A 288,358-nucleotide genomic window follows, 5' to 3' on the forward strand; every position below is an offset into this window, starting at 1 on the left:
GAAGATTTATCATCTGGTCTTGTGAATGCAAGGAACCTATGTCTCATTATTTGTTGTATCTTGTAGAAGAAGCTCTTCATAACTGATATCATTACTTCTTCAAAAGACTATAATTAGATTGTGAACACAACATACTTATGTTTATTGTCTATTTTTGCTTATTGTATCTTGTACAAGCTGTGAATTATATGCTTGGTATTGTTCTATTTTGGTAAGAGTGGACCTGCTGTCTGTTTGGTTTTAGGGAATCCATTGCAGTTTCTCAAGTTGCTCCTGACACGACAAAAAAAAAGGGAATCCATTTCTTTACAGTTTGTCACATCATTTCTACATGTCAGGAGGACTCTGGCAGGACCTTAATGGCAGATGGGTAAATTCTTTTGTATTTAAAGGGCATTCTGGGAGGTGTTGGGAGTCTGACTGCCCTCAAAGCAGAAAAATGTGGGATTTTATTCAGCTGTGTGGAAGGGGCCCCAGTTATCTAGGATACAGAGTGATGTGGAAATGGGAGACAGTAATATTGTTCTGTACCGGTCACCCCAAAACTGTTCCCTATTCCAAATAATCTGGATAGCTTTGGTAGCACCCCCCCCCCCCTCCCCGGGCTGACACAGCTGACATTCAAGATTTAATCCTGGATAAACATTCTGATTTGGTCTGTATTACCAAAACCTGGCTGGATTAGGCTGGGGGTGGATAGGTAGGTAATGAATCTCCTGCAGCTCTGCCTGCCAGGATTCTCTGTGCAGAAGGCAAGGTCAGGAGAGTGGGGAGGTGAAGTTGCATTGGTCCACCAGGAAAGCATCACCCTGACCACAGTCTGCAGGATGAAGTCTGTTTACCTAATTGTAGGTGGCCAGCACTGAACAGATTATTGATTCAAAGGATCCAATGTTGGGGGGGGGGGGGGAGTGATTGATTCAGCACTTGGATAAATTCTTTAGTATTTCAATTCTAACATGGAGTGGATGTACAACCAGGCATTACTGTTTCTAGTCTTGCCCTGTGGTAAAACATAGTAATCTAATGTAGTGGCGCTTTTCCTATGTTATTTCAGATACAACCATTGTTAGTAATAGATTACAAATCCTTTATGTTTATCTATCTATACTTGAAACATTTGGATTAAATTTATTGGGCAGCAAACAAATCTTATTTGTTTGCTGCCAACTTATTTCTGTCCCATTACTAAATCTAAAGTAAAAAAAACCCCACAAAAATAACCTTAAATGGAGTCATTTGCAAACTTGGAACCACGAAGAAGCTTGAAACAGACAAAGTATTAAGATCTATGTCTTCAAAAAATTCCCCATGGCACATTATACAGGCTGGCACAGATGAAAAAACATGGGAGTAAGAAGTCACCGCTATGGGGGTTTGTTCTCCTGTAACCTACAAATCCCTAAAGCACTGTCAAACTACAGGAGCAATGCTGTAGGAATGGCTAGGACACTGCAGCCAGTAGAGCACTGCACTATGAAGATGAATGAGCTAATGTACAAGTGTAGTAACTTAAATAATTAAATTTGCTAAATCAAAGTGGATTTAGTTTAGAACTTTAGTTACTTGTTGAGTCTGATTTTTCTACAGCAGTGTCCTTTTCCTTGAAGGTATTTGTCTTTAATTAGCCTACTTTGTCTTATTGAAGGGGTTAGCAATAGAGCATAAGGGTCATTCTTCAATGCTTCCTTGATTTACAAAAGCCTAAATCCAACTTAGGCCCAGCTAGAATAGAGTCACTGAATCAATGGGAACGTGTTAAGTCAACACTTCTGTAAATACCATTTCTTTAAACAGTGGGTTTAAATTTTACCCTGCACTGAAAACTGAAGTTATATCAAGGCACTAGATACTGATTGCTCTATTGTCAGTGGATGGAGTACCCACTTTGGATTTTAGTCTGAACTTTTGTGGAGTTGGTGAAAGTGCAAAAATTTCCAAAAATATTCAATGGGGCTACCAACATGCATTAGGTCAAAGGGGTAACATAATTCCACTATGACTTTACAGCCCATTTTCATTTAGTTATTTCAAAAATTTGGAATTAATAAATATTATATTGCTCCTAGACCTTTAGAGCAATACACTAGAGCAAACTAGTGTCAAACTCTGCTCCTTCAGGTGTATTGGGCTTCAGCTCCCAGAAATCCCAGCCAGTTTACCAGCTGTTAGGAATTGTGGGAGCTTAAGTCTAAAACATCTGGAGTAGCAGAGTTTGATACACACTGCACTAGAGGGAGAAGGAAGGGAGTGTGGGAAGTCATAGAATAACCCCAAAAAAGAACAGTGCAATCAACAGCACAACTGCTGTGGGAGGAGAAGTCCAGCTGGACCTGACTCAGGATTCTCCAATGAGAAAGCGGATAAAAGAGTGTATGCAACCTAGGGAGAGTCTGATCCTTCTGCTGGAACAAAAGTCCAGAGGTCAAAGCATTTCCCAACCAGCCCTACTTTTACTGCTTGTTTCTGAACCTTACCAGTGGAAATGGCAGATATTAAAGAGGCCCTAAACAACTTCCAAAAAGGCACCATACAACTTCCAAAATGGCCCCTGGCACACAGTATCCACTGGTATCACAACATAACTAAAACTCTTACTCTGTTTTAGTTATGTTGTATATCATGTATTGTCATGTAGTTGAAACCCCTATCAGCTCATTAAGGTGGATGCTAGCTTTTCTGGGACTGCTACACCAGCTGACAGTGAGAGTTCCAGTGGAAGACTGAGTAGTGGTGAGAGGGCTAGCTGCAACTACTCTATTGTCAGTGGATGGAGTGCCATGTCATAACTAGCTCTGATAGTGAGGGTGAGGGTGAGGAGCTGTTGGAAGGGCCAGCAGCTAAGTTGGAGTGCAGCAGTGCTTTCTTTATCTGAGCTTGGAAGAGGAGCATTTGGCAAAAGCTATCACTTCTCCATCTGCAAAGGAAGAACAAGCACATACATCTGGGCAGGTAGAGGAAGGGTTAAGTGTTCTGGCTTATTTAGATTTGTGAAGGGGAAAGCCTCATGTTTGTAGGCAACATCTGAGAACTGAGAATAAAATGTTCTCGGGAGTTTCATCTTGTTGCTGACAGCTGCATTGGTGTTTGGAGCTGTGGCCTCGGACTGTTGGTGATCTAGGAATTTATGAAGTTCAGGCTATCTCTTAGACTAAGGCATTTGGATTGACCCTTATCGTAGAAATCGGCTTTTGGAATTCGGAATGGACTATTGGCTCACCTTGTGTTATTCCTTTCAATTTATGTCTCATTGGCAGGATTCCTCAGTTTTCACTTGGACTGCTTGATGTTTTGACTAACCACCTGTTTGAAAGCTGGATCTTGGCTTCACGATAATCTAGTTGTCTTCAAGACAGGACCCTAGTAGAAGTAGGGTTCTGCCAAACTAGCTAATTAACTGGTCTGATTAGCTGTGCCCATTGTGACTGCTGTTCTCAGTCCTTGAAGGGCAAAACATTCTCACATCCCACATTAAATATCCATATTACAGCACTTCACTACATGCTCCATGGACAATATTGTCTACGTACTCCAATGTCCGTGTAGATTACTATATGTTGAGATGACCACCAGACCCCTGAAAATCAGAATTAGTGAACACTGCTCTCGCATAAGAAATGGGTCTACTGATTCTTCTTTAATGCACATTTCCAAGAGAAGGCACACACTTGCTATAGCTTTAAATTTTGTGCTTTGGAGAAAGTATCACCTAAACCTCATGCTGATGTGAAAAGGTACTTGTTACAGAGTGAGTCATTTTGGATTTTCAAATAACAAACACTTATCCCCCAAGGGCTTAATGATATAATAGATTACACTTGCTTCCTGTAACATTCTATCTTACTTAAGAGTCACCTGTTACCATCACAATTGCTCAATTCAGAACTCCTCACTCAGAGCCTAGGCTGTTTACAGGAATGTAAGTAGACTTACATGGGTTTTGAAAATCCCCTCAAACAGTGGGGTGTTTGGGCATTTTATTATACCATTTTGTTTATATATTGTCCTTTTCCTATCTAGTGAATCCAAAGACTATAAATGCTGATAGGAACCCAAAACAAAACCAATAGCTACCAATTAGAATGTAAGTAGTCAAGTGTGTACAACAACCGCCTTTTCAAAACTATGTCAATTCGGGGATTGTAGTATATCTATTATCTGTATGTTGCTGTGTTTCTTATTTAGTGAATTAAAACATCATAACACCTGAAGAAGATATTGCGAAACAAGGGAAACAACCCGGGAGACCTTGTTGTGTGTCACTGTCACTGATGTTGTTTATTGAAGAAGAACTTTACACAACATAGAAAGTGTTATTTTGTGTCACTATGCCTGACATTTTTATTGAAGAAGAACTTTCTACTACACAGAAATTGTGATTTTGGAAACTGAAGTTTCTTTATATGACATTTAACAATATTTGAGTTAGTTACTATTGCTAACATCATGTACCTATGAAGAATCTCCTGCATATAGTAATTGTTATTTTGGAAGCTCTAAGTTCACTGTGTTGACAAAGTATTGATAAACTATCTTCTATTTATATACAGTCTCTAATTAATTGTGTGAATGTTCTCATGTTACATTCAATGTAGAATTTCTTGGAACATAGATATTGTGATTTGCAATCTAGTTTTGGTAACAGCTGGAAACTTACCCTAGCCTCTGTACCAAGTATGGAAGCTCTTTAGTTTCCAAACTTAATTCAAAACATGACAGCTAGACTAGTTTCAAGAACATCTAGAAGTCAATATAATACATCCATATTAAAGTCACTCTACTGGTTGAAGGTTAGTTTCTGGGCAAAGTACAAGATTTTGACCTTCAAATCCCTACATGGGCTGGGTCAGATTATCCACAGGACCAACTTCTCTTATACAATCAGCTACTCCAACCAGCCAGAACCTGAATAGCAACCGTCACCCAGATGGCATTTTCATTGGCTGCCTCAAGACAGTGCAATGACCTGCCGGAAGAGCTCCAACAGTTAAATGAACTGTCACAATTAAAACACGGGATGGAGCTTCCTCCAGGGACTAGGTACAGCACGTGGAGTGACAGGGCCTCGTCCTCAGATGATGCACATCACCCAGCTCACCATGTACATTGAGAGGTTCACTGAAGTCAGAGAACATGGTGCTGCATCTGTGGGAAGAAGGTGAGCCACAAGGTGCACAAGCTGGACAGCACCTGCAAGACACTCAACATCATTCCCAAGGAATGCACCTACCTCCAGCTCAAGCTTGCAAGGGTCAGTGAAGAATACTAGGAGCTCAAGGTCAGGTGAGAGAGATGAAGCAGGGCAAGGTGGCTTGGGAGGGGGGGGGGGGTCATTTGGGAACCAGGGTTCAGTACTGTCCCCTATGTTGTTTAACATATACATGAAGCCATTGGGAGAGATCATCCGGAGTTTTGGAGTGCGGTGTCATCTGTACGCAGATGATGTCCAACTCTATCACTCCTTTCCACCTGCTACTAAGGAGGCTGTTCAAGTCCTGAACCGGTGCTTGGCTGCTATAACGGGGAAAAGGCTAATATAACACTAATTCACAAGGAAGGCACGGACCCAACTGAGATTAGGAATTTTAGACCCATTTCCCTATTGAATAGTGATTATAAAATATTTACGAGTATCATGGCTGATAGACTAAAAAATCTCCTAAAAATTGAATCTCTGATGAACAAACAGGATTTTTGCCCAATTGACAAATTAAAGATAATACCCGAACTCTTATAGATACTATAGAATACTACGAAAAGCATAACGATAAACAGCTCACCCTATTATTCATCGATGCGGAAAAGGCATTCGATAAAATCAATTGGGACTACCTGAAGCCAGGGAACACGTCAAGGCTGTCCACTATCTCCACTGTTATTCATACTAATAATGGACACAATGATTAAAAACATAAATGATGACCCAAAATTACAGGGAATAAAAATTCAAAAACAACAGTTTAAACTGAAAGTATATGCCAACGACGTCGTATGTATTGTAGAAGATCCTCTAGCAAGTATAAATGATTGGCTAAGAAAAATTGAAACATTTGGAAATTTGGCAGGCTTCAAACTCAACAAGCAAAAACCAAAAATGTTAGTTAAAAATATGGACAAAAAATCCAAAGAATTATTACAAGAACAATCTGGCCTAAAGATTGAAAACAAAGTAAAATACCTAGGGGTGATCATAACACCAAACAATATTAATCTATTAAAGAATAATTATGAAACACTGGAAAAAAATATTTAAAAAGACAGATAGATGGAACCATCAAAAGAACACAAAAAGAGGGAACTCAAAAGACTAAGAGAATTCTCATCAGAGAATTACCAGTTGATGCTCCCACAAGAAGTGGTGCAGTGGGAAATGCAAGATAACACTAATGAATAAGAATATTAGAATATATTCAAACAACATCAATGGTTTAAATTCCCAAAGTAAAAGAAAAAAGTCTTCAACCATCTAAAACAAAAGAATTTTGATATCATAGCGTTTCAAGAGACTCACATTGCTGACAAACAAATAAAATGCATTTCAAACAGTATTAATGGCCTCAATTCTCCTCAAAAAGAAAAAAGGTTTTTAATAAATTAAAGTGAGGTAATTATCATATCAGTGCTCCAGGAAACAGACATTTCTCTTAGACATGTTGCTCATCTAAATAATAAAAAATAGGAAAAGAATACTTCTCTTCTTTTGATAAAAAGATAAGAGGGGTAGTAATTTATGCTAAAGAAAATTTGGAATCAGAATTTGAATTTAGAGACAGAGAAGGAAGGATAGTCGGGTATGTGGCTACTCTCACTCGATGCCTCTCAAAGGAGGACAACAGGCTGGAACAATTGGCCAAACTACAAAGATATATTGAAAAGAGAAGGAGGAGAAATTAGGATAAAGCAATCAGCAGGAACTAAACAATATAAATAAAATGATATCTTGGTATCAATATTGGCAGATTAAAGAACACTTCAAAAAAGACCAAAAAAGGATTTGAAGATAAGGAGAATTTCTGGTACAAAATAATGAAAACGGAAAGTAAATTGATTTCTAAATTATATAAAAAAAACTCGAAGAGACAGGAGGCAAAGAAGAAGAGAAAATGTATATTATGAGATGGAGAGAGAATATAGGAAGAGCAATAAAAAAGAGGAATGGGAAGAGATATGGAACTGTTGTGACTCAGCTTGACTCTGAGTCTGAAGCTGAGCTTGGTGGGCCTTCAGAGCCAGAATTCCTACAGGATGACGAGGAGGCTGATGGGTTACAGATTTCTGTTCATGCTTCAGACAGGGCTGCCAGTGGGGCTGCTTAAGCAGAAACAGCAAGTCGGTTCCCAGGGGAAAAGAATGTTAGTGAGACTGATAACGAGAGTGAATTCCCACATGGCCAGGTGAAGACGTCTTTGCCTTCCCACGGTGATCCGGTCCAGCTGGACCAATATAAGGGGTTACATAGCCTTGAAGATAATGAATTAATGAGTAGGCAAGATCGTCTGGAATTAAGGCTCCGGAGAAGCACTCGCTTGGCTAGCAAGCGAGAAGCCAAGGAGGCCAAAGGTCAACGCAATGTGTTCATGTCTGCAAAGGGTATTTAGCCTTGTAGCTGACAAGCAGGGGCTGTCAGTCCAACGTAGCTCTTCTCATGCAAACTTCTGTGGATTAACTTTGGCTTTTAGCAGCACACTTCTGGCTTCCTGAGTCTGGGATTTGGGTCTTGTTTTCAACTGTTTTCCATGGACTCTTGTTTGACCATTGCTAAAGGATTATGCTTCATGTTTTTGCCTTTGAATCTTGGGAACTTTGTCTTTGCATTTAAGCCTTTGTCCTGCCTATGGAACTTTTGCATTTCTTATACTTTGTTTTGATTTTGCCTTTTTCTCAATAAACTACAAAACCTACAGCTTTGGTGTGGTGGTTTCTGGAACAAGGTAAAAGCTACCCTGAGTTGCAACAGGAACAAGAAATTAAAATGCACAAGCACAATGAAACTAAAAGAAAACTGGGTCAAAATGGCCCACAGATGGTATATAACTCCACACAAACTAGGAAAATACTACAAAAACACCAATTCGAAGTGCTGGAAATGTGGAGAATTGAAGGAACATATTACCATCTATGGTGGACATGTAATAAAGCAACAAACTATTGGAAGAAAATCCAAAAAGTGCTACAAGAAATGCTGGAAATAAGACATTCGTAGAAAACCAGATATTTCCTACTTAGAATACATAATTTAAAAATTGACAAAAATAAAGATAAAAGACTATTCTTATTAATAATGACAGCCAGAATAGTATACGTAAAACACTGGAAAAAAGAAGACCTCCCCCCCAGAAAGGATGGAACTACAAGTTCTGCTGGAAGACCCATTCATTACAATTTGGCTAGGCTAACACAACAGTACATGTCACTTTAGTGCATGTTTTGTGCACTAACAGCTGCATTGATAAATTCATAATTTAATCAATAGGGATGTGCATGGATCCATTTTTCAAAACAAGCTCCTGATGATACGACTCTTTTGGTTTGCTGGTTCACTCATAACTGCATGGGTGCCACTGCCATTTTTCTGGCCACAACAGACTACATAACTGCTGACCATGGCTACTTTTGGTTTCATTCAGATATCTGTGGAGCGCAGAGAGACAGCTCATGCAAGTATGGGGTTTCCCTGTGGACCCTGGCTGCTGAGCCAATCAGAACAGAAGAAAGCCATATTGTGTCTTTAAACAAAGCTTGGTCTATAAATATTGAGGCAAGTGCCTTCATTTTTCTGTTACAATCAGGCTTCTGAGAGAGACAGATCATGCTCCAGTCTGCTGGTGATCTTTCTCAGTGCTGCTTTTAAGTCTGCATTGCTTGCCCTGCTTTTTGACTCAAATAGCTAAAATGGTACTTATTAGTAAAGAAAGATATAAAAATTCCTACAAATTGTGGGATGTGTGGGACTGTAGAACTTCATGACAGTTGCACCTGGAAGGTGCCCTGCTGCTGCTTCTATCTGTAACAGAAGAAATTTCCTTTTTGGGTTTTTAAGGAGATTTTGTTTCCAAAAACTTTCAGAATTTTCTAAAAGTCAGTGGATGAACCAAATGTTCAGAAACTTGGGGGGAGGGGCTGGCAAGTGTGACCATTTTCATCCTGATAGCCCTAAAAATGACAGAAAGGGGTGTAATAAGAAATTCAATGTGCAAATTTGATAAATGTGAATTTAATAATGATGTGTGTGAATGAATGGAAGAATGGAAGGATGTATGGATGGAGCTAATAATTTTGGAAACACTAGTGTAATATTAAGGCCTGCAATGACTAACTACCTGCTTGCTGGACTTGCTAATGAGAAACCCTGATAAGAACTGGGACAGTGATAACAGGAAATGTTTGCAACCTTCCTTATGTTAAGAAGGAAGTCAGCACAAGCCTTGTGTTTGTTAACGCCAATCAAGAAGAGCAACACTGAGATGGATCCAGGATTGAAGACGTCTATCATTAATTTACAACTTTGGGACTACATCAACAGAATATTCCTATAAAAGACTCAGTGTAATAATGCTCAAATCGTGACAAACAGAGACGCTGTTCACCCGCCATGCTCTGCTCCATGGAAGGAGAGAGATGGTGTATTCAGATAGTGGCAGATCTGCATGGGAGCAGTCTGGTCACTTTGGGGCTTCTTTCTCAAGGGAAGAGGAAGAAGTGTGCTTTTGGAGTCTTGTATTTTGTGCAGTGAGTCAGGTTCTGCTGTATGGAAAACGGAGATCTGGTCCTTGGCATTGTTCTTAGGGAAAGAAGTTTTGGCATTTCAGCGTTCTGAAGTTATGGCGTTATGGAAGTTTTGGAACTATGCATTGGCAGGTTGAAGGAGATCAGGGTCTGGCCTAACAGGTGCTTCCCCAAGGAGGGAGAAATGATATGGTAATATTTGGATGCATGTGGATGAATGCGTTTACATGTGGGTGAATGTTGACTGAAAATGTAATTCCTCTTTGTTTGTTAACGAATGTAATTGTACATCCAATGTAGTTGCATAGAATCTGTATGTCTGTGTGTCCAATGTCATTCTTTGTCTAAATGTTTTCTGTATACTGATATACCTTCTCACACTGGAAAATGCAATAAAAAGAACCTATGCTTCAAAGTCATTCATGACAGGGGTGCCTGGGAAGTTCCCCCATTGCTGCCAATGGGTCAGATATTCCCGGAGCAAAAGCATATGCTTCAGCTGCCGGATTGAAAAAGGGCATTTTGCTCTCCCGAAGTCGGAGAGCTCCAGAAAAATGGAACGTGGGGGTGGGGCACCGAAATCAGGCCACCAAAATTGCAAGGGGTTTACCAAAATTGCATTTTCCTATTAATCAACTCACCATAAGGAATGCTTTTGAATTGTGGTGTTGGAGGAAAATTCGGAGAGTGCCTTGGACCGCAAGAAGATAAAACCAGTCCATACTCCAGGAAATAAAGCCTGATTGCTCAATTTAGGGAAGGATATTAGATGCAAAGATGAAGTACTTTGGCCACATCATGAGAAGACAGGAAAGCTTAGAGAAGACAATGATGCTGGGGAAAATGGAAGGAAAAAGGAAGAGGGGCCGACCAAGGGCAAAATGGATGTATCCTTGAAGTGACTGGTTTGACTCTGAAGGAGTTGGGGGTAGTGTCAGCTGACAGGGAGCTCTGGCATGGGCTGGTCCATGAGGTCACAAAGAGTTGGAAGTGACTGAACGAATAAACAACTAATTAATCAACTCATTTGAAATGCAGTGCAGAAGATTTCAGCAGATACTGTGAACTGGTAAAAAGTCCAATGAATTGGTCCTAGAGCAAAACATACCTGTATATTCTCTAGAAGCCAAGATGTCATTATTTAGACTGTCATTCTTTGGTCATATCATGACAAGAGATGACTTAGAAGAAGGCAGTGGGGAAAGAGGAAGACTGTGTTTCAGATGGACAGACTCAAAGAAATCACAGTCTTAAGCCTTCAGGATTGTGAGCAAGGTTGTGGATAGGGTGATTTGGAGGCCTCTCATTCACACATTTGCCATAAGTCAAAGTTGTCTTGACAGACGTTAACAATAAAGGGTTTTTTTTTTTTTAAAAAAGTGTTTCACACTATCAATTTGGATGTCAGAAAATTAACACATCAGTATACACTAAGTAGCTGAAGATGTGTGTGAAGAAGATTCATTTTTAAATGCCACATAAAATAATGCACTGGGCTTTTGAAGTATTCTTGTAAAACTAAAGAGGACTTAGTTTAAAGGGCAAAGAAAATAGACTATCAAAACATAACTCTTCAGTGCTCCTAATGTATTGGAATGAAAATATGAGAAACAATTACATTCTACCGAATAGTCAATATGTCTCCTATAAAAGAAATTACATGAAGCCCTTATTTCTTTCCGTTAAATACCATTTTAATTAAGATTTCCTCCCAGATACATTGATTAGCCAGCTCAATTGCTTACATTCCTCATTAACATGATTTCTAGCAGTATGAGTACTGTGTCACCTAAAAATGAAATGAAGGGACTTATCTTGGGCCAGGAATTTTTTATTTTCTTTTATTTTTTGTTCTTGTTCTTGAAGAAGCAACTCGGTATAAACTTTGAAGAATATTACAACAGATGAGCATGAACACCAATTAACTCCATGGAGGCGGATAAGCCCCAGATTAACCCTGTTCCTGCAAGTCTACTGAGTATAAAGACAGTATGTTTCTGGGTGAGTCTAAAAACATGGCTTTTCAGACAGGCCTTTGATCCTGAGTAATCCATGGCCAATGTGATGAATCATTGATAGTATTGGTCTTCCTTTCAACAGAATTCTTCATCTGCCCCCGAATTATATAGCAGTGGTTTGAGCACTGAGCTATAATTTTGGATATAACTTTGAATAAGTGTTTGAATCTGCATTCAACCATGGAAATCCACTGGGTGATCTTGGGCAAGTCCTCCTGGTCAGTCGCAAGGCCGAACAGGGAATAGGATTACAACCTGTGCTTGATGGGGTTACACTCCCCCTGAAGGTGCAGGTTCAGTTTGGGAGTGATCCTGGACTCATACCTGGAACCCCAGGTTTCGGCAGTGGCCAGGGAAGCTTTTGCAGTTAAAACTCGTGTGCCAGCTGTGCCCATACCTTGGGAAGTCTGACTTGGCCACGGTGGTCCATGCTCTGGTTACATCCCGAATAGACTACTGAAATGCACTCTACGTGGGGTTGCCTCTGAAGACTGTTTGGAAGCTCCAACTACTCCAATGCTTGGCAGCCAGGTTGCTCACAGGAGTGGGGTACAAGGAGTGTACAACCCCCCTGTTATACCAGCACCACTGACTGCCAATTAGCTTCCAAGCACAATTCAAAGTGCTGGTTTTAACCTACAAAACCCTACATGGCTCAGGCCCAGTTTACCTGTCCGAACATATCTTCCCCTATAAACCATCAAGGAATTTTAAGATCTTCCGGAGAGGTCCTGCTCTCGGTCCCACCATCTTCACAGGTGCATTTGGTGGGGACAAGAGACAGGGCCTTCTCTGTGGTGGCCCCCCAGCTACTGAACTCTCTCCCTAGTGAGATTAGGTCTGCCCCCTCTCTCCTGTCATTCAGGAAGCAGCTAAAATCCTGGCTTTGGAGTCAGGCACTTGCAGATTGATGGATGATTTGATATAGACTAAGAGTTATTTGGCTACAGCATTTTGGACTGAGTTGGATGTTGTTTTTAATGTGATGAATTGTTTTTATTTGTATTTTAGAACTTATTTATTGTATGTTGTTTTATGACATCATTTATTGTATAGCATTAATTCTGCTGTTAGCCATTCTGAGTCCCTCCACGGAGGTAGAGAAGAACGGGATACAAAAATTCTAAATAAATAAATAGTCTCCCAGCCTCAGGGGAAAGCAAAGCAATCCTCTGAACAGATTTTGCCATGAATAGGAATAAAAACATTCCCAATTTTTCACGTCTTTGCATAAGATTACATTTTTCTAAATTCAATTGTCCTTGTTTTTAAAAAGCAAATATGTACATATTTTTTTTGTGGGATGGGACTGGGAAAGCCAAAATAGAAAAAAAATCTTGTGCAGGTTAATCTTTTAAAAACGAAAACAAAATAAAACAAAACAGTTCTGATGTTTCAATACAAACCTTTTCTTTGAAGACACAACACTTTGGCAAATATTATTTCATAATAATAATAATAATAATAATAATAATAATAATAATAATAAATCTCACCACGATCTCCCAAAAGGGATTTGGGGTGTGTAGTATATAAAATAAACAGTACATGGTTATAAAAACTATCTCACAAAAGTTAAAACAACCACTATTAACGCATCAAATAAAATAAAAACAGAGAAGCACTCTATGTTTAAAACGCAGACCAACTTTAGTTAAAACGCAGACCATCTTTAGTTAAAACTAGCTGACTTCATATCAAAACTAAAGTGCCAAGGTGTCATCCCTAAGCATGAATGGCTTCTCCTCTCCAATATCAACAAACTAATGTCAAACGTAGAACATGACTTTGAGGACAAGGACATATCTACTCGGAAGTAAGCTTTACTATGTCAAACAGAGTTTAATCATAGGTAAATATGCATAAGATGGCAGTCTAAAACTGACATGGTTCTTAAACACTTTCAAGCTTTAGGAGGAGACATCTAAATTTTTAATTGACTCATTAAAAAATAATTGAAAACTGCATTTGGTCCCCTTGTGGCTCATCTACCACTAAAAAGCTGACTCTGACATAAGTTTTGCCCACTGTGCCTGCAAAAATTACATCAAAATGCACTGCCTGCTTGGCAGCTTCAGTCTGGCAGAACATCTTTCATATTCCTTCGTCAAAGAAAAGCATGGTGTAATAATTTTAAAAACAGTACCCGCTCTGTGAAGTTCTGAGACAAGATGGTATTCTTAGGCAAGCAGGTTTTCATGCCTGCCACTCAAACCATTCTCTCATTTACAGATCAATGCATACAGCCCAGTAAGAAAGACTGATGCCTATGAAATTCATTATGTGAACACCACACCATTGAGAAGGAGCCCAAAAGAGTACTTCTGCCTGCTCTACCACAACTACAAGTTCACAGGTTCTGTGCTTCAATGGCAGGATGGCCTGGAGTGATCACCGAGTGCTTCTCCTTTAACACTCCATTTGGGAGTGAGACAGGTAACTAAAGGAACTCCCTGCAATTGAGGCCATTCAAGATCTCCATGGGGAAGCCAGGCAACACCTGGCCTTCTGTAACACTTTGAGCTACATCAAATATTTCACTTTACTTTTTATAAGCACCTGTTTCAAGGCTACTTCAAGTTTTGAATGTACTTTTTCGACCATGAAAGCTTTTCTAGATAGAAAAAGTATAAAATCTGTGCAAAGGTTCTTTTTCCTATACACACAAAGGCTGGGAAGTCATGATTGCGTGCCACCACAAGTACTTTGGATTTGGAAGGGTGTGTTTGTGTGTGAATTCATTCCCTTGAAAATCTACCACTATACCCCACACATTTCCGGCCCAAGCTACCTATCCGACCGCATCTCGGCCTATGAACTCACCAGGACTTTGAGATCTTCCGGGGAGGCCCTGCTCTCGATCCTGCCTGCTTCTCAAGCACGGCTGGCAGGGACGAGAGATAGGGCCTTCTCGGTGGTGGCTCCTCGGCTGTGGAACGCCCTTCCTACGGACATTAGACTAGCACCATCTCTAATGGTATTCTGCAAAAAAGTGAAGGCCTGGCTGTTTGAGCAGGCATTCGAATAATTAGTGCAATGATTGGTTAATGAACACTGGAATGGAACAATGGATGATGACTCTGGATCATGTTTTTGATGATGAGACGATAATGAATGGTTATTGTAGTAATTGTTATTAATTATGCGTTAGGTTATTAACTGTTTTTTATACTGTGGCATTGAATTTTTGCTGTTCTTATTTGTTGTGAACCGCTGTGAGTCGCCTTCGGGCTGAGAACAGCGGTATATAAGTAAGGTAAATAAATAAATAAATAAATAAATAAATAAATTTGTTCATAGTGGATGTGTAGGTGACCTGACCAGAACAGTATGACTTCTTCATCATGAGTTAGTCCGTAAGATGTGGAACTGTTGGACCCATGCATCCTAATGTGATTTATGACAGCAGCACCCTGAAGTTGGACCACATAAAACAACTAACTTACAAACTGTGCCACATGTATTACAACTGGCCATGTGAACCACTTTGGGACTTCTTGGTTTAGCAAAACACAACCCAAATGAAGCCTGGTGCCTTTATGTAGCAAGGAACTGTGTGCAAACAGTATCACAAAATCCTCAGGGCTCCTGGAAACAAGATGGTCTCCACATGCCAACCTTTGGAAGCAGACCCAGTCCGATCCTTTGCTTGAGGGTCCAGCAGCCACACGAGCATGGCTCAGCCCCAGACTGGGCCAGAGCCAGGGACCCTGGAGGACTGCTCATCTACCCAGTTTGTTTATTCATAGGGGAAAGAAATGTTGGCCAAGGACAAGGATGGAACGCACGCTGGGGATATGACAAGACAGAGGTACTTCCTGGTCAGTTGAAAGGCCGAACAGGGTATAGGGTTACATCCTGTGATAGCTGGGGTTACACTCCCCCTGAATATACAGGTTCACAGCTTGGGAGTTCTCCTGGATTCTTCGCTGAGCTTAGATTTCGCTGAGCCTAGATTTCCTGGATGGGCAGAGCTTTCACACAATTTAAACTTGTGTGCCAGTTACACCCATACCTTAGGAAGCTATACTTGGCCACGGTAATCCATGATCTCGTTACATCTTGAATAGACTACTGCAAAACACTCTGGGTGGCATTGCCTTTGAAGACTGTTCAGAAGCTTCAAGTAGTCCAATGGGTGGTAGTCAGGCTGCTTACTGGAGTAGCGTACAGGGAGCGTACAACCCCAGTTACACCAGCTCCAGTTGCCAGTCTGCTACCAAGCACAATTCAAAGTGCTGGCTTTAGCTTATAAAACCCTAAACAGTTCCAACCCAGCATAACTGACACCCTTAATGAATCTGTTTTGGGCATTAAGATCTGCTTGGCAGGCCCTGCTCTCAGTCCCACCTCCTTCACTGGTGCAGTTGGTGGGGATGAGGGACAGGGCCTTCTCGGTGGTGGTTCCTTGGCTGTGGAACTCCCTCCCTAGTGATATTAGAGTGGCCTCCTTCCTCCTGGTCTTTAGAAAAAAAGTGAAAACCTAATTCTCAGGTTTTCACTTTTTTTCTAAAGACCAGGAGGAAGGAGGCCACTCTAATAGCACTAGGGAGAGAGTTCCACAGCCAAGGAACCACCACCGAGAAGGCCCTGTCCCTCATCCCCACCAACTGCACCAGTGAAGGAGGTGGGACTGAGAGCAGGGCCTGCCAAGCAGATCTTAATGCCCAAAACAGATTCATTAAAGAATTAAGTAAATTACAAAGAATTAACTTTTGGATCTGTTGTAGATATATTAAAAGCAACTCATTATATATTAAAAGCAATTTATTAAGAAATAAATTTATCATTAATTTGGTTGTTCTTACATTATATATTATTATATATTATTGACAATTAGATTGGAATATCATTTAAACAATCAATAATGGCAACACCAAAGGTGAAGCAAGACCCAGCTACAAAAATAAAACAAGATCCCAAAATTGACCAATCACTGCTACAAAGAAGAAATTCCCAAGGATCGCAGGAGCTAAGTTTGAAAGATGTTGTAAAAGAAATCCAAAATTTAGCGGCAACACAAACCAGTTTGCAAGCATCATTTGAGAAAGGAATAAAAGATCTGAATGAAAAACAAGAAAAATACCATAAAGAGATGCAGAACAAATTTGATGAACTAAAAATTGAACTAAATAATGAAGTAAAGAAGGAATTTAAGGAAGAAATCAGTAAAGTAGATAAAGATATGTCTGTGATGAAACAAGAGATAAAAGATTTAAAAGTAAAAACAAAAGAGAGGGGGAAAAACTACAAGAAGGTTGAAGAGAAAATAACCACATGGGAGAAACAAAGACAGAAATTGGAAAAAAAATCAAAAAATACTGGAATCAAGAAATTTGGAAAATCAAGTACGTTTAAGAAACCTACAAGAAAATCCAAACGAAGATATTAGAAAAATTACTCTTGATATTCTTGCTTCAGCATTGAAAAGATCAGTAGAGGCATTGGAGAATGAAGTGGACCAAATTTATCGCATATCGACCACATACTCAAGAAAGAATAAAACCCCCAGAGATGTCATCGTAAAATTTCTGCGAAAACGCACGAGGGATGAGGTGCTGCAATGCAATAGCAAAATCCCTCTACAGTTTAATGGCTTGAAGGTTGCAGTGTTAAAAGAATTCCCACAAACAACCCTGACGAGGCGTAGACAGTACTTCTTTCTCACGGATGAGCTGAAGAAAAGAAACATAAGATACAGGTGGGAGAGAACGGAGGGTATAATGACGACCCTCAATGATCAAAAATACTGGTTAACTTCAGTAGAGAAAGTGAAGGATTTCTACGACAGCCTAATGAAGGATCAAGACCCAGACAAATCAAGTAACAAATCTTCGAAATTGGAACGTAAATTTGCCCAAGGGGCAACATCTAAGATGCTATCTGCCACCCCGAGAAAGGGAAAAAGGAGCAAAAGAGCAAGATTTAACTCTCCGGATTATGAGGAAACAGGAACGGATGATGACAGAACTTCTAACCCAGACGAAGAAAAAGACGATCCCGGATTGGACATAGAAGAAACTACTAATGACAACTGAACAACAAATAAAAATACTTTCTTTGAATGTGAATGGTCTTAATTCTCCTAATAAAAGGAAGTTGCTATTTAATAGATTTAAAAGAGAAAAGTATGACATTGTGGCTTTACAGGAAACTCATATTATGCACAAACATATAGCCCATTTAACTAATAAGAAGCTTGGCAAAATCTACTATTCTTCATTTGAAAAAAAGAAAAGGGGTGTAGCCTTATATATCAAAGAAACATTACAATCGGATGTATCCTTTAAGGATATAAAAATTATTCTTAATTCAAAAAAATTAAAAGGAAGATGGAGACTAAATGAGAACTTAATGAAAAAAGAACAGGACATTAATAATTACAAAAAGGTCATTAACACGTATCTGGAATTAAATAATATCCCAGGTGTGCATCATAATATAATATGGGACGCTGCGAAAGCAGTGTTGAGGGGTCACTTCATTCAACACAATGCCAGAAAACAAAGATCTGGACAGAAGGAACATAAGGAAATCTTAAATAAATTAAAAACAAAAGAAAATGAATTGAAGAAGAAACCGGGGAATAAAGTAATATTGAAAGAAATAGAAATGTTACATCAGAGGAGACGTAACTTAGATTTAGAAGAACAAGCCAAACAATTAAAGTTTTTAAAACAGTATCAGTTTGAAAATGCAAATAAAGCAGGTAAATGGTTATCCAAACAAGTGCGGAAAAAGAAACAGGCACAACGAATAATTAAAATTAAAGCGGAGAAAACAGAGGTAACAACAGATAAAGAGATTTTAAAGGAATTTAAAGCATATTATGAAAAACTTTATACGGGTGAAGAAATACCAAAAGAGGATATTGCAGAATATTTAGGTAAATTCTGAATTCCTAAGATCACAGAGGCCCAAAGAGAAGATCTAAATAGGGAAATTATAGAGGAAGAGATAGAAGCTGCTATAAAGAAAATGGATGCAAATAAAGCGCCGGGTCCGGATGGATTCTCCGCAGGCTACTATAAATCCTTTATAAAGGAGCTTATGCCAATATTAAGAACTGTAATGAATGGGGTGTTCCAAGGTCAGGGAATCCCGGAGACATGGAACTCCGCAGAAATAATTGTAATTCACAAAGAGCAGTCGGACCCATCGGACGTACGAAATTATAGACCCATTTCATTGTTAAATGTGGACTATAAAATTTTTACAAATATTCTGGCCCAAAGACTAAAAAATTTTTTAAATGGATGGATAGGAGAGGAACAAGTTGGCTTCTTACCCAAGAGGAACATGAAAGATAACTTGAGAATAGTTATCGATATGATCGAATATTTTGAAGCCAATCCTCAAAAAGAGGTGGCCTTTCTAGCACTGGATGCCGAAAAAGCTTTCAATAACCTTAATTGGGATTTTTTCAAGATTTTAATGAAGGAAATGGATTTGGGTTATCGGTTTATTACAGCAATTGAAGATATTTATAAACATCAAAAGGCTAAAGTGCAAATAAATGGACAAATATCTGAAGAATTTGTGATAGGGAAAGGCTCGAGACAAGGATGTCCGATTTCACCCCTGATTTTTATAATGTCCCTAGAAATTTTGCTGAAAAACCTAAAAGAAGATGAAAATATCAAAGGGGTTAAAATCGGTAAACAGGAATTCAAGGCCAGAGCATATGCGGATGATATAATAGGGATAATAGAAAATCCACGAGAAAACATTAAAAATTGGCTAAGCAAGATCGAAGAATTTGGTAAACTGGCAGGTTTTAAACTTAACAAACAAAAAACTACCATTTTAACGAAGAATATGACAAAAGAAAAGCAAGCAGAATTAATGGAAGTCTCGGGCCTCAAAGTAGTAAATAAGATGAAATATCTGGGAATCTGGATTACTGCAAAAAATGCTCAGCTTCTCACAAATAACTATGAGAAACTTTGGAAGGAAATTAAAAAAGACTTGGAGAGGTGGAAATTTTTGAATTTATCTCTTATGGGAAGAATTGCCCTGATTAATATGTCAGTCTTCCCAAAACTATTATACCTTTTCCAAAATATTCCTATAATTAGGAATACTAAGAAATTCAAGGAATGGACAAAGGACCTTATGAAATTTATTTGGAAAGGGAAAAAACCAAGAATAAAATACCAAGTGATGACAGACAAGAAAACAAGAGGAGGCTTTGGATTTCCCAACTTCCAACTTTACCATGATGCAAGTGCCTTAATTTGGTTAAGGGACTGGATGGCATTAAAAAGAGAGAATCTTCTCACGCTAGAAGGCCATGACCTACGCGTAGGCTGGCACGCTTATATCTGGTATGGTAGAGAACAGAAGGAAAGAAATTTTGGAAACCATTTTATCCGCTCTTCACTAATCAGAATCTGGGATAGATATAAAAATTATTTTTATTCAAAAATCCCCCTTTGGATCTCTCCTATGAAAGCCAAACAGAGAAGATTACTGGGCTGGATAATCTGGCCAACGTATAAAGATTTATTAAAAAATGGCTCAATGGAATTAAAATCCCAAGCAGAAATAAATCAGAGTTTCCCTAAAATCACATGGCTACACTACCTACAAATAAGGGAACAATATAACCAGGATATGAAACAAGGATTTCAAATTAAAGAGGTATTTTGGGATAAATTTTTAAAAATTGAAACAAAATGCATAACAAAATTATATGAAAAATTATTAGAATGGTCAACGGAGACGGAAACAATAAAAGGATGTATGGTAAAATGGGCAGAAAATTTTAAAAGACCGATAGCATTATGTGATTGGGAAATAATGTGGAAGAAAAAACTCAAGTACACCTATGCAATGGACCTAAAGGAAAACTGGATGAAAATGTTCCATAGGTGGTATTTGACTCAAGTAAAATTAAATCTTATGTATAAGAATGTTTCAAAACTTTGCTGGAAATGTAATGAACATGAGGGTACCTTCTTTCACCTTTGGTGGAGCTGTACAGAATCTCAAAAATATTGGAAAAGTATACATGAAGAAATGCAAATAATATTTAACAAAAAATTCCCAAGAAAAGCGGAATATTATTTACTGGGACTGACAGATGCCGACATAATATTGGATCCAAATGAGGACATTTTGTTTATGTATTTGACAACGGCCGCCAGGATCATTTTTGCCAAACTTTGGAAGCAGAAAGAAATACCAGACATACTCCATTGGATAATGAAAATAAATGAGATAAAGGATATGGATACATTAACGTTTTTATTAAAAAAAGAATACAGGCAACATAATTAAACAGACAAATTGGTCAATAATTGACAATTATTTTGAAACAAGATTTAAAGAAGTTTAACGGGACAGAGGATACTTGGATATGACAAAATGGAATTTATATTTTTTTAAATATATGCAGGTGAAAAGAATTGTTAATGCGCAAAGCAGTATCAAAAGAAAGTCCAAACTCCTTTTTTTTTTCTTTTTTGATCTTTTGGATTTTTGATTACTGAATATTTTTTTTTCTTTTTTCCTCTTTTTTTGTCATTATTTTTATGTACTCACGGGTGGTTGGATTTGGTATTTTCCTACTTTTCTATCTTCTTATATTATTCTCACACTTTCGCTGTAACTATATAAAATTTAATAAAATCTTTAAAAAAAAGTGAAAACCTGGCTGTGGCATCAGGCGTTTGGGGGAGTAGCATAATTATAGTGCAATATACTTTCACGGTACTGACATAAGAAGCAACTGGATGATGACTATGGGATTGGTGCAATGTCTCAACATGTTTTGTTTTGTGTTTTTATGTTATTTGATTCTAACAATTTAATTGTGCTGTGTATTGTTGTGTTTTGTGTAATTGTGGCATTGAATAACTGCCAAACTTGGAAGCCACTCTGAGTCCCTCTCAGGGTGAGATAGAGCAAGGTGGAAATTTAGTAAATAATAAATAAATAAATATGAGTTTTAAAGGCCATTTTAGTGGATTTAGTGGATTTTAATTCTGTTTTTACCACAATGTTACTATTCAATTGTTTTTAACTTTTGTATTGCAATTTTTATACTAGTTTAGTGTGTATTATCAGTCACCTTGAGTCCCCACAGGGTGAAAAAAGGGTATAAATAACTATAACAATAATGCTAATAATGCTAATAGCAACAATAAAAATGTAACGACAACAGGCTGCACCACATACTCTAAGTAGAGCTGCCACCTTTGTTCTCTGGGACCCTTGGTGGGAGAGGAGAGGAGCAAGACATGGTGCAGTAGTGGCTGGGTGGTGGCCCTGCCTTCTTTCCTTCTTTCAGAAGTGGTGAACAATGAGGGTCTTTTGCAACCTGTCCCTTTGTTTGCATGCGGGGTGTGATCTGTGTGCTGATGTTCTATCAATATGTGGACAAGCTGGTCTTCCTAATTGGGCATAGCATCCAACAAGACCTCAGCCTGGCCGAGAACCTGTACTACCTCTAATGATTATGATGCAGAGAAAGGGGAAGAGGAGGGAAAAGTGATAGAATTTTTCAACCCAACAAATTGGATTTTGATGTGTTAGATACCACCTAAACAGGGGCAGATAGAACACACTTAAATTGGTTTTGCATCTGCTAATCATCTTTAAAAACACCATTACATGTAAGGGGCAGGCCCGTAGCCGGGGGGGGGGGGTTGGATACAAAAGGTTTGCTAGGGTAGATCCTGAGCCCCCCCTCCCCAAATCAAACTCAAAGGCCTCAAAGGCCTCAAAGGCCTAGAGCTGAGTTCGAGAAAGATGGCGGCGGCCGTGCAGCTCATGGACAAGGAGCTTCTCTTAGAGGGCCTAGAGCTACGGCGCCTGGGCTTCTCACCGGGTCCGGTGATGGAGGGCGTGTGGTCTTGTTGGAGAGCCCCCCCTCCCCAACAACAAAGTCATTCTCCTGTGTGATTGGGCCCCAGGAGTGTTTGTTTGGAGACTCCTGCCCTTTTGGTTGGAGCTCAGATGGTTTCTGTCGTGGTCCGGCCGAAGGGACAGGGTGGAAGCGATGGAGTCCTTGAATGTTACTGAGATTTTGGACTGGGGACCGGAGTGGTCTGAGCGACCCCAGAGTCTGGACACCTGCCATCGGTGCCACTGCCTTTCTTTGTCAGTGAGGCAGGCCCTGGGTTGCGCTCCAAAGATGGCGCCCAGCCCTGCAGATGTCGAGAAGGGATTGCTCCCCCCTCCACCAAATCTCTGCAAGCGAGCATGCAGGCGCAGGCACCACCCAAGAGGAACAAAGCAACAATCCTCTTCTTCTGCTCTATGCTCTGCCCCTAGTACAGTTATCCCCGAGGGACCCACTCCAATAACTAGAACAGTTGGAAGTACTTCCAGTACTCAGCCTAGGAAAGAAACATCAATAGGCCAACAGGGTAAAGTTGGTAGGCAACAGGCTCAGAAGCAAAGAGTTTCCTCAGTCTTTATGTCTAGGACTTTTGGGGGGCTGGATATAGGAAACAGGCAAGTTCAACAGCACCAGCTGCCACTCAGAATCTCAATCCAACTATTAAAAGTACCGAGAACCTGCCCAAGATGGGGGAGAATACATTCCCTTTACCTCTCGGGATATAAGTTCCCCTAATCCCCCCTCTAGAATCCTGGCTTCTGCCGCTATTAGATCAATAATAAAGGTGTTCTTAAGGACATCAATCGATCAGATGAAATGACAGCACCCCTCCCCCCTGGGGCCGCAATCAAGCACACCCTCCAAAATGCCAGAAGAAGAACAGAAAAACCACCTTTATCTCTTTTTGTGTTGTCTGTGCTTGTTAAGTGTATAATCAGCATTGAATGTTTGCCGTATATGTGTACTGTAAGCCACTTTGAGTGCCTGTTGGGGTGAGAAGGGTGGGGTATAAATACTGTTGGAATTTTTAAGTATGTCATTTCTTAAGTGAATATAAGTAAATCAGAACCAAGAATGCTGTAAGCAATGACAATCAATCCACCTAGTTAATCTTATATAATTTGTAGCCAAGGTGGAGTAGTTGCAGAAGTACTAAAGGAGTACAAAGCTTCTATGTTGTTTGAGAGTTGGTGTTGGAGGAGTGTGATTAAGAGAAAGCTGCAAAGTTCCTGAAGAAGGAGAAAGCTTTTGCAAGCAAGAAGACTTCAAATGCTTGAGTTGCTGGTAGAAAAGTTTGAGAAGGGTTCCTGGATTGTAAATATTCTTTTGTATAAAATCTTTTTTCTGCTACAGAGACAATTGGTGTATGTCTACTCCTTAAACTGGAGAGGGAGAGCTTCTGCTGTGAAGGGGTGGTTCCCTGTTGCCACATACAGAATAGGGCTGGGCGGTTTCATTCGTTAATTTCGTAATTCGTTATTAATTCGTTATTTTTTTTTATAACGAAGCGATATTGAACCATTCAGGAGCAACTAAAAATCGAAACGAATTTCTCAATTCGTTTCGTAATTGTTTCGTAATTGTTTCGAAATCATTTCGAAATTGTTTCGTTATTATTTCCGCATGTCTGGTTCAAGTTTTATAGTTGTTGTTTGTTTTATCTCTGAAAAAAATATATAATTATCACACCAACAGTCAACAACAGAGGGAGAGGGAAGCTTCAGAAGTTCCCCCTGTCCCATTTGGAGGTTTTTTTAGCGTATTGCACGGTCGCATCCGCCATTAACGAATTGATTCGTAATTGTTTCGTAATTGTTTCGTAATTTCCGAAATTTCGTAAATTTCAATTTTTTTTAAAGAAAAATTTCGGAATTCTTTTAAAAATTGAAACACAAAAACCTCCTAAAAACGAACTGAGTTTAGAAACAAATTTTTCCATGGTTGCCCAGCCCTACCCCATAGCATTCACCCAATTGGACGGGTCGATGGCATCGGGAGCCCCAGCTAAGTTTGAGATTGGGGGGGTGAAGTGCAAAGTGGGCGACTGGGAGGGTGAAGTAACATTCGTTGTCTCCCAGTTAGCAACATATCACGTAATCCTGGGTATGCCATGGCTACGAGAAGCAAACCCTTGTGTAGATTGGGAGGAGAGGAACCTGAGATTCCCAAAGAAACCAACAGGAATGGGAATGGGTGGCCGAGGTGAGGAAAGCACGCCAAGGGATTGGGTGCAGGACATTCCCCCCCAATACCGAGATTTCGCAGACGTTTTTGACGAAAAGAAAGCCGACAAACTACCTCCCAAAAGGAGGGCTGAGGTGAAAATTGAACTGAACAAGGGCGCTGCACTCCCTAAAGCCAAAATCTACCCGATGTCGGCTAGGGAGATGGACGAATTGAAAAAGTACATAGAGAAAAACCTAGCGCGGGGGTTCATTGAGCCTTCCAATTCCCCCCTTGGGGCCCCCGTGCTATTCAGATGGAAAAAGGACGGTTCACTACGGCTGTGTGTGGATTACAGGGGGTTAAACGCCATGAGCACAACCACCTGTTACCCTCTGCCCCTAACCAAGGACTTGCTATCTAGACTGGCGGAGGGGAGGGTGTTCACAAAACTGGACTTGGTCGAGGCTTACCACAAACTCCGGGTAAAGCCAGAGGACAGGTGGAAAACTGCGTTCTCCTGTGCGTTGGGATTATTCCAATTCTGCGTGTGTCCCTACGGCTTAAAAGGAAGGGGAGGGGCATTCATGCAAATGATCAACGAGGTGTTGCACCCACTGTTATACCGTGGGGTTTTTTGTTTTATCGACGACGTAATCATTTTTAGTAAAAACGAAGCGGACCATGTCCAGTTGGTGAGGGAAGTACTCCAAAGCCTAAGGGAGGCAAAATTGTTCACCAAACTAGCCAAATGTGAATTTAATAGGAAGCAAATAGACTTCTTGGGGTATAGGATCTCCCACAAAGGTATCGCTATGGACCCCACGAAGGTAGAGGACGTGACGGTCTGGGAGCCCCCAACCACACACAAGCAGCTGCAGTCATTCTTGGGTGGAGCTCGATCACTTTCGACTTCGTTGGGGAGCTCCCATCCAGCAAGGGCCAGTGTTACATCTGGACGGTCCTTGATCTGTTCTCCAAGCAGGCACATTTTGTTGCACTCCTTAAACTCCCCTCGGCAGAGAAACTAGCGGAGTTGTTTGTAAAGCACATTTATCATTTACATGGATGTCCAGACCAAGTCATCAGTGATAGAGGGGTTCAGTTTACGGCGAAATTTTGGAAGGAATTCATGCGGTTACTGGGGGCAGAGAGAACATTGAGCTCAGCATTCCACCCCATGACAAACGGGGGGGGGGGGGGGTGGAACGCACTCAGCAAACTCTAGGGGCATTCCTCAGATCGTACACAAATCAATGTCAATCAGACTGGGCAGATCTTCTCCCCTACGCAGAGTTGGCGTACAACGCAGCCCCGCACGCCACAACCGGGGAGTACCCCTTCAAAGTTGTTTATGGCCAGGAAGTTGCCCCCCTTTCCACGGTTGCCAGAGTGGGAGGAGGGAGAGCAGAGGAGGGGGGAGGATTGGGCAGACAGAATGAGAGCCAGCTGGGAAGGGGTAGTCGCATCACTGCGGGAAGCCCAAAGGAAACACAAACTATTCGTTGATCGTAAACGGAGGGAGGGGGACAAGTTAGAGGAGGGCGAATTAGTCTGGCTGTCTGCAAAAAACATTAGGTTAGACACGCTGTCTAAGAAACTCACCCCACGTTACCTGGGTCCGTTCAGAATTCTAAACAAGATAAACGAAGTAAAATATAGGCTAAAACTACCCAAGAGTTTGGGGAAAGTCCACCCTGTGTTCCACTGTGGGTTACACAAAAAATATCAAGGCCCTCTCGACCCAGAAAGCCTATAGATGTGTTTCCCATTTTCATTGCAGGAGGAAGAAGAAGAGGAGGACGTCATGTCAGGATCCAGTTTCCGGAGCCTAGACTTTGGCGCCGAAAACTAGACTCCTGACGCTTCACCCTGATAAGGACCCTGCAGCTGGTGGCCTTGAAGGAAGGCAGTTGCATGGTGGCAGGAAGCTTTTGCGCGGGGTTTTGGGTCAGGCGGAAACCTACCCTTTGAACAAGTGGGAGTGTATATAAGGGGTTGCCTAATGCGTCCAAGCAATCCCAGCATTTTCCTATGTCTATGCGTCCGATAGTAAAGGTCTTCGTTTGATTACGATGGAAGTCTCGTGTCATCATTGAACCAGCTGCCGTGAGCTGACAGTGAGAGGGAAGAATTGGGGAAAGAAATGGGCAGTAGCCAATTGTTAAGCAAAATAGCAGAATTGATCAAAGGGGAGAGTGAAAGACCAACAAAGGAATGGAAGAGCGAGATTCAGTCATTGAAGCAAGAAATTCTGACCAGTAACAAAGAAATGAAAGCACAATTGGAGGCAGAAAGAAAAAGCTCAGATGAAAAATTTCAGACAATAAGAGAAGCTTTGAAAACAGCACATGGAGATACAAACAAATAAAGCAGAAATCGAAAAAAATAAACAGGAACAGGTACTCAAACAACAAACGCAACAAAATGAAAATAGGCTTTCAGATGTGGAAAGAAAGTTCGTGTATATGCAAGACAATCAAAGAAGGAACAACGCAATAATTAAAAACTATCCAGAAGGGAATAAGAAAGAAGATCTGAAAACCGAGATTTTGAAGCGGTTGCAAAAGATCGCGCCGACATTAAACTGGTCAGAATTGGATATTGAGAGAGTCCATTGCCTTCCGGCTGGAAGAAATACAATAATTCCCAGGAATATAATAATTCGATTTCACAACTTCGCAAAGAAAGAAGATCTGATGAAAATACTAAAGAAGAACCCAGATTATTTAAAGATGGGCGATTCAAAATTGGAGATATTTAATGACTACTGTCCTGAAACCAAGAACTGGAGATATTCAATGAAGCCTATTACGATCCAGTTAATGAAGGCCGGAATTTTGTACACCTGGGGATATCCTATCTTTCTCAAATTCCAATGGAAAGGCAAGAGATACAGAATAGACTCATTGGAACAAGGACATCAACTACTGGAGGAGCTCGGTATAGTAAGAAGACAAGAGAGAGATCGAAAGGAAGAGGAGGAGAAGGGTTTGGAGGCAGGAGAAATGGAGGAATTAATTGGCGCCATTGGAGGAATCGGAATGTAAGAAGAAATTAAAGCACTGCAATCAAACTTATTATTGATTTTAAAATGAGCACTCGGGGGGAGGGAGACTGGGATGACTTCACCCCGCCTCCCCAATTGGGAAGGCCGGGGGTCACAAGAAGTCCCGAAGAATGGAAGGGGAGAAAGGGGGGAATGAGGAAAGGGGGGACCAGGGGGGAGGGGGAATGGTGGGGAAGGGGAGGGGAGGGTAAGGGACAAGGGTTCACATTGGTTCAAGCCACAAAAAAGCTTTTAAAGGGAAATGGAAATGACGTCCCATAAATTAAGAATTTCAACACTTAACACAAGAGGGTTGGGGACGTTAATTAAAAGAAGGCGGATTGAAGCCCTACTGAAGAAGGACACGGCGGGTGTCATCTTCCTACAGGAAACGCATCAGAATAAACTGGGCTCAAATGAACTAGTCGAGTTGGATAAGGAACTACGAAAAATCTTTTGGGTCATCAAAGTCAAGAGGGGTAGCTATAATAATTGCAAAGAAATGTAATTTTGTTATAAACAAGGTATTGAAAGATGAGGAGGGAAGATACATAATAATATATGGTGAAATAGGGGAAGAAAAATATGTACTAGTAAATGTATACGCACCAAATGTAAAACAGCAAGAATTTTATGAAAAAGTGTTAGAGCAAATAGAGAATTATCACCAACAAAATGTAATATTTGGAGGAGATTGTAATTGTTATATGGACCCAAAGAAGGATAAAACTACGTTAGCATCAAAAACTAGAAAAACTGAAACAACTGATTTTAGTAGAGTAATGAATAAATGGCAATTAAAGGATGTGTGGAGATTGGTAAAAGGGAATGAAAATAGATATACATATTACTCATCGGTGCATAAGGTGTATACAAGAATAGATTACATTTTCGTCTCCAAAAATATGTAAAGTAAAGTGTTAAATGCTGATATTGGAATAATTAAGATTTCGGATCATGCCCTGGTATCAATTGAGATTGTGTTGAAATGTGATTATGACAAAATGAAGAGGTGGAGGTTAAATACAAAAATATTGTACTAGAAAGAGATAGAGTGCAAGCAGAATGGCAAGAAACATGGGGCTTTAATGAAAAGGGGGTGACAAAAGGAGTTCTTTGGGACACTATGAAAGCAGTGACTAGAGGGTTATGTATAAAAGAGACAATTAATCTAAAAAAGGCAAGAAGAAAGGAAAAGGAACTTAGAAAAAGAAATAGAAGAGATTGAAAAAGCATACGTAATAAAGAGAGATACACGAATTTATGCAAGGTTAAGAGCAAAAAAAGAGGAATTGGATAAAATGGAAATAGACGAAGTACAAGAAAATTTAATTTATTTAAGGAGGGAATACTTTAAGTTTAGTGATAGGAATTCAAAGTTGCTAGCCAAATCAACACAAAAAAAGAAAATGGAAGGAATGATAAATACGATAAAAGATAAAACAGGTAAATTATGTAGAACTATGAAAGAAAAATTGAAGGTATTTGAAGAATTTTATAAAGAATTATATCAAACTAAAGCTAGCTCCATAGACACAATTAGGAAATATGTGGAGGAAAATTGGGAGAGTAAGTTGGAGGAGAAAGATAAAGAGCTACTGGAACAACCTATTAAGAAGATAGAAATAGAGGAAGTTATTAAGAAGTTAAAAGTTGGGAAAGCTCCAGGTCTGGATGGCCTAGGGACAGAATATTATAAAAGCTTCAGAGAAGTTTTAACTCCAAAATTATTAGAATTGTATAATGGAATAATGAAGGGAGATAAAATACCAGAATCATGGAGGAGATCATTAATAATATTAATACCCAAACCTGACAAAGATTTAACAGACCCGGGGTCATACAGGCCCATATCGTTAGTTAATCAGGATGCAAAGATTTTGTCGGAGATAATAGCTAATACAATGAATAAATGCATGTATAAGTATATAAAAAAAGATCAGTGCGGGTTTGTAAAAGGAAGACAAATGTCAAATCTGATAGGGAGAGTATTAAAAAAATTATTTGGCTAAAGAGGGGAAGGAAAAAGTAGAAATATTATCATTAGATATTTTTAAAGCGTTTGATTGTGTGGAATGGGAGACATTAAGGGAAATTCTGAATAAATTCGGGAATGGGAAATAAAATAAAAGGAATCTTAGAACAATTTTATTCAAGGAATTCAGCAGTGGTAACCATAAACGATGGAGTGACAAATGAAATAAAAGTGACTAGAGGAACGAGACAAGGATGCCCTTTGTCGCCGATATTATTTGCTATGGTGATAGAACTGTTTGCTAATGGTATAAGGAATGATAAGAATCTAGAAGGGCTAGGAAAAAAGGAGAAACAGAAGGTGAGTTTATTTGCTGACATTGTTATTTATACAAAACATAGTAAATGGATAAAATAAAAGAACATTTGGAGATATTTGGGAAAACAATGTGCCTACAAGTTAATTGGGATAAAGAGGAAGCGAGGGAGAGAGAGGGAGAGAGAGGGAGAGGGAGAGGGAGAGAGAGGGAGAGAGAGAGAGAGTCAGCAGACAGAGAGAGTTCCACACCGAGACCGAACCAAGGGAGAGATCTAGAGGAACACCTGGGCACTCCCGAAGGACCATACACCCAAAGATCTTTGGAAGCAAGGGCTATGCTCCCAGGCGCCATCATGGAAGCCACCGACCAGAAGAACCCGACTTCTGTGACGGGGCAGGCAGATGAAGCCTCCGGCAAGATCTCAGAAAGGGCCGTGTAGAGAGGGCGGCCCGCAGTTTGTGCCACCGGAGGCAGGCTTGCCCCGCCGCCTTGGAGGTGGGGCCGCTTCATCGCCATTGAGGCCTTGCTGCGGAGGCTGCTGCCGGTTCTTTCCATCGTGAATGCCCCTCCCCAAGACAAGCTCGCCGTTTGGGTCGCCACTGCCGCCGGAGCCGCTGGGGCCTGAGTCCTGGGCCTGCCAGCCGAGTAGCCCCCTGTGATTCTATCTTGGCGAAGGCCCGGCGGTGGCCTAGTCCTGTAGGGAAGGCCTGGACGCGGCCTAGCAGCTGCTGAGGCCTGGCCCCCTGCGCACCCTGCCGTTGAAGAAACATCACAGCCCAAGTCTTGCAATTGTGGCCTAGTAGCGGCTAGGGTAGGGCCGACATTTTACCATCCTATTGGCCTCTCCCGGCCATAGCCAGCCTACCATCACTGGACAGCTTGACCTCTGCCTGGCTCTTGTGTGGACCAATCTGGGCTGACTAACTGTGCTAACCAACCACCTGTGCAGACCGACCTCTGTGTTGACCGACGGTGCTGACTGGCTCTTGTGTAGACCAACTGTGCTGACCAACTGTGCTGACCAACCACCTGTGCAGACTGACTCCTGTGTTGACCGAGTGTGCAGACCGGCCATCTGGCGGACCTCTCGTGAGCATTATCATCCCCGAGGGTGTCGTGCGCTGACTGCCGCCATGGATGTGACGCCCTCCACCGCGTCCACTACAACTACCTCCGGAAGGGCATATGCCGCGGCAATAAAAGCCGCAAAGAAAACCTTCTTTGCGGCCACTATTGCGTCTGCAAAGAACCGTCCGGCTGAGTTGTTCCGGATTGTCAGAGGCCTTTTAAACCCCGCCACTCTAGGCGGGAACCCTGACAATTCGGCTTATCACTGTGAAGCTTTTGCTCAGTTCTTTGCAGACAAAGTTGCTTTGATCCGTTCTGGTCTGGACACCATATTAAGGGCAGTCTCTGAGGATGTAACACGAGCACCTGCTTGTCCTATTTTGATGGATTCATTTCAATTGGTGAAACCCGAGGATGTGGACAAGATAATTGGAAGAATGAGGCCTATCACGTCCATCCTAGACCCCTGCCCATCCTGGCTTCTAAAGGAGTCCAGAGGGGGATTGGCTGAGTGGGTTGAGGTGGTGGTTAATGCCTCCCTTCGGGAAGGCAAGATTCCAGCGAGCTTAAAACAAGCTATAATAAAACCGCTGTTGAAAAAACCATCACTGGACCCCACTAAATTTGACAACTTCCGACCAGGTTCCAATCTCCCCTTTTTGGGCAAAGTCCTGGAACGCATGGTGCCTCACAACTCCAGGTATTCTTGGGAGACACGGATTATCTGGATTTGGCACAGTCTGGTTTCAGACCGGCACATGGAACTGAGACAGTCTTGGTCGCCTTTGTGGATGATCTGCGCCGGGAGCTCGACAGGGGGAGTGTGTCCCTGTTGGTGCTGCTGGACCTCTCAGCGGACTTTGATACCATCGACCACGGTATCCTTCTGGAATGCCTCGCGGGGATGGGTCTCCGGGGCACTGTTTTACAGTGGCTCCGGTCATTCCTGGAAGGACGATCCCAGAAGGTGTTATTGGGGGACACCTGTTCAACCCCACAACCTTTGTCTTGTGGGGTTCCACAGGGCTTAATACTGTCTCCCATGTTGTTTAATATCTACATGAAGCCGCTGGGAGAGATCATCCGGAGTTTCGGGGGAAGGTGTCATCTGTACGCAGATGATGTCCAACTCTGTCACTCCTTTCCACCTGCTACTAAGGAGGCTGTCGAGCTCCTGAACTGATGCCTGGTCGCTGTAACGGTCTGGATGAGGGCGAACAAATTGAAATTGAATCCAGACAAGACAGAGGTACTCCTGGTCAGTCGCAAGGCCGAACAGGGCATAGGGTTACAGCCTGTGCTGGTTGGGGTCGCACTCACCCTGAAGGCGCAGGTTCGCAGCTTGGATGTGATCCTGGATTCATCGCTGAGCCTGGAGCCCCAGGTCTCGGCGGTGACCAGGGGAGCATTTGCACAGCTAAGGCTTGTGCGCCAGCTGCGCCCATACCTTGGGAAGTCTGACTTGGCCACAGTAGTCCACGCTCTGGTTACATCCCGTTTAGACTACTGCAATGCTCTCTACGTGGGGTTGCCTTTGAAGACGGTCCGGAAGCTTCAATTGGTCCAACGTGCGGCAGCTATGTTACTAACAGGAGCAGGACGCAGGGAGCATACAACCCCCTTGTTGTACCAGCTCCACTGGCTGCCGATTTGCTACCGGGCTCAATTCAAGGTGCTGGCGTTGGCCTATAAAGCCTTAAATGGTTCCGGCCCAAGATACCTATCCGACCGCATGTCGACCTACGAGCCCACCAGGACTTTGAGATCTTCCGGGGAGGCCCTGCTCTCGATCCTGCCTGCTTCACAAGCATGGCTGGCGGGGATGAGAGATAGGGCCGTCTCGGTAGTGGCTCCTTAGCTGTGGAACACCCTTCCAGTGGACATTAGACTGGCTCCTTCCCTGATGATATTCCGCAGGAAGTTCAAGACTTGGTTGTTCAAGAAGGCGTTCGAACAAGAAGTGCAATGATTGGTAATGACTATAGGAATGGAATAATGGAAAATGATACTGCATTGTGGTTTGGATGATGAGATGACGCTGAATGGTTTTTGTAGTAATGACGATGTTTTTGTATAATGCTGGATTGTGAATTGTTTTTATACTGTGTCTTGAATTTTGTTCTTACTATGTTGTACACCGCTGTGAGTCGCCCCTGGGCTGAGAACAGCGGTATAGAAGCAAAGTAAATAAATAAATAAATAAGTCAGAAATGATGCTACTTAACTATTCAAAGGAAGAAGAAAAAGATTTTATAGAACAGAGTAAAATGGGAATAAGAATTAAGAATAAATTAAAATACTTGGGAGTAATAATAACAAAGGATTTAAAAGAAATGGAAGAGGTAAATGTAGTAACATTAAGGAAAGAGGTTCAGAAAAAATTAATAGAGTATGAAGATATACGTTTATCCTGGTTTGGAAGAATAGCATTAGTAAAAATGAAAATACTTCCAAAGATAAACTTTATATTTAGGATGCTACCACTTCAAATCACAGAAGAAGAACTAACTAGATGGCAACAAATGATTAATAAGTATTGTAATGGAAGTAAAAGAAATAGATTAAATAAACAGTTATGGTATAGATCGCAAAAAGAGGGCGGACTAGCACTACCTAATATTAAAAAATATTATGAAGCAAGTAGATTAAGCCTGGCTATAGAAGGAATGGTTAAAAAAGAGGGAATAGATTGGCTTAGTAATGATTCAGAAAAAGTGGAAGATGAAATTTGGAATAATTTTTTAAACAGTTTACTAGAAAAGAAATTAGGGAAATTAGAAATCCAATGTTGAGCAATATATTAGAAGTATGGAACAAATATAGGAGGAAGTTAATAAGGGAGGGGTCAATTATAACCCCAATAGTGATGGAAAAGAAGTTTCCAATTTTTTTTAAAAAAGTAATGGGCAAAAAGGTAAGGGAATATTTTTTTAGATAGGATAGGGGACTGGATGAAGGTGGGAATGAATAAGGAAAGAGTTTAAAGAAATAAAATTGACACGGTTCCATTGTATACAATTAGAACAATGGCTTAAAAATTGGGGAAAAAATAATAGAAATGGAAGCCAACTTAACCAATTTGAACAAATAATACAGAAGAGAAGGGCTGTAGAAGAACATGAAAACTTGAGAGGTATAATTAGCAAAATTTATAAGATATTGAAATAAAGGAGGGAAAAATAAAAAAGAATACCCTTAAAGAGATTTGGGAAGAAGATTTAGGGATAAAAATAAGTGAAACCGAGTGGCAACAATTATGGGGACAAAGACATTTAAAAAATCTATCAATACGGGTTAAAGAAAATTATTACAAGTTAATATGGAAGTGGTACCTGACACCAGTAAGAATAGCATTTAATTTAAATGTTGTGTATTAGTGATGTTAGTTTGTTGTCCTGATTGCTTTGTAAAGTGTCTTTTTTGTATTGTACACCGCCACGAGTCGCCCTAGGGCTGAGAGCGGCGGTTAATAAATGCAAGAAATAAATAATAAATAAATAAATAAATAATAATAATATGAATAAAAATAATTCAAAAAATTGTTGGAGAGGGTGTCAAGAACCAGGAACATATATACATATGTCTTGGCAATGTAAATATGTAAATAACTTTTGGGAGAAAGTATTTAGAGAAATAGAAGATATAATGAATATGAAAATTGATAAAAGTCCTAGTATAGCTTTATTATCATTATATAATAATAAGCAATTGAAAAAGGAGGATAAAGAAGCGATAACAAACTTATTAACAATAGCAAGATTGCTCATAGCAAGGAATTGGAAAAAGAAATGAATATACAAATAGAGGAGTGGTATAAGGAAGCATGGAAATTAGCAATAAATTATAAGCTGACATGTATATTAAAGGTTAAAAAAGGTATATGGAAACAAAGCGACTTTGATGCTGTATGGGGAAAATTTGTTGTAAATGGTTTAAAAAACAAGGAAGGAAAGTTACCGTCACAGAAGAAATGATATTTTGGACAGATGATATGTAAAAATTGTGGCTTGAGACGGGTGGAGGGGAGCACTGCGGTGAAAATAAAAAGGGGGAAAATGTTTAAGCAAAACAATAAAATAACATGTTAAAGAGTGTGTTGTACAAAATGTAACAGTAATAACAAATGTATAACAAATGTAGCAATTGTGATAAATCAATAAAAATTATTATAAAAAAAGAGAAGAAGACATAAGAAACCAATTTATAAAATACTACAAAAAATTATATCAAGATGACCAGATCAAAAAAGAGAATATTCTACAATACTTAGGAAATAAGAAAATTAAAAGAATATCTGAGGAGGAAAGAGAAGCTTTGAACAAGGAAATATCAGAAGATGAGATTAAAACGGCAATAAAAAAATATGAAAGTTAATAAGGCTCCAGGCCCAGATGGGCTTACAGCAGTATACTATAAAGCACTACAAGAAGAAATAGGGCAAGATTCGAACAATTTGAATCCATGGAGAGACACGGCAGATTCAATCATATCCCATATGAAGAAAGGCTATGTATCTGTGGTGCCCCTGAAGTCGAAAATCTGGACCACACTTTACATAAATGTAATCTATATGAAAAAGAAAGAAAACAATACTTATGGCCTTTTATTTGCAATAAAACAAGTTGGGATACAGCAGCCAAAACTTCATTTTTGTTGGCTGGTTATAACCCCATTCTGACAACACAAGTTGCCCTTTATTTGTTTAAAGCTGCTAAAAGGAAATCAGAGTACATAGATCAGATTGGGGTGCAGTGTAGGGGAGATGAGGATAGTTGATACAACTACCGACTGGTGGAGCTCTGTGGAAGAAAGACTGGGAAGTTGGGAGAGCAAGGAGGTAGAGAGACTGGGCTACCACCATTACTAACCTCGGACGCGCTCCCTCCTGAATTCAGCCGCCATAAGCCATCGACTCCTGCCTGCAGACGCTGAGTCGGGACACTGCTGAGTCCGGTGACTGCGGTGACTCGGCTGGCTGCTTGATTCTCGGCGTTTGCGCTGCTGCTGCGGCGCGGCTCCTTCGACGCTGCTGCTCCGTGGCTGCTCCGTGGCTGCTCCGTGGCTGCTTCACTGCTGCTCTGGTTCGCCTGGCTCTCTGCTGGCTGCTTGGCTCCTGCCTGGCTCGGCTGGGTGCCTGATTCTCGGCGTTTGCACTGCTGCTGCGGCGCGGCTCCTCCGACGCTGCTGCTCCGCGGCCGCTTTGCTGCTGTTCCGGGTCGCTTGGCTCCCTGGGTGCCGGGCTTCCATCGTCCCGGTTAACTGCTGCTTTGGCTGGCGCTCGTTGCCGGCTGGTCTCCGGACCCTGCTCCGGCTGCCTTGGCTGGATCGCTGTGGGGCGGTGCCGCGGCGCCATTTTGGGACCTGGCTCTCTGGCTTCAACACGCTGCCGCCATTTTGAGGGCCGGACTGTTCCTCCGAGGTCCCAGCCGGCCCTTCCAACGCTCGGGCTGATGCCCTCCAGCAGGCCCTGGAAGTAATCCATCCCCGTTGGGCAACAGACAACAGCCACTTGGCCTCTATCTTTTGCTGTTCGTCAGCATCCCAGAGCTGGGATTAATCTGCCGCCATCGTACGAAATTCCATCATCTCGTCTGGTAACCACCAACTCCAGAAGACTGGGTTGACCATCTTGTGACCTAATTATCGCCATCTTTTGGCATCTCGTCGTTCCAATTTTGGATAAATTGTGTTGACCATCGTTAATCCGTCTGTGCTGACCTCCTTTGACTTTGCAGACCATCTTTTTTGATTGTGCTGACCATCTTTGATTGTGCTGACCATCTTCTTTGATTGTGCTGACCATTTTATCTGTGTTGATCTCCTCTGACTGTGCTGACCATCTTTGACTGTGCTGACCACCTTTTCTGACTGTGTTGACCATCCTCATTGTGGTTGTGCAGGGCACCCCATCAGCGCTAACTCTAGAAGGACTGTGCTGCCCATTTTGTCACCTGATACATCCTTCGGGACAGCAAGTTAAAACTCGAGAGGCGGGGGGGTTTTTAACTGCAGTAATAATAACAACCATACTTAATGTCTGAACGGAGAAATTAAGAACTAATCATTCCACTGTTAGTAAGTACAGTGTACAATTATCCTGCGTGACTCTAGCACTTTATTCTATTAGCACTTTAAATTACTACCTCTGTGGTCCATTAACCATATTGAGCTCTAGCACTTTAACCGACTCAACCATCTAGCGCTGAATTTAAGTCCTCCATGACGCACTTCATTTAGCACTTAGAGCCAATCGACAAGCTACTGCACTTTAATTATTTTTACCATCGTGTATGCTGATTCAATTTTCTATCTGCACTTTAAGAACCTTAGCGAAACTCCTTTGACTGTGTTCAACTGCTACCATTCATGTCACTATCCATTCCCTGGCATTTGTTAATCTTGCTGTTAATTGTTTATGGTAGAGAGAGGGAACGGAGTAGTTCAGAAAGACCCGAGTATAACATAATAGGAGCGGGAAATGAATGGAAGGCAAGACTATGGCAATCTGAAGCTGTAACATATCAAACAGTCAACAATGAAAATTGGGTTGATACTATGGCTGCTGAATGCGTCATGGAGGAGGGAGAGGCTTCCGTTAACCGGGGAGCCCCCATAGAAGTCGTGGTGGGGAGGGGGAGATACGGGAAAGGGAGACCTTTAATTCGGCCTAGGGAACGTGGAACAACATTAGTAATTCCAAATCGGTCTCCTGATATGGTAAGTTGGTGTAAGCAGGATGGCGATCCCTCTGAATTGAAAGTGGTGCTGTTGAACGCCAGATCTGTCAATGGTAAAACAACTTTCATCCAGGATTTAATCCTGGATGAACGGGCAGATCTGGCGTGCATCACAGAGACCTGGTTGGACGAAGCGGGAGGTGTAAATTTGACCCAGCTTTGCCCACCGGGTTTCTCTGTGCAGCACCAACCGAGATCCGGAGGGCGGGGAGGCGGAGTTGCAGTGGTCTATAGAGATTCCATTCTTCTGACCAGGGCCCCCATCCCGCAGTCAACAAATTTTGAATGCGTCCACCTGAGGGTGGGTGACCGGGACAGATTAGGGATTCTGTTAGTGTACCGTCCACCTCGCTGCACTACAGTCTCCCTGCCTGAGCTAGCAGGGGTGGTCTCGGACCTGGCACTGGAGTCCCAACGGCTACTTGTGCTGGGGGACTTCAATGTCCACGCCGAGACCGCCCTATCAGGAGCGGCTCAGGACTTCATGTCTACCATGGCAACCATGGGGCTGTCCCAACAGGTATCTGGCCCCACCCACAGTGCTGGACATACATTGGACTTGGTTTTCTGCCAGGGATGGGAGGAAGGTGGCGGTGTTGAGGAGTTATCCATCTCTCCATTGCCGTGGACCGACCACCACCTGGTCAGCTTTAGACTCACTGCACCCCCTAACCTCCGCAGAGGTGGAGGACCCATTAAATTGGTCCGCCCCAGGAGGCTTATGGATCCGGATGGATTGCTGACGGCTCTTGGGGAATTTCCCGCCACCTCGGTTGGTGATCCTGTCGATGCCCTGGTCGCTCTCTGGAATGGGGAGATGACTAGGGCAATAGACACGATCACTCCAGAACATCCCCTCTCAAGTAGCCGAGCTAAACCAGCCCCTTGGTTTACTGAGGAGCTGGCAGCGTTGAAGCGAAAGAAGAGGGAACTAGAGAGCGTGTGGCGTTCGGATCCAAGCGAGCCAAATCGAACACGGTTTGTGTCCTTTTTAAGGGTATATGCCGCGGCAATAAAAGCCGCAAAGAAGACTTTCTTTGCGGCCTCTATTGCGTCTGCAAAGAACCGTCCGGCTGAACTGTTCCGAGTTGTCAGAGGCTTGTTAAAACCCACCACTCAGGATGGGTGCCCTGATGACTCGGCAGCTCGCTGTGAAGCCTTTGCTCAGTTCTTTGCAGACAAAGTCGCTTTGATCCGCTCTGGACTGGACACCATATTAACGGCAGTCTCTGAGGATGTAACACGAGCATCTGCTTGTCCAATTTTGATGGATTCATTTCAATTGGTTCAATCCGAGGATGTGGACAAGGTGCTTGGAGGAATGAGAGCTACCACATGCATCCTAGACCCCTGCCCATCCTGGCTTCTGAAGGAGGCCAGAGGGGGATTGGCCGAGTGGGTGAAGGTGGTGGTTAATGCCTCCCTTCGGGAGAGCAAAATTCCAGCCAGCTTAAAGCAAGCTGTGATAAAACCGCTGTTGAAGAAACCATCACTGGACCCCACTCAATTCGTCAACTATCGGCCTGTTTCCAATCTCCCCTTTTTGGGCAAAGTCATGGAACGTGTGGTGGCCTCACAACTCCAGGCATTCTTGGTAGACACGGATTATCTGGACCTGGCACAGTCTGGCTTTAGGCCGGGGCATGGTACCGAGACAGCCTTGGTCGCCTTAGTGGATGATCTGCATCAGGAGCTCGACAGGGGGAGTGTGTCCCTGTTGGTGCTGCTGGACCTCTCAGCGGCCTTCGATACCGTCGACCACGGTATCCTTCTGGTACGCCTCGCGGGGATGGGTCTTGGAGGTACTGTTTTGCAGTGGCTCCGCTCATTCCTCGAGGGTCGGTCTCAGAAGGTGTTACTGGGAGACTCCTGTTCTACCCCACAACCTTTGTCTTGTGGGGTCCCTCAGGGTTCAATACTGTCTCCCATGTTGTTTAACATCTACATGAAGCTGCTGGGCGAGATCATCCGGAGTTTCGGAGTGTGATGTCATCTGTACGCAGATGATGTCCAACTCTGTCACTCCTTCCCACCCGCTACTAAGGAGGCTGTCGAGGTCCTCAACCGGTGCTTGGCCGCTGTGACGGTCTGGATGGGGGCGAACAAATTGAAATTGAATCCAGACAAGACAGAGGTACTCCTGGTTAGTCGCAAGGCCGAACAGGGTATAGGGTTACAGCCTGTGTTAGACGGGGTCGCACTAACCCTGAAGACGCAGGTTCGCAGTTTGGGTGTGATCCTGGACTCATCGCTGAGCCTGGATCCCCAGGTTTCAGCGGTGACCAGGGGAGCATTCGCACAGTTAAAACTTGTGCGCCAACTGCGACCGTACCTTGGGAAGTCTGACTTGGCCACGGTAGTCCACGCTCTGGTTACATCCCGTCTTGACTACTGCAACGCTCTCTACGTGGGGTTGCCTTTGAAGACAGCTCGGAAGCTCCAATTAGTCCAACGGGCGGCAGCCATGATACTAACAGGAGCGGGGTGCAGGGAGCATACAACTCCTCTGCTGTACCAGCTCCACTGGCTGCCGATTTGCTACCGGGCCCAATTCAAAGTGCTGCCGTTGGCCTTTAAAGCCCTAAACGGTTCTGGCCCAACATATCTATCTGAACGTATCTCGGCCTATCAGCCCACCAGGACCCTAAGATCTTCTGGGGAGGCCCTGCTCTCTATCCCGCCTGCTTCACAGGTGCGGCTGGCGGGGACGAGAGACAGGGCCTTTTCTGTGGTGGCCCCTCGGCTTTGGAACGCCCTCCCCATAGAGGTAAGATCAGCCCCCTCGCTGATGGTGTTTCGAAAAAGACTGAAGACATGGATGTTCGAACAAGCATTCGGTTAATCCGGTGCAATGAATTTGTTGGTCAAGGATTGGTAATCACAGACGATGAAACTGGATTGCGATTTTAGTTAAGAGATGCACTGGTTTGTTATTGGTGGTCCAATATTGTGTATTGTGTATGTGTTTTTTATGCTTTTTAAATTGAATATTGTTGATTATTGTAGTGTTGTAAACCGCGTTGAGTCGCCAATGTAGGCTGAGAAACAGCAGTATACAAGCGCAGTAATAAATAAATAAATAATAAATATATAGATAGCCATAGATATATGCATTTTATTTTAAGAAGACTAGATGTTTTATGTTGTATGTTATGTCTGCATTGTTTGTTTTTGATAAGGCCAATTGGCTAATCAATAAAATTGTTGTTGTTGTTGTCAAGTCGACATCAAAGAGAAAACTTAAGAACGATTATTAATTTGATTGAATATTATTAAAAAATATACAAAAAGAAGTAATGTTCCTGGCCCTAGATGCTGAAAAGGCTTTTGATATGATTAATTGGAATTTCTTCAAACTATTACTAAAAGAAATGGATATAGGATTCTTTTTCCAAAATTCAATAGAAGCAATTTATAAGAATCAACAAGCAAAAATAATAATAAATGAACAAGAAAGTAAGACAGTAGAGATAAAAAAGGGAACCAGACAAGGCTGTCCCCTTTCTCCATTGATATTTATCCTAACATTGGAAATTTTATTAGATGAGATAAGAGAAAAGAAGGAGCTAAAAGGAACAACAATCCAAGGTCATACATATAAATGTAGAGCCTTTGCGGACGACATCATCTGTGTAGTTGAAGAACCAAATAAAAACTTAGACAAGTGGCTAGAAACAATTAAAGAATTTGGAAAGGTGGCGGGCTTTAAATTAAATATTGAGAAAACGGAAGTAATAACAAAAAATATATCAAAGAAGAAAATAGATATAATTAAAGAGAGATGGAACATAAAATTGTTTCAAAGATAAAATATCTAGGAATCATTATAACATCAAAAATGCACAATTACTACAAAACAACTATGTGATGAAATCGAAAGAGATTAGGAAAGATTTAGAAAAAATGAGATATTTAAAGCTATCACTGATAGGCAGAATTGCTTGTATAAAGTTGAATGTCCTCCCAAAGATGCTATTCCTGTTTCAGAATCTCCCAATAATAAGGAATCAAAAAGGGATCAAATAATGGAATAGAGATATTAGAAAGTTTATATGTCAAAATAAAAAACCTAGAATAAATTTCAAAAATATGACCGACGCGAGAAGAAAAGAGGAGGCCTAGCTAGGCCAGACCTAGGATTATATTTTGAGGCATGTGCCCTAACCTGGAGTATAGACTAGATAAAATTAAAAAATTAAAAATTATTAAACTTGGAAGGATTTGAACTAAGAAGGGGATGGCACGCATACATATAGTATGGGAAAACAAAAATTGAAAAAAACTTCGGAAATCACTTTATTAGAGCAGCCATCATAAAAATATGGGATAAGTACAAGAGAAGAATATATAACAAAATACCCCTATGGGTCTCTCCTCTGGAGGCTTGCCAGAGGAGAGAATTAGGATGGACATCATGGCCTTGCTACAAAGAAATTATAAATAGAAAGGGGGAGGAATTATCTATAAGAACCCAACAAGAAATAAAACAGGTATATCCAAATATAACTTGGCTCCAGCATAGACAATTACAAGAATACTTTACATCGGATAAAAAATCAGGGTTCATGTCAGAAGACAATGTGTGGGATAAAATAATGAAAATTGGGAAGAAAACAATTTCACTAATATATAAAAAATTACTAGAATGGAGCACAGAAGAAGGAGTCAAAGACTGCATGATGAAATGGGCAAGATATTGTGGAAGATCGATTGGATTGACGGATTGGGAATTATATGGAAGAAAAAATTAAAATTCACACGGACCTATGATCTAAAAGAAAATTGGATTAAAATGTTTTATAGATGGCATGTGACCCCCCAAAAATTAGGGAAGTATTACAAAAATCTCAATTTGAAATGTTGGAAATGTGGGGAAGTGGAAGGAACATTCTACCACATGTGGTGGCATTGTTAAAAAGCCAAAGCCTACTGGAAAGAAATTCAAGGAAGACTGCAAAAGATCTTGAAGATGAACATACCGCTTCATCCTGAAATATTAGGGATCACTGATGAGAGAACGGATCATAATAAAGACAAACCTTTATTTCTAGCTACAACGGCGGCAAGAATTTGCTATGCCAGATTATGGCGAAAAGAAGAAATACCTACAATAGGAGACTGGGAAAACAAATTAATGGATGTGAGAAACATGGACAGATTAAGTTACTTATTACAGAAGTACAAAGGAATTACAGAGAAAGAGACAAATTGGACATTGGTAAATGACTATTTTAAATAAGATGAAGTGACTGGGAAAGAGAAACTTAAGGATAAAACCAATTTTACCCCATTAGGCAAATAATGGACTATAGAAGATGGAGAATAAATAGGGGAAACTTAAAGAAGAAAGAAAAGGAAAACCTCGTTGAAGACACCGGGAAGCCAGACCGAAAGAAAATGAAACTCGCTATCTTTGTTTCATAACCTTTTTTTAATACACCTTTCCTTCTTTTCTTTGCACATCTGTCCCACCCACTTCCCTTCTCCTCTTTCCCTGCCTTTAGTCCCCTTTCACACTCTCCCTCTTTCTTTTTCTCAGTTTTGCTATCTTTTCTGCTCCCATTTTAATAGAATGTGTTTTATTAAGATGTATTATGAAAATTTTAAATTTAAAAAAAAAGGATTTGTAGAGGAAAAAAACTTTTGGGAAAAAATAATGGATTCAGAAAAAAAATTGATAACAAAAGGTCTATAAAAATTATTAGATTGGACAGTAGAGTCAAAGGAAGATAAGAATTATATGAAAAGGTGGAAAGAAAACATAGAAAGGACAATTAGAGAAGACAAGTGGAAGGAAATATGGAAGAAAAAAATAAAATACACATATGCAACCGATTTAAAAGAGAACTGGATAAAGATGGCACACAGGTGGTACATGACCCCAAAGGAGCTTGGAAAACGATATAACAATATGAGTACCATCTGCTGGAAATGTAATGAAAAAGAAGGATCATACTTCCACATGTGGTGGACATGTGATAGAGTGAAAAGATTTTGGAAAGGAATACAAAAAGAAATGCATTTTTTTTTAGAGATACAGATACCTTGGAAGCCAGAAGTATTTTTATTAGGAATACACGAGATGAAAATAGAAAAAATATATAGAAAAATTATTTTTTTATGACCATGGCAATGAGAATATGTTATGCGAAAAGATGGAAACAAGAAGAAACATCTGAAGAAGACGAGTGAATAGTGAAGATATTAGAAATCAGAAATATGGACAAACCACTTTCCTCATGTCAAAGAATAAAGGAGTAAAACTGAAGGAAGCAGATTGTTTATAATATTCAGTGACTTTTTCCAAAGAAACAAGAAAATTTTGATCTAGTAGAAAAGAAATGGACAATATACATATGAAGATCAAAATAAAAGAGGGTGATAAGATAAAAAGAAGGAGAAGAGAAAGGAAAAAAGAAGGGAAGGAGAAAAGAAAAGGAAAGATCTCAGGAAGATACCAGGAAGCCAAAATCTCTTGTTTATTTTTATACCACTAGTATATTAATTTCCATTACATGTTCATAGTCACTCTTGTCTTTTCCCCTTTTCTTTTTCTTTATTCTTTACAACACAATTCAACAGTTTGTTTGCTTTTTCTTTCATTTTAATATTAATTTTGTTTTAACTATATATTCTAATAAAGATTATTTTTAAAAAAGAGAGAGTGCAATTCTGGTTTGAAGAACCAGATACTGGGTATTTATGTACCTTCAAAAAATAAAAGTATTTAGGCCCTGTCTATGAACATAGCTAGATCTTTGAAAATTCCTCCCAGTTTAATCGCTCTTCTGATTTTCTCTATCCCAACCAGTATATTATGCCTGAGATGTTCAGATAAGTTCAATTGTTTAGATCAGGAACATTCAACCAGGCAACCTCCAGATGTGCAGGACTTAACTCCCATCAGTCAATTTAGTCATAGGCTGTGCAGATGCTGCTAAGCTGGGTAAAAACAGGCTTGAATACATTTTCCTGGTCTTGTGGCGAGTGCCCATTTTGTTCTTTTGACTGCTAGTTGTGTGCCTAAGCCTCAAAACACCCGTTTCTCTTTTATGACTGCCTCCGATCCGAATAGGTCTTGTTTTCCATGAGACTTGCAGTTGCTAATAGGGGTTCTGAGGAACTGTATCTTTGTGAATTCAGATACAAATGCATCTGAGACCTATGTTTCAGGCTAATGCACAGATCAGATGTTAATAATATATTCAGTCTTCTACTTCCTGGCTTTTATCGGAGATATATGTTTCAGACTAATGCACAGATCACATGTTAATAATTATATTCGATCTTCTACTTCCTGGATTTTCCAGTGCAGTACTTGGCAAACTATTTCCTGCTCATCTTGAAAACCAAGTAGGGGCAGCCCTAGTTAGTACTTGGATGGACACCTGCAATGCATTCCAGTTACTGTAGGCTACATTTCAAAAGAAAAGACTAGCAGCCCATCAAAGGAGACTTTTAGGGTGGAGAATATGGCCAACATATAAAGACATTTTAATTAAAGGCAAAACAGATATTAAGACTTTTGAACAATTGAAGACAAGCTACGAAAACATAACATGGTTTCATTATTTACAAATTAAAGACTATTATAAATAAGATATAAAAATAGGATTTGACTGGGATGAAAACATATGGGATAAAATTTTGAAGAGTGAAAAGAAAATAGTTACAATGATTTATAATAAATTATTAACATGGCTAACTGAAACGGAACAGGTCAAATCATGCATGATCAAATGGGCAGAAAATCTGAGGAGACCAATTCAATTTAGAGAGTGGGAACAAAAAGTTGAAATATACTTATGCCATGGATTTGAAGGAGAATTGGTTTAAAATGTTCCACAGGTGGTACATCACTCCAAAAAAAAAGCCACAGAGGAGGAAGAGGAGCTCGAATGGCACGAAACATTTCAAATTGAGGACCTGGAGAACAGGAGGAAGAGAGCTAGAGAAAAATCTCCAAATGAATATTCCCTCCAAGTGAGAGAGGATGGGGGGAAAACGAACTTGCTTTTAGAGAATAAAAATAAAGATGGATTGGAAAGTTAAGATGTATTGTAATAATGTTAATGGCTTGAACAGCCCTAATAAAAGGAAAAAACTCTGGAATCACCTAAAAAAAGGTGGGTATGACTTGATTTTGTTACAGGAGACACATATTTCTCAAAAACACACATCACACCTCACTCAGAAATCACTTGGGAAACTTTACCACGCATCAGGCCCTGAAAAAAAAATGGTTTAGCAATCTTCGCCAAAGAAACAATTAAAACAGATATATCCTTTAGAGACCAAGAGGGAAGAATACTTGGGATTAAAATGGAATTAGAAGGGAAGGTGATATTGGTCTGTAACATTTATGCCCCCAACGGAGCTAAAAATAAATTTGTGAATAAATTAAGAAACCATATATATAACCAAGAATATGATGATTTAATCATCATGGGCGACTTTAACGGAGTTCTGGACCCAGCAAAGGATAAATCATTGATAGACAAAAAAACAAACACAAAATCTCAAAAGCCCCTACCTCAAGAATTCATGAAACTTAAGGAAGACCTAGGTCTTCATGATGTCTGGAGATACCAACACGAGAAAGAACGAGACTTCACGTTCTTCTCGAACAGACATAGAACATGGTCTCGAATCGACATGGTCTGGGGAACCAAAACAATTATGACAAACATAATCAAAACATCTATACTGCCAATGACACACTCAGACCACTCACCTCTTGAGATAATATTAAAAAACACACAAGATACTAGAAAGTTCTACTCCTGGAGATTGAAAGACAACTTAATATCAGATCCCAAATTACAAGAGACAAACAGATCACTCCTACAAGAGTATTTCCAATTAAATCTGGACAAGGACGTGCCGATCAAGACGGTATGGGACGCAGGAAAGGCCTATATGCGTGGCCATTTCATCGAACAAGGGGCACGTCTCAATAAAACAAAAAGAGAGAAATACAACCAACTAATGGAAGAAATAAGGAGAGTGGAAGCAAAAGTAAAGGAAACGCCGAAAGATGTAAAAACATGTAAACAACTAGAACTACTAAAAAAACAATGGGACATACTCCAAACAGAAGAACTGGAAAAAAAATTGAAATATGTAAGGCAATACTATTTCGAAAACGCTAACAAAATAGGAAAGTGGCTATCCAAAAAAGTGGCCAAAAAAAGACAATCTAGACATATAACCAAAATAGAATCTCAAGGCAAATGCTATTATCAAACCAAAGAAATTATGGAACAATTCTCAAAATTTTATAAGAAACTATACGAAGAGGATAACATCCCAGGGGAAAAAATAATGAAATTCCTGGAATCACAAGAAATCTCCAAAATAACAGAAGATCAAAGAGAATGCCTGAACAAGAAAATTACGCAAGATGAAATAAAGAAAGCCATACAAAGAATGCCAACCAATAAAGCACCGGGACCAGACGGCCTCACGGCCAAATATTATAAAACATTTCAAGACATCCTCATACCACACCTACAAACAGTAATGAATAAAATAATGGGAGAAAAAGATATACCAGACTCTTGGAAGGCAGCAACAATCACTCTAATACATAAAGAAAACTCAGACAGTACAATGGTCAAAAATTACAGACCAATATCATTACTCAACATGGACTATAAGATATTCTCAGGTATATTAGCCAATAGATTGAAAGAACTACTAAGCAGCAGAATCCACGAAGACCAGGCAGGCTTTCTCCCCAAGCGCCAAATAAAGGACAACACACGAATGGTCCTGAACATAATCGACTACTATGAAAAAAATAGACAGAAAGAAATAGCCATTAGGTTTTTAGACGCTGAAAAAGCGTTTGACCATCTCAATTGGAATTACATCAATGCTGTCTTAAAGGAAATGGACGCAGGATACTACTTTCTGAACGCAATAGAATCGATCTACACAGAACAGAAGGCAAAACTCCTAGTCAACAACCATCTAAATCATAGAAATCCCAATAAGAAAAGGCACCAGGCAAGGCTGTCCTCTATCCCCTCTCCTCTTTATACTTGCACTAGAGACTCTTCTTGATAACATCAGGAAAAATACAGAGTTAAGAGGTCCAAGAATTATGAAGAACACTTTCAAACTTCGTGCATTTGCCGACGACATAGTATGTTTTATAGAAGACCCCAGGAACACCATCAATAACTGGCTACATGAAATTGAAAAATACGGAGAGGTGGCCGGACTCAAGATCAACAGAGATAAGACACAGATCATCACCAAAAATATGGAAAGGGGAAAAAAAAGAAGAGATCCAAGAGAGAACTGGAATCAAAGTAGTCTCAAAAGTCAGATACCTCGGAATAACAATTACACCCAGCAACTCACAGCTAATAAGAAACAATTACGATCAAAAATGGACAAAAATCAAAAATAAGCTTAAAAAATGGGAAAATCTAAACCTATCCCTTTTGGGTAGAGTGGCAATTATCAAGATGAATATATTACCAGACCTCTTATTCACCTTCCAAACTCTCCCAATCCTAAGATCAAGCAAAACGATCCAAAAATGGCAAAAAGAAATACTTAGATTCATTTGGAAGGGCAAAAAACACAGAATTAGCGCAAAGAAGCTAATCGACGAGAAAAAAAGAGGTGGCCTGGCCTTGCCAGAGCTACAATTGTACTACGAAGCGGCGGCCCTGAGTTGGACGAGAGACTGGGGAACACTTTCAAAGAGAAGAATCCTCGCATTAGAAGGCTTTGACTTTGTTCAAGGCTGGCATTCCTATCTCTGGAGGGGGAAAGATAAGAAGGAAAAAAACTTCAAAAACCACCCAATTCGCGGCGCACTAATACATGTGTGGAACAAATATAAAGACCTATTCCATCAAAAAACACCGATGTGGTTTTCGCCAAACGAAGCCTGCCATAAAAGGGAACTCCCGAGAGAAAAATGGTTGACATACAAACAACTAACCATAATAAAAAACCGAGAACTGCTTCTCAAAACCCAAGAAGAACTGAAACAGATGGACATAACGATATCGTGGTTCCAACACCACCAAATAAAAGAGAACTTCAAAATTGACAAAGCAAAAGGCTTCGAAGAGAAAGACACATTCTGGGACAAGATCCTGAATACAGAAACAAAGCTAGTCAGAAAGCTTTATAACCAACTATTAAAATGGAACACAGAGACCGAACTAATAAAGGACAATATGATCAATTGGTCAAGAGATGTCGGACGCTCCATCCCATTAGAGAAATGGGAAGAAATTTGGCAAACAAAAATTAACTATACATACGCGACCGACATCAAGGAAAGTTGGTATAAAATCTTTTTTAGGTGGTATCTAACGCCTGAAATATTGAAAAAAATCAGCAAAGGGAAAACCAAGAACCTCTGCTGGAAATGCGAAAAAGAAAAAGGCAGCCTCATACACATGTGGTGGGGCTGCAGAAAGATTAAAAAGTACTGGCTGCAAATCCACGAGAATATAGAAGACATATTAGACATAAAATTTAGCCCTACCCCAGAGGCTCTACTCCTAGGAATACACGACATAAAAATGGAAAAAAACAAAGATAAAATTTTTTTCTATCTAATTACCGCCGCAAGGATAACACTAGCCAAACTATGGAAAGCGAAAGATATCCCAACAATAGATCAGTGGATAACGAAGATAATGGATATAATTAATATGGATATCCTGACCCAAAAAATCTCCACTAGTTATAAAAAACCGAAAAAGACAGATTGGAAAGCCGTCCTAGACTTTATAAGAAAACTTAACGATGGATTATATATCATAGACATGTAAACCCAAGGGAATTACCAGCAAAATAATAGGTCTTGATGTATCTATCCGCTTATTACAAAAACAGTAAAGCTAGTAGCTTAACAATCTTGCGATTATACAAGGAGGTAACAACAATAATAATTGAATGAAATATTAACAAACCACCATTTAGTAAATAAAACAAAACAAAACAAAAAAAATTATAAAAAGGAGAGGATGAATTGTATAACCGCGGATATAGGAAAATTGCCAACCTGGTCTTACCTGGAAGTAACCCCCCCCCTACCCCTCACCTTCCCCAGACGTCGGCCCTCCCTCGACCCAGCACACCACAACCCCCCCCTCCTCCCTACCTCTCCTCCCCAACCCCTATTGTCTATGTACCTTTCCCTATACCCTTCTGTTGTTTTTTATTGTACATCTGAAAACGTTTAATAAAAATATTTAAAACAAAAAACAAAAAAAAGCCATATGTACAAAAATGCATCTGATAAATGTTGGAAATGTTGCGACCAAATAGGTACATTCTATCACATGTGGTGGACATGTAAGGAAACATCTAAATACTGGTCTTTAATCCATGATGAGACACAAAAAAACCTAAACAGAAAGTTTAAGAAGAAACCAGAATATTATTTGTTAGGCTTTACTGACTTGGAATTACAACTTGACGAAAACAAAGATAAACTGCTAACATTAATTACAACAGCAGCTAGAATTATTTTTGCAAAATTTTGGAAAAAAGAACAAATCCCCACTATTGATGAGTGGCTGGGCAAGATTAAAGAACTAAGAGACATGGACAAATTAACTTTTTTGTTAAAGAAAAATACCGGGAAATCTATAAAAAAAGTCAGACTGGGCCCTTTTTTATGACTATGAAAGAAATAGAAAAAAGAAAAAGACAAAGAAGATGTAAATAAAATAATGAAACAAAAGATAAGAAGATCCTGAGATAGGAATGGAAGTCAATTTAGTTTATTTTTGATTTTTTCTATTTTTGTTTTTTGTATTTTTTCTTCTCTTTTTTCCCTTTTTTCTTTTTTGGTGTTTTTTTCTATTGATTGTGTTTCCTACTTTCCTATCATCTTCTTGAATATTCCCCCTCTTTCCATGCATTTATGTTTAAACTGAATAATAAAAATTTATTCAAAAAAAAGAAAAGAAAAGACTAGCAAAACTACCTCAGAGTATTCCTTGATTTAAAACCCCAATACAGTTTAAGGAGACTTCAAGGCACATACAGATGCACACACACCACTGTGTTCATCCAAGAACACTCTTGCACTTTTAAGAAATATGAAACAATTCAAGAAATCTAAGAAATGTTAATGTTCCTGTTGGGCTGAGATCAATTAGACATTTTTCAGTCATGAAATTCTTCTCTTTTTTTAAATGATATGAGTATTTCCAACCTTAAGGCTCTTGAGAGGATGTTTGCCAGAACACCTCAAACAGAGAGCAAAGGCTGGGCTGCTCTCCAGCACAGGAGAAGGTTGATGAATGGCAGCAAAGCTCTGCCTTGTGTCTAATCAACCTCCTAGCAAAAGCTCAACTCAGTGACCCATGCAGAACTGCCTGGATGCAAAGCACACTCTGAACTCAAAGGGGTTCAGCTCCTGTGAATGCATCGTGGTGGCTCTTGTAACTGCCAGATGTTTTACATCCCCATAGCAACAGCTGAGGCTCAAGAAGCTCCTCATTAACATTGCTTCAAAAGGCTTGAGTTGCCTATTAATCTGCCCATCGCTGGTGCATTCAGTCATGAGCATTTCAGTGTGGGAAGGTGGAGGATTAGGAAATATATGAAATTTTAAACTGAAGTTCAAGTATGTTTTTTTTCAGGAGGATACAGATCACACAAAGCTAAAGGGGCTTGCTGTCTGTTTTAAAAAGCAGCTGTTAGGCTACCTTTGGAATCAGATTGATTAATTTTGTATATGCTTGGGACCCAATGTGTTTTGGATTTCAGATTTTTTTTTAAGTTTTGAGACTACATAGATGCATAATTAAATATCTTGGAGATGGAACCCAAGTCTACACACAACATTTAATACACCTTATACACATTTTCAATAACTGTGCATATGAAAGAATCTTCAGATTTTGGGAATACAATATTTCGGATTTTGTAATTGTAGTTAAGGGATGGTAGCTGAAACCAAGGTGAGAGAAGAAAGTGCAGAAGCTGGGTTGCGGTTTAACATTAAAAAACCCAAGATTATGGCAACCGGACTGATTGATAACTGGTAAATAGAGGGAGAAAACGTGGAAGCAGTGGCAGATTTTGTATTTCTAGGCACAAAAATTACTGCAGACACAGGAAATCAGAAGGCGTTTACTTCTTGGGAGGAGAGTGGTAACCAATCTTTATAAAATGGTGAAGAGTAGAGACTGGCAATGAAGATCCACATAGTTAAAGCAATGGTTTTGCCTATAGTAACCTATGGATGCAAGAGCTGGACCGTATAGAAGGCTGAGCTTCCATAAGGAAGATAGATGCTTTTGAACTGTGGTGTTGGAGAAAAATTCTGAAAGTGCCTTGGACTGCAAGAAGATCAAACCAGTCCATACTCCAGGAAATAAAGCCCGATTACTCACTGGAGGGAAGGATATTAGGGCAAAGATGAAGTACTTTGGCCACATAATGAAAAGACAGGAAAGTTTGGAGAAGACAATGATGCTGGGGAAAATGGAAGAAAAAAGGAAGAGGGGGCGACCAATGGCAAGATTATCATTATTAGGCAGAATCTCAGCCATCAAGATAGATATATTAGCCAAAGTGTTATTTCTCTTTCAAAATCTCCCAATTTCGAGAAGCAAAAAGATTTTTACAGAATGAATTTTTTTTCTAAATTTGTGTGGTAAGGGGAAAAAAACCTGAACAAAATTTAAAAACCTGACCGGGGAGGGTTTGCCTTGCCAGACCTTACCCCTTATTTCGAGGCCAGCACACTATTATGGATCAAGTCTGGACAAAGCTAGAAAAGAAAGCTGATGAACCTCGAGGGCATAGATTTGAAGACAGGTTGGCACTTCTACCTGTAGTATGGAAAGACAAAGATTGAGAAGAACTTTGGGAACAATTTTATTAGATCGACTATAATAAAAATATGGGAAAGGTATAAAATGAGATTCTACTCTAAGACACCAATGTGGATATCATCCCTGGAATATGTGAATACGATATGTAAGGGTTTTTTAACACAAGGAGGGGTGTTACGGTGAGTTGTAAAATAATCAACACCAAGTATACTTGTGTGTTAAAGAAAACCTTATACTGCTCATTATCATGTGCAGCTGCTAATCTAGGTCAGCAAGTAGGTTTGAGCCACTTGCTGTATGTGGCTACAGTTATATGGGGTATAACTGTATGTGGCTTATAATACAGTTCAGCTCTATGCTTAAAAGCATTTGGTCTGAGGAGTCTTTTGCTCACAGCATTTTGCTCAAGCATTTTGCACTGATAAATAGGATTTATGGAAAAAGAAACATTCAGGGATAAGATAATGCAAACCGGGGGGGGGGGGGGCAGAGGGAGGAAATTCGTCCACTCTGGTTTAAAATAGCTTTCCAGGCTTGAGACACAAGCGGGGGAGATGAAAGGAGGAAATTCATCCACTCTGGTTTAAAAAGGCTTTCCAGGCTTGAGGCACAAGCGGGGGAAAGGAGAGGAAGGTAACTCATCCACACTGGTTTAAAACACTTTCCAGGCCTGAGACACAAGCAGGGAGAGAGGAAAAGGAGGAAATTCATCCACTCTGATTTAAAATGGCTTCTCTGGCTTGAGACGAGGCCAGGGACCAGAAGCGGAGAAAAGCTGAATAATTTCCGACTCACTTACTGCTTTATAAAAGAAATGGTGGAAAAAGCTTCGGAAGGGCAAAGGGACTTCCAGTTTCCTTAAAAACTTATGAGAATTATGAGAATGGAACACTGAAATGAAAGAGGCTAAAGAGTGCATGCTCAAATGGGCCAAAAAAATATTGGAAGATCAATAAAAATGGAGGAGTAGGAGGAGATTTGGAACAGAAAACTGAAATACACATATGCATATGACTTAAAAGAGAATTGAATAAAGATGATGTACAGAAGGTACATGACGCCACACAAGTTAGGAAAATGTTACAAAAATGTAAACACAAATTGCTGGTAAAGCAGGGAACAAAAAATGACATTTTACCACATGTGGTGGCTATGTAAAAGAGCAAAATAATATTTGAAAAGTATACACAAAGACGCAAAAAAAAATTGAATATAAAATTCCAGATAAAACCGGAAATATATCTGCTTGGAATGACAGATCAGAAATTAGACAAAAATGGGGGGAAATCTTAAATTATATGGTAACAGCTGGGATAATGATTTACGGTCTGGATACAAAATGAATCCCACCAACGGAAAAAAAAGATGGTTAAAATACAGTATTAGAAATAAAAAAATGATAGATTGAAATATCTTATGTCAAAGCATCAAGGAAAATAAGAAGTAAGTGATACAGAATGAAAAAATAAAGAACAAAAAAGTATCCTGGAGGTAGAGTCAAAAAGGGGGGAGAAATAGTGTAAAGAAGGAAGAAAAAGAATTGAAAGATAAAACCACATTGACGATGACCGGAAGTCTCACAGGTATTTATTTTCACTTTTTACTTCACTCTTCCTGTTTTCTCCTGCTTTTGTTTTGTTTTTCTTCTTCTTTTCTTCTTTTTCTTTATTTTTAGGAAATATTTATGCAAAAATCATAAGGAGTATTAAAAAAACACTTTTCTTCCATTTTTAATCTTTTCACAGTCCCACAATAAATGTATATGTCAGTTTCCTTATTACACATCCTACAAGTTCGTGGATTGTTTCTATTTTAAGTATTTTATTGTATCTTAACTGTGTTTTAACTTACATTCATGGCACAATTAATTTTTTTTAATTTTTGTGTTTACAGTTTTAAATTTACTGAGCTGTGTCATGTTATTATGAGCTACCTTGAGTCCCCAGGGCAAGAAAGGCAGAGTTAAAATAAAGTAAATAAGTAAAGCCTGAAGCTGCTCTGGAGACAAGGATGCAGAACAATGGCTTCAAGTTACAGGAAAGGAGATTCCACCTGAACATTAGAAAGAACTTCCTAATGGTGAGAGCTGTTCAGCACTGGAACTCTCTGCCTTGAAGTGTGGTGGAGGCTCCTTCTTTGAAGGCTGGGTGGCCATCTGTCAGGGATGCTTTGAGTGAGATTTTCCTGCTTCTTGGCGGGGGGGGGGGGGTTGGACTAGATGGCCCATGAGGTCTCTTCCAAACTCTATCAGTGTATGAAGCACTGGGCTCTCGAGGCAATCTTGAAGTCTACAAATGGCTGGTGGAAGGCTTTCTCTCTAACTGAAAGGTTTGAACTCTTAATTCACTGTAAGAATACAGGCATGTTTACCAAATCCATCCATGTTCATTTTAGTTGGAGGGAAGGCTACTTAATCTGTCCCATGGACTAGTAGTTTGGTTTTTTTTTCAAAATAGAAACTTAAATATAGGATATATTTCAGAGGTAGCCATAGGCTACCTTGATGCCCTATAACTCTATAAAACAACTACAGGAAAAGATATTTCATTCTAACATTGTCTTGAAATTAAAAAACAAAACAAAACAAAAATGTTGCAGCTTATGCCAGGAATTGCCAGACTACAATGTAAGGCACAGAAATGTTGTTTGGTTAATTTAACACATAACACACTATAAGAACTATTGTAACACATGCTGTAACCTCCAGAAATATTTCTTTCTACCAGCTCCCATTGGGATATTGGAAAATGAATTAGTAGATTTAACTCAAAACATGTTTTGCAGCATGCTACTACTATTGATGTGGCTTTATCTCAAAAGTACATTACATCTTCAATCCCCAGGGAAATGTTTAAAGAATGACAAAAACAGAGGTGAGTGGGTCTTTTCTTTTAGTCCACTGAGGAAATTTCAGATTTTTCAGTAGTATCAAATTTGTTTTTCCCACTCTGAGGGCGTTGTGTATCTTGTGGTAACTTTTTCATACTTACTGAATGAAAGAGATCAGATGTTTGTGAGGTATGAGTCAATATTGATTATACTATTTAGGACTGTCTACAAGATGAGAGTGTGGTTGTGGTTTCCTGCTTTGGGGGATTTGGTGCCTTCCCTTTCTCACAATTATTTCTAAAAGATATCTTTAGGTAGGGCCTTTTGGACATGCTTCAACATTTAAACAGGACACAGAGAGGAAGAGAAAACTGGGGGTGGGGGGGGGGAAGAGAAGATCTGCTCTATCTGGAAGAGCCCCAAGATAACTGTGCATCCTCTCTTGAATAGGTCTCTGGCAATTCCCCAGAAAAATCAAACTTTAAATAGGCCAGTGAGTATCTTAGAAGTTGCCCCTCAAAATCAAAATAAGAATTCAGTCCAGAAAATGGTACCCAATACTCTCCAGAGACTAGGTAACAAGGAACATTTCTCCACCCACTCAAGCCTAGGGAAAATGCCTTACAACTGACAGCAGAGCCCAGCTTCCTCCAACCTTACTCAATGGTCCCACTAGGTAGATATGAGCAAACAGCCCCACAGCTTCTGAACTTAAGAGAACAATCATTAGAGCTCTTCTCCCATGACATTCATGATTCTCTCCTATTACACTTAAGAGAATCATCAGAAGAACTTGATGGGAGCCAAGCAATACAATATTGACTACCTCAGCAAGAACCTCAGTGTAAGATCCCCCTATTTCTTATGCCTCGGCCCAATAGCCCCCATCTCCTTGACCAGATGCCCCATCCCACAGACACCCTCATTTGAATGCGTCCACCTGAGAGTAGGAGAACGGGACAGAATAGGGATACTTGTAGTGTACCGACCACCTCGCAACACTACAACCTCCCTACCTGAGCTAACCGGGGTGATCTCGGGCCTGGCATTGGAGTCCCAAAGGCTTATCGTGGTGGAGGACATGTTCATGCAGAGACCTTCCTGTCAGGAGCGGCTCAGGACTTCATAGTAACCATGGCTACTGTGGGGCTGTCCCAAGTGGTTTCTGGCCCTACTCACAGTGCTGGACATACATTGACTTGGTGTTCTGTCAGGGTTGGGAGGAAGGTGGTGGAGTGGAGGAACTCTCTTTAGTCCCACTGCCATGGACTGACCACCACCTGGTCAAGTTTAGACGTACTGCACTCCTTAACCTTCACAGAGGTGGAGGGCCCATTAAGATTGTCCACCTCAGGAGGCTTATGGATGCAGAAGGATTTCCAATGGCTCTTGGGAAACTTCCTGCCACCGAGGTAGGTATTCTGTTGATCCTCTGGTCGCTTTCTATAATAGGGAGATGACCAGGGCAATAGACACAATCACTCCGGAGTGGCCCCTCACCAGTAGCAGAGCTAAACCAGTCCCCGGGTTCAACAAGGAACTGGCAGCGATGAAGCGAACAAAGAGTGGTCCACGCTCTCGTTACATCTAGAATAGACTACTGCAATGCACTCTACGTGGGTTTGCCTTTGAAGACTGCTCGGAAGCTTCAAATAGCCCTATGAGAGGCAGCCAGGTCAATAACTGGGGTGGCATACAGGGAGCATACAACTCCCATGTTACGCCAGCTCCACTGGCTGCCAGTTTGCTACCGGGCACAATTCAAAGTGCTGGCTTTGGTCTATAAAGCCCTAAATGGCCCCAGCCCAAATAACCTGTCCGAACGCATCTCCCCCTATGAACCATCATGGAGATTAAGATCCCCCGGGAAGGCCCCACTTTCCATCCCACCATTGTCACAGGTGTGATTGGTGGGGACAAGAGACAGGGCCTTCTCGGTGATTGCTCCCCGGCTATGGAACTCTCTTCCTGGTGAGATCAGGTTGACCCCCTCCCTCCTGTCCTTTAGAAGGATGGTAAAAACTTGGCTGTGGAACCAAGCTTTCAGGACAGGGCAATGAAGCAGCAATGGGAAAGATGATAGGGCCAATTGAATTGGATGTGGATGGCTAGAACGGTTTTAAATGGTGTTATTTTAAATGGTGTATTTTAATATTTCGATAAATGTTTTTTAATGTTTATGTACTGTATCCAGGCATTGAATGTTTGCCGTATATATAATGTGCTCCGCTCTGAGTCCTCTTCGGGGTGAGAAGGGCGAAATATAAATGTTTTAAATAAATAAATAAGTAATAAAGGAAAATTTGTCTTTGAAGTTAACCCTAAAAATATTTTATTAAGCCCAGCTTACATGTGCTGATCAATAGACCCCAAAGTCCAACATTCCATGCTAGTTTACTTTTTGAACCTTCTAATATTTGCATCCTGGTCAGAGCTGTCATTATTACTCAGTTAAAATAGTACACTGAATCACATAGTTTTGTCTGCATTTTTGTTTTCATTGCTACTAGTTTTACTGTTGATGATTTTGTCATCACATTCAGTGAGATACAGGAATGACAACATATCAATGATGTCAGCACAAAGAAAAACATTACTGAGGATTTTGTATGAACTGGTATAAGAGGAAGCCCATTGGGATTGTTGCAGCAGATGACACCAACCTTAGCTGATACCCCATGCTTCAAATTATGGATATTGGTCTTTTTGCTTCCTTTGTGTCTGCTTTTCTTAATGGAATATGCAGTAGCAAACAGGAGTTATAATTATAGGTTATAAAGCATTAGGTGCATTGATCAAGCCAAATGGGCCAAAGAGTTGATTTTTCATAATTAGCAGCACTACTTCCAACAAAGGCTGTACGTATTTGAGGTGTGGGGGGGGGGGGGATCTTGGATAGATTATACTAATTCAAAACTCTGAATTCCTTCCAGCCCTGGTGCCTATTTGTCCATTCATATAACTTCTAGTTCCTTCTAGCATCAAAAGAACAACAAAAATGGTTGCAGCAATGTTCATGGATTTTGTTGTTCCTCTCCAATGCTGCATGAAGCAACCCAGGCCTACATAAATGGTGAACATGATGCTGGCAGTGCTGGATGGAAATGAGCTTTTTGTGAATTGCTGTAGCAGGTGTCAGAACTGATAACTACTACAGCCAATGGAGGCTGCTCTTCAAGTGAATGCACTCCCAGATGCATGCCAGGTCAATGAATCAGCCCTCAGCATCTTAATATAAAAAAGCTTCTGTGCATTGTGAGTAGGCTAAAAACAAACAAAATATGGGGCCAACTGACATCAAATTTGGCCTCCAAACGTCTCATACCACCAAGGAATGACCAATGATTAAAACAAACTCCAAAACCGCAAAAACAGCTTTAAAATCCTTAAAAATAAAAGAAATACCTTACAACGCATGTGCAAAACCTAGCCCCGCCCTCCTCCTGTGCGAGATAAGACACCACAGTCTTGCTCTTCAGACGCTGTAATGATACACCTTTGACATCTCCAGCCTTGAGCTTCAAACTCTCTCACCAATCTTCAACCTAGTTGAGAGGGGAGTGCAGATGTGCTCGGCGCATGGCAGTGTTGTGCGCATGTGTGGGCGAGGGAGAATGTGCAAGGCTGGAGGGAGTTTTGTGTCAGCGAGTCCCTTCAAGGCATGGCGGTTGTGTGTGGAAAGTTTGGCCCAATTCTATCGTCAGTGTGGTTAAGAATGAAGTATAGATGAACTATAAATCCCAGCAATGAGAACTCCCAAATGTCAAGGTCTATTTCCCCCAAACTCCACCAATGTTCACATTTGGGCATATTGAGTATTCGTTTCAAGTTTGGTCCAGATCTATCATTGTTTGAGTCCACTGTGCTCTCTGGATGTAGGTGAACTACAACTCCAAAACTCAAGGTCAATGCCCACCAAACCATTCCAGTTTTTTCTGTTGGTCATGGGAGTTCTGTGTGCCAAGTTTGAATCAATTTAATTGTTGGTGGAGTTCAGAATACTCTTTGACTGTAGTTTAACTATAAATCCCTATAACTACAAGTCCCAAATGACAAAATGAATCCCAACCCCACCAGTATTCAAATTTGGGCGTATTGGGTATTTGTGCCAAATTTGGTCCAGTGAATGAAAATACATCCACCACATCAGATATTTATATTACAATTCATAACAGCAGCAAAATTAGAGTTACAAAGTAGCAACAAAAATAATTTTATGGTCGGGGAGTCACCACGACACGAGGAACTATATTAAAGGGTCGCAGCATTAGGAAGGTTGAGAAACACTGGTCTACATAATTCAGAATATTGTTTAGGTAAATTCTAAAGTGAAAAATGGGTAAGTGATTGTAAGAATCATGTTCAATCATTGTATGGCCAGCAACAATTAAGCTACCTGTACTACTAATAGAGGCTAAGTACATTGTGTTACTAGAGGTTGGAGAGAGGTTGAAGAGAGGCTGGAAATAGGTTGAAGATTGGTGAGAGAGTTTGAAGCTCAAGGCTGGAGTTGTCAAATGTGTATTATCGTTACAGCGTCTGAAGAGCAAGACTGTGGCGTCTTATCTGGAGATAAGGACTTTGTATTTACAAGCCATCGTGTGGCTGAATATTCTAAGGACACTGCTTTATTTGTAAATACCTTCATATAAATATTTCTTTGACTAAAAAGACAGTTTGTTTTTGTTGGGTTTTTCCTCCTTGGATGAAGGGCGCAACTTCCACAGAAGGGGTTGAATGTTTGGAACCCCAGTTTGATAGCTACGACAAAGCTTTGTTGCTTAGGTCTCAGGCTCTTACTCTTGTTGGAATTGCACATCACAGGTGCATAATTTAGATCTGTTTAACACAGAGAAAATATTTACTACTTTGGAGAATCTCACATGTGTTTCAAACTGGTTTGTCTTTAAAAATGAAATAAATCAGGGCTTCTTAAACTTTTCTACTCGTGACCTCTTTTAGCCCAATATTTTTTTACATGACCCTCATATATAGGAATATGAAAGAGGTACAAAAATCAAACATTTGCTGACAACAAGCCAACATTTGCAAGGATTTATAAATAGGCTGATTTGTCTTTTTATGAAGTACAGCTGAGGCATCTTCTGCAGAGCCCACTGTCAACACTGCTCAACAGATTTGTCTTAAATGTTTAAAATAGCCTCTTAAGTGATGTTCAGAAAACTTTTACCATTGCCAGATTTTTCAGGAACCCAACATTGTGCTTAGGGGAACCCATTAAGGGCCAGGACCCAGAGTTTAAGAAGCCATGGGTGAGATTACAGAGTTAGGATCCACTTCCAACTTGTACTATTTGCAACGGGAGCCAGAGAGAAAGGCTTAATTGTACTTCTCAGTGTTAGATGTGGAAACTGATAGCAGTCTTCTCAATTCAGCTACTTTTTCAGTACTTTATGAATGACACAGTAATTTCAATCAGCTTCCGCTACTATATGCCCAAACTATAGGAAGATAATTACTCCAATTAGCAATGACCATTGCTGAATTTTTCAGGACCCCAACATTGTGCTAATAAGATCCCATTTGGGGCCAGGACCCAGAGTTTAAGAAGCAGTGGGTAAGATTACAGAGTTAGGATACCCTTCTAACTTGTACTACTTGCAATGGGAACCTTTACAAGGCTTAACTGTACTTTTTAGAGTTAGATGTGGAAACTGATAGTAGTCGTCTAAATTCAGCCATTTTCTCAGTACTTTATGAATGACACAGTAATTTCAATCAGCTTCTGCTACTATGTGCCCAAACTATAGGAAGGTAATTACTCCAATTAGTAAAGAAAGCAACAATGTGACCTTGCACACCTGAGAGTTAGGTGTGCTGAATGACAACTTATCGTCGCCCCCCCCCCCGGGGGGGGGGGGGAAGCTGAGAAGGGCAGGGAAGAAATGCTGTAAATAATAATAAATTATAATCCCAGCTAACACTTCCCAAGGAAAGGGTGCCCCAGGTAACAACAGCCAGGCTTTGCAGCAGCAAGGCTACTCAATGCTATCTCTCTTAAGGGGTATTTCCAACCCCTACAGAAAAGCTGGTCACAAAACTGAAATTGATAGAAGTGTGTTGTCCTATTGTTAATGCTTATGTTATTGTTTTATTGTCTTGGTTGTTTTTAAATTGCTTGTATTGTTGTATTCTGGGCTCGGCCTCATGTAAGCCTCACCAAGTCTCCTGGGGAGATCTTAGCGAGGTATACATAAAGTGTTATCATTATTATTATTCCTAACCCCTAAAGAAAAGCTGGTCACAAAACTGAAATTGATAGCTGCTGTTCAGAGTTGAAGCCCTTTCCTCACAGAAATTAAACCACCCCTTTCCCAACAACTAACACCTCCCAAGCAAAGGATACCCCCAGGCAACAACAGACAGGTTTTGCAACAGCAAGGCTACTCAATGCTATCTCTCTAAAGGGGTATTTCTAACCCCTATACAAAAGCTGGTAGCATCTGTGAGGAAGCCTTTTCCTCTCATATATTAAATCACCCTTTTCCCCAACTAACACATTCCAACCAAAGGATACCCCCAAGCCAGGCATGTGGGGGGGGGGGGGCTTCAGCCCCCCCCCCCCCGAAATTCTAATGGTGGTTCGCGAAAAGGCCTTACTGGTGCATTATTTAAACTGTTATGTTTATTCATATCATGATCTGATCACCATACTCAATATATCCCATATGCATGGGGGTATTGGGGTAATGATACAAAAGGTTTGCTAGGCTAGACCCTCTTTCACTCAGACTCAGCCCCCCCCCCGAAACTCCCCCTGAAAATTTTTTAGCCCCCCCCCCCCCAAACGAAATCCTGGCTACGGGCCTGCCCCAAGCAACAACAGCCAGGCTTTGCAGCAGCAAGGCTACTCAATGCTATCTCTCTAAAGGGGTATTTCTAACCCCTATACAAAAGCTGGTAGTATCTGTGAGGAAGCCTTTTCCTCAGAGATCTTAAACCACCCCTTTCCCCAACTAACATCTCCCAAGCAGAGGACACCCCCAGGCAACAACAGCCAGGCTTTGCAACAGCAAGGCTACTCAATGTTATCTCTCTAAAGAGGTATTTCTAACCCCTACACAAAAGCTGGTAGTATCTGTGAGGAAGCCTTTTCCTCAGAGATATTAAACCACCCCTTTCCCCAACTAACATCTCCCAAGCAGAGGACACCCCCAGGCAACAACAGCCAGGCTTTGCAACAGCAAGGCTACTCAATGCTATCTCTCTAAAGGGGTATTTCTAACCCCTATACAAAAGCTGGTAGTATCTGTGAGGAAGCCTTTTCCTCAGAGATATTAAACCACCCCTTTCCCCAACTAACATCTCCCAAGCAGAGGACACCCCCAGGCAACAACAGCCAGGCTTTGCAACAGCAAGGCTACTCAATGCTATCTCTCTAAAGGGGTATTTCTAACCCCTATACAAAAGCTGGTAGTATCTGTGAGGAAGCCTTTTCCTCAGAGATATTAAACCACCCCTTTCCCCAACTAACATCTCCCAAGCAGAGGACACCCCCAGGCAACAACAGCCAGGCTTTGCAACAGCAAGGCTACTCAATGCTATCTCTCTAAAGGGGTATTTCTAACCCCTATACAAAAGCTGGTAGTATCTGTGAGGAAGCCTTTTCCTCAGAGATATTAAACCACCCCTTTCCCCAACTAACACTTCCCAAGCAAAGGATACCCCAGGCAACAACAGCCAGGCTTTGCAGCAGCAAGGCTACTCAATGCTATTTCTCTAAAGGGGTATTTCTAACCCCTATACAAAAGCTGGTCACAAAACTGAAATTGATAGGTGCTGTTCAGAGCTGAAGCCTTGCAAATTTTGTGTTTTGTCTGTTTGTTTGTTTGTTTGGTTCTGTTAGAAATGTAATACAATTGACTGGTTGCCCTGACACGACAAATAAAGAGCTGAAGCCTTTTCCTCACAGAAATGAAACCACCCCTTTCCCCAAAGCAGGTCCCTGAAAGAAAACGAAAAGGCTCTCTCTGTTCCTTTCTTTCCTCAACCCTCCCTTCCTCCAACCATCCCCGCGCGCCGCTACAAGTTGTGAGGGCTTCGTCGGACTGCCCTGCCTTATATAGAGAAAGCCCCGCCCTACGCCAGGATTGATTGGCCAGCTCGGGTGATGGACGGCGAAAGCGAAGGCGCGGATTGGCCGCTCGCGCCTCGACGGCTCCGTCCGCGAACCCCCCGTCCCCGCTGCTACCTGTTTGATGCGGGGCGTCTCTCGCGCGCGCCTTAAAGTGGTGGTAGAGCTGCTGCTGCTGGAGGGCAGGTGTCGGGGCGAGAGGAGAGAGAGAGAGGAAGAAGGAGTAAGGCGGAACTGGAAGGCGCGCGCTGCTCTGTTCTGCCGCGAGACACGAAGCGCGCGGAGCCCGGACTTGGCATGGAGAAGCTCCTGCTCCTGCTCTTGACCCTGCGCCTGGGCAGCTGGTGAGTCGCGAGCGCGCGGGAGGCTCCCCTCTCAAGCGGTGCCTCTTCCATCCCCTCAAAACAGCTCCCTCAGTAGTGTTACGGCTAGACTCCTTTGCCTGACACGTGAGGAAGCAAACGAGCTTCTCTTTCCTTCCTTCTCAATGAGGGTCTCCTCAGTTTGGAGGCGCGCGGGGCGGGGGGGGGGGGGATAGGTATTTATTTCCAAACCAACCCACCACGCCTCAGAACTTTGTGACTTTCCTTCTGCCAAAACAAGGAGTCTATGGCCCTTTCCACACAACAGAATAAAATCCCACATCATCTGCTTAGAACAGTGTGGACTCAGGAGCATCCACACAGCCATCTAACCCAGAATATCAAGGCAGATAATCCACAATATCTACTTTGAATTGTGTTAGAGTCCACACTGCAACCCACAATATCTGCTTTGAACTGAGGTCTCTTCCACATAGATGTATACAATCCCACATTATCTGCTTTGAATTGGGATATATGGCAGTGTGGGCTCAGGAGTCATCCACACAGCCATCTAACCCAGAATATCAAGACAGATAATTCACAATATTTACTTTGAATTGTGTTATCAGAGTCCACATTGTAACTCAACACTATCTGCTTTGGACTGAGGTATCTGAGGTCCCTTCCACATGGATGTATACAATCCACATTATCTGCTTTGAATTGGGATATATGGCATTGTGGATTCAGGAGCCATCCACACAGCCATCTAACCCAGAATGTCAAGGCAGATAATCCACAATATCTACTTTGAATTGTGTTATCAGAGTCCACACTGCAACCCACAATATCTACTTTGAACTGAGGTATCTGAGGTCCCTTCCACATAGATGTATACAGTCCCACATTATCTGCTTTGAATTGGGATATATTGCAGTGTGGACTTAGGAGCCATCCACACAGCCATCTAACCCAGAATGTCAAGGCAGATAATCCACAATATCTACTTTGAATTGTGTTATCAGAGTCCACACTGTAACCCACAATACCTACTTTGAACTGAGGTATCTGAGGTCTCTTCCACATAGATGTATACAATCCCACATTATCTTTAATTGGGATATATGGCAGTGTGGACTCAGAAGCCATCCACACAGCCATCTAAACCTGAATGTCAAGGCAGATAGTCCACAATATCTACTTTGAACTGAGGTATCTGAGGTCCCTTCCACATAGATGTATACAATCCCACATTATCTGCTTTGAACTGGGACATATGACTCAGGAGCCATCCACACAGCCATCTAACCCATAATGTCAAGGCAAATAATCCACAATATCTACTTTGAATTGTGTTATCAGAGTCCACACTGCCATATAACCCAGTTCAAAGCAGATAATGTGGGATTATCTGATTTGATATTCTGGATTATATGGCTGTGTGGAAGGGCCCTTTGATTCCTCCTTCCTCCCCCTTTGAGCCCAAAGAAGCTCCTGCTGCAGCAATCCGATCAAGAAAGGAGATTCCACTTTGGGCCCTTCCACACAGCCATATAACTCAGAATATCGAGGCGGAAATTCACACAATATCTGTTTTGGATTAGATTATATGGCAGTGTGGACTCAGGGCCCTTCCATGTGGGATTTTATTTAACTGTGTGGAAGGGGCCTTAGGCTGGATCTACACTGCCCTATGTCCCAGGGCCTGGTCATAGTTTTTTTAAAATTATGTCCCACATTTCTCTCCATAGGAACTCAAGGCGGCTGACTTGTAGGACCCTTCCACACAGCCCTATATCCCAGAATATCAAGGCAGAAAATATCACATCATTTGAGTGTGGACTCAGATAATCCAGTTCAAGGCAGATATTGTGGGTTTTTCTGCCTTGATAGTCTGGGATATAGAGCTGTGTGGAAGGGCCCCTAGTCACACTGAACAGTTTTAAAAGAGCAATACAAAAAGTTGAAAAACAATTAAATAGTAACAGTGCAGTAAAATAGAATGGAAATACAGCCAATACCTTAAAATGGCTTTTATAACTCATAGTCATCCCCCCAATCCCACCTTCCCCAGAGCTTCCCCTTCCCGAAAAGCCTGTTGGCAGCGGAATGTTTTGATGATTGCTGAAGGCCAGGAGGGATGGGGCCATTCTGGTGTCTCTTGGGAGGGATTATCAGCTTTGTGTTGGGTTATATTAGTCTACACTGCCAGATTCAAAGCAGATAATCTGAAATCAGATCCTGGGATATATAGGGCAGTGTAGATCCAGCCTCAACCATCCAGAGGTGTTCAAGAATGCAGAGCAGAGTGTGGTGGTGTTTTCTCTTCTGAAACTTTAAAACAGAGGCTTCATGGTCATCTGTTAGGAGTGCCTTGGTTGTGTGCTCCTGCCTAGCAGAATGGGGTTGGACTGGCTGGCCCTGGTGATCTCTTCCAACTCTGTAATTCTATAATAGTTACATGTCCCTGTATACCAGGATCTGGATGCAGATTATCAGCTTTGAAATGCAGATTATCAGCTTTGAATATTAGTCTACATTGCCAGATTCAAAGCATATAATCTGTATCAGATCCTGGGCTACTGGGCAGTATAGAACCAGCCTCAAACTTCCAGAGGGTAAGAGGTGTTGAACCAGTGCAGTGCAGAATGTGGTGGAGTTTCCTCTTTTGGAGCTTTTAACCAAATGCTTTGGTTACGTGTTCCCGCCAGGCAGAATGGGATTGGACTGGCCCTGGTGGTCTCTTCCAACTCTAATTCTTTTATAGTTCCTGAAAGACTGCAAAGTCAACCATTGGAAAAGACCACCAAGAGCCATCCAATCCGACCCTATTTTGCCCTGCAGGAAACATGGGTTTCCTATAGAAGTTGCACTTGGCAATGTATCCTCCCAGGTAAGTGGGTGTGCTCTTACAATCCCAGGCATTCATCGTGGTGCAATTTATTTCCATGCTTTGGATTAGGCAGAAAATAAGGAACAGCTTTCCATCGGGACACACAAAGGGGCTGGAGAGTTGGCGAACAGAGACCGAACACAAAACCACCTGAGTGATTCTCAAGTAAATTATCTACAGGCAGCAAATATTCAAGTACACTTCTTCTGAGTGTAAATTTTTAGGATTGGGATTCTAAAGTAGCAATTACTTCTGAGTCAGGATGTGCTAGACTGGGCTTCTCTGAATACATGTGTAGTATATAAATGATGTATAGTTCTGAGTAAACAGAATTAGAGGGCATACATTTTAGGTAATTGGACACATTGGATCAGCTAGGGTTGTTTTTTGAAGGGTTGTGTGGTGCTGGACACTGACCTTGTACTATTTGGAAATCAATTCCATTGAGATCTTATGGATAAGTGTGTTAGTAATGGTGGAAATGTTGGGGAGTTTTCTGTACAAAAGAGATATGTGCTATGGGAGGCAGTATAATTAAGGACTGTAGTTTATGTTCTTTTATTTGCTAACAAATGAGTAATTGAAAACTTTACAGTCCAGGTTCTGTAATACCAATACTTATAGTTTAGAAGTATCCATTTAATAGCACATCTCACAAACTAAAGGGAAATGGTTCTACCTAAAGGACATTTACTTTGGGAACCTATTTTTTTCCAGAAAATTACAAATTAGATTAATTTATTTCACCCTCTGTTTTGTTTTAGTCTGGTATATAGATTTTGGATAGGAAAGGTCTGTGCTCCATGAATTCACATGATAAAGCAGGCATTTTCCAACAGAAATTTTGAAAACCTGTTGAATTAGTAAAGTACTTTATCGAGAGATTTCTATGGTTAACTATCAAGGCTGTTATAAATACAATCATATTGCTTATAAGTGTCCATCAAAAATTTTCCAAGAAAGAAACAAATCAATTATTCTATTTCAGTGAATTTAATAATTCATAGGTAATGTGCTTTATGCCAACAGTTTGTACTTTTCATAAAGATATTGAATGTTTGTGCAAGTTAACAATGGACTATGTCTCATCTTTTAAACATAAAGTGTAGACCATATTATCCATGGGGGTGTCAGGGTGGGATACGTGAATCATGTGTGTTGTGTCTGGAGTGGTTTAAAATCCATTTAATATGTTGGAGTGTGCCTGATTTCCTCCATGCTGTGCTATAATATTTTTATCTATGTGCAAATGTATCTCTCAGCTTCAGAAAGCTGGTACAGGAGCCCAGCTGGAACACTATGGATTATTTCTTGTACAATAGTTCAATATATACAATAGGTTGGTAGTGGCGATAGCATTGAAAAATGATTGTGAGATCTTGTCTTATTTTTTTCAAATGCATTGATAAAAAAAATAACAACACTTAATATTTCTTGTAAGTCAATGTTAAAATGTGCTACTGATTAGATATAAAAATCAAGTATGCGAGAGAGAAGGGGGATAGAACAAGAGAGAGAATATCTCTTCTTCCTAACTGTTTGAAAGACCTTGTGGTGAAGGCGGTGTGTGTGTGTGTGTGTGTGTGTGTGGAGGGGGGGAGGTATTAGTTTAAAAATGTAAAAGGCTGAGAGGGGGGGTTGTTTAAATGTCAGCCATTACTACAGAAATTGGTAGAGATCAAAACTCACAAACACTGGAGGAAATGTTTAATTTAGAAGTTTCAGTGTAATTATTTTTACATTTCAAAACAAGTAAGTAAAAGGAGGAAATTAGTGGGGACATGATAGGGCAGCACATCTTTGGCTAACTGGTCATTAGGAATGTAAACATTTGATGATACTCTTACATGTGAGGAAAAGGATTTTAAAAGTTTTCTCCTGTCAAGTGATATTTTCAAAGTGTACAATGTTCATATGCAGGCAGTCTCATGTAGGTTTGTTCTTAAGTCGAGTTTGTATGTAAGTTAGAAAAGCTACTCTCTCTATCTCTATCTATCTCTATCTATGGATAGCACAGGGAAGGGTTAACACCTCTGTGGAGTTCGTTTTGCTGTCTGTATCCTTGTTCAGAAGATTTCACCTCACTTTCTGTTCCGGTGAGAATTGGATTTTGAAAACTGTGGTTTGTTGTGGGAACAAAGATTGGTAAGAAAGCTTCCATGGATACACGTTTTCCCCATTATAACTCTTTCAGGAGTGAACTTCCCTTATGAGGGGTAGATTTCTCTCACTTCCTGTTGTCTCACCCCTGTTCTTAAGTATGAGTCATTTGTAAGTCTGATGTTTGTAACTCAGGGACTGCCTGTATATCCTCTTTTTGTAAAAGTAAGTTGGTATAAGAATGATGTCTTGGAACAAAACCTCATGTTTTCTGCACAAAACATACAGAATAGACTTTTCAAACAAAATATTTCTTTGCAATTGAAATGAAAAAAAATCTCACAGCTATCACTCCTTTTCTAGACATCACATGTCAGTATGCAGAGACATCCTTTATCATTGATAAGAAAAAATGTGCAAGTATTACTTACGTCCCTGGTGTTCATTATATGAACACCTGCAGCTGTGTCAGCTGATTTTTCTAAAGGCATGCCTTTTTCCATTCACTGGCTAACAGAAAAATGGTTTTAAATGAAGCATGAGATTTTCTCATCTATGCATATGGCTGGAGTTCTTAAACCTCATGAGCAGCTTTCCTTCCCCAACCTGCTGCCCTTCAGATATGTTAGACACTCACACCTGTCATTCTGAGCCAGCATTTGGAGAGCACCAGGTTGGGCAGGTTGCTGTGGGGTTTAATTTATTCATAGCTCAGCAGTGATTGAACAAGTGTGAGTACAATGTACAAAAAGATGTGCACTGTCTTAATATCCTCCTAGCAAGTTTAAAGTTTACAGTATTTTCCCCATCCACACCTTCCTTATTTTTATTTTGTCATATTTGACAGTCATTTATGTCCTTAAAGCCAAGCCTCTTCTTAAAAAAGAAATAGAAAAATTCAGCTTCAAGTAAGTCTGGGATCAGAAAGTTTTAAGTATCTTGATCTGAACTGGATAGTTATTAGGAAGTTGCAGCTGGTGGCTCCTAGGTCAGTGAAGCAGTAATGAAGAGCTTTCCAAGGTGCTGGACCTTTTTAAGAATAGACTGCTGCACCTCGGATAACTCCATTAAAGCCTGAACTAAAGCCTGGAATGGATTCACTGCCACACATATTGTGTCGGGTTTATATTATATGTGGAAGCTTTTCCAGATTTAGGAGAATAAATCATGGACTCTGGAAGACGTCTGGTTACAAGCAGGTTCAGTTTACTTAGAGCAAATCAAAGCACGTCCATTACAGTAAGCGTCAAAGCATAGAAGAACACAGTAATCAGAACACAGGAAACGAAAGTCAAAACAATCTTTGCAGCTGTTTGGCTGCTCTGCTGAAATCCGGATACTCCCTAATTTTCTCAGGACCAAGTAGAGAGTATCTCATGGCTATTCAATCACAGCCTCAAACATAAACAATACAACACAGCAATATATTCTTTGTGGCATCCATATTTGAACTATATGCAATTATATTTTAAACTCATTATAAAACTTCATTATATTCTTACAATTGGGAATTACCAGATACCATTGTAATTAAGGGGACATACATTTCAAAGTCTATATCTATATAGATAAAAATGTAATGTTCATTTGTGGGATTAACATAACTCAAAAACCACTGGATGAATTGACACCAAGTTTGGACACAATACACCTATCAAGCCAACAAGTGACCATCACTCATAAAACACTGAAAAACACAGCAGAAAAGACTTAAAAAGCCAAAAAACAAAAAAATTACTTTACAGTGCATGCGCAAAACCACATATACACAAATGTACACACACACATACACACACAAAACACATATACACAGACTGGGCCACAGCAATGCGTGGCAGGGGTTGGCTAGTTACTTTATATTTTCATTAAAAGTTTACCTACATAATAACATATTTATCAACCAACAAACCCATCCATAGGTTTGTATGCATGTTTGTGTTTATATTTTAACTGCAGGTTGTTTAACTGCATTGATTGTAGGGAATGATGAGAGAAAGAAAAGCTAGGATAAAAGAAAGTTAAGATTCTATTATAGTATTGAGATGTTTAAAATTCTGGTGTTTGAACAGGGCAGTATAAGCCCAGAAATGTCATCTCCTCTGCCAGGTAATGACCGAGGTCCATTAGGCACAGTGAGATGGTAGCCTCAGTTGACAGAAGCTGAGATACAGAGGCAAGATACCAAGGGAGCAAGCTACACAACCTGCCCCACACCCTTTTAAGTACCTTCGGATGTGTCAGGCAGCTTTGCATTGCCTTTATTGTTGTAGGAAAATGAAAGAGGCAGCCACATTGTCTTTTGCAGATTTGGTGAAGGGCGCAACATATCTCAGGCAGCATGATGTTATGGGCCAGCTGCAAATTGGCCAACCATGAGATTATGACTCCAAAGTATTAAACTAGCACATACTAAAAATGCATCATAACTAACACAATCAATGGAAATTACGAAGAAGACAACATGCAATTGGATTTTACTAGGACAGTCAGCTTTGCTATTCTATACAAGCTCATGTCCAGTACAGGAGATGATGCAGAAGAAAATCCTCCGTTATCTTGATATCTCTGTTCATATTTTATGAACATAAAGATTTTTCTCTAGCTAGCTGATTTTTTTTCTGTGCCTTAAGGAGACTGCCCTTGCTGTTCCAAAACAGTTGTGTGATATTACCTCTGTCTTCCAAACACACAATTTCCATAAATTAATATCTTATAACTAACCACTACTCTCAGAGATTAACAGATATAAATAATTAGGGGCAGGCTTGGGCAACAGTGAATTTTCCTGTGTTTTGGCTTAGGGTTGCCAATAGACTTAAAAACGTTATCAGTTCAAAAACATTGAGAGAGCACTGTTACCAAAATCTTAACTAAGAGGATTAATTATTACAATGTTATTCAATCTTTTCCCTTTCAGAAAATGCTCCTCACATTTATTTAAATCAACTAGATTTTGCATGTGTTTTCTGGATGCATCTGTCCATTTCAAAGTGTGTCTGGGGTATGTACATGATCGCTTTTCATATGGTACAGATCTATTAAGGCTTATAGTTGTCCAATATAAACTGAGAATTTATCTAATGCTTTCTTGCAGGTAGACATTACTGGGGAAGATTTGTAGCTTGCCCACCATGCCCACTCCAAATAACGTGTTCAGCATTACTGATTTTTTTATGGAGGAATTCCTAATGAACTGTCTAGCAATTGATTGTTTTGGAAGACAGTTTTAAAACTGCATTCAGGATAAATTATTTGAAGTGGCCAGGAAAAGGAAAGTATCAACTTTCAAAAGTTTTAAAAAATGTAAAGTGACCCATGAATTTCACAGAGTTTTCTTAGATAAGCAATATTCAAAGGTGATATGTTGTTCCTGTGAATAGCTGATAGCATGCTATTAAACATAGGGAAATACATAATGAAGCACAAAAATATACATTTGGTATGTGATGGAAAAAAATTCATTAGTTAATTGAATTGTTTTTTGTAATTATTTTTAGAACAAATGCCGGCATGATGAAGTGGTTTCAGCATTGGTCTAGGACTCTGAAGAACAGGGTCTGAATCTCACTTGGTAACCTTGGGAAAGTTGCATGTTTAGAGCCTCCGAGAAAGGCAAATAATCTCTGAATAGATCTTGCCAAGAAAACCATTAGTTGGAAGTGACTAGAAGGCACAAAATTATTTTTTATAATGCAGAGATATTTTTGCTTTTTGATGGTTCGGTATGTATAAATTTTGTTTCATGCACAATTTGTGTATAAAATTACCACCAGACTTTGTGTATAAGGTATTTAGGAAACATAAATTAATTCCATGCCTAAACTTGAATTCTGTCATCTAAAAATATTTGTCAAATATATTACATTGAAAAACACTGGAGGTATGAACTAAGAATACAGTGTTTCCATCAGATTAAAGAGATGTGTATGACATTTTTTTCTTTTCTTAGCTCAGTTTTTTGTGGGCTTAATTTGAATGGGTGGGGGGAGGAGAGGCAAAACAAGATGTCAGATAAACAGAAGAGCATTTCTAAAAAGATGGCCATGTTGATTTTTTCCCTTTGAAGAGTTACACATTTGTTACTGCTTTTCACGGCCTACACACAGAGAGATTTAAACCTATCTGCCTGACTATAACGCCACAACTATGAAAGCTAGACACTATGAATACTGAAAGGGCCCTGAATGCACTAAGTACTGTTAATTAATTAAAACCTACCTATAACCTATTGGACTTCATCATGGGCTTGTCTACACTGGCCCTATGCCCTGGGTCCAGTCAGAAGTCACTCCTGGGTATTCAAATGAGGTCCAAGAGTGTCTGGTTGGTAACAGTGTGAAATGAATTACTCAGTTTTTCTTCATGATAGAAGCCAAGGAATGTCTAACACATTAGAATAGTGTGGAAAACTGGACTAGCTCTAATTAGAGAATTGGTACATGTTTATACAGCCAAGTGCCACCACCCCCTCTTCCCAGAGGTCTGCAGTGCAGGAAAAAGCAGACAAATCAGGCCATGCTGTCTCTGCCATGGTAGCAGGTGGTTGAGAGCTCCAGAATGCCCCTGGCCATCCCTGAATGTTTTTGCTGATTCCGAAAGGTGTCTGCTTATTCATGGAAAAGGTGGGCGATTCCCTTCTTCTCCTTAGTTGTGTGCCTTTGCAGTAAAGGTGCCTGGTGGTGGCCAGGAGCTCTCTGGAACTATGTACCAACTGCCACAACAACAGTGACAACAGTCTGGATAAGAGTGGCTGTATCAGGCTCAGCCTGACTAGACAAAGTTGTGGAGCATGTAAACAACTCTGCTGAATCCAGGGCCAGTCCAAAGCAGCAATAACTATGTAGATGACCCCTACGTGATTGGGTAACAATTTGTCACTAGGCCATTAGATGGCAGGTAGTAGGCTCTTCGGAGTAAATGATTTATTGAGGATTCAGATGTGTTCTCAGAAATATTGTGGATTATCTGCCTTGATGTTCTGGGTTACATGGCCACGTGGAAGGGCCCTCTGGGGGCCCTTCCATGCAACCATATAACCCAGAATATCAAGTCGGAAAATCCCACAGTCCACACTGCCATATATTCCAGTTTAAGCAGAAAATGTGGGATTATATTCAGCTGTGTGAAAGGGGCCTGGGTAAGCTACTTAAAGCACCAGTGTAGTTGTTTAGAAACATGGTTACCCTAATTCAAACTTCTGGAGACTGACTTTATTCCCTTAAGAAATAGTAATAATCTTTTCTTTCTAATCGCCCTTTGAAGTTTGTTTCAGAATGGCTACTTTGAGGTAAGTGACAAAGGAATCCCACCTCGAAGAAGATGCTACTGCCTGATTTTCAAGGATCTTTCTCTCTCCACCACATCTTGTCCCATTTAGCTAGGTTTCTGTGCTCTACTACAGGGAGTGGGGCTGGAGGATTCTACTGAAATCTGACAGGCTGCATGTACTTAAACTTCGGTCCAACAAGCAGTTGACTGATTTATGGCAATAAAATTTTAGGATTTTCTTAGCAAGATTTCTTCAGAGGAGGTTTACCATGGCCTTCCTCTCAGACTGGAAGTATATGTCTTGACCAATATCACTCAGTGGATTTTCATATGGCAAATTGGAATTTATACCTGATCTGGACTTCTGGGCTAACACTCACTATTCAATATTGGCTCTCTGCATTTACAAATGTGCACATACATGCAAAATTTAGCAAGTGCTGCAGTTTTCTAGGAGAGATGTAGGGAAATAACTTTTTTGCTTTAGCAAACTAGTCACCAGGATCAGTTTTTAAAAAAGAGTTTCTGTCATCTTGTTTGAGTCAAAGATCAGACAATATTCCTCTTAGGTATATGTGTACTGCTCTTCTTGTCACCAGAAGACTCTGACTGTGCAGTCAAGTATCCAGCAGCCAATGCCTTCATTTCATGCTGAATGAATAACAGAGACATACTCTACCACAGTAGCATTACACTCATCTGTAATAGAAGTGTTGAATAAAAATAGCACACTTTACACATTTTTTTATTTTTATGAAAAGCCCTTCCAACTACGGGATGCATGTCACTATGCTATATGAACAACCATATTCCATGAAAAGGATAAGTATTTTTTTAAGTGGCAGATGTTAGCTGCATCACTTATTGGAAGACACACAAATAACTATGCTAGTGATGAACTTAAACAATTTGCAATAAATGGGTAAAATTGTACATTGCCAGAGAACCAACATCAGTAGCACAAACAGCACTACATTTAGAGATTGCAGGATGACTGCATGGACGGCCAAAGAAAAGATGGATGGACACCATCAACAAAGACATGTGTGCTGCCAAGCAAAGACCTGAGAATGCCCAAAACAAATCCCTGTGGAAACAACAGTCCCAATGCTACCCTCTCCATTGGAAAAATAGCTTAGAAAGAAGAAGAAAGGTAAAAGTGTACAATGAAATACATTAAACCCAAATTTGTATATTCTAGGTATGTGTTTTATTTCCTAGTCTTTTTAATCCATTACCAACTTAAAATATTCAGAACAGCTTGGGCAAATTATTTTTTTTTATTACAACAATCAGCCATGCAGGCAATGCCTGCTAGGAGATCTGGGGAGCTGTAGTCCCAAGTAAGTTACCTTTCCAAGGCCCAGTAACTACTTCAAAAATGGAAAGAATTCTGAGAAATACATGGAAGTATGAGCTGGATATTTCAAGGAGCTACTTGGGTGTGGGATTTGGATTATTTCCTTCACATAAACTTTTCTACATAGAAAATGAGTTGTGTGAGTCCTAAGACACCACATGAATTTGGGATTCAATTATGTTTCTACACACATGAATAACAGACTCCTGTATTACTTCTTTCTTAATGTGTAGGTCAAGTCTTCCATTTTTCCAGGCAGGGCCAGAACTCCTTTCCCATATTCCACCTTTGAAAGCCGAACAGAGCGGCAGTTGATTTGATTTGATTTTTAATGGGAAAACATCTTGTAGGATAATTTAGAGAATGTAGAGCAGGCTGTGTGGTGCACCCAATACTACCCTCATATACATTTCCACACTGCCTGCATTTGAAACATGAAGTAGTTACCTCTCTCACCTTAGAGTCCTTCCACACAGCTATATAACCCAGAATATCAAGGCAGAAAATCCCACAATATCTGCTTTGAACTGGGTTATCTGAGTCCACACTGCCATATATTCCAGTGCAAAGCAAATAGAGATTTTATTCAGCTATGTGGAAGGGGCCTTAATGGTATGGCCTGTCCTCCTTTTTTCTTCTCATTTGCATTTCGTGAAAGTTGCTTGAATGCATTTTTTTCCCTTTCTTCATTCTTGCCACCCAGGGCAGGATGCAATGAAAGCTTCATCACAAGTGTTAATTAATCACTTCATAGCCATGGGACCGTTTGAGTCAGACTTAGGAGATCAGATTCAAGTCCCCATTGGATGAATTTGAGCCAGTCTCCCTTGTTCAGCCCTGCAATGATATATCATGGGGAGCTATGTGTGCTGTTTTGAGCTGTTTGAAGGAAAGGCAATACATAAATGTAACTAATACATAAGTATACTTGAAAATAATAAACAGGATATCCTGATCTGGCAATGTCTGTTATCTGGACAAATGTTGCTGTCGGGCTGATACAAATAAAAAGAACAAAAACACTTTGCTTTTCATAAGTGCCCTCAATTGGGAGAGAGAAATGAATTAGTTGAATACCGGCTGTTCCCGATATGCTCTTGTAGAATCATCAAAAACACAGGAAAGTGTACCTTAATTTACCCAAAGTGTAAACATCTTCCTAAAATGTTTTACTCCCACATTGTGCTTAGGCTATTTTCTAATAGCTGCATTTAATCTAATCTCAAGCAGGAGCCTGGAAGAGAAGTAGTAATAAATGACAATGGAAATCACAGAAGAAAGGACAAATGTCCAGCGGGAGGGATGACTGGCTACAAAACAAAATCAAGACACCCCTCCCCCCCCCCCCCCAAGACATACCTGAAATTTTTAATCAGTTATCTTGGTTAAAAATGGTTGAGGTTATATTCAGAAAAGATAGATTTTCTAATCTCTGTCTAATTTTTACACCCATGGGACATTCCTGGGACATGGTTGAAATGCCCTGATTTGAATGGATGCATAGTGTTTGCAGTCTAGTGTTTGCAGGACTTGGATGGCTCCTAACTTATGAAATTATTGATATATAAGTATAGGAATATCAGAGTAATTCTAAATGACAAAAAAATTTCAGTATGCTCTGTCTTGGCACAATGTGTACAGGTGGTGAGAGAAAGTTAGAATAAGTAAGCAACTTTTATGAACACTCCATGAAGGAACTACTCTGAAAGTAAGATGCAGTCCACAGGGCCGTCTTACCAAAGCAGTAAAAACTGAGAAAGGCATCAATCAAGGGTGCATTTTGGCCCCACTACTATTCAATTTCTATATTTATGGTGGAACACCTATACAACTTGGACTTCCACCCTCCAAAACTAGCAAGAAGGCATCTATCCACCCTGCTTTATGCTGATGATGCAATTCTTCTTTCTAGAACTCAAGTTGGACTGAAAAGAGCCCTGAGAGCATTAACAAATTACTGCCAGGCAAAACAGCTGCATCTCAACTTTCAGAAAACTAAAATTATGGTAAAACACAACTGGAGAATAAATGGAAACAAAATAGAGCAGGTCTCAAGTTTTAAATACCTGGGAGTAACCCTCCATGGCACTAACAGCAGGAAAGCCCATGCAGAGTATGCAGCAGAGATAGCGCAAAAGAGCTCATCTGCTATCTTAAGATATCTCAGGATGGGAGGAGGCCACTTTATACCAGTGGCACTTAAACTTTTTGAAGCAAAATCTATCGTACAAATGCTGTATGGAGCTCAGCTTGGACCCTTCTCAAATTATGCCCCACTAGAGCATGTCCAATCAAAATTCCTAAGAGCAGCTCTACAGACTCCCAGATGTGTCTCTAACGCCACTCTGCGATTGGAAACAGGCTTCATGAAAGTGGAAGCGAGAATATGGACAGCTATTCTCAATTACTGGCTATACCTATCTTTCTCCGCATGTGGTCTTGCCCCCCTAACCATGAGAGACGACTTCCAGTCCACATGGATTAAAACAGTGGCAGCAAAGATCGCAACTCTAGGGTTCTCCCAAGGACAATTATTCAGCATGAGATGGGACCATTCAAATCAGAATATTTCCTTCTGGGGAATCTAGATTTCCATGGTGATAGAAACAAAGAGGTGTTTTAAAGAATGGTTAATCAAAATGTTAGAAATTAGAAACATAGACAGCTTGACACAGCAACTTAAATATAAACAAAATAAAATAGAAATAGTTTGGAGTTTGCTAATGAAATTTATGGAAGAAGTAAAAAATGGAAATTTGGAATATATATATATATATATATATATATATATATATAAATTTTCTACCCCAACAATCTCTGAAGAAGATGAGGATACAATACAGAAGAAATGTGAAAGTGAGAATACACAACCCGGAACTGATAAGATGGGAAGTCAAAACCCCCTCTGTCTTTCCCACCCCTCGCCTACATCATACCCTCCCTCTCATCCCTTTAACCCCCCCCCCCATTACTCTCATTCCTTATATGCCTCCCCCTTTTTATGTAATTGCAAATTCTTTCAATAAAAATATTTTAAAAAAGAGAGATGGGACCAAGCCAAAGATCTAATTAAACAATGGATCCTGGGTACAGAGCGCCAATCTGACCTAGCTTGTTCCCCAGCCTTTATTGTTAGGGAAGCCACTAAATACCTCACTGCCCCCATGGTATACCTAACAGACCTGGAGATGCCCAAACACCAAAGGGCTTTTACCCTGGCAAAATGCCATGCCCTCCCATTGGCTGTATTGGAGGGGAGGTATCGGAAGACCCCCTTCAAGCCCCTGTGAGTCTGGTCATGTAGAAACAACTGAGCATGTGCTTCTTAGAACTAATCTCATTACATCATGGCTTCTAAAATACCCAGGGCGGAGTGAAAAATATTATTCCACTCTGCAGCTTTCAGACTCTTAACACTACAATAACTTACAGTGTTGCTAAGTTCTGTGCTGCATGTAAAATTAGACAGATGATGATTGACCGCACAAGGCAACACCTTGTTGGGAATGTAGTTAAAGCAACATGTTACAGCTGAAATGCTATTTGATTCACGATGTGCCCCTCTCTTCCCCTTTAGTGTCCCCCCAGTGTTTTTGACCCCTCCTATCAATCTCTTCCTCTCTCCCACTTGGTTCCATACCTGTAACAATAACCTGTGATTTAAAATGTGATTTTAAACTGTCTTCTAATCTACTTTTAAATAACTGCTTCATTGGGGAGTTGTCCTTCCCCTCCCACGGTGCTTGTGCTGGTCAGTGACCGTAATAAAGTTTTGTACTTGTATAAAAGTAAGCATAGGGTGAATGCAGATACTGTCAATGCGTTATAGGCTGCTGGAAGCTAATTTTAGTATACTACATCTTCTCTTAAGTCACTGTTGTAATTTTTTGGACCTAAGAAGAACCTGGGCATCACATGCAATATAAAATTAAAATCAAGCATGAAAAAATATTCTGGAATTTGGAATTGCTACTTTCTTGAAAACTATACTTCCCAGAATTTTCCCTCTACCAAGACACTGGGATTTGTGAACTAACCGAGAAAAGAACCCCAAGCATTTATTTATATCAGTTCACTAACAGACAACTAGCAGTCTATTTTTTTCACATGGTGTATACACAAGCCAGTATTACAATGTTATAATAAATGAGATTGCATCTAAACATGTGATATTATTTCAAAACATGCCTGAGCTCTGCATGTCAACTCATCATTCCAAAACCTTTGTGGCTATTTTATGTCATCCTGCATTGCACTGTGAGGAGCTGACTTGATAGATGGTTCTAATGGTAGGAATAAGAGGCACTCCTGCAATCATGTAAATCTTTCTGTGTGCCTAAAAGCATACTTTGATCAATATATAGTTGGCATTGCTATGAAAATCCCATCATAAATTCAAAGGCAATTCAGGAGGAAGTTTTTTATGAAATTAAAAATAGCTTTTTGATCGGATTGACAAACTGTCAGTTGAATTTCCCCCATCCCAGGATATTCTACAGCTTTTTGGAAACTGAGGAGGAAAATTGTTTGCTAGGAATGCTATTATACAAATAATTGAGAGAAATGCCTGAATTTAAGATATGTTTTGCTTGGGTTATAGTAAGAAATTGGCTTCCTTGGCTCGACGGGGTTACACTCGCCCTGAAGGTGCAGGTCTGCAGCTTGGGGTCCTTCTGGACTCAACGCTGTCGCTTGATTCTCGGGTGTCAGAGGTGGCTGGGAGAGCCACACAACTCAAACTTGTGTTCCATCTGCGACCGTACCTAATGAAGTCTGACTTGGCCAGGGTGGTCCATGTCTTGGTTATATCTAAACTGGACTATTGCAATGCTCTCTATATGGGGCTGCCCTTGAAGATGGCCCGGAAGTTTGAACTGGTGCAACAGGCAGCAGCCAGGCTCCTTACTGGAGCAAACTATAGGGAGCATACAACACCCCTATTAAAACAGCTTCATTGGCTTCCAATAAGTTGCCGAGCCAAATTCAAGGTGCAGGTGATGACCTATAAAGCCCTAAACAGTTCGGGCCCCGCCTATCTCCACAATCACATCTCCTTCTATGAAGCGGCACGAGCGCTAAGATCTTCCAGGGAGGCCCTCCTCTCGGTCCCACTACCGTTTCAAGTGTGGTTGGTGGGAATGTGAGAGAGAGCCTTCTCAGTGGTGCCCCCCCCCCCGCCTCTGGAACGCCCTTCCAAGGGAAATAAGACAGGCCCCATCCCTCCCCTCCTTTTGTAAGAGCTTGAAGACCTGGTGGTTTCAATAAGCTTTTGAAAATGACCAGTTTTAACTCAGCCCTACACATTGTCGAATATGGCCTTATTATCCTACCAATTACCCAGATCATTTCCTCTAATCGGCCTGGAATGAACATCCACAAACCCATACCTAATATTATTGTTGCCTGCCATAGCATTGCACTTAATTCCCGGGCCCCCTAGAATTTTTGGGCTTGCACAAATCTTGACCCGGCCTTTTAAAATTTTTAAATTTCCTTGAACAGGCAGGATTCTTTTAATATATGTGTGTTATGGTGATATTTTTATGCTTATATTTTGTTTTGTTAATCTTATGGTTATGTTGTTTTTTGCTTTGTATGTTTTGTGATGTTACCTGGGAACTGCTCTGAGTCCCCTCGGGGAGATGGAGCGGTATATAAATAAATTATTATTATTATTATTATTATTATTATTATTATTATTATTCCTTTCCATTCTGATGGAGAATTCAGCACAATTCAAACTTTGCAAATGCTTAGATTTAACTGAAGTGGCTCCAATGAAAAATCACCAGCTCCCCTTCACTTATTACATAGGACCATTCTTCATGAAATGTTTCCATTTTGTTCCAAACTAATTATCTGCTTTGCTTTTAATTGTTCAAGTGAAATTCTAGCAAACATTTAATCTGAAGTTTGTTCTGTGTGTCAAATAAAATGAACGCATGTAGCCATTTCCTTCCCTTTCAGCTGAGGTAACTTGCCTCTGCATTGAATTTTGAATTTCAGAGAGCTGCTTCTGATAAGATGGTTTGTATTCTGTGAATATGTTTTTTTGATGTGCTGGAAATCATTTCACTAAAAACACAGAAACCCTTCTTTCAAGTGAGAAGCTTGCTGGAAATTTAGTTAATTATACTGAGCTGTTCATGGGGAGAAGAAAATGTTTAATGTCATTTGGAGATGTACTTCACAGCTGCAGTGATTCAGAAGAGATGTAGCACCTGCTGCATCCATCAAGCTACCACAAGTATGATGACCTAGCTGTTAAAGAAGAAGTGGGAAAAAAACCCTAAGCAGTGGCTATCATTTCCTATTGTAAATACAGGGAAAATGTGGGATCTTTGACCGAGTTTCTAGGAGCCCTTCCCCATGGCCCTATATCTCAGAATATCTAGGCAAAAAATCCCACATTATCTGAGTGTGGACTCAGATTATTTATTTATTTAGAACATTTATATCCCGTTCTTCTCTACCTCCATTGAGGTACTCAGAACGGCTAACAGCAAAAATTCAATGCTACACAATAAATAACAATTTAAAACAACATGCATAATACAATAAGTATATAGGTTAAAAATACCTATAAACAATTCACCACGTTAAAAAACATCATCCAACACAATCCACACATTGTGGTCCAATCGTTCTTAGTCTTTACCTGTACCAACCATCACTCTGCGAATGCCTGATTCCAAAGCCAGGATTTCACTTGCTTCCTGAACATCAGGTTGGAGAGTGCAGACCTAAGCTCATTCGGGAGAGAGTTCCGTAGCCAGAGGGCCACCACAGAGAAGGCCCTGTCTCTCATCCCCACCAAGCGCGACTGTGAAGGTGATGGGACTGAGAGGAGGGCCCCTCCGGAAGATCTTGGTTTATAGGGGAGAATACGTTCAGACAAGTAAATGGCCAGAACCGTAAAGGGTTTTGTAGGTTAAAACCAGCACTTTGAATTGTGCTCGGAAGCTAATTGGCAGCCAGTGGAGCTGGCGTAACAAGGAAGTTGTGCGCTCCCTGTACCCTGCTTCCGTGAGCTACCTGGCTGCTGAGCGTTGGACTAGTTGGAGCTTCTGGGCAGTCCTTAGAGGCAGCCCACATAGAGTGTGTTGCAGCAGTCTATTCGGGATGTAACCAGAGCGTGAACCACCGTGACCTAGTCTGGACCACCATGAACTGGATAACCCAGTTCAAAGCAGATATTGTGGGATTTTCTGCCTTAATATTCTGGGATATAGAGCTGTGTGGAAGAGCCCTAAAAGCTTGGTTTCAACAAACGTAATTGCAGACTGGGTTTTCTTGTATGTACTAGGCAGAGCTTGTGAAATGACTTTTTAAAAGTCATATATTAGAGTTATGATACCAATATCTGCTTTGAATTATATATCCCCTTTCTTCACTATTACTTGGTTTGCCCAGAATCTCCACTCAGGTTGCTCCACTTAGAAGCTTCAGCCTATGATCAGATAAAAGTGAACAATGTATTGTCAAAGGCATTCATGGCTGGAATTACTGGGTTGTTGTAGGTTTTTCAGGCTGTATGGCCATGTTCTAGAAACATTATCTCCTGAAGTTTTGCCTCCATCTATGGCAAGTATCCCCAGAGGTTGTGAGGTTTGTTGGAAACTAGGAAAATTAGGTTTATATATCTGTAGAAGGAACAGGGTGGGAGAAAGTACTCTTGTCTGTTGGAACTAGGTGTGAATGTTTCAATTGGCTACCTTGATTAACATTTGATGAAGTTTTTAGGTGTGGCTTATTACTGCCAGGGGAATTCCTTTGTTGTGAGGTGATTAGGTGTTCCTGATTGCTTCTTGTCTGGAGTTCCCCTGTGTTTGTTTTTTATTTAATGTTATAATTTTAGGATTTTTTAGTACTGGTAGCCAGATTTGTTCATTTTCATGGTTTCTTCCTTTCCGTTGAAATTTTTCACATGCTTGTTGATTTCAATGGCTTCTCTGTGTAGTCTGACATGGTAGTTGTTAGAGTGGTCCAGCATCAGTTGGGCAACCCCAGAAGTCATATCAAAGATACACACTTTTTTCCAGGATAATAAAGGATAATAAGGATATTTTTACACATCAGTTTGATGTCACTCCACATCTCTTCCCTCACTAAACAACCCTAATTTGCTGGTTTTCAGTGAACACAAAACATCACTTCTGTTTTTGCCTTGCTAAGAACCAACAGGGATATTATTTTGGTATGGAGAAGGATTGTAATCATACCTCTATGGAGAAGGAGGAGAAGGAGAGGTCTTGTGAATTATAAGCAAACAGCTCTTACAGGAAAAAGATTCCATAACAACAATAACAAGAAATAGCTGAATAAATTTTCCCAGGTTGTAGCAGAAGTAATGCAACTAATTTGTCTTGGTATTTAAAAGGAACAATTAAAGCTTTGTTGCTGTTCTGCTTTTAGTCAAATTTACTGTATAGTTTTCAATAGAATTTTAGAAATTGCATTAAGTTTCCCTGATTTACTGAGATGGTTGCTTAGAAAGTGCACATTGTGTAGTTTTTTAAAAGAGTAGAGGTGCTGTGTATTTTGCAAATTAGTTGTTTAATTTTAGGTATATAAAGTGCTAGTGAACGAAGTGGAACAGCTAGATCAAAGGAAATCCAGTGTATAAGTGTTTTGTTTCATGGAAACACTGAACCAATTGTGTGCTACAAAATACATCAAAGTGTCTTATGAAGTTGAAAAGATAGGACATTTTGAATTAATGTGACTCCACAGTTCTACCTACTTCCACTGTTGCTGCAAAATCAGGTAGCAAAAAGCCATGGAATCAGAAGCCATAGCAATCCTAGACTAGGGTTTCTGTTTTAACTAGTTGGACCAGATTTTCATCCTCGCAGCCCACTGATGGTCCATGGCCCATAGGTTAAGAACCACTGATCTAATCAAACATCAAGGCTGACTGCTTGGCAGTAACAACAACAAGCACCATTTCCTCCTCTGTCACTATTTATGTCATCCATTGGATATGTTTCAAAGGATGAGTGGTATTGGCTTTCTATATGATCCACCTTTAATTTACAAACCCTGCTTTTCTTTCAGTTGAACCCATAAGGAATCTATATGTAAATGGAGCACACAGGGTAGTTCCCGGTTATCTTGTTTACTTGTATGAGTATCTGTACAGTCTGTGTCAATGATCCATTTGTCATTTGTAAGATTGAATGTTGCCACTGTTTCCTTCTCTGTGACCATTTATGTCATCCATTGGATATGTTTCAAAGGATGAGTGGTATCGACTTTCTATATCAGTGGTTCTCAACCTGGGGCCCCCAGATGTTTTTGGCCTTCAACTCCCAGAAATCCTAACAGCTGGTAAACTGGCTGGGATTTCTGGGAGTTGTAGGCCAAAAGCATCTGGGGACCCCAGGTTGAGAACCACTGTTCTATATGATCCACCTTTAATTTACTTTAATAAGGAATCTATATGCAAATGGAGCACACAGGGTAGTGTCCTTCTAGTTGCAGCTGGAGTTATTTGAAAGTTGGAAATCACCTTGATCTTCTAGCAGCCTGTTGTTTAGAATGAAACCCAATGTCTCTGTTTTAAGTTTCAGTTTTCTCCAGTATCTATCCCTGTGCTTTGTAACTTTCTTAAAAAGTCTTTCTTTCTTTGTGTGTTTGAAGAATGCTCATGAGGTGAGGAGATTGATGTGACAGGGTACAAATTGTCATATGTAAATACAGAACCATCAGATTGAATTGTTCTGGCTTGTTGCGAAAATGATGAAGAACATTTTGTAATGAATATTCATTAAAAGTGCCATATACATGAAAAGTAATCTGCTAATACATTCAACATCTTAATCCATAAAGGCTGCTGGCCACTTAAATATTTAATCATAAAAGGACATATACATTCTGCCCTGGGTCTTGTGCATCATAATCTTTTGCTATGTAAAAATAAAATGTCATTTCAGCCATATAATTTGTTTATTGAAAGTGGGATGTCACATTTAGCTGAAGCCTTTGCAATTCATGCTCATTAGCTTCATTTGGGTACTCACATTTACAGCGCTTGTGTAACCCAAGTTTAGCGCCTAAGCTGACATTACTGGAGATCAAAAAGAAGGACATTTTTGCTCTGTTTAATGAGCCCACTGCACATTATGGCAGATGTTATTTACAACTTTGGTGACAAATGTTTAGCTAGTTAATAAAGAAATTATCTAGTGTTTCCCACCCCAACCACCTAGAATTCAAAAAAATGCTAATAATTAACAGAGAAAGATGCAAATCATAGAAATCAGTGGGGCAAGCTGCACTGAGGTTAGGGGAATAAATAATGTCAAAGTTTTATGCTAACAGGCCTATGTGATGGTTGTTTAACAGTTTTCACAGTCACATTAGAAAATAACTGAACACATCAGAGTATTCAGATCATGATCAAAGGCCACACCAATGATTTAGGTCAGAGGTTCTTAAACCTTTTCAGCCACAGAGCCCTTTTTGAAACAAAACTTTCTCATGGAGCCCCAAGAAATATTTGTTTATATATATGAAAAATGTGTAACTTCAAGAAGGGTGATATGATAGATATATAATAAGATTTATTATGAGTAGACCCTACATGAATGATAATTAAAATAAATATTTACATATATATTTCTAATCTACTAACAAAAGAAATTAACTTTAAGATCTGTAGACTGTTGACTGCCATCAAGGATAGAAATTAGTTAATTAATAAACTAAGGAGAAGATTATACAGAGTTGGAAGAGAGAAGAGAAGAGAAGGAACAGTAGAAGATTTTAACAAAATCAACGTGAATCCTGAAGGATAATCTGTTACTCTTGTTAGAGACGATGTCATGGTTGGAAGTTTTTATCTTTTACTTAACTTCTTCCTATACTAAAGAATAGTATCTCTTTGACTATACAATAGATTCATGTGTTGAACCATTTAACTGATACAGCTCCATAACTTACATACTATATTCTGTGATCTTTCCCATCTATTTCCCCTTTTATTAAATAGTTTATTTGAGGGTTTTTTCCACTTATTTGAAAACAAAATAAAAACTCTTTTGCACAAAAAAGAAAACAATAACAAATTCCTATTCACACTGAACGTCTCTCGTTTTAGTGCAAAAAAAAAGGAAATAATTAATAATACAATATTTAAAATGAAGAACAATTTTAAGCAACATAAACATAACAGTACTTCAGTAAAAGACTCCAGGGGGCATCCAGTCGAACCCCATTTTGCCATGCAGGAAAAACACAATTAAAGCACCCCCAACAGCTGGCCACCCAGCCTCTGTAGTAGTAGTAGTAGTAGTAGTAGTAGTAATAATAATAATAATAATAATAATAATAGTAATAATAATAGGATAGGATCTGAGGGAAAAAAGTTTTGGAGGGTGGGGGAGGTGAGGAAAAAGGCTTTTGGGGGTGAGGGGGTAGGAGCAGGAAAGAAGAGGGAAAGCTTGGAGGGGGAGGTAATCTTGAAGTCCCTTAGGATGCTTCGTGGAGCCCCAAGGGCTTCACGGAGCATACTTTGAGAATCCCTTGAGCTACAGTACAAACAATTATTGTGTAGAATAAATAATCAACCCAAGTATTACCCAAATCTGGACTCCCAGTAGTTCCTGGTTATCTTGATTACTTGTATGAGCATCTGTACAGTCTGTGTCAATGGTCCATTTGTCATTTGGTAATATTGAATGTTGCCACAAATGTTGGAAGTAATTAAGATGATGGAAACTCTTGATGGAAAGTGAAAAAGGTTCTTATTCAGAATTTAGAGTTAGTATTATTTTTTAGAATTCTTCCCAGATGAAGAATGTGTTCACTTGTGTAACTGCCAATGAGAATATTTAGAGTATATTAACTGAGGGTGCTTCTGCACTGTAAAATTAATGCAATTTGGCACTACTTTAACTACCATGGCTCAGTGCTGTAGAATCTTGGGACCTGCAGTTTTATGAGGTATTTTCTGCCAAATATTGTTGGTTCCTCACCCCACTACAAACCCCGGGATTCCATAACATTGTTTCATGGCACTTAGTGATGTGGATGCCCTCTGAGTCACCCACAAAACAAGTGACCACTTCCTTAATCTCATATGTCGCATTGCCCTGTTCCAACCCTGCCATATTGCTCACTAGGTACTTTATGAACACTGATCTTCACAAAGAGACATAGCAACACTCCTAGCATTGTATCTGCTTTCAAAAAATGGCATTTTCATTTGATGTTCATTTTTAAAGGTGTTCAATCTATAGTTGAATTCCACTCTTTCCTAGCAAAAGCTTTGTGTGTTGTTTATTTACTGTAAATACAATGCTGCAATGTGACACTGAAGGTCTGTGTTTCTCCAGCTTTCCTTCATCATCCAAGACAATGCTGTTAAAACAAATCCATCTAGACAGAAGGCAATGAAGAAAAACAGGAGGGGGAGGCATAAAAATTGTCATAAAAAGGATGTTGTTTTCAAGAAGCCTTGTGTATGACTCTATTTTTTCACTGAGGATGCATCTGCACTTTAGTCAAAGTCAAGGAATGTTCCAAAGTTTCCCTAAAGCTCTGGAGCCCCACTACATTTCAGTGTGTGTGTAAACACAGGCCAGTGCCACCATTCTGCTTTCCCCATGTTCATATGGAAAACTGGTAGCACTGACCTATGTTGTTGTTCATTGCTGTAGCCGTGGTCTCAGAGCTCCAGAGAGCTTGGGACAATTGCATGGGACCACCTTTGTTGATGTAACCAAAGGACTGCACAACTTTGAAAGAGGAGGAGATAGAGGAGGGAAAGGAGAAAAATGAGTTGTGCAGGTGCCTTTGCTTACATCACTTAGGGCATTAAGTGATACCCCCAAGATATCTCTAGTCCTGAGATTGTGGCTACAGGGATGAACAATGGACAAGGCAAGGATGACTCTCCAGTGGGGTCAAACTGTGTTTCACGTAGCTTCTCCAGTGAGGTCAAACCATGTTTCTGCCACTGACACAGTTCAGGAGCAGAGTTCCATGAACATCCTGGGCTCTTCCGAAGTTGCAAGGCTTCAGACAGTCCTGGATTTTGCTGCCCGTATGAATGAACCTATAGAAAAAGTTAATACTATGTTTTAGTATAGTCAAGTGACTATTGCAAAGTTCATCTTAGCATAGAGTTTCAGTTGACAAGAACATTAAATCACCTGTTTTGTTATGAGAAAATCAGAGCCCGTGTGCCACAAACATTTTTAAATAACCGAGAGGCAACGGGGAATAATTTTACTGTAGCCAGTTGACTTTTCCATTTTCAAAGGTTCTAGAAAGGAGAAGATAATATTGCCATTGTACAGTACAGACTCCTTCAATTAAATCTTTGCTACTTTAACCTTTTGCTTGTCATCACACTTTCTTGGTCTCATTCTAGAGAAAATGCACACATAAAATGAGAGATACATAAAAGCCTGGTTTGTAATATCTTGTGTTGTCCAGACATGCAAGTACATGCTCAACCTTGAGGAATTTATCTCCCATTAGCTGAGGGTCATGTGATTTAAATCTCATCATACGGTGGTGTATTCTGTGACAGGCTGCATTTTGCCTTACCTCTAAGCATGGAGTTGGCTCCCATTACATGACACACAACTACTTCCAGTGGGGCTTCATGCTTAAAGGGAAGTGGAGCATGCTGCCATGAAGGCAACACAGGAGGCTTCCCATGTTCCACCAGGAACGGGGGAAACTGGGCAGTCAACGCTTCCCCGTGGGATGGTGAATTGAGCAATGGGCTCCTTACCCCCACCGACATGCACTGCTGGAATCAGCCTTTGTGATGAAGTTTTTTCTTTTCAGCAAACTATTTGTTGCAGCTATTAATTGTCCTTAAAAAACACAAATGACTTTGTCTCACCTCAACTATCCTTAAGTCTGCATTGATGTTGTGGCCCTATTCAGAGCTCATTGCAAAAAGTTTTGATGCAAGGATAAAAGCACTACTATGTACATAAGCCTCACAGGCAATTCATGCTTTACTTGAGTGATCAAATTTAAATGACAGAGCACATGAGTGGCAGTATCAATTGTGAAGTGCAAAAGTGCATTTTAAATTGCTGGTTTTATTTTGATAATAAATCTCAAGAAGTAATTAGGAATAGATCAGATCCAAATCTCTATTTTTATTGTGATGTGATGAAACTATTTATTTTAAATGCTTGCAATTCACTACCATTATGTGAAATTGCTTAGATAAACTGTGTAGTATTCTTTATTTTAATTGGCAGTAGCTCCTCAGGGTGTCAGGCAGAAATCTTTCTTAGCTTTGCTTCTATCTATCCTTTATCTGGAGATGCTAGGATTGAACCTGCTACAGATGTTCCACGTGGCTGACTTGTGAGCAAGACTTGGAGTGTTATTTCCATAAGTTATGCAGTGTTACTAATTAGCTATGACACTTGAAAGCCATTATTATTAACATGGGACAGAATAACTTGTGCTACCCAATATTGTTTACCTTCATTTTGTGGGCTGGTTTAGGGCAAATCCTGTTTTCTATTTAATTGGAAAAATAAGGATCCCACACCACTCAGAGAGCATAAAATCCTCCCAGTTGCTTCCACCAATAGCTTCCTATAGTTTTTGGAGTGCCCAGTTTTCTGTGACATTGTTATACAGACACTTTAAGTACTACAAGTAGGCATCTACTACTTAGATTACCGGAGCTATTAAAAGAGTGATTGTTGTGTGATTTAAGCTATCTGCTAAGATCATAGGTTCACACCCCAGTGCGCTATGTGATTCCAAAGGTTAAATTAGGACGTAACCCAAGTTTGAAAGCAAATGAACAGAGGTTTATTCTTTCATTTCTGAAAGGATGTCAGAATAGAGGAGTAGGGAAGAAACCTTTTAAAATGATACTATGTATACAGAGAAAATGTCAGCCAGAGAATTGGGACTCAATCATTTCCTGTGGAACCTTTTTCTGTGGTGATCCTTTTACTCACAAAGAGATATGTTAATGTCAATGGTGGGTGCAATCAGTCAGCATTCCTTAGCAGGATCAATGAAAGCAGGATATTTATTTATTTACTACACTTATATACCACCATTCTCAGCCCGAGGGCGACTCATGGCGGTTTACAAAATGGCACAATTCGATGCCCACAACAGTGGAAGTTGAAGCTGAAATGAAGGATGCTAGTCACCCAGTGTTGTGAAGTTGTAAATTATTGGGGAAAATATTTAATAAAAATGTATTTTTTATCATATTGGGTCCATACTTCAGGAGGAGGTTCTGATTTCTCAGTAACATAATAATGATAGTTGGTTCTCTTTACCAATGAAGGTAATGCCACCCACTTTTGGCACCCCTTCCTTTGTGTATTATGTGCTGCTTTTTAAAATCTGGAGTTAGCTTGCTGGATGTTTTCATTAGTCAGCATTTAGATGATTGTGGAGGTATGTCTAGTATTCCATAATTCTGGCTTGGCAAGTTGGTTACCACTCACCAGGAAGTGCCAGTCGGCAAGTTGGCTGACTGCCTCTTTACTACATGAGACAAACATTCTTTTCTCCCCTCTGCTCCCCTGCACATACAGTCTACAAAAAGCAGTCATTATTAAAGTTAAATATAATCTGGGAGTGTTGTCTAAAATGGGCTATTTCTTTCTATCAGAGTTCAAAAAGTTAATTATAAATCAGCTCTCGAGGAAGCTTGCTGGAGGGGACAGAAGGGTATAGCAGACAATGAAGCTACTTCAAAATTAACAAGTGGAAGGATTAGCCCTTCTCTGCAGAAAGCCGGTTTTGTGGTTGTAGTGATGAGAGATTTACTAATATGCATTTGTCATTAATTCAATCATATTCATTATCTCCTTCTTTCAAGTGAACAGCAAAGAGTCTGAAAAGCCTGGTGGGCGGTTCAAAATCCCCAAGGCAAACCTGCATCCTAGAGTTGTCCTACTTTCGCTTATGAAGGGGCCCAGCCACCCTCCCAGTTTCATTTTCACAGACAACTTTTATTAACTTGAAATTTACACAGCTGTTGTATTTATTTATTTAGTCAATTTCTATGCGGCCTTTCTCTAGATCAGGGGTCCACAAACTTTTTAAACAGAGGGCCAGATCATAGTCCCTCAAACTATTGGAGGGCCGGATTATAATTTGAAAAAAGAATGAATGAATTCCTATGCACAGTGCACGTATTTTATTTGTAGTGCAACAAAACTTTAGAACAATACAATAATTAAAATGAAGAACAATTTTAATAAATATAAACTTATTAGTATTTCATTGGGAAGTGTGGGCCTGCTTTTGGTTGATGAGATAGTATTGTTGTTGTGTTCTTTCAAGTCGTTTCAGACTTAGGTTGACCCTGAACAAGGGCCGGGTAAATGACCTTGGAGGGCCGTATTCGGCCCCCGGGCCGTAGTTTGAGGACCCCTGCTCTAGATGGACCCAAGGCGGCTCAAAACATCTTAAAATAAGCATCATGGATAAAGAAGTTATCTAAAAGTAAAAGATCCATGAATGCTCCACAGCATCCAAATTATAAACAAAGAATAAAAACAAAACTGTATCCAGAGATTTAGCTTCCTGGGAATATTTACCCATCTCACTTTTGCAGATTATCTTCTCTTGAGAGAGAATCATATCAATAATAATAATAATAATAATAATAATAATAATAATAATTTCTACACTTTCAGATAGGCAGTTATCAGCACAGATATCTGAATGCACAGATATCTGACTCACTTCTGACACTAATGTGCTACTACATTATGTGTTATTGGGGGCCCTGCTGATTGATCTGCTGAGTGAGGCCCTGAAAGAATTACAACTTGCAACTAAAGAATGTTCGTCTGTCCGTCTGTCTGTCTACCCACCTACCTACCTACCAGCCTCTTTTAATATCAATGTTGTCTGCATTAGTTTGGTACTGCTGCCTGCAGTGTAAAATTATATTCAAATGGTAGAAGGAGGAGGACAGAGAACAGATTGTGGGACAGTGTTATAGAGTTAAATAGAAATTGCATTAAACTGGAAGAGTATAATCTCGGGAAGTTAAATTAATTACCTGAAAAATAGAGAGTTGACTTTAGAGGATACTTGACTTCCCTTTCTTTATAAAAATGCCCCCACATAGCTGCAAAGGCTCTGTCGCTTAGGATTATAGCTATACTTGAAGAAGAACAGCTAAGAAGATCCCCTAAACAGAAGTTAGCAATAGTATGCTCGTGTCCCACCAAGGATGTTCTAGTGGCCACTGGAGGCCATCCATAAGTCCACCATTAATTAAACTAGAATATTGCACCACTAGAAGCCTCTAAGGGGAGGGATTCTCCAATGAAGTGAGGCACGGATTGTATTACAAATTTCATGTTCAGTGCCTAGGAGAGTCACCATATCATAGCTTGAAATTTTAGCTAACCAGAAGGGATATCCCTCTATTAACAAGAATACTACTCTAATTATCCATGGAGAGATAGTCAAAGAAGAGAGGCTCTAAGAAGATCCCCTAAACAGAAGTTGGGAATAGTATGCTCATGTCCCACCAAGGATGTTTAAGTAGTCACTGGAGGCCATCCATAAGTCCACCATTAATTAAAATAGACTATTGCACCACTAGAAGTCTCTAAGGGGAGGGATTCTCCAATGAAGTGAGGCACAGATTGTATTACAAAGTTCATGTATCAGTGCCTAGGAGAGTCACCATATCGCAGCTTGAAATTTTAGTCAACCATAAGGGATATCCCTCTATTAACAAGAATATTACTTTAATTATGCATGGAGAGATAGTCAAAGAAGAGAGGCACTTGTTCTTTCTATGAGATTATTTCTACAAGAGAAGTAGAGGTGGAGGCAGCAGACTTGGACACTATTACTGGAACTAAAAGCTCCTCAAAAGAGGTCTTCAAGCAATTGCTCCGATGTATCAATTTATATTTGTGCCCTTTTCCATCTAGAAAAAAGATCCAACAGAGTGAGAACAGAGCTAAGAATCCCTAATAACTGTGTTGTTTAGGGTCTTCTATCAATTGTATAAAATATTTTTTTTGGCCATGGGGCAATGCTACTGTTGGAAAATATTCTAAGCATTCTGGCCCAACTTATCTGTCCAACTGTATCTCTCTCTATGAACCAGTTAGAATGTCATAGAGGGAGGCCGTGCTCTCAGTTCCACCTCCTTCACAAGCGTGACTGGTCGGGACAAGAGACAGGGCCTTCTCAGTGGTGGCCCCTCAGCTATGGAATTCCCTCCCCAATGAAATTAGATTGGCCCCCTCCCTCCTGGTGTTTAGGAAAAGTGTTAAGACCTGGCTTTGAGACCAGGCATTTAAGGGATAGTGTAATACAGAATTGATATGAATACTCCAGCATGAAGGATGATCATGGATTTAGGGATATGGTTTTAACAGTTGCTAGTCAATAAGTGGCAAAGGCTGGCCAGCATAGCCTTTGGCCTGGTACTTTGTTTAGAGTGGCCATACCATGATCTGACATGAGGCCAGCCTCCAGCCACTGTCTTAGCCCTTGGCATTCTTTTGAATATGCTTTGAACACTGTGATGCGGCAGCTAGAAAGGCCAATGCCATTTTAGACTGCACCAATAGAAGTCTACTGATTGCATCAAGGGAAGTCATAGTCCCATTCTATTCTGCTTTGGTCAAGCTTCACCTGGAATTATAACCTGTGTTCAGTTCTGGGCAGAGGAATTCAAAGAGGTGATAGACAAGATGGAAGGGGTCCAGAGAAGAGCCACCAAACTGGTCAAAGGTTTTGGACCCAAGCTCTATTGAGAAATAGTTTAAGGAGCTGGGGATGTTTTGCTTGGAGATGAGAGGTCCCATCGAGGAGGAGGACATTATTCATGCTGCAGAAAAAGAGATTCTATTAAACATTAATATTGTTTTGTTTATTTATACCCCCATTATTATTATTATTATTATTATTATTATTATTATGTTTATGTTTATGTTTATGTTTATTTTTACCCCACTTTTTCTTTCCATAAGGAAACTTCCTGATGGTAGGAGATGTCTGATACTGGATTATGCAGGTGGAGTCTCTTTCTTTCTCTGGAGTTTTTCCAAACAGGTTGTGCCCAATTCTTTATAAAAGAATTCAAGAAGGAGAGGGATGGGATGAAAGGTTTTTAAGGAGAGGCTAAATGACCATCTGTCAGGAGTGCTTTGATTGTGTCCTCCTGTCTGGCAGAAGAGGGTTGGGCAGAATGGCCCTTGGGGGTCACTTCCAACTGTAGGATCCTATGAAAACTATAGTAGTGTATCTGTCATATCGGTGGGTGGAGGACCAGCTGTCAGGAGGGCTTGGGTGGTGTCCTGCATGGTTGAAAATAACTCAGGAGAAAGAAGGAAACTTCACTTGCATATTATTATTATTATTATTATTATTATTATTATTATTATTATTATTACCCTTCTTTATCTCTCCCAAAGGAGACTCAAAGTGGCATATTCCACTATCAGACATCTCTTGCCTTAAATTAGGACTGGAAAAGAAGATAAGTAAATTTGAGTAGATTTATGCGTAATAATAAACCTACAGAGCCATCATATCTTTATGACAACATAGCCAAATATGCAATGTAAGAAAAGGATTTTCCTCACAGTACAAATACACAGGTGTGTGTATTATTGTAAAGCCAAGTACTTTGATCCAGCCAGCTATTACCATTCATTTGTGTGGTGGAATCAGATCGGTGTTGACTGTTCCTTGTGTATGAAGCTTCCCTGCCTCCAGTGAAATTGTTTGCCCTGCTGACATGCCAGGTTTTATAGTTGCATCACACAATGGTTTCTGGATTGAGCAGTTAAACTTGAGAATAAATACCATGTATTGTAACAATGCCAGTCTTTTTTCCTCTTTCAGAAATAACAGTATACTAGAATTTTAGAACACCCTTATGTACATTTGCTATGTTTTACATATTAATTTATGATCATCATTGTCTGTCTGTCAAAATGTGTTCAAAACCGCCATTGTTACCTCTTTTAATTTTGCTGCACATTGTTTGACTTGAAGCCTCTAGCAACTGCTTGAAATTGTGGTGGAGTAAGTAATTGAGATTGCAAACTTTAGCACTAGAAGAATATGTAAAGTCCAAACTCATTTGATTCAAATGGAGAGAAAATTACTTCTAGGCATTCTTTGACCTTTGATGGGATCATCTGAATGAATTTGCAGACATACTCAAGCTTTACCAATTTTCTTTTGTTGCATATATTTGGAAAGTAGCAATTTATTTCTATTGAAGGGCAAGTAATAAATGGACATGCAATTGGTTTTACTCTGCATCTCCCTTCTCTTACATCTTGAGAAGAGGCTGTAGACAATAATGCAGTTGTAGTCTATGGAATCCAGCTGTAGTTTACTGGTGGACAAAAGGTTATTACTAGAGCATTATCCTCATTTTGAATGAAATCATGGTAGCAAGAAAACAAAGAACTACCTTTAAGCATATGTGTGTGTGTGTGTATGTGTGTATATATATATATATATATATATATATATATATATATATACATAGAGAGAGAGAGAGAGAGAATGAGATTGATTTGTTTTGTTTGAAGAAAAAGCTCCTGTGTCGTATTGCAAATTCCTTTTGAAACTATCCTCAGTTTCAATATCTATATCTCTATCTATCTTCTATCTATCTATCTATCTATCTATCTATCTCTCTCTCTCTATCTATCTATCTATCTATCTATCTATCTATCTATGCTCTGTGCATAATGAGTACCTTAAAAACAAAAGAACCAATGAACTAAATCACACCAAATTTGGCAACAAAACGTCTCACAACACAAGGAGTGACCATCACTCAAAAATTATGATTTTGTCATTTGGGAGTTGTAGTTGCTGGGATTTATAGTTCACCTACAATCAAAGAGCATTCTGAACTCCATCAATGATGGAATGGAACCAAACTTTGCACACAGAACTGCCATGACCAACAGAAAATACTGGAAGGGTTTGGTGGGCATTGACCTTGAGATTGAGAGTTGTAGTTCACCTACACCCAGAGAGCACTGTGGACTCAAATAATGATGGATCTGGACCAAACTCGGCACAAGCACTCAATACGCCGAAATATGAACATAGATGGAGTTTGGGGGAAATAGACCTTGACATTTGGGAGTTGTAGTCACTGGGACCCCACGAATGACAGAATCGGGGCAAACTTCCCACACAGAACCCCCATGACCAACAGAAAATACTTAAGGCTATCCAATCCAACTCCCTTCATCAGGGCAAGAAAATGTAAGTCCTCCTGACAAAGAGCCATCCAGCCATAGATAGATAGATAGATAGATAGATAGATAGAGATAGATATGATTTACACACACAGATATAGTATCATAGATTTGAAAGGGACCCTTAAAGAAGAACAATGATATGTTGCATGTTTCAGGGTGGGCAAACCAGACACTCTCCACATCAACACTGACAAAGAAACAGCAAGAAATACTGTTTAGCATAAAGAAATTACATATATTAGAAACCAACACTTTCTCATTACTTTACTTTCCAGATTAACAGACTGGGCCACAGCAACGCGTGGCAGGGGACAGCTAGTATATATATACACACATACTAGCCATCCCCTGCCACACGTTGCTGTGGTCCAGTCTGTGTATATGTTTATGTGTGTATTTGCGTGTATCTCTCTCTCTCTCTCTCTCTCTCTGTATGTGTGTGTGTTTTGGCTTTTAAAGTCTCTTCTGTGTTTTTCAGTGTTTTTATGAGTGATGGTCACTTGTTGGCCTGATAGATGTATTGTGTCCAAATTTGGTGTCTATTCGCCCAATGGTTTTTGAGTTATGTTAATCCCACAAACGAACATTACATTTTTATTTATATAGAGATACCTATATATATTTGGGGGGAAATCCCATGGAATTCACAAGACTTTTGAACTAAAATCCATTCATTTTACTTTCTTATACATTCATATTTATTAATCTGTCATTTATCCTATCCAGAGCTTTACGATGTGTGCAAAATTTTGTAAATTCTGCAAAAATAAATTGAAATAAACTCTTCCTCTGCATACAATAGTACTTTTTTTTTTTGTAAAAGAGAACAATGAACTGCTTACCTGTCATTTTGATGTTAGACAATTAACCTTTCAGAAAAAATAGTAGCAACCTTACTTTGGTACTCATATTGTTAAATACATAGGGTTTCAAACAAAGATGTCTTAGCTAAAATGTATTGTTCCTAAGCTAAGAAATATCTTAGGTTTTTCTCAAATTTTGGCGGGTGTGTGTGTGTGCAAAAAAACATATCTTTTCATTCTTAATAGAAAGACATTTTTAAATTGTAATAAATTCTTCTTTAAAATGAACCAACACAAAGTTCTGCTACCTCCCTTTCTTGGATCAATGGAATTACACGCATAGTTCTTTGCAATGGTGACTTACAGTTTTTTTAAATAGATTTGCTTGGGAGGGGCTTTCAGTATGCACCACTGGGGCTTTCAGCAGATGAGTTGTGTATTTTTGTATGGAAGGCTCTGTCTTAATGGCAGTTGTCCCTTCTAGCCAGAGAGTTGATCAGGTGATGATTTGAATTCCTAAGGGAAGAATGTGAGATAATCCTGATATCATCATTGGATCTCCTGGAGTGATTCGAACAGTGTCTCAAATGCTCCAGCTCTAAAACAGAAGTTAGGGGCAATGAGAGGAGTTATAAAAGAAAACTATGGTTAAAGGAAAGCAACAAGTAAAATTATATGGTGTCTTTTATTCTTTGAACAGTGGTGCATACTATCTCTTGTGCCACTGATATAGGAAAACATAACTACTTTAATAGCTGGAAATGTCATCAGTCCGTTTTATTCAGTTTTATTCAATTTCTTTTGTTGGAAAGATTAAGCACAAACAGAAGTGCATGCTCTACCTCTTACTATTTATCACCATCAACAGACATGATAAAACTTGTTTCTCATAGTTTTATACTAAACAGACAATAATTGTAACATTTTATATATATATAAAAGCAAACCTTGATTTTACTCTTTGGTATTCCGAATGCTCTTTTACTACACCATTGAATATAATGGGAATGAGGCATCCACAGATTTTGTTATCCATGGTTTGTCCAGGAACCAAATCCCAGGAAATACCAAGGGACAACTTTATTTATAATATGTAACGAGAATTAATTGGGGTCTCTTTGACTGTCATTCTCATAATTGTTAAGAAAGTTAAGTTTGCTGCTCTTAAAAATGCAAGTAGCAAACTTTTTGAATTAAGTGTATCCCTTTACTTATGTTTCTTATGTCTTCTACTATTGCTGGTTGAATTTTTATTTTGTGCGACTCTTTTATTTCATATTTGCAAACACTTAGCTTTTATTCTTTTTCCTCTCCAACATTTCATTCAATTGTCATTAGCGCCGATAAAACAGATGATGAGGATGATGAAGACCTAACTGTGAACAAAACTTGGGTCCTTGCCCCAAAGATTCATGAAGGAGAAGTCACCCATATACTGAACTCTTTACTCCAAGGCTATGATAATAAACTTCGGCCAGACATTGGAGGTAAGTAGCATTTTTGTTTTGATAAGATAAAAGTAGACTGAAAATTTAGGCATAGTTTTTGATGAATTTGAAATATTGGACTCAGTTCATTTTCATACTCAATACAGATTGGAACAGATTGGTTGTCCTCATTAGTTGTCCTATAAGTCAGTGCAAGTTCTGTATATTAACTTAGCCAAATAGGAGTCACCCTCTTCTCTCAGTGTAATGCTGAAAGGTGAGAGATTAGTCCTTTCTGGGATAAACTGAAATAAGTTTCAACTCTTTTTTTGTTTCTGCTATGACACTGCTTCTGACTTTTTTTAAATGTCTGGACAAGTGACTGATCCTTCGAGGCAACACTGATGTTTTCCCCTCTCCTTGTCCTTATCCTTTGACTTATCCATGGGTCATATTGAAATCCACAATTTTGACCACAAAACCTACTCTCAACTTATATGTGAGATCAATTTCTGCATGAAGACATATGGTATATTTCATATTCACTTTAGACACATAGCCTGAAAGTAATTCTATACAATATTTTAACTATTTTGTGCATGAAACAAAGTATGTCTACATTGAACCATCAGAAAACAAACACAAAAGCCACCCATTTTGACAATTTTGAAAATGTTGAGGATTTTTTCATTTGTAATTCTTGATAAGGGATGCTCAAACTGAACTTACATACAATGATTACTAACTTGTCCCATATCAGATGTTCCATAGAATGACTTAAACTAAAGATCGGTCCTTGGAGTGCTTCTAGACAAAACTTTTGTCTTCCAGTTGCCCTGCCATGAAATATTTGATTTTACGGGGAGTCCAAATGACACTGTCTTACATTTGTAACCAGTCAGTGTTTCCCCATCATTTCCCTGTCTTTTTTTCAAATTACAAAAAAAAAAAAAAAATGAAGGAGAGAAAGACAGAATAGCTGCACAATGCCTTTTGATTGCTAGTCCTAGGAGCATCTGTCTGGGAATGCACTTGGCTACTTTATTTTACTCCTGATTTCACTATAAATACTGTCTAGATTTTTAAAATGGACAAATCACTTGGCTATTCAAGGCTTTTCTAAAAACAAGCTAAGAAATACTGTTCTCTAATTGCTTACTTGAGAGTAGCCACATTTCCAACCTATTGTGACTGTGTGAAAAGATGGAGAGAAAGAGAGAGAGAACAAAGGAACATAACAGGAACCATGCTGGATCAGATCAAGGATCTTTCTAGTTCAACTTCCTGTTTTCCATATTGAGTAACAAGAAGCCTAGGGAGAGCAAGAGGGCAAGCGCCATTGTTATTCCACAGTGGTTCTGAAGATTGACATCGTCATATTAATAGCCATTACGATTCATGAATTTGCCTAGTTCACCTTTAAAACTATCCAAGTTGATAGCTATCCAGGGTTACCAAGTCAGTTGGATTCAACTTCCTGAGATTCCAGAACACCAGAGTTGGCAGAGCAAGGGGTGGGTGTGCTGGAGGTGACACAAGCAAGACAGAGAACAGGAGGTGGGTCAGAAATCCTTCTGTGTCAGTTGATAGTGGAAATAGACATGAAGGCAGTGGTCTAAGAATTGTGGTAAAATCTGACAGCAGGTAATATTCCAACTCTGTGTCAGAGGGAAGAAACCCAACGTTTTGTTGTTGGAGTGTTGTATAATTGCTGTACACATGTAAAAATTGCAGTCTTGTACTTAATGTGAATGGGGAAAAGTGGATAGCAAGGTATAATTAATATTTGTGTTATTCCTTCTTTCCCCTGTTTATGTGTTTGTGTATAAATAAGAAAGTGTGCTTTTGGCAGTGCTGTTTTGTTGTTGTTGTTTTACTTGTAAGGCACCATGTACATTGATGGTGCTATATAAATAAAGTAGCATATATACCCAGAGTTCCCAGGTTTTGGAAGCTCCACTGCCCCCCCTCCCCGCTTTCATCCCTTCTTTCTCTTTCCCTCCCTCCATACCTTTCCCCGTTTCCTTTCTTTTCCTTCCTTCACGCCTTTTTCTTTCTTTTGCCCCTCCCTCCCTTCTCCATTCTTTTCCTTGTTTTTCCTTTCCCTTCCTCCTTCCCCCATGTTTCTCCCTTCTCCAGCTCTGAGAGGGCCTATCTCACAATGTCTCCATGGCAACACATCTTTCTTTGTGATTCTTTCTTCTCTTCCTCCCTTCCCCATCATACCCATCACCTTTCTTTCCCAGTGATATCACAGAGGGCCACTTCACCTAGCAAGAGCCAACCCTTCACCTAGCAAGAGCCTTTGTGGTATAAACAGACAGTAACAGACTTTTATATCAAGAGATGATGATGTTTGTGATGTCTTGGCCTAGCTTTTTTCCCTTTTCTATTTCATTTCCTTGTTTTGTTCTCCCTTTGGTGTGGACTTTTCCATTTGTGCTTAGTTTTAGTGGTGGAGCTTAAAACCCCCCTAGAGGCCTTGCCTCAGTACTTGTCTGAAAGGATTTTCTCTCCTTTTTATTCTGGGTCAGAGTTTTAGAGAAGAAGGCCAGAAATTGTCTGGATTCCTTGGCCTGGCAATCTAAACAGGCATTCTATAGCACGTATATACCATACTAGCTGTGCCCTGCCACGCGTTGCTGTGGCCTTTAGTAAGAGTTTTGAAGTCTCTGCCTGGCCTCTCTTCCTTCCTTCCCTCGCTCTCTTTCCCTCTCTCTCTCACACACACTCCTTCCTTTCCCCTCTTTCTCTCTTTCCCCCTTTCTCTCTCTCACACTCCTTCCTTTCCCCTCTTTCTCTCTCTCTCTCCCTCTTTCTCTCTCTCTCACTCCTTCCTTTCCCCTCTTTCTCTCTCTTTCCCTCTTTCTCTCTCTCTCACTCCTTCCTTTCCCCTCTTTCTCTCTCTCTTTCCCTCTTTCTCTCTCACACTCCTTCCTTTCCCCTCTTTCTCTCTCTCTTTCCCTCTTTCTCTCTCTCACACTCCTTCCTTTCCCCTCTTTCTCTCTCTCTTTCCCTCTTTCTCTCTCTCACACTCCTTCCTTTCCCCTCTTTCTCTCTCTCTTTCCCTCTTTCTCTCTCTCTCACACTCCTTCCTTTCCCCTCTTTCTCTCTCTCTTTCCCTCTTTCTCTCTCTCTCACACTCCTTCCTTTCCCCTCTTTCCCTCTCTCTTTCTGTCTCTGGCATCCCTCCTTCCTCCCCCTTCTTTATGCTTGTGTGTAAACTTGAGTATTTTGGCCATAGTTGGCCATAGGGGTTCAGTGTGGCATGTTTGCCCTAATTCTGTCATTGGTGGGGTTCACGATGCTCTTTGAGTGTTGGTGAACTGTGAATTCCAGTGACTACAACTCCCAAATGTCAAGGTCTATTTTCCCCAAACTTCATCTGTGTTCATATTTGGGCGTATTGAATGCTTATGCTAAGTTTGGTCCGGATCCATCATTGTTTGAGTCCACAGTGCTGTCTGGATGTAGGTGAACTACAACTCCCAAACTCAAGGTCAATGCCCTCCAATCTTTTCCAGTGCTTTCTGTTGGTCATGGGAGTTCTGTGTGCCAAGTTTGGTTCATTTCCATCATTGGTGGAGTCCAGAATGCTCTTTGATTGTAGGTGAACTGTAAATCCCAGGAACTACATCTCGCAAATGACAAAATCATAATTGTTTGAGTGATGGTCACTCCTTCTGTTGTGAGACGTTGTGTTGTGTTGTGTTGTGGAGCCTCCCCTTCCTCTCCCCCCCCCCCCGCCTTTCCCTTCCCTTCCCTTCCCTTCCCAGCACTCGCCTCTTTTGCTGTTCTTCCGTCGTCCCTCCCTCTGGCCGGAGTCGTCCAAAAAGGCAAGAAGGAAGCGGGCGGCAGGGGCGCGGCTTAGGCAACAGAGGCTTTGTGCGGGGCCTAGCTTTGCACGAAGCCTCTCTCGCCTAGAGGGGAGGGGAGGAAGAAGGAGGGGGAGGAGGTGAGATTGGGGAAGAAGAAGGAGGAGGTAAGAAGGAGAAGGGAGGGGTGGTGAGTTAGCGGCGTGTGTGTTTGTGTGGAAGGCAGGGGGGTTTGTTACCGGCGTTTGGTTGTGTTGCGGAGAAGGGAGGGGGTGTGCGTTAGCGGCGTGTGTGTTTGTGTGTTGCAGGGAAGGGAGGGGTGGTGAGTTAGCTGCATGTGTGATTGTGTGGAAGGCAGGGGGGTTTGTTACCGGCGTTTGGTTGTGTTGCGGGGAAGGGATGGTGTGTGTGTTAGCGGCGTGTGTGTTTGTGTGTTGCAGGGAAGGCAGGGGGGTTTGTTACCGCCGTTTGGTTGTGTTGCGGGGAAGGGAGGGGGTGTGTGTTAGGGGCGTGTGTGTTTGTGTGTTGCAGGGAAGGGAGGGGTGGTGAGTTAGCGGCGTGTGTGTTTGTGTAGAAGGCAGGGGGGTTTGCTACCGGCGTTTGGTTGTGTTGCGGGGAAGGGAGGAGGTGTGCGTTAGCGGCGTGTGTGTTTTTGTGTTGCGGGGAAGGGAGGTGTGGTGAGTTAGCGGGGGGAGGGGTTGTTACCGGCGTTTGGTTGTGTTGCGGGGAAGGGAGGGGGCGTGTTTTACCAGAGCTGCGTTGGAGGAGGGAAGGAGTGTTTCAGGGCCGGAAGGGGTGGGAGGAAGTTGCGATGCGTGTGTGTGTGTTTGTGGCGGCGACGTGTTCGTGCTGGGCGAGGGAGGGAGGGAAGTGCCGTTCGGCCGTTCGGCCATGTGTGCGCGCGCGCTGGGGTCTTTGCGGCAGTGCGCATGCTCAGTTGTTTTGCCACTTTGTGAGTGTGTTGTTGTGTTGTTTGTAATTGTGAGTGGATTAGTTTGTACCGAGTGGGTTGTCCTAGGGCCATGGCAATTTTGGTGCAGTTTCGTTGGGGGGGTTTAGAGTTTACCTGTCCGGTATAACCAACCTAACAGATTTATATATATAGATAGTCTCCTGGTCTGAACTGCACAAACTATCACTCATCCATGATAGCAAGCTCCCACCATCCTACAACAGCGGGAGATGGCACCGAGGTTATAACCCAGACCTCTTATTTGTGAGCGACAGCATCGTACAGCAATGCACCAAATCAGTGGGACCACCAATCCCAAACACACAGCACCGACCAATAATATGCCAACTGTTCCCAACAATAAGGCCTCAGGAAGTTCGATTTAAACGAAGATACAACTTCAGAAAGGCAGATTGGACTAAATTCTCAGACATGTTAGACGACATGATCACATCGGTCGCGCCAGTCCCTGAGGAATACGAACATTTTATTGAAATAGTGAAAACCTGCTCACGGGCCTCCATACCGAGAGGCTGCAGAACCCACTACCTCCAGGGCATTACTCCTGAAACAGCTGCCTTGTTGGAAAACTATTACAGGCTCCACAACGAAGACCCATTCAGTGAGCAGACTCTTCAGGCAGCGCAGAGCATTGTGTCCTCCATCTCTGAAGCCAAGAAAGAACAGTGGATCAAGCTGATCACAGAGTTCGACATGGGCAGGAGCAGCCAGAAGGCGTGGAGGCTGCTGAGACGGCTGAGCAACGATCCCTCACAAACTAATACCCATGCCAACATAAAGGCAGATCAGATAGCACACCAACTCTTGAAGAATGGGAAGCCCAACCTTGCCACCAAAGTAGGAAAGAAACCAATAGCCAGACAACCAGAGATTGAGAACAACAACCTCCATGAACCCTTTACATCTACTGAATTGGACATGGCTCTCAACAAATGTAAGAATGGCAAAGCAGCTGGCTTGGATGATCTACGGATGGAACAAATCAAGAACTTTGGTCCAAAAGCAAGGCGCTGGCTGCTGGAGCTGATGAACAACTGCACTGCATCCTGTCAGATCCCCAAAATCTGGAGGAAAGCAAGAGTCATCGCCATCTTGAAGCCAGGCAAAGACCGTAATGACCCAAAAAGCTACAGACCAATCTCCCTGCTGTGCCACCTCTACAAAGTTCTGGAGAGACTTATTTTGCATAGAATTATGGAAAATATAGACCCCTGTCTGATCCCACAGCAAGCTGGCTTCAGGAAAGGCAAAAGCTGCACATCGCAAGTGCTGAACCTGACCCAGCACATAGAAGATGGGTTTGAAAGGCAGCAGATCACAGGAGCTGTCTTCATAGACTTGTCAGCAGCCTATGATACTGTGAACCACCGCCTCCTCCTGAGAAAAATGTATAATATCACAAAGGACTACCACCTCACCCGCCTGATAGGAAACCTGCTACAAAACAGGAGCTTTTTTGTTGAGTTCCAGGGCCAGAGAAGCAGATGGCGGAAACAGAAGAACGGCCTGCCTCAGGGGAGCGTGCTTGCTCCATCCATGTTCAACATCTACACAAATGACCAGCCACTGCCAGAAGGGACAGAGAGCTTCATCTATGCTGACGATCGTGCCATTACTGCTCAAGCAGGGAGCTTTGAGATGGTAGAACAGAAGCTCTCCGAAGCTCTAGGTGCTCTTACTGCCTATTACAGGGAAAACCATCTGATCCCTAATCCATCTAAAACACAGACATGCGCCTTTCACCTTAAGAACAGACAAGCATCCCGAGCTCTGAGGATTACCTGGGAAGGAATCCCACTGGAGCATTGCAGCGCACCCAAATACCTGGGAGTCACTTTGGACCGTGCTCTGACCTACAAGAAGCACTGCCTGAACATCAAACAAAAAGTGGGCGCTAGAAACAACATCATACGAAAGCTGACTGGCACAACCTGGGGATCACAACCAGACACAGTGAAGACATCTGCCCTTGCGCTATGCTACTCTGCTGCTGAGTATGCATGCCCAGTGTGGAACACATCTCATCACACTAAAACAGTGGATGTGGCTCTTAATGAGACATGCCGCATTATCACGGGGTGTCTGCGACCCACACCACTGGAGAAATTACACTGCTTAGCCGGTATTGCACCACCTGACATCCGCCGGGAAGTAGCAGCCAATAGTGAAAGGACCAAGGCAGAGACATCTCCAGCTCATCCCCTGTTTGGGTATCAGCCAGCACGTCAACGACTTAAATCAAGACATAGTTTTCTTAGAACTACAGAGACACTCGCTGGAACACCCCAGCAAGCGAGAGTCCAAAAGTGGCAGGCCCAAACCCAGCACCTCAATTCATGGGTGATACCAGATGAGAGACTCCCCCCTGGGCACTCAGAAGACTGGGCGACTTGGAAGGCGCTGAACAGATTGCGCTCTGGCACCACGAGATGCAGAGCCAATCTTAAGAAATGGGGCTACAGGGTGGAATCCTCGGCATGCGAGTGCGGAGAAGAACAAACCACTGACCACCTGCTGCAATGCACCCTGAGCCCTGCCACATGCACGATGGAGGACCTTCTTGCGGCAACCCCAGAGGCACTCCAAGTGGCCAGATACTGGTCAAAGGACATTTAACCAAATACCAAATTTACAAAATCTGTGTGGTTTTTTTTCTTTTTTTTCTTTTTCATTTTAATCTCTGTATTTGTTTTGCTCTGTTAGAATTGTAAAACAGTGGTTGCTGATGACACGATAAATAAAAATAAAAAAATAAAAATACCATATAGTTACTATAGCTTGTACTTTACCACTTTAGTTCTGTATTACATCAATAGCCAAGTACCTTACAGTAGCCAATATAGCCAAGTATTTACCAATAAAGTCCAGTATTTTACTTTCAATAGCTGAGTATTTTACCTAGTGACTCACCACAATCATAAAGTATTTTACCTCATATTTTACTAATATAGTCAAGTGTTTATTACCAGTGTAACTAAGTTCAGTCAACAAACTTTGTCTTTGTAATATTTTATTTTGATTCACCTTTCAAGAACCCTGATTGAAGTTAACTTTGCCTTTTGTTTCCAGTAAACTTATTTGGTTAACTTTAAACCTGTCTCAAGAGTCTTTATTTTAAAGAACTGAAGTGCAAGAGAGGATATACCGATAGCCACCGGGAATAGCCAGACATATAGTTTTCCTTCAACCCCGGCATGCCATCACAATGTTAATTCGACCTAGAACTCTCCCACAACAAGCCAAAAAGCCTCCATTTTTCTCTGCAGTTGCTCCTCAAAATGTTAATAGGAAGCAGCATTGAAAAAGACTGCAGAGGAAAACAGAAACATCTGGGATAGTACAGTGTGTGTGTGTTTCATGCATTTTCACATTTATTTATTCACTCTATTTATACCCCACCTTTCTCTACCTCAAAAGGGACTCAAGGCGGCTTACACAGAGGCAATTATTTAATACCTTAAAACACATATAAACATTAAAATTAAAACATATTGAACATTTAAAAACATTCTATTTCATATTAAAATCATGCCATCCATAGTCGTAGTCCAAGCCGTTCCATAGTCATTCCATATATTCCAAATCTGTTTATTGCACTGCACTATTCTTTGAAGGCCTGATCCCACAGCCAACTTTTTACCTTTCTTCTGAAGGCTAGGAGGGAGGGGGCTGATCTAATGTCACTGGGGAGGGAGTTCCATAGCTGAGGGGCTCTCGTTTCCACCAGTCGCTCCCGTGAAGGAGGCGGGATTGAGAGCAGGGCCTCCCCGGATGATCTTAATTTCTAAGATGGTTCATAGAGGGAGATACGTTCAGACAGGTAACCTGGGCCAAAATCGTTTAAGGCTTTATAGGCTAAAGCCAGAAGTTTTAATTGTACTCGGAAGCTGACTGGCAGTCAGTGGAGCTGATGTAACAGGGAAGTTGTATGTTCTCTGTACGTTGCTCCGGTGAGCAATCTGACTGCCGCCTGTTGGACCATTTGGAGCTTCAAAGGCAACCCCACGAAGAATGTGTTGCAGTAATCTATTCAGGATGTAACCAGAGCCAAGTCTCACTTCCCAAAGTACGGGCACAGCTTGTCAACATCTCCCTTTAATTGTGGTGCCCAGAATTAGACACAGTATTCCAGATGTGGTCTGACCAAGGCAGAATAGAGGAGTAGCATCCAGTGAAGTCATGCTATCCCTCTATTCTGCCTTGGTCAGACCACATCTGGAATACTGTGTCCAATTCTGGGCACCACAATTAAAGGGAGATGTTGACAAGCTGGAATGTGTCCAGAGGAGGGTGACTAAAATGATCAAGGGTCTGGAGAACAAGCCCTATGAGGAGCGGATTAAAGAGCTGGGCATGTTTAGCCTTCAGACGAGAAGGCTGAGAGGAGACATGATGGCCATGTATAAATATGTAAGAGGAAGTCATAGGGAGGAGGGAGCAATCTTGTTTTCTGCTGCCCTGGAGACTAAGATGTGGAACAATGGCTTCAAACTACAGGAAAGGAGATTCCACCTGAACATTAGGAAGAACGTCCTAACTGTGAGAGCTGTTCAGTAGTGGAACTCTGTCTGCTGGAGTGTGGTGGAGACTCCTTGTTTGGAGGTTTTTAAACAGAGGCTGGATGGCCATCTGTCGGGGGTGCTTTGAATGCGATTTTCCTGCTTCTTTCGTAGGGGGTTTATTTTATTTTATTTATTTATTTCGCGTATTTCTACCCCGCCCTTCTCAACTCCCGAAGGGGGACTCAGGGCGGCTTACAAAAGGCACAATTCGATGCCTACACAATAATACAGATAAACATATATAAACAGCAATTAAAACAGTTTTAACAGTTAAAACAATCAGTTATATATCACGGTCACTAAAGCCAATCTCATGCTCAACGTTGGACTGTATGGACCACGAGGTATCTTCCAACTCCAGGATTCTATGATTCTAAGTTTGAATTGTGTGAATTATCCCCTGGCCATTGCCTAAACCTGGGGTTCCAGGGTCAGCAATGAGTGCAAGAGAACTCCCAAGCTGCGAACATAGAGGTTTATTTGTGTATTGCCATGAATTTGGGATGCTTTCATTATGGTTTGGTGTTAAGATTTGCTGCCAAATCATGACAAGTTGAAAATATGGAGGATGGGGGCTTCATGGGCCAGAAAAGTGTGGCCCTTCGGTCACATTCATCCTATGGGTCATAGTTAGATCACCACTGTTTAAATGCCATAACACACGCACACAAAACAGACTTCCTCCTCCAGTATTGTTCACCATGCAATCTGTCTTCTGAGAAATTCTAGGAGAAATTTCTGGGAGACATTCTCTGAGACTTCAGACATTGCCTTGATATTTATTCACTAGTCAATGCCACATCTTGAAAAAAAGTGAATTTTCTAGTTATATTTTGGTGCTGTCTGAAGAAATATTTTCTTTGTGTCTCCCACCATGCACCTGCACCTCTAAATCCACTGGTATATATAAAACCAACTCAGGGGAATTATCTGCCCCTTCCTGTCCTCACAGAATCACCATATGTGACATAGCACCATTTAACATGTGTCCCTTCAAGTCAATTTAGGGCAAACCCTTGAATTCCATAAGGTTTTTTACAGCTTGACACAAAAGATTAGGTTGACAAAACAGAGGGCAAGGTGAATCCAGTTCGAACCTATGACCAAGATTTCATCAGATGAGCTCTTGTGCTACTGTCTTATTAGAATACTGACTAAGAATCAGTGCCTTCATTCTGCTTTTTGATCTGATTTGAGTGGTTTCAGATTAAGCTTTCAGCGTATCTTTTCTCTGCTTCAATCACACAATATTGTCCTTGACTTGCAACAATTCTCTCCGCATTTCTTCTCATCTTTATTCTTTACTGCAGAAAACTGGTTAAAGAGAAAAAGAATAGCTGCACATTGCCTTCTAATTGCCTGCATAAGGGGCTCTGGTCTCTAAATACCTGGAGTCTCATAAATATGTTCTTTCACAATAAACTCTATGACTTGCACAGGCAAAGCATCGACATGGAATTCATCTAAATTTTTGAGGGGTGTTTTATTAATACCATCATTTCTATTTGTTTTAAATGTTCAGTATGACTTACTATAATGGAAAATATGCAGTAACAGAAACAAATTGTTATTATTATTGCTATAGTTTCATAAAACAGATTTAAAATGTATAATGGGAATATTATTAGTTTATAGTTAATAAACTGCAGAGATTACTACGAGGGTTGAATGAAAAGTAATGCTTCCACCTTCGTAACTCCTCAACAGATGGCATTTCTAACTGATGGACCTGGTATGTGGCAGGTACTGGCTTGTTCAGTAGAATTTTCTCTACAGTTCCATTTTGACGGGAAGCCTTAGCATTGAGTGGTTGTGGTGTTAAAGTGGCAAAATATAGAACCCTGTGCAGACAGTTGGTCAATGTGTCGTTGGGCAAGTAAGTTTAAAGATATTGAGGTGGGAACATCTGACTTGCGTGATGAAGAAAGAGTTGGACGTTCTGTGACAGCAACGACCGAGTTTCATAAGGAAAAGTTTGACAGATTGATTCAGGATGATTGTCATATCACTCAGAGAGAAATTTCAAGCATATCCCAATGGGATGTTTTGAAGAGAACACTTGGAGTCCTATCACAACTCCTTCTTTCAATCCGTCTTACAATCATCAGAATATTACAGATGTCACTGTTCCCTAGTGACCTGTTCTGCATAACTCCTGAAACCCTTTGATTAAGGTATTCCCTAGCTGAAAGGGCAAGTTTTTGGTGTCTTGATCAGTCATGAATGATTATGAACAATTGATCCTAAAGGTTACATGATCATAAGTATCTCATCACTACAGAATACAATTCAAGATGCTATCTGCTCTCTAGACTGATCCTATTCATATTTATTCAGACATTTCTGTATTCAGTGAGATTTACATTTGTGTGGCTAACTGAATATGGGATTACATTAAATACACAGACTGTTCCATTATGTAGCAGGATTCTGCTTTCTCAGATTCAAAGATCATGCATTTAAATAGGACAATGCAGAATATGGTCTCTCATTTCAGTGAACACATTTTAACATATTAGTTCAGGCAGTGACCACTAGAAACTTATACATTTGTTCTCTCTTGATGCTATCTTTCTCCCTTACTTTGAATGATATTGTCATATAGTTTAAAGTGGCCAGGGGTGCAATTCTATGCACAGTTTATTTTGGAATAAAATATTATAAAATTTGAAGGAGCTCACATGGCAAGAAGGGATTTGGCCTCTGCTTGCATTGAGATCTGTCAAGACCATCTTACTGCCAATTAAAGCAACATCTGAAACAATATGTAGGCCTATGACTCTAACATTATTACCTTTCTTCTGCTGTATGAGTTTTAATATCTTTGCCTGATGAAGGAGCCAGTGAAGCTTTGAAAGCTTTCATGATATTTTGTGTTTTTAGTTGACCCAATAAAGAGACTAATAAATAACTTAATGGAAGCTAATAAATGGCAGGTCAGCTGCTTGTTAAGGTGAGGTATAGGTATAGATGCTATGACCTTAAAATGACATATGGAGGTATAAGTACAGTTTATGCCTGCATATGCTAGCAACAGACTTCTGAACACCTCAGTAAACTAGGATTCTTTTATCCAGATTATCTGTCATCTAATGGGAAAAAGTCTTTTTACAAATAGTGACGAGTGACTAGTAGGCACATAGCTGCCAGAAGAAGCAATTTTCAGCATGAAACCAGCACAGAAACAAAACTCCAAGGCACCATGGGGACCTCCTAATACACCATGGGACCAGCATGACTGTCTGTTCGTGGAAAATAGCAGCTCTGGGAGTCTTATTTCTGGAAATCATACTTTGTGTAATACAGTTGTTAACCCTCTGTTGCCATGGTTTTGTTCATTGATTTTGCTTCTTTACCATTGTACTTTAGAGGTGCCAACTGAGAAAGGATGGAGCAACACCTTGCAATTATGCAGCAGTCAGGAGATGATATGGTCAACTCTGCCCTGAGGTCTAATTGGCTTGTTGTTCATTTGTTCAGTTGCCTCTGACTCTTCATGACCTCATGAACCAGTCCACACCAGAGCTCCCTGTTGGCCATCACCACCCCCAGCTCCTTCGAGGTCAAGCCAGTCTCTTCAAGGATAACATCCATCCATCTTGCCCTTGGTTGCCCCCTCTTCCTTTTTCCTTCCATTTTCCCCAGCATCATTGTCTTCTCTAAGCTTTCTTGTCTTCTCATTATGTGGCCAAAATACTTCATCTTTGCCTCTAATATCCTTCTCTCCAGTGAGCAGTCAGACTTTATTTCTTGAAGTATGGACTGGTTGGATCTTTTCACAGTCCAAGGCACTCTCAGAATTTTCCTCCAACACCACAGTTCAAAAGCATTTATCTTCCTTCGGTCAGCCTTCCTTATGGTTCAGCTCTCGCATCCATAGGTTACTACAGGCAGGGGCGGCCCAAGGCAGTACGCAAATTAAGTTGTTGTGTAGTACGCACTTCTCGGGGGGGCCCTCTTGAGGAGGAGGCAGAAAAGCCACACATGGAGCACGGGGGAAGGGAAAAGCACACGCCTCTGACCTTCCTCCACCATACCCCTGGTTTAGCGGCAAGTGAAGCGCAGGCTCTCCTCCGAAAACCAGGGAGGAGACCCTCGGGTCCCAAGCCACCAGCCCTCTCCCCACAGCAGAGCCCATTCGCAGCTGAAGCGCCCGGACAGCACCTGGCATTTACCTCAACCAGCCTCTTCCCCCAGATGGCACTTTTACGTCCCTTTTCCAGCTGCCGTAAACAAGACCGAGCAGTGGTTGCTTAGGGAGGGCTGGCGTGCACGCGCATGGCCCAAGGGGAACTAACTGAGGAGCGGCGTGTGAGAGGGAGGGAGGCAGAGAGTGCACTTGCACCAGGGAGGGGGCACGACTGCCTGCCTGATTGCTTTGCTTGGTGGCGGTTTGCCTTCAGGGGGGCCTTCCCACCTCCTTTGCTGCCCTCCTTCCCTCCTCCTCTGAAGGGGTGGCAGCCAAGGCTGGAGCGACAGTGGTGGAATGAGCGAGCGGAATGGTAAATCACACCTCGCCCTCCCTTCCCCTTGCCCAGCAGGGAGGATCAAATGTCCGTGTGTGCTTTCCTGTCAGGACAGGACAGGAGGATGGTCAGATGAGGCGCTGAGGGAGGGAGGGGTCTTTTGTCCTTTTGGGGCCTGAAAGTGAACCGAGCAAACCCTCACCCAGGCCATAGCCAGAAAAAAAATTGGGGGGGGGGGAGAAGGAGGGTTGAAACTTTCTTTCTAGCGAATCAAGAAGAGTAGTTCCAAAACACAAAATACATTTAAATAGTATGGTTCGTTCTATATATTTTTATATAAACGTAATCAAATCAGTTTTCTATTGTTTGAAAAAGAATTGAAAGACTTAAATCAAAAACAAGAAGTACACTACAAAGTAATGCAAAATAAATTTGATGAATTTAAAACTGAATTAAAGAATGAAATTAAAGAGGAGATTGGACGCGTTAATAAAGATATGTCTCAAATGAGGGAAGAAATAAATGACTTAAAAACAAAAGATAAAGAAAGAGAAATATTACAGAAAAAATTCCAGGAGAAAATTAAATCATGGGACAAACAAAAAGAGAAGTTAGAAAAGAATCAAGAGCTCCTGCAAATGAAGGAGCTAGAAAATCAACTTAGGCTAAGAAATGTACAGGAAATCCCAAAAGAAAACACGAGACAAATTACATTAGAAATTCTGGCATCTTTGCTGAAAAGCACAATAGAATTCCTAGAAAAAGTAGATCAAATTTTAACGAATGTCAACGAATTATTCAAGAAAAAAAAAACATCAAGAGACATTATAGTGAAATTTGTGAGAAAGAAAACAAAAGATGAAGTCCTACAGGCCAATAGTAAAATCCCTCTGCAATATAATGGAGAAAAAGTAGTGGTACTTAAAGAATTCCCACAACTAACCTTAATGAAAGGAAGGCAATACTTCTTCCTTACGGATGAATTAAAGAAAAGAAATATAAGGTTCAGATGGGAAAAGACAAAAGGTATAATGACTACATTTAAAGATCAAAAATTCTGGCTAACCTCAATAGAAAAAGCAAAGGCCTTTTATGAGGATTTGATGAAAGATGTTGAACCTGGAGAAGACAAGAAAAAGCCCACAAACTCCAAACGTAAGTTAGGATCAAGAATACCTCCTAAGAAGCCACCCACCACTCCAAGAAAAGGGAAGAAATGTAATACAATTATTTGGTTGCTCCTGACACGATAAAAAAATAAAAAATGCAACCTCCCTTCTTCCAATATAAATGATTCACAAGGGCTTCTTATACATAGGTTTTAAAAATGTCTCTATATGCCTCTCTATTTTTCTTGTCATGTAGATTTCTCATGAGTCTGGCTTACTGAAATTATCACTATTACAAAAAAGCATACTTAAATGTCTTTGCTTCTTCAGGTGTAATCCACGATGCCACTATCAATACTGTGGATTTCGAAAATCGAATTGTATCAGTAGAATGGATAGAGGATAGCAAAATCAAAGGGAAGGAGGTGAGAAATAGGGTGTCTACCTGGAGAAGGTTTCTAGTAGTAAGTCTCATTGAATTCAATAGGTCTGTAACTCACAGAACATGTATATATTATTCTACAGTACTACAGCATAGGCTATTTAAATGGATTTATTTAAAGTGTAAAGTAAAGCCAGACTCCACACCTAATACACAGAATGCTTTGTGGAGAATTAGTAAGAGGTATCAAACTTCAAACTGTATTGCATATCTCTAAAAAAAGTCTATAGCAATTCCCAGGGGTGGCCCAAGGCGGTACGCAAATTAAGCTTTTGCGTAGAGCGCGCGTCTCCGAATGTAAGTTAAGTTCAATAATACCTCCTAAGAAGCCTCCCACCACTCTGAGAAAAGGGAAGAATAGTAAAAGAGCTAGATTTAACTCCCCCGACTATGAAGATGTTGGAACTGACAATGACGAAGGTGAGGCCTCGAATCCAGATGAAGTGAGAGATGACCCCGGCTTGGACTTGAATAATGATAAAAATGACATGTGATCAACAAATAAAGTTTCTTTCCTTAAATGTGAATGGTTTTAATTCCCCTAATAAAAGAAAAACCTGTTTAATATAATAAGAAGAGAGAACTATGACATTGTAGCACTACAGGAGACCCACATAGCACATAAACACACGGTACATTTAATAAACAGAATAATTGGCAACACATACTACTCTTTTGAAAGAAAAAAGAGAGGAGTAGTATTATACATTAAAGAGGATATACAGTCGGAACTAAAATTTAAAGAACATGAAGGTAGATTTGTGGTGGTTACAATCACTGTAGGAAACCAAAGAATTCTGATTTGTAATTTATATGCTCCCAACGGGCCAAAACTCAAGTTTGTTGAAAGTTTGAAAGAAAATTTGGATACGGCAGAATTTGATGACCTTATCCTGCTGGGAGACTTTAATGGAGTATTCAACAATCAACTGGAGAAAACAAAAATTCTGAAGAAAGGATCCAAGGGAAAAGTAAGTACACTGCCCAAAAAAATCATAGACTTGAAGGAAGACTTGGACTTAGAAGATGTATGGAGATGGAAAAACCCAACTAAAAGAGACTACACATTCTATTCACATAGACATAAGTCATGGTCGAGAATTGATATGTTCTGGACCACAAAAAATATAACTATGAAAATTTGGGACATCAGTATATTGCCAAGAGATGTTTCAGATCACGGTCCCCTGGAAATTATTCTTAATCAGAGGAAACCACAGGGTAGATGGAGGTTAAATGACAACTTAATAAAAAAAGAAGAGGACGCAACCAGATATAAAGAGTTGATTAAAAATTATATAGAAATCAATGACACCCCTGAGTTAAATCATAACTTGGTATGGGATGCTTCAAAAGCAGTAATAAGAGGATATTTAATTCAACACAATGTGAAGAAGAAAAATAACAGACAGAGAAGTATAAAGGAGATTCAAAACTGCCTAAAAGCAAAAGACAGAGGTCACGGAGGCGAGACCCTAAGGTGCCATCGGCCGACGGCATCTAAGTGGGGGCCCCCTCAAGGGGGCTCTCAAAGACGCCCAGCAACGAGGCACAAAAGGGTGGACGCAAGCCACAGCAGGAAGTATTAAGCTTCCTGAAGATCCGTAGGCTGCCAGCACAAACAACAAAAAATGTACTTTTCTAGAAACTTGGGACAATAAAGCAAGGGACATCCAAGATGTACAGCTGGTAACAAGGAGCGGAAAGAAATATACGAATAGATGCAAGACGGACGCGAGACAATGTAATAAAGGAACAAAGACGTTCAAGGTAAAGGAGACAGAAATATAGGGGTGGAAGGGAAGGAAGGAGGGAAGGAAAGAGAGCAAGGGGAAAGAAGAAGAAAGTTAAGAAGGATTGAAGGATCGAAGGATTAAAGTGGTCTCTGAGGAGGGGTCTGAAGAGGGAAGGGAGGAGGAAACGAGAACAAGGTAAAACGGAGGACATCAACGGAAAGGAAATAAGCCCAAACAACACAGCTGGGTAGAGCCAACACAGCGGCTCCCTCCCAAGTGGGACAGCATAACCAAGATCCAAGGGACCCGACGACCGACCCCCTCAAGGGAAGGCCGGAAGAACCTAAAAGGGACGAGGTATAGCGGGCTGTGGAAAGAAGGCGTCCAAACGTGATTAAATATTCAAGTTCTAATCCCATACAACCATCCTCAAGCCTCACTTCCCACCCCAAAACTTTAAAACTATTTTAAAAAGGAAGGAGACCTCTCATTATATATAAAATAAAGAGCTAAGAGTGCAGGAACCTCGCAAGTTTGAAAAAAGGGAACCCCCCCCCCACCCTCTCCACCCCCACCCCCCTCCTTAAAAAAGGAGAAAGGGGGGAGAAAACCCCAAAAAAGCAAACACAAGAGAACGACAAGGAAAGAAAGTTGTTAAGCAACCGACCTTGAGTTGGAGATATAATCTAGGCGCTGGCTGGGAGCCAAGAGATCAAGACGCGTCCTTGGCGAAGAGGAGAAGCAGATAAGGACAGTGCACGGCAGGAGCTTCAGCCGCGTGGCCGAGAGAGAAGCGAAAGCTAACGCGAGATAAGGGAGGAAGCCTGCAAACGGGAACAAAGCCCTCTCGCGAGAAAGAGCGAGAGAGCGCGAGAAGTGCGAGGAGGCGTAAGACGTAGCAACAGGAAGGGACGGAACGAAGCCAAAGGGCAAAAAGGTGGAAGAAGGGCGAAAGAAGGGCTGAAAGAGAAGAAGAAGAAAAGGAAGCAGGGAAGAGCCGCACTAATAAGATAAGAAAGTGATAGGTAAAGAAAGGAAAAAAAGAAAAGGAGGCAACAGGAAGCAACAGGAGGTAAGAATCTAAATAAACTAATCTAAATAAGGCAAGAGAAACAAAGGACACCAAACCAAGAGCTAAACAAAAATTATACAAGTATAATTAAAATAATCAAATCAAATAAATTCTTAATACAATTATAAAATAAAAAAAATTACATTAAGTGAGCAAATAGGCAGAGGAGGAGAAGTTAAGAAGACCAGAATAAAGCACCCACACCAGCTACACAATCCAATTCCCACTGACAAAGAACAAAAAGACACAAGTATAAAGAGGCAATAGTAACCTGCCAAGATAATTTAGAGAAAGAAAAAGAGAGAAGAAAAACAAGTCTTAAATAAACAAACACAAGTGCAAAAATGGCAACGCAAAGTTCAAAGGGGAAAAACACACCATTGGCAAAAACACAAAACCAAACCAAGAAAGACTCGTTGACAGAAGAAACAGCGCTCAACCAGATACTGGCGGAAATCATAAAGATATCAACAAAACAAGATGCACAGCACAAAGAGTTACAAGAGGAGATCAAAAGTATGAAATCAGAACTCAAAAAGGACATAAACAAACTACAGGAAGATCTAGACAAAATGAAAAAGGAAAATCAGAAAATAACTAACGCGCAAGGAAAAATGGAAAACAAAATAAGCAAACTGGAAAATATAAACCAAAAACTTCAACAACAAACAGAACTGATAGAAAATAGAGAACTGGAATACCAGTTAAGAATCAGGAATCTAGAAGAGTCAAAGAATGAAAATGTGAAACAGATAATGATCGAGCTATTAGCAGATCTAATGGAAGTTAGCACCGAAATCATAGGTAATGATGTAGATCAGGTATACAGAGTTCCTACTGGATACGCTAAGAAACATAAGACCTCAAGAGACATAGTAATAAGTTTTTGCCGGAAAAGTACCAGGGATGCAATACTTAAGGAAAATGCAAAAAAATCGGTGTTGTATAAGGAAAAAAAAATAATCATGAAAGAAGTTACCCAGTCAACATTAGCAAAACGAAGAAAGTACGCCTTCCTAACTGAGGAGTTAATCAGGAAAAAAATAAAATTTAAGTGGGAAAAAATCGAAGGGATTACAGTTACACTAAACGATACTAAATACTGGTTAAATACAGAAGAAAAGGCAAGAACCTTCTATACAGAGCACATTAAAACTAAGACACAAGGAAATCCACAAAGAAACCTCCATAACAACTTAACAGGAAAAGAGCTAAAAAGACAAGAAAGACCAGAAGAAAGCCAAGAAAGTAGGAAAGATCTACCGGACGAAGAAGAGGATGAAGGAGGAGAGAATAAGGACTGTATGCCATGGAAGGTCCAAGAAGAAAGAGAGAATAAAAGATTACGGGAATTCTCACCTGAAAACTATCAATTGATACCTCCTCAGGAGATTGCACAATGGGAAATGACGAACATCAACCATGAGTAGGGATATAAGTATATACTTTAACAATATTAATGGATTAAACTCCCCCAGCAAGAGGAAAAAAGTCTTCAACTTCCTGAGACAAAAAAACATGGATCTCATCGCACTGCAAGAAACGCATATCGCAAGCAGACATTCCAAATATTTAATACAAGAAAAATTAGGAAAAGAGTTTCATGCTTCAAATAGTGGGGGGGAAAAAGGGGTGGTAATATATGCGAAAGACTGGCTAAACCCAAGACAAGCTTTCAAGGACCCCGAGGGAAGATATATTGGAATCATAATTGAAATAAAGTACCAAAATTTTTTAATCTGCAATATTTATTCACCAAATGGGGCGAAAGTAAAATTTATGAAAGAATTGAAAAGAGAAATAGACAAACAAACTTGGGATGAATTAATAATTTTAGGAGATTATAACGGGGTGATAGATGCGACCCTAGATAAAACCAACAACACTTCCATTAGGAAAAAAAGCATCAATAAAAGTAGCCTGCTCCCCAAAGCACTCACAAAACAATTAGAAGACCTAAATTTACTAGATATATGGAGACATCATAAAGGCACAACCAGGGATTATACATATTATTCAGGAAGACACGGGACATGGTCTCGAATAGATATGGCATGGGCGACAAAATCACTAAATTTAAAAATAATATATATATATACTAGCCAGAACCTTCTCGGACCATTGTGCGGTGGAATTCATAATTAAAGGCAAACAAGTAGTTTTTAGATGGAAACTAAAAGACTATTTACTGAAAAAGGAAAAAGACATTGAAAGGAACAAAAAAATATTAAAAGAATATCTAGAACTAAATAAAGGAGAGGAAACCTCCAAAGCCACTCAATGGGAAACCATGAAAGTGGTAATGAGGGGATATTTAATCCAACAGGATGCAATAAATAGGAAGAACAGGCACAGAGAAACTAAAGAAATTTTGGAAAAAGCTAGCTAGTAGTGAGGAATTATTAAAAAAACCCCCAAAGATAAAAAACTAACCCTAATCATAAATTCGCTGCAAAAACAATTACAATTATTGCAAAATGAAATCTTGGAAAAACAAATGAAGTATGTGAGGGCAAATTATTTCCAAAACGCAAATAAAATTGGCAAATGGCTAGCAAACAAAATAAAAAAACAAAAACAAAAACACCGGATAACTAAAATTCAAGTAAAAATAAAATATATAAAGAAGAAAACCGTATTATTAATGAATTCACCACATTCTACAGAGATCTATACAAAAAAACAGATATAGACGCTGAAAAAATAACGAAGTATCTAGGTGAACTAAACATTCAAAGACTAACAGACAAGCAGAGAGGAAAGCTGAATGGAACAATCTCAATGCACGAAATTGATGCAGCCATTAAAATTTTTTAAAAAAAATAAAGCACCAGGGCCAGACGGATTTACTGCCATATTCTATAAAACTTTCAAAGATGAAATAAGCCCCCTGTTCCAAAAAATTGCCAATAATATATTGGAAAATGAAATAATCCCAAAATCCTGGGAGAAAGTAAATATAACTTTAATACACAAAGAAGGGACAGAGCCAACAGAAATTAAAAACTACCGCCCGATTTCACTGTTAAACAATGATTACAAAATTTTTGCAATAATTATGGCGGAAAGGTTAAAAGAATTTTTGAAAGAATGGATATCCAAAGAACAATCTGGGTTTCTCCCAAACAGACATTTGAAAGATAATACAAGAACAGTAATAAATATAATTGAATACTACGAAAAACATAATGAGAAAAAAATTAGCAATGCTCTTTGTCGACGCTGAAAAGGCTTTCGATAAAGTTAATTGGGATTATCTGAAATTTTTAATAAAAGAAATCGATATGGGATATCATTTTAGAAACGTAATTGAGGCAATTTATAAAAATCAAGAAGCAACCTTAATAATTAATGGCCAAGAAACCAAAAAAAAAAAACCGATCAGTATTACTCAAGGTACAAGACAGGGATGCCCCCTTTCCCCATTGCTTTTCATTCTGGTGATGGAAACCCTGGTAAGAAGTATAAACAAGGACACAAATTTAAAGGGCTCAAAGATTGCGAAACAACAGTACAAATTGAGAACATACGCTGATGATGTGGTCTGTTTTATTGAGAACCCAATGGATACAATTAAAGATTGGCTAAAAAAGATTAAAAGCTTTGGGGCTGTGGCAGGGTTTAAATTAAATAAACAAAAAACAAAATTAATAGTTAAAAATATAGATGAGAAGACCAAAACCATACTGCAAGAAACAACAGGGATCCAAATAGTAAATAAAATAAAATACCTGGGAATTAACATCACCAAAAGCAATGCAGCACTAATTAAAAATAATTATGAAGTATTATGGGAAAAAATCCAAAAAGATATGGAAAAATGGAAAAACCAAAATATATCATTCCTAGGCCGGATATCGATAGTAAAAATGGTAATCCTCCCACAACTCTTATTTTTATTCCAAGCCATTCTGGTAATTCGAAACAACTTTCTGTTCAAAAAATGGAACACAGACATAACAAAATTTATATGGAAAAATCAAAAACCAAGAATCAGTATGAAATCACTTACAGACGAAAAAAAAAGAGTTGGCCTGGGATTACCAAACATAAGAATATATTATGAAGCATGTAACTTAGTGGCAATAAAAGAATGGGCCACCCTAGAAAATAATCAAACATTAACTTTAGAAGGCCACGACCTCAGAGCGGGGTGGCATAGCTATCTGTGGTACGGTAGAAGAAAAATAGAAAAACGTTTTAGTGATCATTTCATAAGAGCTGCCCTAATCAAAACATGGGAGAAACACAAAAACAGACTCTTCAGAAAGACCCCTTTATGGATATCAGTAGTAGAAGCAAAACATAAAAGAGAATTAGCAGAAGGGAATTGGCTAACCTATCGCCAAATATTGAAAAAAAAAAAAAAAAGAAGATGGCAGAGTGGAACTCAAGCCCTTTGAGGAAATTAGGAAATTAAATGAGAAAATTACATGGCTGAATTATTTTCAAATACGCGAGGGCTTTAGGGAAGATAGCAAATTAGGCTTCAGCCAGGAAAAAGGGATATGGGATATTATCATGGAGAAAAATAAAAAAATAATAAGAATACTATATAAGCAATTACTGCAATGGGATACGGAAGAAGAGCAAGTTAAAGAATGTTAAGTTAAATGGGCAAAAGATATAGGTTATAACATCTTGATGAGTCAATGGGAAGAAATTTGGACAACCAAAATTAAATACACCATAGCCAGCGACCTTAAGGAAAACTGGTACAAGATGTTTTACCGCTGGTATTACACGCCAGAGAAAATAGCAAAGTTTAACAAAAACATATCCGATAAATGTTGGAAGTGTGGTAAGGAGGTAGGTACATTTTTTTATCAATGGTGGAGTTGCAAAAAGATTAAAAAGTATTGGAAAAATATACATCAGGCCACCCAGAAAATATTAAAGAGAAATTTCCCACAGGCTCCGGAAACATATTTGTTAGGGATACAAAAGGAATCCAAAATGAATAAAAATCAAGAAAAGGTTCTTTTTCTGCTAAGCACAGCGGCTAGACTAGTTCTAGCCAGGAGATGGAAGCAAAAAGAAACTCCAACTCAGGAAGACTGGATAATAAAAGCCTTTGATATTATTCAAATGGATAGCTTATCCCAGAGAATAAACGGCACATCCAAAAGAACAGATTGGACAGACTTTAAGGACTATATAAAAACAAGAGAAATTCCGATGATAATTGATTTGACTTGCATTTAGAAGAGTAAGAAAGAAGAAAGTGAAAGATTGCCAGCATACATGAATAACAATGATATACAACCATTAAAGGATCTTGGAAAACCTTGGGAAGTCACTTCACGGACTGGAAATAAGCACTTAAGGACTTGCGGGAGGAGGGTGTGTTTTTTTTTTTATCTCTCTTCTTCTCTCTTCCTCCTTTCTCCCTCCATCTCTCTCCTCACCCCCCCCCCCCACATTCCATCTTTTCACCACTCCACTGCAATGTAACACAAAACTCAATAAAAATCTATACAAAAAAGAAAGAAAGAAAGAAAGAAAGAAAGAAAGAAAGAAAGGATTACACTAAAGAGAGAAAACTTACACTGGAGGGCCATGATTTACATGTCGGTTGGCACGCATATGTTTGGTATGATAGAGAGAAGAAAGAAATAAAATTTGGCAATCATTTTGCCTTGGCTTCTGCTGCATTTCTGGCTGGATTGAAGAACTAAAATGCCCGGTGTGCCGAAGAAGCCCTTCCAAGGTCGTTTGAGGGACCCTGTTGGGGTGTACTGCCACGTGAGTGTGCCCGTGAGTGTGCCAGACCAAGAGTGCTGCCTGGAGATCATCAGCAGCACACCTGTCCAGGTTCACCCTCCCGAAGGGAACCGCATGGCTCACAGTGGGGAGCACCAAGAGGTCCAGGATTCTTCCCAAGAGGCCTTTGATGTGGTTGCTCAGCCTTTGGTGGAAGACCTTCTCCATGGGAACAACGTGTTGATGTGGAGAGTGTCTGGTGTGCCTGCTCTGGAACATGCCACATATCATTGTCAGAAGGTAAGAGTTCTACATCAGCCTTCCTGTGCCTGCCTTCTGGACTACAAAACCACCAAGGACTGCTACTGAGCAAGCCTTTACAAACTGGCCGAGGCTCCCTGCACCTGCTGTGACTACCACTTGAGGGCAGTTGCTGTTGGGGGTGGGTCATTGGACCCTTTAAGAGCTGCCTGCTCTCAGCAGCAGAAACAGGCCAGAAGCTGAGAACTGTTACATGTGGATTAGGTTGTATGTTGTTACATGTATGTTGCTGGAAAACAGGAATTTAAGGCTAGAGCCTACGCAGATGATATAATCGGAATAATAGAAAATCCATGTGAAAATATTAAGAATTGGCTTAATAAAATAGAAGAATTTGGCAAGCTATCTGGTTTTAGACTGAATACTCATAAAACTACCATCATAACTAAGAATACGGGAAAGGAAAAACAAGAAAAACTGTTAAGAGAAAGACTTAATGGGGAAATAATGGAGGAGGAGAGAGAAAGTGCTATACAAAAGATGGATGCCAATAAAGCCCCTGGCCCTGATGGATTCTCGGCAGGCTGTTACAAATCCTTTAAAAAAGAACTTATGCCAATGTTAATAAAAGTAATGAATGGCGCACTTCAAAATCAGGGAATTCCGGAAAGGTGGAACCTAGCAGAAATAATAGTTATTCACAAGGAGCAAACGGAAAAATCTGATGTGTGCAATTACAGGCCCATTTCAGGCTTTGACACCATGTTAATGGCAGTCTTTGAGGATGTAACACGAGCACCGGCTTGTCCAATTTTGATGGATTCGTTTCAATCTGTTCAACTCGAAGATGTCGACAGGATTCTTGGGGAAGCGAGACCAACCACATGCATCCTAGACCCCTGCCCATCCTGGCTGGTAAAGGAAGCCAGAGGGGGTTTGGCAGAGTGGGTGAAGGTGGTGGTTAATGCCTCCCTTCGGGAAGGCATTATTCCAGCCAGCTTAAAACAAGCTGTTATAAAACCGCTGTTGAAAAAACCATCACTGGACCCCACTCAATTCGTCAACTATCGGCCAGTTTCCAATCTCCCCTATTTGGGCAAAGTCCTGGAACGTGTGGTGGCCTCGCAACTCCAGGAGTTCCTGGTAGACACGGATTATCTGGATCCGGCGCAGTCTGGTTTTAGGCCGGGGCATGGTACCGAGACAGCCTTGGTTGCCTTAGTGGATGATCTTTGCCGGGAACTGGACAGGAGGAGTGTATCCCTGTTGGTTCTGCTGGACCTCTCTTCGGCTTTCGATACTGTCGACCATGGTATCCTCCTGGGACGTCTCGCGGGAACGGGCTTTGTGGGTACTGCTTTGCAGTGGCTCCAGTCCTTTCTCGAGGGGTGCTCCCAGAAGGTGTTATTAGGGGACTCCTGCTCGACTCTGCGGCCATTTTTCTGTGGGGTCCCACAGGGTTCTGTACTGTCCCCTATGTTGTTTAACATATACATGAAAACGTTGGGAGAGATCGTCCGGAGTTTCGGGGTGCAGTGTCATCTGTACGCAGATGATGTCCAACTCTGTTACATCTTTCCACCTGCTACTAAGGAGGCTGTTCAGGTCCTGAACCGGTGCTTGTCCGCTGTAACGGACTGGATGAGGGACAACAGATTGAAACTAAATCCAGACAAGACAGAGGTACTCCTGGTCAGTCGAAAGGCCGAACAGGGCATAGGGTTACAGCCTGTGCTTGACGGGGTTACACTCCCCCTGAAGGCGCAGGTTCACAGCTTGGGAGTGATCCTGGACTCATCGCTGAGCCTGGAACCCCAGGTCTCGGCGGTGGTCAGGGGAGCTTTTGCACAATTAAAGCTTGTGCGCCAGCTGCGCCCGTACCTTGGGAAATCTGACTTGGCCACAGTAGTCCATGCTCTGGTTACATCCCATTTAGACTACTGCAATGCTCTCTATGTGGGGTTGCCTCTGAAGACTGCCCGGAAGCTTCAATTAGTCCAACGAGCGGCAGCCAGATTACTAACAGGAGCAGGGTACAGAGACCATACGACCCCTCTGTTACGCCAGCTCCACTGGCTGCCGATTAGCTTCCGAGCACAATTCAAAGTGCTGGTTTTGACCTATAAAGCCCTAAACGACTCCGGCCCAGTCTACCTGTCCGAACGGATTCTCCCCTATGAACCATCAAGGTTATTAAGATCTTCTGGAGGGGCCCTGCTCTCAGTCCCACCACCCTCGCAATTGTGCTTGGTGGGGACGAGAGACGGGGCCTTCTCGGTGGTGGCTCCCCGGCTCTGGAACTCCCCTCCACTAGAGATCCTATCTGCCCCCTCCCTCCTGACTTTCAGGAAATTACTAAAGACCTGGCTCTGGAATGTGGCTTTTGAGGACTGAATCTATGATGAACTGTGACTATGACTACGACTGTAATTGTATTGACGTTCTGGCCTGGGTAACTGTAATGATGATGTTTTTACTGTATTTTATTGTTTTGTTTTAATCTCTAATGATGTTGCACTCTGTTGTATTTGTATATTATTGTAATTGCATATATGCTGTAAATCGACCTGAGTCCCTCATTTGAGGTGAGAAGGCCGGTATAGAAAACTTCCAAATAAATAAATAAATAAATACGTTCCTCACTTCTGAGAACATGGAATAGATATAAGAGATACTTCTATTTAAAACTTCACTTTGGCTATCCCCACTGGAAGCCAAACAAAGAAGATTGTTAGGTTGGACAAAAGGGCCAACCTATAAAGACCTCTTAGAAAAAGACTCTTCATTACTGAAATCACATGAAGTGACAAAACAAAGATTTCCCAATATCACATGGCTCCATTATTTACAAATTAAAGAACATTACAATCAAGATATAAAACTAGGTTTCCAAATTAAGGAAGAATTTTGGGATAAAATTCTGAAAACTGAAACAAAATGCATAACAAAATTATATGATAAGTTGTTGGAGTGGTCAACAGAAGGAGAGACAATAAAAAACTGTATGCTAAAGTGGGCAGAAAATTTTAAAAAGCCTATTCCAATGAGTGATTGGGAAATGATGTGGAATAAAAAACTAAAGTACACCTATGCAACGGATTTAAAAGAAAACTGCTTAAAATGTTTCATAGGTGGTACATAACACCAGTTAAATTAAATCACATGTATAAGAACACATCAAAAAATGCTGGAAGTGTAATGAACATGATGGGACCTTTTTCCATCTTTGGTGGAGCTGCGGGAAAGCGCAGGAATTCTGGAAAGGCATCCACGAAGAAAGCCAACAAATTTTTAATAAAAAATTCCAAAAAAACCTGAATACTATTTACTGGGAATTACGGATGGGGACATAAATCTCAATTCGAATGAAGACATTTTATTTATGCATATAACTACAGCCGCTAGAATCATCTATGCGAAACACTGGAAACAGAGAGAAATTCCAGAGAACAATCACTGGGTGCAAAAGACAAATGAAATTAAAGACACGGACACGTTAACGTTTTTATTAAAAAGAAATACGGGCAACCCAGTTAAACAAACAAACTGGACATTATTTGAGGAACATATAAAAAGGAAATATAAGGACATATAATTGGAATTTAGTTACAAAGAAGTAACATAGAAATAGACAACTATCTACCGGGAAGAGTCTATAAATAAGAAAGTTGAAGCACGTGCAGATTTAGAAGGAAGTCGCCAAAATTTATTTTCTTATTATTTTATTTTTTTAATTAAATTTCTGAACTGTGGTTGAACTGTGGGTAGGTTGAGGGGGGAATGGTTTTTTTAAAATCTATTATTTCCTTCTGTTCTATCTTCTTTTATATATTCACCCTCTTTCGCTGTAATTCTATAATTTCAATAAAAACTACTTTAAAAATCAGTTTTATATTTTAGTTACAAAGTTTCAAGTCTTAAAATAACTAAAAATAACTATTAATATAACCATCCAGTCCAACCTCCTGCCATAAGGGAAAAACACAATCCAAGCACTCCTAACAGATGGCCATAGAGACTCTGCTTAATAATGATACTATTATTAATAATAGTAATAGAATCATAGAGTAGGGTGACCTCCAAGGTCCATCCAGTCCAACCTCCTTCTGGCATAAGGGAAAAGCACAATCAAAACACTCCTGATAGATGGCCATTTAGACTCTCAATAATAATAATAATAATAATAATAATAATAATAATAGCACCCTGGGCTAGTGTGGTGGTATGGAAAATAAAGTAATAAGAAGCAGCTAGAGTTTGACGCTGCAAGGCTTTTCAGTGATAAGTCATGCTGGCCGAAACACTTTAAAAAAGCCTTTTTGAAACAGAGGCTGGGTGGCCATCTGTCTGGGGTGCTTTGTGATTTTCCTGCTTCTTGACAGAATGGGGTTGGCCTGGATGGCCCACCAGATTTCTCCCAACGCTAGGGCTCTCTGATTCGATAACCCTTCACCGGTTCCCCCTTTCTTTCCTTGTTCCTTCCCTTCCTCTTTCATTCCTTTCCTCTCCCATTCCTCCCATCCGGTTTTGGGGGGAGGGTGCCTGGGCCTCAAGGAGCCTCTACAGTGGCTCCAGCTGCTGCCGGGGCTTGCCTCGCCAAGCCTCCATGCCCTCCATCTCTCCTTCCTTCCTTCCTTCCTTCCTTCCCTCTTTCCTTTCCTCAATCCCTCTCCCCGCCCCCCCAAAAGAGGACTCTGCCTTCCAGCTTGGAAAGGGACTACATGGCTAGGCTTCTCTTCCCTCACAATGGTTGGTGCGTCAGTCTTCTACTGCGTTGGGGAGGGGGCCTTTTGCGCATGCTCTGTAAGGTTTTTTTTGGGGGGGGTCGTCTCAGTGGACTTACTTGTCGTGGTCCAAAATATTTTATTTTCTTTGGAATTGCCATACATTCCAGAAGAAGTCCTGAAGCCGTTCGTTCCCTAAAAACACAATATTTAAGTGTGTGTGAGATGGAATGCATTGCAATTTGCAATTCCAAATAAAATAATATATGTGTGTGTGTCTGTGTGCATGTATGTATGTATGTATGTGTATGTATATGTATGTATTAAGGGCTGGTCTGTCTTCAATTGTCTCAGCGGAATTGTCATGATGCAAAGATCTTGTATTTTCTGTGAAACCGTTGTATAGTACTTGTAGACCAAAAATATCAACAAAAACTTAAAATTGTTGCCAAGTTTAATAAAATATTTGCAGAATCAACAGTTTGCTCAAAACTACCTGCTTTTGTGTAATTATCATTTTTTTCAATATACAACATACCTTTTAAAGGAAAACTCAAAATATTATGCAGTTTGGAAGCCTGAATTTACATGCTGCAATTTAAATGCCTTCCATGCTGCTTCAGTCAAAAGTTCCAGTCCCTGATTACCTTTTGGGACAAGAAGCAGGAAAATGTTGAGGATTTTCCACTGTGAGTCTGTGCAGTTTGCTGAGTGATCATAAAGAGACTTCACCAAATGTTTCAAAAGAGATAGCTATGTTAGTCTCTTTTAGCAAAAACTGGAAAAAGCAGGCATGAAGAAATCCAGAAGAAGAAGAAGAAGAAGAAGAAGTTTATTTTTCTACCTCGCCTCCATCTCCCTGAAGGGCTTTGGGGTGGCTTACATGGGGCCAAGTCCAAGGCAACATACAATTAAAAACAGAACAATAACATATTAAAATAGCATAAAAACAGCATAAACAATAAGAAACAAGCATAAAAAGCAACAGCAGACTCATTTTTGGAGGGGAGGGAGGGAAGGGAGCGGGCCAATATGTGAAAAGAACATTTGAGATTAAGTTTTCTCTTCCAGCATAAGCTTTCATGGATATCAATCAACTTTTTCAGATGTGCTGCAATCATGGTTTATTCTTGGATCCCTTGGGGGCACAACCTGCAAAATGCCATTCTCTGTCAAGCCAGGGCTCTTATAGCTGTCCTTACAGGTCTGAGTGATTCCCTGGCCTTTTTCATTATGGGCCTCCATCACTTTTCTTTCATAGACACTGTATTTCCCAGGCATTGTTGCACTCTGTTGCCAGTCAGGTTTTATGAGTCAACTATACCTTGGAACTATGTTGACCTTTGTTTTCAGAGCTTTGCCTCCTCAACACTAATATGTTGTTTAGAAGGTTTGTTAGGCTTGGCCAGGATCTGTTATTGGTACAGTTCCTTGAAAGGGGAGGACATATGGGATTTTGGCACCAGTACTCACTTTCCCTCCTTGGAACCTGCATTAGATCCCTACTATATCATTCCATATAATATCCCAAATAACTGGGCTTTTTTTTTTTTGTCGTGTCAGGAGCGACTTGAGAAACTGCAAGTCGCTTCTGGGCTGAGATGGGTATCAGCCATCAGGCGAGATGACCAGTATTGGATCTTTGCTGTATGCAGCACTAACATTTGCTGGCATTGCATCCATGAATGTTGCAGCTAATCCATCTCGAAAGCTTGTGTATTTTGTTCAACTTCTTCTCTGCTTTGAGACCCATCATTGCTAAAAGTGCAGTCCATTATATTAATAAATGGTGAATGATGAGAGACAAAATTACTCAATGTTAACATTTGTCATCAAGACAAGTGGGGTTTTAAGGATGAATAATTCCGTAAACTCTTGCCACAGAACATTGTGTCCATTCAGCATGTGAAGGTAGCCTTGGATTTTCTCGGATGACTATAGTTTTCAAGATGAAGGGAGGAGACATTATTTGCAAGCCAAACAATGTATTCCCCTACTTCTGACACTTGTGGTTTTGAATGTATGAGGGGTATTTTTTAAGTAAGGTCCGTTTTGTTGTAGACACTAGTAGTTTGTGCGCATATTGCAACGAGCATGTGCGTCGTATACCGGCATGCCTCGGGAACAACTGTGCTCAGTTTCCGCTCTGTAGCTAACCTGTACGGTTCTGTTCTGTGCTTTAAAAATGTTTAAGACTATCAACTCACCTGCCGCACGTGAGGTTCACTCAGTGATACGGTTTTTGTCAGCAAGGCGCCTGCCTGCTACAGAAATTCATCGACAGATTTGTGAAGTGTACGGTGATACTGTTATGAGTGAAAGCAAAGTGCTTAAGTAGGTATGACAATTCAAAGATGGCCGTGACAACGTCCATGATGAGGACTGCTCCGGTCGCCCTTCTTTGATTACAGACGATTTGGTTATCGGAGCAGGCGGCAAGTTTTTATGAAGAGGGTATTTTAAAATTGGTTCAGAGGTATGATAAGTGTTTGAACAAACTTGGCAACTATGTCGAAAAATAGAGTGAAGTATGTACTTTCTGAAAATAAATTTACTTTTTTGAAATAAACTTTTGTTGTGTACTTATGTTCCAATGGACCTTACTTAAAAAATACCCCTCGTATTTTACTGGCTACAAGCAAGGTATACTTACCATCACTCTTTGTTTTATTTCTCTAGCAGTTCCTGACTTTTGATGTTAACATGATTTGAAATGCTTCAGGGGCAAATTCTATTATTAAAACAGTACATTTTGCTCCAAACGTGCACCAGCTCTGTATGGAAATAACGTATTTGTTCTTTGTCCATTGTAAGTGTGATTTTTTTAAAAAAAGCAGTTGCATGTATTTGTTGGGATTTCTTTTGAAGTCTTCCCATCTATTTTAGCTATATCTATTCAGTACAATCCACCCATTTTTGTACACATTTTTCAGGAGTGGGGAGCCTTTGTCCCTGCAAAAATTAAGACTAACATTCAGAAAGCTTCAAGCAATATGGACGATACTGAGTCGCCTGAGGGCTGAGAAAAGCAGTATATAAATAAAGTAAATAAAGTAAATAATCTATTGGATTGTAGTACTAAATATTTATAGCACAATGATGAAGAACACTGGGAGTTGCAATCAAATGACATCTGTAGAGTGCCCAACTCACATATATGTTTTATATGTTGCTACACTAATAATAATAATAATAATAATAATAATAATAATAATAATAATAACTTTATTTTTACCCTGCCTATTTCCCCAATTTTCTAACTAGAGGTGGAAAATATATAATTATCTAATTACAGGTTAAAATAGGTTTCCCTGAAAGAATAATAGACCATAGAGAATTTTCCATTTTTTCCTCTTGGTCTTTAATATTCTGAAGTGTTGCATAGGAATATTCTGCACTATTTATTTATTTATTTATTTAAAACATTTATATTCTGCCTTTCTCACCCTGCAGGGGACTCAGGGTTGAGCACAAGATATATACGGCAAACATTCAATGCCAGGACATAAAAACATAAATATATACAAACATTAAAATCACTTACATCCACTTTAAAATCAGTTGCTTAAAACCATCTCAGGAGACCATTCTATTATTGCCTCATTGCACTGCCCCAAAGGCTTGGTCCCACAGCCAGGTCTTCACCCTGAATTGTGCCCAGTAGCAAACAGGCAGCCAGTGGAGCTGATGTAACATGGGAGTTGTGTGCTCCCTGTATGCTGCCCCAGGTATTAACCTAGCTGCCTCTTATTGGACCATTTGAAGCTTCCGAACTGTTTTCAAAGGCAACCCCACATAGATCGTGTTGCGGTAGTCTATCCTGGATGTAACAAGAGCAGCTAGCACACAAGTTTTAATTGTGTGAAAGCACCCCTAGCCACCACTTCAACCTGAGGTTCCAGGCTCAGCGATGAGTCCAGAAGGACTTTCAAGCTATGAACCTATGCCTTCAAGGGGAGTATAATCCCATCCAACATAGGCTGTAACCCTATACCCTGTTCGGCCTTGCTACTGACCAGGAGGACCTCTGTCTTGTCAGGATTCAACTTCAGTTTGTTCACCCTCATCCAAACTGTCACAGTGGCCAGGCACCGGTTCATGACCTGGACAGCCTCCTTAGCATCTGGTGGAAAGGAGTAATAGAGTTGGACATCATCTGCATACAGATGGCACTGAACTCCAAAATTCCAGATAATCTTACCCAACAGCTTCATGTAGATGTTAAACAACATGGGGGACAATACTGAGGCCTGCGGGATCCCATAGGACAATGGCTGCGGTGCCGAGCAGGTGTCCCCCAACACCTTCTGGGTACAATCCTCTAGGAAGGACTGGAGCCACTACAAAACAGTACTCCAAGGCCCATCCTTGCAAGGCAACCCAGAAGGATACTGTGGTCTACAGTATCGAAGGCCACTGAGAGATCCAGGAGAACCAACAGGTACACACTCTCTGTGGAGATCATCCATTAAGGTGACCATGACTGCCTCAGTTCCATGACCTTTTCTGTGACGGATCCAGATAGTTAGTTTCACCCAAGAACCCCTGGAGCTGCAAGGCAACCAGGTGTTCCAATACTTTGCCCAAACAGGGGAGATTGGAGACTGACCAAAAGTTGTTCAAACCAGTGGGGTCAAGTGATGGCTTTTTCAACAGCAGTTTTATCATTTTTTTAAGCTCACTGGAATTTAGTCTTCCCAAAGGTCAGGATGGACAGGGATCCAGGATGCATGTGGTCGCCCTCGCCTCTTCAAGGATCTTGTCAACATCCTCGAGTTGCACAAATTGAAATGAATCCATTAAAACCAGACAAGCAGGTGCTCTTGCTACATCTTCAGAGATTGCAGTAACTGTGACGTCCAGGTCGAGCAAATTAGAGTGACTTTATCCACGAAGAACCGAGCAAATGCCTCACAGCGAGCTGTCAAAGGGCCAGTTCAGTGGGAGAATATTTAGTTTATGTATTGAAGGGTTAAAGTGCATTCACTGGCATTTCCAGTAGAAAAATCAGGATAAAGGTGACATTAAAGGCCTTTGTCTGGGAATTTGGATAGTAGCTTCCAGCCAGGGTAAATTAAATGAGTAAAGAGGATAACCCAGGGCTTCTCAAAGTATGCTCTGCAGAACCCCTGGGGTTTCATGAGTGATTGTGAGGGGCTCCATATCAGGAAACACCATGCTGCTTCCTTCTTCCTCCTGCTCCTCAGGCTGGTGTAAGGGCATGCAGTACCAGTGCCATGCTGCTTCCCTCCTGCTCCCCAAGCCAGTGTAAGGGCATGTGCATTGGTGCCATGCTGCTTCCCTCCTCTTCCTCCTCCTCATCCTCTCTCCCTCCCCTTTCCCCATCTACATAACACAGGCTGCCAAACATGCAGTACATTCAATGGGTGGCCACCCTGGGGGTGTGCCTTGGAGCGAATTGGTTGGCAGAAGCTGGTCACTGTGCAAAAACAGAAAAACCAAGCACTCTGAGCTCAAAACCTGCCAGCAGAGATCACAGGAACAGAGTTAGGACAAGGACCTGACAAGCCAAGTGACTCAGTCATTCAGTGAATGTGTTTGAAAGGCAGAAGGGAGAGAAAAGTAGAGAGAGGAGAGTTGGAAGAACTGAATATTTGTTAGGCAGGAGAACAGTAATATTGAGAATGGTCTGAGCATTAAAAGAAAGCATGCTGAAGAGGGAGATTTCAGAGAATGTCTGTTAAACCCACAAGAAATACAGGAAACTTAAAGTTTGGAACTGCTGAGCCACTCTCCGCCTTTCCCTGCCCTCCCCCCCCCCCCATTGTTTTTGTTTTGTTGGCTATCAGATTTGGTGGCTGGTTGTATTTTAATTTTTAATAAGATCATTCCATCCTTTTTTAAAAGGTGCTTTTTGTCACTGGAAAGGGCATGCCTGTTGGTTCTTCCAGCAGCCTTTCCCCCCTCCTGCTCTGACCAGAAAGCCAAACCGAAGACAATCTTGAAAGAAACCACTGCCCCGAGATTTTTGCTCCTGTTGCCACTACTGCCTCCTCCTCCAATTGTTAGCTGCTAAACTTTCACTGAAATGGAACTGGGGCTCTGTAAGACTTGCGAGTTGTAAGCCACCAGCCACTGCTCAGTCAAAGGGGGATAAGAACAGCTATAAGTTTACTTTCAAGGAAGATAATGCAAATTCCTTGGATTTGAGTTCAGAAAATGCTCATAACTCTGCCTCAGAGTTTACGTTGCCTAGTGAAAAGGTACCAAAAGGAAGTAAAAAATGGAAACATTGTGATCCATATTTGGACATGAGATTCACTGAGTTTGCTGATGGATGTCCACAGTTTGTGATATGTAACAAAGTTTAGCCCAGTAGCTCTACATACCCTGCCAAGCTTATAAGGCATTTAAAAACTCATCCTTGCTTCACAAATAATTCTGCAGACTTTTTCAAAAGAAAAAGCGACAAACTCCATGCAGTTCAGACAACATTTGTATGTCATGCAAAGACAAATATTGAGAAAGTACTGAAAGCATCATACTTGGTTAGTTATGACCTGGCGCTTGCTGGGGGGGAGGGAAGGAGAGAGAGAGGGAAGGGAGGGAGGGGAGGAGGAAGGAAAGAGAGAAGGAAGGAAGGAAGGAAGGAAGGATAGGGTGGTGAGAGAGAGGATGGCCTGAGAAAAGAGCCCAAGGGGCTACATTGGTCCCTGGGCCTGGGTTTGCCCATAAACTTTATTTAATACCTGCCAGCATCTCCCCAATGGGGACTCGGGGCGGCTTACATGAAGCCCAACAGCATATGACAATAAAGTAAAACCAAAACACAATAACAACACAGTAAAATACATACAACATATGAGTACAAAGACGATAAAGCAAAATCATACACAGTAAAATAAAATAACATAACAATGAGCAGGCCGCATGTGCAAGATAAAAACTAAGATACTAAAAATACTAAAATCAGGATGAGATAGGGATGGAGCAGATTGTTTGTGGGGGAGAAACCCGTAAAGGAATGGGGTCATAAATATAGACCTTCATACAGGTGGGAAATATACTCTGGGGACAAAAACCGTTGAGGGGGAGCAACTGTGTATGATAATATGGTTACTCTCCAAAAATGCATCAGAAAATCCAGGTTTTGAGAGCCCTCTTGAAATTTTCTAAAGTGGGGCCTTCCTAATCTCACTAGGCAATGAGTTCGAGTGGGGGGGGGGCACACCTGTCTTACTGTCTTTTGGTTTTATGTATCTCTGTGAAATGGCATTTTCAAGGTAAACAGCTACAAAAACGAAATATTGAGCTCGTTTGGATGTAGAAAACAATAAGTGCTTCCAGTTGACTTTTGAGACTCCAGACATTGACCAATTCTGCCAAAAGAAGCAGGCACATTACAATGTTCACATTAGCTTTCAATGTACATGTAACACAGTAACATTTTTCAAATATCTTAACTAGTTGTTATATAACTTTATAAATCTAAATAATGAATAATATTGTCTCCAGTTCTTTTTTTACTATTGTTTCCTGTATTAATATATATATTATTATTCATACTTCCGTATACATATGTTATAGAACATAGTTAGAACGAAACACTAAACATTTATTGGGACTCTATGGGAAACATTTGCTTCAAAAAGGATTCCATGGCTAAAAAAGTTTGAGAACTCCTGGTATAACCGATTCAGTTGGCATCATCTGTATCTGGCCAAACCCAGTGCTCCTTCCTTCCTTCCACCAGACTGGCTTTTCTTTTTCTATTAGTTGTTATTGTATTAATTGAATGTTTTAATTATTTATAATTATTGTTGTTATATATTTTACTATGTTGAATTGTAGGCATAGAATATGCGCCGGTTGTAAGCAGCCCTGAGTCCCCCCTAGGGGGTTGAGAAGAGTGGGGTAGAAATGCTTGAAATAAATAATAAATAAACAAACTATTGAGTGATATTTCTGTATACATCAATATTATTGTTACCTGTTTGTTTGTTTATTTATTATATTTGATATACCGCCTTTCCCAGCCCGAAGGTGACTCAAGACGGTTCACAGTTAGCAATCAATGCCCCCAACAACATAAAATATAATTAAAAACATTAACATATAGTATAAGCCATATAAAACAGTAGAAACAATAAAAACAATAAAAACACACATATATTTGACTATATCTGCTATGATTTGTTGTTTAATTATGTACCATAACTAAAATAAACTATTCAATTTTTTTAAAAAAAATAAATTTAAATATTTTTAAAAAGAAGAAAAAGAAGAAAAAGTCTGAATGATATTTCTGTGCCTTGCAACCATCCAAAACATGGATGGTGGGTATATTAGAAAGGATCCTGTGGTCCATGGAATCTCTCTTAGGGAATACCTTCCTGATGAAGGTCCATTGACTGCATCACTAATGTGTTTCTGGCTGGTTGAAAGAAATACGTCAGAACACAGTTTATTATTCTGTTCTGCCCTTTCATTCTTTCTTTGTTTCCCCTTTGGCAAACTGTTTGTATTTTCTGCATCTTATTAACATAGTTATTTCCAGAGCAGTAGTCCTATTCACCCTTTAAGCAAAAAATAAGAGGGCTGAATCCACTATGCACTCCTGCCATAGCCCTTTATACTGCCCTAAAATTGTTTTCAGGATGTTTACATGTCCTTAGGAGTCAATTACATTGGCATCTGGGAAGATGCAATGAGAATGAGAGTATCCCTTCTTGTTCTGCTAGAGTCCACCTTTTAGCTGGTGGGTGTCTGCACTCATGAACAGGTTAGTTTTTCACAAGGGAGGGAGTTCTTGTTATATGTTTATTTTATAAATCTGTTCATGTTGGATCTTAAAAGAACAAGTACATCAGTTTTTTTCTAAAAGCAGAAGAAATAAACGACACTTCTTTTATCAACGACTGATTGGAATCCTCTGAAAGTTAGCTATTGTTTGCATTATGTAAGAGTGGTATTGTTTTCCTGCTATTGCTATCAGTTGATTATTTTTATTCTATTTTATCTGTTTTACAGTCAGATAATGTGTGTTGCCTTTTCAAACTTATATGTTGCCCCATATAACTCTGAAAAGAAAGTAAAATTTGGGAGGGAGGGATTATGGTCTAGATTAATCTGTTGGGAGAGTGCAGTCAAGGCAAAATGAAGACATTCAGAGGGTTTTTCCAGGATTATCTGCCAGGTTTTGTGTCACTTTTCTTTTATATAAATAATTGATTTTGTGCCCTGTGTCGGGTATTGATCAAGAATCTAGCTGAAGAGATATTAATAAATCTGATGTGTGCTTTGATCTAAGGGCTGGAAAAGCTAATGGCTTTCTCCAGCTGAGTTTTGAGAGAACTGAAGGAAAAAAGTTGGGTTTGTGTTTTCAGTACATTAATTCACAGGCTGCATAATTAGTAGCACACTTTGATTTCTCTATTGTAACTTCTGTGCATTAATCACAGAGTACGCTGTGGCTTTTTGTCATCTGTTTCCCATATCTCCCTTAGTTTTAAAGTAGTTTGGTAATTTTTTTTAGAAAACTTCCTTTAATCTATGTTTTAATTTGATTTCTTTCAATAAAAAAGCTATTTATGTGAACTAAATAACAGCTGCATCTGCTTTAGATGAGGTGTACAATCCCAAACAAAAATATTTGTGCTGTGAACATTTCTTCTTCCCAAATTACAAGTATATAGCATAAACCATGTCCTGCCAGTTTATGATAAGAAGTGTACATTCCAGTAATAATCACAAGTGATCTTGCAGTCTTGAGTGGCCTGTAGGGAGCCCCCCACCTTCTTCTCCAAAATTTCAGCTGAGATGCAGTTCCTGTACTAGCTTCAGGTCAGCAAATGTGCTTCCCTCATATAGTATGTGTGATCCAATTCATGCCCCACTTATGGCAACCTGAAGCCTTGGCTACTATATATCCCAGATTCGGAAATGTCAAAACTATTGTATGTTGGTGTGCAGGTGAAGCTGCCTGCTAACAACAACAACAACAACAACAACAACACTTTATTTATATTTCGCCCTTCTCACCCCGAAGGGGACTCAGGGAGAATCACAAGTACACATACACAGCAAACATTCATTGCTATTTGTATAGACAGTACACAGTACACAGACAGACAGCACAGAAGGAGGTGTTGTTTTGATGCCATGGATGGTTGGGTTTGAGTCCACAGGGGGGGCTGTTGCTCCATCCTCAATGACGAAGAGCCGTCAAGACTTCTTCATTCCAGCATTTTCTGATCTTCTTTTTCTTTGTGGCATTGTAAAACACTTCCCACACTTTTAGTAGTACCTAATTTCTCTAATTACAGCTAAAGTTGTTTTCAAACTGCTTAGGCAAAGAGTGATTAGGTTTGATGGTCAGCCGCTCACACTGACCCGGAGCTTTGAACTTGCAACCTTTTGGTTGATAGATCTTATAGTTGCTGATGATTTACCAGCTGTGCTAAACCTCATGACCAGAAACTGTCTGCTTTCTGGTAGGCACTGTGGCATTCTCTATGTCTTAGACTTCAAATTCCATTAGCTCCAAAGACTGAAATGTTTGAGGATGATGTGGTTTGTAATATAACACATTTGTCAGATCTTACTGACTACAGATATTTATGAAAGTGCTTTTATTATCACCTGCTAGCTTATTGGTTAGACCTTCTGTCCTGTTGGCTCCTTTTGTAAAGTATCTTCTCTTCTATGGACTTGGGAATTAATGGGTTATGAGATGTGAGTATGCGAGGAATAGAAGGACTTCCATGATTGAATAAAGCCAAGCATGTTGCAGTGCATTGAGTGCCCATGAAGCACTGCATGTATACAAGTATTCATACACAATCCTGTGTTGATAGAAAGGGATAAAGCACTTATGCCAGTAGTTTCCATTGATTCAAAAATTATATACTAGATTCTATAAGAAGCACAGAATTTCACATGTAATTATTGTTACTATTTTGTTTAGTGAGAACTACCGTAATTGAAACGGATGTCTATGTTAACAGCATTGGTCCAGTCGATCCAATTAATATGGTAAGTCATGACTATAATAAAAATTCAAAATATTTTTTGTCTGATATCTTATGTGTTTGCTAGTGCCTCTCACTCTTCAAGTGCTATCAAGAAAAAGGGCAACCTTGCTCTTTTGAATAGAGATTATTACTTGCAATGGGATAGCTGAGACGTGAAGTGTTCCAGGAAAAAAACTATTTTGCTATCAAAGAAAATTTTACTAAATTAGAGCCACAAAAGAAAAATCCAAATTTTGAAGGAAAAGAACATTAGGCTTATTCAAATGAGCCCTTTTTATTTCTTATCCTTTATACAATCTGGAAAGAACTCCTTGGCAGATCAAAACTAAGGGAAGCTCAAGCTGAACATGAACATTTTAAATGTTAATAAATAGTCATAAGATACTTAGATACTTTTGATGTTTAAGATATGCAGAGTAAGATAGCTTCACTGAAGAAAAGTGCCTGTGAGGTATTTTCAAGCTTCTGGTGAGACTTTAGTTGCCTTCATGAATGGTTTTTCTTAGGATCTGGTCAGAAAAGGTGCATTTTTGTTGATTGACCTCTTACTAAGTTTTGAGAACCATTGGACATGATGCTTTTTAAAATTAGTGCCTTTTAGGGATGGAACTTAGGTGGGAATGTGTTTCAGAAAGTGATGTCATGGAAATCATAACCTGTTCTATACCTTATTTTTGAATACATTCCATAGTGTGGAGGAAACTGATTAAATTATTTGTTCTATTCTCAGAAGGAAAGGTTCCTTCTCCCAGGTGGTGTTGACATTTTCACTAAAACCAAAGGCAGGTAGTAGGGAGGGATGCATAAGGTCACAGCAAAATATATCTGATAATTTCCAATGCTTGAAGAATTGATATCTGTGAATTCAGATGCAAACCGATCTAATCTCCTCCTCCCAGATCGATGTGCATTTCAGAATAAAGACATTTTCTCATTTTTGTAATTCTTGCAGTGCCGTTATCCATTCAAATATTATATTAAATGTGTGTCTGGAGGAGGACTATAATGAAACAATCTGTATTTCAATTTATATTTAGATGTATTTCAGTGCAGGTGTTTTACTGCAATAATTGAATAGATATATAAGTAAAAACATGACAGAGTGGCATCATCTGGACATAGTCTGATACATGAATCCTTTGCAGAGATCTCTTTCTGTGTCCAGAGCTCACTGTCTAATCTCCAAGTGGTGAGAACTTCAAAGGTTTACATTTGTTTAGGGTTTTAGTTTCCTTTAAGATACTGCAGGTGTTGTAGGCTATATTTCAGAGGAAGGAATTGACAATACCACCTCTTGAGTATTCCTTGCCTAAGAAACCCATATTAAATATGTGAGGTCTCTAGAGGTCAGCAGGTTAGCTGAAGGCACACACACACACACCCTTCAAGCTTATCTTGCTTCTGCATGAGCACACTAAAATCTTCCACCCACTCTTCACATTCATTTTTTATGGACGTTGCACCTTGTCTGTCTCTGTCTGATTCCTCCCTGATCTTTTCTGACTCTCTTCCAGCTGCAACCCCCTCAAGCTATTTCTATAGTTCTCCACACAGATTGCACTAGTAGATTCCTTACTACAGAGTGGAAGAAGAGACTTCCTGGCACAGTCACAAGGGTAGCAATAGAGAGCCATTCAACAAACTTAGGGATGAGCCTGAGCAAGGAAATTTACAAAGAAGATGGAAAATGCTTGGTCCTTTAAATGTTCATGAATTTTGACTCCCATCAGCTCTAGCTGGCATCACCAACAGTCACAGATTATGTCGTCCAATCATGTTTCACTGAAAATCAAATATTCCCCTTATCTGAACTTGAGTCACTGGGTTAGAGATTCTCCAAAAGTTAATTTAGATAAATCCAAAGTCCATGAAAACCTTAAGTTCATTTAGTTTGCCCTTTTGGATAAGACCTCATACCAATGAACAGCAACTATGAGAAAATAACTGATGATTGTTGAAAGCTGTCATGAGAACATCTATTCAAGATAATAGATTGTGTAAAAAATTAAAAATAAATGCAGTAAATAAATGTCAGCGAATGAAGGGGAGATATTACAAACAACGTTGATTTTGTTGTGTAAAAAATTAAAAATAAATGCAGTAAATAAATGTCAGCGAATGAAGGGGAGATATTACAAACAACGTTGATTTTGTCAAAAGATTTAGCAACTTCCTTTTCTCTTTGCATCAGTTATATTCATGTGCAAAGTTTTGTCAGCATTAATTCTAATTTGTTTTCATGTTGGGGGCTGCATAATTGTTCAGCAATGTTATTTTTTGGTATTCATAAACTGGTGCCAAATCCCACACTTCACAGCTTCAATTTTTGAAATATTCAAAATAGGTGATAATTTCCAGGTAAGAGCCTTGTTTGTTTAAATATTTTGATCTCTTTGCATAACACTTAGACATAAGTGGTATAGTTAGCGCTAAAAGGTTCATTAAATTCCAAGATTACTGTAAGATCTGGAAATATAGCTTAATTTGGAGTCATTTCTGAATCCTTGCAGGCTTCTGATTTTTTAAAAAGAAAAGTAGTGTCACTTCCAAGCTTCCATTTGCTACATGCTTTCTTTCATACTGTTTTTATATGAATCAATGAATTAATGTTTGCTCATATTCAGCACTAGTAAAGGAATTTTGCTTTTCGTGTGTTTTATATCCATTTCTAGCATATATTTATTGTGGTTCTGCTTAGCAAGCAAAATTGAACAATTTTACCATTTTTCACATCATCTTGAGAAAGTTATCACAAATGTCTGTTTTTGAATACAACCTGTCATTTGAGATTTATTTTGTGAAAAAGGGATTTTTGTGCCCAGGAAACTATTTTTCTTGAAAACCTTTTTCTTTTTTCTTTTGTACAGAAGGTGCCTTTTTCATACAATGTATTTTCCACACATTATAAAACCCAAACTGAAATAGCCTTGGTCGCCTTAGTGGATGATCTACGCCAGGAGTCCTCAAACTAAGGCCCGGGGGCTGGAAACGGCCCTCCAAGGTCATTTGCCCAGTTCTTGCTCAAGGTCAACCTAAGTCTGAAATGACTTGAAAGCACACAACAACTGCAACAAATAATCCGATCTCATCAGTCAAAATAAGACCTACAGTTCCCACTGAAATAGTAATAAGTTTATATTTGTTAACGTATGTTTTAAAGTGTTTTTTGCACAACAATTAAGATATGTGCAGTGTGCATAAGAATTCATTCATGTTGTTTTCATATTATAATCCGGCCCTCCAACAGTTTGAGGGACTGTGACCTGGCCCTCTGTTTAAAAAGTTTGAGGACCCCTGAACTACACAGAGAACTAGTCAGGAGGAGTGTGTCTCTGTTGGTTCTCTTGGACCTCTCAGTAACCTTCAATACTGTAGACCACAGTATCCTTCTGGGATGCCCTGCGGGAGTGGGGCTTGGAGGCACTGTTTTGCAGTGACTGTGGTCATTCCTGGAGGATCGTTCTCATAAGCTGTTGTTGGGGGACACCTGCTCAGCCCTGCAGCTTTTGTCTTGTGGGGTCCCACAGGGTTCAGTTTTGCCCCCCATGTTGTTTAACATCTACATGAAACCACTGGGAGAAATCATTCAGAGTTTTGGAGTTCAATGTCATCTGTATGCAGATGATGTACAACTTGATCACTCCTTTCCACCTGCTACTAAGGAGGCTGTTCAGGTCCTGAACTGGTGCTTGGCAGCTGTGATGGTCTGGATGCGGGCGAACAAATTGAAATTTAATCCAGACAAGACAGAGGTACTCCTTGTCAGTTGTAAGGGTATAGGGTTACAGCCTGTGCTGGATGGGGTTACACTTCCCCTGAAGACACAGGTTTGCAGCTTGGGTTCATCACGGAGTCCAGCACCCCAGGTTTTGACAGTGGCCAAGGGAGCTTTTGCACAATTAAAACTTGTGCATCAGTTGCCTGGTATCTTGAGAAGCCAGACTTGGTCAAGGTGTCCATGCCCTTGTTACACCCTAAATAGACTACTGCAGTGGAGTTGTCTTTGAAGGCTGTTCAGAAGCTGCAAGTAGTCAAATGGGTGACAACCAGATATCTCAATAGAGCGGTGTACAGGGAGCATACAACTCCCCTATTATGTCAGCTCCACTGGTTGCCTATCTGCTACCATGTAAAATTCAAAGTGCTAGCTTCAGCCTTTAAAACCCTAACTGGTTCTGATCTAGCTTATCTGTCCAAATGCATCTCCCTCTATGAATCATCTCAAAGGTTAAGATCATCTTTGGAGGCCCTGCTCTCAATCCTGCCTTGTTTGCAGGTGCGATTGGTGCGAACAAGATACAAGGCCTTCTCAGAAGTGGTCCTTTAGCTATGGAACTCCCTCCCCAACAAAATCAGATCAGCCCCCTCCCTCTTGACCTTCAGAAAGCAAGTGAAACCATGGTTGTGGGACCAAACCTTTGGCCAATAGTGCAGTCCAATAAGTGAAGTGGAATTTATGTGCAATAACAACTGGAACTGCTTTCAATTATGTCTTCAGATTGCATAATTTTAATAATGCATTTTAATGTTTATATTGCTTTCTAAAAATTTTGTTTTAATGTATATGTTTATTTTATTATTTGTCTGTTGATGGCATTGATTTGTTGCCGATTCTAAGGCCGCTCTGAGTTCCCTTCAGGGTTGAGAAGGGTGGAACATAAATAAAGTAAATAAATAAATAAACTGTGAAAATTCTTGCCCATCTACGATTCTCCTTGACACCTGCAAATTTATTTTGCAACCATTTAAAATATTTATATGCAATGTTTCCCTACTCATTGCACAAGACCATATTTTGAATTGCTTGATGGCAGACAGTGTATCACATATTTCCACATCCAATTAATGGATGGAGAAGTAGAACTGCATCCTAATGGATGAAACAGAAGCCATTTCCCCCTACTCTGACTTCCACATGGTCTAGGGTTGTGAGGGCTGCTTTCTCTTCCCTGGGTGAGCAACAGAGATGGATAGTGCTAGGAACAGAGTTTCATCTACACTGTAGAATTAATTAAGTTTGAGATCACTGCCATAGTTCAATGATATGGAATAATGCGAGATGTAGTTTGGTGAGGCACCAGCACTTTTTCTCAGAGAAGGCTAAAAACCTTGTAAAACTACAATATCCATGATTCCATAGTATTTAGCCTTGACAGTTAAATTGCTGTATAACTCCATTAATTCCATGATATAGATGTGTCCCAGGTCCATTTTCTGACCATCAATTGGCTGCAGATGTCCCCTTTCCCCTGCGACCCCTCTTACCAGGTACATGTCTGGGGGAAGAAGAGGCTACCATTACTCTTTGAAACTTCAACAGAAGCCGCACTTGTGAAGCTGAGGAAGAAGGACAGCTTTTGTCCACTTGACCACCAGTGGCCATAGTGACTAGCTGCTGCAAACTTCTGGAAAAAAGGTCAAATACATTAGTTCAACAATATAGTATTATCCTTAATGTATATATTGTTATTGTTTATCATCTTCATTTTATCATCTTCACTCCCCTACTGCTTGAAACCCATTAAATCATTAATCACAATTATACATCTGCAAAAGCACTTTATTCTCAGAAGGGAAAGGGAAATCTTGGTAAACAAACAATTTAAGCGAAGTTTGCAAGAATTGGAAATGGAACTTCTACCAAATTGAACTTTTTAAAAATTATTCTTCATACTTCATACTTCTATCCCATGTAAACAAAAATAGCTTCCAAGAAACCCTTTGAAAACCAATTTAAAAACTGAAACTGTTAAATCGCTGTAACAAAACAAATGAAAATAGAAATATATTAAAATAATTAAATATTTTATAAGGCTGCTTGAAAATGACATCACTATGTTTTCACACCCTTCCTAAATGTCGAAGAACTGAAAACAACTATGAAATTTAACACAGATTTCATGGTGGTTCCTGCTTGCCTAAAATAATTTTTGAGAGACACAAAATGGATCATAGAGCATATAGTGTCCATGCGGGGCACATACTTCAACTCTATTATTGATTGAGAAAATGTGGAGTTATGAATAGACGTTCAGTCTTTGCCCAAAGACTTCTAGCAAGAGGCAGTGCACCAAATAGCACGATTCTCAAACTGCTCATAACTGTCAAGAGAAAGAAAGAGTGAAAGGAAAGTGGATTTAACTTCTAACCATGTCTTCTTCAAGGAAAAAAGGGTCAAAGGAAGGCAACTAGCAAGAATTCACTGAGAGACAAACAGATAGATGCCTACATTCAGTCATTTGACCAAGAAGTCCAAGGGTGCATCGAGAAACTCAAGGCAGGCCTGAAAATCCTGCAGGAGAGCGTGGGCACTATGTACAACTGGGAGATGCTGCACCTGCCTACTGCCCTCCAGGAGATGAACTGGATCAGCTATGGCACTCTCAGAGAAGACAAGACAGTCCTGGAGCAGCTTGCCCTGAAGGGAGCAGACATCCAGGAAATCAACAAAAAGACATCTAAGGCTTTGTGGGCCCCTGTCAGAATTGTCCGGAAAGTCGTGAAGGCTAAGTTGCCCATCAAGACCATTGAGGAGTGACTTAAAATGGAAAAAACACCATTTGGAATTAGAAAATCAAAAAATGAAATTTATCAAACTAACTTATTTTGAAAATGCTAACAAACCAGGAAGATGGCTAGCGAGACAAGTAAGTAAAAAGAAACAGACACGTCAGATAACTAAAATAAAAGTAGGGGAAAAGACACTCACAAAAACCAAGGAAATCTTGGAAGAATTTCAAAAGTTTTATAAATGTCTATATAAAAAAGATCAAATATTAAAAGAAGATATTGTAGCCCATATAAGAAAATTCAAATTACAAAAAATGACAGAAGAACATCGGGAGAGACTAAATAAAGAAATAAGCTCAGAAGAAATTGAAAGAGCATTAAATAGAATAGACACAAACAAAGCCCCAGGGCCAGACGGCTACACGGTAGCAATATATAAGACTTTGAAGCAGGAATTAACCCCACTTACGAAAAAAGTGATGAATGATGCAATACAAAAGCAAGTAATACCAGAATCATGGAAAACAGCTGAGATAGCAGTGATCTACAAGGAAGGGACAGACTCAATGGACCTAAGAAATTATAGACCTATATCATTATTAAATACAGATTATAAAATATTCACAAATATTTCGGCTGACCGCCTAGAAACCTTTTAAAGGAATGGATTGGAGAAGAACAAATGGGTTTTTTACCCAATAGAAATATGAAAGACAATATCGGAATAATACTGGACCTACTAGAATATTACGACTCAAACCACCAAAAAGAAGCTGCCTTTTTAGTGGTAGATGTGGAAAAGGCCTTCGATAATTTAAATTGGGATTATTTTAATATTTTAATTCAAGAATTAGACATGGGTTTTGGATTTAGTAACGCAATAAATTCTATATATGAAACATAAAATGCTAAAATTTCAATAAATTGTCATCTAGGAGAAAAATTCAATATAAATAAAGGTACCCGACAAGGTTGTCCCCTCTCACCTTTGATTTTAATTATGGCACTAGAAATATTAATGAAGAGTATTAGAGAAGACAAAGATGTAAAAGGAGCAAAAATTGGAAAATATGAATTTAAGGTGAGAGCTTTTGCAGATGACGTGATCGGCATAGCAGAAGAGCCAAGAGAGAATCTAGAAGTATGGTTAAAAAAGATTGAGGAATTTGGGAAACTTACGGGCTTCGAATTGAATAAAACAAAGACGATGGTACTAACAAAAATATGGATAAAAGGAAACAAGAAGAAATCCATAAAAAGACAGGATTACAGATAATGACAAAAATGAAATACTTGGGAATTTGGATTACAGCAAAAAATAGCCAACTTCTAAAAAATAATTACGAGAAATTATGGAAAGAAATAAAAAATTATTTAGAGAAATGGAAATATTTAAATATCTCCTTCTTAGGTCGCATCTCTTTGGTCAAAATGAACATTCTACCTAAATTACTCTTCCTATTTCAGAACATCCCAATTATTAGAAATGTGAAGAAATTTAAAGAATGGAACAAGGACTTATTGAAATTTGTATGGGGAAATAAAAAATCAAGAATAAATTTTAAGGTGCTTACAGATAAAAATAACAAGGGGTGGCCTCGGCCTCCCGGATATAAAACTATACCGTGAAGTGAGTGCCTTATTATGGACCTCTGAGTGGATGAAATTAAAAAATGAGAAATTACTCTCCATAGAAGGCTTCGATTTAAGAGCTGGATGGCATTCAGACATTTGGTACAATCATGAGAAAAAGGAGAAAGGTTTTGGTAATCATTTTATAAGATCCGCACTATTGAGGACATGGTTAAAGTATAAAGATATTTTTTATTCAGAAACTCCATTATGGATATCCCCTATGGAAGCGAATCAGAGGAGATTGTTGGGCTGGACGATCTGGCCAACCTGTAAGGACCTTCTAAATAAGGACACTACAATCTTAAAATCTTATGAAGATATCAAAAAAGACTTTAAAAAATCTCTTGGTTACATTATATGCAAATAAATGAATACTATAAACAGGACAATAAAGTAGGCTTCAATTGGAAAATCTCAACTTGGGACAAAATCTTCTAATCAGACAAAAAACTAATAACAAAAATTTATGATAAATTATTAAAATGGTCAATTGAAACTGAGCTAATAAAAACTGTATGATCAGATGGGCAGAAAACATAAGAAGACCAATCAACTTGAGAGAATGGGAAATAATTTGGAATAAGAAATTAAAATACACATACGTAATGGACTTGAAGGAAAATTGGCTTAAGATGTTCCACCGATTGTATGTTACAACTAAAAAATTGAGTTTAATGTTTTAAAATATGGATAAAAAATGTTGGAAATGTCAGGAAGCAGAGGGGAGCTTCTTTCATATGTGGTGGTCATGCAGGAAAGTACAAATTTACTGGAAAAATATATATGAACAGACACAAAAAATATTGGGAATATCATTCCCCCCCCCCAAAAAAAACCCCAGAATATTATCTATTAAATATTACAGACTCAGAATTCACTTCAGATTTAAACAACAACATTTTATTTACTTATATGACAACAGCAGCAAGAATATCATTTGCAAAAATTTGGAAAAATGACAAAGCTCCAGAAATAGAGGACTGGTTAAACAAACTACAAGAGATTAAAGACATGGATAAATTAACTTTTTTTTTTAAAGAAAAGCTCGGGAAAACCAATAAAAGAGACAAACTGGTCACCATTTGAAAATTATATGAATGAATGATGCTAAATAAGACAAAAATGAAACAAGACTAAGACAAATACAAACTAAGAAAGCTAATACACATCAAGCGAAGGCATAGAATGGAAGTCAAAGAACTATTTTTTCTCTCTTCTCTATTTTTGCATTGACTTTTTTTCTTTTTTCTTTTTTTCTCTTATTATACATTTGGATTCTCAAATTTTCCTACTCTTCACCCACTTTCCTTGTAAAAAAATTTCCTCTTTCATTCTTATTTTCCTATTTCTTTTTTAATGTATATAATAATTCAATAAAATTTATTTTTTTTAAAAAAAGACCATTGAGGAAGAAGTGGGGGGGGGGGGGCAGCCTGCCCTTGAGGTCATGGCAGGATGAGGAACACTTATCATGACATACTTTACATTAGAGGGACTTGCAGTGATTAGATTGTTCTGGAGTTCATCTTCAGTTAGTTGGAATTAGGATGGCTAATGCCAGGGACAATGCCAGTGGTGTTGTAATAACACCTGGAGAGCCATATATTTACTATCCTAATATTACACCCATATTCCACTGCAGTATTTTTTTTTCCATAGGAGCTACGTTGGCAGGGGAATCTGTGACAAACCACAGAGGCTTAACTTGTAATAAAATTTAGTTTAGATGCATCTTCTTCAAGTCCTTCAAAGGTTGGGAGTAAGTAACATGTATGTAAATACTTGCAACATTGCCACAATACAGTCTTTTATATTTGTTTGGCTTCTGTTGCATCAAATTACCTAGATATCTAGGAACAACCTCTTAACACTGTCTGAAGCCTTTCAGAAAAGAGGCTGAGGTGTACTGTGGAATGTTTTTTTCCAGCATTTAGTATTTTAGCACTTCTCACCTGGAGATGGAATCAGATAGCAGCTCTTCAGCAGCTAGGAAATGAAAGAATTGTGTGATTCATCCATCTTTTCATTTCTTTTCATGTGTTCCCCTTAAACTTATTAGGAACAATGCCAGTACCAGCCTACTATATGATAGCATAAAAAAAGTAATGGACCATGCCCAAGCCCATCAGAAATTCTTTCAAAGTCTGTGCTGATAAATGGAAGATGAGTGAGAGTTTCACCTTTGGTCAGAAGTTGCCAAAGTGTAAAAACACAAATGTAGAGGAAAGCAAAACAGAGTCTTTACTTTTCCCTAGAGGGACGTTTTAGTTATCTAACAGGTCATCTCAGGCAACTAAATAGCAAAAGCTATTTTTCACTGAGGTATTGAAAGAAGGACAACTACTAAACAACTATGGAAGGAACACATTCTTCTGCATTAGCTTGTCCTCAATGCTTTTCTGCACTGACTTTCCTCAGGTAGCCAACACCTTCATAATTTTGCAAAACATCTGCACATCAGATGGAGAAGCTTTAGTTTTTCTGATATTTTGGGCTGCATTTCCAATCAGACCTATCTAACATAGAACGGATTGTGAGTTGTGGTACAAAATATCTGGAAATCCAAAATGGTCCCCACCCCAACCTACATTTCTTATCTAATAAAGGTTCTTCTTCCTCTACAGTCCATGTTTTCAGCTTTTTGTTTGCCATATTCATTTTTATCTTTTTTTCTTTGCATGTTGTAGTATGAATATATTTTTAAAACTTCTGCAAATGGCCATGTTGAAGAGAGGGTTGGATTCTGGGTGCTGCCATTAAAAAGAAAAAAACTTTTCAAGGCACTACCGTTGCCATGTAACACGGAGTATCCAAGAGAATCAAAGACAGCCTGAGAGAACTCCGTGTCCAGGTTAAGGGGTTCCTTGATGGTTCCATACTAAAGCCTCTTTCCAAAGATTTTAAATTGAGCAACATAAAACAAGTCATTCAGCAAAGAAGTGTTCCTTGAATAGTTACCAATCAGCCAGTCTGATTTTATGCCAGGTTAAAATTAAGGTTAATTTTGTAACAGGGTGCCTAATTTAGAAAGTGGTAAGTAACCAGCATCTACAAGTGCTTCATGTTGTGATTACCATGTGCAGACCTCATCAGACACAAATTACAATGACCTTCAGTTGCAGTAAAGCCACCTGCAGAACAAGGATGCTCCACTTTCCTGTCATTTTCGTAGTAGAGTTCACACAAAGCTCAGCATTGCAAGATGTTCTTTTCAAAATACACACACAGAAAGAGGAAAGGGGAGAGAGGAACAGAAAGAGAGAGAAAGAAGTATGAGCATATTTTAAAAAATGGGCTATGGACCTTAGATTGTTAATTATTTTATTTGTTTCTCTTTTGTATTAGAAGGTGCATTGAATCCCAGCTTTGAGTAAACAATTATATGTATAAATGGAAAATATACCTTTCCCACCTAGGTCATGAAAGATGGTTGAATATAAGATGATGTGCAGAAATAAAATTGATCACATTTTCTGTCTGGGTGTGCCTGAATGTTTGTTTAAAGTCCCAAGTGATTATGCAAAGACAACTTCAGTTGAGAACTAGAATTTGGACTGAATCTCACTGCCATTATTATGCCATTGTTCCATTGTACTTTGGAGTCTATTTCAACAGCACAGGGCAGCCTGTGGAAAATGATAGGAGTTCTATGCCAATGAAATCTAGTCCCTGAGCTGGGACTAGGAAGGAATATATCCCTCACTGGGAAGGAGCCTTGAATGCAGAAAGAGAGAGAAATACAACTGAGCAGTCAAATTCAACCAGTTATGTTAGGGAAACATAACTTCCCACTTCAGCAAGAAAACACATAGGACTCAACCAGGAAAACTGATGTGAATGGAAAGGGAATGGGTAAAGCTACATGCATGCATGCACAGAGATGCATACACAGCTTGGTACAGCTCTAGAATCTTATTCGGAAAGGCAGGAAGAAATAATCCAAGTGGCATTTGGAAAACTAGTCACTGCCCAGCAGGATTTAGATATGCTTGGTTTCAGAAGTAATTGTAGGAAGCCCTTTCTCTCAAGTACACCTATGACAGTTCACTGAGCACCAGTGCTGGCAACTACAGCAGATTTTGGAGGATCACCACCATGTAGATCCCCACTATCTCCATTGTACCCATCAACTTATCACTGTGTCAAAGGACTATGTACTAACTGCCTCTCTCCAGTCACATGCAAGAGGTTCTGAACAGTGACCACCTCCTTCAAAAAGCTTTGCTTGATGCCTTGTTGGGTGATGACAACTACATGTTGCCACTGTTGTTCTTAGTGTTCCATATGGCCCAAAAGCCTGGACACCAACCACTGAAGGGAGAAGAGATCTAATCTGTACATAACCCCCCCCCCCTCACACACACACCACCACCACCACCACAGTTTCCTTCATCTGTGGCCTGCTTCTTTTTTGACCAGTTGTTTTCTAGTGCTATCCAGGATTGCCTCCTCAGGGTATAGGATCACCATCTCACTTCCTTTCTGTCTATGCTTACATACTAACAGTGTAAGGAATCATTGTAACTGAAGGTTTTTGTGTACCTTTCTATTGCTCTTAAGTGGTTCACATTCCAAATAGAGGTGAGGAACATTTAGGCCTCCATATTTTGATCTTCAGCCCCCAGAAGCCGTTGCCAGAATGGCTGCTAGGAAGAGTGAAGAGGAGGGCAAAAGATCCTCCCTGTTCCAGAATTCAGGGACTTGGAAAGTTGGATGGAGAGTGGGAAGGTGCTCACAAATTTTCCATGTCACCCCAATGGTTTCTGCCTATGTGTGAGAATTTTGGGAGTAGAGATGGAAGAGAATGAATGGATGAAATAGCACTGGTTTGATTCTAAGAGGAGCCTATGCATGGTGGCAGCACCTACATCCATTCCATAGTATATTTGATCTTTCCTATAATATTACTTTGTATTTGCATTAGAATAGAGTGTTATGGTGTTTATCAAAGTAGTTATAAGATGCCTGTACAAAGTTAACTTATTCTGAGCAACACCATAATTTATTTGGATGGATACATTACCTCTGTTGCAGGATTAAAATGAATAGAGAAACTCAATTACACTTCAGCAGAAATGTTTTCTATCGTTTCTCCCTGAGAGGAAATTACCAATTTATAAAGTTCAATAGCCTATTAAGGAATACAGAAAAATATTATTGCAGGAAAGAGGGAAAAATACCTTCACCAATAGGATTTTTTTTCCATGCAGTTTCAAAAATGTGATGGACTTGCATGTTGTCTGGAGAACAGAAAAACTAGAGTGAGGGATGCTCAATTCTCTCATTATACTTTACACGGTAGATGAACAATAGTACCTACATAAGAACCTTTTCAAAAAAGAAATTATTACAATTTCTGCTTTAGCAGAAAGATTGGTTTACCAAGCCCATAGCTATGCTAGCAATACAAGTTGCAGGAGTCCTATGCTGATGGGACTACAACTGGGCTTGCATAAGCCAATATCAACTTGCTCTGTTCCTTGTCAGCTGAAGACTCATAATGACTAACTGATGCTCCCACAGATTTCTATAGGCAAAATGAGAATATACAGAACTTTGCCAAGTGGCAGTTTACTGCTGTGTCCATAGATGTGCTCAATAGGCCAATGATGCATATCGTTTTACCATTTATTAAAGGTAACTTTACAATTCTCTTGCATCTCTGTATTTTGATAGATGCAGTCATATTCTCACCATGTGTCAAGGCAATACAAGTGACAGGCATATAAAATCATTACTGTTTGGGAAGCTGTGCTCCAGGGGCAGCTGAAGAATAAATCCACTCCGGATAGTATGCATAAGTGGAACTATTTAAAGTGCTGAACTTCTTTTCTTAGTAGAGTTCAGGACCTTAGATAGTCCCTTTGAAATATAAGTGCAGATTCATCCCACCAATGACATGGAGGAGTGGTACTTCAAAGATCTAGGTTCTACTCTCAGTGTGAACCTTTATAAACTCGCTGAGTGTATGTGAGCCAGTCACTATCTCTCTCTATAAACTGCTTCACAATATTGTTGCAATTGTAATGTAGAGAGAAAGAGAATGGTGTGCACCAAAATGAGAAAAAAAAACAGCATACATACATATGCAACTAATAAATGCTGCACATGTTTAAGTGATATTTTGGGAGATGGTCATTTATACTCGCAGTTCATGATATCAGATAGACTGCTACAACCACTGTTACTATAGATCAGGGGTGCCCAAACTAAGGCCAGCAGGCCACATGTGGCCCTCCAAGGTCATTTACCCAGTCGCTGCCCTAAACTTTAGACTTATGGTCACCCTAAGTCTGAAACGACTTGAAGGCACACAACAACAAGAATCCTAATTAACTTGACTCTCTCATCCAAAAGCAGACACACACTTACTAATGAAATACTGGTAAGTTTATGCTGATTAAAATTGTTCTTCATTTTAAATATTGTATTGTTCTTTCATGACTTTTTGCACTACAAATGTGATATGTGCAGTGTGCATAGGAATTTGTTTGTGTGCTTTCAAACTATAGTCCAACTCCCTAACAGTCTGTGGGATCGTGAACCAGCCCCCAGCTTAGAAAGTTTGAGGATCCCTTCTATAGATTATATAGCAGAGATGTGCATGACTCCAAAAACCTGCTTCGTTTGTATTTACAAAATTTGTGCAACCCCTGTTTTGATTCTAAAGTGTTTTGCAAAATTCCTAAGGGGTCCATGTCATAGCTAATATGAAATGATGAAAAATTCATTATATGTTTTGTTTCATTATTTTTAAAAAAACTTACAAGAGTTAAGGTATACCTGGTGGTAGAGGAAGAGGCCCCATTGGGTTTGAGGTGACTGGTGACTCCTCTCCATTCGCTGCCCAAACTTATGTGAGTAGGCCCTCCACTGTGCTGGGCCTGGGAAGAGCCGCAGACCTGACCGGGGGGGGGGGGGTACCGCCAAAGGCCTCTGGCATGAGAGTTTGAGTGAGATCCTGCGCCTAGCAGAGGAGGAGGCCTCTCTCTCCCCCACTATCAGCATTCCCCTCATGGCAAGCCACATGCCTGGTAGAAGAGGAGGCCCCGCCAAAGGCCGCAGGCCCTCCCCCATCAGGCACACAGCTTGCCCTAGTCCCAATGCAAGGAGAGAGAAGGAGAGGAAAGGCAGCCAGGACAGGGACTACTTGCAGCTTGCCAGGCCTCCTCTGCTAGGCAAGTGTCTTGCCTCAAGGGCGAGGCCAACAGAGAGTGGAAGAGATGGAATGCAGTCCTGTTGCTGCTGCTGCTGCAAAGGTACAAAGAGGGAGAGGGAGATGGAGGGGGGACACACGAACCAAACTTATTTGCAAAAACTCAGGGGTGGGTGTTTTGATTAATTTGTGTTTAACAGAGGAGGGGGGGGTCTGGGGATCATAAATCAGGGCATATGTTCCGATTTAATTAAAAACGATCTACGACCCTTCTTACCATTTTTTGCATAGCTCTATTGTATAGCCCCCCCCCCCCCCCGCCCGGTGGCGCAGTGGGTTAAAGCACTGAGCTGCTAAGCTTGTTGACCAAAAGGTCGCAGGTTCGATTCCAGAGTGCAGCGTGAGCTTCCACTGTCAGCCCTAGCTTCTGCCAACCTAGCAGTTCGAAAACATGCAAATGTGAGTAGATCAATAGGTACCGCTCTGGCGGGAAGGTAACGGTGCTCCATGCAGTCATGCTGGCCACATGACCTTGGAGGTGTCTATGGACAACGCTGGCTCTTTCGCTTAGAAATGGAGATGAGCACCACACCCCAGAGTCAGACATGACTGGACTTAATGTCAGGGGACAACCTTTACCAACCTTTACCTATTGTATAGTAACCTTGTGGATATATCCACATTTTTTGTTCTCGGTGAAACAATGTAAAGCAGCTGCCTAGTGAAGAAATTGTGAGATCTCACATTCAATACATAAAATCAGCACAATAATAATAATAATCCCTTAATGTTTTTTTTGTCAAGGGTTTTCACAATTTTCTCAAGATTTCTCTGTCTTTGTGAAATAAACCATATCCATCAAGCATGGGAACACAGATTTATTGATTTAAAAGATGCAAAAGTACCCCATACAATCTTGATATTTTTAAAAAGCTTATACAATTGTCTGTTTTAAGTTGCACAAATAAGGTTGTTTTAAGGTAAATAGAAAATTGTCCATTTTGGGGTTTGAGAATAGAAGGATAATGAAACAGCAGTTTATATAATGACAGGGCTGGTCTAGATGCCAGCATTCATGCTGAACCTTCTCAGTTACAGCAGTTTTGAAAAATATACCTGGCAATTGTATAAGACATATATATTGCAAATCACGGGAGGATACTGGAAACACATTAGCCAATCATAAAATGATAGTCAATAAACCCCATAATTGGAAAATCACCAAACAAGGTCCAATTTAGAAAAAAATCATGACAAACCTTTTCTTTAAATTTCAGATCATAAATGCTACTCATTTAGTGCCGCTCAGTCAATGATAGAGTAAAGCTGCTCTGGTAATGCTTCATTCAGTTTTCCTTGACTTTATTAAAATGCTCCTTGATTCAGAATACTTTTCCTGCATGGCTCTACCTTATTTTGGTCTTCTTGTTAACTAATCTTTGGACACTGTCATAGATCAGCCTGATGTTTGATGGAACTTGAGACTATCACCATTCCATGACTGTCACTAGATGAAAAAAATGTAAACATATGGGGGCCAGCATGGGAAAGCGTTGAAAGAGCCTTCTCTTCTGTAGCCCCCTATAAGGAACCTGGGGAAAACTATACTGGCCAAATGCCGTTTGCGTGTGGATGGGCGACACACCTCCCGCCTGCAACCCGAAAAGACATGCACACACAGAACTGGGAGAAAATAATGGCCACAACTCATTTATTGATTACAAGAATGGGAGGGTTGGCAGCCAGGCATGGGCTCTGGATCAAAATCAGCCAGCCCACTGCTGTCCGATACCGCTAACACCTGAAGGTGCCACCGGCTATGTTACTCGGCACCCCCTGTGAACCACCAGACATCCCCCCCCCATGCACTGGGTGGGGGAAGAAACCAGATCCAGGGCCCATGCCACATTCCACAAGGAGTTGTGATGGGATAACAATAACCAATAACAATGTTAACAATAACCAAACCGAATGAGCATGCAGGGAGGGTGGGATGGCAAGTTGAAGCAGGCCCAGTGCCTGCACGTGCGCAAGGCAGCCCTTATAGGGCTAGAGACCAGAGGGAGGAGGCTGGCCCTGGCCAATCAGCTGGCCGGGCAGGGCCGGATGCTGATTGGCCAGCACGCAGCCAACTGGCGGGAAAACCTCCACCGTGCAGGGGGCTTCTGGGAACAAGAAGCCCCCTGAACCAACATGGCCAGCGGGAGAGCACTCCCCTCCACAAAGGGCATCGCCTGGTAAATCAGGCAAGGATTAATTATAAGGAACTTAGCAGGGAAAGGAACAGGTGTTTTTAAAATAGCGAATCCCACAAGCTGCCAACCAAATTATATATAGGTGCAGGGGAATTTTTAAAACAGGGAAGAGGAAACTGGGAAATCTTGAAACTGTTTCTTCCATTGTTTTCGCTGCCACTTTTTTGTTTGGTGTTAAGGCTGAGTTGTATGTGAAGAGTATACTTAGCAACACCCTTTTATGTTACAATAGTGTTTGTTTTATTTAGAGGGTTTAAATCACAATGATGTTCACACAGAGGGTGTTATAGAGTGTTAACAATAAATAAAACATTTATTTAACAGGCTTAAACTTCTTCTGGTACAAATGTGTAGTGGTTGCAGTAAGTTACTGATACATAAGCTTCTGGTTATGTTTGATACACAATTCTTAGATGGGTTCTGGGTTCAAATCTTGATGTTAACGAAACAGGAGATTATCTCAGGAAATTAATCGCTGATAACAATTCCAAACAAAATTCCCCCTTTCTTGGAACCTAGCCAATAGTCTTTGGCCTAGCCTTCCTCGGGGACAAAGAACAGACCACAAGCAAGGTCCTGTTCCACTATCTGTATTCTTAGCTAATTTCTCTAACTCTTGAATACCACAAAAGATTAACCCAGCTCTCCTATCTAACACCAACCAACTGTTATCAAGAACTGACACACTCCCAACGGACAACTGTCAATTCAAGCCTCAGTTCAAAAGGTACATTTTAACGCTAGGCTCTGCCCCCTATTTTCTAACCAATCCTGGCCATCTAATCTCTGCTTCCTGGATTAGGTCACGCCCCCTCTAGAAAACCCTTAACTAAGATGGCATCTCCTTGTTTCCCTATCCTAAGATGGCCGCTAGGGCTTTGCCAGGCCCACATTCTAGATGCTTAAGATAAGAAGTTCTTTATACCCCCCCCCCCCCAACTCTGGAACTCATTGCCTGGTGAAATTAGGCATTCCCCCCACCCTAGAAACCTTCAAGAAGAATCTTTAAACCTGGCTTTTCCATTGTGCTTAGGGAGAGTATCCATGAAATTGTACATTGTTGCTCCCCTCAATGTTTGGTCCCTAAAGTGCACTCCCCCCTCCTGGCCTACTGCACAATGGCATATACTGGATGACCCTGGTTCTTTATGAACTTCGCCCTCACAATAATTTTGCTCCACTCCACTTCTATCTCACTCCGAGTTTTAATATTGTATCTTGTACATGCGGCCCGCTCATTGTTATTGTGATTGTGAATTATTCTATATTGTTTTTTATATTGCTTACTGTATCTACTGTATGTATTTTACTGTGTTGCTGTTGGTGTTTTGGTTTTTATTTTCCTTTATGTATATATTTTTTTGGGCTTGGCCTCATGTAAGCTGCCCCAAGTCCCCATTGGGGAGATGGAGGTGGAGTATAAATAAAGATTATTATTATTATTATTATTATTATTATTATTATTACTATCTAGGCCTATCTTGAAGAGTCTGATAATGAGAATTGATTCAAATTGACATGTGAGGCAGGAAATATGAACTCTCATGAACTGAGGTGGGACTCCAGGGATAGTAAAATCAGAGTCTTTATTCGCATCTTTCTTCCTGTAATGTAGGTAACCAAGCATTAAAAGTTATTTCCAAGGCATCCTTGTGAGTGAGTCTAATTTGCCAGAGGTGTTCTGCAAGCCATCACAGAGACTCTTACAGAAAATGTGCACAAATGCCTTGCTTTCTTGCTGGCAAAGACAATATGTCTGATTTTTCTTCTCATTACAAACAAGTTTAAAGCAAGAATGACAGAAGTAAGGAATTACGTTCCTATCCTAAGGATAAATTCCCTTCTTTCAAATGCCTTCAGACTACTAAAAGAGAAAGGAGCTTTTCTTTTTCTGATCTCACATCCTAACAGTGCGGGATGCTAACTGTTTCTCCATTAATCTCAAGAGTCTGGAAACCCTTTGGGTCTGCTATACCATACTGGTTGGAGGATTCTAGGAACTTTACTAAACTCTGGTTAAATTATTTTATGAAGACTAAGCCTGAGATCTTTCATCATTCCTCTCCATCCACTCTGTATTAAGAGCTTTTCTGTGATACAGCTACACTGTTGTAATGATGCCTCCTACAATTACAAATCCTGCATTTTTAAATCAGAAAAGAAAGGGATAGACAAATTGACATAGTCCATATCTGTTATTCTGACAGATGTGTTCACTCAGAAGATTGTTACAAATATGTATGGTGTAATAATCTGCTTTTGATTTATGTGTTAAAATATGGAAATTTCACATTTAAATTAGTTTTTAAACTTTAAAATGTATTTTTAGTGTATTCTGAGATTATTTTTTAGTAGCGTAGTACATCACGTCATTGAGGAATTGCGAAAACCAATGGCTAACTTCAGCTATAATAACCCAGCTGAAATAGGATTTAGTCTACTCATCCTGGAATTCCTGTTGTTGCATTTGTCATGGGAATGGACAAATCTGTTTATTTTGATTTCTCCCATTTTCCAATATAAAATTTTGATTTGAGAGGTTTTTTTTAATTTTTAAGGTTCATTTTGTACTTAGCCCCACCTCTTCAATGTAGGATTTCTGTGGATTTTTTAACATAATTTTATTTATATATACACATTTAATACTTTTCTTAATATATAATTTGTTCTTGACTTCGAAGGAGCTGGGGTGGAGACGGCTGACAGGGAGCTCTAGCGTGGGCTGGTCAATGAGGTCACAAAGAGTAGGAAGCCACTGAATGAATAAACAACAACAACACTTAATTCTTTTAAAAAAGATAGAGAATAGCCTTTCAAAATTGCAGCAGTGCAAAATTAAAGGGATATTTATTTATTTACTTACTCCATTTCTGTCCCACTTTAACTTAGTCCTGAGGGGGACTCAGAATGGCTCACATTTTGGCAAAATATACTGCCACATTATACATAAGAAAAAGTAGCACATAACATAAATTAACTAAATCAATAAACATAAATATGAAATACAACCATTGAATATATTAGACATATTAAACCACCATAAAACAGGAGCCCCTGATGGCGCAGTGGGTTAAACCCCTGTGCTGGCAGGACTGAAGACCGACAGGTCGCAGGTTTGAATCCGGGGAGAGCGCGGATGAGCTCCTTCTATCAGCTCCAGCTCCTCATGTGGGGACACGAGAGAAGCCTCCCACAAGTATGCTAAAAATATCAAAACATCCGGGCGTCCCCTGGGCAACATCCTTGTAGACGGCCAATTCTCTCACGCCAGAAGCGACTTGCAGTTTCTCAAGTTGCTTCTGACATGACAAAAAAACAAACAAACCATAAAACAATATTAGGATGTTTCATTTATATCTGTATCATGATGAAATGTTAAACTGCATTTCTGTCACTCATCAAACACCTGCTTATACAGCCAAATTTTGATTTGTTTCCAAAATACCAGAAGGAAGGAGACCAATCTGATATCACTGGGGAGGGAGTTCCACAACCAAGGGGCCACCACCAAGAAGGCCCTGTCTCTCATCCTCACCAATCGTACCTGTGAAGGTGGTAGACCCGAGAGCAGGACCTCCTCAGGAGATCTTAATGCTCAAACTGGTTAATATTTGAGTTGTGGCTTCCATATTGCAGGAGTAGGAATCGTGCCATTTTTAGACTGCAGTTCTGAGGATTCCCCACCACAGATATGGAGGTCATACTATATTTAGTATTATCAAAGTACTTTAGATCTTTACTAGACCAGAATCCTGAGGAGTCAATAGGATGTTGACACGTAGTTAAAATGGAATCATAGTGCTATCACTGTGTAGTGTGGAAGGATTCTGCCCACTGGTATTCCCAAATCGTCTGACCCTTATTTTCATATATATGATAGCCCTCAATTCTTTAGCAGAAAAATATTATGACACTTGGAATTCATATATTTAAAAGGATTCAGAGTAGACTTGGGAACCATTGCAATGTACCAGTCTCTCAAACACAGTGATATGTTTCTCATTTTAGTAATACAGCTGTCTAGTCTGGTATTTTCCCGATGTAAGACAACTTAGACCAGGGTCAAACCTTTTGTTGTGCCATAAATCATGCCTGGAAAAGATCTGGCTATCTAGATATTTTTGAACTTTTATAGTATCGGCCTCTGCTACCTTGCCCAATTGTAAACATTATGGGCATTTGGCAGCCTAAAGGTTCCTCACCAGGTGTATTGCCATTCAGCCTTTTGTAGTGATAGTGAGGCTGCTGTGTTTGTTACATTTCACACCAGCAGGAAATGCCATGAATGTATCATAGCACCAGTTTGTATTGAATATCTTTAATCCTAATTCTTCAGTAACAGGGAGAGAGCGTATTTTCTGCTGCTCCAGAGACTAGAACACAAACCAATGGATTCAAATTACAAGAAAAGAAATTCCACTTAAACTTTAGAAAGAACATCTTGACTGAAAGAGCTGTTCAATAGTGCAATAGACTGCTTGGGGGGGGGGGGGGGAGGTGGGGGTGGATTCTTAATTGCTTTAGCTCTTTAAGCAGAGGTTGAACAAGTATTTTTCAGGAATGATTTAGTTGCTTGTTCCTGCATGACAGGGGGCTGGACCAGATAGCCATTGTGGTCTTGTCCAACTCTATGATACTATAATACGATACTAGTATGATGCTATGATACTATAGTGTAATTTCTATATTTTTATCTTGCTATTTCACTTAGTGTATTCGCACAGCATCCAGGATTACCCCTTTGATTACATAAGGATACACTAAGGATGAGTAGGGACCATAACTGAGTAGTGGAGCAGAAACTTTGCTGGCACAAGGCCCCAGGTTCAATCCTCCAGTCAAGAAGAATGGTCTGACTGTCATTTTATCATATATTCATGTATAAGTCTATTTCATGTTCCATTCTGACATTTGCTATTAAAAAGTGTAAAAAATCACAATTAAAGCAAAAGTATTTTCCTCTAGAATGCACATAATTACATACACTACATCTAAAATACATTTTGATAAGACATTTTTGAGCAAAACACATTGGAGAAGTGGACAGCCTAAAGGATTTCTGCATTCTGATTCACCTGTTAGTCTGGAAAAAGGGTTCTCAAACTAAGGCCCGCGGGCCGGATGTGGCCCTCCAAGGTCACCTACTCGGCCTCTGGTCTAAACTTTAGACTTAGTGTCACCTATGCCTGAAACAACTTCAAGTCACAAAACAACAACAAAATCTCAATTAACTTGACCATCTGATCAGCCAAAAGCAGGCCCACCATTCCCATTGAAGTACTGGTAAGTTTATATTGGTTAAAATTGTACATCATTTTAAATACTGTATTGTTCTTTCATTTATTTATTTTTTGCAGTACAGTGTGCATAGGAATTTGTCCATGTATTTCTCAAAATATAGTTTGCCCTCCCAACAGTCTGAGGAACAGTGAACCGGCCCTCTGCTTTAAAAGTGCAAGGACCCCTGGACTAGAAAGTGTGGATTAGCTCTCTTAAAATAGCAGCCTAAATGGAATTGTTGCCGACTGTTACCAGACAATGCTGGTTTCAATTAACATTGATTTGACTTGGTGGTAGTCAGCTCACTGTATAGCAAGTAAACTTTTCAGTTGTTTTGTACTTTAGCTACAAGCCTCAAGCAGTATCACCAATATCAAGGGATAATGGGATTTGTAGTCCAAGACATCCAGGTGGACCAAAGACTCCCCACTTCTCTTATATCCTACCCAGTACTGGGCAATATCATGTCCTCAATATGAGGTCTTTGAATAAAGGCAGTCATACTTGATATTGAGCACACAGTAAATGTATTACACTTGAAACTGAAGAATTGTTATAAGAAATACTCCATGAAATTAAACAAAATAATGAAAAGTCTTATGAAGCACAGTACAACAGAAAAGGACAAGAAACTATGGCAAGAATTATAACTTGCAAATACATATATAAAGGTGAATTCGGCTAGCCCAGCATGTCTCCTTAGTGAAATCTAAATGACTGATGTTCCTCCTTTGATCTGCCGCTGCAGCATTAAAAATATTAATCCAGCCTCTTGAAAGAGGAACAATGTGACCATGTCATACCCCAGGAATTTATCAGTGTACATACAGAAAGTGCAGACATGGTTTCTGGAATTAGATGCCTGAAGTCGTAGACTTGAGATCTGTAATTGAACAAAGCTGATTTTCAAGAGCCTGGCACCCAGCTGCTTTCATTAAAATTGGGAGGGGGAGACATTCTTGGCAGCTGTGATTGGGGAGCCTCCCTATTGTGTGCTACTTAGTTCACTTTCCTCCTGTTACAGAAAGAAACTAGATTACCACATTATAATTTACAATCAAATAGAGAGAGTCAAATCCTAGCTTTGTGCACATCGTCAGTTCAAGATTTGCCTCTGACAATCTCAGCAGTCTCATATTCCCTTCTCATACTGCCCTTTTTTAGGTTTGTCCTTTTAATGCCTGCCTACAAAATACAAACATAGGGGTCTGAAGTACCAAGTTGCAAGTAACCCCATTACTTACAACTGGTTACCAGGGTTGGGTGCAGTCTGGATAAAAGACACGTATCTCAAGCACTCAGACTTGAAGGTGCACTGCTTAGAACCTAACTTGTGATTCCAGATGTAGATTTCAATGTTGTTTTCTTCTATACACTGTTCACTGTTCCATACAGATTTTTATGCTGTTATTACTCTCTGTCTTCTTTTTCTGTCTTTTAGGAGTACACCATAGATATCATTTTTGCCCAGACTTGGTATGATAGCCGCTTGAAATTTAATAGCACCATGAAAGTACTTATGTTGAATAGCAATATGGTTGGAAAAATCTGGATTCCTGACACTTTCTTCCGAAATTCAAGGAAATCAGATGCCCACTGGATTACAACTCCAAACCGTTTGCTTCGAATTTGGAGTGATGGACGAGTATTATACACCCTAAGGTAGAGGTATCTGCTAAAATAGGAGACATGTTTTATTTTATATTCTCTGGGTTTCTTTCCTGCTCACTTTTTATGTTCACACCAGGTTATAGTATTTGAAGCCTGATACTCTGCATGTTTCCTGAGAAGCAAGTCTCACTTTCTTCAGTTCAAATTCTTTCAGTTAGGTGTGTGCATAGGACTGCAATCTAATGTGAATGTCTTTTTTGACAATATGTCTCTCAGAGCTTTAGTAGAGTCCAGGAAGCCTGAAAGAGTAATGACAGACAATGCCATTGCCATGATGGCACTCCCTCCCAAACCTCATAGTTTTTCTAGAGTGAGATCCCATATTCCAGCCCCATGGGTGGCAACTTTTTCAAGCTTCAACCCCAAAACATATAGGAATTGTTATGGAAGCCAACCATTCAGAGAAAAGGGAGAAAGAAATAATCCGGGGGGGGGGGGGGGATTAAATAGTCATATTAGTGGGGTTTGTGAAATCTGGCAGGGGGTTGGACTGGATAGACCATGTGGTCTCTTCCAGTCCTATGATTCTATGAATGACTTTTTCTCGCTCTCCACTGGACACAAATCTCCTTAGTCCAGCACTTTTAGATGCACTTTATTTGGTGATCATGCAAGCAGTATATAGAGTTATTGTATATTGACCAATGCATTTTTATTTAAGAGATACTGAACATTGAAATTATGATTCTCCACCATCAACTTTGCTGAATTGGACACATGGGTCTAATGCCCCATCACTGTCTCAAAGCAGCTACTTTAGTCTCAACTTAAGAACAAAAACAGAATAACTATGAATAACAAAAAAGATTTAAATATGGGCTGAAAGCTAACCTCCAAAAATGTAGTATAAACACCAAGAACTGGGAAGTCCTGTCACTTGAGCATTGTTACTAGATGTCAGTTGTTACCAAAGATGCTGTGGGTTTTGTAGAGGCACAAATAGAGGGTGAAAGAGAGAAATGTGCCAAGAAGAAGGCATGTCAAGAAAACTCTGGTTGTAACTGCCTTCCATCTGGAAATCTGTGTCCTCAATGTGAAAGACTATGTGGGTCCAGTTTACAGTTATTTATGGCTCCACCGCTAGGACTCTACAATCATATTCAGCCATGAGTGGTCACCCATCATGTATATTGACCAATGTATTATTACACTGAATATTACATACCGTATGTCTTCCTTTTAATGCAGTGTTTCTCAGCCTGGGTGCCGGGACCCCTTGAGGGGTCGCAAGGGGGTGTCAGAGGGGTTACCAAAGACCATCAGAAAACACAGTATTTTCTGTTGGTCATGGAGGTTCTGTGTGGGAAGTTTGCCCCAATTCAATCGTTGGTAGGGTTCAGAATGTAAGTGAATTATAAATCCCAACAACTACAACTCCCAAATGTCAAGGTCTATTTTCTCCAAACTCCACCAGTGTTCACATTTGGGCATATTGAGAATGTGTGCCAAGTTTGGTCCAGATCCATCATTGTTTGAGTCCATAGTGCTCTCTGGATGTAGGTGAACTACAACTCCAAAACTCAAGGTCAATGCCCACCAAAGCCTTCTAGTATTTTCTGTTGGTCATGGGAGTTCTGTCTGCCAAGTTTGACTCAATTCCATTGTTGGTGGAGTACAGAATGCTCTTTGATTGTAGGTGAACTATAAATCCCAACAACTACAACTCCCATAGGACAAAATCAATACCCTCCCCAAATCCCACCAGTACTCAAAATTGGATGTATTGGGTATTTGTGCCCAATTTGATTCAATGAATGACAATACATCCTGCATATAAGATATTTACATTACTATTCATAACTGCAGCAAAATAAGAGTTATGAAGTAGCAACAAAACTAATTTTATGGTTGGGGATCACCATAACATGAGGAAGCGTATTAAGGGGTCGTGGCATTAGGAAGGTTGAGAACCACTGTTTTAATGCATCCACGTATTATTGTTTCACCTATATGACATTATTCCCTCTCATTTGTAAGCATGACCTTGGCTACCATGAGCTTTGAGGAGCATCACCAGGGAGGAAAGTGGCAGTGCTCCTGTCAGCAAAGTTATAATCTTCATGTTGCAGAGTATCAAAAGAAAAATAAAATAATGCTGCTGCAGCAGCACAGCCCCGAAGTAATGTGGTCAATGAGAAGCTACATTGTAGTATAAAGTCATCTTATTTTGTTTTCTGGAACAAAAGCACAATACAGTTTCAATGCAGGAACAAAAAACACCAGAGAGAGAATACAGGCAGATGCAGAATATATGAGCAAAGGAATAAGCTCCACCTGTATTTGATTGGTAAGACTCAAATTACAAGCATACTAACAGTTAAAGGTACAAGCCTATCAACTAAACATAACTAAGTCATTCTATGAACTATATAATTTTGCAAACATAATACTTTCAACACTCCTCCACAAAATTATATTAGTTCACATTTATAAATTCAATTTCTCACAAAATTTATTGTGTTTTTCAAAAGTAAGAGGTTTAGTCAAAATGTCAGCAACATTTTCAGCTGAAGGAATATAATTGAGAACAATTCTTTTGTCTTTAACAAACTGTTGTACATTTGAATCTCTGACATTAGTGTATCTGGACTTTGTTTTCATATTTTGACTTTTACTCAAAGTGATGCAGTTTTGAGAAACAACAAAAACTTGCATTGGCAATTCTAAATCAATGTTAAGACTTCTAATCAAAGATTCTAACCATTCTGCTGATGTTAAAGCATCAGACAATGCTGAGAATTCAAGTTCTCCAGTACTCAGTGCCACAATTTTCTGTCTTCTGCTCTTCCAACACACTGGTGTATTTGCATATTTTATTCCAAATCCAGTAATAGATTTATTTTCCTTTATATTTGCAAAGGAACTATCACAATGTATTGCTAAAGACTCTATCATATGGACAAACTCTAAAAACTTTTTCATCCGTTTGCTTTAAATATCTCAGAACTCTTTTCACTCCAGTCCAGTCTGTATGTGAAGGATTTTGAATCCTTTGACTTAGAATACCAACAGAAAAAGAAATATCAGGCCTTGTGTTATTTGCAATATACAACAAAGAGCCAATAACTGAATGATAAATGAAATTGTTTTCTAACACTTCTCCATCTACATGTTGTAAAAACTGAAGTGCCATGGGTGTTTTAACAGTGTTTGCATTTTCCATTCTGGTTCTCCTCAAAAGTTCATAAATCTTGTCAGTTTGGTTTAATTCAAAACCACCTTCATTTCTGGCAATATTTATACCAAGATATTTATTAACATCTCCAAGATTTTTGATTTTCAATACTTCGTTCAAACTCTGAAACACTTCCTGAATTTGTTCCTCAGACCCGATGCATAACACATCATCCACATAAATTACAACAAACATTTGTGTGTCTCCACTTCCTTTTGAGTACAACCAAGGATCAAATCTGTTGGCAACAAAAATCCAACTTTGTCAACACTTTGTCCAAATGAAGGTTCCAATTACGGGCACTTTGCTCAAGAACATAAAGACTTTTCTTGAGAAGATAAGACCCTTCAGGAAGGTCAGTTTCAAAATCTGGGATAGCAGACATATAAACTTTCTCCTCCAAGTCTGCATGGAGATATGCAGTGTTCATATCAAAATGCTTAACTTTTAAATTCCTATTGCTGGCAATTGCAAGGATTATTTTTAATGTTTCCCCAAACACTGTGGGGCTTAATATCTCATTGAAATTTTCCCCATATATCTGTTCAAAACCACTGGCGACTAACCTGGCCTTGTACAAAAACCCACCATCCTTTATTTGTTTACATCTGTAACCCCAATGACAACTTAGAACTTTTACATTGTCTGGTGTTTCAGACTTTACCATAACCTGCAAACCTATCAAAGAATCAAATTCACTTTGCATCGCTTTTAGCCAAAGATTTCTCTCAGCCTCATCTCTTTTCAACATCTCTTTATAACTTTGAAGTTCAGACAAGTCATGCTTCTGAATTTTCACAACTTCACAATGGTACCTCTTTGGAGGAATACCCTAGGTTTTCCTAGAACTGCACCTAGGAATGGTCCTAGTACTATCTCCTCCATCAGTCTCATCGGTCTCAGAACTACTAGAGGTAGTACTTTCTGAACTATAAGATTCAGGTTCAACTTTTCTCTTTTGAGGATCTTTTCTTTTAATCACAGGACTACTGACTAGCAATAACTGACAGTTACAATAACTGTAACTGACTAGCAATAGATTCTTGCTTTACTCGCATTTGTGTTCCCAACTGTGTATCTTGAGATGTGCTTGGTTGTATATTTTGCTGTGCAGTCTGTTGCGAAACTGATTGCACCTGTGTATTCGTTTGTGTAGCAGGCTGCTGTGAAACTTGTTGAGTAGTTGACTGTGTGGCTTGTGGTGTGTGCATTTGTGCAGTTTCAAAAGGCAAAAACACCTCCTGATTTGAATGAATCCTTTCCCAACCACTGTGTTGTTGGAACTTCACATTTCTAGAAACAATCACCCAATTGTCACCACACCAAAATTGCCAACCTTTTGACTCAGAAGCAGGGCCAAGATATTTCAATTTCTTCCATATAGCATCTTTTTTGGGAGGGAATTAAGACAAAAGAGTCACTTCCAAAAACTCTGATTGAACTCAAATCAGGAGTTTTTCCAAAAAACAACACACAAGGAATACTATTGACACTTTTACAAAAAGAACGATAGAGCACATAGGTGGCATTTGCAATGGCTTCAGCCCACAATCCATCAGACAAACTAGCATCTCTTAGTATTTTTCTTGCCACAACCTTTACAACACCTATCCTTTCTTGCAACACCATTTTCACTGGGTGCAGTCTCAATGCAGGAACAAAATGCAGAAACAAAAAACCCCAGAGAGAGAATACAGGCAGATGCAGAATATATGAGCAAAGGAATAAGCTCCACCTGTATCTGATTGGTAAGACTCAAATTACAAGCATACTAACAGTTAAAGGTACAAGCCTACCAACTAAACATAACTAAGTTATTCTATGAACTATAGAATTTTGCAAACATTATAATACTTTCAACATCTCCTTGCTTATGTTACTGCTTTCATCTCTCCAATAAATCTCATCGCCAAGCTCACACAATTAGCAGAGAAAGAGAAGAGACAGGAAGACAAAAATTGCAAGTTGGACTTCAAAGAAAATGCTGTAGTGAGAGGATGGTGATACTTTGGATTCTAGATATGAGCAACACTTGGAAAAGTTATTCTCCATTTTGGGTGACAATTCTCAGATTCTCCTAAGTAGCCACCATCCTTGACTGTTAATCCCGTGGGCTGGGGCTTTTGAGAACTGTACATGGTGTAGTGGTTTGCACACTGGACTATGACGTGGACACCAGGGTCCAAATCCCCTTTTGGCCATAGCAACTCATTTGTTGATCTCGGGCAGGTCACAATTTCCCAGTCTCAAAGGAAGGGGGAGGCAAACCTCATCTTAACAATCTTGCAAAGAAAACCTTATGATGCTATGTCAGATCACTATCAGTTGGAAATTATTTGATGGCACACAAACAATAAAGCAAAAAGTAGTTTTTGGTGCTCTGGGGCAGCATCTTCTTAGGAGCTGAAATTTAGAGGTTTTAAATATATTAGAAACAGTTACATCAAGTCTGCTACTATCTCCCACTTGTGTGCTGTTTTGTCTGCATACTGTAAAACAGCATAAATAAAGGAAAATATAGAAATGGTGTAATGGAAATTCATGGGAAGGCCTGTGGGCTTATGGTTCCTCAGTTCTTATTTACAGAATTACACATCTTTATTTAAACAATCTCACACCTATTCAGCCAGAAAGCTTTCAAAGTGGCTTATATGCCAGTAAAACAAAAACAAAAAACAGCCCATGCCTCCAGAGTTACATTCTTAAAATATATATATACAAAAGGAAAAAGAGTTGGAAAGGAAAGAAGAAAGAAGAAAAGTCAAGTGGCAGTTACAGTTTTAGAAACAACTAAGGGGAATGCAAGCAGTTTAGGGCATTTGATGGAAAAGCTACTTTTGCATGACAGATGAGGAAGAAGAACCAAAGTTAGCCACTCCACAGAGTTTAGAGAATGCCCTCCCTTCTGTTCCCACCAAGTGGAATTGCTGCTGTTTGATATTGTAGGTTTAATGCAGCTTTGTTGTCAGTTTAAGGGAAGTTTTCTATGTTGATCATGAAGCCAGTATTCAGCTGCATATTTGTGTACAGGGAACTGGATTTGCCCAAGGTGAGAACTTTGCAGAAAACAAAGCAATGCTTAGATGATAGTGATTGAAGTAGCAATAACAGGATCTGACAACACTTCAGGCTATTTGGCTCCCCAACAGTCTCTAGTGCCCTTCCTCTCTATATGGCACTGTTTCCATGGGAGGCTGAGCTGGCATCTCTCAACCTGTATCTTTGTTGTCAGCCCGATAATTTGCGCTTTCCACTCCCTTAAGGTCAGCCAGTTGTGATATTTCTGCTGCTAAACTTTAAAACGTACTCTCATGTTAATACTTCATCAGTAAAGAAATGAATGTGTGTAGAATATGAGTTGGGGAAAATAAGCATTATTGTTGAATAGCTTCCACAGGTTCAGCAAATGCAATCTGGTAATAGAGATTTTCAGTAGAAAATTGCTAAATCTATTCCTTTCTCTTGTCCTTCCAAATTGTACAATTTCTACAATCCGAAACTTTGACGCCACCAAAAAGACTGAAAGTTCTGTTGTTGGTCCAGTGTCTGCTTGGAAGTACAGGCAGCCCCTGGATTACAGACAAGAAAGGTTCTGTGGGTTTGTTCTTAAGTTACATTTGTTTCTAAGCCATAATAGATGCATTTTAAGTATAACTTCAGCCATTTTTAAAGTTTTGAATAGCATGAAGGGAAGGGTTATCACCCTTGTAATGTTTGTTTTGCTGTCTGTGCCCTGTTTAGAAGCTATTACAACACTTTCTGTCCCTGTGACAATTGGAGTTTGAAGTTTTTGCTGTGGTAACAAGGCTTAGTGGTAAACCTTCAGTGGAGACACCTTTTTCCCATGGTAACTCTTACAGGAGTGAATTTCCCTTCCTAGGGATCAATTTCCTTTCACATCCCGTTGTATTGCCCCATTTTTAACTAGGGACTTTATCCCACAGAACACGCCAAGTGTTTGGTTTTCCATAAAGCTGCAGCATACTCTGTTTTGAAATTAAACTGAAGATTTTCCTACCTCCATCACACGTAATACCTCTCTCTGCTTTCTTTAAGATTTATCTGTTTGATTTGTTATCACACACTAAATGCTTCCTTCCTTCACTGTCCCTCTCCCATTTTCTTTTTTAAAAAACTCTCATTCTCAGGAGATCAACTTAGATCCCAAAAAACAACAACATACATAGAGGGGTTATTCTTGAGTTCCTACAGGAGGAAGGGGGGAAATGAAGCTTTAGCTTTCTTAAATCTCTTTCTGCTATCCTTTTGATAGACAAAAGCAGCACAAAAGGAGTTTCAGGCAAGAGTTCAAAAGGACTTTTAAGTCTTGACTCAGGAAGAGAAAACTGAAAGAGGGAGGTTACAGAGACATAAGATTTGCACGCTTGCTATTTTCTCCTGAATGTTTTGAATATGTTTGCTATACCTCCTCAGTCAAAAATGGTAATGGTGGCAGAAAGGAATTGATTCTACCAATCTCAGCTCCTCCCTCCATGACAATATCATCATTTTATTTAGAAATGGGCAAGGAATATTTTTGCATGTCTCTTTACAAGTATTGAGGAATATGTCACTTGCCAATCAACCCGGGAATCGTAGGAAAAACCCATAGTTTAGAAATAGCAAAATACCTCTGCCCCATATTTGAAACTTGCATCATGTGAAGAGCACCATTGGTGGCAGTTTCTTGTGAAGAAGTCATAGGACTTGCATGTCAGCTGGGTGCTTGTAACTCAGGGACTGTCTGTAACTGCTTATTAATAACATAGTATTATTTATTTATCGTGTCAGTAGCAACCAGACAATGTTATTACATTTTTAACAAATTTTAACAGACAAAACAGTTTGCAAGCTTGGTGGTTGATTAAATGTCCTTTGACCAGTAGCTGGCCATTTGGAGTGTCTCTGGTGTTGCCGCAAGAAGGTCCTCCATTGTGCATGTGGCGGGGCTCAGGTTGCATTGCAGCAGTTGGTCTGTGGTTTGCTCTTCTCCACACTCGCATATTGTGGATTTCACTTTGTAGCCCCATTTCTTGAGGTTGACTCTGCATATTGTGGTGCCAGAGCGCAGTCTGTTCAGCGCCTTCCAAGTCGCCCAGTCTTCTGTGTGCCCAGGGGGGAGTCTCTCATTTGGTGTCAGCCATTGATTGAGGTTCTGGGTCTGAGCCTGCCACTTTTGGACTCTCGCTTGTTGAGGTGTTCCAGTGAGTGACTCTGTAGATCTTAGAAAACTATTTATTGATTTAAGTTGTTGGCGTGCTGGCTGATACCCGAACAAGGGATGAGCTGGAGATGTCTCTGCCTTGGTCCATTCACTATTGGCTGCTATTTCCCAGCAGATGTCAGGTGGTGCAATACCGGCTAAACAGTGTAATTTCTCCAGTGGTGTAGGGCACAGACACTCCATGATAATGCAGCATGTCTCATTAAGAGCCACATCCACTGTGGTGTGTTCCACACTGGGCAGGCGTACTCAGCAGCAGATTAGCATAGCATAAGGGCAGATGTCTTCACTGTGTCTGGTTGTGATCCCCAGGTTGTGTCAGTCAGCTTTCGTATGATATTGTTTCTAGCACCCACTTTTTGCTTGATGTTCAGGCAGTGCTTCTTGTAGGTAAGAGCACGATCCAGAGTGACTCCCAGGTATTTGGGTGCGCTGCAATGCTCCAGTGGGATTCCTTCCCAGGTGATCCTCAGAGCTTGGGATGCTTGTCTGTTCTTGAGATGAAAAGCACATGTCTGTGTTTTAGATTGGTTAGGGATCAGCTGGTTTTCCCTGTAATAGGCAGTAAGGGCACCTAGATCTTCGGAGAGCTTCTGTTAAACCATCTCAAAGCTCCCTGCTTGAGCAGTAATGGCACGATCATCAGCATAGATGAAGCTCTCCGTCCCTTCTGGCAATGGCTGGTCATTTGTGTAAATGTTGAACATTGATGGAGCAAGCACACTCCCCATTTAGTTAGTTTGCTCACTAAATGGGTCTTCATTGTGGAGCCTGTAATAGTTTTCCAACAAGGCAGCTGTTCCAGAAGTAATGCCCTGAAGGTAGTTGGTTCTACAGCCTCTTGGTATAGAGGCCCGTGAGCAGGTTTTCACTATTTCAATAAAGTGCTCGTATTTCTCAGGGATTGGCGCGACCGATGTGATCATGTCATCTAACATGTCTGAGAATTTAGTCCAATCTGCCTAACATAGTGCCAGTACAGGATTATTTTTGAGGATGGTGAGAAATTTAATGAGCCCTCATTTCAAAAACAATATAATGGATAAGGGTAATATAATAAGAACGTTTCCGAGCTTTCTATGTATATTTGTACACAGAAGAGAGTAGCTAATGATGGCAATTGTCTCTTTTTTCTGTTTATCCCAGATTATCTGGCAGTACAGACTCATATAATCCAATTTAAAGCAGAAAACCTGGGATCAGTTCCTGGGATATAGGACCTGTGTGGAAGGGCCTCTAGTTGTCTCAGTATTGATTTGGCATATTTGAACATGCTTGCAAGAAGCTAGTGGGCATGCTTTCCATATAATACCTTATGCAAATATATCCATGTGTGTACTCCTGTGTAGATAGAGAGCCCTCTGACTCATACAGTAGGATGGTATTTCAGTGGTTTTTGCATTGCTTGCTGTGAGGCTAATGAACCATAGGGCACAGCCATGTAGCCGGGGGGTGGGGGGGTGGGCTTGGGGGGCTTCAGCCCTCCCCCCCCCAAAAAAAAATTCTCATGGTGGTCCACGAGAAGGCCTTATTATTTGAACTGTTATCTTTCTTCATATCATGATCTGATCACCATGCTCAATATATCCCATATGCACGGGGGGTATTGGGGTAACGATACAAAAGGTTTGCTAGGGTAGACCCTCTTTCACTCAGACTCAGCCCCCCCCCATCCGAACCAAACTCCCCCCCCCCCGAACCAAAATCCTGGCTACGGGCCTGATAGGGCAGATATGCTTTGGACTTCTGTTTCCAGGAGCTCCGAGCACCATGATTAATGTAATAGAAGTATGAGACTTGTAGTCCAAACTAACTGAGGCTTCCACATCTAATCCTGGCTTAGAAAATGTTTCTGACTTAAAATTAATATGATTTCTGTGGTGTCAAGCCAAGATACTAATCTAATCCCCTATAATGATTAACATATGCATGAATTTAACTTTTATAACTTATAAAAGGTCACTTCTCTTGTATCAGGCCATCAGTAGCATAGAAATAATACTACATATGTGCAGCCAAATGTACTGAGAAATATGATTCATGGTACAGACAACACAGACTCCTTCAGAAGCTTTATTTTAAAAAAACCCCACAGTGTCGCATGTACAGAGGTCACTTAATCAGAGAGAGGAAGTGTTATTCCCAGTTGGCAGATATTGCAGGCTGAATAGAAAAGTATCAAACATTTTCAGAAAAGGAAGTCTTTTGAGACATTTCAGCTCATTCCTGGTTTTATCAGTTGAACAAAGTGTTAGAATTTCTCAGAGGCAAAGGAAAAATAGGTGCAAAGGCAACATATTGACAACACAGCCCCCAAATGTCTCAAAATGGGAGAGAATATAATATTTAAGAATATAAGCTCTCTTTCATCAAAGATTCCACATAGTCATGGTTGCCAGCCCACTGTTTCTACCATACCTGACATTACTTTTTGGTTAAAAGAAAGCCCCAGAGCTACAGTCCTTTCCCAATACAGACTGTCCCCAAGAAGAAGAGGGGTTCTGAAGGTTTGTTTTCAAGTTGAATATGTATGTAAGTCAGAACAGGTACATTTTTACACTTAAAAATGTATCTGTTCTGACTTACATAGAAATTCAACTTAAGAACAAACCTCCAGAACCCTAACTGTTCATGACTTGGGGCCTGCCTGTATTGGGGGTAATCTGAAGCCCTGGGTAGCATAGGGAAGGGTTAACATCCCTGTGGTGTCTGTCTTGCTGTTTGTGTCCATATTCAAAAGATTTCACCTAACTTTCTGTCCCTGTGATAATTGCATTTTGAAAAAAAATGGCTTTTTGTGGAAACCGGGGTTGGTGATAAAGCTTCAGTGGAGACCCCTTTTCTCCCATGATCACTTTTTCAGGAGTGGATTTCTCTTCAGAGAAGTGGATTTCTTTCACTTCCTGTTGTCTCAGCCCAGTTCTTAAGTAGGAGTTGTTTGTAAGTCAGATGTTTGTAACTCTGGGACTGCCTGTATTGGGGTGGTGGTTTTTTTAAGGATACCCAAAGAGGCTAATTGTTATTTTGTAATAAGAACTGTAAAAGATTCTACTTTATAATAACATTGGGTTGTTGTAGGTTTTTTCCGGGCTATATGGCCATGTTCTAGAGGCATTTTCTCCTGACGTTTCTAGAACATGGTCATATAGCCCGGAAAAACCTACAACAACCCAGTGATTCCAGCCATGAAAACCTTCGACAATATAATAACATTGTTTTAGGGATGGAAAAGATATTAGAAAATATATGAGAAAAGGCTTTTAAAAACCCCAGATTTCATAAATGTTAGAAAAAACCTATCAAGGCAATTGCTAGATAGTTGAAAGATGATTTGCAGTCCAGGACTTATTCTCTGGGGGTTAAACACATGTCTCTTTTTTGCAATTTTCTGTACAGAAAGCAGCATTTTGTGTTGTACCTTCTACAAAAATAAAAAGGGCCTATGTTTTGCACAGAAGTCCTGGACATCAAAAAATCCTTTGAAAAGTGCCTTTTTCAAACATGTTCTCACCTTGAGGTGAAAAATGGTAAAATGATTTGTTCTTGCTTGCAGAACTGAAACACACACATATCTAAATATATATAATACAGAAACTTTATGTAAACTGTGGTTCTTTTTACTGGTGATGCATTTCCTTCTCCCAGTTTATTTTAAAAAATATACAAGATAGGCCTTAGGGAAGAGGCAGATAAAACATTTTAGAAGGTTTAGGTCCACTGCTTTCACATCATTTCTTTAAGGGGACATGGGGGAATCTATCTGCTACTTTACAAAAACCAATGCTGTCATTCAAAGCATCATTTCAAGGGCTATCAGTCTGCTGTCAGAATGAAACTAAGGAAATGTAAGAAACACAATCTTAAAATCAACTAATTTACACACTTACAGGTACAAAGGACAGGCTTACATTTATGTTCAGGACTGGCAGAAAGTATGAATCAGACTAAGTAAGTATATATATATATATTAGGGCTGGGCGGTTTCGTTCGTTAATTTCATAATTTGTTATTAATTCGTATTTAAATTAGCTTACGATCCGATATTGAGCCATTTTGGAATAGTGTGAGGAGTTAAATAGATTCGAAACAATTTTTTCAACTTATTTCGTAATTGTTTCGAAATTGTTTCGAAATTGTTTTGAAATTGTTTCGTAATTATTTTCGCATGCCTGGTGCAAGTTTTATAGTTGTTGTTTGTTTTATCACACCAACAGTCAACAACAGAGGGAGAGGGAAGCTTTAGAAGTTCCCCCTGCCCCATTTGGAGGTTTTTTCAGCATATTTTTAGCATATTTGGAGGGTTTTTTAGCATATTACGCAATCGCGTCCTCTATTAACGAATCGATTCGAAATTTACAAAATTTCGTATATTTCGAAATTTTTAAAAGGAAAATTTCGGAATTCTTTAAAGAAACGAAACGTGATGGACCCCTTAAAAACGAATCGAGTTTAGAAACAAATTTTTCCGTGGTTACCCAGCCCTAATATATATATATATATATATATAGCTTTGTTGTGGTCTTTCCAGTCAGAGTGAGATATATAGCACTTCTGTTTACATTAAAGATGCCATTTCTAAGTTTGCGTGTGTGTGTAATTAAAATACAGAAACTTTATGCAAATTCCTCTTCTCTCTCTCTATCTGTCTATCTATCTATATATATATATTGGTGATGCATTTCCTTTTCTGGGAAGATAATATAAGTAACCATTGTAAGAGGCAGACAGCCAACATTCCCAAACGCTATTTACTTATAGAAGTTTAATTCTGCATCAAACTGCAATCTGTTTTTTTAAAATAACAGACAGACTTTAGTTATCTCCTTTTAGTGACTTATTGTTTGTGATAGTGCTTAGTGCTGGGCTTTTTTCTTATTCAGAACATTCCCTAAATGGTGGTAGATTGATTAGCTACCTATATACTTCTCTAAAACTTTTATAATATTCTGTTCCCAGACCGTCCAAACCTGGAGCTTTCCCAGCTTTTAAATTCTTAATAAATTCCTCTATTTCTGTCTTCTTAATAGGTTGTTCCAATAATTCTTTGTCTTTCTCCTCCATGGAATACAACTAATCTAGAAATTTTGTCAGTCTCATCCCTATCTTCCAATCCACAGTATCAGCAAAGACGGAAAGCAGATTCAGAATAGCTAATAGTCATTGGTTTGTGAGTCCCATTTAAAGCTACATAACTCTTGGGCAATGACTCTCATCCATTAATGATATATTGTGTCTTCAGTTTCTACAGTCCTATAAGCAGCCTTTATATGGGAACCGTTTTTGAAACAGGGGAAATAACTGTGGTGTGCAATGTCAATTGGAAAGGAAAACAGTGATACAATCTTATTTACAAAGACTAATTTGTTTGTTATGCTTAAACTTCTTTTATAATCCATTTTCTTCTTCTGTGTAGGTTGACAATTAATGCTGAATGTTATCTTCAACTTCATAACTTTCCCATGGATGAGCATTCCTGCCCACTGGAGTTTTCAAGCTGTAGGTGGTAAAAGAGTTCATATATTTCTCTGATTTCAAGGAATCCTATTGATTAAGAGGCTCCAGAGTGGTTCCAGATTACAGCTGGAAAAGGCATTGCATCTTTGGTGTCTCATATCATCTTCACCCCATTGAGATGAAGTAGTTTCTCAGTAAGAAAAGTGACATGGTAAATTACTACAGCCTTCAAAGACTTAAACCTGTTATATGGCTCTACATTATAGGCCTTTTATAGACATGGCTCATGATCCATGAAAGCTCTTGATTTGGAAGCAATGAGACAGTTGGAGAAAGATAAATGAATATCATGGTGTTTATGGAATTGGAATTAATATTGGGAAAAGGCATTTCAGTCCTTATCCAAGTGCAGAAAGCAGACAATATTGGTGCCTTGTATTGATAGATAGGATAACGTATGAGTGGGGAAGCTTTGATCCTCCTGATACTTTGGACTTTAGCTCTCAGCAGCTCCAGTAGTAAAAGATTATGGGTTTTGCAGGCTGAAGCGTTCCTCAGCACTAGCTATCAAGGAGTATAGTGCATACACAAGATGTCCTAATGGCAGATAACTCAGATTATCTGCTTTGAACTAGATGATGTGAGTCGACACTGCCAGGTACTCTGGGATAAAAAGATAATCTGGGATCAGATCCTGGGATATAGGGCAGTGTAGATCCAGCCTTAGACAGAGTGATATAGTGCATCACAGAAAATCAGAAGCAGTTCATCATGTCTGATGTTTATGTTTTTATTTTTGTTCTGGAGGAAAGTTTTGAAACCGGAAGCTATGCAATATCTGGCTTTATAAAACTGTAATTGCTGGTCTACTTCCTGACCAAATAGCCATGACAAGCTCATAGAAATCTGCTTTAATCTGATTTACCATAGCTTATGAATCAGTCCGGAAGACATATTTGCTGTTTTGAGCTGCATCAAGGAAGGATGAGCTACAACCTGGCAGTCAATCAGTAACAAAATGTACATAATTTCATCAATAATAATGGTACAGAATTTGGCATGAGGTCCATTCATATACATCAATACAAAGATCATTGTTAATAGAATAACATATCCTAAATATAACATCAAAATTATTTTCAGTGAGCCTACATTTATCCAAAAAATGCAGCTTGAGTAGCTTTCAGAATTACACCCAGTGGTGTGAATATTAATAAGCATATAAATTTAATTTGTTCATAAGGACATAAAACTGTAATGGGTAGAAAAACACTGAGTACAATTTATCTCTAAATGTTAACCTAATGAGGGATGAAATATAACCACTGTAGAGTTTATTTATTGCTTCATCTTTACTTCATAATTTAACAAAAAGTGCTTTCAGAATATGTCCTTTCATATATTCTGGTATACAGGTTTGCCAGTGCATATGTGTAAGTTGCCCAACAGAAGTATGTAGACAAAAAAATGTCCAAATTGGCTTCTGTGGTCATACTTCTTCTGCAGGACTGCAAGTGGCACAACACTTGCAGTCCTGCAGAAACCCTATACGGCTCCAGCCCAGCTTACTTATCTGAACGTATCTCTCTCTACATTCCACCTCGTAATTTAAGATCTACTGGGGAGGCCCTGCTCTCGGTCCCACCAGCATCTCAAATGTGTCTGGTGGGGACGAGGGACAGGGCCTTCTCGGTGGTGACTCCCCCGCTTATGGAATTCACTCCCCAGCGAGATTAGATCAGTGCCCTCCCACAGCAGCACTTTAGGCACTGAACTCGGACAATAGGATTGTTTGAAAATTGGAAATGGCTTTATGACCTGTGGTTATGTGATTTGTTCTATGTGATTATGTAATTTTAATTAATATCACTGTTTAATTGTTATGTAATGGATTTTATATTGCTGTTTTATATTGCTGTTTTGATACTGTTGGCATTGAATTGTCGCCTGTGTTAGCCGCCCTGAGTCCCCCCTCGGGGGTGAGAAGGGCGGGGTAGAAATGGTCTAAACAAATAAATAAATAAACAAACACACAGAAAATGTATCACTACTGACATATATTCCATCCCATTACAATGGCTTTTAGGCAGTGTTTTATCACTGAATGACGGTGGTTTAGGAGAAGCAAATACATATGATCCGAATATCTGAAAGAAATGCCAGGACCTAGCACATGGGCATGCTTTTGGTTCATTAAAATTACAGTCATTCTTGAATTCAAGAATGTGGCACACCATGCAAAGCAGTCCAGAGGAGGAAAATAATAATAATAAAAAAATGAGAGAAATCCTCCCAATCCTATGTAGACTACTTGCCAAACACTTACATAATTTTGTCACCAGGTGCATCACATTCATTTAAAATATATTCTCTTCCCATAATAACATAATGTTTCCTCCAAAATAAGTTGGTTTAGTAAAAAAAAAAAAGCAGAGGCACTACCAACCCCAATTTTGTTGTTATTACCTATGGTGGTTTCATTTTTTAGTGGGGTTAAAATGGAAAGCTTGAAAAACAGTTTTTTTTCTGGTTGTTTTGCTCAAATATCCCACACCTAGAAGCAATTGGAAAACACGGAGAAGTGAGAAATGATAGTTGCATGCTTCTCAACTAAAATAATACACAGGATCCCCTTTTTAAAACACCACTAAGTTTAGATACCTGGTTGCACCACTAAAAATAACCTTGCAGTCATCAACAGAGTGCCAAAATATTCATTAGGATTTTACATCTTTCTGTTATGACACAGTAATTGGGTTTTTCTTTTGCACACTTGTTGTGCTCCTGTTTTCTAGATGGCTACCCAAGGAATGAAATTGTTTACAAATGGAAGAAATCTTCGGTTGAAGTGGCAGATCCCAAATACTGGCGCTTGTATCAATTTGCATTTGTGGGCTTACGAAATACAACGGATATCTCTCACACACAGTCTGGTAAGGAGACGCCTCAAATTTCCTGGCTTCTGTTCAAATTGGATTATATATTTCATAGGTTTCTCGACTCAAACAGTGGAATATCCCTAATGTGTTTGATATTAGAGCAACAAAAATGCAATTATGCTTGCTACATTTCTGCAAAATGAAGTGCAAGAAAGTGCCATAATTTCTTTGTTATATCTTGTTGTTTTATTATGTTTTCGTAACAGGAAATATTAGAAAACAATAAACAGACTTTCCTTCTGAATCTCTACAAATAAAGCATAGCAATTATAATTACAGATACATCTCCCTTCCAAATTGTTCATAAAACCACAGAAGCCAGTATCTGAATAGACAATTGTTTCTGGATTTAACCACATGGAACTGAGCTGGTGGAAGTAGACTTACCCCTGTTCCTAAAAATAATCTCTCCAGGCCTCACTCCAGGCCCTTCCAGACAGGCCCTATATCCCAGGATCTCCCCAGGTGCGCAGGAGCCCCCGGTGACGCAGTGGGTTAAACCCCTGTGCCGAGAGGACTGTAGACCGACAGGTCGCAGGTTCGAATCCGGGGAGAGGCGGATGAGCTCCCTCTATCAGCTCCAGCTCCTCATGCGGGGACATGAGAGAAGCCTCCCACAAGGATGTTAAAAACATCAAATCATCCAGGCATCCCCTGGGCAACATCCTTGCAGATGGCCAATTCTCTCACACCAGGAGTCACTCCTGACACGACCCAACCAATCCCAGGTTTTCTGTTTATCCCAGATTATCTTGCAGTGCAGACTCATATAATCCAGTTTAAAGCAGAAAAGTTGGGATCAGAACCTGGGATATAGGGCCTGTCTGGAAGGGCCCTTCATGCATAGATAGCCAGGGACTTCACTCATGGAAGATACACCCCCTTACCTTCTGCCCCACAGCACACCTTTTCAGCAGACTCTGTAGGCATCTACACAAGATTTTGAGGAGTCTATTGTGTTGCAGAGAGAAGATGGGGTAACCGATTTCATTAGCCCAGTTGCTCAGCCCGGAATTAAATTCAAAACTTGTTTTTCACTTCCAACCAATTCCCAGGTTTAGTGTCCAGGTATTACATTATTATCCACCAGTCCTCCATAAAACAGAATACTTGTGTAATAGACAACATGCAACTACAGTAAGGTGTTGTTCTGAAAGAAAAGAAGAAAAGAAGATGTAACAGGCGGTCACTTGCATGATCCATCTGACTGTGGGTTTCTTTTTCCTTTTTCAGGAGATTATGTTGTCATGACAATCTTCTTTGTCCTGAGCAGACGCATGGGATATTTTACAATTCAGACATACATTCCTTGCATCCTGACTGTTGTTCTTTCCTGGGTTTCATTTTGGATTAATAAAGATGCTGTGCCTGCGAGGACATCATTAGGTACCTGTGCACATCCAAATTACCTCTGCCTTTAATTGTGTTTTAGTTTTTAATAACTATCCTTGGTTTTTTATTGGATTTTAATGTCTTTTTTGTTTTGTGCAAAGCTTGGTATAAATAACTGGTTACCTAATTTTCTTAACTTATTTTGCCAGTAACAATGTAGGTTGCATCTGCATTGTAGAATGAATCCAGTCTGGCACCCCTTAGTTGCCATGTCTCGATGCTATGAAATTTGTAGTTTGATAAAGGACCTGCACTGTTTGGCAGAGAAGGCTAAAGACCTTAATGATCTGCTGAGAAATGGCAATTAAAGTGGTGTCAAACTGCATTCATTCTACAGCAGAGGTCCTCAAACTTTTTAAACAGAGGGCCAGGTCACAGTCCCTCCAACTGTTGGAGGGCTGGATTATAATTTGAAAAACGCATGAATGAATTCCTATGCACACTGCACATATCTCATTTGTAGTGCAAAAAAAAAAAACCCACTTTAAAAGAATACAATAATTAAAATGAAGAACAATTTTAACAAATATAAACTTATTAGTATTTCAATGGGAAGTGTGGGCCTGCTTTTGGCTGATGAGGTAAGATTGTTGTTGTTGTGTGCTTTCAAGTCATTTCAGACTTAGATTGACCCTGAGCGAGGGCTGGGTAAATGACCTTGTAGGGCTGTATTCGGCCCCCCGGGCCTTAGTTTGAGGACCCCTGTTCTACAGTCTAGATGCACCCACAGTGTACTTTATACTAAAAATGTCCCATAACAAGAGTAGTCTCACACCTTCTGAGATCTAACCACAATTTCCGTTACCATTATGGTTCTAAAGATGTGTTCCTACTGAATAGTAGAGGAGAAATATCATTTGGTTAAAGGATTGGTTTATCTTACTTACTCATTGTCTTGTTTATTCTAGTGAAAAAGAGCTGAATAATATTATCTAATAAGATTAATAAATAGGGAATTTGTTTGTTTATCATAGTAACTAACAATGTTTGTGGCCTTGAAATTATAACCATGGCTTTATAAAAAAGCTCTGCTTTTTGTGACCAGTCCAGAGAGCTTATCTAACTACACTAAACATTTAAGAAAAAAACAAAGAAATAAACAATACCATCAACAGCTGTCTCAGTAGTCAAAAAATTTCCGACTCTCCATATCTCTCTTTCAAATAGTATAAACAATGGTGGCATTTCTAACAGCACCATATGGAACCATGTTTTGTTTGCCTTCAGAAAAATACATGTGATGTGTTGAGCAAATCTGAATTTATTTCACAATATATTGTGTTTCTGCTAGCACTAGAGGCTGTGCAAATCCATGTTCTATTATTCTTCAGAAAGTTACATACAGCTTATTGAGCAAATCTGGATTTATTTCATAATATATTGCATTTTTATCATCTTGATTAAGGACTGTTCTCTTGATTCAGTGATCTTTGTTTATTAACACAAAATTGTTTTTGCCTAGCCTCATTATAATCAGGTATATAAAGTTTCAGTACATGCCCCAACTTTGTCTCCTCCAAACAATACATCTGGAATAATGCTCCAGATGGAAGGAAGAGGGGCCGACCAAGGGCAAGATGGATGGATGGCATCCTTGAAGTGACTGGACTGACCTTGAAGGAGCTGGGGGTGGTGATGGCTGACAGGGAGCTCTGGCCGTGGGCTGATCCATGAGGTCACGAAGAGTCGGAGACGACTGAACGAATGAACAACAACAACAACAATAGAGATTTTCAGTAGACAATTGCTAAATCTATTCCTTTCTCTTGTCCTTCCATTCAGTCATCTCCGACTCTTCCTTTTACCTTCCACTTTACCCAGGATAATTGTCTTCTCTAAGCTTTGCTGTCTCCTCATGATGTGGCCAAAGTACTTCAACTTTGTCTCTAGTATCCTTCCCTCCAATGAGCAGCCGGGCTTTATTTCCTGGAGGATGGACTGGTTGGATCTTCTCGCAGTCCAAGGCACTCTCAGAACTTTCCTCCAACACCACAGTTCAAAAGCATCTATCTTCCTTCGCTCAGCCTTCCCTAAGGTCCAACTCTCACATCCGTAGGTTACTACAAGGAATACAATTGCTTTGACTATGCGGATCTTTGTTGCCAGTGTGATGTCTCTACTCTTTACTATTTTATCGAGATTGGACATTGCTCTCCTCCCAAGAAGTAAGCGTCTTCTGATTTCCTGACCATAGTCTGCATCTGCAGTAATCTTTGCACCTAGAAATACAAAGTCTGTCACGGCCTCCACATTTTTTCCCTCTATTTCCCAGTTGTCAATCATTCTTGTTGCCATAATCTTGGGGTTTTTTTTATGTTTAGCGAATTTGGTATGAGCTCGTATGTATTCTGCTGCTCCTCCCACAGAGAGCCCTCCCCCTTGATGACTTGCAATTTATTCCAAATTGGAGGGGAAAGATTTGGGGAAACCCAGGGGGAGATGGGAAGATTGCTACGTTCCTCCCATCTCCTTAACCATCCCCCTGAACTGGAGCACCCCGCCCACACCGCTGTTAAGATATTTTTTCGAAAGCCTATTTTTGTTTTGGAAAATATTTATGAATAAATAGTTTAATATGAGAAAGAAAAAAAAACACTGCGCATCCTTGACTTCAAACAAAAGGCCTTCTCTTAGGAGCTCATGGAAGAGTAAGAGGCTACTCTGCTTTCGGGATGAAACTGATTTTGAGATTAATTGATGTTTAGTTGCAGCCCAGCTTTTGCACTTTCTTCTTTCACCTTGATTAGAAGGCTCCTCAGCTCCTCCTCGCTTTCGGCCATCAGAGTGGTGTCATCTGCATATCTGAGGTTGTTAATGTTTCTTCCAGCAATTTTCACCCCAGCCTTGCATTCATCAAGCCCCGCACATCGCATGATGTGTTCTGCATACAAGTTAAAAAGGTTGGGTGAGAGGATGCAGCCTTGCCGTACGCCTTTCCCAATCTTGAACCAGTCTGTTGTTCCGTGGTCAGTTCTTACTGTTGCTACTTGGTCCTTGTACAGATTCCTCAGGAGAGAGACAAGGTGGCTTGGTATGCCCATCCCACCAAGAACTTGGCACAATTTATTATGGTCCACACAGTCAAAGGCTTTAGAATAGTCAATGAAACAGAAATAGATGTTTTTCTGAAACTCCCTGCCTTTCTCCATTATCCATAGTATAGCAAAATTCTAACCTAGATATGTTGGAGAAACATGGCAACCCACTGGCTGTTTAATCAAGGCCACTGCTGTTTACAGCAGATAAATAACTAAAAATGTAAGCAAAGTAAATAACCTGGAACATATTCCAATAAACTCTTCATACCAGCATATGGAACGGGTTAAAACTTTGCTCTGTAACGACAACACATAGTGTATGCAAGGCTATAGATCTTCTGTGAGCTATGAGCTTGTTTGTCAAAGACAGAGTAGTACAATAAAGGTGAAATATACACCTCTAAAAATAAATATGCTAGCCCTTTGTTGTGATGTGTCTATATTTATTCATATTTATATGTTGCTTTTCAACCTCAAGGATCTCTAAGAGGTTTACAGTGAAAACATCATAAAACATATTTTAACAATTACTTAAATCAAAGTACAAAAGGACAAATGCAGAAAATATCTAAACGAAACAGTCAGAAGGCTTGGTGAAATGAAACTGTCTCGGGAGATATAAGCAACCTTAAAATATAAATACAGTCCTTTGAACATTCTGAAACTTATTTGGATTCAGATACATATTTTTTTTGACAGTAGAAAATTATGCCTGCAGTGACTAGTCATGATTTCCTTACTGCTTTTCATTCAGAAGCCTCTTGAAATGCTGACAAAAGTAATCCAATTAAAATACCATAAATGCATAATTAAAGCCACAAGAAGATATGTTTCTCTGGGCCCTTCCATACAGGCCCTACATCCTAAGATCTAGTCACAGACTTTCTGATTTAAACTGGCTTATGTGAGTCCACACTGCCAGATAATCTGGAATAAACAGAAACCTGGGATCAGATCCTGGGATATAGAGGCCTGTCTGGAAGAGCTCTAAGTTTACCCTAAAAGTACCAAACTGCTGTAATCAATTGCAGCTATTTCATGGCTGTTGTCCCCTTTGTCAAGTGATCTCTGGAATTGCAATGTATAAATACAATCACAAGGTCCTTTGGGGAAAAAATCTGTTTTTGTCCTTTTTGAACAGGCATCACTACTGTGTTGACCATGACCACGTTGAGTACCATCGCCAGGAAGTCTCTTCCCAAGGTTTCCTATGTAACAGCAATGGATCTTTTTGTCTCTGTGTGTTTTATTTTTGTCTTTGCTGCTTTGATGGAGTATGGCACCTTGCATTATTTCACTAGCAACAAAAAGGGAGCCAAAGAGAAAGACAAGAAATCAAAAAATAAGTCATCGGTAAGTATAAACATGGATATGTAAAAGTACAGTTGGGAACTATGCTGCCCTCTAGAGGTTGCTAAACTCAACCTTCTAGTAGTCTTAAATCTTATGGGGGAAATCCAGGAAAAATGAGGATTTTTTCTTGTTTTTCCAGTGTGCTTTTTTTCCCCGGAAAAATCGATTATAGAACACCTTTTTAGGATGCATTCCATAAGGTGTTTACATGTTTGTGTCTTCAAATTTATTTCTACAAGTTATGCAAGAAAAGATTTATGTAACACTGTGAACAGAATCAAATCACTATGATTCCCAAGTTTTGTTTCTTTTCATGTTCCTTTTGTGGAAATGAAGATTTTATGTCTGTTTGACACTGTAGAGAACTGGCGGAAACGAAATAATTCTGCCTCTTTTACTAATGTCAATCCTTTGTTTTATTTTTATTCAGGATGTAATTTCTCTTGGCAAAATCAAATGGGTTTCATATAGCTAGGTGTTCTTTACAGTTAAGGACCATGTAGTGCCATATGTTGCATAAAGAAAGAAGGAAAGAAGTTCTATTACATACATTCTGCGTAAATTGTACTCAGTTTCTATGCCAAAAGTTACATGTAATTAATTCTATTTTCCTGAAATAACCCAGTGATTTCAATCCATAAAGAGAGGAGGTCATTTTCATTTTTTATGGTTTGTTTTTGACCATGCTTCTAAATCTCTAAAATTTCAAATTGGTAGTCCTAGCCAGCACAACAAATGGTAAGGAGTTCTAGTTCAGTACCTTCTGGAGGGTCAAAAATTCCCACTTTTGTGTTCAAAATAATTTGAAATTACAATTTACCAACTCTTAGTGTTTCATAACTACTACTGCTGCTGCTACTACTACTACTGGTTCTGTATTATTACCCACATTTCTCTCTTAATCAAGTCAAAACAGCTTTTCCATATCAACTTTTTAGAAATACTTAACAATATTTTATCAATAAACCTGTAATTAATTACAAGCTGAAACCTTGATGGAAGCTTCTTTATACTATCACCGATAGTATAATGGACAGAATATGTGCTCATTATCTAACCAGGAAGGACTGACTAGGAGAAAAGGGTGACTCCCTATATCTTAAACAAACAAAATGATGAAGGTCTCCTGTACTTTGATGAAGCCTTGCATAACTTGATCCTTTCCATATGTGATATTTGAGAAGTAAGCAGTGATATTCACGTGAGGCTTTGCTCCTGCATTAGGCACTACAAAAGGATTACTGCTAGGTTGTTCCTAATAATTATGTCCATTTGCAACCTGAAGACATACATATTGGGGGAAGAACACAATGAGAACACATCAGTACAGATTCTCACTTTCTTTCCAATGTTCATGCTGAAGTTTGGTCATGATATTGGTACAAGTAATTGCTCTGTCAGGCTAGGAACAACCTGGGATGTTGTATCCTGTGACCTATTTCCCAGTCAAAACATCCTCATGGGCCTGTTGTTGTGGTTGTTGTTGTATTTATGCCTCGCTTTATCTCCCCCGAAGGGGACTCAAAGCATCAACCTAACCATTTAAAATATACAAAATATGCGAACATTAAAAATATAATTCCCAGTTAAAAACCACTAAAACAAATTCAAAGTAAAAAAAACTTTTAACTTTGATTTTTGTTTGTTTAATAAAACAATTAGTCCTCTGCATTAGGAGCACAGGGCTTCCACAAAAGTGGAAAACCTTCCTAGAGAACACTTCTAGGATTTCTAAGTCTTCCAACATGTTTCAATTTGCCCTGGAAGCTGACCATAGCAATAGAAAATCCTAGATGAGTTCTCTCTAGAAATCTCTAGGTTCTTCAGCATGATTGAGGAAGCTGAGTATAGGATGAGACTGGAAGACCCAGAGATTTCTAGAGAGAACATTTTAAATCAAGTCCAAGAATAATCAAATCCACAAAAATCAAAAACACTAATGTGGATGGGCTACTGTAGTACCCATTCAGGATTGAGGAGTAAGGCAAGATAGTAGGATGAACATTTTTGTTATGGACGGCAAAGAAATTTGTATTAAACTATTAAAAGAAGCCAAGTATATTACATTAATGGACTGCTAACAAACTTTTCAATAGTTTCTCATTTTCCCATCACTGAAAAAAGCCTACAAGTGGAAGATATTTCTACCATTTCCTCTTTTTGAATTATATCAAAGTCTGGTCACATCTCAAAAATCTATATCCTTAAAAATATTTTAAAATCATGTAGTAGTCCTTGGCCAAAATAAGTGCAGTAAAATGCCTATTAAGAAAAATAAATGCTGCAATAGTACAATAAACATAGTGAATACCAATGTATTTACAAATTCCCTTATAAAAAAACCCCCCAGTGTTTTGAAATTAGGTACAAAACAGGCACAGAGAAAAACGGTAGGTGAAATTAAGAGAAATATATTTAAATTGAGCTTGAAGGGATTTTTTCATTCCTGTTTTGGCCAGACTAAAAAATAGACTCCAGTAATGTGTGATGAAACATTTTGAAAAGTGATCTTCTGATCATGACAGATTATTGCTAGCAATGGCCCATGAATGTGATGCAATAGGCACTTTGAATATTGCATATAACTAGTTTTAATTCTTTTTTATGTACTGTGCCAAAATGTGAAAACGTTATGATAGAAACCTAAGTAAATCATTGTACTGGATGGCATGCACTTATACAGTCAGCCCTCGACATTGGCAGGTTTGGCTTTCGCGGATTTGCTTACTCACAGATATTCTTGAGGAATTTCTAGATCATCCAACACAATTCTATAGTCAACTGCCCCTTAACCCCCGAAATAACAAGACTGGACAACAATAGTTTGGATTCAAATTTGGGCAACTTTATTAAATGTTACCTATTTAACTTTAACTGAACTAAACTATGTGTCTAGAAACTTGGTGTCCAAACCGAGGCAGCATCCTCGGCTATTCAGTGTGTAATATCTGTGTCCCCTGGAGCCCAAACCGGGCAGCCTCTAAGGTAAAGGTCTGGAGAAGCCTGTATCAAATTATTGATCTCAGACGCCCCTTTTCTGTGCCATGGGATGTCCCCTCACCCATTTGATGACCTCTGAGTGTTTGTTGTGTAATGACCCCAACCCTTAAGGGGTGCCTTGTGTATACATCAATATCTGTGTTTTCCTATGCTATTTATGCTAGCCTAATTAAAACACACCATCCCAGCTAGCCCCTAATAACAGTATAGGGTAGACGAAAAATCCCCCCAGAACATAGGGGGCAAAAAATTCCTACCCGGTTCCAGATGGCAACCAAATAATTATACTGTCAGTGGGCAGGTGTGGTGGGTTGAAATCTCATGGCAGAATGAGGGAGGAGGCTGGCTGCAACAGTCATCCAACCCCCGCCCCCTTTTCCAGATGGTTCCACTGGAACCATCCATTCTCTTCATTCGGGGGGAGAGGCAAATTGCTCCCCCCACCAACTTCGCTGGTGTGGAGAGTCCTTTTTCATCAAAGTTGACCATGCTGGAGCACCCAGATATTCCTAGGGAGGTGTTCTCTCAGGTGTGTATGTATTTTCCACTTTCATGAGGGTCCTGCATCTCTAGCCCCAGCAAGTTGTACTCTGGAAGTCAAAGTAAGTTCTTCCTTATTTGCCCCTCACTACCAAAAATTGTTCCTTTTTCTTCTGTATGAATTTCAGCTTTATTCCTTTCATCTTTTTGATATAATGGACAAATGCTATGTGTCACAGGGTATCTGGGTGATGCACTGTAATCATCTTGTTACATTTGAGAATAACTCTTTCTTTTAAATGCCAATCTCTCAAGCCACTGTAAATAACAATTACTATCTCTTCAGTGATTTTGAACTTCAAAAGAGATTAGTGCAGAAAGAACATGAACATTTAATAATCCCTGAAGGGTAAACATACTAAAATATTAATATGCAGCAGATCATTAAGCAACATATAAATTTAGCCAGTTCCTATAAATAAATAAAAAGTTTTTTAGTTACTATGAGGTTGAGTTGTCGGGTTTTTGGGGTTTTTTTTAAGCCTACACTTTTGAGCATAGTAGCTAGAATAATGGATCACTGTACTGGAATCATGAGAACTGCTAAGAGCTTTCATAAGTGGAACAGTGACTAAGTTAAAAAATAGAACAAAAAGCTTCATCTGTCTATCTGTCTAACCCTTAGCTAATGGAAACTCTGATGCTGAAAGAAATCTTTATTGCACAGTGTGAATCTGTCAAATTTGCCTTTCTAAAACCAAAATTACATTTGTTGTTTGTATTTTAAAACAGTTTTAAATATTGGCAAAACAAATCCAGAACTCTGAAATCCTAAACACTCCAAAATTCAATATTATCTCCATGAATGATTGAGATAAAGGACGCCTTTGCTTTCTGGTAGTTCAGTGTATACAAACTTTATTGCAGGCACATATTTATTAACAATATTGACTGAAATTATCTTCATGCTATCTGCATATGGTGTATATGAAACATGAACGAATTTTATGTTGACTCCAAGATATCACAATATGTATAAATACAGAAATCTAGGTATTCCAAATAAAAAAAATGCAAATCTGGAAAGTAAAGGTAAAAGTTTCCCCTCACATTAAGCCTAGTCATGTTTGACTCTTGGAGGTGATACTCATCTCCATTTCTAAACCGAAGAACCTCCGTTGTCTGTCTTGAAATCTGGAAAAAGAAATGTAAATGAGAAACCAAATCATGAAGAAGGAGAAGGAAGGTTTTTTTTTTTTAAAGACGAATGAGTGTAGATGCAGAACATGTACAGAATAGTGTATGTGGCAGGAAAAGTGGATTAGGATTTTCCCCTCCCTTTCTCTAGGATCTGTGATCCTCAGATGAAACTGAATAGGGAAAATTAAAAAAAAAACCAAAGGAAGTGATTGTTTACTTGCTGGTTAGTTAAACTATTAAATTCACTACCACAAGATGCAACAGCAAGACTTTAATTAGTAATTAATAACTGACAGGGTAAGATTATCAATGTCTAGTTTACTTTACCTAAATTTCTCTTGCGTCAAGATCCATACACTGATTTTGGTTTTCTTCTAACCAAGGTGGAAAATCTGTGTTTAGTCTGCACCTCTCCAAAGTGCAATGGCAGACAAGCATCCAAACAAATAAAATGAATTAGTACCTCTGTCCTGCCTGGATTAAGATTTATTTACCTCCATCCAGTCCATTGCAATTGTCAAGCACTAGTTTACCATAGAATCAGATTCCCTGGATTCTGATGGAAAGGAGTAATAGAGTTGAGTATCATCAGCATATTAGTGACACTGGCCCCAAACCTAAGACAACCTTCTTTGTATGAATGTTAAATAGCATTGAGGGGCAGGGACAAAATCCTTACGAACTTTACAAATTAATGATCAAGGAGTCAAACAGAAATCCCTCACCACCAGCCTCATAGAGTGCTCCCCAGAAAAGAAAAGAAGCACTGTAGAATAGTGCTTCCAAACTCCATCCCAGCAACACAACCCAGAAGAATACTGTGGCCAGTGGTATCAAAAGCCTTTAAGAAGTCCATCAGAACCAATAGAGATACATTCTCCAAGCATAGGTCATCCACCAAGGTAACCAAAGCCGTCTCCCTCCCATAACTAGGAATGGATAAGAACTCTGTAAGAACTAAGCCTCCAAGTCTATCTATTGTGGGTCTGCTGCTGCACATGGATTATAACATTCCTGAATTCTATGCCAAGCTTATAACTGCTGAAGCAATAAATATACAACTGCACTAGTGGAAGAGCCAGGTAACAAAAGGGCTAATTGGCCATTTGCTAATTAACAAAAAGGTTCTTCACATCATTAAAGCCTCAGTTACTGTGTGCTACTATAGTGGCAAAGGAGAAACTGCAACAATATCTCTGAAGTAGGGATTTTAATCTTCCATTGTCCATCCTCATATCCAAGAACAAGGTTTAATAGCATTCTTCCCATTGTGCTATATTCTCCTGATGTCTGTATCCTGAAAAGCATTGTAGAAATGATTCTGCACAGAAATATACGAGGGGTATTTTTTACGTAAGTTCAGTTTGAACATAAGTACACAACGAAAGTTTATTTCAAAAAAGTAAAATTATTTTCAGAAAATACATACTTCACTCTATTTTTTGACATAGTTGCCAAGTTTGTTCAAATACTTATCATACCTCTGAACCAAGTTTAAAATACCCTCTTCATAAAAACTTGCCGCTTGCTCCGATAACCAAGAGTTCACTCAAATCTTTGGTTTTTGTGGTCCTCTGTTAGGAGTTTCGGGACCCAATGGGAGCACAGTTTCCTAAACTTTAGGTGTCAGAAACAATGTTGTAAAGCACTGATCTTGACACGTCAGGAAATTCGTTTGAGAGACCTGTTATTGTGAAGCGCCTGTTCTCACGAATCCTCACTTCAATTGAAGCCACCAAATCGTCTGTAATCAAAGAAGGGCGACCGGAGTGGTCCTCATCATGGACATTGTCATGGCCATCTTTGAATTGTCGTACCCACTTACACACTTTGCTTTCACTCATAACAGTATCACTGTACACTTTATAAATCTGTCGATGAATTTTCTGCAGCAGGCAGGTTCCTTGCTGACAAAAACCGTATCACTGAGCGAACCTCACATGCAGCGGGTGAGTTGATAGTCTTAAACATTTTTAAAGCACAGAACAGAACCATACAGGTTAGCTGCAGAGCGGAAACTGAGCACAGTTGTTCCCGAGGCATGTCGGTACACGACGCATGCGCTCGTTGCGGTATGCGCGTGAACTACTAGTGTCTACAACAAAACGGACCTTACTTAAAAAATACCCCTCGTATATGGCCATTCTACCCAAAATCCCCCAGTTATACAGTGGAAACTGTTTTCTGCACAACACATTGATATCCTGTTAGTGATATCATGCTACACTTGAAGGATGATGTACAGAAGTGACAGATGTATTCCATTTTGCATTGCAATTGTGCACTGCAGTTGCACTTTGTGAATCACAGTTGAACTTTTTTTTTCGCTTCCACATTGTGAAATGGCACCCAATAACTGTGGAATTATTAAGTTGTGAAATATTTTTACTGGTGCTGGAGTAGTATATCACATGGAAATATTTATATACAGTGAGAAAATGTTGTATTTTATAAAACATACATAGAGGAAAACAGGAGATAAATTGGTTTTCATCAGAGTGCATATTTCATAAAGTCACCGGAATAAACATATCTGATAGGTTACATAAGACTTTTGTTTTTTTATTGCTATTTTCTGTCGATCCTTCAAGAATATTTTGATGTGGTTTTACAATAAATACAAACATGTAATAATACAGCAGAAATAATGAAATATTTACAATGACTCAATAGCATAGAATAAACCAACAGTAGCAATACAATCTTGTTGGGGGAGTGGGCTTATTAACAAAGACCCTCCTCATAAATGCACAGCAGAGTAACTTATTAGCAACAGCGTGACCCAGCACCAGTAGCCCAAAAGTGATAAAAAGAACAAAAGCACACAGACCAATGTTATCTCTTCCTTAGAAGGCTTTTCTTTATAGCAAAATAATATGGTTGAACTATTTACAAAAACAAGGTTTCCATAACACAAATAAAGTTCTTTATAGTTCCTTCTTTGCTTCCACACTGGGTTTTTTCCCATGAAGATAAACAGCTTAGCTTTCACTGAGCCTCTTCTAACACCAACATTACACTGGAGCTTCACACCTGAGCTTTACACATGAAACCTTCAACCTGGGGCTTCCTCTCACTGAAGCTTCCCTTTACCAGGTCTTCTCAAACACTGAGGCCTACCTCACACTGAGGCTTACTAAGATACAGGCATACCTGCTTATATTAAACTGCAGATTTTGCTAAGTCATTGCAACTGTTTAACCTTTTCAGTGCTTGACTCACATTTTTGTAATTAAAATACCCAATTAATTTTTAATATTTCCGACAAATCTCCCGATAATTTGTAATTGAAAAGGTATCATTATACAAACTTTAATACTGAAGCAATACAAATTATACAAATATTTAATATGTTCACTGGATGGTTGAAACATTTAGCTCATTATTGATTCCATTTTTCCTCTGTAACACTTACTTTTGATCTGAAAGAAAAAGATGCTGGCAAGATGTAATAGTTTAGGAACTAGTCTGTCAAAATGGGTTGTAATCAAACCCTTTTATTTCTTCACACGAAGAGCAAATGATCTGCCTGCTGTACTATAAGGTATTTAAGCACTGAATTTTAACAACATTGCAGCCCATAATTGTCTCTATTAGATCCCAAATGTTACCAAAAATGCTGAAAAAGCAGATTGTGCTAAAATACCTCTTTAAAATTTAATCACATAATTTCAGTTGCTTTTATTGAACCATTTTAGTAGCACCAATTGACTGTTGGCTAGAGTTCCATTTTAGATCCATTTCTGAGACACCAGCAGACCCTAAAGATATTAATTCTCAACAAAGCACCATGCTGGAAAAAGTTTAACATATGGTTGAAATGAGCTTTTGGGTCTTACAATATTATAACATGTTCACAATGTCATTGCTACTCACTGCATTTATACTGTAATCTAGAAATCCTGTGATGTTGTACCTCTGTCATCCCAATCTTGTGATCTTACATTATGTATATCTTGATAGAAGAGCTATAAGTACAAACAATGGATCATAAACAATGTGGGGTTTTAGGGTTGTTTTTTTTTTGTTTTGGTTTGTTTTGGAATAACAAAGGCTTAACTACATTACAGTATAATTATGAGTCATTGAGGAATAACTTAATTTAAGGTTTGTTGTAGGTTTTTTCAGGCTATATGGCCATGTTCTAGAGGCATTCTCTCCTGATGTTTCGCCTGCATCTATGGCAAGCATCCTCAGAGGTAGTGAGGTCTGTTGGAACTAAGAAAAAGGGTTTATATATCTGTGGAATGACCAGGGTGAGACAAAGGACTCTTGTCTGCTGGAGGTAGGTGTGAATGTTTCAACTGACAACCTTGATTAGCATATAATGCCCTGACATTGCCTAGAGCAAACTTTGTTGAGAGGTGATTAGATGTCCTTGTTTGTTTCCTCTCTGTTGTTGTGCTGTTGCAATTTTGACCATGACCATGTAGCCCAAATATATGACCATGGCCACATAGCCCAAAAAAACCTACAACAACCCAGTGATTCCGGCCATGAAAGCCTTCGACAACTTAATTTAACATTTAAAAATATTATTATAATTCCATGAATTCACTAGGTAGTTCAGGAGGAATATAACATGGTTCAAGTGCTGGCTATTGCTGGTAACTCAGACTTTCGTGGTAGTGAAGTGAAAACAAAGTAGAAGGGTTGAGTGTGTGCTTTGTATCACTGGCCAACAATGTGCACTATTCAGGTGTTTTAATGTAAATTTAGAGGAATGTTTCAGAGAAAGTAAAAAGTAATCAGTTGCTTTAAATTGTAACTCTATTGATTATTATTTTTCTAGACCTTTGTTCTATAACTGTAAATAATTACTTTGATAGTGGATTTGGCCAGATCTATTCTCAAAGTAGGATGTAAATACACCAAAGACACCAAATTCTGCTTGATCGTAGAAACTCACCAGGATCATTTCTGGCTCTGGTGCTGCAGGCTATACTTCAGAGGAAAGATCTAGCAAATCCACCTCTGTGTATTCCTTGTCTCAGAAAATTCATAAAATCACCATATGTCTACAGGTGATGTGAAGGCATATGCACACACACCCTACTCCACCCATCTCTCTGGGTATACCTCTAGATAGTTCTTACAAGCAAAATTCTAACTTCATATCATTTTCTTTAGAATCCACCAGTGCTTCCTGTCCGTCCCGGTTCAACATTAATTTCAATTAACAATATTCGCCACTTTCAAGAACGTGATAACAGTTATGGATACGAGTGCCTTGAAGGTAAAGACTGCACCAGCTTCTTTTGTTGCTTTGATGACTGTCGCACCGGATCATGGAGAGAAGGAAGAATACACATCCGAGTGGCGAAAATTGACTCCTACTCTAGGATCTTCTTTCCTACAGCCTTTGCCCTGTTCAACCTTGTTTACTGGATTGGATACCTTTACCTATAAATATATGTTTGACTGTTTTAAAAAGAAGAGAACTGATATTCTTAACACATCACAACAATAAGACTCTAAAGTATTCATGTCTATATTTTTTTAGTTTTTCATGATTGACAATTCTTTGAAGATCCAAAATTAAAATTGAAAATATTTAAGCAACTTCTGCTCTGAGTACTTAGAAAACTTTCTGCCAACCATTCAGATTTGAAAAGAAGGTGAACATACACATTTCCTTGCATTATTGAAGTAGCTTCAATAATGATCAGTGTCTTCAAGGCCATACTAGGAATGTTTTCATTATTTTGTCAAAGAGGAAAGCTTTTTTGCAACTGGGTTGTTGTAGGTTTTTTTCAAGCTATATGGCCATGTTCTAGAGGCATTATACATGGCCACATAGCCTGAAAAAACCTACAACGACCCAGTGATTCTGACCATGAAAGCCTTTGACAATACATCTTTTGCAGCTCTTTCACTAAAAGTAGAAAAGCCTTAAGATCTTGAAACGGAAAAAAATCACTGAAATACTTCTGATAACAGAATAAATGTATCTAGGGGAATTTTTAAGACCATTGACCAACAACATTTTTCTAGGAGGGAAATAGTTTAATTCTTCTGGCTTGACCAGTTTTTGGACAGAGATGGATGATGATGCTAAAGGCCAAACCGTCTACAAGTTCATAATCTGTGATGTTTGTATGTCTTTTGAACAAAAGTTTGGGAAATACCTATGGGGGAGGAGTAGATAAATGTTGCAATGATACTAATAGAAGTTATGATTTGTAGAAGGTGATAACTGTGCACTAAAAAAAAGTAACCAGAAAAATCAGGACATGGGTCCACCAGATCACAAATGACTTGTACTTGGCTGAAACAGCTAACTACTGCCTTATATATCTACTAAATACACTCCTGTGAAGGTTAATCTCATGTATATGTCAAGGGCAGGTTTTGGTGCCAAAATTCTGGATTTTGATAAGTCAAGGATCATTTCGTGAGATAAGAAAGCACCAATGCCGCCTTAACAACCAGCTGGCCATAGCCACTGCCATTTCCTTGCCCATGCTTTGACAACGGCAAAAAACAACAGACTAGAGGGGGTCAGTGCTTCTTTTAAGTTCTCCCAATGTGGATGAAGCTCTTTCCTTTTTCTACTCTATTAAGTAAAGAAGACACTTCCTTTTTATATTGGAGTTAAGGAACAGTGCTCACATTGACAGTGGATAAGTTGACTCATGTTTCATGGGCTGATTTTTAACTAACAATTCGAGACTTATATATGAGTATCCAGAACAATTCATTGTTCCTTAAATAACTACTTAATATGGAGTTGTAAAACACTCTTAGATAACATATTTGTTTGCCTTGAGTTACATTAATGATATGAGAGCAGTATGTAGCCAATATGTTACATAAAAAGTTATCTTTTTATCCTCTAGGTTAAATCTCTTAATTGTTTACCATTATTTTTTAAAAAAATGTCATCTGTGTCACCTTTGAAAGAGTCAAGATATTTCTTTAAGAATATAAAAGCCCAGAGACAGTCCTTGCTCCCAATCATCTGCAGTATAAACTACAAATTCCCATAATCTCTGGCCATTGGCTTTGAAGGTGTGGATGATCAAAGTTGTAGCCCAAAATGGCTGGAGAGAAATGTATTGAAAAAAAGCTGCTTTAAGGTTGCCATTAATGTTTGGCAACTTCACCTAGTAAACAAGAAGGTTCCAGGATGGGACCAATGCCACATAATATGTAAGATAAAAAATACATTAGAATCTAGTATCTTCTATTTTGAATTACTCTTCTTCGGGACTTGTTGCTAATTGTTTTTGTGCAAGTTCTTTCCAGTGTATGGCAATGTTAAAGCAAATTTGTCACAGGGTTTTCTTGGCAAGATTTGGTCTGAAGGAGCTTCTACGGCTGAATGAGTTTCCATGGCTGAGAGGAGATTCAAACCTTGCTCTCCTGGTGTCCTAGGGCCCTTCCACACAGCCCTATATCCCAGGATATCAAGGCAGAAAATCCCAAAAATATCTGAGTGTGGACTCAGATAATGTGGTATTTTCTGCCTTGATATTCTGGGATATAGGACTGTGTGTAAGGGCCCTTAGTCTTGCTAAGCACTCAGGCTGGATCTCCATGGCCCTATATTCCAGGATCTGATTCCAGATTATCTTTTTATCCCATATTATCTGCCAGTAGGGACTCATATAATCCAGTTCAAAGCAGATAATCTGGAATCAGATCCTGGGATATAGGGCAGTGTAGATCATTCCTTCTTTTGGTTACAGACTCACTGTTGTTTTCAGAGTGTTCAATCTTTGAGCCTTCTGGCTTCTTTTCCTTGTCCCACAGCATCTCTGCCCCATTAGTCCTATTGTCATCTTGGCTAGAAGTCAATCTGATAACACAAAACCATCTGGGTTAATTGTAGACATCTTTCTCTGTCCCAGCTGCCGACATCCTGAAAAACAATCATGCAACACAGAAGCTATATGTGGCTGTTGTAATCATTTGTGATGTTCCTATATAGGAAATATGAAAAGTCTCACTACTGAATGAATGTGTGGATGAAAATCAAATTTCAGCATGCACACCTGGGGGGAAAGTGCTTTTGGGCCCAAACAACATTACCCACTCCATGAATGAGAATCAGTGAGTGGCATCACACTTTATGTTGTAGCCTGAGTATGTTGTAGTAATGTTTGATGCAAAAGCATATAAAATGTAAATTGGAAGATCCTTGTTCACAGACTCAGGGACATGCTGTTAATGTAAATGGATGAGCCATGACTGATTATGGCCTAATGGTGTTTATCCAATGTATGTTTCAAGCTGTGTATTTACCCTTAATATTTGTCTGTCATACAAATATGGGTGGAACATATGCATACCTAGGTTGCCATAAATGATGCATTAAAAAGGATGTGGCTAACCTTTATACAAGACCTATCTGGAAATGAACAATTGAAGTGTGCAGGAAAATAATTTACCTCTTTGCTTCTGGAGTCATTTGTCTATTTCTTCTTGGTTAAATTGTTCTGTATAAAATGGTCTGATGTACTTGTGTTCTGTGACTAGGCCACTATGTGTTAAAGTGACTGGAAATATTGGTGTTCAAAAATCTCTGGCTCTGTATAGGCAGAGAATTGTCTGGTTTTTCTATTCTGCCTGATGGAGAGTTCTGTGAACTCATTGTCTTCGATATCCTTTAACTCACAGAAGCTGATCTAATAAAAGATACCATTTTACCTATTCTGATTTGCAATCTATATTATAATGCACTCAGCTAATTTGTTAGTGTAGTGGTGACAAAGGCTCCAGCAGTTCAGGGCATACTGATAATTTCTGGCTGCCATGGTAACTCATCAAATGCTTTAAGCCAAGCAAAAGGTCCTAAAAAAGAAAGGATTGAAAAGCCGATGAAAGGACCAAATGGGCATTTTAGTAGAAGGAGCAGATAATAGGAAATGGATGTGGAGCAGAGAGGAAAGATACTAGAAAAGAGTGGATCAGTCAATCAATCATAAGCTCAAAAAACCAAATTCAATTAATTTAACTGAGAAGAAGAAATTTAGATGCTAGGTTTATGTTGAACTCTCATTTTAAATTAATGCTGGCACTAAAAGCCTTTCCTGAATTAAGGTAAAGAATCTCATCTACAATTTTGCTCCCACCCCTCATCACACCTTGTCCCATTTTTGAACATGCCTGTTCTGTCGCTGCTGGGCTTGAAATGAAGTTCTTTTAAAACAGGACGTGCAACTTTAGCCCAACAGGAAGCCAGGGCCCCCGAAGAGAAGCCCTTAGAGAATTTCCCCCCATTAAACAGTCTTTAGAAGGCTTGAGCTTAAATACAACAAAGTCTTTTATTGATGAACAATTAAACAGAAACTTCTTTTGTCTTCAAAGATTAAACAAATGCTTCCAGGTTTCAAACAACTGGTGGCTTCTAACTGTTTCTTTGCTTTACTTCCAAGGAAAATCCCTTTCTAGCTCCTCCCAGGCTAACTGTGAGCCTAGACCTGACTGATGTGGATCCACTACCGGGCTGAACTGCGTCTCAAAACCGAGTGGACGTACCAGTAGGCCTGTAGTCACTTAGCTGGAGTTCTTGATGTTTAAAGCTGTTATTCCCTCCGAAATTCCTCAGGGCTGTAAGGCTGTTTCCCTGGAACCTTTGGGAATCTTTAGATGCTCTTAAGACTGTTCTCCCCCAGGAAGTCTTAAGGGTTGAAGCCTTTGTACAGGAGATAGTCTGTGCACGTCCTGTACATTGACTTCCTAGCTGAGACTAACTGAAAAATGGCCCCCTTCCCTTCCCAATTGCCCTGAGCAAGGGGTGGGACCAAACTCAACAATGATGGACAGGTGGCTTGCCCTATAACTGCAACCAAAAGAAGCCACCTATCTGCAGAGTCTCTGAAACTTAGGACTGCAAACAAACATTCAATGCAAAGCAAACAAAATTGGAGCTCCTGGTACAGCTGTACCAGAACAATGCCAGAATCATATATAAGCACATTATATATGAATGCTATATATTTAGCTTTCCCTTTCCTTTCTTGCTTATAATCTCATTTTTATCATTTCCTGCATGGATCCCAACCTAAGTTCCACAGTCAAGAGCTTCAGTCCTCCTTAGAAATACGAGAGGAGCCTCTATTCAATTCCAGAAGAGAACAAATGACCTTACTACTTGGTGGTTTGGAACTCGTGAGCTAAAGACTATAATTCCACAACCCTGAAGGATTAACAGAAAAACAAATATATTTGCAAAGATGCAGGAAATCTAAACTTTGGGCAAGGAATACTCTGAGAGATGTAAAATGCCATGGTTCTTTAGCTCCCTGTCGTTTAATAAATCAGTAACTTTATAACTTGATGCAGAAAGTCAGTAAATTATGAAAATTCAACAAGAAGTTGTGCGCCTTCAAGTTGTTTCTGATTTATGACAGAAACTGAACTGATCACAGTGTTTTCTTGGCAAGATTTGTCCAGGAGGGTTGCCATTGCCATCCTCTTAGACTGAAAAAGATACCTTGCCTAAGTCACCGATTAAGTTTCCGTGGCTGAGCAAGGAATGTGAACCCCGGTCTCTAGAGCCATAGTTCAACACTCAAACCACAACATGATGCTAGTACTCCCAACTAGATCGTTTTACTGTAAAATACATGTTGCTCTTGTTAGAATCTGCCAACTTAATTTATCAATTAATTTTAACTAGTCAGTTCCTATCTTTATTTGGGGATACAGAAAGAAGCCGTGGTAAAAATAATTGCTGACATGAATAAAGCAAGACAATGGGCCAGAAGGAAGATGAGAAGGAAAAGCAAAATGGGAAAAATTATGAGGTAAGTTCAAACGGAAATTGCAGTGGAAGGAAATCTATCATTTCCATGTTGAAAGCCAAGTTTTAAGCCACAAACTTTTATTGCCGATTTAAATTCACTACATCCTCAAACATCCCTTTGCTGAAAGCATACACAACACAAGGAAAGCTGATCATATAAACATGAATGATAACTCTCATATCACAGCTGCAATAGACATTTTGCATTCGTTTGTGAAGTGGAATAAAGGAAAATATGCTATGTGTCTATTTAACTGGTTGTTTTGAGGTGCTTCTATTTAATTTGCATATTTTATGTAAAACATCTTTAAAATCATAATACTGTTGTAGATTTTCCATACACATTCTGGAGTCTGTGATGATAGCTGCTGATAATTTGTAATGCATAGCCTTCCAGATTAGATGTACCCAACTGCCAGTCCTATGAATAGGAAATCTCCAATCATTAACAGTCTTCCCTGGCTTCCATGACCAAATGAATCCATTTGGCAGTGTAATCTTCCCTTTTTCCTACTGTTTTCCATTTTACCAAACGTCTTTTTCCATAGGTTGTGTCATCTTATGATGTATCCAGAGTATAAATTTCAATCCATAGACAGTTAAAACGCAGGATGAACAGAAGCTATTCACTGTTTCTAAATAACATTATGAATATTAACCTATGTTTGCAGTTAGATTCATAAAAAGGAGCCTCCGGTGGTGCAGTGGGTTAAACCCCTGTGCCGGCAGGACTGAAGACCAACAGGTCACAGGTTTGAATCCGGGGAGAACACAGATGAGCTCCCTCTGTCAGGTCCAGCTCCTCCTGCGGGGACATGAGAGAAGCCTCCCACAAGGATGATAAAACATCAAAACATCCGGGTGTTCCCTGAGCAACGTCCTTGAAGACGGCCAATTCTCTCACACCAGAAGTGACTTGCAGTTTCTCAAGTCGCTGATGGCATGACAAAAAAATTAGGTTCATTCATTTACATAGTTCTTGCTCTCTTGTTTTCACCCTTAACTGTTTCATTGTGCAATCAAATCCGACTGGTTGTATAATGTCATGATGCCATCATATTCATAGCATGGCCTGATTGGCTAGAATGGTATATATTCAAGAAACATAATTCTCGTTCTTAAATAATTTTGTCCTCGGTAATGATATCATGTGGCTACACACTAAGCAGTGAAGTATATGGATGATATCCGCCATCTGACTCAGGCCCATTCTACACTGGGATGATTTTCAGCACTATGGTGGAGGGTTTGGCTGTTTTTATTTTCTTGGGAAACATCTTTTTTTGAAAGCCACTTCTCAATACTGCGTTTGAGAGTCACGTGTCTCAATGATTCACTTCCATGGGGCAAGCTTTGTATTGATCCCATAGCACTTTGTCCTCTAAAGCACTTTATATATTTATGTCTGCTCGTATGTTCCCACAAACTGCCCTATCACTTTTTCGTCCATGTCCAGCATTATTTTTAATCTTTTAATTTTAATTACATAGTTTTTAAAGTGTGTTGTCCTATTGATATTGTATGTGTTGTTGGTTTATTGTTTTGTTATTTTAAATTGCTTGTATTGTTATTGTTGTTATTATTATTATTATTAAACTTTATTTGTACCCCGCTAGCATCTCCTGAAGGACTCAATGCGGCTTAAAAGGGCCAAGGCCTCAAACAACAACAGACAATAACAATATAATACAAGCAAATTAAAAACATAAGCAATAACAACAACAACATTACACTATTACGCAATAAAACTAGGGCCGGGCCAATGACGGGTACAGGTTGAAAAGTGCTGGGTGTAAGAGGTGTTGGGGTTCTGGGCAAGTGCAATGTGCAGAGAGTCTTAAGCTCTAATAAAGTGCTTCTGGGATGTAGTGCTGGAGGTTATCCTAGTCTAATGTTTTTGGGGAGGGCGTTCCAAAGTCTGGGGCAGCCACAGAGAAGGCCCTGTCCCTCGTCCCCACCAAACGAGCCTGTGACGCAGGTGTTATTGCTTGTATTGTTGTATTTTGGGCTCGGCCTCATGTAAGCTGCATCAAGTCCCCTGGGGAGATGGTAGCGGGGTATAAATAAAGTATTATTATTATTATTATTATTATTATTATTATTCACAGGATGATCTGATTTGTATGGAACAGATTATGCTTAGGCTACTTGAGTCGACCTGTTTAGATCTCCTATCAAATTCCTGCTTACATTTGTTTCTCCAAACTGTGGAGAACCCTAGGAGAGGGTTCATGGAGATCATGTTCATATTTTCTTCTTTAAACATGACCTAACAGAACAAGTTGATAAGCTGTATATCAATCATGCTTGTTCTTTTGCTTGATTTTCAGTCCTAGCTGTATGGCCTTCTGACAACAAACAATCTTACAATTTTCTTAGTTATGTGGCTTGCTGCAAAGCTTATATAAAGTTTAACTAAATGCAGTAAATATCAGGGAAATAAATAACCTGGGAATAGTCTTATATGCATGATATGAGAAGCTTGCACAAAATTGAAGGTACAAGCCACTGATTTTGAAATTACTTGTTTATTGAGCTGCTTAAAATTAATTTATCTTTACACACAATCTGATTTCAAGGAACACGTAATAGAAGATCAGAAAAATCCAAAATTATTCACTTGGAACAAAGTTTTCTTAAATTATATGAACTGATGGTCTGAAAAGGGTTCTTTATAATGCTAACATTCAGACTTTACATTGTACAGTTAAGTGCCATTTATACACTGCGATCCTTTCCCTTCTCTCTTTAGAGGAAACCCAGGTTTAAGGTAAGGGCTTAAGAAACCTTGCTTCCTGTGATCCTTTCCCTACTGTATTTAGTGGAGACCTGGGTTTAAGGCAAGTGTTTAAAAATTACCCTTTCTGGGATCCTTTCCCTTCTACCGTCTGCCTCCCTCCCCACGTTCCACGTGTAACAGAAAGAAACCAAAAGCAGCTGGGTTTTTGACAGCCGTTGTTTTGTTGCAACAGAAAAAAAATTGGCGGTGGAGCCCATGCAGTTACGGGCATCCAAACCAACCAAACCAGACATACACTTTTTGAAAGCAGATCTGTGCACAAGACTAATTTGTAGCAAGGCCATCTAAGGGACTGAAATTTATAGTGTACCCTGCCATGTGTTGCTGTGGCCCAGTCTGTGTATATATGTATATGTGTGTGTATATATTTGTGTATATGTGTATATATGTGTGTGTTTGTGTATATATGTGGTTTTGTGCATGCGTTGTAATGTATTTTGTGGTTTTGTTTGGCTTTTTAAGTCTCTTCTGCTGTGTTTTTAATTGTTTTTATGAGTGATGGTCACTCATTGGCCCAATAAGTGTACTGTGTCCAAATTTAGTGTCAATTCATCCAGTAGTTATTGAGTTATGTTAATCCCACAAACAAACACTACATTTTTATTTATATAGATTGGTACCGACAATCCTACTGTTGCCCAATGAAGGCCACAAAACCAGCCATCTCATCAGTACAACTATGTACAGAGGCTTGATTCCTTAAGTCTCAGTGAATTTTGGTATAAACTGGTTTTTTTCCATATTGAGCCATTTCCTTTGGACTTTCAATTTCTCTGAATATGTCATGCTCTTCAGAAGCAGAATTTTCCGCTCAAGTCCCAGAATTACAGCCCTGCATTCTCCATTTGAACAAAGGTGATATGGAGATGCCCAATCTGTCACTAGAAGATGTGACCAAATGAAAGGTACTTCATCTTCATTTGGCACTTCTCTGGGATTGCTTTCTGTTTCGTTTATTCACAAGCTTCCCATGATTGAATTAGGAAATTGTGAACAACCTCAATTGGCAGGAGTGAGGGAAGAAGGACTTGTAGCTCTAAATTCTGTAACACATTGGAAAGAAGTATTGAACCTATTGGATTTTATGGATGTTTGGTTTATGACTACAGTTTGCTTCAGCCTGTTGACAAAATTTTCTATGTACCTCATTTGTTTTCTGGAGGAATAATATCAGCTTTTTCTAGCACACTGAGTGCAAATCCAAATGAGAATGCAATGAACCATCACCTGGAGAGTAAAAAAGGTATTATTCTTTGAGTCCAGGAGGATTTCCTTTTCATCTTCCTGCAAACTTTTTTTTTCTCTGTTAGGAAGAACATTTGCTCAAACTTCATGGTAGTTGGCTAAAAGTGGAAAAAGTAAATGATTTGATCAACATTTATTTCTATAAATATATCGCAGTATCAGGAATTAAGATGTTTCAAAGCATGCACCTAAAAACACAATAGTTTTTAAAGAAAACAAATTACGATATCATGTTAAAATAACTGGATTAAAAATATGAAACAGCACATCAAATATGGGTATAAGGCACCCACACACCATTAAACTCCCTTCCACAGAAGTAGGGTAGTTCTCAAAAACCTGCTTGAATACAGTCTTGCCTACTGGCAGCCTTCTGAAGATGAATCAGATAAGAGAGGCCTCCCAGAGAGTATGGAAAGCTAGTGATGAAGATCCAAAGCTAAATGCCAATCGGTCTTTTTCACAGTAAGATTCCAGAAAGCAAAGTTCAAGTCAATCACAAGCTAAAGAAAACAGCAAGCAATTTTTAACTCTCAAGAAATAAATTCTCTCCATCACCTTTATAGTTCTAAGGCTTATGTTGTTGAGTCTCAACTATAGGCATTTTGCAGCTGCTCTTAGTAGGAGGAATCTTCACACAAGCACCTTGTAGCTGCGTCTCCTTTATGTATCCCTTCTGATACACAATAATAAAAAAGTTTTATTGTTGCAGGATGAGATTAAATAATCCTTTAAAAGCGATAATACTGACATGTCTGGACTTTTTGTGAAAAAACATTAGAGGGCATTGCTTACACACACAAAGGTTTAATGTGAAAATTGCGGAATTTCTTATGTAAACATTTTATGCCAAAAATATTGTGTATCAAACCTACTAGACTCAACAAACAAACAAACCAGGCCAATTGTGTCTGGTTATCTAATCAAGTAAACCTTTATTTGCCTCTTTCTTGCCCACATTATGTCAAGGAATCACTAGAGAGCTTTTGCATTTGCGAGAATGGCTTTTGTGCAAATTGAACAAATTGCCTCAATTACGCAAACTGTATGAACTGAGAACATTGCATGGCCAAACTGCAATAGCTGATGTGTTGAAGGATTTTTTTTTCAAAATCCAAAACATAAGATAGTGTGTTTCCATCTTTTTAATTCACATATGAGTTTTTGTCTGCTTCCCTGTGTGCTCTGCTTTACAAACGTGAAGTCAAAATGTGTTCATGGACATTTCTTGTAAATTGTGGAGACCCAATAGGAAGGGTAAAGCACAATCAACCCTCCACATTTGTTAGCTTTCACAGATTTGATTATTTGTGGATTGTTGTTGTTGCTGCCTCCCCTGCTGCCCTACACAATTTTAATAGGGATTTATAAATCCCACCTCACACTCTCAGTCTCAATCTAAGCCTTGTGAGAATAAGAGATTGGGTTCATGAAGTGAGATTTGTCTAAATCAACTAATAAAACCATACTCATTTCATAGGCACTCTGACCCTGACGCATGATGTCCTTGGTGAATCACATAAAAAGCATTCTTTGGGCTTTAATCCATTTTAAAATGTTTGCCTATATTAGAGAAAATATGTTTATTCACATACACAATAGAAAAAACAAAATGCCTCCATGGTCTCTAATGAGCTGCCCCTAATAACAAGAGAGTTTATGAGGGTGAATGTGTGGATGGGTATGATAATCTCAACATGAGAAGGGGGTTGAGCCTCTACAATCAGGTCCTTTGTCCCCACCATTCTCACAGTCCGATCTCAGCTTTATGTATTCCCCCTCCTCAGCTTATTTTGTAACTGGGACTGAATAGTTGACTAATGACCTCTTCACACTAGCTGCCAAAACCACTATGCATCATGGCGAACCCTGAGACCGCGATGGCATGCTCCTCTCTGCTGCTCCTTTAAGCATGGAGCCTTGCCAGAAGTATTGTGTAATGGAAACCAGCGGGCTGACATACAAGCAAATACTTAAATTAGACAGACAAGAAACTTCCATGAAATCACAATAGGACCTAAAAGTGATTGACCTGACACTCTATTGATTCCAATACTGGCAGATAAAAGAAAACTTCTTGATAGAGAGGAAGACAGGTTTTGAAACGAAGGAGACGTTCTGGGATGAAATATTAAAAATGGAGATGAAATTAATTTTAAAAATGTACCAATAATTATTGACTTGGTCAACAGAAGAAGAGCAGATACAACAGGCAATGCTAAAATGGGCTAGAGACTTAGGTAGAACAATAAGTATGTCAGAGTGGGAAGAGATGTGGACGAAGAAACTAAAACTCACATACTCCATGGGATTCAAAGAAAATTAGTATAAAATGTTCTACAGATGGTACCTAACACCAGAAACATTAGCAAAAATCAATAAAAGTAGAATAAGTGACAAACGTTGGAAGTGTGGGAAAGAAGTAGGCACTTTCATTCATCTTTGGTGGAAGTGCAAGAAAATCAAATCCTTCTGGCAGTCAATACATAAAAAAATTGGAACTAATTCTACAGATAAACTTTGAGTTTAGACCAGAGTATTTCCTACTAGAAATAACAGATTTTGAAATGGAAAAAATACAAATAGAATTTTCATTTACTTAATAACAGCAGCCAGGATCAAAATGGCACAACTATGGAAATCTATGAAACACCAGCTATTGAAAACTGGCTACTGAAAGTATGGGGTATAATGAATATGGACTTGCTTACACAAAAATTAACAGATAACAACACACAAAGACAAAAAAACAAACTGGAAAAAATGTATTGATTTGAAAAGACAACAGAGAAATTCTTCCCCGATCTGATGAGGTCGTAAAATGCCACCACTTGTTGAATTGAGTAAAAGGAGAGGAGAGATAAATATTAGAATGTTTAATGTATTGTCGAAGGTTTTCATGGCCGGAATCACTGGGTTGTTGTAGGTTTTTTTCGGGCTATATGGCCATGGTCTAGAGGCATTCTCTCCTGGCGTTTCACCTGCATCTATAGCAAGCATTCTCACTACCTCTGAGGATGCTTGCCATAGATACAGGCGAAACGTCAGGAGAGAATGCCTCTAGACCATGGCCATATAGCCCGAAAAAACCTACAACAACCCATTAGAATGTTTGTTTCAGCTTTGCACAGATTCAGGATGAACACCTCCAATGGAGATTGATTTTTCTTCTCAGGTAGGCCCTCTAGGTTTCATTTCTAAATTACAAAGGGAAATCTATATGAGTAGAACAGGTTGGCTCCTGCAATAATTTACCATGAGTGCTCATGGATAAAGGAATGAGTTTTATAATACTGAGGGTGGACAGTCCTGATTAATCTGTCATCCCAGAAAAAATACATTTTCAAATATTTTTTAGGGTTTGTGTATGATTCAGCAGACCCTTTGTATTTAGTTTGCCCTTTCATGTGAGTAAGGCTTGTGTAGGGCTCCTGTCATGGCATTCCAGATATTACCAAGAATTAAAGGAACAAAAAGTACAAGTCACTGAAGGCACATGTTGCACTTCCAATGTTCTCATTACATATGGAAACAATCCCATCACTAATACTTGTTTTTATTTAAATGCATCAGAATTACATTAAATTCAAAAAGCAGGTGTACTAGTTTGCAACTCATTCTAAAGAATATTTAAAGGTCTTCTATAATGCTGTTCCTTGGCACAGGATGGCACATGAAAGGAATAGGAAGACAGCAGGGAAAGTCAGCAGAAGAGTTCACATTGGTTGCATTCCAGCAATATATCTCTAAATGAGGAATCCATGTCTTGAAATTGCTGGCCTTTCATAGATATGTCAATTTTCACATTTCTCACGACTGAAAATGAGAGCTTGTTAACAGGTGGGAAGAGAATGGAAGCCAGTGAGGATTTTCTCCTGTTTACACTGCATACTAAAACAAACCCACTTGACCAGTGAACCATTCAGTTCAATATTTAAGGTACTCAGTAAAGTTGATTTTGTTGCCTGTCTGGGACAGCAGATGCAAATTGGGTCAAATACATGTCATCAGTGCTAATCCTACTATAAGGAACAGCATATCAGGCAATGGATTTGGGTATAATGAAAGAGTATTATGTTTATACTTTCTTAAAGTTGTATTTGTATTTTTATTGATGGGGAGAGGGGATGCTCTGTGTGTGTTTTCAAAATGTCTGGCCTTGAGTACTGTGTACATTGACTTGGACTACTATTAATTGGTCTGATCTATGCAGCAGAATGGTTTGGCTCAACCTTTTTTAAAACTAGCAATACAAGCTGGGGGAATGACATTAAGCCTGATGAAGCACAAGCAGGACACATCCAATACTGACATGGGACGACACCTACAAATCAGAATTGTATCTGACAATAAATACCAGTTGGCACTAACTGAAAAGAATCACGTTTATTTTAGTTGAAAAAATGGTAAATGATGACCTCACTTTCCAGGAGAATCTTGATAATTCATGTCTCTTCTGTGTGATATAAGTATATTTTAATGCAAGATTTAATTAATTAATTAATTAATTAAGATTTAATGCCAGTATTGCACCACCTGACATCTGCCGGGAAGTAGCAGCCAATAGTGAAAGGACCAGGGCAGTGACATTTCCAACTCATCCCTTGTTTGGGTATCAGCCAGCATGTCAGCGACTTAAATCAAGAAATAGTTTTCTTAGATCTACAGAGACACTCGCTGGAACACCTCAGCAAGTGAGAGCCCAAAAGTAGCAGGCTCAAACCCAGTACCTCAATCCGTGGATGATACCAGATGAGAGACTCCCTCCTGGGCACACAGAAGACTGGGCGACTTGGAAGGCGCCGAACAGACTGCACTCTGGTACCACGAGATACAGAGCCAATCTTAAGAAATGGGGCTACAAAGTTGAATCCACGACATGCGAGTGTGGAGAAGAGCAAACCACAGACCACCTGCTGCAATGCAACCTGAGCTCTGGTACATGCACAATGGATGACCTCCTTGTGGCAACACCAGAGGCACTCCAAGTGGCCAGATACTGGTCAAAGGACATTTAATCAACTACCAAGCTTGCAAACTTTGTGGGTTTTTTAATCTGTTTGCTTGTTTTGTTCTTTTAGAAATGTAATACAATGGCATGGTTGCTGATGACACAATAAATAAATGCAAGATAATTGCACCTTTGATGGAAGTTGATTGAATATGCAGGGAATTTTTGCAGCATCTAGGGTCTCCTAGACCTCTATATGAGTATATCAGGTAAGTTTTGAAATATGTTACAAACAGAGTAAATTAAAAATATTGGCAAAGAAGAAACAGCAGTTGGACCAAATCAGAAGATGCCCAAGATAGATCTTCATGGCTGGTGATGGAAAACTTTGAGGCTACTTTGACACACACAGAATGAAAAGCGGGGGATTACAGTGGTTTGCCAACTTTTATGAAAATAAAATGCCTCTGAAGATTGGGTGGTGAAGAGTAATTGGAAGATATTAGCTGTTTTTAAAAAATGAGATCGTGGGCACAGATTTTTCCAGGACTTTCACATGATACATAGGAGCTTGAAAACATCACAAAGCTTCTTTTCTCTCTGTCACATTTCTAAGACTTGAACTTAAAATGCATCAGAAATTACCTGGGGAGCATTGCAGTGCCTCAAGGTACCAAATGGCATTTTTTAAAATCCTGCCTGGCCACTTAAAAAAAAAGATAACCCAACTTTTCTTCTGCATATATTCTAGAAATGTCGCAGAGTGCTTTATGGCTTCTCAGCACTACCTAAGAATTCTCTTAAAGCTAAAAACAGGAATCCCTCCTTCTACCACCTCATTTTTTAAAAAATAAACTAAGGTGACACAGTTCACCTGGAATGAAAATGGGACACCCCCCCCCCCCCGCCCCTGCCACTGTCGCCTTCAAGGCAACTGAACCAAAATCTGTGTTATCAATAACACAATCCGATGATTTGGAGGTCCTCTACTATTAATCAATAATTAAGAGTCTGCTCAGGTAGTATCCACATCAGCACTTCCTGTTTATCATATTTCCATAGCATGGCAAGGACTCATTTTCTTACCCAGATCTAATCACAAAGTTGAAATTTGTGCATTATAAGAGGAAGGCTTTCAAGAAGAATGTCTAAAATTACATTACCAAATTCAAAATGGGGCTCGGTCACAGGCAAAAGTGCAGAGTTTACAGATGGAAAATATGGCAATTAGAGTTGTGCACAATGCTCCAAAACTGTACTACTTTTGTTCCATTTTCAGCTCCCAGTGGGGAAAATTTAGAGGCTAGCTTTTCTGTCATTTTTAGGCCTATCAAGATGGAATTTGCTTCACTTGTAGGCCACATTTACAACTGCAGGCCTACCAAGTTTCAGAACATTTCACCAATCCAGTGATTTTTGGGAAGTGTTTTAAGTTTTTATCATAACATTTTTTTAAAAAAGAAATCCACAAAAACAGGTTCTGGAAATTGAAGTCCCAAATAGCATATGCTACAATAAGGGAGGAGAATGGACACAGTCAACCAGGCCTCTAATTGGCTGAAAAAGAAACATGAGAAACTGAGAGAGAAACCTTAACTCCCATCATGCTCCAGGAGGGAGTACAGAGACTCTTTAAATGTTCATGCCATGCAAAGTGCTGCTAGAAAAGCAAGTTCCCGGCAGAGCCCTGTCTGAAGGAGATTCCTAGGAAAACATTCTCACCTTTATCTCTCTTGATCTCTTTCCAGCTTTATTTGCCTCAAGCAGGTGCTTCACTGGAGGGGGGGGGGTGGATTTGGGAAGGGATGGAGAAGCCACCACTGACAGGTGCCCATTCTTGACTAATTTGTGAGGTTGCTCACATGCTGTGGCCTCCATTAAGGAGGCTGTCGAGGTCCTGAACCGGTGCCTGGCCGCTGTAACGGTCTGGATGAGGGCGAACAAACTGAAACTAAATCCAGACAAGACAGAGGTACTCCTGGTCAGTCGCAAGGCCGAACGGGATATAGGGTTACAGCCTGTGCTGGACGGGGTCGCACTCCCCTTGAAGGCGCAGGTTCACAGCTTGGGTGTGACCCTGGACTCATCGTTGAGCCTGGACCCTCAGGTTTCAGCGGTGACCAGGGGAGCATTTGCACAGCTTAGGCTCGTGCGCCAGCTGCGCCCGTATCTCGGGAAGTCTGACTTGGCCACGGTGGTACACGCTCTTGTCACATCCCGCCTGGATTACTGCAACGCTCTCTACGTGGGGCTGCCCTTGAAGACGGCCCGGAAGCTTCAGCTGGTTCAGCGCGCGGCAGCCATGTTACTAACTGGAGCGGGTGGCAGGGAGCACACAACGCCCTTGTTGTCCCAGCTCCACTGGCTGCCGATTTGCTACCGGACCCAATTCAAGGTGCTGGTTTTGGCCTACAAAGCCCTAAACGGTTCCGGCCCAAAATACCTTTCTGACCGCATCTTGGCCTACGAGCCCACGAGGACCTTGAGATCGTCTGGGGAGGCCCTTCTCTCGATCCCGCCTGCATCACAGGCACGGCTGGCGGGGAGGAGGGAGAGGGCCTTCTCGGTGGTGGCCCCCCGGCTGTGGAACACTCTCCCGGCACACATTAGACAGGCGCCCTCCCTCATGTCCTTTCGAAAAAGCCTTAAGACCTGGCTGTTCGAGAGGGCATTTAATTAAGTGCTAAGCAACAAACAATACGGTAATGAGAACTGGAATGGTACAAGGAAGATGAGACTGGCTATGATTCCACTAAGAGACGAAGCGGATTTTTGTGTAGTCTGTAATTGTTGTATAGTTATATGTTGTTGGTACTGGCCTTTTGTAATTGTCTTTTATGTGTACTGTACACCGCCATGAGTTGCCCGTATGGGCTGAGAATGGCGGTTAATAAGTGCATCAAATAAATAAAATAAATAGAGTGCCACTCAACCCATTGCCCCCATTAGCCAAAACGTCTGTCTCCTCATCATCCATTCAGATATAGCTTTGGTTGGGTCCTGCCTGGCTACCAGACCTCTGGATTTCCCTGAATCCTATATCACCAAATGGAACTGTGCACACCCCTAATGGTACTCAGGAGAAACAGAATTCCTTGCTATACAGATTTCAACCCAAGCAGGTCTAGATAACCAATGGACATTCAAATATTCTTAACATCCAGTTCCTATTAATATTATAATGTAAAGGCATGATGCAAGTTGAAACCTAATATCTAGCAAACCTAAAATTGCAGTCTACCACCCCATTTAACCAATATAGGAAGTCCCTGGATTATCAACAAGGTAAGTTCTGCTGTTTTGTTCTTAAATTGAATTTGTATGTAAGTCAGATCAGGTCCATTTTAATGTGTAATTCCAGTCATTTTGTTTCCATTTTGGATAGCAATGTTTGTTTTGCTTTCTGTGCTCCTGCTTTGCTTCACTTTCTGTTCCTGTGGCAATTGGATTATGAACATTTTGGGTTGATGTGGAAACAAGGATAGGTGATAAAGCTTCAGTAGAGACACCTTTTCCCCATGTTAAGTTTTACAGGCATGAATTTTCCTTCCTAGGGTTAGATTTCCTCTCATTTCCTGTGATCTCACCCCCATTCCTGTTTGTAGCTTGGAGTCATATGTAAGTCAGGTGTTTGTAACTTGCGGACCCAAAGTACAACATATTATCTCAATTTAATGGAAAGAAAAGGCAATAGATAGTCCAGTTTGGAGAACTCATACTCCCTCATCTACCATTAAATCACTATGTTGCCCTTGCTAATTCTAATTATGCCTCATTAACTCACGGTAGTAATCTTCTATTTGAAACTGGATTCTAAACTTGGGACCTAGTAAATGCAATTTACCGTTTTCTCTCCCAGTCTGATCCACTGGATAGCACTGTCAAAATGGCAAGAAAACTACCATCACCACCAAGACAGCTATTTAAAAATAAATAAACAATAAAATCATAACATTGAACAATGCCAAGGAATTAATTACAAGTTGGAATAAGCTATAGGTGATTAATTTTCACTGCCCATTAATTTGGACTCAATATTCTGCTTATGGGCTATTATTGCCAATCGGTTTTTTAATACATGGTGGTAATTGTTAAGAGGGATCTGAATGGGGCTGTATACAATGCTCAATAGTTACGTGTAGCCTTTACACATCATTTCAAGAGAATGAACAATCTGTTTATCAAGACACAGTGAGTGTCTACTAAATGGCACTTCATTGTTTGGTTTCCCCCTTTCCAGAAGCTTGAAGAAGATGTGCAAGAATCAAAAGGGAGAAAGGGATGCAATTAAATGAAGCAGACAAGTTCTCTTAAAATAGTCTTTAAAACACCACACAATAACAAATTGTTCCTGGCTTTTGCCAATGACTCACTAGAAAAAAAAAACAACTTGGTTGTGCTGCACTATGAGAGTTTCAAACTACAAGACAAAATAACACGGTGCATTAAAAATAAAACAGGTAGAGCGAGATGTTCCTTTGGAGATGAGTTTCACTAGTACTTTAGAAAAATAGGACAGAAGACAAAAGACAGAGAATATTGCCTTACACTGAGTTAAATTACAGGGCCATCTTGTTCAGTATTGTCTACATTGAATAATTATCCAAAGTTTCAACCAACCTAATCTGGAAGTTCAAAAGTCCTTCAACATTCAATGCATGCATCTTTCAATTGGCCTACAGTTGGTCCCTAAGTTGCCTGGTGGCAACCTATGACCTTCAGCATTGCTTCTGTAACTTAGCCTTCAATCATTCATGTTATGGACGACCTAAGACATCTGTTGTCTTCAACTACATCTTACACAGTCCCAGATCATTAGCAATGCTGTCTAAGGCTTTTGGAGTTTGGTGCAGGTGCTTACCTACAAAGCCCTAAACGGTTTGGGACCTGCCTACCTGCACGACCGCATCTCCGTTTACAAAGCCACACGCTCCTTCCGATCACCTCGAGAGGCCTTGCTCATGATCCCACCTGCGTTGCAGGCGCGTTTGGTGGGGACGAGGGACAGGGCCTTCTCTGTGGTAGCCCACCCGACTTTGGAACTCTCTCCCCAAGGACATCAGATAAGCCCCAACGTTGGCTGTCTTTAGGAAGAGCCTGAAGACCTGGTGTGCCTTTCCAGAATAGGAAACTCCTGGCTTCAAGTCCTAAATGCACCTTGTTAGAGATTCAGGATTATCTGCACATTGCACCTACCTCCAAATACCTCTAATATTACCTGTCAAATCCAGCACCTTTTAAATTTTGTCCATTACATTTGGCCCAGCCTTTGGTTTTAATTGCATCACGATGTCATTGTTTTACTGTTTTATTGTTTTGCTGGATTTTTTATTATTTGCTTATGAGTTTATTGTGTATTGTATATTGTGTTGTCAACGGCCTTGACCTTTGTAAGCCACATCGAGTCCTTCGGGAGATTTTGTGGGGTATAAATAATGATAATAATAATAATAATAATAATAATAATAATAATAATACTGTGGTCTGAAATGTTTTGAGGACACTAAATTGCCTAGCTCTGGCCAAATGTGATGACTCAGCTGAAGGACAGGAGAAATAAATGATACTTCTGCAGTAATGTTATCAGCAGGCCCTTTGTCCCTTAATATTGACCTCTTTTTAGAATATCTTGGAGTAAGAAAGACAGATAACTCTGGCCCTTGCTCCCTTCCACATTAGGTCAGACTCATGTGAAGCCCGAGAGGATGTCTGCATACATTTTGACAAAGATAGATAATGCCTTCCAAATGCAAAGCCATTTTTTAAGCCAACAAGTTTAAATCGAGCTATTAGTAGTGTATCCTTTTCACAAAAGAAACTGATAAGGCTGTGCTGTGATGTTCCAGACAGCAATACGATAAGAATCATATGAGGTTAAACAGCATGCTTTAGAAAGCTCTTAAAGTGCTTTCTTTTTATGCAGGTAACTTGCTGCTGTGTAGTTGATTGGTCATTATGTGATAAATGAAAGAGCACCTCTTATGTTGTTTGTTTGTGACACAGGATGTATATTCTCTTCCCCTTTGAAGAAGCTAGTATGACAAAATCTTTTGTAAAACCAGACACAATTCCTTTCATGTTTCAACATGTTAGCGGGAAAGAAAATGCAATATGTTTGCCTGGTGTTTTCCTATGAAATTAACCATTCCTTTCAAAGGCTATAGTTTTAGTATGCATGTCTCCATATTTTCTGAAGTAAGTATGAATGATAACAAATGATGTGTCAAGATTTCAGAGCATGTAGTCCAGGACATTCAGCATCTGATAACCATGAATGCAACTGGACAATCTCAAATATAGATGAGAAATATGTAGTACTTCCATTGCTCTCTCTCAATCCCTGCCCCATTTTCCTATCAACCAGGATAACACAAACCTACAAACATTTGCATTAGTTTAAATGCATAAATTTAGTACTCAATTTTCTCGAACTACTATTAATCATGGGCATTTAATCTACACTATGATACATTTTATACATTCTTTTATTTGTGAATTGTTGAAGAATTTGATGACCAGAATAAATCATGCTCACACTAGAGAAAAAAAGATATTCTTTCCAAAGAGCAATGGATGTCTAAAATATTGGACATAATGTCCATGAACAATTTAACCCAATTACTGAACTAACATGCAAAAGGACATTGAAAAACAGTAGACTGGTCTTTACGAAGAGACTATATGAAAAGAGAAAAAATAAAATTGATAATTGAATGAAATTGAAGAATATAAGAGAATTTGTTCCCAGGAAAGAAAAAAAGGGGAGCAGGCGGCAAAACAAAACAAAGAATTAAGACTACCATTAAGACCATGGTAAAGATGATTGGAAAACCCTCCTTTTCTTCTTCTTTTTTCTCTTTTATTTCTTTTTTTCTTTTCTCTTTTTACCTATATCTATTCTTTGACTTCTTAACTACCTCCCATAGAGGTACTTAAGAAGTCAAAGGGGTCGCCAAAGACAATCAGAAAACACAGTTTTTTTTCTGTTGGTTATAAGGGTTCTGTGTGAGAAGTTTGACCCAATTCTATAGTTGGTGCTCTTTGATTATAAATCCCAGTAACTACAACTCCCAAATGTCAAATCTATTTTCCCCAAACACCACCAGAGTTCACATTTGGGCATATTGAGTATTTGTGCCAAGTTTGGTCCAGATTCATCATTGTTTGAGTCCACAATGCTCTCTGATGTAGGTGAAGTACAACTCCAAAACTCAAGGTCAATGTCCACCAAACCCTTCCAGTATTTTCTGTTGGTCGTGGGAGTTCTGTGTGCCAAGTTTGGTTCGATTCCATCATTGGTGGAATTCAGAATGATCTTTGATTGTGGGTGAACTATAAATCCCAGCAACTACAGCTCCCAAATGACAAAATTAATCCCCGCAACCCCACAAGTATTCAAATTTAGGCGTATCGGATATTTATGCCAAATTTGGTCCAGTGAATGAAAGTACATCCTGCATCTCAGATGTTTACATGATGATTCATAACAGTTACAAAATTACAGTTATGAAGTGGCAACAAAAATAATTTTGTGTTTCGGGGTCACCACAACATAAAGAACTGTATAAGGGGTCACAGCATTAGGAAGGTTGAGAACCACTGCCTTAACATAATATTGCAGCCCCACATTACCTATAGACATATAGTCTAAATACCATAACATGTTAATAACGGCATTAAATTAATTGCTGTGACCTTCCTGTAGTTGGAATACAATCCTCATTTGCCACTACTGCTATAGGATCACAAACCAGATATCCATAAGACCAGCTTTGACATAGATGGCAAGGAATATAACACCACCTTACCATTTTTCATATAATATAAATGTGATAATATAGACATAGCCATGGCACATTGAAAGCAGTACTTCTGAATAGGTGCCAAAGTAGTACTAATATATGACCCACAGTAGTTGCATAACATGTAGTATTATGTAATGATCCAGCTGTGTTGTTATGTTAGGCTTTGTGTTTGGGGAAATACAACATCATATATCACTGCTGTAGAGGAGAGCCAAATGGTAAACTGGCAAAGCTGGACCCCGCATCTAGGAACTGCCTTGACAGTAACAATCCTTCAGAGTCTCTGGACTCTCAGCAGAGTCATGCTAATCCCTAACGCCAAGGATACAAAATACTTCAGGGTCTGAGTTTCCAGAACAACTTGGCCCCATCCACACTGACCATTTAATTCATGTCCCCACCAATCTTGAAGAAAGTGTTTTCACTGTGCAGATGATTACAGGGGTTAAACCCCTGTGCCAACAGGACTGAAGACCGACAGGTCGCAGGTTCAAATCCGGGGAGAGGCGGATGAGCTCCCTCTATCAGCTCCAGCTCCTCATGCGGGGACATGAGAGAAGCCTCCCACAAGGATAATAAAAACATCAAATCATCCAGGCGTCCCCTGGGCAACATCCTTGCAGATGGCCAATTCTCTCACACCAGAAGCAACTTGCAGTTTCTCAAGTCACTCCTCGCTCCTGACATGACAAAAAACAAAAAAAAAGATGATTACAAAGGAAATCCTGAAACTGGTTTGGTATGAGATCCATATGATGATTATACAAACCACAGAGCATTGATGAATATTTCCTTAGCTGCTTTGAGTCCCATCCATGGGAAAAAAGTGGGAGAAAAGTAAATAAATAAATGCATTTTGAGGGAGCCTGTTGTCTGGCCATTACAGTTTGAAGTACCTTCAAATTGCATTAAATAGTCAGTGTAGAAGGGGCCTAATATACAAAACCTGAACTGTTAAAAGATCTCACATTTGATTCAGGGGCAGTGCTTTTAACATAATTAGAGCCCTGGTGGGTCAGATCTAGCCTCTCTGTGGTCCAGTGCATAACACAGTAGGCAGACAAAATGACTCTGCGAAACCTAGAAGTGGGGCTTAACATTAACAACCTATTCCATCAGCTCGTCCTCAGCAACTAGGCATATTTGATTCCCTAGAGGTTAAATAGAACCATTACATCCAATGACAGATTTATTCTTTATGAATGGCTTTAATCCTCTTTGAAAGCCACCGAAGCCAGTGGCCATCACATCTTGTGGCAGCCGATTTTACAAATGAATTATTTATTGTGTGAACATGTACTTTCTTTTGTCTGGCCTTGAAATGACAGTAAAGTAGTTTGACTTCTTGGTTGTATCCAAATTCTGTGATTGAATCTGAGTTGTACTATTATAAGAAATGGCCGGGGGGGGGGGGGGGGCACTGGCTAATGGAACTCCTAGTAAGTTTCTAGTGAACATCAAGATTTGCACAAATCTTTTTTGACAAATCTATCACCCCACCCCCCAAAAAAGTCTAAACTGACAGTATACTAGAGTTGTGCGCGGAATTTGTTTCTTCCATTTCCTTCATTCCTTTAGTGTGTTTTGTTTCTTTGGGAGCACAGAAAAGGAAGGCCCCTCCCGCTACAAAAATCAGCTCGACACAAAAACATGCAGGAGTGGGTCCCATCTCATGGCTTGCTTTTCAAAATCACAGAGTATTTGAAATCACTCAGCTGCAGGGCCTGGCAGGCATGGGTGCTCCTACACGCCACATACTCTCTCTCCTTGGAAAGAGAGTTCATGTGTGGTGTACAGGCCAAGAGCACCTACACCTGCCAGGGCCAGCAGCCAAGTGCCTCTTAGTCAAAAGTAAGAGGCACTCAGCTGCAGGTCCTCACAAGTGCAGGCACATGACAAACGCACTCTACTTGGACTTTCCACCACACATGCAGTCTTCTGGCAGGCTCTCTGAGCCTACATGCCACACACTCACTCTCTATCCAAGGAGGGTGTGTGTAGCATGCAGAAGCACATCTCTAGAGTAGAAACAGCAGGTAAGAAGAAGCCTCCTTAAAGCAAGCACTGGAAAGGGGAGCCTGGGTGGGAAGCACCCCCCCCCCAGGCATGTAGCTGGGGGAGGGGGCTCGAGGGGCTTCAGCCCCCCCCCCCCGAAATTCTCATGGTGGTTCGCGAAAAGGCCTTACTGGTGCATTATTTAAACTGTTATGTTTATTCATATCATGATCTGATCACCATACTCAATATATCCCATGTGCATTGGGGTATTGGGGTAACGATACAAAAGGTTTGCTAGGGTAGACCTTCTTTCACTCAGACTCACCCCCCCCCCCGAAACAAACTCAGCCCCCCCCCCCCCGAATTGAAATCCTGGCTACGGGCCTCCCCCCCCCCCCCATAATGGGCTGATAGAAAACACATCTTTTGGCACAAGAGGGCGAAAACAGATATCTGCCCTCCCGATTTCACAAGGCTCCCAAAAAACAGATCAAGACCCCCACTGAAAGCCAGGACACGAAACGGGTCAGGGTTTACCCCAAATGCACAACCCTGCAGCATACATGAGACGTAAAAACTGTATGACATGGATTGCATTGCATTGCAGTAAGTAGGGTTTTTATCACTGCTTAAAAAACAGTGCTTTTAATATATTGATTCATTGCATACTGTACATACTGTGAAATAACAAGATTTGTGACTCTGTTGAGACAAGTAGGTGGCTAATATCTTTAAGTGGTTATCGAGCTAAATAGAGAAACAGTTTTACAGACAACCATCACATTTCCCAGCAGTTACGATGAAGATGAATAAGAATGTGCTGTCATCCTACTATTCCTAAAGATCACTAGGGGAATTATAAATCGAAGCTGAATTGTCCTTATGACCACTTAGGACAGCCATTCATAATGGGACAATCTTTTAAAAATGGAGATACTGAAACTGAAACATTTACAATGTGCTTGATTTTACTCTGTGTTTAAATTATGAGACACCTGAAAAATAGTCTAAGGTAGTTAAGACTAACAAGAACAAGCCAATGTGAAACCATAAGGCAGAATAAATGTCCTCTAACAGGAGATACAATTTAATAGCTACATGTTTTCTATAAAGTATCCTTGAAAACCAATTTGACAGGTTTCAGACTTCTATGACAGGACAAAGAAGTTTCCCAAAGACACTGTCTGCACAGATTTCATAGAGTCATTGCTTTAAGCAGTGCTTTGAGGTGGTTCCATCTTGTCTGACTGTCAAGAAACCTTCCAGGATAATTTTGTGGAATGTGCATGTCATCCACAATATATACTGTGCTTTCCTGTCATAATTACTAACAGACTAATGGGAGCACTTAGTTCTTTATTACTCCCCCAATAAACTGTTTTAACACTTGAGAATCTCTCATTTCAATGTCCGCTTTCATGGCCTGAGGATACATCCAGTGATTATATCTTCAGTGACCTTATACATGGATGTCCAATAATTCCGCCTTTCCAAATTAAGAGTTAATAGTCTTAATTAATAGTCTTACAATATTCAGTAATACTCAATATGACTAAGGTTAATCTGGACCGAAGTCATTCTGAATTTGGTCAGCAAGATTCAATAAGCTAGATCTGTGGCCATTCCCCATTAATTTCCATTGCAAAGGCAAAGGGTTGGATCTTTGGGGGGAAAAAAACACATTTTCAGGCACTCACATGGAATTTAGGAGATTAGCACAGAGAAAGTTCAGACAGTTAATCTGTTTGTGCTATACCTATAAGGTATGCTATTTCTCAAAAAGCAAACCAACAGCAATTAAAAAGTTGACTATCCAAAGCATACTGTTTGGTCCCCTGAAGTCAAATATATGCTGGTCCCCTGAAGTCAAATATATAAACAGACTTTTCCTATCAGTAGTTTGCAGATGATTAAAAAACTACAAAAAAAACACACCTGTAATGTAACCTCTATACTGGCTGTATTTCCACACTGTGTTGAAGATTCTACTTTTAACCTTCAAGATCCTAAATATTTGGGACCATTTGATTCTTTCTTCCTCTGGTGTACCCAATGGAAAAGAGTCTTGGGAAAATTCAGTATACCCTAGTGCAGCGGTCCTCAAACTTTTTAAGCAGAGGGCCAGGTCACAGTCCCTCAAACCGTTGGAGGGCTGGATTATAATTTTTAAAAAATATGAATGAATTCCTATGTACACTGCACATATCTTATTTGTAGTGTTAAACACTTTAAAATACAATAATTAAAATGAAGAACAATTTTAACAGATATAAACTTATTAGTATTTCAATGGGAAGTGTGGGCCTGCTTTTGGCTGATGAGATAGTATTGTTGTTGTTGTCGTTGTATACTTTCAAGTCATTTCAGACTTCGATTGACCATGAGTGAGAACCAGGTAAATGACCTTGGAGGGCGGTATCCATCTCCCGAGCCTTAGTTTGAGGACCCCTGCCATAGTGAAAGAGTCATTGTTTCCTATGAATTGGAAAATGCATTAGTTTCTATTCTCAATCTTCTCCCTCTCTGGTTGAAAATAAGCTTGGGGTTGACTGAACATTCTTCAAAGAGAACTTTGTATCAAATGTTGGGATAGTTTCAGTCAAAAAAGAATCCCACATATTATGTACCCCAGTTTCTCTTTTACTGTACTGTGGCTTACATTTCATATTTTGTACAGGTGATGGCATTTTCCTAGCCAAATGTTAATTTGCAAGTTTCATTGGTCTCAAACAAATTGCTAGAATAGATATACTGAATCAATGGAACTTACACTAATGTCGATTTACCGAGTTCCATCAACAACTTTGCTGGAATGGCCACATTGTCCAAATGTCCAATTGCCCTTTCCCAAAGCAGCTACTTTATTCTCAACTTAATATCAGAAAATGAAATGTTGGTGGACAACAATTATTGACACTCAAGCATTGTAACTGGAGGTCAGCTGTTATCAGCGGTGCTATGGATTTTGAAGAGGAAGGCACATCAAGCAAATCCTTGTCATGATCACCTTCCATCTAAAAATCTATGTCCTCTATGTGATAGACCATGTGGATCCAGAATAGGTCTTCACAGTCATTTATGGATCCACTGCTAAGATTCTACCTCTGGAAAACAATCATACTTGGCCACCTACATCACCCATGATGATGTAAGCATTGTTTTACTGAGTTCACGGTGAGTCAATGAATTTATTCTAGTTGTTACTAAAAATTAGATTGAAGGCATTTTCTACCTTCAATGAGATGGTACATTGTACTATATTTGTTACACTGCATGTGCAGGGGGGACCACCCTTCACCCACTGAAGTCTCAAGAAACACAAAAACACAATGTGTTGGGGTAACCAAAGGCCACAACTTGTTTATTGGTTACAATGAAAATAGGGTTGGCAGCTCGCTGCTGATTGCCAATGCCACAAACTGCAGTAGGGGTCACAGGCAGTTTTCGACCAGTTCTGTCCTGGGACACCAGTACTCACCCCTCAAAGCCACCCGGATGTTCCCCATCTCTGAAAAGGGGGAGACATACGCAAACCAACCCAGGGCCCATGCCTAATGCCCACCTGTTGTGACAAGGGACAACCCAAGAAATAAACAATAGAATCACACAAGATTACAGATTACAGGGTGGGAGGGACAGGACAGCTTAAGAGCAACTGATCAGCTGACCAGCGAGCCCCACTTTTAAGCTTGCCAGTGGATCCAACATGGTACCCTGACTCAGCCAATCAGGGTGGAGGACAGAGCTCATCCCTGCTTGGCTGCCCAGTTGCCAGCACACCATACGTGCCACAAACAGGGGCTCCTGGGAAGAAGGAGCTTCCCAAAATATGGTGGATGAGAGTGCCCACCGCCACAACTTCCCTGCCTGACTATATTACTGGGTTGTTTGATTATTTTCTACTTACCTGAAAATGTGTTTAGATCTGCAGCCAGACTACTCATGGGAGCTGGTTACAGAGAGCGGGCAACCCTCTTTTTTAAACAGCTCCACTGGCTTCCCATAAGTTTCTGGTCCCAATTCAAGGTGCAGGTCATCACCTATAAAGCCCTAAACGGTTTGGTACCTGCTTATCTTCGTGATTGCACCTTCCCCTATGAACCAGTGTGTACCTTGAGATCTTCTGGGGAGGCACTGCTCTCTCTCCCCTCACCGTCACATGCACGGTTGATGGGGACGAGGGAGAAAGCTTTCTCGGTGGTGGCCCCCGGCTCTGGAACTCCCTCCCTAGGGAGATCAGAAAGGCTCCCACCTTCTCCTTTCATAGTCAACTAAAAACCTGGATGTTCCGGTGCGCTTTTGACTAAGCAGCTCACCAGTAACTTTCTTGTCCCTACTTGAAGTTCCGCACTTTACACCAGCCTGCACTTTACACTGGTATACGTTCTACCTCAACATGTAGTATGACAGTATTTCATTCCCAGTTTACCATATTGTTGCACTTTCCTGCGCTCTTCTAAAAATGTATTGCACTCATTGAATTGGTACCTCAGCTATGTTTCTTTCAGCTGTATTGTTTTTATATTGCTTTCAAATGTGTTATTATTTGTTTTATCTAATGTTTAAATTGGTTAAAGTGTTTTACATGTGTGTTTTAATTGTAATATTGGACATGTCACCCAGAGTCCCCTAGGAGAGGTGATTGGCAGGGTATAAAAATAAAGTTATTAATAATAATAATAATTAAAATTGTAAATATTTAATAAATAAAAGCTTAAAAATCATTATCTTGGTCTTTGTCGCTGAACAGTCTGCAGGTTACTATCTACACTTTCAGACAGAAGTTTTTCTGGTAATTCTAGACACTGAATCTGTGACCTTCTGTATGCAAAGCATGCGTTCTATCATTTATTCTTGGTCTTTTCCTCAGATTTGAAACATTTCGATCCCACCTTAATGCAAATGAGGATAGTTAAGGCCCTTGAGAAGCATTCTAGAAGTACTGCCATAAGCCACAGGGTGGATAAGTGCCATATGATGACTGCCGAGTTGTTCAGCAACTGGTACAGTTTGACAGAAGACAGCATGTAAATGTTGCTCCTGTGTATCATAGCAAAATAGGGTCTTGTGAGATTATTTCGCAATCTGTTGTTATTTCTTCTTCCCAACAAGAGTACAGATGTTGTTCTTCACTAATATTGTTTTCAAAGGAATCAGCGAGTAATCTTGGCATTTTTCTTCTCATTGCAAGAGTCTTTGAAAATTCTGCAGTTTTGAAAAGTATTTGCAGTATGAGACTGATCATGCACAAAATGTAGATGTAGTGTTTTTGCACAGAAATTAGCATTTTCTAGAAAATGATACTGCTGTAATACTGTTTTTCACTATTCCTTTGCAAATAAATAAATAGAAAATTGTGTGGATGCTGTATATAATAAGTCCCAAATTAAAAAGGTACTAGTAATTTTAAGGGCTAATATTTTTAATGTAGGTTTATTGCTTTTTTTAATGACTTTTTATTGGTGTTGACCTGTTTATGTTAATTGTTGTGTTCTGACTATTTGTTTGTCTGCATCTATTTATTTATTTATTTACAGCATTTTTATCCCACTCTTTTTAGCCCAAAGGCTGCCAATTGTAAACCATCCTGCATTCCCCTTCAGGGGTTGAGAAGGACAGGATACAAATGCTTTAAATAAATCTATATAAATAAAAATTCAATGTTCGCTTGTGGGATTAACATAACTCAAAAACCACTGGTTGAATTGACACCAAATTTGGACACAATACACCAATCAGGCCAACAAGTGACCATCATTCCTAAAAACATCGAAAAACACAGCAGAAGGGACTTAAAAAGCCAAAAAAATAAATAAATTACAACACGTGGAAAAACCACATATATAAACACAAACACATACTTATACACATATACACATATATATACCACACATACACACTAGGGCTGGGCGGTTTCATTCGTTAATTTCGTAATTCGTTATTAATTCGTATTTAAATTAGATTACGATCTGATATTGAGCCATGCAGGAATAGTGTGAGGAGTAAATTAGATTCGAAACAATTTTTAAAGTTTATTTCGTTATTGTTTCGTTATTGTTTCGTTATTATTTTGAAATTGTTTCGTAATTGTTTTATAATTATTTCGTAATTATTTTCGCATGTCTGGTGCAAGTTTTATAGTTGTTGTTTGTTTTATCACACCAACAGTCAACAACAGAGGGAGAGGGAAGCTTCAGAAGTTCCCCCTGTCCCATTTGGAGGTTTTTTTAGCATATTGCGCAATCGCGTCCGCCATTAACGAATCGATTCAAAATTAACGAAATTTCGTAAATAACGAAATTTTGAAATCTCAGAATTTTGGAAGTATTTAGAATTTGGAAATGCTAGCGCCCCCTGGAAACGAATCGAGTTTAGAAACAATTTTTTTCCGTGGTTACCCAGCCCTAATACACACACACACATAACATATACACAGACTGGGCCACAGCAACGTGTGGCAGGGCATGGCTAGTAAATAAATAAATTAATTAAGTACAAAGTCCAGGGTTTTCCTTGTCAAGTGTTTCCCAATGATCAAGAAACGCATTTTTGAGCAACTTTTCAAATATTTTTGGACATTCTTTCCTATTGTGAAGTATTTATTTTTAAAATTAAGCATTGCTGGCTACCACCTATTTTTCTATAGTAAAGGAGCTGTTCATTCAGAAACATTCACTTTCCCTCTTCTTGTAAGTGGATACTCCCCTCTGAAAAGAGAACTGGGGGGGAAAAATCAGCAGAGTTTTATCCCCTCAAAAACCTCACCCTAAAAGTGATTTTACAGGTTTGGTATAAAAGGGACATTCATTTCTCCATAAATGCAATGTGAATAAATAATAATAATAATAATAATAATAATAATAATAATAATAATAATTTTATTTATACCCCGCCACCATCTCCCCAAGGGACTTGGAGCGGCTTACATGGGGCCAAGCCCAGCAACACATCAAAACAACAAGCAATAATAAAACAATAAACAAAAATAAACACTAAGGCTAATATAACTCATAAGCAGACAATAACAGACAAGAATTTAAAGCCTATGGCTGGGCCAGATGCAATAGTTAAAACTTTAAAAATAAATGATGGACATGAATAGAGGATGTATCTAGTAGGAGGGTTTTAAACCAAAAGTGGAGAACAACCCAACAGGTAATTTAAGTGCTTCTCAGGGTATTTTGCAGGGGATTGTTTCATTTATTCAGGGAAGGCACACTGGAACAGCCACATTTTCAGGCTCCTCCTAAAGACTGCCAATGTGGGGGCTTGCCTGATATCCTTGGGAAGTGAGTTCCAGAGTTGAGGGGCAACCATGGAGAAGGCCCTCTCTCTCGTCACCACCAATCGCGTCTGTGAGGGAGGTGGGAGTGAGAGCAGGGCCTCTCCAGATGAACGAAGAGATCATGTGGGTTCGTACACAGAAATAGGGTCACGCATTATTATTAGTATTATTTCTTATGACTCTCCTCACGACTCGAAGCAGGGCACAACACACCATTAGAAAACATTGAGTAAAATAGTAAAAATACATATATAACATCACCAACAGATTCTGGTGCCAGAGTGAAGGAGGGGAGCCAGGAAGAGAGTTCCAGCATGTCTCCTGGGTCATCAGTGGAAGTCCCTTCCCCCAGTAACAATATAGTAATATATAATACTAATATTGTGCTGTGTTAATATTATAATTTATTGTATACACATATAATATTGATAATAATATTATAATGTAATCCAATATAATATAATACAATATAATGTATTGTTGAAGGCTTTCATGGCTGGAATCACTGAGTTGTTGTAGGTTTTTTTTCCGGGCTATATGGCCATGTTCTAGAGGCATTCTCTAGAACATGGCCATATAGCCCGAAAAAACCTACAACAACCCAATACAATATAATAATTATATATTTTATATTACATGTAATATTACTAATAATATTAGTTTAGTGGTATAGTACAATATAGTATTATATAATACTAATATTGTGCTATGCTAATAATATAATATATTGTATGTACATATAACTTGTAAGCTGCTATGAATGTCATAAATAAATAAATAAAATATGTTTTTTATGAAATACCTATATTAACAAAAATTATCGTGTCAGAAGCGACTTGAGAAACTGCAAGTCACGTCTGGTGTGAGAGAATTGGCAGTCTGCAGAGATGTTGCCCGGGGGACACCCCAATGTGTTACCATCATGTGAAAGGCTTCTCTCAGGTCCCTGCATGGGAAGCTGGAGCGGACAGATAGAGCTCTCCTCATCACGTGGATTTGAACCACTGACCTTCAGGTCAACAGTTCAGCCGGCACAATGGTTTAAGATTAAAATATAGTACAAGACATACGTTTAAAATTCATTGTTAAAAACTGAGATAAGAGATCAGTCTTCAATTATTTTTTAAATTTTGGCAGGTCGTTCCACCGTGAATCAACTGTTTCTTTTTTTCTTCTTTGTAAAGTGCCATAGGGCTGTTATAGTTTAGATCCATGTTGTTGTGCCATGTTGTTATGTTACTGAACATAGCATAAAATAATTCATAAAAAATGAAAAATATATCGGACATACTGTAATACATCCATGTGTGTCTTTAAACCTTATTCTACTGGACATTTATCTGTGATCCTTTAATCTGAGAAACTATCTGATATTTTACTCCTTTGACTACAGTTGCAAAGTGAAGAAGGCATGCATACTTTCCATCATTTAAAAGGTGTGCAATTAACTACTGATCACATTTTCTCATGACATATTAGAAGAAGAAGGGGTAAAATACTTTAGGCATTTAAAGATCCTTTGCAAACAATGTTATTGTATGTCCTTGCTGAAAGCCTATTAATTTGTCATCCTTTTCTTTCATCAGACTGGTTATTATGTTGTCCATGATAAGGTTTGTTTGGATTATTAAAGCCAGTAAAAAAAAGTCAGAGAACAAAATTGCTAGTGCTTAAAACAGGTGTGTGAGAAAGAAGCAGCAGCCAGTTTGATCAACCTTATGGTAAAAAATATCTTATATGTTACCACTGCTTATCAACTCTTGATTATTTTTAATGACATTTCTTTCAAGTGAAACTATAACCTGGCATTTACATCACATTATATTATAGTAATGTTTTCCCTAAGGATAGGAAGGTATCTAGACATCTTGAATAAGAGGAGCACTCAGAAGCTTGCTTCATTTTATATTTATTTTATTTTAGACAAGCTTTTCTGGATTTTTTTTATCACAGCAGGAGGGATGACGATACCTTGTGCTACAAAGGTATTTAAAAACCTACATGGAAAAAAGACAAAGCATCTCCAAACTAGGCCAGGATCTAAAGCATGTTTACAAAATGCTCTGACTGATTAAAGTCACCTAAGTATTACTTACTTACATGCAATGGCAGTCACCTTCAAATAAAATATTTAGACACGGATGTAATAATAACAATAACAATAACAATAATAATAATAATAAACCATCAAATGCAGCATTGCCCAAATACGAATCAAGGAACATGAAAGGCACTGCAGACTACTTCAACCAGAGAAATCAGCCATAGCAGAGCACCTGATGAACCAACCTGGACACAGCATTTTATTTGAGAACACAGAAATGCTGGACCACTCTCACAACCACCATGTCAGATTACACAGAAAAGCCATTGAAATACACAAGCATGTGGACAATTTCAACAGAAAAGAGGAAACCATGAAAATGAACAAAATCTGGCTACCAGTATTAAAAACTCCAAAATTACAACAGCACAACAACAGAGAGGAAACAAACAAGGACATCTAATCACCTCTCAACAAAAGATTGCTCCAGGCACTGTCAAGCCATTATATGCTAATCAAGGTGGTCAGTTGAAACATTCACACCTAGCTCCAGCAGACAAGAGTTATTTGTCCCATCCTGGTCATTCCACAGATATATAAACCCTTTTTCCTAGTTCCAACAGACCTCACTACCTCTGAGGATGCTTGCCATAGATGCAGGCGAAACGTTAGGAGATAATGTTTCTAGACCATGGACATATAGCCCGAAAAAACCTACAACAACCCAGTGATTCCAGCTATGAAAGCCTTCGACAATACAATAATAGATAGCTCCTGGGAAAAATTGAGAGCCAAACTGACAAAGAAAAAACATGGCTGTGGCTCACAAATGGAACTTTGAAAAAGGAAACGGAGGGCCTGATTCTGGCAGCCCAAAAACAAGCCATTAGAACCAATGCCATCAAAGCCAGAATTGATGGCTTTGACAGGTCCCAAATGTAGACTCTGCAAGGAAGCAGATGAAACAATAGATCACATCCTCAGCTGTTGCAAGAAGATCGCACAGACAGACTATAAGTAGAGGCTTAACACCATTGCTCAGATGATTCATTGGAACTTGTGCCACAAATACCATCTGCCTGCGACAAAGAACTGGTGGGATCACAAGACTGAAAAAGTTACAGAAAATGAACATGTCAAACTACTCTGGGACTTCTGGATTCAGACTGACAGAGTTTTGGAGCACAATACTCCTGACCTCACAATCATGTTAAAAAACAGAGTATGGATCGTCAATGTTGCAATCCCAGGTGACAGCAGGATTGAAGAGAAACAACTGGAAAAGCTGACATGATATGAGGATTTAAAGATTGAACTGCTAAGTCTCTGGCACAAGCCAGTAAAGGTGCAGGCCTAAAGACCTTGGCCTGCACTTAAACACAATAGGCGCTGAAAAAAATTACAATTTGCCAGCTGCAGCAGGCCACCTTACTGGGATCTGCACTCATTATTCGCCGATACATCACACAGTCCTAGACACTTGGGAAGTGTCCAACCTGTGACTCAATACAATGGCCAGCAGAGTGATCTTGTCTGCTGTGGACTCATCTTGTTGTGCTTCTAATAATAATAATAATAATAATAATAATAATAATTATTATTATTATTATTATTATTTTATTTTTTTACTCACCTCTCCTCAAGGCTTGAGATGGGTTACAGAATAATTAAAATACATAAAGATTGTAAAAATACCACAATTACCCATATTAAAATGTATTTCTATAAAATACTTATTAAAATACACAAAACAGAGATTAAGCAAAGTACACAAGTTTAAAATTCATGCTTTGAATCTGGCTGGGTAGGCCTACCGGGGGGAAAAAAGGTCTTTGGATAGTTTTTAATTTTTGACAGCCCAGTTAGCTGTCAGAGCTCTTCCAGCAGGTTGTTTCACAGTTTTGGGACAGCCAATGAAAAGGTCCTCTGGGTGATGGTGGACAGTGGGGTTCTGGCTGGTTGGAGTAACCGCCCCCCAACGGATCAAAATGTTTTGGGGCAGATTGTATGGAAGAAGGTGATCCTTTAGGTAACCTGGACTCAAACCATGTAGGGCTTTAAAATGGAGTAACGCCATCCTGAGTCCCCTTCGGGGTGAGATGGGCAGGATATAAATGCAGTAAATAAATAAATAAATGTACAGAGTTCCCTCAAGCAGGCTGTCTGGATATCTACAGCAAGGATGGAAATGGTGATCTTCCAGCCTTATTGCACTGAAACTCCCATCACATCGCGCATATGATTATGCACTGGCTAAAGATGATAGGAGTTGTAGTCTAGCAACATCTGGGAAGTCACAGTAGTCCAGAGGCTGGATGGCCATCTGTCAGGGGTGATTTGAATGCAATATTCCTGCTTCTTGGCAGGGGGTTGGACTGGATGGCCCATGAGGGCTCTTCCAACTCTTTGATTCTATTATTCTATGATTCTATGATATGACATTTTGTGCCTATGCACACACACACACACACATTCCTGCGTTATATAGCAATGTGACATATCAATGTAATGTTACTATGATGGTGTTCAGGCAGATATCATAGACAGATTAAGTGATCTGTTCAGAATAGAGTGGGTGAGATTATAAATATATGTGTCTCCATTTCATTAAAATAACTTTATTTTGCAGTATGAAAATGCTTCCAATATTCTACATCAGTTACTTAGTTACGTTGATGTTATTACATTTGGCCCTCCACTTTCTTGGGTTTTACAACAGTGGTTTTTAATTATTTACGAGCCTGTACTCGCTCCTTAACTAGCTCAACTTTGCACACTCTTTCCACCCTGTAAAGAATATGATCACTATTGGGACTCATGGACCAAGGGAGGAATGATAATTGCTACTGCTGCATGCACCTCCCAAATATGGAATTGTTCTGTGAACATTTATACAACATCCTTATACAACAACGTACTATTGTGCGCATGTGGTGCTTTTTGTCATGGCCTTGGGCCCGCACAATAAACTATTTTTGATTGTATTGTCGAAGGCTTTCATGGCCGGAATCACTGGGTTGTTGTAGGTTTTTTCGGGCTATATGGCCATGGTCTAGAGGCATTCTCTCCTGACATTTCACCTGCATCTATGTCAAGCATCCTCAGATGTAGTGAGGCGTTTTGGAAGTAGGAAAAAGGGTTAATATATCTGTGGAATGACCAGGGTGAGACAAAGGACTCTTGTCTGCTGGAGCTAGGTGTGAATGTTTCAACTGATCATCTTGATTAGCATATAATGGCCTGACAGTGCCTAGAGCAAACTTTTGTTGAGAGGTAATTAGATGTCCTTGTTTGTTTCTTCTCTGTTGTTGTGCTGTTGTAATTTTAGAGTTTTTGAATACTGATAGCCAGATTTTGTTCATTTTCATGGTTTCCTCCTTTCTGCTGAAATTGTCCACATGCTTGTGGATTTCAATGGCTTCTCTGTGTAGTCTGACATATTGGTCGTGAGAGTGGTCCAGCATTTCTATGTTCTCAAATAAACTGCTATGTCCAGGTTGGTTCATCAGATGCTCTGCTATGGTTGATTTCTCTGTTTGAAATAGTCCGCAGTGCCTTTCATGTTCCTTGACTCGTGTTTGGGCGTTGTATTTGGTGGTCCCTATGTAGATTTGTCCACAGCTGCATGGTACTCGGTAGACTCCTGCAGAAGTGAGAGGATCCCTCTTGTCCTTTGCTGAACGTAGCATTTGTTTGATTTTCTTGGTGGGTCTGTAGATAGTTTGTATGTTGTGTTTCCTCATCAGCTTCCCTATGCGGTCAGTGGTTCCCTTGATGTATGCCAAGAACACTTTTCCTCTGGGTGGATCATTGTCCTGACTCTCGTGGCTTGTTCTCGGTCTTGCAGCTCTTCTGATGTCTGAGGTGGAGTATCCATTGGCCTGTATTTTTGTTTGATTGATACAACAGCCCATGCTTTGGGAGATGGGTGGAGAGAGGAAGGGGCAAGAGATCACTGATGTTGCCTGCCTCTCAAAGCTGGTGTTTCTGTGTGAATGTTCACAGGATAGTCCCATCTTTGGGTAGCAGATAGAATAGTGGCAAGGATCACTCCGCTATGCCTACCTTTTGAGGCCAGGGCTGCTGTATGTATGTTCACAGGAGTTTGGTGCAGTGGCAACAGTGATGGCTCACCTTCCTACCCACCCAGGGCAACCCCATTTTCAAAATGCAGGCACGATGTTGATAGTTATGTCTCCACCTTTCACCCATCTCTTGACTTTTTCCACTTTCAAAGGGTTTCTGTGCCCCTAACCCTCATAAACATTGAGTGTTGACTGTGATTAACAGTCCAACCAACCTTAATGCATAGCAGTCATCAGATGAGGAAGGCCGATACAGCTGCAGACTAGAGCACAAGCATGATGGTGATAATGATGATTAGCTTTGTTTATTGATATCTTCCATTATTATACTTGCAGCCCTTTCCCACCAGCAAGTGATGCTGCAACCTTGCTCACTTCTGATAGTCACAACTTTGCTCACTAGTAAAAGAGGGTCAGAAACAGCATCTTTTTCATATCATAATTTGCAGCTGCACAAACCTCCTTACTCAATATGGCTATTGGCTACTAAGATGAGTTTGCAAGGAAGAGTAGGGCATTTACATAGTTTTACAGTAAGACTACATAGACTTACTGAATATAGGTCTATAACTCTACATCAAAGATCTATAACTGCTACACACCAGGCTTTTTAAATGGAGTAGTTTGAATTAACACACATTAAAACAAAATAATGAAAAATCCTGATGCTTTTTACCATTCTCTTGTCAGTAAAACTCCAAATATTTGGAGGATTTCCATTTCCCTGACACAACCAGTCGATAGGTTCTAATATCACCCATTAAAAGTATATACATCATTTATACATATTATATACATCATTTATACAGTGCATTAAGAGAGCCAAGGACTTCACAATCATTATTTCATTAACCCAAATAAAACATGTATTAGGCAAGATGGTCGATGTTAGCATTTTATATTTTAAAATCTATGGAGATGAAGCCAAGAAGCTATGATTAGAAAATGGCTCCCAAGTGAAAGCACTGCAGATTTAATTTTTGTTTGCCTTTCTTCAATTCAAGGTTACATGGAAGTACAAGCTTTCATATGTAGACTGGGAATTTGTGATTTTTCCCATGTTTACCTTTAGCAGTGCACACACAGCCTTTATTGGCATACAGCAAAAATTGGCATACAACACTAGCATATACAACAATAGGAAATCACAGATAAAAAGAAACTATACTTAAAATTTACTAATCTCAAGGATAAAATCTCCAACAGTTTCACAAAATAATACACCAGAGTTGTTCAGAAGATACAGAATTTTATAACACTCTTGCCATTGAGAATACTGAAAAAATTGAATTCTTGTATTTCATCCATATATTATAATATATAATATATAATATATAATATATAATATATAATATAATATAATATAATATAATATAATATAATATAATATATATTATAATATATAATATGGCGTTAGCCTATAAAGCCCTAAACAGTTCTGGCCCTACTTACCTCTCCGAATGCATCTCCTCCTATGAACCGACTAGGACACTAAGATCATCTGGAGAGGCCCTCTGTCCCGCCTGCATCACAGGCATGCTTGGCGGGGACGAGAGGCAGGGCCTTCTCAGTGGTGGCCCCTCGGCTGTGGAACGCCCTGCCTGCATATATCAGATCAGCCCCCTCCCTGCTGGCGTTTCGGAGGAAAGTGATGACCTGGCTGTTTGAACAAGTATTTGATTAAACAGTGTAACTGAACATAGGAATACGGAATAATGGATGATGAGACTGGATTCTGATTTTACTGTTGAGGCGCTAATGATTGTTATACTGATGTTTAATGATTTATGTTACAATTGTTTTTAATTGCCCTATACTTGTCTCGTGATGTTTTGTATCGATGTTGTTCACCGCTTTGATTCGCCTGAGGGCTGAGAAAATCGGTATAATAAATAAAGTAAATAAATAATATTTGGGGCAAACAAACAAAGAATGATGAAATGTTTCAACAGAGATCAAGTCAGAAGAACAAACTTTTTTGGAAATTCCACTTTTTATACCTCTCATCCAAAAGAACTGATGACAACAAATTACATCTTGCAGTCACCAAAGCTGTCCTCTGAAGTTTTGTATTATTTTTAGGGGGACATGGGGGTCGGTGGGTGGTGCCATTCCAGACTTTTGGTCTCCAGGATTCCAAAAAGTTTGGGATGGAAAATCCCCCTCAGGTAGTCCCAAGATTACCTGGAAGTGAATCCCCACAGACCCAATACTTCATTAATCCCAGGGCTTTCAGGAAGGTTTGGATGCTACTAGATATCTAATTAATTTGGAACAAACCAGGGAAACCCATAGGTGAATCCCCATTTGCCATGGTTTGTTTTGAATTCATTCAGTTTTTCCAGAGGTGGTGTTTGGATGTCTCCTGTAAAATCAAGAGAGGTCATGGTTTTGGGCCTGTCTGGATGGGTCCATAGAGAGCAAGAATTGTGAATGCGGGTGGGGTTTTCTACTGATGAATATGATCCTGATGGGAAAGCTGAGAATTCTTGTGCTCAAACCAAAACCCAATAGAACAAACAGGACAATGTAACACCTCCGCCCCCAAACTTCACTGGAAAAGGCAAAGACAATGGGAAGGAAAATTTCTCATCTCACATAATTTCAAGAGCTGTCCAAAGAGACCAAACCCAGGAATTGTTTACTTGTGTATAGGAAATCTTTCCAAGGAGTTACTAAAGACAGAACATCCTGTCTCAAACGGCACACTTTTCTACTTGCTACATTCCAAACTGCCTTGTACTAGATATGTCTGCTTCCATCACACAAAATTGGATGTCTCTAGCTCCATCACTTTGCTTTTTGAGGTGACACCTGAAAGCTACCCAGATATAAGAGTTTGTCTTTGTTTATTTTTAAAGAAAACCTGCCCTAAAGGGTTTATTTCGATTTTTTAGAAATCCAAGTTTATAAGTTTATTTAGGGCTCACAATTGGAATAACATATAACATGAATTCAAGGGTGTGTATTGATTTTGATCCCCAGATAAAGTTGAAACGTCCTTTTTGATGCCACCATACTTTCTCACCAGCTTCACATCGCTTTCATTTTCCTCAGTTTTTACTGTTTTTATCTTTTATTTAAAAAAAAGCATCCTAGTCCCTTTAGCAACTGTTGCCAAGATCTACCCATACTATTCTGATCTCTATTCTTCCTTACCCCAGGTGCTTGTGCTCAATGAGAAGACTGCCACCATTCCACCCTGCTCATACCACAACTTTTCTCATTTTGGAAGCTGTAGAAAAAAAGGGATATTTGGTATCATTCTGCCTTAAACTTCAGAGAACTATTGCTTGGCAATGCATAGAATTTATGCACTTTGACTCCACTTTAATTGATATTGCTTGATGCTATGCAATTATGTGATTTGCAGTTTTATAACATATTTAATTAAATCAATAGTATTCCCCACAGTTACATGTGGCAACTGCTCCAGAAATCCAGATAAATGTGATATCGTGTCTACAGCTAGCCACAATATGGGAGAAGAGTGTCTCCTTTAGGGGCCCTGTCCAACAGTGCCAGACCATATTCAGAGTTGCAGGGCAATGAGGATTCCCTGTTGCTGCCAAGACAGCTCAGGAAGTCCATAGAGAACAGTGCTTCTCAACCTTCCTAATGCCACAACCCCTTAATAGAGTTCCTTATATTGTGGTGATTCCCAACCATAAAATTATTTTTGTTGCTACTTCATAACTGTCATTTTGCTATATTATGAATTGTAATGTAAATATCTGACATGCAGGATGTATTTTGCCGTATATATGCTGTGCTCCGCCCTGAGTCCCCTTCAGGGTGAGAAGGGTGGAATATAAATGTTTTAAATAAATAAAATAAATAATATTTTCATTCACTGGACCAAATTTGGCACAAATACCTGATATGCCCTAATACTGGTGGGGTTAGGGGGGATTGATTTTGTCATTTGGGAGTTGTAGTTGCTGGGGTTTATAGTTAACCTACAATCAAAGAGCATTCTGAACTCTACCAATGATGGAATTGAATCAAACTTGGTACACAGAACTCCATGACCAACAGAAAATATTGGAAGGGTTTAGAGGGCATTGACCTTGAATTTTGGGGTTGTAGTTCACCTACATCCAGAGAGCACTGTGAATCAATGATTGATCTGGACCAAACTTGGCACAAATACTCAATACACCTGAACGCGAACACTGGTGAAGTTTGAGGAAAATAGATCTTGACATTTGGGAATTGTAGTTACTGGGGTTTATAGTTCATCTACAATCAAAGAGCATTCTGAACCCCACCAATGATAGAATTGGGCCAAACTTCCCACATAAAACCCCATGACCAACAGAATAAATAAAAATACTGTGTTTTCTGATTGTCTTTGGCGACCCCTCTGACACCCCCTCGTGACCTCCCCAGGGGTCCCAACTCAGGGGACCCTTATGTTGAGAAACACTGCATTAGAACCACCCCAGCTTCTGGGGTTTGAGCTCAACCCTACTTCTTTTGTCAGTGTACAACTGCCCTTTGACAATCACCTATGCAGTGGCATAATCAATTGTCCTAGCCACTCTTCTCATTGTGCTTTCCCCCTTAATACGAGTGTACTGCCAAAGACAGACATTTGAGGAACAGGAGACTTTGAGTTAGCAGTTTCCCCACATCTCTTGAGGCATACAAAGAAAGTAACACCACTTGCATAATGGACTCTTATACATGTGCTGCATTACTATGGGATCCCAGGTTCTGATCTTAGGGTTTTTTTTCCTTCTGGCTTATTTCTATTTTGCTGAGATAAGAGGGAATAAATGGATAAAGCATAATCAAATATTGTGCAGAATGAAGAAATGAAATAGAAGTAATAAATCAACACAAAGTAATCAAACCAATAGTTACATTAGCTATAAATGATTCAAAATCATCTTTGATAGCATTAGAAAAATTTAAAATAGTGCAGAAATAATAAAAAATGAATCAAATGGTAAATACTTAGATAAGTAAGAATTAGATCACATTTAGCTTCTTTCAACTAAACCCTCATATTACTAAATTATTGCTCCCAAGACAGAAGCTGCCAAGTTCAGAAGGGTACTAACTGCTCAGGTCTATCACATGCTGTCCACTGCATACAATTTGAAATTAAAGTTTTATCTAGAAATGTTAGGCTGATTGAAGTCAGTTTGCTGGATACAGTTAGCACTATGGTATGCCAGCCTGTAGATAAAACCCATGGACTTACCACGGGGAATGCGCATTCCATTTGCAATATTAAACTAGCCTATAAGTCAGAAATGTCTGAGATAAAAAAACCCTACAAGACCGGAATCCATAATATGGGACATTTACTATCTGAAATACCTATTTGTGCTTGGGATTTTAATATTCCACTGGCTTACTTTGCCATTCTCCCTTTTAGTCTGTTTCATATAAACATCATTCACCAACACAATAGATTCTGACACATATTTTAGTTTCATCTTTTCTAATTGAAATTGTGCTTGTTCATCTCTCCTCCTCATTTCATATTATGTTAGCGCTGTAGTTGTTATGGGTTTTTTTTCAGTGGGTTAACTGTGCCAATTAATCTGAAAAATAATTGCTGGATTATGGTTGCTATTTCACATTTGTGCTAATTAGAGGTGTATGAAATGGCTGAAATCTGATTAATAATTCATTTCAGAGATATGGGTGACCACCGCTTCATTTTGTAAAGATTCTGACTGGTCTTGTTCCAATTGGTATTCTCAATCTCCTTCGAAGCTTCGTAATTGCTTCGTTAATATTTTTTCCATTAGCGGCAATGGGGAAAATTTTGAAGTTTGTTTCTCTGTCATTATTATTGGTATCAGGATGAAGCTTGATATACTTGTAGGCAACATTTATAACCTTAAGCTTGCCAAGTTTCAGAACGTTTTGGTCATCCGCTGATTTTAAGGATTTTTTAAAGTAAAAAATCATAAATAATTAATAAAATACTTTAAGAGGTATCCTCTTAAATTTCTGCCCAATGTGACAACATAAGCAGGGCATTAATTATGGAAAGTTACAGAAAAATTGGTTCATCTAATTATTTTTAGGATTTGTTTTAAAAAGTAAATTAAAAATTCTTTTAAAAAACTATAAGAGGTATCCCTTTAAATTGTGGCACAGTGAGACAACATGGACAGAGCCAATTTTCAGGACAATCAGCCTATCCACTTCTTTCTAATAATTTTTTTCCATTTAAGCCCATGCGATTAACTTACACTGAGGCTTTAACATGGGCAGCCCCATGCTTCTGGCATGAACAGAATTCTAGGAAATGTAGTTTAAGGTGAGGTCTGAATATTCTGCTACAGAGGTCTTCACATTCCTAAACTACATTTCCCAGAATTCTGCTTGCGCCAGAAGAATAGGGCTGCAGTTTTAAGAAAATGGAGGGGAAGATAAGGGCTGTAAAGTTTGGGGAGGGAGTGTAAATTTGGAAAATATAAGTTTGGAGTAAGATACATAGATTCTGCGGAGGGGGCTGATAGTGAGGAGGAAGGGGCTACTAGGCCACCCTATCTCCCTTCTCCCACCAACCGTTGTTTCTTCTCACTGCCTCATCCATACATGGTCACATCCATTTTTACCTCAAAAAGGAGCATTGGCCTCAGGAGAAACCACCGACAGAGGAGGAGGTGGCAGTGAGGTTCTCTTGCCTCAGGAAGTGGGAGCCACTGGCAAAAGGCCCCGCAAGGACGTTCACACCTTCTGGACCACAGAACACCCTGTGATCAAACTCACCTGCGAACAAGTGCTATCTTTATCATAGAATCTCTCCCTTCCCTGAACCACACATTCAGGTGCATTGTAATGCTAAAACAGCAGTGGATGCCAATGGCCAACCCTCAAAGCAGGCAGCTTGTAGCTGCCCGTGTCAATCAGTTCCCATCTTCTTTCACCCCAGACAATTATGGATGACAGAGTATGTGACATTGAAAAAAAAAAGCTCCAAAACAAAAAAAATCTTTACCAATCTCTCTGAAAGCTTTGGAGGCTGTTGCTTTGATTTGTAAATGCTTTGGAGAGTCCCTTCCTAGGTAGTAATTCAGAAATTTGCATTACCAAAACATATGATTTGGCAAATCACAAAAGAGAGGTCTGAAGCTTTACACACCCCTAATGCCAATTGCGGTCTTTATGTAGAAATGCCCATATCTGAACTGACTTCTGGATTTACTACTTTTAATGCAAAAGGTAATAGAAAGTAGAACAATTACCAATTCTTTTCTTGAACATTTGGACTTTTAAAACTTCAATTGCTTTCAATTTAAACCGAGTTTATTTGCAATTTTTGGCAAATTCTTTGAAAACAAACTGGAATGAACTTTCCCACCATTAATGACAGTCAAATTTAATAAGAATGGCTATTTCCAGGATGGAAGGCTCCATGTTGTATTTTCCTAGATGAGGAAGAGGAGGACTTTAGGGAGGAAACTAGAAATAACCACAAAATGGCTGAATACAAAACAATTCAAAGTCAGACCTTTAAGAGTTACTATACATCTTTCAGTTTGATTTTCTTCTGTATCTCAGTATTTAGAACACAGGTTCTTAGATGTTTTTTTGTTAAACTCATATTCAAAAGAGTTGAACTCCTCCCTAGCATTATTTTTCTGTTGTGTACTTACTTGAATCATGCATCTTCTGCAGCATACTTATGGTGTCATTTCCAAGATCTCATTGCACTCAGTACCGAATGCAAGACAGGAATTATCCAATCTGCTGGACCAATTCATTACCTTGAATATCTTCTTTAAAATTCAGAATGAAGACCAGAGAGTATATTCACTTTCAACATGGAAGGCTGGAACTTGCTTGAATGTGTCTTGTTCTTTCCTTGCAATCCTCTCTCTGATGAGAATGAAATATGGGAGTTGAAAAAGGTAGAGCTGGTATCAGCAGCAATTTTGCAGGTCACTTGCATGCCTATTTTCCTGCATGCTTCCTCCAACATAACTTAAAATTCAAGCACATCATATATACTAGCATCAAAACCTAGGTCTAACAACTCAAGGTAGATTATATATTATCTAAAACTAAGCTATTCTAAATCTAGTTAGTGCCCAGTTATGAGATGGTGTGAAAATCCTGAGCATGACATATTTTCTGCAGTGAATATCATAGGAACATAGAGTAGAATTTTAAGATTGTTCCACTCTGCTTGTGACCCATCTGGCTAGGGGATTTTGGGACTTGTAACTTTTTAAAGGCTGCTTCTCCTTCTATAACAATAATAGTCATATTAAAGACCATGAATTTGAAGGCATTTGCATGATTATATATGTCTGTTTACTCTATTTTTTCAAGACACTGTGTAGAATATCACAATCCAGTTTTTTTAAAATAGCTATCTTTATGTTTTTATTTGTTTGTTTGTTTGTTTAGAGTATTTATATTCCGCCCTTCTCACCCCGCAGGGGTGGAGCCCCCGGTGGCACAGTGGGTTAAACCCCCTGTGCCAGCAGGACTAAAGACTGACAGGTCACAGGTTCGAATCCGGGGGAGAGGCGGATGAGCTCCCTCTATCAGCTCCAGCTCCTCATGCGGGGACATGAGAGAAGCCTCCCACAAGGATGATAAAAACATCAAATCATCCAGGCGTCCCCTGGGCAACGTCCTTGCAGATGGCCAATTCTCTCTCTACGTGGGGTTGCCTTTGAAGACGGCCCGGAAGCTTCAATTGGTCCAACGTGTGGCAGCCATGATACTAACAGGAGCGGGACGCAGGGAGCATACAACCCCCTTGTTGTACCAGCTCCACTGGCTGCTGATTTGCTACCGGGCTCAATTCAAGGTGCTGGCGTTGGCCTATAAAGCCTTAAACGGTTCCAGCCCAAGATACCTATCCGACCGCATCTCGACCTACGAGCCCACCAGGACTTTGAGATCTTCCGGGGAGGCTCTGCTCTCGATCCCGCCTGCTTCACAAGCACGGCTGGCAGGGACAAGAGATAGGGCCTTCTCGATGGTGGCTCCTCGGCTGTGGAACACCCTTCTTGTGGACATTAGACTGGCTCCTTCCCTGATGATATTCTACAGGAAATTAAAGACTTGGTTGTTCGAGAAGGCGTTCAAACAAGAAGTGCAATGATTGGTAATGACTTTAGGAATGGAACAACGGAAAACTATACTGGATTGTGGTTTGGACGATGAGACGACGCTGAATGGTTTTCGTAGTAATGACGATGTTTTTGTATAATGCTGGATTGTGAATTGTTTTTATACTGTGTCTTGAATTTTTGTTCTTCCTATGTTGTACACCGCTGTGAGTCGCCCCCGGGCTGAGAACAGCGGTATATAAGCAAAGTAAATAATAAATAAATAAATAAATAAACAGGAGCGATGCTCCTGACATGACAAAACAAAACCCGCAGGGAACTCATGGCAGACTACAATGCACATATACATGACAAACACTCAATGCCAGTTAGACATACAACATATAAAGACAGACGCAGAGGCAATTTAACATTCCAGCTGTGCCCAAGCTTTTTCCGGCTTCATGAGAGTATGCTGGATTCCAGCCACAGGGAGAGCCACCGCTTCATCATCCATTGTGACACCAAGTCCTTTGATGGAGTACTTCCTCGTTCTTCTGTACACTGCTGGAAGGTTTTTTTATGGCGTCATAAATTAGTTAAATTAGTTTTGCTGTTTATTAGTACAAAGGCCTGAGTGCATCTGAAGATATGTAAATAGATACATTTATTTCCTTTCTTCATAACTATAATCTCAGGCAACATTTATGTTTCAAGTGTATCACTGAAGCTGTATGAATGACTATTTCAACCCTACATCCACACCACATACTATTGACCTAATGGTACAGCTTTATTAATGACACTAACTGTACCAACATGGAGGAGCTGAATCTTTACAGCTGGAGCTTTGCTAGATGATGTACAATCCATTACTTGACAATTGCTCTATGCATGTGCTTGTTCATGACCTCCTTTGGCTTCCCTATTACTCACTTGGATACAGATGTAAGATAGACTTTCATCCAAAAGGTATAAGACAAGATGCCAACATCACACTAAATAGCCAACATAAATCCCAAAAGCTTTTTGCTGGAAATAGCTTATTAAATGGCAGCATCAATAAAAGCAGAGGGTCAACAATGCTCATAGCCATCCAAACTGTGACAAGTTCAAGGCGAATAGCATCACTTGTGCTCATGATTCATAAATCCATGGTTATATATCCTTTTCTTCTTTTCTTTTTTCATTGGCAACAGCAGTAACAAACGGAAAAGCACTCTGAAAGCAATCCTTCTTCATCCAGTTCAAAGATAGGCTTATCATTAAAATCATCATTATATGTGCTTCCTGTTCATAACAAGCTGGAAAGAAACTATCCAAAGAGACCAAAAGAGAGAGAAAGAAAGGAAAAAAAGAACTGTGGTATAAGAGAGAGTTGTGGTAGCAGAAAAAGGAGAAAGACTATCAAAAGTATGATTTCTCTGGATTTTAAGTGGAATAGAATTATTGGTTGTTACTGGTGAGAAATGGTAATGTTCCAGCCATGTAATGAGATAGAGAAACAGGGAGTCAGAATAATTCATTAGCATGATTGTATGCACTTAAGGGTTTTGAACCAAAAACAAGGTGGGAGGTTAGGGTCTCTCATCACAAGGTAAGCGCACATATCAAATTGAAATTGAAATTGTTTTGCCTTAAGTGGAAACTATTTATACCTGAAGACATTTGAAACACAAGTGCCAGATTTCTACAAAAAGTTTAGAGCAGACATGGGGATCTTGCAGCTCCCCAGACAGTCTTTGGCCCCTACCCAGTTTAGCCAATGATAAAGAATGCAAGATGCAGTCGAACAACATCTGTAGGGCCTGTGATTTAGGGTCACAGGACATTTCAGTCCTTGAAGCACAGCAAACAAGAACTTGGCAAAAAGGAAAACCAATGTGTGTGTTGTGTGGGGTTTTAGCAGAGAAATTTTGAGAGGGGGGTGGATTTCCATTTTAGTGTCCATTTTAGATAACTGAATATCGATTGTGAGGCAGCTGCTGCAATCACTTGCAATGCTGTCGTATGTTTGTGTTCTTTCCAGATGATGTGAGTAGCTAGCTACACAAGGAGCAAGTTCAAGCTGGTTGCTATGTTGGAAAAGAAGGTCCAACAACTTGAAGCTCATCCATATACTCTTCAGCATATTAGAAAAAATGACGTTTTATTTAAGAAAATGGTGCATAGTGACCAAGATGAGAAGCACACATGGGATTATTTATTTATTTACTTTACTTTACTTATATACCGCTGTTCTCAGCCCGAAGGCGACTCACAGCGGTTCACAACAATTAAGAACAGCAAAAATTCAATGCTACAGTGTAAAAACAGTTAACAACCTAACATATTACATAATTAATAAACAATTACTACAATAACCATTCACTATTCACTATCGTCTCATCATCAAAAGCATGATCCAGATTCGTCATCCATTATTCCGTTCCAATGTTCATTAACCAATCATTGCACTAATTATTCGAACGCCTGCTCAAACAGCCAGGTCTTCACTTTCCTGCGGAATACCATTAGAGATGGGGCTAGTCTAATGTCCGTAGGAAGGGCATTCCACAGCCGAGGAGCCACCACTGAGAAGGCCCTATCTCTCGTCCCCACCAGCCGTGCTTGAGAAGCAGGTGGGATCGAGAGCAGGGCCTCCCCGGAAGATCTCAAAGTCCTGGTGGGTTCATATGCAGAGATGCGGTCGGAGAGGTAGCTTGGGCCAGAATCGTTTAGGGCTTTAAAGGCCAACGCCAGCACTTTGAATTGAATTGATGTCTCTGAGGAGAAGATAAGTTCTCAAACAAAAGAGATAGACATTTGGGGTAAAGTGACTCATAGAAAAAGATGGACCACAAAGACTGTGAAGGCATCTATGACTTAAATACCGGATGCCAGTTTGAGGACCTCATCAGACAAGGGAAATTTAGTGTTCTGGGATGCTTTCACCCCATCTAATGGATGGAGCTGCATGCTGGCCATCACACAATTTTGTGAGTCTTCTAGCGGAGGCCCCACCCTCAACCAGGGTGAAAGCATTGCTGGATGCTTTCCCCACAACACAAGAGGCTTCCTGTGTTGTGCTGGCTCCAATGGAGCCATCATAGGGCCTTGCCGGGTGGGTGACGCTTCCCCCATGAGATGAGGAAAGCATTGTTGAGAGGGAGCTGCATGTGGGGCAGTGGGTTCACCCTGCTGCCCCTCTCCTTTTTTTGCCTGGTCTTCATGATGAGGCCATAAGAATATCTAGGTAAAAAGGAGAGTTTTTGTAGTAAGGGGAGATGTCAACTATCCTGAATTAGGTTGAAAGTGAAACTCTGTCAAGAATATAAGACCAAACAAATTGGGTTGCTGTGAGCTTTCCGGGCTGTACGACCATGTTCCAAGAGCATTTTCTCCCACATCTATGGCAGGCTTCCTCAGAGATTGAGGGGTCTGTTGAAAACTAGGCAAGTGAGGTTTATATATCTGTGGAATATCCTGGGTGGAAGAAAGAACTCTTGCCTTCTTGAGGCACGTATGAATGTTGCAAAGGCCACTTCGATTAGCATTTAATGGCCTTGCAACTTTAAAGCATGGCTGGTTGCTGCCTGGGGGAATCCTTTGTTGGGAGGTGTTAGCTAGCCCTGATTGATTCATGTCTGGAATTCCCCTGCTTTTTGAGAGTTGATCTTTATTTACGGTCCTGATTTTAGAATTTTTTAATACAGGTAGCCAGATTTTGTTCATTTTCATGGTTTCTCCCTTTCTGTTGAAATTGCCCACTTGCTTGGAACATGAAAGGCACTGCAGACTAATTCATCCAGAGAAGTCAGCCATAGCAGAACACCTAATGAACCAACCTGGGCACAGCATATTATTTGAGAACACAGAAATGCTGCACCATTTTAACAACTACCATGTCACACAAAGAAGCCATTGAAATACACAAGCATGTGGACAATTTGTTGCAGTGATTTATTTAAGAAACAACATAGAAATTGACAATAGGGTGTCTAATTGCATTTATTTATATATTTATATATTTATTTGTGATACTTATGACCATTCTCCTGTTAGTGACATACAAGCATAAGACCACCTTAGACCTGCATACGTGTGGGTTTTTTTTTGCTGTTTCAAAGATTGACAATTCATTGACCTCCACTGAATCTTCAAGATAGTATTGGCTTGCATCTTGCTCTGGGGAACAGCTAGATGGTCCTCTGACACTACCACCACTACCCATACCACCAGCACACCACCAGCAATTGAATTGTTGTGAAGAGCAGACTAACCAAACCATGAGTCCTGGGGTGATTTTGCTTGTTCAAGTCTTAAACTCCATCGAGTAGTGTAGAATCTATATTTAAAAATGTGAAGGGGGGGGGGGGGTCAGAACACCTGAAGATAAATGTGAATACCAAGAAAAATGAAATGTGAATTAATGAAATATGAAAAAGCTAGCTTTTAAGAAATGAAATACAAAGCGAACAAGGCTTTCAGTAATGAAGACAAATGTAATCCCAATGTTTTAATTGTACAACCCAACTGAAGACAGCAATCTGACATCTCTTCTCCTAGCTAGTAATATCTTCATGGTTGTAATTTCATTTCTGCTTATGAAATAGACGAATGGTGGGGAACTTGAAGTGGGATGATGCCATGTTATATATTTTAGCAGCAAACCCATGCCTCTTATAAAATATAGTTCTTTCCTATGTTTATTCATTTTTAATTTTATGTTTATTATGCTATGTCACATGTATAACAGACATTTAATTTCAGATAAGTGCTCAGAAATAACTAGTTATAAACACTTCAGATAGATAGGTAAAGATAAAGGTTTTCCTCTGACATTAAGTTCAGTCATGTCCAACTCTGGGATGTGGTGCTCATCTCCATTTCTAAGCTGAAGAGCCGGCATTGTCTGTAGACACCTCCAAGGTCATGTGGCCAGCATGACTGCATGAAGCTCAGCGTTTTAACCCACTGTGCCACCAGGGGGGGGGGGGCTCTTCAGATAGCTACACTAGCTACACAACCGTCTGATGTGTCAGGCCACCAGACCACAAATGAATTGTTAGGTGTAACTTCTTGGGTATCCACATGGTAAAGGGATGGCGGAAACAGAAGAACGGCCTGCCTCAGGGGAGCATGCTTGCTCCATCCATGTTCAACATCTACACAAATGACCAGCCACTGCCAGAAGGGACAGAGAGTTTCATCTATGCTGATGATTGTGCCATTACTGCTCAAGCAGGGAGCTTTGAGACTGTAGAACAGAAGCTCTCCGAAGCTCTAGGTGCTCTTACTGCCTACTACAGGGAAAACCAGCTGATCCCTAACCCATCTAAAACACAGACATGTGCCTTTCATCTCAAGAACAGAGAAGCATCCCGAGTTCTGAAGATCACCTGGGAAGGAATCCCACTGGAGCATTGCAGCGCACCCAAATACCTGGGAGTCACTCTGGACCGTGCTCTTACTTACAAGAAGCACTGCCTGAACATCAAGCAAAAAGTGGGTGCTAAAAACAATATCATACGAAAGCTGACTGGCACAACCTGGGGATGACAACCAGATACAGTGAAGACATCTGCCCTTGCGCTGTGCTACTCTGCTGCTGAGTATGCATGCCCAGTGTGGAACACATCTCACCATACTAAAACAGTGGATGTGGCTCTTAATGAGACATGCCGCATTATCACGGGGTGTCTGCGCCCTACACCACTGGAGAAATTACACTGCTTAGCCGGTATTGCACCACCTGACATCTGCTGGGAAGTAGCAGCCAATAGTGAAAGGACCAAGGCAGAGACATCTCCAGCTCATCCCCTGTTTGGGTATCAGCCAGCATGCCAATGACTTAAATCTAGACATAGGTTTCTTAGATCTACAGAGACACTCGATGGAACACCTCAGCAAGCGAGAGTCCAAAAGTGGCAGGTTCAAACCCAGCACTTCAACCAATGGCTGATACCAAATGAGAGACTCCCTCCTGGGCACACAGAAGACTGGGTGACTTGGAAGGCATTGAACAGACTGCGCTCTGGCACCACGAGATGCAGAGCCAACCTTCAGAAATGGGGCTACAAAGTAGAATCCTCGACATGCGAATGCGGAGAAGAGCAAACCACTGACCACCTGCTGCAATGCAACCTGAGCCCTGCCACATGCACAATGGAGGACCTTCTTGCAGCAATACCGGAAGCACTCCAAGTGGCCAGATACTGGTCAAAGGACATTTAACCAGCTACCAAACTCACAAGTTGTGTATTTTTCTGTTTGTTTGCTTTGTTCTGTTAGAAATGTAATATAATGGACTGGCTGCTCTGACACGACAAATAAAATAATAATGGTAAAGGGAAACGTTTCTACAAAATTATATCAAGAATGACTAGACGTTTGTGTTATAGATATAAGGAGGAAGACCATGAGTGATCTGCCCACAAAATAAGACTTCTGCTTCCTTGTGAAATTTTCTTTCATTCCTCAAATTCCTGATACTGCAATAGTTTAAAACTTTGTTTGAATACTTTAGAAATAGAGTTTAGATACATTCACAGAAAAAGGGGTAGAGAAAGTTACAAAAAGAATTGGACACAGTAAATATAAAGTGTCTGGGTATGAACTCTCTGCAATGCTAAAAGTTTGGTCTCATGTGGTGAAAAAAAACAATGAGATAGTAAGTCCACAATTCAGTTTCCATCTTAGAATTTGCTAAGAAGCAACTTTAAGCTACCCAGTACAATTTAGCCTCCTCCATATCTAATGCGGGAATAATGATGCTGATGTAGCTTAGTTATTGTAAAGATTGACAAGAGCACTTCAGAAGTAATATAAACTCTTGAAATGTATTATAAAAATGTTGTTTCTCAGGGTTGGTTCTTTTAACAAAGGGAATTAGCTGACTCCCTCAAGGAGCAAGTTTTGAGTATCAAGAAAACTTTATTTATTGTTGTGCTATTTCTTTTACTGCTGGAAATGCATTTAGGAATCTGGCTAAAGATGCAGTGAGGGGACTGTGGGGTTTTTGTCCTGTTCAACTTGCCAAAATAATATGTGTGGCTTTGAGCACAGTGCACTTTGCCAAAAGGAATAAGGAACATTATTTGCTACAGCATCTTGGAGAACAAAATTTCTGTTTGGGGCGATTTTTATTCTTTAACTTGTAAAACAGAAAATCAGACAGCAAAATTGCAAGCCAATTTGTATTTTTTGTTGATTGTCAAAAACTGCCAAAACCAGACTGCAATGTTGAGTGTCCAAAAGGCTAACACAATGGACGATTGGCAATATTTGTTGAAATGCACACAGATCATGTTGCTATGGTCAGAACTGGTGCTCTTTACAGAGAGAGGTCAACCCTCCTGTTTAAGGAGCTCCATTGGCTGCTGTTCATTTTCCGGTCCCAATTCAAGGTGCAGGTGCTTACCTACAAAGCCCTAAACTGTTTGGGACCCGCCTACCTGCGTGACCGCATCTCCGTATATGAACCCACATGATCCCTCCGATCATCTGGAGAGGCCCTTCTCACGATCCCACCTGCGTCACAAGCACGTTTGGTGGAGACGAGGGACAGAGCCTTCTCTGTGGTAGCCCCCTGACTCTGGAACTCTCCAAGGACATCAGACAAGCCCCAGCGTTGGCAGTCTTTAGGAAGAGCTTGAAGACCTGGCTGTTCCAGTGTGCCTTTCCAGAATAGGAAACTCCTAGCATCATGTCCCAAATGCACTTTATTAGAGATTTAAGATTGTCTGCACATCGCACCTACCTCTAAAATCCTTTACATTTCACCTGTCATGTTCAGCACTTTTAATTTTATTCATTACATTTGGCCTGGCCTTTAGTTTTAAATGCATCATGGTGTCATTGTTTTAATGTTTTATTGTTATTGCTTTAATGTTTATTGTTTTGCTTTATAAGTTTTATTGTTGTATTTGTTATGCTGTTGTTTTATTGAGGGCCTTGGCCTTTATAAGCCGCACAGAGTCCTTTGGGAGATGTTAGCGGGCTATAAATAAAGTTCATAAATAATAATAAGTAACTCTCCAAGGCTATATTTCCAGCTGAAAGAGAACGGTTCCCAACCAAGTTGGATAATAAGTGAAGATATTCTTTATTTTCACCTATACACTGCAGAATTTTAGCAGCTGGACACCACATTAACTGCTGTGGCTCAATGTTATGGAATTCTGGGACTTCACTTTCTGATATCTGTGGTACCACAACAAACTACAAATCCCAGGAATCTATAGGATAGAGCTATGGCAGTAAGTGATGTCAAACTGCTATAATTCTGCAGTGTGGATGGTTTCAAAGACAATGGAGACTGTTGCCTTTGAGGAATGTTCAAAGACAATGGAGAATTTGGGCTACTGTTTCGTTGAAAATTCAGTGTGCCATTTCAGGAATGATGCACAGAAAGTCTAAAATGCAAAGAAGCAAAGGCTGGTGTTCAACTGCTAGCAGCTGATTGAGACCTGCACTTTACAGCTTATGTAGCTCAAAAGGAGCCAATTGTCAGACTCTTGAAATCTGTGATAACATCAAAGGCCTCCTTTTCATATTCTTCATAAAGCCCCACTGATACAAGAATCCATTGGTACTCATAAGCATGAGAACATCGTGATTAAAGAAGCAGATTAAAGAATCATTTGGAAGCAGGAAGAAACCTCACCTTAATATTATGTAGATTTAATGGCTAGCTAGAGGGTTCTAGAGGCACAATTTAGGAAGATATGTATTATATACAGTGATACCTTGAGTAAAAAGTTTAATTTGTTCTGTGGCTGAGCTCCTAACTCAAAACACTCTAATCTCAAAGTGAATTTTCCCATTGAAATGCTATAAATCCATTCTGTCCACCTGAAACCCCCCGTTTTTATTTAAATAAGAAAATATACTTTATAAATAACAAATAATGTATAAATGCACATTCACATAGAGCAATAAAAAAGAAAAATCAAATTTAAAATCTTAGGAACACAAAATTGTGGCAAAGAAGTATAAAGCACAAAGTGAAGAGGCAGAAACATCATTTTGTTCATACTGTGCTCATTCCAGCCTTCCTCTCTCTCTTGCTCTCTCTCCCCCTCTCTCTTTCCATTAAGCCAATCATACCAGGAATATAAACGATGCAAAATAAACTAACCCAAAGTTCCTCAAAGCAGACAGCAATCTCCCAAAGTGGTAAGAGCATGAGGCATGGAGGCATGAGGCACATAGGCTCTCTTATAGCCCTAAAGCCCTGTACTCCCGTGTCACGTTGCCAGGGCTCTACCTTATTTAGGTAGAGATGAATCAAACTCCCAGTTTTATCAAACAATTTAATTAAACCAGCACTTACTTGTTGGCTGTTTATATACTCCAAAATATAAAACACAAAGATAGCATGCAGCTACAGAATAAACAAAAACTGATAGCAAAAATAACTTTGTAGTCAAAAGGGTCCAGTCCAATGGTCAAATGCCGAGAGTTCAATAAACAAAGACCAGGGATCAAGAATCTATAATGTAGTCAAAAGCCAGTCCAAAGGTTCAAGGTTCCAGGATTCCAAGATTACAGGAGACAGGTCAGAACACTAAAAAAATCCAACAGACCTGGGGGGAAAACCAGCAGCATTCCACCACCAAAATGCAACAAATACTTTTCTCCCAAAGATCAGTCTCAAGGTTAGCTCCTTAAATCCAGTAAAACCCAGCTGCAACCGATCTCCTGCACACCTCCACCCCTAATTGCTTTCACCCATGAACTCCCACTTACAGATTACCAAACCCTCTAGAATTAATACTCACATTAACCCTTCCATCACCAACCATCAACTGCAGAACATATGACATCTCGTGCCAGTGGTCCCTCTGGCTCTCACTCTTAACTCAAAATTCTGCTCTTATGTCAAAGCAAAACCTGGGCTGAGTGATAGCTCTTAAAATGCTCTTTAGTTGGTATGCATACAGAGGTTCCACTGTATGTTTTGTGAAGATATGTTTCCTATCCAGAGAATGGGAAATCAATAGGGAAAGTTAAGGGGGTGGGGAGGAGGAGAGAAACAGTGTCATTTTATTGTATTTCATTTAGGACAACAACCAGAATATCAATATTTGTAATGTAATTTGTGATGAGAAGAAAAAAATTAAAGAAGCAGCTACCAGAGCAATAAATAACGACATTTTGTATACTTTTACTAAAGTAAGAACTTTGCATTATTTGCCACCAGGTTGCCCACTTCTTCATTGGAACCAAGCACAACTGTTTTAAAGACAAAATTGAAAATGTTGGCCAGTTGTAAATTCACATGATTTTCCATTCTTCCAAATGTGTAAGTGTTCTCATTGTGTGTGCTAGATGTATAGTACCAATATCTGACACCAGCCTATTTAGGGTTGTAATTCTATTCACATTTTTTCTGGGTACATGTTTCAATAGCCCCAGTTGACTATCAAAGTTCATATGGATAAATTGGGTAGGATGGAAAGCAATCTCATTAGGTTCCTAATTCTTGACAAGAGAGGAAGCCTGAAGATGTGACACAACACGTTAGGTATTTTATGAGTTGCCTAGGATCCTGTACTGAGGGAAAGGTGGAATATGAATTACATGAATACATAAGTAATGGCAGCCATGAGATTTCTTGCCTCTTTTCTCTGTTGACCTTTTTTTTGCAATTTGCTCATGCAAGCATACACAACAAGGAAAAATAAGTAGATGATTGGTTTAAAAGGCAGAAGACAAGCAAGGAGGAGTGGCTTCCCAAAGTCAGAATCACCTCTTCGAAGCTGTTTCTTGGCTAGGAAATTCATGTAGGTGACTTCTAACACTTGAAGCTGCTTAAATTCCTTTCTATATTAGGTGCCCCACAAATGCTCATAGGAATAATGCTTGTAAGGCTTTGCATCCAAAGAATCTGCATAATATCCAGAGAAATGAAGTGATATCCATGAAAGCACATTCTAAAATATAAACCTCCTCCGTCCTTTTCCCTTTTTATGTTGCAACCGACGAATACAGTGACATCTTCAAAAACTATGAGAAAAAATTCCAAATGAGAGTGGAGATAATGTGGCTCTCCTACTGTGACTGGATTGCAACTCTCAATATTTCTCACAATTGACTTTCCTGGATAGGTCTGCTGGGAATTGCAGTTCAGCAACATATGGAAGGCCATATGATTCCCCCTCCTGTCCTAGAATCCTTAGAATCATTCTGCTATATTGTGTGCAGGAAATGTGTTTTCTATATAGGAAATGCTGTTTACTGTGCAAAGTAGCACAATTAATTTGGATTTGTTTAACTTTTAAATGGATGTTTATAATTTGCTGTTTTTAACTAATGTTTTGATTGTGATTTTATTGCTACTGTTTGTTTGGCATTTAATGGTTTCTGGTTTTGAGCTGCCCTGAGTCCCCATTCCTCCACTCAAGGGGTGAGAAGGACAGGATATAAATGTATGAAATAAATAAATAAATAAATACAAATTCTGCACAGAATGAGTCCCAAATTGTGAATAATGTTTACAAACAGTATATTTTTTTTTCAAGGTTTTCTCACAGCAGGTGAAAAAGGGCTAAAAATGCTCATTGCTACCTTTGAGAAGAAATAATTATATCCCTAGTTGACAGTGCCGACTGCTACTACAGCACAATGCCTTTATCCTAAAATATAGTTATGTGAATTATAACAATCCAGGTGTAATTTGATTTTTAGCATTCGTGCCATTTTTTGGTTGTGTCAGGTAGATAGTTCAGTTCAATAATATCTAGAATACTCCATACTCCGTTCCCACCTTGTCCTGATGTGGCAGCTTTGGAGGGAGCTTCGTGGACATCTAACCTAATGGGAGAGCAGGATGAACATGTAGTGATTATGAGTATTGTTTTAGATCTTTCTTTCTTTCTTTACCACATTTATATACCACCTTTCTCAGCCCAGGAGCAACTCAGGGCGGTTCACAATTGGCAACAATTTGATGCCTCCACAATTGTAAACAGATAAAACAATCATAAAATACTGTTTAAAACATTTAGCATAAATATATCTCTTCTATCTCCTTAATGCTTTCTGCAAGTATAACTCTGAGAATTGAATTTTCTTCCATTCAAAGAATGACAACCTGAAGCTTTCCCTACATGCTTAAGAGTCCATAGACACTCAATCTCCTCATTAGAATAGTTGCAATGGAAAAGTCTTGAGGGTTTCACGGCAGTAATGAAAAGTTGGAGTTAGTCCATTGCCATCTGTCATTTCTCCCTCTGCTAACCCACTCCATTGGATGCCTAATTCCCTGTGAATAAGTGTTTCTAAAAATACAAAGATCTGCATTAAATACAACAGAAAAGCATTGGGAGGCCTGATATACAAAGCTAATAACTTATGATTTTTTACCCCAACCTTCCCAGTGGGAACTCCTGCTTCACGTACCTCCTTGATGTAAGCAAATGCCCTCTGGTGTATCAGAGCTGAGGTGAAAATTAGGATAATCCTCCAGCATGCAATATATTTTCTTTCTATCCCGCAAGAACATTTTATTCCATAATCAGCCAGTTAATTTTAGTGTAATAAAAATATAATTTGTTGTCACACATATGAGGCCTGAATTGCATTGTTAGTCCAAACTAAAGTAAACTCATCAAATTAATGAGAGTTAACTATGTGTTGGCACACCAGTCTACCATTTAATACAACGACTCTTCCATACTGTGTCTAACAATAGGTTTTACGTCATGACTTTTGGATTCTGAAGGTGTCAGGTAATGTGAAGAGGAAGCCTGACTTAAATTGACAGAAATGTAATGGATTCAGGAGATGTCAGAGACCAAAGCTGAGGACCCATTTACCACTACCAGAGGTTTACATATTTGGCTGAACAAAGAGGAGCAATGGTGTTGCTCTTCTTTTCTTTTTTTAAAATTTCCTAGACATTCTAGAAATGTTATAGTCATCATTATGAACATAGAATGGGGGAAGCAGACCTATACAAGTGTTTCAACGCACTGCAAATGAATAGGGAACTAGCGTTTACAATGAATATGGCATACCTCCTTAGGCAAGTGTCCAGGCACAATGGTCATGAGTTCTGTCAGTGTAATATGCCAAGTGCATATAGAACACAAATAAACATGTGCCCAGTGAACCAGGTGTTGGGTGTGTAGGAGCTGTTGAGCTGTCCATCTAGTCTGGGTCAGTTATTGGTTATCTGGACAACATGCTGGTACAAGCATAAAGGTGGTTGGTAGTTGGTCCAGAAATCATATCAGCAGGTACAGAATCCAGGTACAGTAGCCAGGTACACTACCAAGTGATATACAGCACAGTCCAAAATGCAGCCAGTCCAATATAAAGGGAAAAACAGGAATGCCAGAGAGTATGACCAGGAAGCTAGATACAATGCTAAATATGTTGTCGATGTTGGACTATGGATAAATGGTGCAGTGAATCCCCACTGAGTTTTATTTCAAACTTTAAAGCAGCTGTCCAAGGTGCTGAAGCCTGACATAGGAATGCACAAATCTCTCAGTTTTCTTTCCTCTAACATTCAGGATTATTTTTAGATCAAATCTTCTTTCTCATCCTTTTATCACTCATTGTGCAAAAGTATTTTTATTATTTTTCAACTAATGTATTCTTATATTTCTGGGTTTATTTGAATTATTATTATTAAGAACTTGATCGTCAAAAGGGTAGAATAAAACGACTTTAGGGGGAAATGGTCCAAATGCAAATTTCCACATCACAACTAATGTAGCTGTTCCCAGCATGGAGTATTGAACATCCCTGCATGTAGCTGCTGGACATGAGGCACCTATCCAGGAAAAACCAAACAAAACTGGTGGTCACAATTCAGCACCACACAAACATCAAAACAATTCAAACCCATGCCTTTGGGGCTAATCCTGGCACCTACTAAAGGTTTAGTCCACAACTTCTATTAGCCATAACCATTATTTTTTTAGTTGTAGCTGATGAGATCAGTAGTCTAAAATATCTAGAGCAGTGGTTCTCAACCTGGGGTCCCCAGATGTTTTTGGCCTTCAACTCCCAGAAATCCTAACAGCTGGTAAATTGGCTGGGATTTCTGGGAGTTGTAGGCCAAAAACATCTGGGGACCCCAGGTTGAGAACCACTGATCTAGAGGACCTCAATATGAAGAAAATTGAGCTAATCATTCGATTTGAATAGATGCATCTAACTGCTTCGTTTTCTACCTTGTTTGATGGTTTTATAAAGCTCAATATATGGAGAATTTTTAGTGATTTCCTTTTTGAAAAAGAAACACCTCCCTCTCCCATTTCCCTTGTGGATCATGGTTTTGTGATCTTAAGCCTATTCTTTATTTTCAGTCATTCTTGTAAGTCATTATGGGAAACTTTATAGCTAAAGTATGGAATAGAAATGTTTAAAAGAAACAAACAAGCAAATAAATTTGCTAAGCCTTTGAATAATTGTGAATAAATTTAGCCATTCTAAAACCTGAACACATTGGGTTATCAGCTTTAAATGTGGTTTGAGAGATGGGGAGTCTACTAGTGAGATATATTCATACTGACACTATAACAGCACAGAAGAGAGGGCGAGCAAATAGGTCAATTTAAATTGTACATTCCCAGACCATTTTACAAAAATGGTTCTTGCATTAAAGAAACTCTTTAAAGGAGCCTTTTAGAGGAAAAATGCAATTGAAGGCCGGCTTTCTGAAAAAGAAGGTATTCAGAGTTTAATCTGCTACTTTGTTATTAATGTGCAGCTTCATGCTCCATTTTAAATTATTTAGGGCTCCCTATTTCTAGGCCATCACTTTTCTTTAAAAAGTACATTAGAAATATACCCAGTCAATTAATGTATTGTATCTAAAGGAATGCTTTTACGTCTTTTCTAAGGCTATTTTATCTGAAAGGGATAGATGATCAATGAGAAAACAGAAGGTCTACCCAAGAGTGATGATTCTAAGTCAATTACACAAATTACTCTGAATGTCACCACAATCTTCATTCATACACAGAAAAAAGGAACTAAACATCAAGTAACTCCTTGGCCTGAATCCTAATAACTAGTCCCAAGTAAGGTAGACTTCATTATGTAACTATTGATTGGTGAGTTTCCATATATATAAATATATATTCCTACATGGCAGGAGGTTGGACTGGATGACCTACGTGGTCTCTTCCAACTGTATGATTCTGTTGATTCAATGACTCTACTCGTGACAAACAGGCTGTTGTCCTATGGCCATGTTTTTGCTTTGATTTTCTGTTCTCAGAATCAGGTTCTGATTTGGTCAGCAGTGAGCAACCCTTGCAGATCTGGAGCATGAGGACTGCTAGGATGATGGTAACATTTTCCATTATATTAATCACCACCTGTTCTCTCTGAGCTTCATTACAATCCCTCTGTAATTGGAAACAGATTTTCCCAGAAAATAGTTATGAGCTGGCTTTGCTATAATGTGATGTAACTGGAGATCACTTGGTTCACACAACTTATGGAAGATCCAACTAATTATTTTGATAACACTCTAACATGAATATTATGTTGGTTACACTGTTATAAATAGTCCCTATGTGTTTGTTTCCCATGCTTGTGTACTATACTGGTTAGTTTGGAATTATCATTATTCTAATTGGTATTTTTTGCTGAAGTTTATAGTAACAGGACATCTTTATATTTTCTCTGCATGTATAGATATCTGTGTAGTTAGTGCACACAAAAGACTGGGCAACTTGGAAGGTGCTTTTTTTTTTTTTTTTTTGTCGTGTCAGGAGTGACTCCTGGTGTGAGAGAATTGGCCGTCTGCAAGGATGTTGCCCAGGGGACGCCCAGATGATTTGATGTTTTTATCATCCTTGTGGGAGGCTTCTCTCATGTCCCCACATGAGGAGCTGGAGCTGATAGAGGGAGCTCATCCGCCTCTCCCTGGATTCGAACCTGCAACCTGTCGGTCTTCAGTCCTGCCGGCATAGGGGTTTAACCCACTGTGCCACCGGGGGCTTCTGGAAGGTGCTGAACAGACTACGCTCTGGCACCATGAGATGCAGAGCCAACCTTAAGAAATGGGGCTAGAAAGTGGAGTCCACAACATGCGAGTGTGGAGAAGAGCAAAGCACAGACCACCTACTACAATGCAGCCTGAGCCTGCCATATGCACAATGGAGCACCTTCTTATACCAACATCAGAGGCACTTCAAATGGCCAGGTACTGGTCAAAGGAGATTTAAACATTTTTTAAACATTGTGTTTTCTCAAATACATTGGTTTGCTCCTGATACGATAAATAAATATTTTTTTACAGTTTTATACTATAGTCCAATTCATTTAAAGAGCACCACATTGGGAAAGGCTGTCCTAAAATAACTTTGGGATGGGGCAATTGTCTGGGGTACTTAAGGTATGATATAACCATCAGAACTTTAGCTGGCTTATATGAGAAACCTATGTCATGTTATTTCCCTTTCTTTGCAAGACATATGGACTACATTTCATCAGGTGTAGCTTAGAGTTGAGCTTAATGGTGTCTTGGGACATGAAGGCAAGCTATCCAAATACACAAACATCTCTGCCTGCCTCCTGTTGTCATTTCCTCACCATCACACAAATAGTAAGGGAGTGCATATTTTCCATGAGTGTTAGCGGTTACCTCATTTAAGTAAGAGGTAACTGCTAACCATCTTTATTCTTGTTCGCATTAAATGAATAATCAGGTCCTAGACAGAAAGTAGAGAAATGATTCTGCCATGAGCATTAAGAGCTGCTGATAAAGTTGTAAGAGAATTAAGGAACTGTTCAAATGTTTTAAACAAAACCTTTTTTTCTTTTGCTTCTTCCTGTTGTTGTTGTAGCATACATTAAGCTCAGAAATGTGTGGAAGCCTCTCGAGAGTTTGGTTGTCTAGTTTTCATAAAAACTCTTTAGGCTTCCCTTGAAATTTCTCAGATATTTTACCTGAGGATGCTTCAAACTCATTATAGATTTTTCTTTGTGAAATTCCAGCGTGGCAGCTCTGGCTACCTTTTCATGCTGTGAACAATTTGCTCTCTTTTTACCCCAGGAAACAAAGAACATGTCGGACTTCAGCTGAATGAACAAATATATCGTTCAGCATTGTGGTAAAGTCCTTTGAAAAAAAAGCAGTCAAGGAAAAAGAACCTTTTTTCTTTGAAGCAGTTAATTTAGTTCATTGCCAGGCATCTGCCAGGACTGATTCAGAACAACAATGCTCTCTTTTGAAAGAACCAAGGTTGTTTTATTTGTTTGAATGTAAGTGCATGTCTATTGAAGTCCCTTGACTCTTTGTCACTGCAGTCTTTTAATGTATTGGTGAAAATGTAATTAAACCACACATTTCCTTTTAAAACACTTCAGGTCAATCATAAATAAAAGTAGATATTCTCTGTGACTTTCCTGGGCATTCCCCATGAGACATAGCCAATGAAGAAAATGGGGATAATATTGCTTAACTACAATTTATTCATACTGGCTGGCAATCTGGTCTGCAGGTATAAATTAATAATCTAGATTTATGAATCCACAACTGCTATGTATTCGCATGTTGTATATGTCATTATTGCAGCAGTTATAAATACCTGCCAGAACCCACCCTACATTCAAGACACACGTGAGCTTCATTGCAATGAGCTGAAACTTTTGTTTATCCCACTGAATTTGGGACAGGAGATGTCTGACTATATTATTCTGAAACAACACAACCCTCCATGCTACAGTCTGGATGGCCCCAGAAAAGGCAGGGCATTGTATGGAAATATTTTGAAGTGGGAGAAGACACCAGGAAAGCTATACAACTTCACAATATACAGCAGATGAGTTGGGGTAAACAATATTGCAGCACCAATAGCCTGTTACAACACTCAGAGGCGGCCCTAGGTAATTTTCAATAGTAAGCAAACAGTGTTTTGGCACCTGCCAAATCAATCACTGATATATATTTTCTGTTTGTCGTGGGAGCTCTGTGTGCCATATTTGGTTCAATTCCATCATTGGTGGAGTTCAGAATGCTCTTTGATTGTAGGTGAACTATACATCCCAGTAACTACAACTCGCATATGTCAAGGTCTATTTCCCCCCAAGAGCGCCCCTGGGCAAAATCAACTATACTGCAAATGCTTACTTTGCGTAATGGGTTCAGCCACCCCTGACAACACTTAAAGTCACAGGACTAAGCTGTTAGGACAGGAAAATATCATTGCAGGAATAAAACAAAATGGGAGAACCAGTACCCCACTCAACTCTTCAAGAGGTTTGGGTAGGAAATTAGAGATGATGTGATGGGAGAGAGATGTTTTCAGCACCATTCCAGATTCACCAAATGTCCAAAAGAGGAGCAGAAGGATCCATTAGAACAGTGTGTCTCAACCTGTGGGTCCCCAGATGTTTTGACCTTCAACTCCCAGAAATTCTAAGAGCTGGTAAACTGGCTGGGATTTCTGTGAGTTGTAGACCAAAACACCTGGGCACTCACAGGTTGAGAACCACTGCATTAGATGGATTTCACCATTTGGACTGCTGATCATGATAAAGGACGTCATCATATTGATGAGTTGCAGTGGGGTGATCTGCCAGCTTCCATGGCAAATTAGCAGGGCACTGGGACAATCCCAGTGCTCCGCATCCCATTTCGTCCTCAGCTACGCTTCCCCATCACTTGTGGGGAAGCTTTGCCATATGGATCCTCCCCACACTGGCCCCATTGTTCCTTATGAAACAAGGGAAGTCTCCACTGGGTGCAGCATCATAGGATGATTGTGCCACAGTTGTTCTGCAGAGCTGCACCAGAAGTCAGCCTGCATCATGTGATGGGCTCTGTAGATTAACTGTGCTACAAGCATCTTACAATGTGTGATGAAGTGGAATGATGAAATGTGATGAAGTGGAATGAATGCACATCAGCCTTCTACTTCCTTCTGCTACATCATTGAATCTCCCCACTTTGTCTTTTGGTAAACTAACAACATTATCAAATATATAATTCTTATTTATTTATTTACTTTATTTTTATTTTGCCTTTTTCTGATATAAGAACTCAAACTTCAAGTGACTAAGAGAAGTTACATCAACTCTGCACCAGGAAATGTCTGAAGGCTGTGCAGAATGCTGAAGTGCTACAACCATGTAGCAACCACAAACCTCTGATGATGTTTGTCAAAGATGCAGACAAAACATCTGGAAAGAATGCTACTGGAGCATGACAATACAGCATGAAAAATTCACAGCAACCCAGTGATTCTAGCTATGAAAGCCTTTGACAACACATAGTTATATGATTATATTCTTGTTTTCCTGAAATATTTAACAAAAGCTGTGAACAAACCATTGCCAAGTTCATATAAGCTCCTATAAAGTCACAAGGATTCTTCTCTTGTTGCCTCATACAGTATGTCACACATTTATAATATAATTTTCTAAATGCTTTTGCTTTTAAATATTTGGGAGGGGGGAGGGAGGGAGAAAAAAAGAAAGAAAATGTTTTCTTTTCTGATTACCCCCCCCCCCCCCCAAATATGTTACTTTTTGTGGGGAAACTCCCTTTACAGGAATTAGGTCAATGTCTGCGGATGCATATGAATATATAGCAGAGTTTGAAAAAATATTGTTTTCGGAAATCCAATGTTGTATTATTATTTTCAAAAGATAGCATACAGAAAGTGATCCTTGGAGATGAATCCTAATGACTTTTTGTCAAAGTGCAGAAATCTTGGGGGGGGGGGGGGGGGGAGAGAGAAAGACCAGTCAGGCCATGTAGGAAATGACAAAGTGATATATTGGATGGGTGTAGAACAGTGGAAGTGGATCCTCTCCCACAGAGTAATTGAACTCCCCTTCAAATGCATTGCTGCTCCCTTCATTCTGAAATTTGGCACACTTGTTCTTCAGGGCCACTTCTAAGGTGCCTCTCATTTTCACATCAGCAATCTTCATAGAACAGCCACACCCCCAGCATCAACTGTATTCCACAAGAACAATTGTCAGAAATCTTTTCACAAAACAGATACAGAATAATAGTTAGACTCCTTCAAATTCTTTGTCATCTCTACTGATTCATCCATGGTGTCAATGTGACTCTTCATTGCTATCCTTCTCCAGTATTCTGTACTCTCTTCCCCTCATCTCTCCATTCTGTCTTGTCCTTCTCCATTTGTCTATCACTTTGACCAATATGTTTTGTGCTTTTCCTCAGCGGTGTAGCTTCTCCACTTTCAATTCTTTCTGCTGGATCTTCCTACAAGTCTCTTCCTCCATTTCTTCTCTCCCAACTTGTCTCCTCCATCTCACTTACACATCCAGACTCTCCTCTTTTCATTTTCTGCACAGGTTGATTTTCCTTCACCTTTGTATCATGAAGCAACATGCTGTAGACTTCCCCTTCCTACTCCTCCCACACTTGTTTCTTTGCTGTCTACCATACTTTCCATTCACCCATTGTAGCTACTTCCTACCACACAATTAAAAACAATGACAATAATAGCATGGGACATAAGAGGGCAACATAGTAAACAAAAACACCATACCCCATTGTTCTTTGGAAAATGCTCTCAAAATTACATTTCATGGAGAGAAACAATATTTTAAAATCACACTTAATTTTTATTCTAAAAAGTTAATTAAGTAATATTGTCATTTACCTTGGTACCCAAACTTTATTCCCTTTTTTACTCTGAGCAACATCTGGCAGATTTTCCCAATGCTTATCAGCATTTCTAGGCACATCACATTTCTTCATGTTCTTTAAATATTTTACCAAGTATACATTTTTACTGCATGTACAAGATGTTTTTCTCAGCTTATGTAATTGTCTTGTAGAATACTATAAATCATTCAATAACCATATTGGCATTCATACGGACATCTCTCATTTGAGTTCCCTTAAGATTCTTTTCTTGGCATTGAAAGCTGATTAGTGGATCATTGTCTTCATGAGGGATATACAATGTTGCTGATGGTTTTGTGATATTTGTCTTGTCCAACAGAGATTGTCAACTGTTGGAAGAGACATTTTTAGGCATAAAAGGAATTGTGGGAAGGGAAATGAGAAAAAGACTTAAAATCTGTTTCCATGAAATTCTTTCCATTCATTGATCTCTGTATCCAAGCCAGTGCACAAAGTTTATTTTATGTACAATTATTCAGTTTAGTCTGTCTGTAACTAACATAAAATTGTATATTTGGTCTACATTTAACATCATGCTAGCCTCCAAATATCATCATGAAAGAACTTTCTTCCCTTTCCAACCTGTCACACTGGACCTGGCTGTTCCAGTGTGCCTTTCCAGAATAGGAAACTCCTAGCATCATGTCCCAAACGCACTTTACCAGAGATTTAAGATTGTCTGCACATCGCACCTACCCTAAAATCCTTACATTTCACCTGTCATGTCCAGCACTTTTGGCCCAGCCCTAGTTTTAAATGTGTCATGATCTATTGTTTTTGATGTTTTACTGTTATTGCTTAAATGTTTATTGGTTTGCTTTATGAGTTTTACTGTTGTATTTGTTATGCTGTTGTTTTATTGAAGGCCTTGGCCTTTGTAAGCCGCACCGAGTCCTTCGGGAGATGTTAGTGGGGTACAAATAAAGATAATAATAATAATAATAATAATCATAATCATAATCATAATCCTCTGCATTGCAAAACAACTGGCTGAAGAAAGCTTCCGGGTGTTCCAGAACATTTTCTAGAGATGATGATGATGTTGGTTGTGATTGTTGTTCTTCTTCTTCTTCTTCTTCTTATTATTATTATTATTATTATTATTATTATTATTATTACCCTGCTTTATCTTTCCCGAAGGGGACTCAAAGTGCTTTCTCTCTCTAAAAAGATACTCATGAGGGTAGGATGTGATGGGAGGAATGATCATCCTCCTTCCAATACACAAATGGAAAAAGATTCATCAATAGAAATAGATGATCTGGTTCTTGATTTCAGTACCTATGGAAAGAAGCCCCAATCACCATCCTAAAAGGCTAGATTGGTGAGTATATGAAATAAGGCCTGCTCTGTAGCAGCGCCTGAGTTACAGAATTTCCTTCCAATAAGAGCCAACTTAGGTTCATTCTTATTTAGTATCCAGTGATGCTGAAAATTTTCTTCACTTAAAAACTGATTTTAATAGTCTTTTTCTATCTACCTATCTACCTATCTAAAACTGAAATCTTCTGGGGAGGCCCTGCTTTCAGTCCTGCCACCGTAACAGGCATGTTTGGCAAGGATGAGAGAAAGGGCCTTCTCAGTGATTGCCCCCTAGCTATGGAACTTCCTTTCTGGTGAGACTAGATCAGCCCCCTTCCTCCTGTCCTTCAGAAAGATGGCAAAGACCTGGTTGTGGGACCAAACCTTTGGGGCAGTGCATTGTGGCAATAATAGGAAACATACTCTGCTGACCAGAGCCAGCATGGTGTCTTGAGATGGTTTTAAACAGCTGATTTTAAAGTAGATATAAGTGATTTTAATGTTTATGTATATTTATAGTTTTATGTCCTGGCATTGGATGTTTGCTGTATATATGTTGTGATTCGGCCTGAGTCCCCTGTGTGGTAAGAAGGGCAGAATATAAATGTTTTAAATAAATAAATAAATAAGTCTATATCTATCTCTATTATCTATCATCTAGCCATAGTATTGCGTATTACTTGTGGATCTTGGAGTAGGGAAGCAGTATATAAATTTAGAATAAAAGATGTTGGATGGCATATACAATGACAACTTCTGTACTATGTATCAGCAGTTTTATTGCAGAAAAGCAAAACCACTTGCCTTGCAAAACATTTATTATGCTATGAAGCATGAAAGGAAGCCTGAAAAATTGGTATTTTAAATTTATTATTCAGATTGAATCAAATTTGCTCCTTAGCTAAAGAAATTATACAGTGATGCTGTTTAAAGAAAACATAACTCGAAATAAACACAGTAGTTTGGATGACTCATATATTTGTAAGAGGTCCTCACTTTTGGGTAGCAATTGTCATACCAATTTTAAAAACTCAAAGATTAGTATGAGTCAAGGTTTTGAAATGTGTTCAGTGAAATGAATATATACGTGTTGTTCTATAATTGAAGAGTTCAGTGTTTTAATGCTCTGCTGAATTTTTTATTCAGTACTTTTACCTCTTGGACTAAATGTTTTTCTCTCCAGTGATCATTAGATAAAGTATCTCTGTAAATAATAGATTCAGAACTAATTGTGTTCTTTCAAAGTTTATTCACTACATTTTATGGCTAAATTACATTGCATTTTTATGGAATAACATACAATTTGAATGTTAAATATGTGTTATATATGCTGCTAGGGATGTGAAGAATATTTGCTAATATTTGTGTCCTCAATTAAAAAAAGATTTTTGAACATTTGAGACTTCCTATTGATAAAATGGAGAACAGCCATGAGACTTTGGGATTTTCTTTGGTAGAATATGTTTGTGAGCTATAAACATGTTTTTCCTGCATAGGAAGTGTGTTTTAGAAACAGAAAATAATGTTTTTGCACAAGAAATAGCAGCGGATATTCAAGGGTGTTGGGAGACTCCATCAGCACAGTTTCACTGGGCTTTCTTCTCACTGGAGACCAAGGAGAATTACTTTTCTAATCTGCAAAATGAGAGTAAGATATCATTTAGAAATGTAATTATTCACTAAGTCTCTTTTTGGAGGTAGCCAGAAGTAATTTCAACATTCACAATTCAGGGCTTATGTTGTGTAGAAATGTGATGGTTTTGCACAGGAAACAACATTTTCTGTTTGGAAAAGAATGCAGTACAGCCCCTTTATACATGGTTTCAGTAACACACAGTTCAAAATACATCTCCATTGAGATACAGTCAGAAAATAAGACTCTGAATTAAGATGGCTACTGGGGCAGAGCAGACCGCTTTGAATAGTGATGTGGCTATTGACACAACTGGACTCAATGTGAAAGAATGTTTAGCTGTTGATATGCTCGGAGGTGAAAGGAAACTCCAAAGTTGTATGATACATATTATAGGAACCTAAACTATGAGAAAATGAATCAGGGGAATCCAGATATTGTAAAACAAGAAACAAAACATATAAACATTGCGGTTGTTGGAATTAGCTAAGGTAAATATAGAAATGGGACATTTTGAGTCATTTACAGTGTTTTACTCAGTAAATGAAAATCTGGGGTGGTATTTATAGGAAGGAGAGATGTAGCAAAAGCAGTCAAAGGATATAATGCAAATCTTCAATAAGACATTAGGAGAAAATCATCAATATAACAATAATACAGAGAACAGAGAACAGCTTGCCTTTACAATTTCTGAATGATCTAGATCCTAAGGCAAAACAAGTGCTCATGCAATGCACTTGAGATATCTATGCTGAATTGGACTTAGCAAGCATAGGTAGGTCTTCTGCCACAAGGTTTTTAGTTTTTAGCTTCCCACAAAAGGAATATTCATTTAGAACACTATCTAACTATTCCACTTCCACTATCCTTAAGAAGAATATATACTAGGGCTAGGTTTGAACAACTTGGTATTATGATGCAAACTGGGCATTACTGTAGCATTCCAAGAAGTGAGAGATTCTACGTATGGGGAGAACTGTTGAAGATATCGAACATTTCTTGATTGACTGTCCAGCATATACTGAATTGCGAGACAGATATTTACATCCAACCGCAGGTCCCCCAACAGAAATGATCTTCTGACATTTCTCTTGCAAGGACAGGAATGATCCACCATAATCAGAGTAAGCCTTTTTATTCTGAAAGCTATCAAGAAAAGAGCACATTTTCTGAAAAAAGAACCAGGAAAATAGGACTCTGACTGTAAATAGGAGGTCAGCTGCTGTCCTCACCTTTTTGCCTTGTTTTTTATTCGTGTTGTATTTTGAAATGGTCATATGACTGGTCAAATAAATAAATAAATAAATAAATAATAAAACAGAGAAATAGAACTGTTTCCAATTGGCTAGGGAGTCATGCTAGTCTGTGCTTTATCACCCTGTCTTAGACTCAGAGGGAAGACATGAGAAAATTGGAGAAAGGAACTCAGCGCTTGAAACAATAACTGAAGAAAGTCAAGGAAGAAAGTGCAAAGGCAGGTTTACAGTTAAACACTAACCACCTCATCACATTGAGAGGGGAAAGCATAGGTGACCTTTCCATGGGATCCTATGGTTCTGCATCAAAGCCCATAGAATACAAGAGACTGCTTATGGTTGGGCAATGAAACCGGATGGGAAACTTTTGATGATTCCATCACACCTGTTTTTGAGTTGTAAACATGGGAGTAAAGTGTGATAAGACATAGAAACACATAACACGATTGCTGGCCCGTGTTCAGAGTTCCTCCTTTTGGGACATTTATGCCCCTTTTCAACTCTGGAACATGTGATGAGCTCCATGCCTCTCCATGCTTGAAAAGAGGTTGAAGTGTCCTAGAACGGGGAAATATCTCAACATGATGCGGTCAGATTGCTGGAGTTCCCTCCTTTCAGGACACTTCTGCCTCTTTTCAACCACGACAGCCTCCTTTCAGGACACTTCTGCCTCTTTTCAACCACGACAGCCAGAAGTAGCTTAACTCATGTGATGAAACCAGTTCCTCTCCATGCTTGAAAAGAAATTTCCCACTGTGATAAAGTGACAAGAAACCAAAAATAATGATCAGAGTTTATTTACACAACTTTAAGGTCAACAGTGAAGGTACATTTAAATAGTTCAAATAGTACAAGATTCCACATATCAGCATTAATCAGAATGGAAATTGCCGTTAGGAAATTGGAAAAAGACTAAGATATGGAAGGGCAGTTATGAAGAGACTGTTCAGAGATCCCACTATGCTCTGAAGTTTGGATTTCCAATATATTAGCCATCAGTAACTGAAGTCAATGTATAGGCAATGCAGGATAAACAATACCAGTAATTCATATAATGTATACCAAAATATAGAGTTTGACGTGTTTACAATCACAAGTATTGGTTGGGTATTTGACGTCCTCAAGTATTGGTTGGGAATACAGTTTAGGTTATTGAATCAGTAAAATATTGGCACATTGGCCTCTCTCCATCATATCAATTTCTCTACAAACAAAAAGTTAAAGTCCATTCTAAAATAAGCATACTTCCCTTATGCAATGTGGGCAGTTCTCCAAGAAACCCATATTTAGTTTTAAGAGTAAGAACTTTCTCTCAGCAACTCTCTCTCAACCTAACACAGTTTATAGAATAACTGGGAGAATAACATTAGTAAAATTCATGTTTGTTGACCCAAGTGCTTCTGGGAAAATGAGAAAAACCTGTGATAATATTCTCTTTAAAATTCCCACAGGACAAGCAGTTTAGATTTCTTAATTCTGCTCCCTGAATGCAGTAGGGTAGTCTAAGTCATACATCTATAAAAAACATTTGATAATTTGACTTCAAGCACCTGAGATACATCACATGAATGATTAAAAATTGTTGTTATTTGACAATGATTGGTTCTAGACTTTATAAAAAGCTCTAAAATCAGTATAACCAAACATGATAATATTTGCAGGTATTATGGATGACATTAGGTTTTGGAATAAACACACAAACACACAACACACTAAATTACTCTTTCTTTCTTCTCAACGCTGAAATGAACTGTGTGTTTCCCGTTGTCAAGGAAACTGATCTTTGCAAAGATGTAATGCCACTTTGCTATCATTGTAAACCACTAAAGTGGAAAGCTTTGACATTTGTCAACCTCTTAAGAATAAGCCATGCCACCCCTTCCCCAAATAAAAAATAAATAAATGAACATGAAATTATTCTGAGCATGTACAAATGCAGCATTCTAAAAATGCTTTTGAAGTGGATGTATTTTGTTCTCTGTATGCTTCATGCCCAAAATAAATGGATTAGTCCTTATACAGAACCTGCATCTCTCAAGTCAGGACTGCTTTCTCAAAATAATTATTTTAAATTGTCACTTCATAGGAATCTGCAAGGGATGGTTCAGATGCCAGTGCATTATTTTGTTCAGCTTCTCCACTCAGATAAATTTAAAAAGGAAGACATTCAGGAAGATCACAATGTTTTAAAAAGACACAGAGAAAGAAAGAAAGAAAGAAAGAAAGAGAGAGAGAGAGAGAGAGAAGGAAGGAGGGAGGAAGGGGAAGAGGAGGAGAAGAGGAAAAGGAAGAGGAAGCAGAAGTAATACTGGTAATTAATAGGTTTTGGCATTGTTGTTGTTGTTGTTCATTCGTTCAGTCGTTTCTGACTCTTCATGACCTCATGGACTAGCCAACGCCAGAGCTCCCTGTTGGCCATCACCACCTCCAGCTCCTTCAAGGTCAATCCAGTCACTTGGTCAGCCACTCTTCCTTTTTCCTTCCATTTTACCAAACATAATTATTTTCTCTAAGCTTTCCTGTCTCCTCATGATGTGGCCAAAGTACTTCAATTTTGTCTCTAATATCCTTCCCTCCAATGAGCAGTCAGGCTTTATTCCTGAAGTATGGACTGGTTGGATCTTCTTGCAGTCCAAGGCACTCTCAGAACGTTCCTCCAGCACCACAGTTCAAAGTCATATGCAAGTCATATACATTGTGAGATGTGCATCAATAAGGAGAATTGACAGAATAAATACAGTAGGAGCAAGCAAATAGTGAAATCTCAGGTGGACTTTGATTATATTCATGATCCTATGTCAATACTACTACTACTACTACTAATAATAATAATAATAATACTTTATTTATCTCCTGCCCTATCTCTCCAATAGTAATAGTAATAGCAATAATGTTATTACTCCTGCTACTCCTCTGCTGAGCCAGCTCCACTGGCTGCCAACCCGCTACCGGGCACAATTCAAGGTGCTGGCTTTAGCCTATAAAGCCCTAAACGGTTCTGGCCCTGCTTACCTCTCCGAACGCATCTCCACCTATGAACCGACGAGGATGTTAAGATCGTCTGGGGAGGCCCTGCTCTCGGTCCCGCCTGCATCGCAGGCGCAGTTGGCGGGGACGAGAGACAGGGCCTTCTCGGTGGTGGCCCCTCGGCTATGGAATGCCCTACCCGTAGACATCAGGCAGGCCCCTTCGCTGCTGGAGTTCCGGAGGAGGGTCAAGACGTGGCTCTATGAACAGGCGTTCGGTCAACAAGGCAACTGAACTCATGAAGGCGGCATAAATGAACAAAGGAATGGTAGAAGGATTATGAGAACGGAATCTGATTTTATTGAGGCGTTGATGACCACGTTGTTTGTCTTGTATTGTCTGTCGTGTATGTTGTGTTTTAACTAATTGTGACTCTTATATAAATTGCATTGTAAACCGCATTGAGTCGCCGATTTAGGCTGAAAAATGCGGTATAAAAATAAAGCAAATAAATAAATAAATAAATACTACTTCTACTATATTCGTTAGCACACATTTTGGTACTTCAAATATTAGGTCTGTTTTTGGGTATATTTGACTTGCTGGTTCCAAAGATGACACCAGTTTTCCCCTTTCAGATCCTGTTTGGGAAAATGTCATGAATCACTCTTCACTCTGTTCGCCCATATAAGATCAGGATATTTTAATGTAGCATTTAAATTAATTTCTTCTAAACACGAAGGAAGCATATTAAACATTAAAAGAAAAGTGTACTACATGGAAATCTACTTATTTCATAGCAAAATCTACTTATTTCATAGCAAAAAAATTCGAACATATGTCGAAACTAGAACTGCTGCAGTCTATCCAATACAATTTTCTGAATGAGCACACAAAATAACCTGAAGAACAGAACTAAAAACCAAGACACTCAAAAGAATCATTTTTTATCGGGCTGTGTTGTTATTCCACTTTTATCTCTTGACCAGGATGCAAAGTGGCTCACAGCATTTTAAAATGAAATTTAAATTTCAACAACATACAAATATTAAAATAGAATTAAATATTGAAGTCAGTTAAAAACACTTAAAAACAGTTGAAATAAAATACCTTACAGCTGCTCCCCACTCCTTACTCTTAAAAACTTTCATTTTTAAAAGCCTGGCTGAATAGAAATGTTTTAGCCTGTCATCGGAAGGACAACATGAAGGGACTCCTTCAGACTTCCTTAACAAGTCGGTTAAGGGAAGCCACCGAGAAGGCCCTCTCACATTCCCATCAACTGTACTTGCAATGGTGGTGGGACTGAGAGAAGATCATCTGCTGATGATCTCAGAACCTGGGCATGCTCAAACAAGAAGATACAATCTATCCCAAAGCCTGGACCTATATGGCTTGAATTGTGCCTATAATAGTGGTTCTCAACCTGTGGGTCCCCAGGTGTTTTGGCCAAAAACTCCCAGAGATCCCAGCTGTTTACCAGCTGTTAAGATTTCTGAGTGTTGAAGACCAAAACATCTGGGACGCATAGGTTGAGAACCAATGGCCTATAAACAAGCTGGTTGCCAGTTGATCTGTTGCAACAGGAAGTTGTGTGCTACCTGCATCCAGATTTGGTCAAGAATCTGACCACCGCTCATTGGATCAGCTAACTTTCCAAAAACTTCAAATACAGTCCCAGGTAGAGAACATTGCAGTAATCAAAACGGGATGTCATTAAGGTATGTAACATCATGGCTAGCTTCAATGTCTCAAGGAATGGGTGCAAATGGCACACAAAAATTAAATGTGCAAAAGCACCCTTGGCCACTGCAGAAACCTGAGCTTCCAGGATCACCAGTGCGTTCAGGAGAACATCCAAAATGTGCCCATATTATAATGTATATCTACATAATGAAACATGTGGCAACTCCCTGAAATCGGCCTCTGCAGCAGAGGACTGAAGAATAACCAATGTAACATCAATTTTAGGAAGGAATTGGGGATGGAGAGAACTGGATAACCAAAGGCTAGTTAGCTTAATGTCTGTTCCAGATACAGTCAAATGGTGGAAGGTGAGAGTAAAAATATACCTGACAAGAATAGAGCAAAACAAGCCCATCTGAAAAAGAATCAAAGTGCCTTCTACATTATTTAATCTTTTGGAGTTCTTTGCAATAATATTGGAAAATGATTAGTACTGTAAACACTGCTTACTTTGAGTTGTAAAAGGCTTTTGAAGTAATTCCTCCTGAGTGAACTTAATAGACATGGGATAAGAGCAAAAGTTATTGTATGGGTCACAAACTGGTTAAAAAACAGGAAATGGGCAAAAATAAATGATCATGGCTCACAATGGTACTTTTTTTTTACATATTCATATATGATCTGGAGTTATAGATGAGTAGTGGGGTTGTCAAACTTGCTGATGAAATTGGGGGGGGGGGGACAAAAAGGAACTGCATAGAGATTCAGAATGATCTCTCCAGACTGGGGGAACGAGGACAAAAGGGCAAGTGGGTTCCAAGGTGAGCAAAAGCAGATGTATATTGGCAGACATCCCAAAGAAACCAATAAACTTCACAAATGCAACAATATTATATGAACTGGTAACTTCCAACTAAGAATTGTGGTAAATTACTTGATGAAAATGCTGATCCAGCTGTTGAGAGAGTAAGGCAAATTCCATAGATAAGATATTGAAAAAATTCCCAGGATCCTACAAACTGCCAAATTCATAAAAAATATGTGATACAACCATATCGGAAATATGAGGGGTATTTTTTAAGTAAGGTCAGTTGGAACATAAGTACACAAAAAAGTAAATTTATTTTCAGAAAGTATACTTCACTCTATTTTTTGACATAGTTGCCAAGTTTGTTCAAACACTTATCATACCTCTGAACCAATTTTAAAATACCCTCTTCATAAAAACTTGCCGCCACCAAAAGCCACCAAATCGTCTGTAATCAAAGAAGGGCGACCGGAGCGGTCCTCATCATGGACGTTGTCACGGTCATTTTTGAATTGTCGTACCCACTTATGCACTTTGCTTTCACTCATAACAGTATCGCCGTACACTTCACAAATCTGTCGATGAATTTCTGCAGCAGGCAGGTTCCTTGCTGACAAAAACCGTATCACTGAGCGAACCTCACATGCGGCGGGTGAGTTGATAGTCTTAAACATTTTTAAAGCACAGAACAGAACCGTACAGGTTAGCTACAGAGCGGAAACTGAGCACAGGCATGCCAGTACATGACACACGTGCTCGTTGCAGTATGTGCACGAACTACTAGTGTCCACAACAAAACGGACCTTACTTAAAAAATACCCCTCGTAGATTGTATCGTGCTGGTTCTCACACACCAAAAGGGATGGCACTGTACTGGAAAAAGGAAATAAAAATTATCAAGGGAACTATCAAAATTATCAAGGGAGCAATTCCCCTTTGAGGACAGGTTGACATTATTGTGGCTAAAATTATTTTAGGGAAGGGAAAGAGAATCCACTAACTTTTGAGGTTGTCTGCTCCATTCCCTGTTGAATAGCTCTTAATGTCAAGAAGCTTTTCCTAATGTTTAATCATAAACAGCCTAGAAAATAACTTCTCTAAAAAGCTCTCTGCTTATGTACTTCAACCTCTTGATAGAAGAATTCATCTCAATGCCATCTTCATTGTGTTAAGTGGAGGTTGATGGGTTTAAACATCAATGGATTTATAGACATTTTGGCTAAATCAAGTATAAAGTCTTGATCTCCAGACTTTAATGGCAATATCCAAAGTGCTCAACCTACTTAGAGGGAAGAGTTCAGAACCTTGGATAACCCTTGTAAAATATAAACCAAAACTCAAGCGTGGATTCTTGGTCTCACTGATTTTGGAACCACAAGCTTTTGCTAGTTAAGCTATAGGAGATTGTTTGTAGAAGTTGCAGAAGCTCTTCCTACTTCATGTCCTACCAAAGACACAGAACTCAAAGGGAACAAAGTGCATCTCTAAAGTTGGGTGAGAAATCTTTTTCAGGTCATTTTTGTCCAAAATGTATCCATTTTATATTTCCTGGAAACAAATATAATTTGCAATTGAAAGGCAATATATTCATAAGCCAGCATTCTGATTCATACACCCAAATACCCAAAGTGTATTTGATAAATGAGCATGTTAGAAAAGTGTTCCTTAAAAATACAGATAAAGTTACTTTAATAAAACATACGCATTTCAAAAGCAGATGTATTTTTATATCTGTGCATACATACATTCAGAGGAAAATGCATCTGCATAAAAAATTTAAAGGATAAGAAAAAGTACACACTTTTTTGATCCTGCAGGTGTCTTCTTATGTTCTTATGCATTTGGAGGAGGGTAGGGAATAGCAGGCAAGATGGTGCAAAAAAGCAAATGCAAATGCACTTGAAATGGAAATGGTCATTGGAGAACCTCAACATTTTTTTTTCTCATTTGCCTAACTGCCAGGGGCAGCTCAACCCACTATGCAAAGTAAGCATTCGCAGTATAGTTGATTTTCCCAGGGGCACTCTTGGGGAAAAATAGACCTTGACATCTGTGAGTTGTAGTTACTGGGATGTATAGTTCACCTAAAATCAAAGAGCATTCTGAACTCCACCAATGATGGAATTGAACCAAATATGGCACACAGAACTCCCATGATGAACAGAAAATATATATCAATGATTGGGGGGGGGGGGGGCAAAATACTGTTTGCTTACTGTTGAAAATTACCTAGGGCTGCCTCTGCTAACAGCTCTCCATTTTTATCACAGTCAAGGCCCTTAGTATCACACATCAATCACTTACTTACTTAGGTGATCCCTCGTTGTCCGAGTAGGATAGTCTTCCAAGGGCAGTATACTGGTGGGGCCGTAGGTGGCTTTGGAGCCTATTCTTGATCTGCATCTTCTCCCGCAGTGAGGGCATTGGTGGAAGGTGGAAGGTGGTCTCAGTCGGGATTGGCTTGATATGCCTACCTCTTGGTACATTTCTCTCTTTCACCCTTCATTTGTGCCCCTTCAAATTCTGCAGCACTGCTGGTCACAGCTGACCTTTAGCAGGAGCACTCAAGGGCCAGGTCTTCCCAGTTCTCAGTGTCTATGCTAGAGTTTTAAAAGTTGGCTTGAGTCCATCTTTAAATCTCTTTTCCTGCCCTCCAATGTTCTGTTTTCTGCTCTTGAGTTCAGAGTAGAGCAACTGCTTTGGGAGCTGGTGGTCAGGCATCCTGACAACGTGGTCAGTCCATTTTTATCCCAGTCAAGACCCTTAGTATCACACATCAAGCAATCCTTAATTGGTATGCAGTTAATAGCACTAGGAGGTGCCACCTGTGGTGCAATGGATCAAACCCTTGTGCCAGCAGGACTGAAGACCGACAGGTTGGAGGTACGAATTTGGGGAGAGTGTGGATGAGCTCCTTCTGTCAGCTCCAGCTCCCCATGCGGGGGTTTGAGAAAAGCCTTCCACAAGGATTATTAGTATTATAATTTACTTCATTTATATGCGGCTTTTCTCAGCCCTCAGGCGACTCAAAGCAGTTAACAACAGCAAAATTCAATGCAAAAACATCACAAAACAAATATGGGACAGTTAAAAACAGTAGCATCATCAACTATTAAACATCAATATAACGTTCATTAGCGTCTCATCAGTAAAATCAGAATCCAATCTCATCATCCATTATTCCGTATTCCTATATTCAATTGCACTGCTTAATCGAATGCTTGTTCGAACAGCCAGGTCTTCACTTTCCTCCGAAACGCCAACAGGGAGGTGGCCGATCTGATATCTGGTGATACCATGAAGGAGCCCTCGGTGGTGCAGTGGGTTAAAGTGCTGGACCATGCCCGTCATCAGATACACTGCTGGAATTGTGAACTGGACACAAGCAGAGCATCCTTGTGGGAGGCTTCCCTCATGTCCCTGCATGGGGTGCTGGAGTTGACAAAGGAAGCTCATCTGCGCTCTCCCCAGATGGCAAAACATCAAAACATCTGGGTGTCCCCTGGGCAACATCCTTGCAGACAGTCAATTCTCTCACACCAGAAGAGAATTGCAGTTTCTAAAGTCACTCCTGACACGAAAAAATAGCCCCAACTACAAGGAAGATTCTGAGAACCCTGAGCCCTAGTTTCATACAGTTTTAGTTGGAAGGCAGTTCTTTCTAACATATAGAACTGTCATTTATTCCCCAAGTTCAAAAATGGATTTCACTTATCATAGATGTAACCTTTAGCATATATTCTGCCTAAAGTCATTGTTTGTTGGCAATGAATTTTTTGTTTGGTATACGTAAAATATCACCAGTTTATTAGAACAAAGAGAAGGAATGAGAAAGTCAACATTTTTAAAGTAACTAGGATTAAAATGTCATATTATTTTTTCAAGAGACGAGGAAAATTATTCAGAAAAGGTACTCCTAAAAGATTAGGATGGAAAAGTCAGAAACATGTGAGATCTTATTGAAAATGACAGTACTATTACAATAAAACAAGGAAGCCAAAAACAGTGATTGTAATGCCAGAAGCAATATATGTTTTTGAACCCAAATAACACATGACAAATTATTTTTTAAAAAGAGATGATGGAAACAATATTGCTATAAATATAGAGAAAGGGTTTTCTAAAAGGAAAACTAGCAAGAGACATAAAGTGCAAGTCTATGTTCTCACTGAGAAGTAAGTCTTGTTCATATTCAGTGGGATTTCCGATTTATCCTTGGGTAGACATGTTTAGGAGAACACTGTAGTCTTTCATTACTATAGTATCAAGGCAGAAAGGAACAGCTCAGATAATATATGAAAACATTTTTATGATTATTTTAACCGACAGAAAAGTATATTTGTACAAGTATGTGTAGGAAGCAAGACTTTTATTAATAGTTTCAATACCATTTTTACGTTATAAAAACAGTAAGGCAAATTAGAACATGGAATTGGAGGTGAAATTATTTTGAAGGGGAATCAGAAATGAGGTGGAGGTTCATTTAAAGAGAGCACAGAGATAATCTTTGTGTTCTAATAGTGTACTGAGATTTTAGAAATACTATTCACGTCTATTATATTGTAGATAACAGTAGGTAGTTTGTTAAACTTATAAAATATGGAGTCTTCCTGAGGCATTTCACCAGCATGACTAAATTTCACTGGCTTTTCTCAAAACAACAACTTTTATTTACAATTCTCAAACAGAAAAAAGTGTTTCCAATACATCAAGAACATCACAAGCTAAAGTTACTTACTAAAGCTAGAATTGTCATGGAGTATTCCCCACAGATAATTTGAAAGGCAAACCAGATTTTCTGCCTTCTCTCTGACCTGTATTACAATGGCTTGCTCCCATTGTAGGCAGAAAAAACGAAATGCAAAGATACAGGATGGGGGACAATGCCTGGCTCGAGAGCAGTACGTGTGAAAAAGATCTTGGAGTCCTCGTGGACAACAAGTTAAACATGAGCCAACAATGTGATGTGGCGGCAAAAAAAGCCAATGGGATTTTGGCCTGCATCAATAGGAGCATAGTGTCAAGATCTAGGGAAGTAACGCTACCCCTCTATTCCACTTTGGTTAGACCACACCTGGAATATTGTGTCCGATTCTGGGCACCACAATTCAAGAGAGATTTTGACAAGCTGGAATGTGTCCAGAGGAGGGTGACCAAAATGATCAAGGGTCTGGAGAACAAGCCCTATGAGGAGCGGCTTAAGGAGCTGGGCATGTTTCGCCTGAAGAAGAGAAGGCTGAGAGGAGATATTATAGCCATGTATAAATATGTGAGAGGAAGTCATAGGGAGGATGGAGCAAGCTTGTTTTCTGTTGCTCTGGAGACTAGGATGCGGAACAATGGCTTCAAACTACAAGAAAGGAGATTCCATGTGATCCTGGACTCATCGCTGAGCCTGGAATCCCAAGTCTTGGCGGTGGCCGGGAGAGCTTTTGCACAATTAAAACTTGTGCGCCAGCTGCTCCAGTACCTTGGGAAGTCGGATCTGGCCACGGTGGTCCACACTCTTGTTATATCCCGATTAGATTACTGCAACACACTCTATTTGGGGTTGCCTTTGAATACTGTTCGGAAACTCCAACTAGTCCAGCGGGAGGCAGCCAGAGTACTTACAGGAGCGTTATACAGGGAGCATACCACCTCCCTGTTGTGTCAGCTCCACTGGCTGCCGATCCAATTCCGAGCACAATTCAAAGTGCTGGTTTTGATCTACAAAACCCTATACGGTTCCGGCCCAGTGTATCTGTCCAAAAGGATCTCCCTCTATGTCCCACCTCAGAGTCTAAGATCTTCTGGGAAGGCCCTGCTCTTGACCCCGTCTCTATCACAAGTGAGATTGGCGGGGACGAGGAGCAGGGCCTTCTCGGTGGTGGCCCCTCACCTGTGGAATTCACTCCCCGGGGAAATTAGATCAGCGACATCCCTCCTTTCCTTTAGGAAAAAAATGAAAACATGGATTTGGGACCAGGCATTCGGACAATCTGACAGATAAAGAAAGGACTTCGACGATGGACAGGAATTGACTAAATGGAATGGAATTATGGAACTCTGAGAGACGAACGCTGAGCATGAGATTACTTTTATTGATTGTATTATATGCCGACTGTTTTTAACTGTGATAATTGTTTTAACTGCTGTTTTGTACATATGTGTAATTTGTGTAGGCATCGAATTGTGCCTTTTTGTAAGCCGCCCTGAGTCTCCCCTCAGGGGTTGAGAAGGGCGGGGTAGAAGTACTCGAAATAAATAAATAAATAAATAAATAAACATTAGGAAGGACTTCCTGACTGTGAGAGCCATTCAGCAGTGGAACTCTCTGCCCCGGAGTGTGGTGGAGGCTCTTTCTTTGGAAGCTTTTAAAGAGAGGCTGGATGGCCATCTGTCAGGGGTGATTTGAATGCAATATTCCTGCTTCTTGGCAGGGGGTTGGACTGGATGGCCCATGAGGTCTCTTCCAACTCTATGATTCTATGATTCTATGACTGAAGCAATTGTGTACCAATATTTGTGGAAGTTCTATATTTTGTGATTTTCCAACAAATGTAATGGTTGGACTGCTTTGTTGTCTGAGTGCTATAAACTCTGTTGGGCTCTTGGCATCATCATAAAAAGTATTTATTTTTCAGTGTATTGTTGAAGGCTTTCATGGCCATGTTCTAGAAGCATTTGAGGGAAAGTCCAGGGAAAAATAACTCTTGTCTGTCGGAGGTAGGTGTGAATGTTTCAATTGGCCACCTTGATTAGCATTTGATGGCCTGACAGTTTTTAGGCATGCCTTGTTACTGCCTGGGGGAATTCTTTGTTGAGAGGTGATTAATTGTTTCCATTTGTTTCTTCTCTGGAGTTCCCCTGTGTTTGAGTTTTGTTCTTTATTTACTGTTATAATTTTAGAGTTTATTTTAATACTAGTAGCCAAATTTTGTTCATTTTCATGAATTCTTCTTTCTGTTCAAATTCTGTTGAAACCGACATTCACGCATGTGTATATTTAAATTACTATAATTTGGAAACTTCAGGTGCTCCTATCTCCCTCATTTTTAAAGCTATTGGGGGTAAAACTTGCTGACCTTGGGACATCCAAATGGTACAGAAAATTTACAAAAAAGATTGTTGAGCCTTTCAATTTCTAACCACCACCCCCCCCCCCCCATACACACACACCTTTCCTGCATATTTCGGAAGTAATAATAATAATACTTTATTTGTACCCCACTACCATCTCACCAAGGGACTCGGTGCGGCTTACATGAGGCCGAGCCCACAATACATCAATACAAGCAATAACAACAACAATAAAAACAATGAAAATGAAACTCATAAATGGAAAAGCAATAAACAATGATAGTAATACAACACACATTTAAAATCTATGGCTGGGCCAAATGTAATTAAAGATTAAAAAATAATGCTAGGCATGAACAAGATAAGAGAGATGGGCTGTTGGTGAGAGCGTACAAGCAACCCTAAATCAGTGTAAAGTGCGTTTACACATAATGCTGAGAGTTCATTATTCTGGGAAGGCACACTGGAACAACCACGTTTTTAGGCTCCTCCTAAAGACTGCCAGAGTTGGGGCATGCCTGATGTCCTTGGGAAGTGAGTTCCAGAGTCGAGGGGCCACCACTGAGAAGGTCCTCTCCCTCATCCCCACCAATTGCGCCTGAGATGGAGGTGGGAGCGCGAACAGGGCCTCTCCAGATGATCGAAGAGATTGTGTGGGTTCGTACACAGAAATGCGGTCACACAAGTAAGCGGGTCCCAAACCGTCCAGGGCTTTGTAGGTAAGAACCTGCATCTTGAATTGGGACTGGAAAATGAACGGCAGCCAATGGAGCTCCTTAAACCGGTTGACCGCTCCGTGAAAGGAACACCAGTTAACAACCTGGCCGCCGCCCGTTGGACGAACTGAAATTTCCGAGCCGTTTTCAAGGGCAGCCCCATGTAGAGCGCATTACAGTAGTCCAATCTTATTTATTATTTATTTATTTGTAAGTTTTGTATACCGGCCTTCTCAGCTCTCTTGAGGGACTCAGACCAGTTTCCAACCATACTATCACATACAATCAATAAAACATCATAATACAATACCAGGTCGATGCATGGAGTGGATGGAGCAAGCCCCTATTCCATCTGGAGGTGACTAAGGCATGGACCATGAATTTAACAAATTTGATACAACTTCCTCTAGTGTCCAGTATGGCCAGATGTGTTTCTGAAAGCCTGTTTTCAGACTGCATTGTTGCCGGGGAGGAGAGGGGGAGATCCTTGCCATTTTGTATAAGACCAGGATTACACTTCACTGCTGCCATTTCCTTGCTTTAAGCAAATATCCCCTTTCTAACATGTGCATGCTTTGCTTAGCTATAATGTGCAGAATTGCTGAACTAGTGAAAGTTCCAATCAATTTTGAAACATTTGTAATTTGTGCTGTGTGCAGCACCCCAAAGAACAAGGCTTTTAATTACCTGAATTTTCAGATAATTTCCAGACATATAATTTTATGATTCCAAGAACATATTGAATCATAAATTACCAAGACAAATGATAAGATACTCTAAATTATCATTCACGTATACGATTATAGCCTTGAAGTGGAAGCATTAATTGATTAATTGGGTAATTAATTGAAACATTTATTAATCAAAAGTTTAAAATGTGATTTTAATGATATTTTAATGGGACCTGTCTTTCTTTTTTAGAAAAAAGATGTTGAGAACTAATGAGATTGTTGTTTCATTTCTCTTGATCTAGTGCATTTACAGTGGTTTTGCACACAATGCACTGTTTTGTCAAAAAAACATCAAAAGTTTTCAATATACTACTAATAGCACTGCATTGTTCTATACAGTTGCCAAACTGAGATCTTGCAGGGCACCAAGCAGAGCACAAATGGGACTCAGCTGGGGTTTAGTAATCTAATCTTGGCAAACACAAACCACTGGCAACTGATACCAGAATCCAAGGAACTGGCTAAAGAAGTAAAACATTTCAGTATAATGGACTCGCATTGAGTGTTCCCGTTTACTATTAATGCAGCTTCAAAAGGATCTTGGCACCTCACTTTATTTATTTTATGTAAAAATATATATGCACTGCTTACCATACACAACATTTGTAGGTAGTGTACAATAATAAAACTAAAATGAACCTTTGCAATTATATAATATGTACAGCAAAAAGAAAACTTTGAAAACAATCCTGTACAGGCTAACCAATGCCTTTCAGTGCCTCACTTTCTAATGACTCACTCTTTTGACACTAGCAAATGACAGAAGGATTCCATTATTTCAATGAGAAGTTCACTCTTTCGTCTGTCCTTCTTGCCTACAGCGACCCATTTGAGACCAACTGTACATGCATAAGGCTGAGAAGTTGGAAAAGGTGACAAACCAACTGAGATTTTGCAAGTAGCATCCATATGAGAAAGGTCAATCTCAAGCGAGCCTCCTCAATTCCCTCTTGACCCTAACATGGATTCTTATTTTCAAATACCTCTGCTTTCTGACAGCCCTGCTGTTGCTAACCATTCAGATAAGAAATGGATTGCTGTAGCCATCTGTTGAAAATTGAACTGGTATGTATTGACAATAATTGACTAATGCAAATATGAGTTTTATTTATTTATTTATTCACTGCATTTCTATACCACTTTTCTCACCCCTGGGGGGACTCAAAGCAGTTTAAAACATAATAAATGGCAAATTCAATGCCTCACATATATACAAAAATATCACATATCCAAATCAATAGCATATAACTGTAGAAAATAACCATTAAAACTATGAAAACATCAAACATAGACATAAGCATGAAAGATATTATTGCTACAATTAACAATGTAGACCGCTTCTCTTCCCCCCCTCCCCAACTCTCTCTCCATAGCGTTTCAGCCCTTCTTTTTATACCCACCTTGCTCCCCCGCCATCCCACCAGATACAAAGTTATTTAGGTACAGATTGGATACAAAAGAGGGAGGGTAAATAAAACACATCCTGAGCTTTCTTGGGGGATGGTAAATGTGATATGGGGTCCTTGGGGCAGGCAGAGGAAGAGTCTTATCTGATGATAGTATTAGGCTACTACCTCCTCTTGCTTCCACCTCTGTCATAGGCATGCTAGTGGGGATGAGAGAAAGGGCCTTCTCGATTGTTGTCCCCCAACTCTGGAACTTCCTCCCCAGGGAGATTAGGCTAGTATATTGCTCTATCCGTAATGCTGCTATACGACCTATGCACTTTACTCATGAGCCCTAATACAATATAATAATAATAAAATATAATAATTTTATATTTTATGTTACATGTAATATTACTAATAATATTACAGTATAGTGGTATAGTACAATATAGTAATATATAATACAAATATTGTGCTATGCTAATAATATAATATAATGTATGTACATATAACTTGTAAGCCACCCTGAGTTCCCTTCAGGGTGAGAAAGGTAGCATATACATTTATAAATAAATAAATAAGTAAATATCCTCTAATTGTTGTGCACTATCCATATTGAGACTTGAATTATGCTTTAGTTGTTGGTTTTGATGCTTGTTTTATATATTGTTATAATGTTGTCTTATGTTGTTCTAAATTGATTGATGATATGCATTCGAATGTGATATGTTTTAACTCTGTTGTTTGGGCTTGGCCCCATGTAAGCCACCCCGAATCCTTTAGGGAGATGGAGCTGGGGTATAAAAATAATTATTATATTATTATCATCATCCTGAAGTTTAATACGTAGATAAGATTTTTCTATAGCCCTGGTTACTTAGACCGATCATTACCTGGTGGGGTTTAGATTCACTGGAACCTGGATCCTCTGTAGGTGTTGAAGTGGAATGAATAATATATCCTCTCCAGAAGTCTTATAGATCTGGATAGATTCCTGGTGGCTCTTGAGAAGTTTCCTGCTGCCTTGGCTGATAACACCACAAAACTTGGCTGATTTCTGGAATAATGAAATAGTTAGGGCAGTGGACATTATTGCTCCTAAGCATTCCCTTCTACTTTATGAAGCCAAGTAAGCTTAAGATTATTGGATGGGCTATCACCCAGTCATGTCTGATGAAGACATATTAGAGACCCTTATCTGTGGCTGCTCCTAGCCTGTGAAATCCACTTCCACAAGCAACTAGGTTGGCCCCCTCTCTGCTTTCTTTTTTCCAACATATGAAGGCATTTTTTATTCAAACAGAGAGAGGAAGACAATTCAGAGAATAAAATAGTTGATTTCAGCTTGGGAGGGGGAATAAACAAGAGTACCATCTTTGCAGTAGGAGCCCAGTTAGCTGCAATATCATCCACTGAATTGTCTCCCTAACAGCAACATTCATCCCTTGAAATCTACTTTGGGTTGAAAGCTATTTGGAGTTTGGTTTTGGATGGAGTTGAAAGAGCTAGCGAATCAACCCTGGGCCCCATCCAAAAAAAAGGTATGTATCACTAACATTACGCTGCTCTGATGTAGGTTTCAGACAACTCTTACAATCTTGGCTAAGACTTATGAGATATGAAGTCCAAAGCAGGTATCAAAATCTGAATCACTACCCTGTAGAATTGTGGGATGCTCTCTTTTAAACTGAACCTCCTTCTGACCCAGTTTGTAGGATGCAGTATTCTTTACTCAGTTTCTGCTGATTTACATAAAGGCTTTATTTGCTTCTGAATCAACTTGGAGATTAGAATATGATAGATGCTTATTTATTTGAAGTAGTTGATTGCTATGTTTATGTTGCATTTTATTTTGCTGTTTAGCTATAATTTTTATTTTGTCTTCTGGTATGCAATGTAGCTTCTACAGTGAACGAAAATACATTTTTTTGCCTTTGTCAAACTATAGATGTCTAATGGTCGCCAGGAATGACATTATACAAATTCCATGGCTGCCGGTAATGATAACATCTGCCTTTTCAATACACATCTTTTATATTTTAGAGAGTTCTTGAAGCATGAAGAACATAAAGTTCTAATGAACCAGCAACTCCTCATTCAACTGATGTTGTGAAAAAAGCAGATGTTTCTCAGATTGCGAGAATCTATTGGGCTTCATTAGCTTTGAAAAAAGCAATTGAACATTGCATGATATCCCCTCACTGTATATCAAAGCCCTCTTGAGTAGGTTGAAGTAATTGTGCCAATCTTTGGTTCTTTGCTTTTGACTTCACCTTTTTCCGATATCATTAGTTGATTCTGCAATTAAAAAAACCTTGCTGTTTTGAAAAGGATGGATGTGATGAATGACCTCTTACAAAACTTAGGAAGTTTGATATTCTGCATATCCTCGTCAAATCCACAACACAGACGGCATGTAGAATATTACATTACTTCTTCAAAGCTAATGAATCTCAACCGATTTTAACAATTCAAGAATCATAGAATCAAAGAGTTGGAAGAGACCTCATGGGCCATCCAGTCCAACCCCCTGCCAAGAAGCAGGAATGTTGCATTCAAATCACCCCTGACAGATGGCCATCCAGCCTCTCTTTAAAAGCTTCCAAAGAAGGAGCCTCCACCACACTCCGGGGCAGAGAGTTCCACTGCTGAACGGCTCTCACAGTCAGGAAGTTCTTCCTCGTGTTCAGATGGAATCTCCTCTCTTGTAGTTTGAAGCCATTGTTCCGCGTCCTAGTCTCCAAGGAAACAGAAAACAAGCTTGCTCCCGCCTCCCTGTGGCTTCCTCTCACATATTTATACATGGCTATCATATCTCCTCTCATTCTTCTCTTCTTCAGGCTAAACATGCCCAGCTCCTCAAGCTGCTCCTCATAGGGCTTGTTCTCCAGACCCTTGATCATTTTAGTCGCCCTCCTCTGGACACATTCCAGCTTGTCAATATCTCTCTTGAATTATGGTGCCCAGAATTGGACACAATATTCCAGGTGTGGTCTAACCAAGGCAGAATAGAGGGGTAGCATTACTTCCCTAGATCTAGACACTATGCTCCTCTTGATGCAGGCCAAAATCCTGGTGTTCAGATGGAATCTCCTCTCTTGTAGTTTGGTGTTATATTGTTGAGTTGTGTTTTGAGGCCTTGGCCTTTGTAAGCCGCATCGAGTCCTTCGGGAGATGCTAGCGGGGTACAAATAAAGATAATAATAATAATAATAATAATAATAATAATATCCCATTGGCTTTTTTTGCCACCACATCACATTGTTGGCTCAAGAAATGCTTACTTTTTTCACAACATCAAGTGAATGAGAATATGCTGATGGCAAGACCTGGAGTCATACTAGGAAGGATGGGTTTAATCCAAATCACCTTTCTCTTAGATGTGCAGTCATAGCTGGACAACAGAATGTTGCCCTGCAAATCGAACAGTTATTCAGGTGTCTAGATTGCCATTGCAAGCTGGGAAGAAGAAGAAAAAGCAAATGTTGACTTCCTTGCTCTGAGCAAAAGTATGCTGGTAGAACTTTATACTCTGTCAGGGTCCCCTAGGATCTTAGCCTGTATCACCAATAGCCTGTGAATATCATTACTAGTGTGAAGATAAGCCACAGTAGTTAGCTGCTGTATTTCCCAAGTCAAATTCCCTCATTCTACATCTCTGCCATGTGAGCTTCTTTTCACTTCCACTCAGTGAAAGTTGCCAGATGGCATACTAATCTATTCTGCCATTGAATGGGATACTGACTGATATACCCCTAATTCAGTTTCCAAACACTTTTTGAAATGACCTGCAAAACAATCTACAAAGCTGTTCTAGAAACGTGTTCTTATTAGTTATAATTAACTGGTAGTTGTACTGATTTGCCTAATGTTTAATTCATCCTATTTTAATGTGTTTGCTTTTTTTTAAACTTAGCATTGTATTGTTTTATGGTAATTGATTGTTTTAGTGCAATTGCGATTAGACACATGAGCTGATGGGAAAATGGGACAAAACATTTAAGAAATCAAATCAATAAATAATGTTGCTTGAATAATTAAAGAGAAACCAGAAGGCCCCATGACACTAGGAAGGTTAGTCTTCTAGGAGTATTTAAGGCCAATGTTCTTCATGACATATTGTTATTTCATCTGACACATTTGTGAGTGTACTCCTTCAAAAACTTTTAGCCTATGGCAATGTGCCTGGGAAATGCAGCAACTTCACTTGCGAATCCAGGAGACAATAGACACGGCATGAGGAATTGCAATGACAAGGTTGATACTCTGATTTCTTGTGCTTCATTATATTATGATAATATTATGTGAATCTCTTCCAAGATACACTACTTGGATATTTTAAAGAAATTATCTGAGAATACATATTGCCTGCTGTTGTTGTAGTAGAGCCTGTGAGTAACATTACAAACAGTAGTATGGGTGCCAGAAGGGGGGAAAGGGTTACTCGGGAGCAGGAATCTGATGATGAACAGCAGAGAAAGAGGATCCAGGACATACTTACAGCACCTATAGATGAGGAGTCATTTGAGGAATTTTCTGGGGATGATAATGTTGCAGACAGTAGTATGGGTGCCAAAAGGGGGAAAAGTGTTACTCGGGAGCAGGAATCTGATGATGAACAGCAGAGAAAGAGGACATACTTACAGCACCTACAGATGAGAAGTCATTTGAGGGATTCTTTGGGGACGATGGGTCAATGAGTGAAGAAGGAGACACCATGGATTGGACTAAGATAAGAGAAGTGCAAGCTATTTGTGAGGAGCCAACAACTAGTGATACCTTTATGGGATTCTCTGGGGGTGAAGATTGGCAATCGGGGAACCAACTGAGTCTTGGGGGGATCTAAGTCTTGACAGGAGATGGAGGAATTGGAGAGAGAGTCAAGGGAATTCACATGAAGAGCTGGGAGCAGCTGCGGGGGATAGTGATGGGGCAGTGGTCAGTTCATCTTCTGATGATGATTTGTAAATAAAAGTGGATTCAGGGATGAGAGGTCCTTGCAGAAGGCAAGGTGTTGATGTGCATTCATGCGCTGGGTGCTGTGTATTGGGAAAGACTTGTAGACTTGCTGCTGCCTGTTTCATATTCGGGGTTGGACCTCCTGATCTTTTGTGTGTTTTTGACCCGGATTGGCTTCTTGAGGCTGTGGACTTCTCTCTTCCTGGACCGGTTTGGCTAAAGACGCTGCTTCCACAGACTCTGGAGCTACACTGTTTTGGATTTCTCCCACTTCCACCCTGGACTTCGGCTGACAACACTTCTCTTCCTCCTTTTGTTAACCATTTGTGTACTGTGCCTTTTTGCTTTGCCTCAGAGGGCTTTGTTTGATTTGTTCCTCTTTGCATCCAGTTAATCTGCATTATATTTCTGTTAACCTTTTTGGACCAGGTCTGGTTTGTTTCTTGAGTTTTGACCAGTGGCACTGCATTTAAGTGCCTCTGCATCCCTTTTCTTTTGTGTTAATAAACTATGTTTTGAAGCCACTTTTGAGTCTGGCTCTTTAAGGCATCTGTGATTC

General features: G+C 39.7%; 1 protein-coding gene across 2 annotated transcripts; it reads left to right on the forward strand.

The window, feature by feature from the left end:
• Nucleotides 1-63,756: 63,756 nt before the first annotated feature.
• On the forward strand, nucleotides 63,757-199,319 carry GABRG1 (gamma-aminobutyric acid type A receptor subunit gamma1). Of its 2 annotated transcripts, XM_060778472.2 has the most exons (9): nucleotides 63,757-64,003; nucleotides 98,957-99,105; nucleotides 138,836-138,903; nucleotides 163,180-163,400; nucleotides 177,222-177,304; nucleotides 180,058-180,195; nucleotides 181,435-181,587; nucleotides 185,773-185,984; nucleotides 195,795-199,319. In XM_060778472.2, exons 1-9 carry the CDS (start codon nucleotides 63,957-63,959, stop codon nucleotides 196,071-196,073), a joined length of 1,350 nt encoding a protein of 449 aa, XP_060634455.2. In that variant the 5' UTR covers nucleotides 63,757-63,956; the 3' UTR covers nucleotides 196,074-199,319. The 2 variants fall into 2 exon arrangements, with proteins under 2 accessions (XP_060634455.2, XP_060634456.1); XM_060778473.2 differs by lacking the exons at nucleotides 63,757-64,003; nucleotides 138,836-138,903 and having other exon boundaries at nucleotides 98,997-99,105.
• The last annotated feature ends 89,039 nt before the right edge of the window (nucleotides 199,320-288,358 follow it).

The sequence above is a fragment of the Anolis sagrei genome, chromosome 5 (assembly GCF_037176765.1).
Source record: "Anolis sagrei isolate rAnoSag1 chromosome 5, rAnoSag1.mat, whole genome shotgun sequence".
NCBI classification, from domain to species: Eukaryota; Metazoa; Chordata; class Lepidosauria; order Squamata; family Dactyloidae; genus Anolis; species Anolis sagrei.

What these genes read in the sequence shown, in the direction of transcription:
- GABRG1 (XM_060778472.2), top strand. Translation starts at nt 63,957, where the DNA reads ATGGAGAAGCTCCTGCTCCTGCTCTTGACCCTGCGCCTGGGCAGCTG. An exon ending in CAGTCGATCCAATTAATATG is followed by an intron (nt 138,904 to 163,179) that starts GTAAGTCATGAC and finishes TCTGTCTTTTAG; the next exon opens with GAGTACACCATAGATATCAT. An exon ending in AATCAAAAAATAAGTCATCG is followed by an intron (nt 185,985 to 195,794) that starts GTAAGTATAAAC and finishes CATTTTCTTTAG; the next exon opens with AATCCACCAGTGCTTCCTGT.